Raw genomic sequence first — 288358 nt, forward strand, 5'->3', positions numbered from 1 at the left:
TCATGAACGATATTTTCCGAGATTTTGTCGATAAATTTTTGATTATCTATCTGGATGATATTTTAATCTTCTCCAAGGATTGGGATTCTCATGTGGAACATATTCGGACTGTGTTCCGGATCTTGAGGGAGAATTCCCTGTATGTCAAAGGATCGAAATGCCTTTTTGGAGTACAGAGGATTTCTTTTTTGGGATTTATTTTGTCCCCGTCTACTATTGAAATGGACCCGGCCAAGGTACAGGCCATTTACGATTGGGTTCAGCCCACTTCTTTGAAGGCCCTCCAGAAGTTTTTGGGTTTTGCTAATTTTTATCGGAAATTTATAGCAAAATTTTCTAGTATTGCCAAGCCATTGACTGATTTGACTAAGAAGGGTGCTGATGTGTTAAATTGGTCTCCGGAGGCTGTTTCTTCCTTTCAGGAGCTGAAGCGAAGATTCACCTCCGCCCCGGTTTTGCGGCAACCTGATGTCTCACTTCCGTTTCAGGTAGAGGTGGATGCTTCTGAGATTGGTGCAGGAGCTGTCTTGTCCCAAAAGGATCCTGTAACATCTAAAATGAATCCCTGTGCTTTCTTTTCCCGAAAGTTCTCTCCATCTGAACGTAACTATGATGTGGGGAATCGGGAACTGTTGGCCATGAAATGGCCATTTGAGGAGTGGAGACATTGGTTGGAGGGAGCTAAGCATCAAGTCGTGGTCCTCACTGACCACAAGAATTTGATTTACCTAGAGTCGGCTAAGCGCTTGAACCCTAGACAGGCTAGGTGGGCCTTGTTTTTTACACGTTTTGATTTTGTGGTTTCTTTTCTTCCTGGAACTAAGAATGTCAAGGCTGATGCCCTCTCTAGGAGCTTCTTTGCTGATTCTCCTGTGGTGACCAAGCCTGCTACCATCTTAGGCGAAGGGGTAGTTCTTTCTGCCATCTCGCCCGATTTGAGACGTGCTCTGGAAGAGTTCCAGGAGGACAAACCTGAGTGTTGTCCCAGTGGAAAGTTGTATGTTCCTGACCAGTGGAAGAAGAGAGTGATGTCTGAAGTTCATTGCTCTGCTTTGGCTGGTCATCCAGGTATTTTTGGTACTAGAGATCTGGTGAGTCGGTCTTTTTGGTGGTCCTCCTTGTCTCGTGATGTCAGGAATTTTGTGCAGTCCTGTGGGACGTGCTCCCGGTCTAAATCGTGTTCTCGCTCTAGTGGGTTGTTGATGCCTTTGCCTGTCCCCAAGAGGCCATGGACCCATATTTCAATGGATTTCATCTCTGATATGCCTGTCTCTCAAAGGATGACTGTTATTTGGGTGATTTGTGATAGGTTCTCTAAGATGGTTCATCTTGTACCACTCCCTAAGTTGCCGTCTTCCTCTGAATTGGTGCCCCTGTTTTTACAACAGGTGGTTCGCTTGCACGGGATTCCTGAGAACATTGTATCTGACAGAGGAGTCCAGTTTGTGTCTAGATTTTGGAGAACTTTCTGTTCCAAGCTGGGAATTCAGTTGTCCTTCTCCTCTGCTTTTCACCCTCAGACCAATGGGCAGACAGAGAGAACAAACCAGACCTTGGAATCATATTTGAGATGTTTTATTTCTGCTGATCAGGATGATTGGGTTTCATTTTTGCCCTTGGCCGAATTTGCTTTAAATAATAGAGCTAGTTCTGCCACTTTGATGTCACCTTTTTTTTGTAACTTTGGGTTTCATCCTCGATTTTCTTCAGGGCAGGTGGAGCCCTCTGCCTGCCCATGTGTTGACACTGTGGTGGAGAGAATGCACCAGATCTGGGACCAAGTGGTGGATAAGTTATCTCTCTCCCAGGAAAAGGCCCAGCGGTTTTCCAACCGACATAGGACCATTGGTCCCCAGTTTAAGGTTGATGATATGGTGTGGTTATCATCAAAAAATATTGCTATGAAGGTGGCTTCTCTGTTGTGAGTTCATTTTCCCCTCCGTCACTGAGGCCTGGTGAACTCCCTATTCTAGTGAAGGAAGGTAGTGAGCCTGATTATCAGGCACCTGGGACTAATGAAGACGATTGGCTGAGTGGAGTCACTGACTGGATTTAAGGCAGCCTACGCCCTTTCTGCCCTGCGGGTGATTTCTCTGTGGACTCTTGGACACCTGTCTGATTCCTGCTCTCCTAAAGCTAAGTTTTCTGTTTTGCCTTTTTGCATCTAAGATTTGTTTTTGTTTTTTCTTGCTTTTTGGATTCTGCCACTCCCTGCTGGAGTGTGCAGTGTTCCGTGAGCTCTGTCTTCTGAAAGGACCTGAGTGCTGATTCAGTTTTTGAAGCTTAGTTGCTTCAGGGCCATTTTTATATCAGCTTGTTGGCTTTTGTCTCTGATAGGGTTTTGGCAGATTGCAGACAGCAGCCTTCCTATCTGTTCCTATGTAGGTAGTTTTTGGGCCCCGTCTTTGCTCAGCCTGTCTTTCTGTCTGTGTAAGTGTTTTCATCTTGCTTCACCGTCATTATATGTGGGGGGCTGCCAATTGCTTTGGCGTCTGCTCTGGGGCAGTTAGATTTCCCCTTTCCTTCTTTAGGCCTATGTATCTCTCCGGCTGTGATCGAGGGGTCTAGGTCATCGTAGGAACCCCCCACGGCTACTGCTAGTTGTGTTGATAGGTTCAGGGGTCTGCAATCTGATAGTTGCCAACTTCTCTGGTTTTCAGGACTTAGCTAGCATTTCTGTTTTTGCCTCCTATGGTGACTCAATCATAACACTTCTCCTAAGTTTAAACCTAGATTTATTGGACCTTACAAGATTTTGGAGATTATTAATCCGGTCTCTTTTCGTTTGGCTCTTCCTGTCACATTTAAAATCCATAATGTGTTCCATAAATCTTTGTTGAAGAGGTTTGTTGAACCTGTTGTTCCAGGGGTGGCACCTCCAGACCCTGTATTGGTTGAAGGTAACATGGAATATGAAGTAGAGAAAGTACTGGATTCCCGTCTGGCTAGACAGAGACTCCAGTATTTGGTTAAGTGGAAGGGTTATGGTCAGGAGGATAATTCCTGGGTCTCTGCCTCTGATATTCATGCCAAAAGATTGGTGCGTGCCTTTCATCGGGCTCACCCTGATCGCCCTGGTGGCGTGGTTGAGGGTTCGGTGACCCCTCCTCAAGGGGGAGGTACTGTTGTGAGTTCATTTTCCCCTTCACTACTGAGGTCCGAGGAACTCCCTCTTCTGGTAGAGAAAGGTAGTGAGCCTGATTGTCAAACACCTGGGTCTGATCATGATGACTGGCTGAGTGGAGTTACTGACTGGATATAAGGCTGCCGACGCCCTTTTTCCCTGCGGGTGATTTTTCTGTGGACTTCTAGGAAACCAGTCTGATTCCTGCTCCTCTAAAGCTAAGATTTCTGCTTTGCCTTTTTGCATTAGTGTTTTGATTTCCCTGCTTTTCTGGATTCTGCCATTCCCTGCTGGGGTGAGCAGAATCTCCTTTTGCCTGTTGCTCTGTCTTCAGAATATTCCTGAGTACTGACATAGCCTTTTTTGAAGCCTAGCGTCTTCAGGGCCTTTTTTACTGTCAGTTTGTTGGCTCTTATTTTCATAGGGTTTTTCACGGATTACAGACAGCAGCCTTCCTGTCCTTTCCTATCTAAGTTAGTTTGGGCCCCATCTTTGCTCAGTCTATCTTTCTGTCGGTGTTTTGTTCCTTCTTCTTGCTTCACCGTCATTATATGTGGGGGCTGCCTTTTGCTTTGGGGTCTGCTCTAGGGCAGTTTAGATTTCCCTTTCTGTCTTTAGGCTATGTAGTCCTCCGGCTGTGATCGAGGGGCCTAGGGCATCGTAGGAGCCCCCCACGGCTACTGCTAGTTGTGTTGATAGGTTCAGGGGTCTGCAATCCGATATCTGCCAACCTCGCTGGTTTTCTGGACTTAGCTAGCATTTCTATTTTTGCCTCATACGGTGACTCAATCATAACAAAGGCCTGCCCTTTTATCAAGTCATATACACTCCAATAAGCCTTTTAACCCAGGTACTGGATGGGTACAGGAAAATCCACTTCACATTATTCATTTTGTACTCCCATTCTGTTTTATTATACATTGACAGCAAGGCCTGACCTGCTGCCTAGTCATATGCACCCCAATAAGCCTTTGAACCCAGGTACTGGATGGGCACAGGAAAATCCACTTCACATTATTCATTTTGTACTCCCATACTGTTTTCTTATGCATTGACAGCAAGGCCTGCCCTGCTGCCAAGTCATATGCACCCCAATAAACCTTTGAACCCTGGTACTGGATGGGCAGAGGAAAATCCACTTCACATTATCCATTTTGTACTCTCATTCTGTTTTCCTAAAGCATTAACAGCAAGGCCTGCCCTGCTACCAAGTCATATGCACCCCAATAAGCCTTTGAACCTGGGTACTGGATGGACACAGGAAAATCCACTTCACATTATTCATTTTGTACTCCCATACTCTTTTCTTATGCATTGACTGCAAGACCTGCCCTGCTACCAAGTCATATGCAACCCAATATGCCTTTGAACCCATGGATGGGATGGGCACAGGAAAATCCACTTCGCAGTATTCATTTCGTTTTATTATACATTGACAGCAAGGCCTGCCCTGCTGCCAAGTCATATGCACCCCAATAAGCCTTTGAAACCACGTACTGGATAGCCACATGAAACAAAAGTTTCCATTGTTATTTTATTTTATATTAACATAAAGTTTGTCCATGAAACGAATGCAAGGCTTGGCCCTAATTTGTACGCACCACAATCCCCCTTGGAAGAAACGTGGGGGAGGGTTTCATAAAAAATTCACATTACAAAGGAGAGTTATCTATACTTGGAATACCCATACACTAAGTGTATGGGCTGACAAACATTTCCCCCTGGGGGTACATATCAACATAGTGTGTAATTTTTTTTTTTTAGGGGCATCATAAACACCTTGCAAAGGTTCAGGTTTTTAGTAAAAATATGGCGGACGAATCTTTGGATGAAGTGATCAGGAAAAGGAGCATGGTTTCATGCCCGTAAGAAGATCGGTGTAACAGATGCACTTGTGAGACTGAGCCTAATGCCCGTCTAAAATATGTTGCCAAAGACAAACGTGTTTGTATAAAGGGCATAGTGCAACATGTTCATAAGATACTGAATTAGAGAAAGCAGGTCAGTGTTGGAGGAAAACCAAACAAACTGATGGATGCTCGTGAAAAACTAAGTATCAGCAGGGGTATCAAAACTACCAGCCTTACCACCACCACCATGATCAGACACAATGCAGCAAAGCACCCGACTTTGTTGGTTGAAAACCAAGCTCCATGAACAGTGTCTGTGTCACGTGGACCCGTACTGTGTGACACGACCCGCAGGCCGGTAACTAAGACAACAAGACACGGCACGTGTAACTGTCCTGTGTGACACGACCCGCAGACCGGTAACTAAAATGACAAGACACGGGGGAAGGGAAAACAGTTACAATGGTGGGCCCTGCGATAGGGAACGGGGACGTGGAGACCTCCTGCACTCCCCTGAGTCAATGTCCCTCACACTCCTAACGTTCCCTAGGCCAGTTCCGCACCAGGCGCCGATCAGGATACCTAATATCCCTAGCTCACCCTGCACCTAGCCCTTTCTAGTAAAGTGAACGGTGCAGACACTAATCCAACCACTGCACTGAAACACACATAAGGGAAAGTGACAAACAGGGAACACCACTTCCCTATACAGGCTCCTCACCTGTCACCGAGCCGCAACCTGTCACCCTAGCACACCCTACACCTATCCCTTACTAGGGAGCTGGGTGGTGCAGGCACTGGCCCCACCGCTGTACTAATACACACCAAGGAAAAATACAAACAGGGAAACACCACTTACTTAGCTTTGCTCGGTTGCTCTTGCTCCCAGCAACAGAGTCCACCACCAGAATGCAGCTTTCCTCCTGAATAGCTGCCACCAAGCTCTGTCAGAGCTGCAAGGAAATCCTTTCTGACTCCTTCCACACCAGGACTCTGACTGAGCTGCCAGGAACTCTCTCTCTCCTTCCTTCACCAGTCTTGGTTGGAAATGAGCAATATCACCAACAGTGATTGCAACACCTGACACTCTTTTATAGCAGAGCCAGAGTAATCACACCTGCTTTATAATCACATGCACTAAACTAAAGAAACCAGAGTGCAATGATCCTAACGGCCACCGGGGGCAAAACTAGAACTGAAACCAGCACAGTGCAATGACCCTAATGGCCACCGGGGGCAAAACTCGAACTGAAACCACCACAGTGCAATGATCCTAATGGCCACCGGGGACAAAACTATCTTTAAGCACCACAGCTTAAGGAAAAAAAAAAGGTTACTAGTGCATTTTATCTGTCATGATCCAGCATGGATCATGACAGTCTGCGGGTGATACCACTGCTTCATCTGCTGTTGTGTGTGCAAGCCAATCCCCTGTCCGTTGTGCATGCAAAGATGCCTCCTGCCCTGCATCTGTAGTTGCACACAAACTCAACTAGCATCATTAACACGCACGTCCATGTCCTTGCCCCAACGCAGCGTTTAATTGTTCATACTCCAGTTCTTAGAACGCAAGCTGAAATACGCAGCCAACGCCACAGTACTAAATTCACACATTTCTCGTCTGCTTGCCCTCGAAATGTTGCATTTTAGGTTTGTGGGAGACGGAAGCTTTCCGCAACCTGATGGCGGTGACCGTCACAAGGTAGTCGGTCCCCACCCGGCACTATTTCTCCCGGTCGGCCGTCATGACATTACACAAGCAAGCATGTGTCCCACAACATTATCCGGACCCTCAACAATGCTGTTACAGGGAAAGTGCACCTAACCACGGACACGTGGACAAATGTTTGTGGGCAGGGGCGGTACATCTCGCTGACAGCACACTGGGTTAGCGTAGAAGAAGTCATGACCCAGTCGGACATTGGGAGACCATGTCACAGATGTAAGGAGGAGACAGGTTGTAGAAGGCTTTGTATGTCATAGTTAGGGTTTTGAACTGTAGCATATGGGCAACAGGAAGGCAGTGAAGGGCCTTGCAGAGAGGAGAGGCTGGGGAATAATGGAGGGACAGTTGGATTACTCTGGCAACAGTGTTTAGGATAGATTTGAGTGGTGCAAGATTGCTAGAGGGGAGGCCAGAGAGTAGAAGGTTGCAATAGTCAAGGCGGGAGATCATGAGGGTGTGCACAAACATTTTTGAATTTTCTTGGAATGTACGGATCCAGGAAATGTTTTTGAGTTGTAGTGGGCAGGAGGAGGCAAGGGCTTGGATATGTAGCTTGAAAGAGAGGACAGAGTCGAGGATCACCCCGAGGCCACGAACATGCGTGACTATTTGTCCCGGTGTGCCATCCCGGCATTACACAGGCACGTGTCCCACAACATTACCCGTGCCCTCCACAATGCTGTTACTTGGAAAGTCCACCTAACCACAAACAAGTGGACAAGTGCTTGTGGTCAGGGACGGTAAATCTCATAGAGGGTACACTGGCTTAACATAGTGGAAGTCGGGACTCACTCCGATCTTGGTATGGTGCACGTCCTTCTAACCCCAAGTATTGAGGGCCCTATGTCAATCTGGGTTGCCCACATAGTCTACAGCTCCTGCACCTCCTCCTCCTCCTTCGCCTTTTCTTCAGCCTCCATCTCCAGAAGTAGCACATCAGTCACAAGCTGGAAGTACTACAGCGATAGGCAGTGCTGAAGCTAATATGCTTAGGTGACAAACCACACAATGATGAAGAGTTGTGGACAGCTCTGAAAGAGCAGGCAGATCTGTGGCTGACACCGCTGAACCCACAGCCAGGCATGGTTGTGTGTGACAATGGCTGGAACCTGGTGGTTGTTTTGTGGCGAGGCGAGCTCATAAACATGCCATGCCTGGGTCATGTGCTTAACCTCATTGGTCAACATTTTCTGAAAAGCGACACGCAGCTGCCACATCTGCTAGGAAAAGTACAACACTCTGCGTACTCATTTTAGAAAGTCAGTTACAGCTCCATCTGCCCTTGCCGTGCGTCAGCAGCGCTTGCAGCTTCTGGCTCACCGACTGGTGTGTGATGTCTCCAGGCATTGGAACTCTACACTGCAGATGTTGGAAAGGATTTTTGACTAGAAGAGGGCAGTTGGTGACTAGTCTACCAGCATCAACAAGGAGGTTGTCGGTATTCAGTTATGACTTCACATATAAGATCTCAGGAGTGGATATGGATGTCAGATATACAGTTGTGGCCAAAAGTATTGACACCCCTGCAATTCTGTCAGATAATACTCAGTTTCTTCCTGAAAATGATTGCAAACACAAATTCTTTGGTATTATTATCTATCTTCATTTAATTTGTCTTAAATGAAAAAACACAAAAGAGAATGAAGCAAAAAGCAAAACATTGATCATTTCACACAAAACTCCAAAAATGGGCCAGACAAAAGTATTGGAACCCTCAGCCTAATACTTGGTTGCACAACCTTTAGCCAAAATAACTGCGACCAACCGCTTCCGATAACCATCAATGAGTTTCTTACAATGCTCTGCTGGAATTTTAGACCATTATTCTTTGACAAACTGCTCCAGGTCCCTGATATTTGAAGGGTGCCTTCTCCAAACTGCCATTTTTAGATCTCTCCACAGGTGTTCTATGGGATTCAGGTCTGGACTCATTGCTGGCCACCTTAGAAGTCTCCAGTGCTTTCTCTCAAACCATTTTCTAGTGCTTTTTGAAGTGTGTTTTGGGTCATTGTCCTGCTGGAAGACCCATAACCTCTGAGGGAGACCCAGCTTTCTCACACTGGGCCCTACATTATGCTGCAAAATTTGTTGGTAGTCTTCAGACTTCATAATGCCATGCACACGGTCAAGCAGTCCAGTGCCAGAGGCAGCAAAGCAACCCCAAAACATCAGGGAACCTCCCCCATGTTTGACTGTAGGGACCGTGTTCTTTTCTTTGAATGCCTCTTTTTTTTCTCCTGTAAACTCTATGTTGATGCCTTTGCCCAAAAAGCTCTACTTTTGTCTCATCTGACCAGAGAACATTCTTCCAAAACGTTTTAGGCTTTTTCAGGTAAGTTTTGGCAAACTCCAGCCTGGCTTTTTTATGTCTCGGGGTAAGAAGTGGGGTCTTCCTGGGTCTCCTACCATACAGTCCCTTTTCATTCAGATGCCGATGGATAGTACGGGTTGACACTGTTGTACCCTCAGATTGCAGGGCAGCTTGAACTTGTTTGGATTTTAGTGGAGGTTCTTTATCCAACATCAGCACAATCTTGCGTTGAAATCTCTTGTCAATTTTTCTTTTCCGTCCACATCTAGGGAGGTTAGCCACAGTGCCATGGGCTTTAAACTTCTTGATGACACTGCGCAACGTCCTCTGTCATTCCTCTGTGCCTTATAATTATTGGTTATCCACGCTGAACACATGGCATGAACTGGCTCTCTCTACTGCGCACGTGCGCTGTACTCACGGTCAAGAGCGCACGGCGCCTCGCTCTCTGGCGGTCACTGGGCACACAGCACCTCGCTCTCTGGCAGTACCACTTTTAGTGGCGGGAGCCAACAGGAACAGTCCTTTGCATTGCCAGTGCTCTAAGGATGGAGCACGCTGCTCAGCCTCCTATGCGCTGCTTGCCCTCGCCATAAATCTCTGCTGCCATGCCAGTTTTCTCTTAAGCTGGTGAAGTGTGTTTTAACTCAAATGTGAAACTAATTGTCATGTCATCTTTACTGTTTCTCCATTCCGTGTGTGGCTAACCACCTCACTGATCTTTTTGAGTTTCTTTGGCAAGAAAACAACAGGTCCATCAATACCACGTGCTTTTCCTATTAATTCATGATGCTGGAAAAGTAGAGGTGAGATAAGGGATCTAGATAACATCTGTGGACTGTAGTCAACATGACCAATTTGACATAGTTTGTGCACAGCTGAACAGAGTTGTCAGAAAAACAAGATTTTGATTCAAAACCATGCTGGATGGCTTGTCTAGGGGAAACACCCATATAGTATTATTATTATAATAATTTATTTATATAGCGCCATTAATTCCATGGTGCTGTACATGAGAAAGGGTTACATGCAAAGTAATAGATATTGTTTACAGTAAACAAATTTATAATGATAGACTGGTACAGAGGGGAGAGGACCTTGTCCTTGCGGACTTACATTCTACGGGATAATGGGGAAGAGACAGTCATGATTTAATCTAGAAGATTTTGCCTTCATAATCCAGAGACAGAGTACAACACCGCCCAAGCGTTCACCCTCTGCTCCTAAGGCCTCTTTCACACATTAGGTTTTCGCCGTCAGGCGCGATCCGGCGCTTTTCACAAAAACCGGATCCGGCGAAATGCAATGCCGGATCCGGTTTCCCCCCCATTGACTTGCATTAGAGCCGGATGGCCATGCGTTTCATCCGGTTTTCACCGGATCCAGCAATGTGTCGCGATCCGGCGTCTGGAAAAAACGGCTACTGTAACGTTTTTTGTCTCCGGCGAAAAAGCCGGACACGCCGGATCCGGCGCGTCCGGCTTTTTCACACAATGAAAGCCTATGAGCGCCGCAATGCGCCGGATCCGTTTTTTTTGGTCTGAGCATGCTCAGTAGCTCTGCCCACAAGACACATATATAAAAGCATGACATTGGGACCCTCAGCCACACCCAACATGCCACCCAAGATAACAACCAGGCGCAGGAGAAGGCAGGAGACCACTGCAGCAGCACCATCAGCACCACCACCACCCCAAATGGAGCAGCATGCTGAACAACGGGAGGGGAGTCCAGCAGCAGATGAGAGATGGTAATTATCAAATCCCCCATTTCTCCAAACTAGGGCCATGGAATATCAAGATATTCATTGGCCCTTTGTTTCTCTTTATTCAACAGCCGCCCAAGAGATGCAGCAGCAGCAACAGTGGCAGCACTGGCAGCACTGGCAGCAGCAGTAACACCACCCACAGGCATGGAGTCTGGCCAGCAGGAAGACAGCACATCTTCTTCTGGGAGCCCTCCCTCGCATCGTCAGCGTTTGACGGTAAGTTTTTATTTCCAAAATCCATCATCTCTGTAATATATGTCTATTCATTGCCTTTTATTTCAAAACAGGAATCACAAGATGAAGAGGAGCTCCCAGAAGAAGAAGGAAGGGGTGGACAGACACCTGGAGTGGGCCCACAATTGGTAAGTTTTTTGCATCAAACGCAGAAACACAACATCACACTACACACAACACATAGAAAACAATGTTCTGCAGACCACACACAGCAAACAAATGCCTACATCCAAAGACATAACATTTTTTGTTTTCTTCTCTAGTCTTCCCAATCTGGTGCTCGGCCAAGAGGTCCTCGTAGTGCCTCCCAGGGTCGTCGGCGACAGCAACGCGGCGGTCACCAGCGTGTAAGTATAAATATTTTTGCTTTGTTTTTTTGCACTTTTTATTTCATTTCTTCTGTGGAGGCTAATTATGTTATTTTTGTCTTTTTCTTTAACAGCCTTCACAGCGTGCTCCCGACTCTGACGGTGAGGATGGAGGGATTGATGTGGACCACCTCATCGATCTCGTCAGAGAAAGGGAGCCGCTATGGAATATGGCTGACCGCCGCCATGCTGACCTGATCGTTACCCGACGACTCTGGGAGGAAATCTGTTCGCTCCTTGTGGACCGCTGGGAGGACCTCGATGCTCGGGCCCAGATTAAAGAGCATAAGTATATACAGTACCGGTTGCTTGATGTAAACCAGTGTTTCCCGAACTCCAGTCCTCGTGGTCCCCACGGATCATGTGTTCAGGATTTCCATTTACTATGGAAATCCTGAAAACATGACCCCTGGGGACCATGAGGACTGGAGTTTGGGAAACACTGACGTTGTATACTAACCACTCCTTTCTCATTTCAGGGGACAGAATTGTGAAGCGGTGGCGGTCTGTGAGGGATCGTTTCAAGAAGGAGTTCAATAAAGAGATGCGGGCCCCGAGTGGATCTGGAGGACGCAGGAGCAAGTACAAGTACGCACAAGCCCTGTCGTTCCTCCTGGAAACAATGGTCACCAGAAGGTAAATATTACACAGCACATGTGAAAAAAAATGTTTATATGTACCTTTTTTTTTTCAGCCAGGGCCATACCATGTCACTATTTTAATTGTTTTTTTTTCTCTTTATTCCACAGCACGTTGAGCAGCACTCGGGAGCCTGCACGATTGGACCCTTCTGAGGCGATCCCTGAGGAGACCAGCACCGAGGGACACTTCGACCGCCCCGGTACATCTGCACCTTCCCACACATTCGACCAATCTGTCCCATCCACCAGCACAGGAGCATCGTGGCCGCCTACATTACATGAAGCAGCTGGTGAGGAGATCGCTTTCCCTTTACCCCACCCTTCTGCCCCTGCCACCTCTAGTACACCTGCGGGTACTGGGCGGCAGCGGCAGAGGGGTCAGGAAAAGACTTATGCGCCAGAGTTCTTGCATCTGAATGCATCTTTCCAGAACTGTCTAAAAGTCTTGTCAGAGCAAATCTCCGCAGGCTTTCAGCAGATCAACTCCAGCATTCTGGAGGTGAAGACACTTCTGCAAACCATGCATTCAGAAGCAAGATCTTCGCCAAACCACACCTTTTTCAGGTCTGTTGTGGAGCGCATGGAAATGCTCTCTCCTACCCAGCAGATGCATGTAATGCATTCATGCCACGGTGCTCTCCAGCACGTTACCTCCCAACCTCCTCCTCCCACCACAGTAGTTCCTCCACCTGCACCCCCTCCAGCCACTTTCCATCCTCCCCCTCCTATTACATACCATCCACCTCCCCAGCACCAGCCACCTCCCCAGCACCAGCCACCTCCCCAGTAGCAGCAACCTCCCCAGTACCAGCAACCTCCCCAGTACCAGCAACCTCCCCAGTACCAGACATCTCCCCACTTCCAGCAACCTGCCCCATACCAAACTCCTTCCCCGTACCAAACTCCTTCCCCATACAACTTTCCATCCACATCATCTGCTCCTACAGTCCCTGCCCAACCCTCCACTCCACCGCCCACCACCTCTTCTAACTCCCACATGTCCACCCATTCTGTATCTTTTTCCACACCTTCACCTCTAACTGTTCCTTCCCCACCACGATCCCAGTCCTCTCTCCACACTCTCGAAGTGTCCCACAGCCCCTCCAGCAGTATTTCCACCCCACACTACACAGATTTGTAATGTGTTTTTTAATAAAAATGCCTATTGGTTTTAAAACCTTTATTAAAAAAGTTTTTTGCACATTAAAAACATTTTACAAAAAAAAAATATTTTAAATAAAAGTTAAATTATCGTTTCACAATGGTTGTCTGTCATTTCTTTCTGCGGCGAACTGTTGTGAGTTCATTTTCCCCTTCATTACTGAGGCCCGAGGAACTCCCTCTTCTGGTAAAGAAAGGTAGTGAGCCTGATTGTCAAACACCTGAGGCTGATGATTGTGACTGGCTGAGTGGAGTTACGGACTGGATATAATGCTGCCGACGCCCTTCTGCCCTGCGGGTGATTTCTCTGTGGGATCCTTGGAGACCAGTCTGAATTCCTGCTCCTCCAAAGCTAAGTTTGCTGCTCGGCCTTTTGCTTTTGTGCTTTGACTTTGTTTTTGCTTTGTTTTTCTGGATTTCTGCCATTCCCTGCTGGGTGTGCTGAATTCATTTAGCTCTGTCTTCTGAAAATACCTGAGTGCTGATTCAGTTTTTGAAGCCTAGCTGCTTCAGGGCCTTTTTCATATCAGCTGGTTGGCTTATGTCTTTGATAGGGTTTTGGCAGATTGCAGACAGCAGCCTTCCTGTCCTTTCCTATCTAGGTAGTTTTGGGGCCCCGTCTTTGCTCAGTCTATCTTTCTGTCTGTGTTAGTATTTTCATCTTGCTTCACCGTCATTATATGTTGGGGGCTGCCTATTGCTTTGGAGTCTGCTCTGGGGCAGTTTAGATTTCCCCTTTCTTTCTTTAGGCCTATGTATTTCTCCGGCTGTGATCGAGGGGTCTAGGGCATCGTAGGAACCCCCCACGGCTACTGCTAGTTGTGTTGATAGGTTCAGGGGTCTGCAATCTGATAGTTGCCAACTTCTCTGGTTTTCTGGACTTAGCTTGTATTTCTGCTTTTGCCTCCTACGGTGACTCATTTATAACAGCGAACTATGTTTAAAAAAAAGGTCAAATACAGGATATTTCAAAGGTAAAAAGGTATTCAAAACCAGGTATATAACTGTGGGTACATTTTACCTTTTTGCCACAGTTGGGTTCCTGGTTGTGTTTGAAGCAAAGTATTTCACCTAAAAAGTTGTGTTTATTGTTGGTGATTTCCTAACAATGTACACAACTTTTGTTACAAGGTGAAATACTTTGCATAAAACACAACCAGGTAAACACCTGTGGCCTAAAGGTAAAAATAGTAAGACCATGACAAGATAGCCAACTTTGGGTGGCAAAGGTATATACTGTTGGTACAGAAGGTACACAAGTTTGGTTAAGGGCACAAATCTTTCACACTCTGTCATTCTGCCAGTGTACTCTGCCTTGAGGTGACATAAAGTATAGTGCAAAATTGTCCCTCATTACTGAAACCGTCACAGAACTTCTAGTGGTAATGTCATGGTAATCTTGCAAGGTGGTTTCTTCAGAGGTGTCCTCAATGGAAATGGGTTCCTTGCAGATAACAAAATTGTGGAGTACCACGCAAGCTTTGATCACCTCGTCCACAGTTTCTGTCTTGAGGTTGATCGCAGTCAATAGGACCCGCCATTTGGCTGTCAGAATACCAAAGGTACATTCAACCATTCTTCTTGCTCTTGTGAGGCGGTAATTAAAAATGCGTTTTGTTCTTGTCAATCCTCTGCTAGAGTACGGTTTCAAAAGGTGTTCTGACAGCTGGAAGGCTTCATCCCCTACACAGACAAATGGAATAGGTGGACCAGATGTTTGCGGCAGTGGTCTAGGGGGTGGGAACTGGAAGGTGTTTCCATACAGTTTACGCCCCATGGCAGACAGTTTGAAAACTTGAGAGTCATTGGAGCGGCCATAGGCCCCGATATCAACAGCAATAAATTTGTATTCCGTGTCAGCGATGGCCATGAGGACAATGGAAAAATATTTCTTGTAATTGAAATATTCAGATCCCGATCCGTCTGGCTTTACAATGCGGATATGTTTCCCGTCCACAGCGCCCAAGCAGTTCGGAAACTGACATATCTGTTGAAACTTTTCTGAAATTTCAATCCACCTCTCTGTTGTGGGCTCTGGTAAAAACTCTTCAGCTAAAAGGAGTCCCACAGTGCACGGCATGTGTACTTCACTATTCCAGATATGGTGGAAATCCCGAGTCTGTACTGGAAATGCAGTGACGAAAGGGATTCTCCAGTTGCAAGAAATCTGTGGGGAATTAAAAAACAATCAATTAGTTTAAAATCACAGCATTACATACCAAAACTCAGCTATAACACTTGGAGATACAAACTACCACCAACAAGATTGCAGTGAAAGTGTGCTCTGATGCGAGCATATCCAATAAATGTGGCTTACCTTAAAGTCACCATCAGACGCTCTGCGGGTGAAACAGAGAAGCGGCAATAGGTGTCCGCTTTTCTTATGAGGTGTGCAATGCGCTACACCAAGTAATCAAAATTCTCCATTTTCATCCGAACATATCCAAAAAATTTATCCGGGTTTCGTCTAAGGTCAATGCAGAGTGTAGAATAGACCCCACGTGTCATTCTCTTGGCTGTGATTGGGGTGGATCCACAAACGTCGTCTACGATGCCTGATGCGCTGCTGTCTCGCTCTCTCCTTCTCCAGAACAATCACCCTCAAACGATTCGCCTCCGCTGTAAAATCCGCCAAATTCTTCAAAATATTTCCAATCACAACATCCATCTTCGCCAGTAACTTGCTCTTCTCTCCAACCTGCACTTTCTCCTCTACAACCTGTCAAAGAAGGGCTGTAGGAACACGCTATATATAGTTTTTCAGTAGCCAATCCCGTTCGGAAGGCCACAAGGGTCAATTTTAAAAACCGAATCCGGCGTAATCCGTCAAAAAACGGAACAAAAACCGGATTAACCGGATGAGACGGATCCGGTTTTGTCTGTCAAGAACAAGACGGATCTGGCAGAAAAACGGATCCGTCACATCCAGTTTTACGAAATATTTGCCGGATCCGGCGCTCCGGCACGACGCCGGATCGCGCCTGACACCGAAAACCTGATGTATGAAAGTAGCCTAAGACTTTCTATTTGCACAGTGACTGCCTCTAAGCAGAAAATGATGATGGTGGTAGTAGTTGGAGCATTTAAGACATCAAGCAGCCATAACTTGAAACAGAAGTATTTTTACCGAGATACCACACTGTTCAATAAGTGGCCTGTATTTTTACCCCAAAATAGTGAAGAGAACTAGGGTAACAGACAGCAAATACAGTGGTATGTAGGCCTGAATTGACACAATTTATAGGCCACAAATATATCAAATGTCTGACAGCGATACCAGGCTGTTCAATATGTGGCCTGTATTTTTTTTCCCCAAAATAGTGTAGAGAACTAGGGTAACATACAGGAAATACAGTGGAATGTAGGCATCAATTACCACAATCTGTAGGCCACAAATATCACGGATCTGCAACACAGGACTAGGGTAGAAGGCTGCAAAAACCAACGAATACAGAAACAAAGACTAGCAGAACCAGAGGTCATAGCACTGCACAAATTACACACACAGAAGGCAAAGCAAAGCACCAAGCCAGAACTCAAGTGGATTAACACTGTTGTCCAGCAAGGACTGGGAGGCAGGTGCTGGGTAATAAAGAGTGATATAATCACCTGACCCAAGACAAACCCAGCACCAGAGGAAAAAGACCAGCAGCCAGAACATCACAAGAAAATGGTGGATAGTCACAAACTAAACAGATTCTAGCAACAAATACATCAGACATTTGACAGTGATACCAGACTATTCGATAAGTGGCCTGCATTTTTATACCCCAAAATAGTGTAGAGAACTAGGGTAACATATGGAATGTAGGCCTGAATTGCCACAATTTGTAGGCCACAAATATATCAGACGTCTGACAGCAATGCCAGACTTGTTCAATATGTGGCCTGTGTTTTTTTTACCCCAAAATAGTGTAGAGAAATAGGGTAACAGACAGCAAATACTGTGGAATGTAAGTCGAGTAATCCTGGAAATGCTCGGTGCTCGCCGAGAACACAGAGTACAGTGATACTCGGGCGAGTAACGAGTAGTGGTGAGCACGTTTGCTCATCACTAGTTCTATCATCTCAACAATGTAGATTGACTCCAATAATTGTGGTACACGGAGACTCCAGACAAGTTTCTAGGTGGTAGCAGTAATGAGACGGAAAAAATCCAGCATCCGCCACATGACTTTAAATAATGTCGCAAAAAAAGTAATGTTTTAACTTTACTAAACCTTGCTGCAGATGCTGGATTTCTAGCACTTCAGAAATGTCAAATATACTCTACCAAATGCCCCCCCTCCCTTCTGAGCACTAAATGTGGTTTAAGCACACTAGGGCTCAGAAGGGAGGGGGGGCATTTGGTAGAGTAAAATTTGCTGAATTTCTTTTGGAGAGAGGAGACATTTTGCATTTCAAGAGCCTTTGTACTACCAGTAACATGGAAGCCCCCTATTTCTGATAACAAATGAAGGACTTGATCGGGGACCTGCATTTTGTGGATGATTTGAAGCTTTTGTTTAGAACATTTTACATAACATCACATTTATCCTGCGCTCTACTCTGAGCACTTACTTAAAAGTTTCCCTCTAAATCTCCAAGTGATGTGATTCAAATGAAACCCCCGAGGGATCCATTCACTATAATGAGGCAAAAACCTCAGAAGAAATATTGGGATCAAAAAAATCAAAATTAAACCAAGAAAGCTTTCTTGGTTTGACTATAATGAGGCAGCAGAGTTACTCTGGACTCCGTCTGGTCTCTGTTCAGTGGTGTCCGTCTTTTCTGAGGTGCAGAAAACTGTGGCGGACCACAATTTTATGCACGCCTAAAAAGACGGACACCACCGGATCACAGGCCAGACAGTGTTCACAGTAACTCCATCTGCCTCATTATGGGGAACTTTCTGCTGGGGGTTCCGTCTGAATTACATATTTCAGAGATTTACACAGAAACCATTACAGCGATACCTAATTTATATCAGTTTTTATGCTTGGCAGCTGTCACACAATAATAGATGCTTTTTATTGCAAAAACAAGGTTTTTCATCGCCATATTTTGATAGCTATCATTTTTCCAATCTTCCATCAATAGTCACATCACTGCTTGTTTTTTGCGGGACAAGTTGACATTCTTATTGATACCACTTTTGGGCACATCACATTTTTTGATCACTTTCTATTCTGATTTTCGGGAGGCAAAATGAACAAAAACCAGCAATTTAGGAATTGTTTTGGGGGATTTTTTTTATGCCATTCCGCGTGTTGTAAAATTGATAAAGCAGATATATTTTTTGGGGTCAGTATGATTACAGTTATGCCACAGTTCTATCATTTTTTATGTTTTGGCGCTTTTACACAATAACAAAGAATTCATAGAAAAAATAATTATTTTTGTATCACTTTATTCTGAGAGCTATAACTTTTTAATTTTCCACTGATATAGATGTATGGAGGCTTGATTTTTGCGGAACAAGATGGCTTTTTCAGATATACCTTTTTTAACATTTTTCTTTTTGACCGCGTTTTGTTCAGTGGTATGATAAAGCATCTTCTTTTGTCTCATTTTTTTTACGGTAATCACTGAAGGGGTTAACTAGTGAGACAGTTTTATAGGTCTGGCCATTCTGGATGTAGCAATGCCAAACGTATACTTTTTTGTCATAAAAATATTAAATTTATGGGTACAATTTTTTTTATTTTATTTTTGACTATTTTGTGATTTTTTTAACATCTTTTTACAATTTTTTTTTCTACTTTTTTTACTTAGTCCCTCTATGGGACTTTCACTTTTTTCACTCTGATGGCTTACAGTGGGGAAAAAAGTATTTAGTCAGCAACAAATTGTGCAAGTTATCCCACTTAAAAAAATGAGAGAGGCCTGTAATTGACATCATAGGAAGACCACAACTATGAGAGTCAAAATGATAAAACAAATCCAGAAAATCATCTTGTCTGATTTGGCAAGATTTATTTTGCAAATTATGGTGGAAAATAAGTATTTGGTCATTAACAAAAGTTCATCTCAATATTTTGTTATATATCCTTTGTTGTCAATGACTGAGGTCAAACGTTTTTTGTAAGTCTTCTCAAGGTTGGCACACACTGATGGTGGTATGTTGGCCCATTTCCCCATGCAAATATCCTCTAGAGCAGTGATGTTTTGGTCCTGTTGCTGGGCAACACAGATTTTCAAATCTTTCCAAAGGTTTTCTATAGGGCTGAGATCTGGAGACTGGCTGGGCCACTCTAGCACCTTTATATGCTTCTTACGAAGCCACTCCTTCATTGCCCTGGTGGTGTTCTTGGGATCATTATCATGCTGACAGACCAATCCACTTTTCATCTTCAATGGCCTTGCTGATGGAAGGTTTGCACGCAAAATCTCACATACATAGATCTGTCTTCCTGGTCCCTTTGCAGAGAAACAGCCCCAAGGCATGATGCTGCCACCCCCATGCTTCCTAGTAGTTATGGTGTTCTTTAGATGCAACTCAACATTCTGTCTCCTCCAAACACAATGAGTTTTGCTTCTACCAAACAGTTCTACTTTGGTCTCATCAGACCATATAACATTTTCTGTTAGGAATGAGTCACCGAAGGAGGAAAAAACAAAAATACAAGCTAAGTCCAGAAAACCGGAGAGGTTGGTAGCTATCGGATTGCAGACCCCTGATCCTATTCACCACAACTAACAGTAGCCGTGGGGGGTTCCTACAGTTCCCTAGACCCCTCGTTCACAGCCGGAGAACTAAATAAGCCTAAAGAAAGAAAGGGGAAATCTAAACTGCCCCAGAGCAGACCCCAAAGCAATAGACAGCCCCCAACATGTATTGTCTGTGAAAAACAGATGAAAACACAAACACAGACAGAAAGACAGGTTGAGCAAATGATGGGGCCCAACTAACTAAATAGGAAAGGACAGAAAAGATGCTGGCTGCAATCCGCAAAAAACCCTACCAAAAATGTCCCAACCGTCTGATAGGGAAAAAGGCCCTGAAGTCGCTAGACTTCAAAATCACTATATCAGCACTCAGGTATATTCTGAAAACAGAGCAAAGAGATAAACTGATCAGAGATAAAAATGGAGCTCAGCCCGTCCCAACAAAGGCAAGCTGAACACAAAACACGAAGCAAACAGACAAAATCTCATGGAAAAATAAGAGAGCAAAAACTTAGCTTTCAGTAGACAGGACTAACTGGTTGCAAGAGCTCAGAGCAGAAAGGATCACCAGCACCCCTGTAGGGCGTCGGCTGCCTTATATCCACTCAGTAATTCCGGGTGTCCAATCAGGCTCCACCTGTTCAGATGACAGGTTCTTCTCAACCCAATCAATTTCACTACCTCTCTTCACCAGCAGAGGGAGTTCATCAGACATCAACGGTGAAGGGGAAAATGAACTCACAACAGTACCTCCCCCTTGAGGAGGGGTCACCGAACCCTCATCCATGCCACCAGGACGATCAGGATGGGCCCGATGAAAAGCACGAACCAATCTTTCGGCATGAATATCGGATGCAAGGACCCAAGAATTATCCTCCTGGCCATAACCCTTCCATTTAACCAAATACTGGAGTCTCCGTCTAGTCAGGCGAGAATCCAGTATCTTCTCAACCTCATATTCCACATTACCTTCCACCAATACAGGGTCAGGAGGTGCTACCACAGGAACTACTGGCTCAACAAACCTCTTTAACAGCGACTTTTGAAACACATTATGGATCTTAAATGTAACAGGAAGAGCCAATCGAAAAGAGACAGGATTAAGAATCTCCAAAATCTTGTAAGGTCCAATAAATCTAGGTTAAAACTTTGGAGAAGCCACCTTCATAGAGATATTCTTTGATGACAACCAAACCATATCACCCACCTTAAACTGGGGACCAATGGTCCTATGACGGTTGGAAAACCGCTGGGCCTTTTCCTGGGAGAGAGACAACCTATCCACCACTTGGTCCCAGATCTGGTGCATTCTCTCCACCACAGTGTCAACACCTGCGCAGGCAGAAGACTCCACCTGCCCTGAAGAGAATCGAGGATGAAACCCAAAATTACAAAAAAAACGGTGACATCAATGTGGCAGAACTAGCTCTATTATTTAAAGCAAATTCGGCCAAGGGCAAAAATGAAACCCAATCATCCTGATCGGCAGAAATAAAACATCTCAAATACGACTCCAAAGTCTGGTTTGTTCTCTCCGTCTGCCCATTGGTCTGAGGGTGAAACGCAGAGGAGAAGGACAACTGAATTCCCAGCTTGGAACAGAAAGTCCTCCAAAATTTAGAAATAAACTGAACTCCTCTGTCAGATACAATGTTCTCAGGAATCCCGTGCAAGCAAACCACCTGTTGCAAAAACAAGGGCACCAACTCTGAGGAAGATGGCAACTTAGGAAGTGGTACAAGATGGACCATCTTAGAGAATCTATCACAAATCACCCAAATAACAGTCATTCTCTGAGAGACAGGCTTATCAGAGATAAAATCCATTGAAATATGGGTCCATGGCCTCCTGGGCACCGGCAAAGGCATCAGCAGCCCACTAGAGCGAGAACAAGGTTTAGACCGGGAGCAAGTCCCACAGGACTGCACAAAACTCCTGACATAACAAGACAAGGTGGGCCACCAAAAAGAGCGACTCACCAGATCTCTAGTACCAAAAATACCTGGATGACCAGCCAATGCAGAGCAATGAACTTCAGACATCACTCTCTTCCTCCACTGGTCAGGAACATACAATTTTCCAATGGGACAACGCTCAGGTTTGTCCTCCTGAAACTCTTCCAGAGCACGTCTCAAATCGGGCGAGATGGCAGAAAGAACTACCCCCTCACCTAAGATGGTAGCAGGCTTGGTCACAACAGGAGAATCAGCAAAGAAACTCCTAGAGAGGGCGTCTGCCTTGACATTCTTAGTGCCTGGAAGAAAATAGACCACAAAATCAAAACATGTGAAAAACAAGGCCCACCTAGCCCGTCTAGGATTCAAGCGTTTGGCCGACTCCAGGTAAATCAAATTCTTGTGGTCAGTAAGGACCACGACTTGATGTCTAGCTCCCTCCAGCCAATGTCTCCACTCCTCAAATGCCCATTTCATGGCTAACAGTTCCCGATTCCCCACATCATAGTTACGTTCAGATGGGGAGAACTTTCGGGAAAAGAAAGCACAGGGATTAATTTTAGATGTTACCGGATCTTTTTGGGACAAAACAGCTCCTGCACCAATCTCAGAAGCGTCCACCTCCACCTGAAACGGGAGCGAGACATCAGGTTGCCGCAAAACCGGAGCAGAAGTGAACCTTCGCTTCAGCTCCTGAAAGGAAGAAACAGCCTCCGGAGACCAATTCAGCACATCAGCACCTTTCTTAGTCAAATCAGTCAATGGTTTGGCAGTACCAGAAAAATTAGCTATAAATTTACGATAAAAATTAGCAAAACCCAAAAACTTCTGGAGGGCCTTCAAAGAAGTGGGCTGAACCCAATCATAAATGGCCTGTACCTTGGCAGGGTCCATTTCAATAGTTGACGGATACACAATAAATCCCAAAAATGAAATTCTCTGTACCCCAAAAAGGCATTTCGATCCCTTGACATACAGGGAATTCTCCCTCAAAATCTGGACCACAGTCCGAACATGTTCCACATGAGAGTCCCAAACCTTGGAAAAGATCAAAATATCATCCAGATAGATGATCAAAAATTTATCCACAAAGTCTCGGAAAATATCATTCATGAAGCCCTGGAAGACAGAAGGGGCATTAGTGAGCCCAAAAGGCATCACCAGGTACTCAAAATGTCCCTCTGGAGTATTAAACGCCGTCTTCCATTCATCCCCATGCTTAATGCGAATAAGATTATATGCCCCCCTGAGGACAAGCTTGGTAAACCAGCAAGCACCTTTAACTCTAGAGAATAGATCAGAAATCAGGGGTAACGGATACTGATATTTAACAGTAATTTTGTTGAGGGAACGATAGTCAATACAAGGCCTTAATGAACCATCCTTCTTGGCCACAAAAAAAAACCCAGCACCTAAGGGTGAAGAGGATGGTCTAATATGACCGTTCTCCAACGACTCCTTAATATAGGATCGCATAGCCTCGTGCTCGGGTACAGATAAATTGAAAAGTCGACCCTTGGGAAATTTACATCCCGGGCTCAGCTCAATTGCACCATCATAACTCCTATGAGGAGTAGTGTTGAGCGATACCGTTCGATACCCAAAAATATCGTATCGGATGGTATCGCCCGATACGAAAAAAAATATCGGGTATCGCCGATTCCGATACCGGAAGTCCCATTCAAGTCAATGGGACTTCCGGTATCGGAATTTAAAAAAGCCCTCTATTTCCTTGTTGGCTAATTCTACATAACTGAAAACAAATAAGAATCATGTAGAATGTATTGTGGGAGGTGGAGGAGACATTAAAGGCATAGTGGTTTATTCAAATCACATGGCATAGCATTAATTCCAATTTTTTTTTTCAAGACGTTCGGAGTTAAAAAGATATTGACTATGTTAACCTTTTTTAAATTTAGTCAGATATGTATGTTTCACAACTTTCATGCTCTTCACCTTCTTTTGTACTTCTCCCACACTTTCTCCTTCATGATCCGCAGCAGTAGCATTTTTTTCATCAACTTTTTCTTCACCTTATTCATCTTCTTCTTCTTCACCTTCTTCCCATTAATTTTTTTTTTCCATTCTTCATATTCTTCTTATTCAGCTATTATTAATTTTCCTATGCTATTTCTTCATCTTCTTCCTATTCTTCTTTTTCTTCATTTTCTTATGGTGACAGGCATTCCTGTAGTACTTATCTATAAAAGTTATAAGATTACACCTTACGTTCTGCCTGTCACAAAAGATTTACAACAGGATTTGTCCGCGTTCAGTTTGGCCTGCAGCAGCAGGCATTTTCCAGGGGCACCACGAGGAGGAACGGACTCACCCCCATTTACTGCTTAGTCTTCTTCTGCTTATAATTTTGATTTCTTCTATGCTGATTTTTAGTCTTATGCTTAATGTTCTTCTGCTTTCTGTTCTTCTGCTTTTGCTTCTTCTGCTTCTTGTTCTTCTGTCTTTTGTTCTGTATCTTGGTGGTTGTCTTCATGTTCTTTGTCCTCTTGGTCTTATTATTTAGGGTCATATTTCTGGTCTTCTTTGGTGTGGTCTTCAGGGTCGTCATCATCAGTGTCGTCGTCATGGAGATCTATAAGGATTACCAAAGACAATTTCAAAAAGCTTGATCTTGGAAATGAAGCAGAAGGTACAAGAAGGCTGAGAAACTGGTGAGAACCAGCTGACAGTACTGGAACCCGTAGTGGCAGCAGAAGGAACAATAGCCAATGGCACTACTGAGGAACAGCTGACGATGCTGGACCCTGGTTACTATGCAGGAGGTACCTGTGCTAGAAACCACTACCAAGGACCAGCTGACGTTGCTGGACCTCGGATACCGAGGTGGAGGCACCTAGGCCAAAGGCTCTGGCGAGAACCAGCAGACAGTGCTGGCACCCGGATGGGTAGCAGAAGGAACAAGAGCCAATGGCACTACCGAGGACCAACTGACGGTGATGGACCACGGTTACTAAGCAGAAGGTACCTGTGCTAAAAAGCACTACCAAGGACCAGCAGACGGTGCTGGACTTCGGATACCGAGATGGAGGCACCTTGGCCAAAGGCTCTGGTGAGAACCAGCTGACAGTGCTGGAACCCGGATGGATAGCAGAAGGAACAAGAGCCAATGGCACTACCGAGGACCAACTGACGGTGCTGGACCACGGTTACTAAGCAGAAGGTACCTGTGCTAAAAAGCACTACCAAGGACCAGCTGACGGTGCTGGACCTCGGATACCGAGATGGAGGCACCTAGGCCAAAGGCTCTGGCGAGAACCAGCTGACAGTGCTGGCACCCGGATGGGTAGCAGAAGGAACAAGAGCCAATGGCACTACCGAGGACCAACTGACAGTGCTGGACCACGGTTACTAAGCAGAAGGTACCTGTGCTAAAAAGCACTACCAAGGACCAGCTGACGGTGCTGGACCTCGGATACCGAGATGGAGGCACCTAGGCCAAAGGCTCTGCCAAGAACCAGCTGACAGTGCTGGAACCCGGGTGGGTAGCAGAAGGTACCCATCCAAAGCAAAGTAGCCAGGCCGCAAGCCGGCCGCAGTTACCGAAACCCACAGTCCTACAGGGGTCCATGTCCCATTGGCACTACGGATCCAGCCTTCAGTGCCAGTTCCCGCAGCCCACATAGGAGTCACCTAAACTGCAGGCACCGTAGAGTCGGCTAACCTGGCCGCAAGACGACAGGACAACAGATTGGTGGCATAGTGACCTTGACACTACCCGGAAACAGCTGGCGTGCTGGAACCAGGCTGGGCAACAGGGAGTACCCGTGCCAAAGACACTGCCGAGCACCAACTGGCATTGTTGGAACCCAGGGACAATCATGGTGCAGGCCGAGGCCTACTTGGTGGTAGTTTTAGATTGTTTGTAGGCTACAACAGACAGTCAATGTGCTCCAATTAGGCATCTGTCTCCACTCTTTTTCCAGGATTTCACGTGACCACCAACACCACCAGTTTATGCTTACAGTAGCCGTCTGCCCAATCCACACGTGTTCCTGTGTTACTGGGGTTCTGTAATGTCAGCAGATCCCCTGATGTGTGTCTGCCACTGTCTCCTGCTCTGTCCACATTCCCACCGCTTGCAGTGGGAAGGTGGACAGTGCAGGAGACAGTGGCGGACACACATTGGGTGATCTGCTCACGTAACAGAACACGAGGAACACAGGAACAAGTGTGGAATGCATGGATGGCAACTGTGAGCAGGAACTGGCGGTGTTGGAGGTCAGGGGAAATACTAGAGACAGAGTGGAGACAGAGGCCAAATCAGAGAATGTTTAAATCTGAAGTAGTTACAATTTTGAGGCAGCAGCAGTTTGCCCTCCACACAGCAGGGGATCAGCTGACGTTACCGAACCCCACTTTCACATGAACGAGTGTTTTTTTCTGTGTGGACAGCACTTCCAAGCACCAACTGGCGTTGTTGGAGCCCAGGGACAATCAGGGTGCAGGCCGAGGCCTACTAGGTGCCAGGTGTAAATCGGAGGTATTTTGACTTTGGAGGCAGCAGGAGAGTTTGCCGTACACACAGCAGGGGGATCAGCAGACGTTACCGAACACCACTTTGACATGAACAAGTGTGTTTTTCTGTGTGGACAGCACTTCCGAGCACCAACTGGTGTTGTTGGAGCCCAGGGACAATCATGGTGCAGGCCGAGGCCTACTTGGTGGCAGTTTTAGATTGTTTGTAGGCTACAACAGACTGTCAACGTGCTCCAATTAGGCATCTGTCTCCACTCTGTTTCCAGGATTTCACGTGACCACCAACACCGCCAGTTTTTGCGTACAGTAGCCGTCTGCCCAATCCACACGTGTTCCTGTGTTACTGGGGTTCTGTAATGTCAGCAGATCCCCTGATGTGTGTCTGCCACCGTCTCCTGCTCTGTCCACATTCCCACCACTTGCAGTGGGAAGGTGGACAGCGCAGGAGACAGTGGCGGTCACACATTGGGGGATCTGCTCACGTAACAGAACACCAGGAACACAGGAACAAGTGTGGACTGCGCGGACGGCAACTGTGAGCAGGAACTGGAGGTGCTGGAGGTCAGGGGAAATACTAAAGAGAGAGTGGAGACAGAGGCCAAATCAGAGAATGTTTAAATCTGAAGTAGTTACAATTTGGAGGCAGCAGCATTTTGCCCTCCACACAGCTGGGGATCAGCTGACGTTACCGAACCCCACTTACACATGAGCGAGTGTTTTGTCTGTGCGGACAGCACTTCTGAGCACCAACTGGCGGTGTCGGAGCCCAGGGAAAATCAGGCAGTAGGCCGAGGCCTACTTGGAGCCAGTTGTAAATCTGAGGTTGTTTGACTGTGGAGGGAGCAGGACACTTTGCCCTCCACACAGCAGGGGATCAGCTGACGTTACCGAACCCCACTTACACATGAGCGAGTGTTTTGTCTGTGTGGACAGCACTTCTGAGCAACAACAGGTGTTGCTGTAGCCCAGGAAATAAAGTTCAGGTCATAGAAGTATGAACACAACAGGAGACCTGGATCCTGTTGCCAGCCAATTATTTATTCTGGAAGAGGACTGGCAAATTCAGGTGAGATCCAGGCCTTGTTCATTTTCAGAAAAGTAAGCCGGTCAACATTATCGGCGGATAGTCGCGTGCGATGGTCTGTTACCACACCACCTGCAGCACTAAAGACACGTTCCGATAATACACTGGCAGCAGGGCAAGCCAGCACCTCCAATGCATATTGGCTAAGCTCTGGCCCTGTATCCAGCTTAGAGACCCAATACTTGAACAGGGAAGAGCCGTCTGGGAGTACACTAACAGGGCAAGACAAGTAGTCTGTCACCATCTGACGGAAATGTTGCCTCCTGCTGACTGGAGCCGTCTGTGATGGTGTAGCCGTTTGTGGCGGTCCCACAAAACTTTTCCACATTTGGGCCATACTGGCCTTGCCTTGTCCTGTGGCACTGCCTCTGCTACCTCTTTGGAGCTTCCTCCACTGCCTCTACCCACATGGCTGCTTTGAAAAGCACTACCAGCAACACTTGCGGGGGGAATGGAGAACATGATGGCCTGCACAAGTGTTTCTTGGTACTCCCGCATTTTTCGCTCCCGGTTCAACTGTGGTATGAGGCTTTGTAAGTTGTCCCGGTAGCGAGGATCTAGGAGGGTGTACACCCAATAATCAGCCGTGTGGAGAATGTTGGCGATGCGGCGGTCATTTAACAAGCACTGCAGCATGAAATCAACCATGTGCTGCAGACTGCCAACTGGACCGGAAACGCTGTCCCCAGCTTGAGGCAGCATCTCAGCCAGCTCAGCATCACCCCACCCTTGCTGTACACACTGACTACTAGAGCCTTGTGTACCTCCCTCCTCTGGAGAGATGTGTTCCTCCTCCTCCATTGACTCCTCGTCATCCTCCTCACTAAGTGTCCCCTGCCTGGGCCTTTGTGTGGAGGCACGTTGCGCAGACTTGCCAGAAGCAGATGGCATTTCTGACTCCTCATCCTCGACCTCTTCAAAAACCTCCTCACTTAGTGCTTGTAAGGTTTTTTGAAGCAGACAGATAAGGGGGACAGTCATGCTGACTAGTGCATCATCTGCACTGGCCATCCGAGTGGAGTCATCGAAGGCATGCAAAACTTGGCAGATGTCCCTCATAGTGGCCCACTCAGTGGTGGTGAAGTGTGTCCGGCGCACAGTGCGACTTGTTTGCGCCTGATGCAGCTGGTACTCCATTACTGCTTCCTGCTGCTCACACAACCGCTCCAACATATGTAACGTTGAATTCCGCCTGGTGGGGAGGTCACATATGATGCAATGTTCTGGCAGGCGGAATCGGCTTTGCAGAGATGCAATGCGCGATCTTGCCATGCTGAAACGCCGCAAGTGAGCACACTCTAGGCGAACCTTGTGCAGCAGTGCATCAAGATCCGGATAGTCCCTCAGAAAGCTCTGCACAACCAAATTGAGCACGTGTGCCAGACATGGTATGTGAGTGAGGTTGCCTAGGCCCAGAGCTGCCATTAGATTTCAGCCATTGTCACTCACTACCAAACCTGGCTGGAGATTCGCTGGCACAAACCACACATCGCTCTCCTGCTTGATGGCATTCCAGAGCTCCTGTGCTGTGTGGCACCGATTCCCCAAAGAAATTAATTTAAGGACGGCCTGTTGACGTTTGGCCACACCTGTGCTCATATCTGGCCTAACATGCTCATGCAGTGCTGATTCCGAGGAACTAGAGTAGGAGGAGGACTCAATATGTACAGACTGCATTCCTGCAATCCTTGGAGTTGGCAGATTACGTACAGAGCCACTCTCCAGATCTGTACCCGGCTCCACAACATTGACCCAATGGGCAATGAGGGAAAGGTATCGTCCCTGTCCATGGCTACTGGTCCACGCATCGGTGGTCAGGTGGACCTTGCTACTGACGGCGTTTAGTAGCGCATTTTTAATTTTTACCTCCACATGCTTTTGCAGGGCAGGGACGGCTTGCCTGCTGAAATAAAAGTGGCTGGGCACATTGTATTGTGGAACTGCCAATGACATCAAGTTCCGGAAGGTGTCAGTCTCCACCAGCCTGAATGAAAGCATCTCAAGGGCCAGTAGTTTGGCAATGCCGGCATTCAAAGCCAGTGCTCGGGGATGGTTTGCTGAGTATGGCCGCTTTTTCTCCCATGCCTGTGCTACCGATTGCTGGTGAGTGGCCTGGGAGTGTGCTGATGACTGAGAACGTGGTTCAGTGGGTGGAATTTCACTGGGTCTCTGGACTACAGTGGCAGAGGTTCTTCCATGGCGTTCCAGTGAGGAAGCCGAACCAGCTGTGTGTGAGCTGGAGGAAGAGGCCCCAACACGAGCTGAAGAGGTGGTAGGTGCTGCTGAAGGTTGGCCTACATCTTCAGTGTGTCTGTGTAACTCCACCTCGTGCTTGGTATGCACATGTTTCCATATATTTGTGGTATTGAGGTTGCTCACATTTTTCCCTCGTTTTACTTTCTGATGACACAGCTTGCATTTGACAAAGCAAATGTCATCTGCAACTGTGTCAAAAAAAGACCACGCACTGCAAGTCCTGGGAGCGCCCGTTTTGTGTTTTGGAAGAGGATTGCTCCTCACGGGTGCCAAAGTGGAGGCTACAGGCAACCAAGTCTGCCCCCGCCCTCTCCCTCCTCTTTTGGCCATTCGGGGAATCTCTTCCTCAGAGCTGCTCCCACCACCTTCCTGTGGCTGACGCCATGATGGGTCAAGGACCTCATCATCTCCACTCCCCTCTTCAAGCACCGGCTGGTCCTGGGTTGTCTCACCAGCACCGTACGCACCAGAAATTGGCAACTGAGTCTCATCATCATCAGATGAGCACTGAGGTGTGCTGACAATAGGCACTGGCCCACCCGCCTCTTCAGATTCAGAGGGACAAAGCAGTTGCTCATCACTGCATACTCCCTCTTCTTCATGCTCTAGAATGCTGCTTGGCTGGCCACCTCTTTCCAAGCCAACAGATTCTGAGAACAGAAGTAAAGATTGAGATGGCTCCTGTCCAGGGCTCTCAGACTGCCTGGGCAATTTGGCAGGTGGTGAAGAGATGGTTGCTCTTCAGTGCTCTGGCCCTGGGAGGATGCGGAAGTCATTGAAGTGGATGCGTTAGCTGCCATCCATCCGACAACGGCTTCAATTTGTTCGTCACGCAGCAGTGGGGTACGGCGAGGTCCTACAAAGCTGCGCATGAAGGACTGTTGCCTGGTAAAAGTGGGCGATGCCGGGTCACTGGTGGCCGCAGCAGACACCGGATCCCCACATCCTCTCCCTGCTGAATCCCACCGTCCTCTCCCTGCTGAAACTCCACGGCCACGACCACGTGCCTTAATCCCTGCCTTCTTCATCTTGGTAGACTGATAAAGATAGGCAGAAAAGTAAAAAAGGGGTGGCTTAGTGTTCTTATTCCTGAACACCTGCTAACCAGTATAAGAAACACTAGTTTGGCTAAGAGTGTGTGTACTACACTTTAATATGATCTAATGTGGCCTACACAACTGTAAAGTGGAGTGTTTGGTGAACTTTATTTCCTTTTTTTTTGGGGGGGAAAAGAAAAGGATGTGACCAAAGTTTGAAAGCTATAGTACCACAAACTTTTTGGAGCGATTACAATGCAGGAAGCTAACCTACAATGCAATTGATGAGGCTCCAAAAAATAGGGTGATACTAGTCTGGCTGGCCCTGAAGGGCACAAGCCAGCAAAAAGGCTCCTCTATCTAATCCTACATAGTGTTTGCAACCAACCAATGACAATGGATGCGGATGGAAGCACACTAATATAGGAGCAAAAATTTGGCTAAATTAGCTGCAAAAAAAGGACTATGTATGAGGCAGTGACGCACGCTGAGCGGACTACAACCAGCGGTGGCTGTAGAACACACTGCAACGTGAGCTGCACTCACACACAGAGAGACCTATCAGACAGCCAAAAACAGTGCAGAGAAATGGGCTATAGCACTGAAAGGCTGCTGAAAGGCTCCGCTGTCCACTCCTTTAGTGTTTGCAACCAACGTATATGGATACATATGGAAGCACACTATACAGGAGAAAAAAAAAGCAGCAATAAAAGAAAAATGTGTATGAGGCAGAGACACACGCTGGGCGGCCTACAAGCAGACGTGCCTGAAGGACACACTACACAGCGTGGGTCTGCACTCACACAGTCCTTGCAGACAGCTATTAAAACAGCGCTGCTGGGCTACAAAAATGCTACAGTGGTGGATTATGTAGCCTGGGTAAAGCAATAGATATGTTTGATCATCGCTATTTCTAACTGTCCTTCACAGTCTTCAACAGCAGCCTGTCCCTAACTGAATTCACAGCAGAGTGAACCCGAAATGGCGGCTGCTGCGGTTTTTATAGTGCATCATGACATCATTTCAGCAGCCAATCACAGCCTTGCCAGTAGTTAACACGCCTAACAGGATGTGCCCACACTTCTGAGGATCCCCATTGGCTGAATCAAATCGAGCAGGCTCCTAGCATTATGGGAACTTCCGATTCTGGTATTCGATACGAAAAAAGTATCGGAACTAAGTAGCGGAATTCCGATACAGCTAATATCGGCCGATACCCGATACTTGCGGTATTGGAATGCTCAACACTAATGAGGAGGCAAAGACGCAGACTCATTCTCACTAAATACATCATAAAAATCAGCCAAATAGTCAGGAACATCATGCGACTGGGGAGAGGTGGAGAAAACAGGAGGGTCACTAAGGACACACCGACAACCCCAACTCACCACAGACACAGATTTCCAATCTAAAACTGGATTATGGATTTGCAACCAGGGAAACCCCAGAATAATGGTATCATGCAGATTATGCAACACCAAAAATCTGCAATTTTCTTGATGGTCTGGGGCGACCCGCATTACCACCTGTGTCCAAAACTGAGGTTTATTCTTCGCCAAAGGAGTATCAATACCCCTCAAAGGGATAGGCGTCCGCAGAGGTGTCATAGGAAATCCACAACGTTTAGCAAAATCCAAGTCCATCAGGTTCAGAGCAGCTCCCGAATCCACAAAAGCCTTAGCGGAAAATGTGGACAGGGAGCAGATCAGAGTAATTGCCAGGAGAAACTTAGGTTGAACACCACCCACAGCAAATCTGTGTGCAAAACGTTTCTCTCATTTAGGGCAGACAGAAATAATATACGAGGCATCTCCACAGAAAAAACACAGCTTATTACGCCTTCTGAACTCCTGACGTTGCGCCCTAGACAAAACTATCACATTGCATAGGTTCAGACAATTGTTCAACAGGTGGCAACACCTCTCGTGCAGTTTTGCGTTCACGCAAACGCCGATCAACCTGAATGGCTAATGACATAGAATCGTCAAGACCAGAGGGAACAGGAAATTCCACCACAGTATCTTTTACGGTTTCTGACAAACCCTTCCGAAAGAGAGCTGCCAAGGCACCATCATTCCAGGTAGTAAGGACCGCCCATTTTTGGAAATTTTGACAGTACAACTCTGCAGAATCCTGACCCTGGCTCAATGCCAACAGGGCCTTTTCAGCCTGATCAATAGCATTAGGTTCATCGTACAACAGCCCCAAGGCTTGAAAAAATGCGGTCACATTAGTTAGAATAGGATCATCAGGTTTCAAGGAATGCCCAATCCTGAGGATCGCCACGCAGCAAGGAGATGACAATTTTAACCTGCTGTGCGGAGCTCCCTGATGAGTTAGGCTTCAAGGCAAAAAATAATTTACAATTATTCTTAAAGTTCAAAAATTTAGACCGATCCCCAAAAAACACATCAGGAGTAGGGATCTTTGGCTCAGCAACATGTGAATGGGTGGCACGGTGGCTCAGTGGTTAGCACTGCAGCCTTGCAGCGCTGGGGTCTTGGGTTCTAATCACACCAAGGACAACATCTGCAAGGAGTTTGTATGTTCCCCGTGTTTGCGTGGGTTTCCTCCGGGCACTCCAGTTTCCTCCCACATTCTAAAGACATACTAATAGGGAATTTAGATTGTGAGCCCCATCAGGGACAGTGATGATGATGTGTGCAAACTGTAAAGCGCTGCGGAATATGTTAGCGCTATATAAAAATAAAGATTATTATTATTATGAGCAAGATAGGTGGAAATTCCCCGCACTTCAACAGCGAGCTGCTCCACACGATCGGACAATTGCTTCATCTCCATTGAGAAGAAAAAATTCCCCCTACGGTCTCAAAGACATAGAGGAAAAAATATACACACAAAAAAAAAATTCTGACACTTTTTTTTTTTCTTTTTACAATTCTTTCCTGCTATTGAGTACCCTAGAATCTGCGGTATGGTTGGTGATTCTGTTATGAATGAGTCACCGAAGGAGGAAAAAACAAAAATACAAGCTAAGTCCAGAAAACCGGAGAGGTTGGTAGCTATCGGATTGCAGACCCCTGATCCTATTCACCACAACTAACAGTAGCCATAGGGGGTTCCTACGGTGCCCTAGACCCCTCGTTCACAGCCGGAGAACTAAATAAGCCTTAAGAAAGAAAGGGGAAATCTAAACTGCCCCAGAGCAGACCCCAAAGCAATAGACAGCCCCCAACATGTATTGTTGGTGAAAAGCAGATGAAAACACAAACACAGACAGAAAGACAGGTTGAGCAAATGATGGGGCCCAACTAACTAAATAGGAAATGACAGAAAAGATGCTGGCTGCAATCCGCAAAAAACCCTACCAAAAATGTCCCAACCATCTGATAGGGAAAAAGGCCCTGAAGTCGCTAGACTTTAAAATCACTATATCAGCACTCAGGTATATTCTGAAAACAGAGCAAAGAGATAAACTGATCAGAGACAAAAATGGAGCTCAGCCCGTCCCAACAAAGGCAGGCTGAACACAAAACACGAAGCAAACAGACAAAATCTCATGGAAAAATAAGAGAGCAAAAACTTAGCTTTCAGTAGACAGGACTAACTGGTTGCAAGAGCTCAGAGCAGAAAGGATCACCAGCACCCCTGTAGGGCGTCGGCTGCCTTATATCCACTCAGTAATTCCGGGTGTCCAATCAGGCTCCACCTGTTCAGATGACAGGTTTTTCTCAACCCAATCAATTTCACTACCTCTCTTCACCAGCAGAGGGAGTTCATCAGACATCAACAGTGAAGGGGAAAATGAACTCACAACAATTCTCCCAATACTCTTCTGGATAATCCAAATGCTCTTTAGCAAACTTTAGATGGGCCCGGACATGTACTGGCTTAAGCAGGGGGACACGTCTGGCACTGTAGGATCTAAGTCCCTGTCAGCGTAGTGTGTTACTGATGGTAGCATTTGTTACAGTGGTCCCAGCTCTATGCAGGTCATTCACTAGGTCCCCCTATGTGGATCTGGGATTTTTGTTCACCGTTCTTGTGATCACTTTGAGGTGATATCTTGCATGGAGCCCCAGATCAAAGGAGCTTATCAGTGGTCTTGTATGTCTTCCACTTTCTTATTATTGCTCCCACCTTGATTTCATCACACCAAGCTGCTTGCCCATTGCAGATTCAGTCATCCCAGCCTGGTGCAGGGCTACAATTTTGTTTCTGGTGTCCTTCGACAGCTCTTTGGTCTTCACCATAGTGGAGTATGGAGTGTGACTGCGGCTGTGGACAGGTGTCTTTTATACTGATAACAAGTTCAAACAGGTGCTATTACTACAGGTAATGAGTGGAGGACAGGGGAGCCTCTTAAAAAAGAAGTTACAGGTCTGTGAGACAGAAATCTTGCATGTTTTTAGGTGACCAAATACTTATTTTCCCCCATAATATGAAAAATAGATCTTGCCGAATCAGACAAGGTGATTTTCTGGATTTGTTTTCTGATTTTGACTCTCATAGTTGTGGTCTACCGATGATGTCAATTAGATGCCTCTCTCATCTTTTTAAGAGGTAGAACTTGCACAATTGGTGGCTGACTAAATACTTTTTTCCCCACTGTATAATGGAAGAAGGAATCTGATACATCCTGTTTTGGAGATAAAGGAGGGCCTCATGCACAATCTGTTCAGATGACCATGTAATGGTACTCCTAGACTCATAAAGGCTATGCACTAAATGGAAAGCCTGCCAAAACTTAAAAGCAGGGTCATCCATACACCCTTGAATGCAGGTATCTGTAGTACCTCATTCAAATATTAAAATATTGTGTACAAAGTGTACATGTGGTACTTCTACATGCATAAAAGTTCTGCAGACAGTGCAAAACCTGCCAAAAATTGCAAGCAGGGTCATTCATACACCAACTGAAGTGCCTTATAAAAAATTAAGAAAGTGTAGTTGTAGCACTTCTACACTCACAAAGGCTCAAAAAGTCATGAAAAATGATGAGGGTAATACAGTCATCCATAGACCCTTGAATGCAACAACTTGTGGGCCTCATTAAAATATTTTGAAAGCATATTTGATATACTCCTACACTCATAAAAGCTTTGTACAAAGTGCAAAGCCCTAAAAAAATATAAGTAGGGTCATTCATAGACCCTTGAAAGGAACTTACTAAAATATTGAAGATTAAAAACACTTTTAGTGCTGCTGTTATTTGGTGGTGTGAAAAAATTGGGGCCAATCCAAGCTTTGTTCATTTTTATCAGAGTGAGACTGTCAGCACTTTTTGCTGACAGCTGAAAGTGCCTGCCTGTTTTGACCCCCCCCTGCGGCACTAAAAACCCTCTCAGATAAACTGCTAGCGGTAGGGCAGCAGAACACCTCCAAGGCATAGAGGAACCGCTCATACTTGGTGTCCAGCTTTGAAACCCAATTGCTGAAGGTTGCAGAGGATTTAGAGAGTACCCTGGCTTTTTCGGCAAGGTATTGCTTGACCATCTTTAAAAATGTTTCCTTCCTTGTCAAAAAATACCCAGTCATCACGGCCCGGACAATAAGAGGGTGTCATGAAATTGGCCCAGGGCTTTGACAGTGTACCTCTGACTCTGCTGTACCTGGTGTGTGTCTCCCTCGTCTCTCCTCCTTGGTTGAGCAAGGAAACTTTCCCCCTGCCACTAGCGTCGTCTGATGGAATTTTCGCAACATATTTTCCACATTAGCCTTCTGCTATAGCACCATTTTACCTCTCAGCCTCAGGAAGGAGAGATGCAAGGTTCTCATTGTAGAGTGGGCTTAACAGGGTGAACTACTAAGGCCGGTTTCACATTAGCGCTTTTTCAGCGCACGCACGGCCGGGGGTAGCTCCGCCCCCGAGCCGGCTCTCTGCCCGGCGTGCCCGCCCCTTGCTTGTAGCGCCGCCTACTAGCGGACAGCGGCGCCTGCGATCGGCGCACCCTATCTTTAGCAATCCGAAAAGTTTGATTTTGGCGCGCACGGCGCACCGTCAAAAGTGCGCAGCGCAGGTCAAAGCGCAACTAGCGCACGGCCTGCGCACGATCTGTGCACCCTATGCTAAAGATAGGGTGCGCCGATCGCAGGCGCCGCTGTCCGCTAGTAGGCGGCGCTACAAGCAAGGGGCGGGCACGCCGGGCAGAGAGCTGGCTCGGGGGCGGAGCTACCCCCGGCCGTGCGTGCGCTGAAAAAGCGCTAATGTGAAACCGGCCTAATACTCTTTTTTTGGCCAAGATGAATGTAAGGGTCACGGGAAAGGCAGCGGTACATAAAGTCTGCCAAATGTGCCAAGGTCCCTATGGTAAACACTTCCCTGTCTCCACCTAATGACTACTCTCTATCTCTTCCTCCTTGTTCCCCTCCTCAGCCCATCCACCTAGTAGAGATGGAAGTTTGTATTGGTACTAGGCAGCTCCTGTTCCTCCTCCTTCTCAGCCTCCACCTCCTCATTGTTATCCAATTTGCACTGAGCAGATGAGATAAGGCTGGACTGGGTAGTATCTCCCTGTCTCATGACTTCCTTCATCTCCACCTGGTCTGAACGTAAAGCTTCATGTTTAATTGTCAGCAGAGACTTTTTAAGTAGGCACAGAGGTGGGATCGTTGTGCAGATTATGACATCCATCTTTGTGGCGTCCTCAAAGTCTTGGAGAACTCCACAAATGACAGACATCCATGCCCACTCTTCAGCTGATATGTGCAGAGGCTGACCAGAATATTGACGGGCATGTTGGAGGTGGTATTACACTGGCCTCTACTGCTCACAAAGCTGTGACAGCATGTGCAGTGTGGAGTTCCAATGAGTGGTGATGTTGCATACCAGTTGGTGAGATGAAGCTGACTTGCGGAAATGGGAGCTCAGGTGGCATACCTTGACCCGAAGCACTGGCAAATCTGGGTAGGTTTCAGAAATGTCTGCACTACCAAGCTGAGCACGTGGGCCAAGCATGGAACATGTGTGAGCTTGCCAAGCCCCCACAGGTTACAGCCATTATCACACATGACCATGCCTGGTTGGAGGTTCAGCGTCGAGAGCAATAATTCTGTCTGGTGTGTTATTCCTTTCAATAACTCTGCCAGAGTGTGTGGATTGTCTTCTAGCCAAATTAGCTTCAGCAGAGCCTGTTGCCAAAGAGGCAGTGCGGCAGAGCTCCCAGCTTATGTGGATGATGTTCTCTTAGTTAACACATCATAGATGGAGATTGAGGAGGAGCAGGAGGGGGGTGCAGGAACTGGTGTAGGAGGTGGAGGAAACCCTAATAGAAGTAGGGCTGTCACGCCGCTCTCACCTGGGGGTGGGGCCTCGCGTCCGACGTCACCTCTTCCAGTGCCGCGCCCACTCCGGGGGTCTCGTCGGGTGCGCACGCGCACCACTCGCACCTAGTCCCATGGTTGCGCTGCGCTCCTGTACGCATGCATGCTCTTCTCTGTTCTGCCTCTGGTCTCGTCCTCTCTATGTCCTGGAGGACCTGACTCGGAAGTCCAAGTGATCATATGCTATGTCAGGCTACCTCCCCCTGTGGGAGGTGCCTGATAATTGTTGTGCTTACTGGCTTGGTCGGTTTGGTCCTTGCTTGGCTGTGCGCTATACTCGGGTCCTCTTCCTTGTGCCCTGTCTCTGTGCTTTGCCCTGCCGTGCCCCCTGGCACATGCTCCATACCTACGCTCCGCTCTGTGCTCTGTCTGTCCCTTACTTTTGTGTGCTTCCTTGCACGTTCTCGGGCATGCTCGCCCGTACGTGACACATGTGCTCTCGTACACCCGCCTTGCATGGTTCAGTATCTAGCGCATTCAGTATCTAGCGATTTAGAACAGTTGCACGGTTCACAAAGTGTCACGCACACGTGGACACAGACAACACACATTGATGTCCTCTGTGTGACACACATTGCACAGGTGAAGTGCTGCATTAAGTGCTATTCCCTGGCATCAGGTGCTGAAAATGCTGCCATCATTCTCACCTTCTCTGCCGGATTTCATTGCCATCAGGGAACAATGGGCTTTTTCTTCAGTACCTGACACCGTGTCTTTGCTTCCTGTTGCACTTCTTCCCTGGCAGCCATCCGTGTGGGAATGATACACTGCATGGGCAGCAGACGGTTGACATATATCTGCCGCACACACACTGACACATAGATGGACGTGGATATCTTTTGTACATTTTTTCATGGTGTCTCTTACATCGGGATATGTTAAACACGTTTAATTACATGTTTTTGTCACATTTCTAATATTTTTTTTCTTTTTCTTTGCAGATTTTTGGCCACAGGAGAGAGCTATATATCCCTACACCTCCAATTTAGAGTTGGTAAATCCACCATCTCTCAAATTGTGAGATGCACATGTAACGTGATCTGGCAGAAGTTGCAGCCCATGGTGATGCCTTCCCCAACTGAGGAGACTTGGCTGCAGGTCGCAGCAGGCTTTCAGTCTGCGGCCAATTTCCCAAACTGCATAGGTGCAGTTGATGGTAAACATGTATGGGTTCAGCAGCCACCACGATCAGGATCACGCTTCTTTAATTATAAGAAGTATTTTTCGGTGGTCCTGATGGCGGTGGCAGATGCACATTACAAATTTTTTTGCCATCGACGTTGGTGCCTATGGCAGTACTGGGGATTCTCGGGTGTTGCGATCATCACAGATTGGTCAGCAAATTGTAACGTCCGTCTGCTGTTCTGGGCTGCAGCCAGACAACACCCCGAGAAACACTGATACCCTTTACCCCTATACAGGGATCTGGATTTACAGCAGAGCCCAGGAGGCGCTGTCTGAATATGAACAGTGACCAGAGCAGGACGGTCGTCAGAGAGGAATAAAAACGGGACCAAAAGCGTAGTCGGGAATCAGAGTCTTAACCGAGCGGACAGCAGAAGTACAAGAAACAGCAGACAATAGCAGAGTCAAATTCAGGCCAAGGTCAGAGTCAAAAACCAGGAGGGCAGCAGAGGTACAGAATCGTTAGGCAGTAGCAGAGTCAGAATATCCAGGCCAAAGTCAAAAACCGGGAGAATAGCAGAAGTACAAAATCGTCAGGCAATAGAGGGGTCAGGAATCCAGGCCAAGGTCAGCGTCAGTAATCAGGAGAAATGCAAGGTACAAAAACGGCAGGCAACAGAGTAGTCAGAAGTTCAGGCTGAGGTCGGAGTTAACGATAGGCAATCACAAGCAACACGTAGGGGAACCAAGAATATATCCGGCGGCTTGCAAGCCCAGTCCCAAGGTATTTGAGGGATCAGGTCGTCCCTCACAGGCTCCTGGGCTGGTGATGTCATCAGGACCGCCCCCAGGAGCAGACCTGATGATGATGCACCAGCCCCATCATGACTGACAGAGGAGCGGAGTCTGCGTCCAGTAGACGCCTGCGCAGAAGCCCTTTCATTGTTGCCGCCGTCACTCGGGCGCGAGCCACGGCGCCTCCTAGTGGTTGAGGGCGGAACAGCAAGCCCCGAGATCGACGACGACATGTCAGTCCGGCGTCTCCTGGTGGCCGAGGCCTGGACAGCAGGCTCCGAGCCCGAGGGCGGCGTGACAGTCCGTCGCCTCCTAGTGGCTGAGGGCGGAACAGCGGGCCCCGAGTCTGACGGCGACGTGACAGTACCCCCCTCTCCAGGAGGGGCCTCCGGACCCTCAAAACCCGGTTTGTCAGGGTGAAGGAGATGAAACCTCCTAATTAATGCCTTGGCATGGATGTTCCTTGCGGGGACCCAGGACCTCTCCTCCGGGCCGTAGCCCTTCCAGTGTATAAGATACTGTATGGAGTCTCTTACAAGGCGGGAGTCAAGGATACCCTGGACTTCATACTCCAAGGACCCTCCGACCGAAACAGGAGGAGGAGGGGACTGGACAGGGTGAATTGGGGAGCGATACAGTTTGAGGAGAGACTTGTGGAACACGTTAGGTAATTTAAATGACTGCGGAAGTTTCAAACGGAAGGCTACCGGATTAACCACTTCTATAATTTCATATGGGCCGATAAATCTGGGACCCAGTTTGGCAGACGGTACTTTCAGTTTGATGTTTTTAGTCGAAAGCCAAACCTTGTCCCCAACCCCCAAGTGTGGCCCCTTGGACCGTCGTTTGTTTGCAGCTGAAGCCTGTCTAACTTGAGCCCCTTTCAAATTCGTATTTACTTCAGACCATATTGTTTTCAAGCGATGTATGTTTTTCTCTACCCCAGGGAGCTCCGACATCCTAGCCGAGAACGACCCAAAGCGCGGATGCAATCCAAGGTTACAAAAAAAAGGGGTAGTTTTAATGGAGTCCTGGTAGCGATTATTTAAGGCAAACTCAGCCAATGGCAGGTGTTCTACCCAGTCGGACTGGTGTCCTGACACGTAACAACGGAGGTATTGCTCCAGAGCTTGATTAGCACGTTCGGTTTGCCCATTTGTTTCGGGGTGGTAGGCCGAGGAGAAGGATAACTCAACACCGATGCGTTTACAGAACGCCCTCCAGAATTTTGAGACGAACTGGGTACCTCTGTCGGACACAATATTTGACGGAACACCATGAAGACGTACAATGTGCACAAGGAACAATTTGCTCAAGGTTTCGGAGTTAGGCAAGCCAGACAGGGGAATAAAATGGCACTGTTTGCTGAACCTGTCTACCACCACCCAGATACATGTTTTCCCATCTGAGGTCGGCAGGTCTGTGATGAAGTCCATGGAGATGTGGGTCCATGGACTCTCAGGGGTGGGCAAGGACTGAAGCCAGCCAGCAGGGCGATTATGGGTGGATTTGGCGCGGGCACAGACTTCACATGCAGAAACATAGTTCTTACAGTCCTTGACCACCGTCGGCCACCAAAAGTTCCTAGTTACCAACCTGGTGGTATTGTTGAGCCCAGGATGACCTGCCAGAACAGAGTCATGTGACTCTTTAAGAACTTGAAGGCGAAAGGAATTCGGAACAAACAATTTTTTGGGGGGTGTAGTGTCAGGAGCTCGTTCTGGAGACCTACGGATCTCCTCCAGAAGGTCCAAGGAAACTGCCGACACGACGATCCCATTGGCTAATATGGGAACGGGTTCACAGTCTTCGGCTTGTGTGGGGCAAAAACTGCGAGAGAGGGCATCGGCCCTCACATTTTTCGTGCCAGGGCGAAAGGTGATTAAAAAAATCGAACCTTGAAAAGAACAAGGCCCACCTGGCCTGCCTGGAATTCAGTCTTTTAGCTGACTCCAGGTAGGTCAGGTTTTTGTGGTCTGTAATGACGGTGACCTTGTGTTTGGCGCCTTCGAGAAAGTGACGCCATTCCTCGAAGGCCCATTTGATTGCTAGTAATTCCCGATTCCCAATATCATAGTTCTTCTCTGTGGCAGAGAACTTTCGGGAAAAAAAAGCACATGGGCGCAGCTGAGTGAGGGCTGCAGTGCCTTGCGATAGCACTGCTCCCACTCCGACTTCGGAGGCATCCACCTCCACAATAAATGGGCGATCCAAGTCAGGTTGTACTAAAACCGGGTTGGCCACAAAGCATTCTTTTAACGTAGAAAATGCTTGAATGGCCTCGGGATTCCAGTTGGTCACGTCCGCCCCCTTTCGGGTTAGATCCGTGAGTGGCTTGGCAATCTCAGAAAAACTCTTGATAAACTTACGGTAGTAATTGGCAAATCCCAAAAATCGCTGCAATGCTTTCAGCGATTTGGGTTGCACCCACTCCTTAATAGGTTGGATCTTGGCAGGATCCATGCGGAACCCCCTGCCTGAGACCATGTACCCCAAAAATTGTACCTCCTCAGCGAAAAAGACACATTTCTCCAACTTAGCAAACAAGGAGTTCTCCCGTAGTCTCTGCAGTACTGAACGGACGTGTTGAGCATGCGTCACAGGGTCAGTGGAGTAAATCAAAATATCATCCAAGTACACAACGACATACACACCACAGAAGTCCCTGAAAATATCGTTAACAAAGTGCTGAAACACTGCAGGAGCATTGCTGAGTCCGAAAGGCATTACTAGGTACTCAAAGTGACCAAGAGGTGTATTAAACGCTGTCTTCCACTCATCGCCGTCTCTTATGCGGATTAAATTGTATGCCCCCCAGAGGTCAAGTTTAGTAAACCAACGGGCTCCAATTAGCTGATTAAAAAGATCAGGGATGAGTGGAAGCGGGTACTGGTTCTTTATAGTGATTGCGTTTAATTCCCGGTAGTCAATGCAGGGTCTGAGACCACCATCTTTCTTCTCTACAAAGAAGAAACCAGCTCCAACTGGTGAAATAGATGGTTTAATGAACCCCTTTCTTAAGCTATCCGCTATGTATTCATTCATGGCCTGACGCTCTGGAGCAGAGAGATTAAATATTCTCCCTTTTGGAAGACGGGCATCTGGAATTAGGTTTATAGGACAATCATACTCTCTGTGGGGCGGTAGTTTCTCAGACTCTATAACGGAAAAGACATCTCCATAATCCCTGAGAGCAAACGGTATGAAGGGGTGTTTTTTTAGCTTGGTTTGATTTACTGCTACAGAGATGCAATTATCCTGGCATTGCGAACTCCAGCGCACCACATCACCCAGGTGCCAGTCAATGACAGGGTTATGTTGACGTAGCCACGGCATTCCCAAAATGACTGCAGAAGATAGATTGTCCAACACAAAAAAGGAAATAAGCTCAGTATGTAGTGCTCCTACTGACATAGTTATCTTAGCAGTAACAAATTTAACCCCCTCCTGAATAATGGATGTGCCATTAATAGCCGTGGTTTTAATTGGAATATTAAGTTTTAGTAATGGTACACCCAGATCCCTAGCAGTCATAGAATCCATAAAATTGCCTTCAGACCCACTATCCACATACGCATTTAAACAGAGAGTTTTCTGACCAAATAAAACTGAGATAGGTAATAAAACTTTCGCCGCATCCGCGGGCAATACCTGAGCCTCTGGACAACCATAGCCAGAGTGGTTGCCCAGAGGGCGACGTCCCAGGAGCATGGATCTCTGACGTATAGCTCTCTCCCTGAAGATTCCAGACTGCAGCATGCTTGTGCAGGAGAATGAGAGTGATCTTCCAAGCAGTGCAGTGCAACAGGTGTTCAGGCCAACAATCAGCTCAGTCAGGAGAAAGAGAAAAAAAAAGTTCAGGGAAACTGCTTTTATATATGTTAGGAGTATACACAAAAAGCAGTTTTATTTTGTTTGGCCGGATATAATGTAACGTCCGTCTGCGGTTCTGGGCTGCAGCCAGACAACACCCCGAGAAACACTGATACCCTTTACCCCTATACAGGGATCTGGATTTACAGCAGAGCCCAGGAGGCGCTGTCTGAATATGAACAGTGACCAGAGCAGGACGGTCGTCAGAGAGGAATAAAAACGGGACCAAAAGCGTAGTCGGGAATCAGAGTCTTAACCGAGCGGACAGCAGAAGTACAAGAAACGGCAGACAATAGCAGAGTCAAATTCAGGCCAAGGTCAGAGTCAAAAACCAGGAGGGCAGCAGAGGTACAGAATCGTTAGGCAGTAGCAGAGTCAGAATATCCAGGCCAAAGTCAAAAACCGGGAGAATAGCAGAAGTACAAAATCGTCAGGCAATAGAGGGGTCAGGAATCCAGGCCAAGGTCAGCGTCAGTAATCAGGAGAAATGCAAGGTACAAAAACGGCAGGCAACAGAGTAGTCAGAAGTTCAGGCTGAGGTCGGAGTTAACGATAGGCAATCACAAGCAACACGTAGGGGAACCAAGAATATATCCGGCGGCTTGCAAGCCCAGTCCCAAGATATTTGAGGGATCAGGTCGTCCCTCACAGGCTCCTGGGCTGGTGATGTCATCAGGACCGCCCCCAGGAGCAGACCTGATGATGATGCACCAGCCCCATCATGACTGACAGAGGAGCGGAGTCTGCGTCCAGTAGACGCCTGCGCAGAAGCCCTTTCATTGTTGCCGCCGTCACTCGGGCGCGAGCCACGGCGCCTCCTAGTGGTTGAGGGCGGAACAGCAAGCCCCGAGATCGACGACGACATGTCAGTCCGGCGTCTCCTGGTGGCCGAGGCCTGGACAGCAGGCTCCGAGCCCGAGGGCGGCGTGACAGTCCGTCGCCTCCTAGTGGCTGAGGGCGGAACAGCGGGCCCCGAGTCTGACGGCGACGTGACACAAATTCTTCAAGATTGCGGAACGCTCCCAGCCCCAAGACCTTTGCCGGGTTCCACAGATCCAGTGCCCTTTGTGATGGTATCGGATGAGGCGTTTCCCTTAATGACCACCCTGTTGCGCCCATACCCACGAAGGGGACTGGATGACCTGCGGAGGATTTTAATTATCGGCTGAGTCGTGCATGCAGATATGTGGAATGCACCTTCGGGATCATGACTAGTCAGTGGAGGATCTTTCACACTGCCATCCAGAAGGATACAGACATCGTTCACGCTGTGATTAAGGCATGATGTGTACTCCATAACTATGCTCGGGAGTACAGCTCAGAGGTAGATTTGGAGTACAAGCAGCCACAATGTAATCCTCCACGCAACGTGGGTCTGGGAAGACCATCCAACTCTGGTGTGCATGTGAGAGAAACCTGTACTGACTATTTTATGAGTCCCGAAGGTGCCGTGCATTGGCAATACTCCTGCGCTGGTGTTGGGCAGCCTGACAAGCAGTGAAAGATGGAAGAACAGAGTGTCACAAAGGACCACTCAAGTAATATGTAAATGTTATGAATATTTTTCCAAAAAAGTTTAAAAAAAATATGTTGTGTTAATTAATAAAAAAAAGTATGATTCTTATTGCCAGTGTGTGATTGCTTTCTTGTAAAAAAATTTCATTCTTACAATTGTCATTCTTCCAAGGCTTCACACTGTACAGTGGCTAGAAATCCTACAATTCCTGCTCCATCTACTATCACTTTGATCCTCCATCCCATAGTCCTGTGATACTCGATCCATGACAGTTAATGGATTTTGTATAAGACTTACATTAATGTCTACCCAAAAAAACAAACCAAATTGGAAATAAATGTTTTTTTTATTTTGAAAAAAATATATAAATTCAAGGTCATTGTTGGCATTTCCAAACAGAAATACACCAAAATATAATTTTATTCTAACAACAACAAACCAGACATTTTGAATCAACAACTTTTTTGGGATAATTCTGTGGAAGCGGACAAGGTGTTATAAAGGGACACCATGTCTAGTTAATATAAACAATATTATGGTGAGCATTGAAAAATTATGGCAAATACTGGTACTCAGGGGTATAGGGATAGTTTGCCTGGGAGCTGCCTGAGTCACACTGGTTATAGTAATTTTGGTGGTTAATTGGTGGCCTGTACTCCACTAATCACTGCTGTTGGGTGGGTGGTGTTGGGCGGAACAGGCCAAAAATGCCCATTAAGATATTGTTATAGGAAGCTATGGGAGCAGGATCCTGTAAAGCAGTGAGTGACATCTGCACCATGGTCATTAGGATGGACTGCCTCTCCGGTGTCAGTGCTCTAGTTTTACTGGCAATCGTCATCCCAAAGAAATCAAACTCATCCTCAGTGGTCGTTTTGCGAATCAAATCCAGTGTTTCAGATGTTGCCTTCATGGTGGTATCCAGGTGTTTGTTTTTTTTTTTTTGGTTGGCTCTCCAGACACCGGCAAGGCAGGATTTTTGGGTACACTAGCATCTGAGGAACCCGATATTCCTGCAGCTGATGAAGATGGGGCTCCATCAGAAGGGGTGTCAGTACATGGTGCCAAGATGTCACCTGCTTCACCGGACCCTGCTCCTTCTTCTGAATCTTCGACTTGTGGAAGTATGTTCCCTTGAGTGCTGCTGAGAGAAAAAAATGCAAAAATTATTAATCAACTACAAAAAATCTTTTGGAAAACTGCGGTGCCCCATTTTGCATAGCATGATGATAACGCATGTTTGTATTGTACGCATTTGTAATCAACGCATGCTACCAATACACTGTGCGACTTATCTTTGCTGACAATCAGCGGCAACGAATGGCAGATAAATAAACATGCAGTATTGTGATAAGCTGCGCCGTATGTCTGAATTTTTGGTTGCTTCACAAGCGCTTTATTACGCATAGTGAAGATGTACATTAGAGACCAAAAGTTGGGACACATCTTCTCATTCAAAGAGTTTTATGTGTTTTCATCAGAACGCAAAATGTAGAATCACTATGAAGGCCTAAAAAGTATAAAATTACAAAGGTGACCGGATGGACTTGACATGCTTGGTTTACACGGTGTAGCATGGAGGAGGAGGTGTGATGTTGTGGGGGTGCTTTGCTGGTGACACTGTTCGGGATTTATTCAAAATTGAAGGCATACTGAACCAGCATGGCTACCACAGCATCTTGCAGCGGCATGCTATTCCATCCCGTTTGCGTTTAGTTGGACCATATTTTTTTTTTAAACAGGACAATGACCCCCAAACACACCTCCAGGCTGTGTAAGGGCTATTTGACCAAGAAGGAGAGTGATGGGGTGCTACGCCACATGACCTGGCCTCCACTGTCACTAGACCTAAACCCTATGGAGATGGTTTGGGGTGGGGTGGACCCGCAGAGTGAAGGCAAAAGGCCCAACAAGTGCTAAGCATCTGTAGGAACTCCTTCAAGACTGGTGGAAGACCATTTCCAAGGACTAACTAGAACCAGGAGTGTGCAAAGCATTTAATAAAAGTAAAAGATGGCTACTTTGAATAACCTAGAAGTAATGTAAATAAAGAAAACGGTTTGAATGGGAAGTTGTGTAGATTTTTTTATTTTTTTGGTAACTTACCTTCGCAATGTCCGGCTTGATATCAGAAATTGAAGCTCTGCAAAGTATGGGAATGCTCGGCTGGTTGGGGACGCTCCACTTTTTTGGCAGCTGGCAAGGAATTTGTTGAATCAGTCCCGAACAGAACGCCATTGTTGCTTCACATCATTGTCTAAAAAAGAAAGTCAACATAATTTTTACAATCTTTATTGCTTTATTAACACGTGATACAAAAAATGATCCAGAAAAAGTTATTTACCAATTTGAGACTGGGTTGCTTTTGGCAAGGCATGACAGTAAGGGTACATATCACAGAAAATTTTACACCAGCATCGATCCCTGTGCCACGGTCTTTGTACAGACTGTCTACGGGGTCCCAAAGCGCTGGGAAATCACGCACCTACAAACAAATGGAAAATGGAATTAGGTACTATATCATTAACACAAATAAAAAAAACAAAAACATACATTTCCATATAAGCCCTACCCATGGCCTAACCATAATCACATCCCTAACCCAAACTAAACCTAATCCCCACACATGATTTTCTTTTTAACAGAATGTGTTAAAATAATGTAATTTTTTAGGTAGATTGCTGAATTTTTTTTTTTTTAATTAGCCAAAGTAAAATATTAACCAAATAATTTTGGTAGTGAGCAACGATATTGTTTGGCTATAAAGACTATCCAGAGCGCAGTGCCTTCATATTTTTAGAATGTGAAGGGGTTAATACCCATGGCCTTTTCCTAGGCTATGAATATCATCCCGCAGTTGTCTGCGTATCCTTTCTGCCTGTAAACTTGAGTGTAGACGTAACGTCCCCCCTATATTTTAGGGCAAGAAAGACAAAGCAGACAACTGCGGGATGGTAAATGGAGCCTGGGTTGGGGTTATTAAACATGGCCTCTTTCTAGGCTCTGATTGCCCGCAGTTGTATGCGTATCTTTTCTCGCTCTAAAATTCAGGTGAGGACAAAAAACCATTTGACGTGGGGTCCCCCTATATTTTAGGGGCAGAAAGGCTACGCAGACAGCTGCGGCCTAATATCACAAGCCAGGGAAAGGGGATTTCTGCATAGTTTATCTGGCTCTAAAAAAGGGACCAAAAAACAAAATAATGACGTGGTGGTCCCCCCATATTTTAGGGCCCCAAAGCCTTCACAGACAGCTGCGGCCTGATATGTACAACCTGTTAAGGTGTAATTAATATCCAGGTCCCCTTTCCCAGGTTGTACATATCAGGCCGCAGCTGTCTGCGTAGCCTTTCTGGCTCTAAAAAAAAGGGGGACCCCCCCAAAAAAAATGACGGGGTCCCCCATATTTTAGGGCCAGAAAGGCTAAGCAGACAACTGCGAGCTGATATTTCCAACCTGGGAAGGGGTTAATATCCATGTCCCCTTTCCCAGGCTATGAATATCAGCTCGCAGCCATCTGCGTAGCCTTTCTGGCTCTAAAAAGAAAAATGGGGGACCCCCCAAAAAAAAGACGTGGGAGTCCCCCATATTTTAGGGCCAGAAAGGCTATGCAGACAGCTGCGGGCTGATATTCATAGCCTAGGAAGAGGCCATGGACATTGCCCCCCCCCTGACTGCAAATATCAGCCCGCAGCCGCCCCAGAAATGGCGCATCAATAAGATGCGCCAATTCCGGCACTTAGCCCCTCTCTTCCCACTCCCGCACCGCGGCGGCGGGATGTGGGGTAATAAAGGGGTTAATGTCACCTTTGATCGGTGACATTAAGCCCGGTTAATAATGGAGAGGCGTCAATAAGACGCCGATCCATAATTAATCCAATGTTATTAGAAAGTGAAAAAAAAACACAGACACATTAAAAAAAAATGCAATGAAATAAAAATCAGTGTTTTTGACAATATTTTATTGAACGCTCAATCCAATGCGACGCCCTCGATCACCTAGAGAAAAATAAAAACAACAAACCAATTATATACCTACCATTCCATCGCAGTCCATTGAACAAGTGTCCCACGACGATCTGCCATGGAGAACAGTCACATCAGCAGATGTGACCATTCTCCATGGCTGCACAAACACACTGACAGGAGCTAAACTCCTGTAGTGTGTACTGCGCATGCCCAAGAGTTTACCTGAGTTCATTAACTCCGGTAACCTCCTTTACGGCACTGCTGCGTGGGAAAGTTCACACGCAGCTATAGTGCCGTAAAGCGAGGTCCCGGAGCGCCCGAACACCGGGAAACTCGGCGGTACACAGCAGGAGCACGGTTCCTGCTTGTTTATCGCCCGAAAACAGCCGAGATCGCCGTGGGACACTATTTTTTTTCCCTATTTTCGGCGGACAGTATATTTTTTTTGGAATTTATATTTTTATTTTTACTTTATTAACCACCGAGGGGAGCGAGGGCTTCTGGGAACAAGATGGCCGGGCCTGTATGGTGAGTATATTGTATATGTTTTGTGTTGTATGTCATGTCTGTTACATGTATGTTGTATGTAATGTATGTTACGTGTTTAGCACTGTACAATTGTGCTTGGTCGCCGCAGGGCCTACTCTCCCATCCCATAGCCGGATGGGAGCTGCAGGCCCATGCGGCGATTGAGCACAATTGTCGCACTACCGTCGCATGGAGAAACACACAGACAAACACATACATACATATATACATACATACATACAAACATACATACCAAATCTATCAAATGTCCCACGTCCATCTCCATGCGACGGTAGCTCTCCATCTTCCAGGAAATATGGTGGCTGCACACTATACTCCGCCCACACACTACACTTCCTCCCACATGACATCATTTCCCCCCATTCTGCAGCAGTTTTTACACCCAATCCGCACGAAAAACCGCAGGACTTTTTATCTGCGGTTTTTCTGCGGTTTTTGCAGAATCAATGAAAGTCTATGGGTGCGGAACTGCTGCAGAACAGCACAAAGAATTGACATGCTGCGGAAAAAAAATGCATTTCCGCCCGTTTTTTTCCGCTGCATGTGCACTGCGGTTTTTAATTCTCATAGACTACAATGGTACTGTACACCCCGCAGGCCAAAAACCGCTGCGGAACCGCAACAGAATCCACAGCGTGTGCACACACCTAAGCGTTTTTTTTTTCGCATTTTTTAAGCGTTTTTACCGGCAAGTTTTCCATTCATTTTAATGAATTCTGCACTTTTTGTGCACAGTGTTGCGCTTTTTTCCGCGAAAAAAACGCATCCCGGTAAAAAAATGCAGCATGCTCATTAATTTCACGGAAAAATCCGCATTTCTAACTATTTTCTATGAGACTGGGGATGCTCTGGAAAAAAAATCGCATTAAAAAATGTGCGTTTTTAGGCAAAAAACGTGCAGAAAAAAACGCACATTTTCTGGGAAGGAGTCCGTTTTTTTGTCAGGAATTTTCTGCATACGTGGGTACATAGCCTTAATATATGTCTGCTTTTTCTGTGTATCCTTCTCTGTTTTGCAGGGTGCATTAGGGTGTTCTAGGGCTACCGACGCGGCGCGGGAGCGTCACATCGTCAACAACTAGGGTGCCAACCTCCGCAGTCAGGAAGGGATCTATTAGGGCCCATTAGGGTAAGCGTAGCTGCCCCTGGTATTTTGATTATAATTGCTTTGTGAATCTTTGCTCTAGACCCTATAATTTGGTATTCTTTATTGTTTTTAATTATTTAATTAAAAGGTGATTTTCAGGGGTCATAATTATTGTGTTATCTTGGTGTTGTGTTTTTTGATCTGGCTCATCCCAACATATTTTTCCTGAGGTTTTTCAGTATAAAGGTGAAACAATATACAGTAAAAAGGAGGAGCAGTATACAGGAGGGGCAGTATTCCAGTAGGAGCAGTATACTGAAGGGGAAGTATACAGTAGCAATATACAGGAGGAGCAGTATACAGGAGGTGCAGGATACAAGAGGGGCAGTATACAGGAGTTGCAGGGTGCAAGAGGGGCAGTATAGAGGAGGGGCAGTATACAGGAGGGGCAGGATACAGGAGGGGCAGTATACAGGAGGAGCAGTATACAGGAGGGACAGTATACAGGAACAATATACAGGAGGGGCAGGATACAGGAGGTGCAGGATACAAGAGGTGCAAGATACAGGAGGGGCAGGATACAGGAGGGGCAGGATACAGGGAGGGGCAGGGCACAGGAGGGGCAGTATACAGGAGGGGCAGGATACAGGAGGTTCAGGGTACAAGAGGGGCAGTATACAGGAGGTGCAGGATACAAGAGGGGCAGTATACAGGAGGGGCAGTATACAGGAGGGGCAGGATACAGGAGGGGCAGGGTACAAGAGGTGCAGGGTACAGGAGGGGTAGTATAGAGGAGGTGCAGGATACAGGAGGGGCAGTATACAAGAGGGGCAGGGTACAGGAGGGGCAGGGTACAGGAGGGGCAGGGTACAGGAGGTGCAAGATACAGGAGGGGCAGTATAGAGGAGGTGCAGGGTACAGGAGGGGCAGGGTACAGGAGGTGCAGGATACAGGAGGGGCAGTATAGAGGAGGGGCAGTATAGAGGAGGGGCAGTATAGAGGAGGGGCAGGATACAGGAGGTGCAGGATACAGGAGGTGCAGGATACAGGAGGGGCAGTATACAGGAGGTGCAGGATACAAGAGGGGCACTATACAGGAGGTGCAGGGTACAAGAGGGGCAGTATAGAGGAGGGGCAGCATACAGGAGGGGCAGGATACAGATGGGGCAGTATACAGGAGGGGCAGTATACAGGAGAGGCAGGATACAGGAGGTTCAGGGTACAGGAGGGGCAGTATACAGGAGGGGCAGGATACAAGAGGGGCAGTATTCAAGAGGGGCAGGATACAGGAGGGGCAGGATACAGGAGGGGCAGGATACAGGAGGGGCAGGATACAGGAGGGGCAGTATAGAGGAGGTGCAGGGAACATGAGGTGCAGGGTACAGGAGGGGCAGTATAGAGGAGGTGCAGGATACAAGAGGGGCAGTGTACAAGAGGGGCAGGGTACAGGAGGTGCAGGATACAGGAGGGTCAGTATAGAGGAGGTTCAGGGTACAGGAGGGGCAGGATACAGGAGGGGCAGGATACAGGAGGTTCAGGGTACAGGAGGGGCAGTATACAGGAGGTGCAGGATACAAGAGGGGCAGGATACAAGAGGGGCAGTATACAGGAGGGGCAGGATACAGGAGGGGCAGGATACAGGAGGTGCAGGGTACAGGAGGGGCAGTATAGAGGAGGTGCAGGGAACATGAGGTGCAGGGTACAGGAGGGGCAGTATAGAGGAGGTGCAGGATACAAGAGGGGCAGTGTACAAGAGGGGCAGGGTACAGGAGGTGCAGGATACAGGAGGAGCAGGGTACAGGAGGGGCAGGATACAGGAGGGGCAGGATACAGGAGGTTCAGGATACAGGAGGGGCAGTATACAGGAGGGGCAGGATACAAGAGGGGCAGGATACAAGAGGGGCAGGATACAGGAGGGGCAGGATACAGGAGGGGCAGGATACAGGAGGGGCAGGATACAGGAGGGGCTGGATACAGGAGGTTCAGGGTACAGGAGGGGCAGGATACAGGAGGGGCAGGATACAGGAGGTTCAGGGTACAGGAGGGGCAGTATACAGGAGGTGCAGGATACAAGAGGGGCAGGATACATACAGGAGGGGCAGGATACAGTAGGGGCAGTATACAGGAGGTGCAGGATACAGGAGGTGCAGGGTACAGGAGGGGCAGTATAGAGGAGGTGCAGGTTACAAGAGGTGCAGGGTACAGGAGGGGCAGTATAGAGGAGTTGCAGGATACAGGAGGGGCAGTATACAAGAGGGGCAGGGTACAGGAGGTGCAGGATACAGGAGGTGCAGTATAGAGGAGGGGCAGGATACAGGAGGAGCAGTATACAGGAGGTGCAGGATACAGGAGGGGCAGTATAGAGAAGGTGCAGTATAGAGGAGTTGCAGGATAGAGGAGTTGCATGATAGAGGAGGGGCAGTATACAGGAGGGGCAGTATACAAGAGGGGCAGTATACAAGAGGGGCAGTATACAGGAGGGGCAGGATACAGATGGGGCAGTATACAGGAGGGGCAGGATATAGGAGGTTCAGGGTACAAGAGGGGCGGTATACAGGAGGTGCAGGATACAAGAGGGGCAGTATACAGGAGAGGCAGGATACAGGAGCGGCAGGGTACAAGAGGTGCAGGGTACAGGAGGGGTAGTATAGAGGAGGTGCAGGATACAGGAGGGGCAGTATACAAGAGGGGCAGGGTACAGGAGGGGCAGGGTACAGGAGGGGCAGGGTACAGGAGGTGCAGGATACAGGAGGGGAAGTATAGAGGAGGTGCAGGGTACAGGAGGGGCAGGGTACAGGAGGTGCAGGATACAGGAGGGGCAGTATAGAGGAGGTGCAGTATAGAGGAGTTGCAGGATAGAGGAGTTGCAGGATACAGGAGGGGCAGTATACAGGAGGGGCAGTATACAGGAGGGGCAGGATACAGGAGGGGCAGGTTACAGGAGGGGCAGGATACAGGAGGAGCAGGATACAGGAGGAGCAGGGTACAGGAGGGGCAGGATACAGGAGGGGCAGGTTACAGGAGGGGCAGGATACAGGAAGAGCAGGATACAGGAGGAGCAGGGTACAGGAGGGGCAGTGTACAGGAGGAGCAGGGTACAGGAGGGGCAGGGTACAGGAGGAGCAGGATACAGGAGGGGCAGGATACAGGAGGAGCAGGGTACAGGAGGGGCAGTATACAAGAGGGGCAGTATACAGGAGGAGCAGGGTACAGGAGGGGCAGGATACAGGAGGGGCAGGTTACAGGAGGGGCAGGATACAGGAGGAGCAGGATACAGGAGGAGCAGGGTACAGGAGGGGCAGTGTACAGGAGGAGCAGGGTACAGGAGGGGCAGGGTACAGGAGGAGCAGGATACAGGAGGGGCAGGGTACAGGAGGAGCAGGGTACAGGAGGGGCAGTATACAAGAGGGGCAGTATACAGGAGGGGCAGGATACAGATGGGGCAGTATACAGGAGGGGCAGGATATAGGAGGTTCAGGGTACAAGAGGGGCGGTATACAGGAGGTGCAGGATACAAGAGGGGCAGTATACAGGAGAGGCAGGATACAGGAGCGGCAGGGTACAAGAGGTGCAGGGTACAGGAGGGGTAGTATAGAGGAGGTGCAGGATACAGGAGGGGCAGTATACAAGAGGGGCAGGGTACAGGAGGGGCAGGGTACAGGAGGGGCAGGGTACAGGAGGTGCAGGATACAGGAGGGGAAGTATAGAGGAGGTGCAGGGTACAGGAGGGGCAGGGTACAGGAGGTGCAGGATACAGGAGGGGCAGTATAGAGGAGGTGCAGTATAGAGGAGTTGCAGGATAGAGGAGTTGCAGGATACAGGAGGGGCAGTATACAGGAGGGGCAGTATACAGGAGGGGCAGGATACAGGAGGGGCAGGATACAGGAGGGGCAGGATACAGGAGGAGCAGGATACAGGAGGAGCAGGATACAGGAGGAGCAGGGTACAGGAGGGGCAGGATACAGGAGGGGCAGGTTACAGGAGGGGCAGGATACAGGAGGAGCAGGATACAGGAGGAGCAGGGTACAGGAGGGGCAGTGTACAGGAGGAGCAGGGTACAGGAGGGGCAGGGTACAGGAGGAGCAGGATACAGGAGGGGCAGGATACAGGAGGAGCAGGGTACAGGAGGGGCAGTATACAAGAGGGGCAGTATACAGGAGGGGCAGGATACAGATGGGGCAGTATACAGGAGGGGCAGGATATAGGAGGTTCAGGGTACAAGAGGGGCGGTATACAGGAGGTGCAGGATACAAGAGGGGCAGTATACAGGAGAGGCAGGATACAGGAGCGGCAGGGTACAAGAGGTGCAGGGTACAGGAGGGGTAGTATAGAGGAGGTGCAGGATACAGGAGGGGCAGTATACAAGAGGGGCAGGGTACAGGAGGGGCAGGGTACAGGAGGGGCAGGGTACAGGAGGTGCAGGACACAGGAGGGGAAGTATAGAGGAGGTGCAGGGTACAGGAGGGGCAGGGTACAGGAGGTGCAGGATACAGGAGGGGCAGTATAGAGGAGGTGCAGTATAGAGGAGGTGCAGGATAGAGGAGTTGCAGGATACAGGAGGGGCAGTATACAGGAGGGGCAGTATACAGGAGGGGCAGGATACAGGAGGGGCAGGTTACAGGAGGGGCAGGATACAGGAGGAGCAGGATACAGGAGGAGCAGGGTACAGGAGGGGCAGGATACAGGAGGGGCAGGTTACAGGAGGGGCAGGATACAGGAGGAGCAGGATACAGGAGGAGCAGGGTACAGGAGGGGCAGTGTACAGGAGCAGCAGGGTACAGGAGGGGCAGGGTACAGGAGGAGCAGGATACAGGAGGGGCAGGATACAGGAGGAGCAGGGTACAGGAGGGGCAGTATACAAGAGGGGCAGCATACAGGAGGGGCAGGATACAGATGGGGCAGTATACAGGAGGGGCAGGATATAGGAGGTTCAGGGTACAAGAGGGGCGGTATACAGGAGGTGCAGGATACAAGAGGGGCAGTATACAGGAGAGGCAGGATACAGGAGCGGCAGGGTACAAGAGGTGCAGGGTACAGGAGGGGTAGTATAGAGGAGGTGCAGGATACAGGAGGGGCAGTATACAAGAGGGGCAGGGTACAGGAGGGGCAGGGTACAGGAGGGGCAGGGTACAGGAGGGGCAGGATACAGGAGGGGAAGTATAGAGGAGGTGCAGGGTACAGGATGGGCAGGGTACAGGAGGTGCAGGATACAGGAGGGGCAGTATAGAGGAGGTGCAGTATAGAGGAGTTGCAGGATAGAGGAGTTGCAGGATACAGGAGGGGCAGTATACAGGAGGGGCAGTATACAGGAGGGGCAGGATACAGGAGGGGCAGGTTACAGGAGGGGCAGGATACAGGAGGAGCAGGATACAGGAGGAGCAGGGTACAGGAGGGGCAGGATACAGGAGGGGCAGGTTACAGGAGGGGCAGGATACAGGAGGAGCAGGATACAGGAGGAGCAGGGTACAGGAGGGGCAGTGTACAGGAGGAGCAGGGTACAGGAGGGGCAGGGTACAGGAGGAGCAGGATACAGGAGGGGCAGGATACAGGAGGAGCAGGGTACAGGAGGGGCAGTATACAAGAGGGGCAGTATACAGGAGGGGCAGGATACAGATGGGGCAGTATACAGGAGGGGCAGGATATAGGAGGTTCAGGGTACAAGAGGGGCGGTATACAGGAGGTGCAGGATACAAGAGGGGCAGTATACAGGAGAGGCAGGATACAGGAGCGGCAGGGTACAAGAGGTGCAGGGTACAGGAGGGGTAGTATAGAGGAGGTGCAGGATACAGGAGGGGCAGTATACAAGAGGGGCAGGGTACAGGAGGGGCAGGGTACAGGAGGGGCAGGGTACAGGAGGTGCAGGATACAGGAGGGGAAGTATAGAGGAGGTGCAGGGTACAGGAGGGGCAGGGTACAGGAGGTGCAGGATACAGGAGGGGCAGTATAGAGGAGGTGCAGTATAGAGGAGTTGCAGGATAGAGGAGTTGCAGGATACAGGAGGGGCAGTATACAAGAGGGGCAGGGTACAGGAGGGGCAGGGTACAGGAGGGGCAGGGTACAGGAGGTGCAGGATACAGGAGGGGAAGTATAGAGGAGGTGCAGGGTACAGGAGGGGCAGGGTACAGGAGGTGCAGGATACAGGAGGGGCAGTATAGAGGAGGTGCAGTATAGAGGAGTTGCAGGATAGAGGAGTTGCAGGATACAGGAGGGGCAGTATACAGGAGGGGCAGGATACAGGAGGGGCAGGATACAGGAGGGGCAGGATACAGGAGGGGCAGGTTACAGGAGGGGCAGGATACAGGAGGAGCAGGATACAGGAGGAGCAGGGTACAGGAGGGGCAGGATACAGGAGGGGCAGGTTACAGGAGGGGCAGGATACAGGAGGAGCAGGATACAGGAGGAGCAGGGTACAGGAGGGGCAGTGTACAGGAGGAGCAGGGTACAGGAGGAGCAGGATACAGGAGGGGCAGGATACAGGAGGAGCAGGGTACAGGAGGGGCAGTATACAAGAGGGGCAGTATACAGGAGGGGAAGGATACAGATGGGGCAGTATACAGGAGGGGCAGGATATAGGAGGTTCAGGGTACAAGAGGGGCGGTATACAGGAGGTGCAGGATACAAGAGGGGCAGTATACAGGAGAGGCAGGATACAGGAGCGGCAGGGTACAAGAGGTGCAGGGTACAGGAGGGGTAGTATAGAGGAGGTGCAGGATACAGGAGGGGCAGTATACAAGAGGGGCAGGGTACAGGAGGGGCAGGGTACAGGAGGGGCAGGGTACAGGAGGTGCAGGATACAGGAGGGGAAGTATAGAGGAGGTGCAGGGTACAGGAGGGGCAGGGTACAGGAGGTGCAGGATACAGGAGGGGCAGTATAGAGGAGGTGCAGTATAGAGGAGTTGCAGGATAGAGGAGTTGCAGGATACAGGAGGGGCAGTATACAGGAGGGGCAGTATACAGGAGGGGCAGGATACAGGAGGGGCAGGTTACAGGAGGGGCAGGATACAGGAGGAGCAGGATACAGGAGGAGCAGGGTACAGGAGGGGCAGGATACAGGAGGGGCAGATTACAGGAGGGGCAGGATACAAGAGGAGCAGGATACAGGAGGAGCAGGGTACAGGAGGGGCAGTGTACAGGAGGAGCAGGGTACAGGAGGGGCAGGGTACAGGAGGAGCAGGATACAGGAGGGGCAGGATACAGGAGGAGCAGGGTACAGGAGGGGCAGTATACAAGAGGGGCAGTATACAGGAGGGGCAGGATACAGATGGGGCAGTATACAGGAGGGGCAGGATATAGGAGGTTCAGGGTACAAGAGGGGCGGTATACAGGAGGTGCAGGATACAAGAGGGGCAGTATACAGGAGAGGCAGGATACAGGAGCGGCAGGGTACAAGAGGTGCAGGGTACAGGAGGGGTAGTATAGAGGAGGTGCAGGATACAGGAGGGGCAGTATACAAGAGGGGCAGGGTACAGGAGGGGCAGGGTACAGGAGGGGCAGGGTACAGGAGGTGCAGGATACAGGAGGGGAAGTATAGAGGAGGTGCAGGGTACAGGAGGGGCAGGGTACAGGAGGTGCAGGATACAGGAGGGGCAGTATAGAGGAGGTGCAGTATAGAGGAGTTGCAGGATAGAGGAGTTGCAGGATACAGGAGGGGCAGTATACAGGAGGGGCAGTATACAGGAGGGGCAGGATACAGGAGGGGCAGGTTACAGGAGGGGCAGGATACAGGAGGGGCAGGATACAGGAGGAGCAGGGTACAGGAGGGGCAGGATACAGGAGGGGCAGGTTACAGGAGGGGCAGGATACAGGAGGAGCAGGATACAGGAGGAGCAGGGTACAGGAGGGGCAGTGTACAGGAGGAGCAGGGTACAGGAGGGGCAGGGTACAGGAGGAGCAGGATACAGGAGGGGCAGGATACAGGAGGAGCAGGGTACAGGAGGGGCAGTATACAAGAGGGGCAGTATACAGGAGGGGCAGGATACAGATGGGGCAGTATACAGGAGGGGCAGGATATAGGAGGTTCAGGGTACAAGAGGGGCGGTATACAGGAGGTGCAGGATACAAGAGGGGCAGTATACAGGAGAGGCAGGATACAGGAGCGGCAGGGTACAAGAGGTGCAGGGTACAGGAGGGGTAGTATAGAGGAGGTGCAGGATACACGAGGGGCAGTATACAAGAGGGGCAGGGTACAGGAGGGGCAGGGTACAGGAGGGGCAGGGTACAGGAGGGGCAGGGTACAGGAGGTGCAGGATACAGGAGGGGAAGTATAGAGGAGGTGCAGGGTACAGGAGGGGCAGGGTACAGGAGGTGCAGGATACAGGAGGGGCAGTATAGAGGAGGTGCAGTATAGAGGAGTTGCAGGATAGAGGAGTTGCAGGATACAGGAGGGGCAGTATACAGGAGGGGCAGGATACAGGAGGGGCAGGATACAGGAGGGGCAGGTTACAGGAGGGGCAGGATACAGGAGGAGCAGGATACAGGAGGAGCAGGGTACAGGAGGGGCAGTGTACAGGAGGAGCAGGGTACAGGAGGGGCAGGGTACAGGAGGAGCAGGATACAGGAGGGGCAGTATAGAGGAGGGGCAGGGTACAGGAGGGGCAGGGTACAGGAGGTGCATTATAGAGGAGGGGCAGGATACAGGAGGAGCAGTATACAGGAGGTGCAGGATACAGGAGGGGCAGTATAGAGGAGGTGCAGTATAGAGGAGTTGCAGGATACAGGAGGGGCAGTATACAGGAGGGGCAGTATACAGGAGTTGCAGGATCCAGGAGGGGCAGGATACAGGAGGGGCAGGATACAGGAGGAGCAGGGTACAGGAGGGGCAGGATACAGGAGGGGCAGGATACAGGAGGAGCAGGGTACAGGAGGGGCAGTATAGAGGGGCAGGATACAGGAGGGGCAGTATACAGGAGGGGCAGGATAGAGGAGGGGCAGGATACAGGAGGGGCAGGATAGAGGAGGTGCAGGCAATGGCGGATCTTTATAGGGGCGGATGGGGCGGTCGCCCCGGGCCCAAGGTTTTTTGGGGGCCCAGGGGCAGAGGCGGGCTGGGCCGGGTGGCAGAGAGGCAAATGCCACCCGGACCGCTCCCCCAGCACCTGTACAGGGCCGGCCGTGCCCTGTGCTGTGACGCCGCCGGCAGCAGACAGCCGCCCGCGTCACATTCTATGAGGGGCCGGGAGCTGTGCTCGGCCGTCACCTTGACGGCTGCTCAGCTCCGGCTCCCTCCAGCTGTACTTCCGGGTCAGATGTCGGGCGTGCGCGATGACGTCATCGTGCACGCGCCGACATGTCCCGGAGGATGCTGAAAGCAGAGGCGCTGCTGGGGAGCGAGCCGGCTGCGAGGTAAGTATGGGGAACTTTTTTTTTTTTTTATTTATAAAATGAATTAAATGGGGGAGGGGGTGAGTGGGGGCTGTACGCAAAGAAAGGGGGGGTGACTGGGGCCTGTATATGATGACGGGGGGGTGACTGGGGGCTGTATATGATGACGGGGGGGTGAGTGGGGGCTGTATATGATGAAGGGGGTGAGTGGGGGCTGTATATGATGAAGGGGGTTGACTGGGGGCTGTATATGATGAAGGGGGGTGACTGGGGGCTGTATATGATGAAGGGGGGTGACTGGGGGCTGTATATGATGAAGGGGGGGTGACTGGGGGCTGTATATGATGAAGGGGGGTGACTGGGGGCTGTATATGATGAAGGGGGGTGACTGGGGGCTGTATATGATGAAGGGGGGGTGACTGGGGCCTGTATATGATGACGGGGGGTGAGTGGGGGCTGTATATGATGAAGGGGGGTGACTGGGGGCTGTATATGATGAAGGGGGGTGACTGGGGGCTGTATATGATGAAGGGGGGGTGACTGGGGCCTGTATATGATGACGGGGAGGTGACTGGGGGCTGTATATGATGAAGGGGAGTGACTGGGGGCTGTATATGATGAAGGGGGGTGAGTGGGGGCTGTATATGATGAAGGGCGGTGAGTGGGGGCTGTATATGATGAAGGGGGGTGAGTGGGGGCTGTATATGATGAAGGGGGGTGAGTGGGGGCTGTATATGATGAAGGGGGGTGAGTGGGGGCTGTATATGATGAAGGGGGGTGACTGGGGGCTGTATATGATGAAGGGGGGTGACTGGGGGCTGTATATGATGAAGGGGGGGTGACTGGGGGCTGTATATGATGAAGGGGGGTGACTGAGGGCTGTATATGATGAAGGGGGGGTGACTGGGGCCTGTATATGATGACGGGGGGTGAGTGGGGGCTGTATATGATGAAGGGGGGTGACTGGGGGCTGTATATGATGAAGGGGGTGACTGGGGGCTGTATATGATGAAGGGGGGTGACTGGGGCCTGTATATGATGACGGGGGGGTGACTGGGGGCTGTATATGATGAAGGGGGGTGACTGGGGGCTGTATATGATGAAGGGGGGTGACTGGGGGCTGTATATGATGAAGGGGGGTGACTGGGGGCTGTATATGATGAAGGGGGGTGACTGGGGCCTGTATATGATGACGGGGGGGTGACTGGGGGCTGTATATGATGACGGGGGGTGACTGGGGCCTGTATATGATGAAGGGGGGTGACTGGGGCCTGTATATGATGACGGGGGGGTGACTGGGGGCTGTATATGACGACGGGGGGTGACTGGGGGCTGTATATGATGTAGGGGGGTGACTGGGGTTGTACAGGATGAAGGGGGTGAGTGGGGGCTTCACAGGATGAAGGGGGGATGAGTGGGGGCTTCACATGATGAAGGGGGGTGAGTGGGGCTGCACATGATGAAGGGGGGGTGAGTGGGGCTGCACATGATGAAGTGGGGGGTGAGTGGGGCTGCACATGATGAAGTGGGGGATAAGTGGGGCTGCACATGATGAAGTGGGGGATAAGTGGGGCTGCACACGATGAAGTGGGGGATAAGGGGGACTGCACATGATGAATTAAGGGGTAAGTGGGACTGCACATGATGAATTAAGGGGTAAGTGGGACTGCACATGATGAATTAAGGGGTAAGTGGGACTGCACATGATGAATTGGGGGTAAGGGGAACTGCACATGATGAATTAAGGGGTAAGTGGGACTGAACATGATGAATTGGGGGTAAGAGGGACTGAACATGATGAATTGGGGGTAAGGGGCACTGCACATGAAGTGGGGGTAAGGGGGACTGCACATGATGAATTGGGGGTAAGGGGCACTGCACATGAATTGGGGGTAAGGGGGACTGCACATAATGTGGGGGTAAAATTAACTGCACATGATGATGGGGGAGTGGGGCTGCACATGAAGTTGGGGCGAAGGGGACTGCACATGATGAAATGGAAGGGGGGATAAGGGGCTGCAAATGATGACGCGGCACTGCAGATGAAGTGAGTGGGTGATAGGGGACTGCAATGGATGAAGTAAGGGGACTTCAAATTAAAGTGGGGACATTAAAGTGGGTCCCCTATGGCCAGGATCACGTTGGGCGATTTTGTGCGTATTGGCCGTAGGCCTACAGCTTATGTGCAACGTCTTTTTAGGCCATGTCCACACGTGGTGGAATGGTGGCGGGTTTTCCGTATGGACCCGCAGCAAACCAAGTGCTGCGGTCCGTACGGCTGTCAATTCCCGCACAGGGACTGCAGCGCTCAGGTGGGAAGGGGGGTACAGGGGCCCAGGTTTTATGAACAGCCCCGGGCCCATAGTCCACTTAATCCGCCACTGGGTGCAGGGTACAGGAGGGGCAGGATAGAGGAGGAGTAGGATAGAGGAGGTGCAGGGTACAGGAGGAGCAGGGTACAGGAGGGGCAGGGTACAGGAGGGGCAGGGTACAGGAGGGGCAGGATACAGGAGGGGCAGGATAGAGGAGGGGCAGGATAGAGGAGGTGCAGGGTACAGGAGGGGCAGGGTACAGGAGGAGCAGGGTACAGGAGGGGCAGGGTACAGGAGGGGCAGTATACAGGAGGGGCAGTATACAGGAGGGGCAGGATACAGGAGGGGCAGGGTACAGGAGGGGCAGGATACAGGAGGGGCAGTATACAGGAGGGGCAGGATAGAGGAGGTGCAGGGTACAGGAGGGGCAGGATAGAGGAGGGGCAGTATACAGGAGGGGTAGTATAGAGGAGGTGCAGGGTACAGGAGGGGCAGGGTACAGGAGGGGCAGGGTACAGGAGGGGCAGGATAGAGGAGGGGCAGTATACAGGAGGGGTAGTATAGAGGAGGTGCAGGGTACAGGAGGGGCAGGGTACAGGAGGGGCAGGGTACAGGAGGGGCAGGGTACAGGAGGGGCAGGATAGAGGAGGGGCAGTATACAGGAGGGGTAGTATAGAGGAGGTGCAGGGTACAGGAGGTGCAGGGTACAGGAGGGGCAGGGTACAGGAGGGGCAGGGTACAGGAGGGGCAGGGTACAGGAGGGGCAGGATACAGGAGGGGCAGGATACAGGAGGGGCAGGATAGAGGAGGGGCAGTATACAGGAGGGGTAGTATACAGGAGGGGCAGGGTACAGGAGGGGCAGGGTACAGGAGGTGCAGGGTACAGGAGCAGTGCACAGGTCTGAACAATGAAGCAGTGACACGTGAACCTGTAATTATAGAAGCCGCCTGACTGTTATGTCCTCCTCCGCTCTTCCCATACTACATACACCCATAGATACATGCACACATACATACACACGTATAGCTACAGCAGTAGTTGCCATGTGACCCGCTCCCCTGGAGATAACGCCGGGACTCGGTCCTGACAGGAAGAGTTGTACGCAGGGATTCCAGGGAACTTGTCCACAGCTGCGGCCGCCGCCGGCACCTCCGCTCCTCACACCCCGAGCGCCCGCGGGAAGAGAACACTCCTCACCTCGCAGCGGAGACTCGGCGGCATCCCCCTGTGCTACACTGACTGCTGGGACTTGTGGTACCACAGGAACGACCTCGGCATGGAAGGCAGCAGCGCGGCTAACATATTCAAGGCAGTCAAGGAATGGTAAATTCCCTCAGCAGTTTGCGAGTTGTTTCTCTCTCTGTGTCTTTGCATGCTGAGAGTTGTAGTGCGCAGCCATTTCCTAGTGTCTGGTGATATGTCCAGTATACATGGCGCTGTGTACACCGCACACTGGCCGGAGCTGCCCTGTATACAGCCGGCTGCAGCTGTCTGCTCTGTATAGGGCTTCAGTCTGTCAGGGTTGGGGCTCATGCACATAGTTAGGGCTGCATTACAGCTCCTGGGTGGGCTGCATGGAGCTTTCTTCTGTAGGACCCCAACAAATGTGCCATAAAAGATATTGTTAAGGTTTATTGGATGACATATGTGCAGAGGGCTTTCTAGGGAGGGAATATCTGTGCACTTATGGCATCCACCCAGCACTGTGCTGCTCCTTTAGGATGTGGGCGCACAACGTCTTTAGCAGATTCCGCTCCGAACGCGCTAAATAAACGCTTAAAAAAGCGCTCATCTGTATTTCTGTATGATCCTGACTTTCTGTGCGTATGTTCAGTCTCCTGAGCGTCTCTTCACTGCTTCAGGTTTCCAAAGAGGCCAAGTGTTAAAATGAAGCGACCTGATCCTTCTTCAGGCATCTTCTACTATACTTTACAACACAAGTTCCAAAGATGACCGGGCGTCTGTTTGAGCATTTTCCTCATCATCTCTGGTTTCTATAGTCTAAAAATGTCCAGAAAAACACCAGCACAAAAAGACGCCCCAAAATCATTGGTAAAATGCTCAAAAAAAACCTGCTGACTGATAAAGACATTCAAAAAGCGCTCAGGAACTGACAACACAAACAATAAAAACAGTCACTTCAGGAAAAACATGGTGTTTTCTGAAGCATTTTCCTCTTGACAATTCAGTGTGTTCGCCCGCCAGAAAAAGATGTCGTGTGCACATATGCTAAGGATATGTTCACACAGAGAGGTTTTAACAAGGATTTCAGAGTTGAGCTGCACCATAGATTTCCATTCACTTTGCTCTTCAAACAAAGAACTTTTCTGAGCATTTATTGTAACAAAGTTTTAAAAACCTTGAAAAGTTAAAAAAAAAAAAAAAAAAAAAAAGTGGCAACATGAAACTACCTTGTGGAATCAACTCAAATCTTGACCCTGTAAAGTCAGAAAGCTGTAAAAAAGCATATGGAAAAAGCCAATTCAAATAACTACCAACCTCCTCCTGAAATAAATGTCTCTAACTAGCCATATGTTATGAAGTGTTTCTCCGTTACACAGTTGTAAGGATTTAACTATACGTAGTGAAGATAGTATGTGGCTAAAGGGTTATTCTCACAGGCAGGTACGGACTGGGGCTGAAATTCACCCCTGGCATTTGAAATCACACAGGCCGATGCTGTCCCAGTCCCCAAGCACCAGATGGGATATGTTACCCTGGATGGAGGAAAGCAAGATTTACTTAACAAGACCAATATTTCTTATGATACCTGTCGCCTCCTGGGGTAAGTGACGGAGTCGGAGACTTTGTGCTCCGTCACACTCTTAACAGTATGGGTGTCTTGAGAGCACAGATTCTGCTAACAATGTAGCAGACAAGGCAGCCCACGACCAGACAAGCCCTTCTGGCATTTGCCAGAATTGCCACATGGCCAGTCCGGCCCTGCTCACAGGATATACAATGTGTTTCCCACCCCTTGTGGGACATGGTTCTGGAAACCTCTTTAATCCTGTGCCATAAACGTCTAAAACCTGGATATTATTTTAAGGCCGGGGTCACACTAACCGACGCAAAATACGGTCGGTAGTTTACAGGCGTAATACGGATGAATGACCCCTAAATAGTGATCCGTATGTCATCCGTAATCAAGGTTTGGTCGTGTATTTTGCGCATGTAAGCATCCGTATGTAATCCGTATGGCATCCGTATGCCGAGATTTTCTCGCAGGCTTGCAAAATGGACATATAATGGAGCCCTATGACAGGTTTTATAACACAAACGAAAGAATAGATATAGACGCATAGAATGCATATATATATATATATTTCACAGAGTTCTTCATAGCAGAGTAGCCGCTAATTCAATTGCCGGCTTTTGCCAAATCATTCCCCAACCCGACATGAAATGACACATGGTTTACATACAGTAAACCATTTCATTTCATGTTTTTTTCTTTTTGTATGTCTTTCATTAGTAATTAGATGAGGGTTGATGTGTAAAATTTGGGAGGTGTAGGTATTAATTTAAGGGGTTAATTCGTTGTAAAAAAAAATGTGTGGGCTCCCGCGGTAATTTGTTAATGCGGGAGCCCACACATTTTTTTACAACGAATTAACCCCTTAAATTAACCATGTGTCATTTCATGTCGGGTTGGGGAATGATTTGACAAAAGCCGGCAATTGAATTAGCGGCTATTCTGCTATGAAGAACTCTGTGAAATCTAAATATATATATATATATATATATATATATTCTTTCGTTTGTGTTATAAAACCTGTCAGTGTGATTTTACTGTATTGCGCACTGAATTGCCGGCTTTTCTAAAGGACACTGGGTGCGTATTTCTCGCAAGTCACGTGTGGTCCATGTGTAATGCATATTTTTAGCGCACCCATAGACTTGCATTGGCATACTACGGGCGTAGTACGCTGACAATCGCAGCATGCTGCGATTGGCACGGACCGTAGAATACAGACGAGATATATACAGCTGATGGGAACTGCCCCATAGAGAATCATTTGTCCGTGTGTAATGCGTGGCTTTTAACGCCTCTCACTCGTCCGTATTCCTCTCTAGTGTGACCCCGGCCTAAGAAACAAAATAAGGCGTCAAATTAATTTATTCAATTGCATTAAATGGGTTCTCTCAAGTTTTGAAGTTATCCCTTATTTATGGGATAGGGCATAATTTACTGATCACTGAGGGTCCACTGGAGCAGCAGTGCACATTATGGACCACCACTCCATTCACATGGGGCTCTTTTTCGAGATAGGTGGGGACCACAGAGGTCAGACCCCCAGTGATTAAGAAGTAATCTATCATAAGGCCAGACGATAAGTTCTAAGCTTGAGAATACCCTTTTAAGTAAATGGATTCCCAACAATTCGTCAGTGTAATGTTCACCGCAGTGTTTTTTGGGTGCGGATTACATGTATACACTCCTTGACAGAAGTTATGTCACTTATCCATGTTATGTAAATAAAAGCTTATAACCTGACGTTAAATTCATCCATTGGTTGTATAAATTATTCTTTTGAAAGCTGAAACCCTCAGAAATGTGGTTTAGGTTAAGAAAATAAATTGCCATCAATGCAGAAATATTGATCATTTAATGGACACAGAATGGTCAGATTTTGGCAAGACAAAAGTTTTGTCGGCCACAGAAAGTAATGTGATATTCAAACAAATAATTAACTTAAAATACAAATATATGTTGCATAACATCGGTGAATGAAGTTGTGGTGCTATTAGAGTCATATTTAATATTTTGTGTGACTTCCATGAGCTTGAAGGACTGCATCCATGCGGTTCAACAATGATTCATACAGTTTATTAATGAAGTCATCAGGAATAGCAAAGAATGCAGTCTTACATGCCTCCCAGAGTTCATCTATATGCTTTGGTTTTGTCTTCCAAGCTTCCTCTTTTAACCTACCCCAAACATGCTCAATGATGTTCATGTCTGGTGACTGGGCTAGCCAGTCCTTAAGCACCTTGATCTTTTTGCCTGGAGGAACTTTGTTGTAGAGATGGATGCATAAGATGGAGCACCATCCTACTGCAGAATTTGACCCCTTTTAGGATTTGGAATATAAGAGGTAGCTAATACTTCTTGATATTTTAGGCTATTGATATTGCCTTCCACCTTGCAAATGTTTTGCACACCCCCATACTGAATGTAACCCCAGGCCATGATCTTTCCACCACCAAATTTAACTCTTTTCTGGGTGTATTTTGGATCCATATGGGCTCCAGTAGATCTCCTGCAGTATTTGTGGCGGCTGTGGTGTAATTCTACTGAAGATTCATCAGAGAAATCCACCTTCTGACACTTTTCCAGCGTCCATCTGTTTAGCAGGCTGTGGGACTTTGCAAATGCCACACGGATTTTTATTTGCCTTTTGTTTAGTGCTGGCTTCTGGGCACTGATTCGACCATGGAGGCCATTTCGAGACAGAATCCTACAAACTGTTCTAGTTGACACAGGGACTTGAGGTGATCAGGCCTGTTGGAGCTCTGCTGCAGTGGGAGAAAGGCTTGCTTTGGATTTTCTAACCAACAAACGTTCCTCCTGAGCAGTTGTCTTGCGGGGTCTGCCGGACCAGGGCTTGTCAAACACTTCTCCTGTCTCTCCGAATATTTTTTTAATTCTTTGTACTTGACGCTGAGACACGTTAAAGGTACCAGCCACCTCTGCAGTGGATCTGGTCTTCAGCCTCTTGATAATCCAGGCTTTGGTCGCAGGGTGGAATTTTGGCATGCTGCCAGAGCTCAAGTTGCAGCTCAAGTGAAGGTCTTGGGTGCTGGGTTTCTTTTTATACACACCCACTAATTAACCGATCATTTACTGAGCACAGGTGAGGATGTAAACTGGGATTGGGTGCATTATATGACCAGGCGACAAAACTTTAGTCTTGCCAAAATCTGACCATTCTAATGATCAATATTTCTGCATTGATGACAATTTATGTTCTTAACCTAAACCACATTTCGGAGGGTTTCAGCTTTCAAAAGAATAATTTATAAAACCAATGGATGAATTTAACGTCAGGTTATAAGCTTTTATTTACATAACATGGATAAGCGACATAACTTCTGTCACGGAGTGTAGTTGAAACTAGAAGTTTCCATACACTATATAAAAAGACACATGATGTTTTTCTCAAAATCTGACATGAAATCAGAATAAACCTTTCCTGTTTTAAGTCAATTAGGATTATCATAATTATTAGGCTACATACGCACTTTGCGTATTTGCGTGCCGAAATTTCTGCAAGGTTTCTGCATCTCTTGGCAGAAAAACGTAGTGGAAAATATGTGTGTTTTTTCATGCCTTTTAGTAAATCCATAGAGCTATATAAAGATATTGGAAAAAAAAATAATTGTGGTTATTTCCTTGTTCAACCTCTTTTTCATTCTCCATTGAAGACCATAATGTCACTACATACCATGTTCAAATTTATAATGTTCATACACAAAACAAATATAAGTGAAAAAATATATAGTCCTCAAGATGAAAGCAGCACACCAAAAGAGTTCCAGTCAAAGTGCTATTTATTAGCCCATCTGGCTAGTTACCCATACAGCGACGTTTCGGTCCTGGGAGTTGTGGACCTTTCTCAAGCAGTGTAACAATGCAAAGTGAGTGCTATTTAAAGCTCACCAATCATGCAGGTATTTACAAGCAATAAGATAATGTACATAGTTTTACAAAACTTGAATAACAATGTATTGCACAATCAAAAAGTGCATTTATACTGCAACGTGCAAAAGTGCCTCAATTGATGAAAAGATATTAATCTCTGCTTAAAAACCATTAATATCTAGTAATGTCCTATAATTTCAAATCAGCGGCAGCTGTATTAGCATATGAATGAGCATGACTCACCCCATAGTAACCATTGTAATCGCGCCATGTATCGGCATCTCACACTGCGCAATGCGCAGGAACGGAAGTCTAACATGTAAACATCACATTAATCCCACTCATGCGCACTAGCACACTATCAGTGTCGGCGCCATCTTTAATGGGGGAAAGAAATACAGCGCAAGTCTGTGTGCGTCTTTTGTTTGATAAAAAATAACATCATCTGACATAATTCAGATATATAGGCACACCAATAATAGCGCAACAAATCAAAATAAATTCAATAAAGAAAATAATAAAAAGATGAATGCAATGCCATTTTTGTAGCTTATAGCAAAAGGGACTCACAGTAAGTGGAGTAGGTAATAGGGACACCTCTCCCAAAGAAATGGATATTTTGTTCCAAAAAAACGTTAGTTCAAATCCCAATATAGGCACATTCACCACAAAAGAAAAAATAAAGAATAAATAAATAAAAAAAGTATTTCGCTGATTATAAGATGCGCCGGATTGTAAAATGCATTCCAAATTTTGAGGAGCAAAATCGGAAAAAACTTTTTTTTAATAAAATAGTGGTGCTTCTTATAATCAATGCGTCTTATTGCTTACCGGTGGTGGTGGCTGCAGTGAAGCAGGGTCGCTGCTGGAGGAGACAAGAGTGGAGCGTTGCCGCAGGCTGGGATGAGGGGGTGTTCAGATGTGCGCCGCTGTGTGTGTTCACATGGGAACAGTCTCATCAGGAGATGTGACCGCTCTACTCGGCCTCCGGCAATACACTGACAGGAGGTCAATACTGCAGAGAAAAAGTTCTGCATCGCTGCAACACCTGAGCCCAAATGTCCACTACGTGTGATCACCTTGTCATAATACTCTGCCCTTGTGGATTCACGGGTGCCAATCCATATACATTAAACAGTTGCACCCGTAGAAGCGCAAAGGAGAACAAAATGGCTGTTTCCGACTTTTTCTTTCCGTTCTACCCTCCCTGCTTAAGATGTTTTAATTTGCAACAATAAAGATTGGATTTTAGAAACGGTGAGTGCCGCCCTCTTTTCTCTTCATTATATGGATTTATGCAACTGACAGGAGGTGATCACTCCTGCAGTGTATCACTGAGCTGCCGTGAGAGTTCGCCAGAGTTCATCAGCTCCGGTGCTCTCACATCACCGCTGCGTGAGAACCAGAGCTGATCAGCTGATTAACTCCAGTGAACTCTCACGGCAGCGCAGTGATACACTGACAAGAGGTAATTGCTCCCTCAGTGTATCGTCGGAGGCCGGGTAGAGCGATCACATCTCCCGATGTGACTGTTCTACACGTGAGATCACCGTGGGACACTGGGTATTAAATGGACTACGGAGGACCGGGAGTATATGTTGGTTTATTGTTTTTGATTGTTTGCAGGAGATGCGGGCGTCAGGGCTTAGGTGTTCGGTGAGTACAGTATGTATTTTGTATGTGAATATGTATGGAATTATGTAAATGTTTTGATTTTTTTTTTTTTTTTTTTTTTTACAATTGAACACAGGCGCCGGATGATGAGACTATTCTCCCATCATCGGCTCATGCGGTCTCTGTTATATGTGACAAAAGACATAGCCGGATGGGAGTAGTAGTCCCATCAGACGACGCCTAAGTACAATCACTATGGGCTATTCGTCGCATGGGTACACACACATTTTCTCCGCTCACACACTCATTCTCCGCTCACACATTCATTCTAAGCTCACACACTCATTCTCTGCCCCCATACTTTTCCTCCTTTCGACATCATTTCCTTTGACAATTCGCAGCATTTTTGGCAGCAAATATGCAGCAAATACGCAAACCTTTTTACACCTTCATTTCTGCTGCAGATTTGACTGACTCAATGAGTCAAAAACACTGCAGAAAACAAAAAGAATTGACATGCTGCAGAAAATAAAACGCTGCAAATACGGATGGAAATTTACTTATCATGTGCACAACACTTTAGGATTGTCATTGAATTACCCTGCACAACTATTCCATTGCGTTTTTGGACCATTTGCGAGCATAAAACACGCCGCAAAAACGCACCAAAAAAGCACCGTGTGCACATGGCCTTAATGTTTGCCAAATGCCAGAATAATGAGAGAGAATGTTTTAAGGCATTGCTTACTGCAAAGTCAAAAGTTTACATACACTAAGATTACTATGCCTTTAAACAATGGTGGACTTCCCATATGATGATGTCGTGCGTTTGGAAGCGTCTGAGGTTTTTTGGCAACATCTGAGTTAATTAGAAACACACCTGTGGATGTATTTTAATGCACACCTGAAACACTTTGCTTCTTTGTGTAGCATCATGGGAAAGTCTCAAGAAATAGCCAAGATATCAGGAAGAGAATTGTGGACTTGCACAAGTCTGGCTCATCCTTGGGTACAATTTCAAGATACCTGAAGGTGCCTCGTTCATCTGTACAAACAATTAAACACAAGTACAAACAAGATGGGAAAGTCCAGCTATCATACCACTCAGGAAAGAGACGGGTTCTGTGTCTCAGAGATGAACGTGCTTTGGTCTGGCATGCATGTCAACCCAAGGACAAAAGACCTTGTGAAGATGATGGTGGAAGCTGGTAAGATTGTGTCAATATCCATAGTGAAACAAGTACTGTATCAACATGTGAAAGGCCACTCTGCCAGGAATAAGCCATTACTCCAAAAGAAACATAAAAAAGCCAGATTAATGTTTGCAAGTGCACACAGGAACACAGACCTTAATTTTGGGAGACATGTCCTGTGGTCTGATAAAACTAAAATTGAACTTTTTGGGCACAATGACCATTGTTACGTTTGGTGGAAAAAGGCAGAACACCATCACAACTGTGAAACACGTGGGTGGCAGCATCATGTGTTGTTTTGCTGCAGGAGGGACTGGTGCACTTCACAAAATAGATGGCATCATGAGTAGAGTTAAGCGAATTTGTTCAGGTTCCCTCTTACTCGGCAAGCTATAGCACTTACCAAATAAGCTGCAGAGAGAACTCAGCTTCCTGGATCGCGCCGGCTGATCGGCTCCGCAGCTGCATGTTTGTTGGGCTCTCCATGCATGTGCTGTGACTGTGACACAGCCGCGACACAGGCAGCTGCGGCACTGATCTGCTGATCCAGGAAGCCGGGTTCTCTCTGCAGCTTATTCGGTAAGAGCTATAGCTTGCCGAATAAGAGGGAACCAAACAAATTTGCTCAACTCTATTCATGAGAAAAGAAGATAATGCAACATCTCAAGACATCAGCCAGGAAGTTAAAGCTTGGGCGGAAATTCGTCTTCCAAATATAATGCAACATCTCAAGACATCAGCCAGGAAGTTAAAGCTTGGGCGGAAATTCGTCTTCCAAATGGACAATGACCCGAAGCATACTGCCAAAATGGTAACAAAGTGTCTTAAGGATAACAAAGTCAATGTTTTGGAGCGGCCATCACAAAGCTCTGAACTCAATCCTATTGAAATTTTATGGGCAAAGATGAATATGCAGGTACGAGCAAGGTGACCTACAAACCTGGATCAGTTACACCAGTTTTGTCAGGAGGAATGGGCCCAAATTCCGACCAACTATTATGAGAAGCTTGTGGAGGGATATCCCAAACGTTTGACCAAAGTCATTCAGTTTAAGGGCGGGATCACACATGCGAGAAACTCGGACGAGTCTCGCATCTTAATACCCGGCACTGCTGCAAGCACTCTGGAGCGGAGCGTGCTGCTGCATGTATTTCTATGAAGCTGCACGCTCCGCTCCCGAGTGCCGGCAGCAGTGCCGGATATTAAGATGCGAGACTCGTCCGAGTTTCTCGTATGTGTGATCCCGGCCTAAGAGCAATGGTACCAAAACGTATGTAAACTTTTGACTTTGCAGTAAGTAGTAAAAATGCCTTAAAACACTCTCTCTTTCACATTATTCTAACATTTGGCAAATATTAATAATTATGGTAATCCTAGTTGACCTAAAACGGGAAAGGTTTATTCTGATTTCATGTCAGATATTGAGAAAAGTATGCATATGTGTATTTTTAAATAATGTATGTAATAATGTATGTAAACTTCTGGGTTCAACTGTATGCATTTTCTGTAGTACATGTTAATTAAAGTTAGATTTATTCACCAAAAAATGACGCAAAAATGCCTTCATTGCTGTCTATGGGTTAAAAATATTTTTATTAGTATTGATTTCCTGCAGATTTTTAAATCGATGCAGTGCTCAAATTTTGTGAGGAAAAAAAGAAACAAGTGTGTGCATGAGATTTCTGAAATCTTAGGCTAAGTTCACACGTACCGGAACTCTCGCGGAAATTACCGCGAGAATTCCAGAATTCCATTCCGCGGGAAAATCGCATTTTAAATTCCCGTGATTTTCCCGCGGAAAAATTAGCATTTTACAAGCGTAGTTAGCTTGCAAAATGCTAGCGTTTTCCAAGCAATCTGTAGCATCGCTTGGAGAACTGATTGACAGGTTGGTCACACTCGTCAAACACAGTGTTTGACAAGTGTGACCAACTTTTTACTACTGAGGCCGCCTATGCAGCATCAGTAGTAAAAGATAAAATAAAAAATGGTGTTATTCTTACCTTCCGACGTCCCGCGCAGCCGTTCCCAGTAATCCTTTGCGAAAATGCCCGCGATGACGTACGTTCTCGCGGGATCGCGACGTCTCGTGAATGACCGCGAGACTTCGCGATTCCGTGAGAACGGACGCCATCGCGGGCATTTTCGCAAAGGATTACTGGGAACGAGAGCATGGAGAGAGGCGGGAAGGCTGTGCGGGACGTCGGAAGGTAAGAATAACAATATTTTTTATTTTAAATTCTATTTTTTACAGGGATATGGTATCCAAAGCCCGGAGGACAGTCTCCTCTCCTCCGGACCGTGGGTACCATCCGCAATTGTTCTGCTTACTTTTCGCATGGTGTGCACAGCCACATGCGGAAAGTAAGCAGAACAATGCATTCCTATGGGTGCGGAATCGCCACGATTCCGCAAAATTAATGAGCATGCTGCGGTTTTTACCGCGAAGCGATTCCGCCGCGGTAAAAACCGCAGCATTAGCACAGCATTGCGGAATCCCATAGGAATGCATGGAATGCTTATTTTTCGCGGCAAAATCTCGCGGTTAAAACCGCCGCGGAAACGCGAAAATGCAACATGTGAACTCAGCCTTATACTTTTCGCTGGTACTGTAAAAAGCAGCTTTCATTTTTGCATTAAAAAAAAAACAGCAAAAAAATGCTGCATGTGAACATAGCCTTGGGGTGTATTCACTGAGCTTTTTCTGACAGTCAAAAATGATGAGTTTTCTAGTGGAAACTGCATCAGTAAACTCTCATTCATTGAGATATGTGCACAAAAGGCCCCAGTTCATTAAGACCAGCGATTTTTCTTTCTGGTCTCAATGAGGTGGTGTTTTTGAGTCAGATGATCCTGATGCATTAACAGATGCTTAAGAAGCATCTGATGAGTGACATGTGCCTCTATGCAGTCTCTGACTGAAGTAATGTATCTGACATAGGGAATTTTAAAGCTTGACACGTTTCTGCCGTGCTCCTGTCTTGCCCCAGCTCTGCCCATTTAAGAAAATTGTGTGACAAGCCAAAGGTTGCAACATTTTTGCGCAACTCTGAATTACTGAAAAATGTTTTAACTCTTCAATGCAATTTTTGGCAGAATTTTGAAAAAATTTGAAGCAGAAACTGAGTGATAGGTCCATGTTTTTGACAAGTCTTCAATCTTTGAGGAGGATTTCAGTCTCTGCTCCAAAAACTTTGCACACAGCCAATGAGCAGAAACTTCAATTTTTGGAGGAGTTGTGAATTTTTGAGAAGAATTTGGTCAGTATCTTCTCAGTTTCTGCTCAGTTTTATTTCTTTATCAACACTTTGTGTGCATACCCTTTGTGTATGTTCACACATTTTTAGATGCCGTCACAACCAGCAAGTCTTCCTAGAGGAAGCAGCTTCAGGAAAACTTTGGGGGTCTTTTTCCTGAAATGGTCTCGCTGGCGGTTTTGCTGCTGTTTTTGCGGCTGCTCTGCCTCTGGCATCTTATTTACAAGTATAGAGAGCGGGTGTCACTTCTTTTAATCGCTTCAGAGTTTCCAAATCCTGAAGTGGTTGAGAGAGGTGACGTGAGATGGAACTTGTGCACAGCAAAGTCGTTTTGATCTTGCTGTGCATTATGTTCATTTTATGGGGGGTTTTTGAGACATTTTTTGCTTTACTGAATAATTTTCTGCAGCAGTTTTAAAAAGGTTTTTCAAGTATTTCTGCAGATTTTTTTTTTCCCTGAAGCATGTTTTGCAGCAGTTGGATTGAGCAGTGCCTAGTTTGGAGCATATTGTATTAGGAGTAATTTCTAAGAAGTGCCATGCAATTTCTTTTCTTCATCCAGATGTTTTTGTAAGCCTGAACTGTTTAAAAGGCGCTCAGAAGCCTAAACATATGAACAGCAAATTGATTTTTCATCGAAATTAATAGGGGAGATTCTTTTGAGCACTTTGAGCTTTTTTACCAGCATTTTGATGAGTGACACCGCTAGGAAAAAAATAGCTAGAAAAAAACGCAGTGTGAACATTGCCTTAGACAAAGTGTGCCTATCTTTTTTGGAGATGGTGGTTATAGGATTGATTCTGTTTATCAAACTTGTTTTCTTAAATGGTATGTAAGGTAGCGCTGTTATTCAAGTAGGGGATACTCACTTAGCCACCACAAAACCAGATCCGGCACGGGTTTTCCATAAACAATCTCAGTCCATGCGGTTTATTCATGCATCATAAACCATCAAAGCAATAGAAAACAGCATAGCGTCCATGACAGAGCTTCACTCTGTCCAGCCTGTGGTCACGCAGGTTATGCAATGTTCCATACGCATGCTCTTCAGCCTCACCATTATCTCACCCGTCAGGGTTCCCTCATGGTTGCTTCAGCTCACTGCAGATGTCCATTCCCTCCAGGGAACTATCAGGCATGTGCAGCCATTAAACACAGCATTCACGTGCTGTCAGGAAAGGAGACACATCTCCCAGCAGGACCTTCCACAACGGACCAACTGGGTCCCAGCATTCACTCCATGTTACCTACCCTGGCCATCTTATATGGTCCATAGCCACACCCACCGGGTCACATGGCTATGAATTCACCACAGGTCCTTGAACCATTCTCACACACTTTTCAATATCATTCTCAACCACTCCCCTGGGTGGATTTGTAGGTAACTAGTCCTCCCGTCTCCCCAGCTACCTGGAGACTTCTCCCGGACACATTGAAACAGCACCTCGGCAGTATCACTGCTGACCGACACCCACATAAGTCTCCATCTCAAGGCCACCCACCTTGAGATACACAACGGTCATTCAGTATTCTGCCATTTCATCCTCTCTCCTAGGACATCCACACAGCGCCCCCTAGCGGACACTGGTTACTACAGCACAGGTATCTGTATTTGGCTGGTGATACATGACAGTAAGTGATGCAGAATTGAATACCCCGGTAGTCCTAATATTAGAATCACTGCTACTGCTGAAGAGGATGATTCCAATGATAACACTACTTTGATCATTTCTGCATCTGGGGTGTCTTCCGTAGTCTCTGTTGCAGATTCCTCAGATTGTGAAGGGGAAAAAAAAGCGCTGTATGCAGAACTACAGAACTTCCCTTTTAAAGGAGTTTTTACAGAACTGAAATCTGATCAGAAAGGAACCTCGTTGATTAGCACCATGAGGGGTCCCTTTCCATTGTTTCCCAAGCGCAGCAGCTCATGCTTGTACTGTTCAGGACCTTTCCCACTTTACTATTCTGCAATGACCCCAGGGGGTTCAGGCTGTGGCTTTCTTACTCTCTAGCATAAGTCCCGCAGTAATTCTTACTACCGAGGATAAATAGCTTAATGACCTGCATGCACATATGCACAGTGTATCTGTAGGTGTTATGAATGGGGGACTAATGGATTTCTTAAAGTAGGCACTGAGACCCATTTAAACCATTACTATGACTGGAGAGGATTTTCAGCTCATTAGCTGGAATAGAAATATAAAGTCTTACTGGAATATAAATATGGCATATTCACCATGGGAGAAATCTCATACAGAACCTACATGAAAAGACTCACAATATGTTCTCAATTGTGTGCAAAAATACAGTTACCATTTAATTTACATTAGAGCATTACTCTGTTTTTTATGTACGGTAATTGTTATAAAAAATCATTACAAAATCCAGGTTTATGTCTTCTCGCTATTTTCTTAAAATATGGACCCAGTGATTATGATATGATTGTGTACGATCTGATGTCAGAATATATGGACTCTACAGACATGTAATTACCTATCTAATAGGCCCGAGCTGAATAGTTGCGCTTTGTCTGGCTCTTGAGAAAGAGTCACCTTTAGTTTTACATGGATAGGTCCTCTCGTTCCCAAAGCTCCTACAATTAAAAGAAAAAATTAAGTTTATGTGAAATAGTTTCAGTTTCAACTGGGACATTTATTTTTGGGTATGGTATATTACCAAAATTGCCACGCACTTCCAAACCCACGTGTGAAAGGTAGTATTACTTGTAGCGCCACTCCAGCGGGTTTTTTTTTATTGCAGTGTTAGAGATGGTGGTTGTGCTGCCTGTAGTCATGTTCTTACCTACCGCTGTCTTCATCTTCTATTATCGCCCCTCCCGTCAGTCTCCCTCCAGCAGATTGTGACCTGCCGGATCGCTCCTGTGTTTGTTGGAGTGAGCCGCAAGTTACAACTCAATACAAGTCTATGAGAGCCTCATTCTTGCTCTCATCATTTCTGACTCCTGGCTGGTCAGAAGCTGCGGTCACAAGATGATGCTGCAGGACACCAATGGAGCCAAAAAAGGTGAATACAGCAGTGGGTAAATATAAGACTTTGGTCAAGGAGTTTACATTAGAAGCACCACTCCAGCAAATCAAAAAACACTCTGGAGTGGTGCTTTAAAGTAAATCTGTCAGTAGGATCAACTCTCCTAAACCGTCTATACAGTGAAGGAAATAATTATTTGGTCCCTTGCTGATTTTGTAAGTTTGCCGGCTGACAGACATGAACTGTCTATATAATTTTAAGGGTAGGTTAATTTCAACATTGAGAGATAGAATGTTAAAAATAAAATCCAGAAAATCACATTATATAAATTTATTTGCATTTTGCAATGAGAAATATGTATTTGATCCCCTACCAACCATGAACAGTTCTGACTCCTACAGACCAGTTAGATGCTTGTAATCAACTTGTTACCTGCATTAAAGATAGCTGTCTTACATAGTCACCTTTATAAAAGATTCCTGTCCACAGACTAAATTAATCAGTCAGACTCTAACTTCTACAACATAGGCAAGACCAAAGAACTTTATAAGGATGTCAGGGACAAGATCATAGACCTGCACAAAGCTGGAATGGGCTACAAAACCATACGTAAGGCGCTGGGTGAGGAGACAACTGTTGGAGCAATAGTAAGAAAATGGAAGAAATACAAAATGACTGTCAATCGACATAGATCTGGGGCACCATGCAAAATCTCACCTCATGGGGTATTCTTCATCATGAGGAAGGTGAGAGATCAGCCTAAAACTACACGGGGGAACTTTTTAATTATCCCAAGGCAGCTGGGACCACAGTCACCAAGAAAACCTTTGGTAACACATTACGCTGTAAAGGTTTAAAATCCTGCATTGCCCGCAAGGTCCCCCTGCTCAAGAAGGCACAATCTGAAGTTTGCCAATGAACACCTGGATGATTCTGTGAGTGATTGGGAGAAGGTTCTGTGGTCAAATGAGCTCTTTGGCATTAACTCAAATCGCTGTGTTTGGAGGAAGAGAAATGCTGCCTATGTCAAGCATGGAGTTGGAAACCTGTTTTGGGTTTTTTTTTCTGCTAAGGGCAGAGGACTACTTCACTGCATCATTGAGAGAATGGATGGAGCCATGTACCGTAAAATCCTGAGTGACAACCTCCTTCCTTCCACCAGGACATTAAAAATGGGTTTTGGCTGGGTCTTCCAGCAAGACAATGACCCAAAACATACAGCCAAGGCAACAAAGAAGTGGCTCAAAAAGAAGCACATTAAGGTCATGGAGTGGCCTAGCCAGTCTCAAGACCTTAATCCCATAGAATACTTATGGAGGGAGATTAAGCTCCTGTGTTCCTTCTAGTGCTGAGCGGTCACTTGGTACCGCTCATTAAAGTAAAGAATATGCATGCGCCTCCACTCCCACAGGCGTGGAGCGCATATTCGTTACATTAATGAGTGGTATCACTGACCGCTCAGCGCAGGAAGGAAGACAGAAAGAGAGATGCTGGCGCCCGAGATGCAGGGACTGATATGCAGTGCCAGGAGGGTGAGTAGGACTGGGGGAGGGTGAGCCATGCATATTCACCTGTCCCCGTTACACCGCCGCGCTGTCTTCCGGGTCCGCTGGTTGTGATGATCAGGTCAGAGGGAGCGATGATGTGGTTAGTGCGCACCCTCTGCCTGAATAGTCACTGCAGAGAGTCAGCGACGCTGAGGAGCAGCGGGCAGCAACAAGAGATGAGTATGTCATTCATCTTTTGTTTTTTAATCGCAGCAGCATTGCATGGGGCATATTTTAACATGGATCATCTTATGAGGCCATCATTAACCTTTAATCAGCATTATATGGGGCATATTTTAATATGGAGCATCTTAGGGGGCCATCGTTAACCTTTGTGCAGCATTATATGGGGCATATTTCTGTATAGGGCATAGCATCTTATGGAGCCATCATTATCCTTTGTGAAGCATTATATGGGGCACATTTTAATATGGAGCATCTTATGGGGCCATCATTATCCTTGTGAAGCATATGGGGCATATTTTAATATGGAGCATCTTATGGGGACATCATTATCCTTTGTGCAGCATTATGTGGGCATATTTTAATATGGAGCATCTTATGGGGCCATCATTATCCTTTGTGCAGCATTATACGGGGCATATTTTATTATGGAGCATCTTATGGGCCCATCATGAACTTTATGGAGCATTATGTGGGGCGTGTTTTGTATGGAGCATCTTATGGGGCCCATCATGAACTGTATGGAACGTTATATAGGGCTCCTGATTCAATATGGATATTCAAAAACATTTAACTTACTGGTGTCTCAGTTACTTTTATTGGAATCCATTTTTATTTTTGAAATTTACCAGTAGCTCCTGCATTTCCCACCCTAAGCTTATACTCGAGTCAGTACGTTTTACCAGTTTTTTTTGTGGCAAAATTAGGTGCCTCGGCTTATACTCGAGTATATATGTTATTTAAAAATAAGACAGTTATACTCACCTTACACCTCTTCCATTGAAGCCCTTGTCCCCTGTAAAGAAAAAAAACAAGGGAAGGTGCCTTTAAAAAATGTAAAGAATTAATGTTTAAATTTTCTTAAATATTATCATTTGTTTATAACTTAATGAAGTATGAAAAATATTTTTAAAAGGTTTGGTATTTCCACTTTTAAACACTAGGGGGAGCAGCTACTGAAATTTGTCAAAAATCTAGTGTACAACTAGCTCACATTACTGCACTGCAGTAATTATGGTCTGAATCTGCTGATGTGTGTGATGTCACTCCTCTTCTCCCCTTCTGGGTGTTTGCTAAGGGATGAGTGGATGACATATCACATAACCCAGTGCAGAGCCATTTTGTTTGTGACCGCAAAGTTATACCGACAAACAACAACACTAAGTATGACGTAGACACATGGTATAAGCTAATGCATACAATTCACACTCTCCATGTGTCTATAAGGATTAATAAAAGTCTATCATAGAATCGTAAAGTTGGAAGAGACCTCCTGGACCATCTGGTCCAACCCCCTGCTCAAAGCAGGATTCGCTAAATCATCCCAGTCAGATGTCTGTCCAGCCTCTGTTTGAAGACTTCCATTGAAGGAGAACTCACCACTTCTCGTGGCAGCTTGTTCCACTCATTGATCACTCTAACTGTCAAAAAGTTTTTTCTAATATCTAATCTGTGTCTCCTCCCATTCAGTTTCATCCCATTGCTTCTAGTCTTTCCCTGTGCAAATGAGAATAAAGTTGATCCTTCTACAATGTGACAGCCCTTTAGATATTTGTAGACAGCTATTAAGTCTCCTCTCAGTCTTCTCTTTTGCAAACTAAACATTCCCAAATCCTGCAACCTTTCCTCATAAGACAGGGTTTGCAGACGGGTCACCATTCTGGTCGCTCTTTTCTGAACTTGCTCCAGTTTGTTGATGTCTTTTTTTAAAATGTGGTGCCCAAAACTGGACACACTATTCCAGATGAGGTCTGACCAAAGAGGAGTAGAGGGAAATAATGACTTCACGTGATCTAGACTGTATGCTTCTGTTAATACATCCTAGAATTGCATTTGCCTTTTTTTGCTGCTGTATCACACTGTTGACTCATATTCAGTCTGTGATCTATTAGTATACCCAAGTCTTTTTCACATGTGCTGTTGTTTAGCCCTATTCCTCCCATTCTGTATATGTTTTTTTCATTTTTATTGCCCAGATGTAGTACTTTGCATTTTTCCCTGTTAAAAACCGTTCTGTTAGTTGCTGCCCACTTCTCCAGTTTATTTATATCTTTTTGAATCCTCTCTCTTCTCTAGTATTAGCTATCCCTCCTAGCTTTGTGTCATCAGCAAATTTAATCAGTTTACCCTCAATTCCTTCATCTAAATCGTTGATAAAGATGTTGAACAATACAGGGCCCAGGACAGAGCCCTGTGGTACCCCACTTGAGACGTTCTTCCAACTGGATGTGCAGCCATTTATGACCACTCTTTGGGTCCGATCACTAAGCCAGTTATGAATCCACCTAACAGTTGTCTTGTCCATTCCATACTTAGTCATTTTTTCAATAAGGATTGTATGAGATACTTTGTCAAATGCTTTGCTGAAGTCAAGATATACTATATCTACAGCATTTCCTTAACCACCCAATCAGTGATTCCGTCATAGAAGGAAATTAAGTTAGTCTGACAACTACCACATAGAATCAGATCAAGAAAAACAATAATCAGAAGGCCAATGTATTAATCAATATCAAATTTTATTGTGAAAAATGCATTTCTAAAAAGTACATAACACCAATATAGGGAAAGGGGGGGAATAGTGCAGTTTCACACACAGCGACACACTCATCCAGGCATAAAATATACTTGCAATTATTAGGTTCTTAAACTCTTCCCACAAATTATTATGTAAAAAGATCTAACAACAATTAGTTAAATCATTATAACTCACATGCATCGCCAGAAATAGTTTACAATAACGTAGGATATTACCCACAATTTCTAATTAGAACTCATTTGTCAGGAACACCGCACTACACTCGCTCACTGAGCCAGTTCACATGTCCTGAGTACAAAAACCTTGCTCAAAGATAACAGCGGTGACAATGCGTGCTTCAAACTATCAGGACCTGAAGCATGTGACTGCTGGGGGCGTGGCGTAAGCTCCACAGAGCTAGGAGCTGCAGGGAAACTCCTAGAAAGGTAACTACTGGACAAGTTACAAAGCGGCATAGACAGGGGCGGAAACCAGATCAAGCCGGGGTCAATGCACAAGATAGCAGGACAGTACCCAAGTGTTAGACAGAGCGGATAGTCAGGAAGTGGCAATAGACGGTACAGTAGGGGCAAACGGTAGCGGGGTAACAATAGCCAAGCCAGGAGGTCATAACCAGAGAAGACAATAGTACCTAAAACGTGAGATGGAGTTCAGAGTGAGGGGAAAGGCCGGGTCATACACGGGAATCAAACAAGCAATGCAGTACACGCACACCAGGGGGGTCGGTCAGACACACAGCCAGAATAACAGTATAGCTGACAGAGAATGCTAGTCTGGAGTGAGTATAAATACCCCTCCCAGATCCAAAGAGATGCCGGCAAAAGTTAACCCTGTGAGAACAGGACATTAACCATGTCCTAACCATGACAGTACCCCCCTCTTAATGGGGGGCCACTGGACCTGCAGGTTTCTCAGGGTATCTGGAATGAAAAGCCCGCACCAGTCGATCAGCGTGCACCCAACTGGCCGAAACCCACGACCGATCCTCAACGGAATATCCCTTCCAATGGATAAGGTACTGAAGTCTCCGGCGCACCCACCGCGAATCAACGATGCGCCCTACCTCGTACTCCAGTTGACCCTCTACCAAGACTGGTGGAGCCACAAATGAGGGATCTTCTCTATCTGTCCCCACAGGTTTTAATAGGGACCTGTGGAAGACGTTAGAGATTTTGAAGGAGGTGGGCAACTGTAATCTATATGCCACCGGGTTGATCACCTCTACAATCTTGTATGGGCCAATAAATTTGGGGCCCAACTTCATAGAGGGTATTTTAAGTTTGATGTTACGGGTGGACAACCAGACTTTTTCCCCCACTGTCAACGCAGGAACCACCCCCCTCCTCCTGTCTGCAAAATGTTTGAACTTCTTCTGGGCTTTGGAGATGTTCCCCTGCACCTCCTTCCAGAGGGTTTTTAATTGTTGTCCCATCCCCTCGGCACCAGGGCAATCCGAATCCATATGGGAAAATTCCCCAAACTGCGGAACAAACCCATAATTGACCTGAAAGGGAGACTTTCTGGTAGACCGATTAATCCGACAGTTGAATGCAAATTCTGCCATGGGTAATACCTCACACCAGTCTTCCTGTCTGGAGGAGGCCAGGCATCTCAGAATCTGCTCCAATGACTGGTTGGTGCGTTCAGTTTGTCCGTTGGATTCCGGGTGATAGGCAGAGGAGAATGACAACTTGACCCCCAACTTCATACAAAACGCTCTCCAAAACCTGGCCACAAATTGCACACCCCTGTCCGACACCACGTTCACAGGCACTCCATGCAGTCGAACAATGTGCTGTATAAACAAGCGGGCCAAGGTTTCAGCAGATGGTAATGCAGGTAATGGCACAAAGTGGGCTTGCTTAAAAATCTAACAACCGCTACCCATACCACTGAGTTGCCCTTGGAAGGTGGAAGATTAGTGATAAAGTCCATGGACAGGTGTGTCCATGGTTTATCCGGAATTGGCAAAGGCACCAATTCCCCGGCCGGACCTGAGAGCTTTTAGAGCGCGCGCACACCCCACAAGAATTCACAAACCTTTTTATATCAGTACCCATAGAGGGCCACCAAAAACCCCTAGCTACTGCCCCCCCCGGGTAGCTGCAATACCAGGGTGTGCACTTAACACAGAATCATGAAATTCTTGAAGGAGTGTGAGACGGAATTGTTCGGGTACAAACAAATTACCTGGGGGTTTATTCCTGGGAGCTTGAGCTTGTGCTTCCAGAATCTCTCACTGTAACTCAGAGGAGATTTCGGCTACAACCACTCCTGGTTGAAGAATGGAGGAAGGAGGTTCTGGAGGGGACACAGAATCAAAACTTCGGGATAAGGCATTCGCCTTTACATTTTTAGACCCTGGTCGGAACGTGATGGTAAAATGAAATTGAGAAAAAAAAAGTGCCCACCAAGCCTGTCTGGGGGTCAATCTCTTAGCAGACTCGATATAGGCCAGGTTTTTATGATCAGTGATGACCATAATGGGATGAGCAGCCTCCTCCAACAAATGCCTCCATTCTTCGAAGGCCAGTTTAACTGCTAACAATTCCCTGTTAGCGACATCCTAGTTTCTCTCTGCTGAAGAGAACTTCTTAGAGAAAAAGGCACAGGGTTTGTGGTTAGTCAGGGTAGAGGGACCCTGTGACAATACTGCCCCCACCCCCACCTCCGAAGCGTTGACCCCGACGATAAAAGGTCTTGACGAATCAGGTTGTACCAACACAGGGGCTGTAGTAAAACACTTCTTTAATGCAAGGAAGGAATTTTTTGCGGCTACGGACCAATTTTTTACATCTGCCCCCTTAAAAGTGAGGTCAGTCAAGGGTTTCACCACCTGCGAGAACCCTTTAATGAACTTCCTATAATAATTAGCGAAGCCCAGAAATCGCTGCAACCCCTTCAGGTCATGAGGCTGCACCCAATCTGTAATGGCCTGAACCTTCCCTGGATCCATGCAGAATCCCTCCCCGGATACAATTACACCCAGAAAAGATAGTTCTTGCATAAAAAATGAGCACTTCTCCAGCTTAGCATACAAATGGTTCTCCTGGAGTCTCATAAGAACCGTACGCAGATGGTGCAAGTGTGACTGACTGTCCTCAGAGTAAAGATGTCATCCAGGTAAATGACTACGTAACGTCCAATCAAGTCAGAAAAAACAACATTAATAAAGTTCTGAAAAAACGCAGGAGCATTAGTGAGGCCGAAGGGCATAACCAGGTTTTCAAACAGACCCTCAGTTGTCAGGAATGCTGTTTTCCAATCGTCCCCCTCCCGGATCCTTATAAGGTTATAAGCCCCTCGTAGATCGAGCTTAGAAAACCATTTGGCCCCTGTGAGTTGATTGCATAGATCAGGAATCAACGGGAGAGGGTACGTGTTCTTAACAGTAATTTTGTTCAGTTCTCGAAAGTCGAGGCACAGTCGCAACCCACCATCTTTTTTTCTTTACAAAGAAAAACCCCGCTGCCACGGGTGAGACCGAGGGCCGAATATGCCCCTTGCGAAGGCTTTCTTTAATGTACTCTTTCATAGCTTGGCGCTCAGGCCCGGACAAATTAAACAAACGAGCCTTGGGTAATTTGGCTCCAGGTACTAAATCGATAGTACAATCATATGGTCTATGTGGTCGGAGCGCCTCAGCCTCGCTTTCGGAAAACACATCTTTAAAGTCTCTCAGGTACTCCGGAATACCCTCCAGACCGACAGATGACACAGATACAGATTTTATCGGATTGACAAAAGGAACCGGGTTACAACACAGACCAATATCATTACATCCCCATCAGGTGATCTCCCCCTTCACCCAATCAATAAGAGGATTGTGGCGTTGCAACCAGGGCATTCCCAATACCAGTCCTGCAGGCAGATTATTCATAATGAAACAACTTAAATTTTCCACATGAGTGGAACCGACTTTCATTGAAAAAACTTCAGACATAAAACAAATTCCATCCCGGGTAAGAGGGGATGAATCCACAGCCACAATTTTAACAGGGTCTTTTAACCTGACTGTCCCTATCTTATTAAGAGTCACAACTTGGGCATCAATCAGATTAATGGAGGAGCCACAGTCGACAAAGGCGGTGGTCATAACAGGACCGCCAGCAAGTTCCAATTCAACCTGGAGCACCATTTTTATACGTGAGAAAAAATGTACCTGGGAGTCTGGACAACCTCGATTGTTGCCCAGACTCAGTCGTTTCTCTGATGGGTTCTCTGAAGAAGGGCAGGAGGGGCAATTCCTTTTCCAATGTCCAGAGACTCCACAGTAAAAGCATAGTAGGTTGTCTTCTCTCTTTCTCCTTAACCGAGACTGACCCAACCTCCATGGGCTCAGATACAGGTGCAGTGTCACACAATTTGTGGTACAAGGGAGACTCTTGTTGCATCATTCCTCTAGCACGGAGTCTTCGGTCCATACGGACCGCCTGCATCATGGCGTCCTCCAGGATATCAGGAGGCGGCTATAAAGCCAGAGCGTCCTGCAGACGGTCAGACAGGCCCCTGCAAAACTACCCTCTCAGGGCGGCATCGTTCTAGGATACTTCGAACGTCCAACGTCTAAACTGAGCAGAACCATTCAGCAGAGTGCCTCCCCTGTGTCACACTCATCACCATATCCTCTGCCAAACGCACTCTATCAGGCTCATCATAAATGTACCCCAGATCCTCAAAGAACAAATTCACAGACATACGTTCAGGAGCAGAGGAAGAGAGAGAGAAAGCCCATGCCTGTGGAGCCCCCTGAAGTAGGGAAATAATGACCCCCACCCTCTGGAACTCATCCCCAGAGGAGCGGGGCCTTAGAGAAAAAAAAAGCTTGCATCCTTCTCTGAAAGACCTGAACTCCTTTTTCTCCTTTTTATCCCCTAAGAAAGGGTCTGGCAATTTGACCGGAGATTTGGGGGACGCTAATGACACATCTCTACCCCCAGAACAAGAAGCCCCTGCATCGACAACCCCCTGCACAGTAACCACCTACTGTTGCTGGGTATGGGCCATCGTGCGCTGTTCTACATTGAGTTTATGGAACATTTGGGTTAGGTGCTTGACTTGATCAGCCAAAGCTTGTATGGGATCCATGAGGATAATACACTTTTTTTTTTTTCCCTTCAGAGAAAAAAGAACTGAAACGGTCAGCTATAATGTCAGGAACACCACACTACACTCGCTCACTGAGCCAGTGCGCATGTCCTGAGTACAAAAACCGTGCTCAAAGATACCTGTGGAACAGGGCATCAACGGTGACAATGCGTGCTTCAAACTTTCAGGACCTGAAGCATGTGACTGCTGGGGGCGTGACCTAAGCTCCACAGAGCTAGGAGCTGCAGGGAAACTCCTAGAAAGGTAACTACGGGACAAGTTATAAAGGGGCAAAGACAGGGGCGGAAACCAGATCAAGCCGGGGTCAATGCACAAGATAGCAGGACAGTACCAAAGGGTTAGACAGCGGATAGTCAGGACGTAGCAATAGGTCAGAAAACCAGAACGGGCAATAGACGGTACAATAGGGGCAAACGGTAGCGGAGTAACAATAGTCATGCCAGGAGGTCAGAACCAGAGAAGACAATAGTACCTAAAACGTGAGACTGAGTTCAGTGTGAGGGGACAGGCCGGGTCATACACGGGAATCAAACAAGCAATGCAGTACACGCACACCAGGGGGGTCGGTCAGACACACAGCCAGAATAACAGTATAGCTGACAGAGAATGCTAGTCTGGAGTGACTATAAATACCCCTCCCAGATGTAAAGAGAGGCCGGCAAAAGTTAACCCTGTGAGAACAGGACATTAACCATGTCCTAACCATGACATCATTAAACGGCATATGCATAGACAAGAGACAGCGCCACCTAACTACTGACTACCCATATTCACAATAATGCCCACCAAAATACGGAACAATGCCCAATCAAATGTCATATTTACCGATGGATGTCAGCAGTAGGAGGCTGTACCAATGCCCAGATTAAGCGCGTCCATATTTGAATATTTACATTTGACCACCAGTTTTTTTTTCACTTGTGCAAAATATAAACACTGCCACCAATCAGCGGATGCACCTTAGTTGCTATGGTCATGTGACGCCCCTGCCCGTGACTATTGATCCTAGAAGATCAGATGGAACACAACTCTGACTATGAAGGATCATTTTCAGATTAGTTCAATGTCAATTTTTTTCACCTCCCTGAGCCCCTAGTAGTCCACTTGTGGACAAACACTTTAACAAATTAATTAATGGGGTTATCCAGGATAACCATAAAATAATTTTTTGCTAATCATACCATTCTAGTCTTTGGTTTGTGTAATTCTGGGATGCAGTTACTCAGCTCAGCCATCCAATCTGGTTCAGGGGTGTGCTGAAGCGTACCTTGATTGACAGCTCATTCGTCCAGTCCAGTGCACGGGTGTGCTGAGCTGTCGGTGTGTTGATTGACAGCTCGGCCATCCAACCTGAGACTGTGAGGCGCTGGCTGTTTCCAGGTGTTCATTGTCCCAGGTGATTGCCATGCTACGTAACTGGGCTGTTTCTCCCAGACCTCTGCCAGAAATGCATTCAGCTACGCTGTGATTTGTTCTGTCTGTGGCTTGCGTTCTGTTTGTTGATCTTTCCTTGGACCTTGTTCTGGCCATCCATCTGTTTAACCCCCTTCTGCTTTAATCCATTATCTCCTGGTATTCTGACCTCGGAACTCTACTCGACTACGCCTTTGCCTCTTCCTTCTGTTTATGACATACCCTCCTTCTGGCCTCGGACTCTTTGAATATCCCATCTAACTGCTTGTCTCCAGATCACTGTATTGCAAGTCTTCCCTATTCAAGTTACCGGTGGGCTGTTTCACCATAAAAAGTCTTTGAGTGTGCCACTTCCAGAATAAAGGCAGTGTCATGATCACGTGTGTCAGGACGCAGATGTTTCCGCAAGGCGAACCCATGTGACACACGTGACCCTGGATACACCGCCTCCAGTGGGGCGCATTTAAATAATAATGCGTGCAGGTGGATATGCCGCCTCCACCTGGCGAATTTGGGAATTACACGTTATACATAAAATATCTGGAAACACCGCCTCCAGTATGGCGAATTTAAATAATAAGGGGGACCTGGGAAACATTAACAATGGTGGGCCCTGCTATAGGGAAAAGGGAATTGGAGACCTCCTGAGCTCCCCTGAGCCAGTGTCCCTGCACTCCTAACATTCCCTATGCCGGTTTCGCACCGGGCGCCGCACGCGTACCTTAACGCCCTTGCTCACCCTGACCCTAAACCCTCACTAGGGAATGGGTCGGTGCGGAGACTAATCCCACCACTGCACTAATAGCACAAATGAGGAAAGAGACAATACAGGGGAAACACCACGTAGCTTTGCTCTGTTGCGTGCGCTCCTAGCAACAGAGTCCTCCACCTGAGTGCATCTTCTCCTCCACCCGGATCCATCACCATAACAGGATCCTTCACCTTAGTGCAACCTTGGAGCAGAGTCCAACACCAGTTGCAGCTGCTTAGAACCAGAGTCCCAAGGATGAGTTCAGCTGCTGACACGAAGTCGAGCATGCTTGAGTCCAGCTCAGCGGCCAAGTCCCACATGGTGAGTGCCACTCTCCATAGTCGCCACTCCACCAGCCCATGCAGACACTTCCCGCTGACACCATCACTGCGACTCCACCACGCCATGCCAGCCCTTCGTCCAGACACCATAGCTGACACTCTTCCCCCCTGGCTAAGCTGCGCAGGACTCCTCACCAGCTCCATCCTTCCTCCAGGCTCTCCAACTCAGAGTGAAACAAACTCACAATATCACAGGCCATGAGTGAACCCCCTGAGCACACCTTTATAGGGTGTCACACCTGATCCATAATTAAGTGCAAAAAAACCCTAAAGTGCAATACCACTCACCACCACCGGGGACAGTCAAGACACCTTGGAACTTTCCAAAGTAAAAAAAGTTCACCCAGTGATTTAAAACTGTCAGATCACTTCAGATCATGACAGTACCCCCTCCTTAATGAGGGGCCTCTGGACCCTCAAGACCACCCCTCATTAGGGAAACACCCACAGCGGGGACGCCCAGACCCTGAGTTCACCCCACCATTACCTGACACTTCAGGTTTATGACAAACGCACCGCTGGTATTGGCAATAAAGTTCATTTTGGAGGCACCACTCATCTCCACAGCGCCGGCCTGGGGAACGAGTTTATGTAAGTGTATGCTTGTTAAGAGCTGATCAGACTCCACAACACATTTCCACAAGATGTTTTTTGGTGGCACCATACACGCTCGTTCACACACAGGTCCGGACCTGAACGTTTATTGCATACGTTCGTTTGTCATAATTGGTGAACTCATTCTGAACTAGACAACAGAGGCGTCCCCCTGTGTCACCACACTCACACCCCCACTATTCACCAAGGGACACCACCCTCCAACCCTTTCACCATGAGGACTGCGCCTCCTAGGGTTGGTTAATGGCGAGGGTAGAGATTTGTCCCTACTCCCCCGCAGCACACCTGCTGCACACACCAGAAGGAGAAGGGGACCGGGAAATGGAGGAAATATACACTCGCTGGTCGCCTCCACACAACCAGGAGGGCGGCTTCTTCGGTGGTATAGAAGATTTGGCGTAAACCCCGCGGACTATCACACCAGTCAGCTCACCACAGGGGCGTACCCCTTCACCTCGGGGAATACCAGGCAGCTCCGTGGGGCACCATTCCTCCCACCTGCCTGGGTGCGCCCGCCTGCATGAACCAGTCCTGCTCCCCAGCAGCGACTCTAGGGGGTTTTAGTACCATAGCCGCAGGAATATGGAGGAAAATATATATACTCGCTGGTTGCCTCCACACGACCAGGAGGGGCGGCATCGAAGATTTGGCATGAGCCCCGCGGACTATTCACCAATCTGCTCACTACAGGGACGTACCCTTTCACCTCGGGGAATACCAGGCAGCTCCGTGGGGCACCATTCCTCCCACCTGCCTGGGTGCGTCCCCTGTAAGAGCAAGTCCCGCTCCCCAGCAGCGACTACACACCTAGTCTGCTCACCACAGGGATGTACCCCTTCACCTCGGGGAATACCAGGCAGCTCCGTGGGGCACCATTCCTCCCACCTGCCTGGGTACCTCCCCGTGCATGAGCAAGTCCCGCTCCCCAGCAGCGACTCTAGGGGCTTTTGCCAGACCGCAGCCGCCATTTTTGATTTCCTGGTTACCTGAGCAGAGGCCCCAGACCGTGATAACTGCTGCTGCAGCGGCTCTAAACACCTTGCCGCTCCCCACTCACATCAGTGAGGCCCGGCAGCAATTACCACAGGTCTCCACATGGCCGAAGCTCACCAGAAAAAAAAAAAAACTATGGCCTGTGATAATGTCATGGTCACTGTGTGTCTGGGCGCAGGTGTTACCGCAAGGCGAACCCAAAACACACGTGACCCTGGATACACCGCCTCCAGTGGGGCGAATTTAAATAATAAGAACGTGCAGGTGGATACGCCGCCTCCACCTGGCGAATTTAGGTATTACACGTTATACATACAATAATCAAATAATAAAGGGGGAACCTGGAAACTTTAACAATGGTGGGCCCTGCAATAGGGAATGGGGACATGGAGACCTCCTAAGCTCCCCTGAGCCAGTGTCCCTGCACTCCTTACATTCCCTAAACAGGCTCCGCACCTGTCGCCGCACGCGTACCTTAACGCCCTTGCTCACCCTGACCCTAAACCCTCACTAGGGAATGGGTCGGTGCGGAGACTAATCCCACCACTGCACTAAAAACACACATGAGGAAAGAGACAATACAGGGGAAACACCACTTAGCTTTGCTCTGCTGCGTGCGCTCCTAGCAACAGAGCCCACCACCTGCGTGCGTCTTCTCCTCCACCCGGATCCATCACCATAACAGGATCCTTCACCTTAGTGCAGCCTTGGAGCAGAGTCCACCACCAGTTGCAGCTGCTTGGAACCAGAGTCCCAAGGAAGTGTTCAGCTTCTGCCACGAAGTCGAGCATGCTTGAGTCCAGCTCAGCGGCCAAGTCCCACATGGTGAGTGCCACTCTCCATAGTCGCCACTCCACCAGCCCATGCAGACACTTCCCGCTGACACCATCACTGCGACTCCACCACGCCATGCCAGCCCTTCGTCCAGACACCATAGCTGACACTCTTCCCTCCTGGCTAAGCTGCGCAGGACTCACCAGCTCCATCCTTCCTCCAGGCTCTCCAACTTAGAGTGAAACAAACTCACAATATCACAGGCCATGAGTGAACCCCCTGAGCACACCTTTATAGGGTGTCACACCTGATCCATAATTAAGTGCAAAAAACCCTAAAGTGCAATACCACTCACCACCACCGGGGACAGTCAAGACACCTTGGAACTTTCCAAAGTAAAAAAGTTCACCCAGTGATTTAAAACTGTCAGATCACTTCAGATCATGACAGGCAGCTTATTTTCTAATATTAGACATTCCCTTATAAGGATAATCTTTCTTGCCATAGTTAGCTATGAATGGAACCTTTGCTTTTACAGATAGGAAGACTTAAGATTGAAAATTAAATTTTCTTCTCACAGAAATTTCACCTTTCTTTCACAGTGACTTAAAGATCTGCCAGCAAATAATTAAAAAGGATGGGCCTTCAGTTCTGGAAAATTATGACGAAAAAGGGCACACACCAGTGCACTGGGCCGCACTGGCAGGATCTGTAGAAGTAATGGGGCTCTTTGTAGACTGTAAAGGACCCGTGGATCTGCCAAGTCAGTCTGAGACAGGTCAGCATCCCATTCATTGGGCTGCAGTCAATGGTTACATATGTGTGGTTGATCTGCTTGTGAAAGCAGGAGTATCAATAGACGTAGAAGACCAGAAAGGGTGTACACCATTAATCACCGCTGCTCAGTATGGACATACAGCCCTTTGTTGTTATCTTATTGGGAAAGGTGCCAAAGTCCATGTACGTGACCTGGAAGGAGATACCGCATTGCACTGGGCAGCTTTCAAAGGTTAGTCCCTCCGCTTGATATACGTTTATATACATGTGAAGGTCATATGACTTTATCGTAATAGACTGCAGCTTTAGCCTTAGGTAACTGCAATTTGCCTGCAATCTGTCTGTAATTTTGTCACTTTTTTACAGCTAAATTGCAAATGGAAAATAGTCACTTGACAGGAATTTGTGGGTAAATTTTACACATTTTTTGCTCACCAAAGTCGCCATGTAGCCCCAAACTTATTTGCTCATCAGCCACAGGGTAATGGGACTAGAGGTCTGATTGCATTATTGATTGATAAAGCTTTGGTGGCGTTAGTGGTTAAAGAAACTCATATGTCAATTAAATTAGGGTCCCAAATCATGAAAAACGGCTAAAAAAGACCCTCCTACTATTTACAACGGTTTTATTTAGATACTTCTAAAAAGGGCAGCTTATCACACTAGGCAGGTAGTCTAGCAGTGTTTAGGCATATAACTTCCCCTGCCACGGTGGTTGGCATCCTAATGTTCCGATATGGCACCCCCGCTCACTTTCGGCTTACCTTCAATGACCCTGATGTGCCATAAATATAACATACCAATATACAGACATGATAAAGCTAAACATTTGTGAAAGCACGAAGACAATACTCAACAAGTAATAAAAAAGCCTCACATATCGAATCCATTAGTTTAAAAAAACGAGCACCAAATAGAATATCCAATCACAGGTTTATGCAACAATGCATACACTGATAAGCCAGATTCATATATGGTATAATAAAAAAAAGTGGTACATAAATTGCTACATAGGGCAAATATCCATTCTTTAACACTCCAACCCCTCCTCCTTTATTGTACGTACACCTCAACTGTAAGAAACAGAATATAAAAAAAACCCATAATATCACATTTTATGATTGTTTTTCATAATTAAATTGCATTTTATGGCATGTAATAAGTATTTGATCATCTACCAACCAGCAAGAATTCTGGCTCTCGCCCTCCTATTCTGCACTCATTACTTGTATTAACTGCACCTGTTTGAGCTTATCACCTATCGAAAAGATACCTGTCCACACAATAAATCACACTCCAACCTCTCCCCTAAGACCAAAGAGCTATCTAAGGACACCATGGACAAAATTGTACACCTGCACAAGGCTAGAATGGGCTACAGGACAATAGATAAGCAGCTTGGTGAGAAGGTAACAACTGTTGGCACAATTACTGGAAAATGGAAGAAACACAAAATGACTGTCAATCTTCCTTTGTCTGGGGCTCCTTGCAAGATGTTGCCTCGTGGGGTAAGGATGATGCTGAGAAAGGTCAGGACTCAGCCCAGAACTACATGGGAGGACCTGGCCTGACCTAAAGAGAGCTAGGACCACAAACATCTCAAACATTACCGTTGGTAATACATTACGCTGTCATGAATTATAATCCTGCAGGGCACGTAAGGTTACTGCTCACGCCAGGACATGTCCAGGTCACTTTTGAAGATCACCAATGACCATCTGAATGATCCAGAGGAGGCATGGGAGAAGGTCACGTGAAACCAAAATAGAACTTTTTAGTATCAACTCCACTTGCCGTATTTGGAGGGAGAAGAATGAGTACAACCCCAAGAACAACGTCTCAAATATGAAGCATGGTGTCAAGGTCCATTTTTGGAGCCGTGGCAGAATGTGGATTCTTATAGAAACCTTTTTCCTTTTTCCCCCGGAGGCCGCTGGGGTTTACTACAACTGTAGTTGTTTTGGTGCTGGTTTTTCCCCCGGTGGCCGCTGGGGTTACTACACTTTTGAATTAACCAACAGGTGATGACTACTCCCCCCTCCTTTCTATAAAAGGTCATCATGTGCAGTAAATCACTGTTGGTAATATTGTTCATTTTCTAACCAACCTTGGTGAAGAATGGACCTGCCTGGTGGAGAGGGGGTTCAGCTTGTCTGGAGCAGTGGAGTTGCTGCTGGATGCTGTTCGGATCCTTTCTCTGTTGCTTGGAGCTTTTGCAGCAGAGCAAAGCTAAGTTTTGGGTTTTAGTTGCTTTAACCCCGTGGTGTCTGTTTTATTTTCCTTTGTGTGTTATTGGGTGCAGTTCACTTTATTCCCTGTCTCGCCTCCTGGGGAGGGGGTTGGTGGTTTAGCTCAGGGCTAAACAGGAGATAGGGACAGGTCAGGGACTTGGGCCTCACTACCTTCAAGTGTACCCCCAAGTTAAGGAGAGTCAGGTCACCCCCTTATCCTGAGGGGCAGTTCAGGGGCCCAGGTTCCAGTCTCCTGCTTTTTTCCCTACTGCCCCATGACACATGGTGGGGGAATCATCATACTTTCGGGGTGTTGTCTGCAAAGGGGACAGGACGAGTGCAATGTATTGAAGGGAGGGTGAATGGAGTCATATATGACAAGATTTTGGCCAACAACCTCCTTCCCTCAGTAAGAGCATTGCAGATGGGTCGTGGCTAGGTCTTCCAGCATGACAATGACCTGAAAATCACATCCAGGGCAACTAAGGAGTGTCTCCATAAGAAGCATTTCAAGGTCTTTGAGTGACCTATCCACATTATTTTTAGGTGGGAAAACTTGCAAAATCAGCAGTGTATCAAATACTTTTCCCCACTGTATGTGCCCCAGCGTTCTTGTACATGCCCGTAGCATCTCCTGTGATGTACATGTCCGCAGCTTCTCCTGTGATGTACATGCCAGCAGCATCTCCTGTGATGTATGTACTTGTAGTGTCTTTTGTGATGTATGTGCCCAGCATGTCCTGTGATGTATATGCCCTCATCATATCCTGTGATATATAGGCTGCAGCCCCTCCTGTGATGTATCTGCTCCAACGTCTCCTGTGATGTATATGCCCCAGCCTCTCCTGTGATGTATTTTCCCAGCAGCTCCTGTGATGTAAATGCCCCAGTGTCTCCTGTGATCTATATGGTCCAGTCCCAGTGTCTCCTATGTGATGTATATCTACCAGTTCCACATGAGCAGTGATGAATTTCTCACTATCAGGAGATCTGCAATGTAATATACATCTGTGTTCAAAACTTACTGCTGCCATCACATTAGGAGTGAGGTAATTTAAATGTTTGCCCAAATATAGCATGATAAATTTCATGTTGATAATTTTGTTTGGCCAACGAGTGATGGTGTAAATACAGGTGCTTCTCACAAAATTATAATATCAAACAAGTTAATTTATTTATTTCAGTTCTTCAGTACAAAAAGTGAAACTCATATCGTTATTACAAACAGTGATCTATTTCAAGTGTTTATTTCTGTTAATGTTGATGATTATGGCTTTCAGCCCATGGAAACCCAAAAGTCATTATCTCAATAAATTAGAATAATTAGCAAAAAAAACACCTGCAAAGGCTTCCTAAGCACTTAAAAAAGGTCCCTTAGTCTGTATCAGTAGGCTCCACAATCATGGGGAAGACTGCTGACTTGACAGATGCCCAGAAGGCAGTCATTGACACACTCCATAAGGAGGGTAAGCCACAAAAGGTCATTGCTAAAGAAGCTGGCTGTTCACAAAGCGCTGTATCCAGGTATATTAATGGAAAGTTGAGTGGAAGGAAGAAGTGTGGTAGAAAAAGGTGCACAAGCAACCGAGATATCTGTATCTAAATGGCCCCTGGCAGAAAAAAAAGTTCCCCTCGATTAAAGGAACTCTGTCAGCACAGAAAATGGCTGTTCATGCAAATTACTGGCGCTCATGCACGCTTGGCATGGCCCAACACTTAAGTCTACCTTCCCACCTACTTGTTTTCCATCTACTTCCTCCCTCCTGTGCCTCTTTGAAGCCAGAGCTTCATAACACAATTATACAAAGCAAATTAAAAAAAAAACTTGAAACATAAAACTATAGGACTAGGGGCCAAAAGTCTCTAAAGCAAGTTTTCAATAAAACACCTCTTTGTTAGCATTGGCAAATTCTGTGTAAATGTTCTAAACAATGTTACTACAGAAAATATTTACAGTTCTTAATTTTGTAATTATTGTGGGATCTTTCTGTAAATATGTCCCAGAATTGTTCAGAAACCTCCTAGACAAGTTTCATACACAGCCCCTAGTGGGTGGCATCATCACAATGCAGAGCATGAGACTTGTATTTTGCAATAACATGAACATATGGTAGTCATCTGCTCACGTGGATTACTGACATGTCTGAAAGTGATCCAGTCCTTGGACCATTCTTGTAGTTTAAGAAATACCATGTGTATGTATATGTGCCAACTTTTCTATATTTTATGGTAAAAAGAGACCATCTTATATATAACATATTGTTTTCATATATTCTAACATAACTGTGTATTAGTATTACCAGTAAAATTTTATAAAATACTGAACGTGGTCAGGCCAATGACTGCATCTACATGCGTTACACTGTAATATTTCACGCTTGTGCATATGAAAATTACCATGATTGTACAGAATAGCAGAACATAACATTTACAAAGGGAACACAGAGGAATAATATAGGAACACCGTAGACAGGAAGTATTAAGAAATCTATACTAAAGGGCCATAATAACAGAAGACTGGAGATTTACTGTAATTCAGCAATCAAAAAAAATCAATGTCGACTTCTTGCTCGCATTCAGTCATACACTTTTCTGGCTTGATGCCATTGATTGTAAATAAGAAAATAATTCCTGGTACTGGGAAAAGGCTTCTTCATACCCTGGGGTGTTCTCTACGTTATTCTGTCCTGTTTTTCCAGAAAAATGTAAAAACACGAGGCCATTAATGGCCCCTGAGACTTCAGTGTGATTTTATAAATGCCTTCTGCTAGCATTCAGTGGAATCCATCCTGTCAGGTCTTCTTTCTGGTGGCTCAAATAGCATAGTTTTCTAGTAGGGAGGGAGCAAATATTTTTGTTACACCCCTTTAATGTTACAATGAAAAGTTGGCTCCTGACAAATTTTCATATATAATTTATAGACCCTCATGTGTTTGAGTGACTGAAATTACCATTGTTGTGATTAAGTTTACAGAAGGCACCTGGTATATTTACCATCTAAACCCCATATACAGTAGTCATTTAAGGCCCCATATACATTAGATGGTTGATGACAGAATGATATGTCAGTTGATTATTCAGCCAACACCTGTCTGAGCGGACACTTTCATACACAGGAGCACTCATTCAGCCAAGCACTCTGGCATTCTCTATGAGAAAGCTGCCTCTTGATCAAAATAGGACATGCGCGATCGACATTTTTCCCCACGATCAGTCAGCCGGCACCTTCATACGCATTAGACTTTTGTCTGAAATCGTTCGATATCAGATTCCGCTGACATTAGTTTAATGTGTATAGAATATTAAATCTAGACTTTTGTATACTGACTTGTATGGAATAAGCGGTGTATAGTTTACAACAGACTGGGTCGACTCAACTCCTGGTCTTGTATGTGCTGTGTGGTTCATCTCTTCTTCATCCCTTCCTTCGTTTTTTGAAACTGGACACAAGAGGAGGTACAAATGCAGCCTTTCTACTTTATTGCAAAGAACTGCCAATTTATATAAACTTAAATCAAAGTCCTAAAATCATTATAAAAGGGTAGCTATACCTTTTATAGAAAAATAATGCTGAAAGTAAGAAATAATAAGAAGCAGGAAAGCAATAAAAAGAGGCATAAAAGGTCATAGTATTCTGCCTGTTGTGATGCAGTGACCCCGTTACAGCTAGGGTGCGCTGTATGTGCTCCTCAGAATATGCATATGGGCGTTTCCTTGATTGTGATGGTGAAACAGTGACTTGCATGACTAAATGGCCGGTACGTGTCAGAGGTCCTCTGCGCTGTAGGTCTAAAAATGATGTTTTGCTGGGATTTGTAGTCTGAGTTTAGCTAAAAGGAGGACTTATAGGGGTAGTCGGAGTGCTAGCTGGGATCGGCTAGCCACACATAGACTGCCCACATATGGGGGTGTGTTATGAATGGGAAACCGAGGAGGAAAAAAAGACAACAAGCTAAGTCTCAGAAAACCAGAGAAGTTGGTAACTATGCAGATTGCAGATCCCTGAACTTACCCGCACAACTAGCAGCAGTCATGGAGCGTTCCTACGTTGGTCCTAGACGCCTCGTCACAACCAGAGAACTACATAAGCCTAAAGCAGGAAAAGAGGAAAACTAACTGCCCCAGAGCAGACCCCAAAGGAAAGACAGCCCCCCACATGTATTGACGGTGAAACAAGATGAAATTACATACAAAGGCAGGAAAATAGGCTGAGCAAACGATGGGGCCCGGCTAACTAGAAAGGACAGAAAAGGAAAGACACTGCAATCTGCCCAAAAAAAACCCTACTAAAATATTGTCCAACACTTCTGATAGCAAAATTAACCCTGAAGTCACTAGACTTCTAAACCTATATCAGCACTCTGAAATATTCTGAGACAGAGCAAAAAAGAGGCCAATCTAATAAGGGACAAAAAGCAGATTGGCAAATACTGATTAATAGGAATGGAATTTCAGCATAGCCCCAGCAGTGGCTGGCTGATTACACAAAAAACTGAATTGACCAACAAGCGCAAGTGTGAACATTAGCAAAAAACAAACTTAACTTGAGAAGACTGGAAGAGAGCTGAAGTCCAGGACCTGAGAAGCAGACTGAATCACCAGCACCTGGATAGGGCGTCGGCTGTCTTATATCCAGTCTGATACTCCAGAGATCCAATCGTTATCTTACTCATCAGGTGGCAGATCACTTCCACTTAAACCAACCGCACTACCTCCTGTCACCACCAGAGGGAGAACGGAAGGGGAACTCTCAACTGGTGGAGCAGAAAATGAGTTCATGACAGTACCCCCCCCTTGAGGAGGGGTCACCAAACCCTCATCCATGCCACCAGGCTGATCAGGATGGGCCCGGTGAAAAGCACGAACCAATTTATTAGCATGAATATCAGAGGCAGAGACCCAGGAATTATCCTCCTGGCCATAACCCTTCCATTTGACCAAATACTGGAGTCTCCGTCTAACCAAACGAGAATCCAATATTTTCTCTACCTCATATTCCACATTGCCTTAAACCAATACAGGATCAGGAGGTGCCGCCACAGGAACTACTGGCTCAACAAACCTCTTCAACAGTGACTTCTGAAATACGTTATGGATTTTGAACGTAACTGGAAGAGCCAATCGAAAAGAAACAGGATTAAGAATCTCCAAAATCTTATAAGGTCCAATGAATCTTGGCTTAAATTTTGGAGATGCAACCTTCATAGGAATATTATTAGACGACAGCCAAACCATATCACCCACTTTAAACCGGGGACCAATGGTCCTATGCCGGTTGGAAAATCGCTGGGCCTTTTCCTGAGAGAGTGACAACTTATCCACCACTTGGTCCCATATCTGCTGCATTCTCACAACCACAGTGTCCACACCTGGGCAGGACAAAGATTCCACTTGCCCTGAAGAGAATCGAGGATGAAACCCAAAATTACAGAAAAAGGGTGACATCAGAGTGGCAGAACTAGCTCTATTGTTCAGCTCAAATTCGGCCAAGGGCAAAAATGAGACCCAATCATCTTGATCAGCAGATATAAAACATCTTAAATAAGACTCCAGGGTCTGGTTTGTTCTCTCAGTCTGCCTATTGGTCTGGGGATGAAACGCGGAGGAGAAGGATAACTGAATTCCCAGATTGGAACAAAAGGCTTTCCAGAATCTGGAAACAAACTGGACCCCTCTATCGGACACAATGTTCTCAGGAATCCTGTATTACCGAACCACCTGTTGTAAAAGCAAGGGCACCAACTCAGCGGAAGATGGCAACTTTGGGAGTGGTACAAGATGGACCATCTTCGAAAATCTATCACAAATCACCCAGATAACCATCATTCTCTGAGAGACAGGAAGATCAGAAATAAAATCCATTGAGATATGGGTCCATGGCCTCTTGGGCACTGGCAGGGGCATCAGCAACCCACTAGAACGAGAACAGGGTTTAGACCGAGAACAAGTCCCACAGGACTGTACAAAATTCCTGACATCACGAGATAAGGCAGGCCACCAAAACGACCGACTCACCAAATCTCTGGTACCAAAAATACCCGGATGACCAGCCAATGCGGAGCAATGGACTTCAGACATCACTCTTTCTCCACTGGTCAGGAACATACAATCTTCCCATAGGGCAATGCTCAGGTTTATCCTCCTGAAATTCCTCCAGGGCGCGTCTCAAATCGGGCGAAATGGCAGAAAGAACTACCCCCTCACCTAGGATAGTAGTAGGCTCGGTCACATTAAGGCTAGTTTCACACTAGCGTTTGAGTGCAGCGACGGCCTGCGCACGGCCGCCGCTAAGCCCCGTCCCTGCCGCGCCTCCACCGGTAGCTCCGCCCACCGGCACATGACGCTGCATGCGCCCTGCGTCCCCGATCTTTATCACAGGGGGCGCAGGCCGTGCGCAGTATGCGTTTGGCTGCGCATGCGCCTTTTTGACGGTGCGCCGATGCAACCAAACTGCAGCAGGTTGCGTTTGGCACAGGTCGGCGCACCGTCAAAAGGACGCATGTGCCGCCAAACGCATACTGCGCACGGCCTGCGCCCCCTGTGATAAAGATCGGGGACGCAGGGCGCATGCAGCGTCATGCGCTGGTGGGCGGAGCTACAGGCGGAGGCGTGGCAGGGGCGGGGCTTAGCGGCGGCCGTGCACAGCCCGTCACTGCGCTCATAAACGCTAGTGTGAAACTAGCCTAAGAGAATCAGCAAAGAAACTCCTAGGAAGGGCGTCTGCCTTAACATTCTTAGTGCCCGGAAGAAAAGAGACCACAAAATTAAAACGCGTGAAAAATAAGGCCCATCTAGCCTGTCTAGGATTCAAGCGTTTGGCCGACTCCAGATAAATCAGATTCTTGTGATCAGTGAGGACCACAAATTTATGTCTAGCTCCCTCCAACCAATGTCTCCACTCCTTAAATGCCCATTTCATGGCCAACAATTCCCGATTCCCCACGTCATAGTTGCGTTCAGATGGGGAAAACTTTTGAGAAAAGAAGGCACAGGGATTCATCTTAGAAGTCACAGGGTCTTTTTGGGACAACACAGCTCCTGCACCAATCTCAGAAGCGTCCACCTCCACTTGAAATGGAAGTGAGATATCAGGTTGCTGTAAAACTGGAGCTGAAGTAAATCTCCGCTTAAGCTCCTGAAATGCTGAGACAGCCTCAGGAGACCAATTCAGCACATCAGCTCCCTTCTTGGTCAGATCAGTCAGTGGTTTGACAATACTAGAAAAATTACCTATAAATTTATGATAGAAATTAGAAAAACCCAAAAGCTTCTGGAGAGCCTTCAAAGAAGTAGGCTGAACCCAATCATAAATGGCCTGTACCTTGGCCGGGTCCATTTCAATAGTCGATGGAGACAAGATAAATCCCAAAAATGAAATCCTCTGTACACCAAAGAGGCACTTCGATCCCTTAACAAACAGGGAATTCTCCCTCAAAATCCGGAACACAGTCCGGACATGTTCCACATGAGAATCCCAATCACTAGAAAAGATCAAAATATCATCCAGATAGATGATCAAAAACTTATCCACAAAGTCTCGGAAAATATCATTCATAAAGGATTGGAAGACAGAAGGGGCATTAGAGAGCCCAAAAGGCATCACCAGGTACTCAAATTGTGCCTCCGGAGTATTAAACGCCGTCTTCCATTCATCCCCGTGCTTGATGCGAATAAGATTATACGCCCCCTGAGGTCAAGCTTAGTAAACCAGCAGGCACGATTAACTCTGGAGAATAAATCAGACATCAGAGGTAACGGGTACTGATATTTAACCGTCATCTTTTTAAGGGAACGATAATCAATACACGGTCTTAATGAACCATCTTTCTTGGCCACAAAAAAAACAGCGCCTAACTGTGACGAGGATGGTCTAATATGACCCTTCTCCAACGACTCCTTAATATAGGATCGCATAGGATCATGTTCGGGTACAGATAAGTTGAAAAGCCGACCCTTGGGAAATTTACACCCAGGCATCAACTCAATTGCACAGTCATAACTCCTATGAGGAGGCAAAGATGCAGACTTACTCTCACTAAAAACATCAGAGAAATCAGCCAGATAATCAGGAATATCATGAGACTGAGGAGAGGTGGAGAAAACAGGAGCGTCCCTAAGAACACACTGACAACCCCAACTCACCACAGACACAGATTTCCAATCCAAAACTGGGTTATGAGTTTGCAACCAGGGGAACCCCAGAACAATAGTATCATGCAAATTATGCAGCACCAAAAATTTACAATTTTCTTGGTGGTCTGGGGCAACTCGCATTATCACCTGGGTCCAAAATTGAGGTTTATTCTCCGCCAAAGGAGTGGCATCAATACCCCTCAAAGGAATGGGCGTCTGCAGAGGCTTCATGGACAAACCACAATGTTTAGCAAAGTCCAAATCCATCAGATTCAGAGCTGCTCCTGAATCCACAAAAGCCTTAGTGGAAAATGTGGACAAGGAGCAGATCAGAGTAATTGCCAAAAGGAACTTAGGTTGTATACTGCCCACAGCAAATGTGTGTGCAAAACGTTTCTCATTTAGGGCAGACAGAAATAGTATGAGAGGCGTCTCCACAGAAAAAACAGCTTATTACGCCTTCTAAACTCCCGACGTTGCGCCCTAGACAAAACCCCATCACATTGCATAGGTTCAGACATTTTTTCAAAAGGTGGCAGCGCCTCCCGTGTAGTTTTACGTTCACGTAAACGCCGATCAACTTGAATGGCTAATGACATAGAGTCATCCAGACCAGAGGGAACAGGAAATCCCACCATAACATCTTTTACCATCTCTGACAAACCTTTCCGAAAGAGAGCTGCCAATGCACTATCATTCCATGTAGTAAGGACCGCCCACTTTCGGAATTTTTGACAGTACAACTCTGCAGGATCCTGGTTTAATGCCAACAGGGTTCTCTCAGCTTGATCAACAGCATTAGGTTCATGATACAATAACCCCAAGGCCTGAAAAAATGCATCCACATTAGTCAGAATAGGATTTTCAGGTGTCAGAGAAAAAGCCCAATCTTGGAGATCGCTGCGCAGCAAGGAGATGAAAATTTTAACCTGCTGCACAGAGCTCCCTGATGAGTTAGGCTTCAAAGCAAGAGATAATTTACAATTATTCTTAAAATTAAGAAATTTAGACCAATCCCCAGAAAACACATCAGGAGTAGGAATCTTGGGTTCAGCAGCATGTGACTGAATAAGGTAGGTGGAAATTCCCTGTACTTCAGCAGCAAGCTGCTCCACACGATCAGACAGTTGCTTAATCTCCATTAGGAAAAAAATCCTCCTACGGCCCCAGAGAAAAAGAGGAAAAAATACATTATTTAAAAAAAAAAAATTCTGACACTTTTTTTTTCTCTTTCTCTAACAATTCTTTCCTGCTTTTGAGTACCCTAGAATCTGCGGTATGGCTGGTGATTCTGTTATGAATGGGAAACCGAGGAGGAAAAAAAGACAACAAGCTAAGTCTCAGAAAACCAGAGAAGTTGGTAACTATGCAGATTGCAGATCCCTGAACTTACCCGCACAACTAGCAGCAGTCGTGGAGCGTTCCTACGTTGGTCCTAGACGCCTCGTCACAATCGGAGAACTACATAAGCCTAAAGCAGGAAAAGAGGAAAACTAACTGCCCCAGAGCAGACCCCAAAGGAAAGACAGCCCCCCACATGTATTGACGGTGAAACAAGATGAAAATACATACAAAGGCAGGAAAAGATGGATTTTTGGTTCTTACCGTAAAATCTCTTTCTTGGAACCTTCATTGGGGTACACAGATTACCATGGGTGTATGCTGCTGCTGCTAGGAGGCTGACACTATGCAAAAACAATTTCTCAGTTGGTGAGAAAGCAGTAGGAGAAGCCACGGAACTTTAAACATATGTACCAACCCAACAAGGAGCTCAAAGCCCAACACGGTACAGCTTAAACAGGGAGGGTGCTCTGTCCCCCAATGAAGGCTCCAAGAAAGAGATTTTACGGTAAGAACCAAAAATCCATCTTTCTTTATCGCCTTATTGGGGGACACAGATTACCATGGGATGTTCCAAAGCAGTCCCAAGGGCGGGAACAGCAATAAGGAACGAAAGAACCGGAAAGGTTTAGGTCGGCCGGTGAGCCACCGCCGCCTGCAGAACCTTCCTACCAACAACTGCATCAGACGAGGCCAGGGTATGAACCCTGTAGAACCTCGCAAAAGTGTGAAAGGACGACCAGGTCGCGGCCCTGCAAATCTGCAAAGCCGAAGCCTGGTGACGCACAGCCCACGAAGCTTCCACAGCCCGGGTAGAGTGGGCTCTCACTCCCGGAGGGTGCCGCTTTTCCTGAAGTCGGTACGCTTCCAGAATGGTAGAACGAATCCAGCGAGCTATCGTGGATTTGGACGCCGGAAACCCTTTCTGGCGACCTTCATAGAAGACTAGCAAGGAATCGGATTGACGAAAAGAAGCAGTCCTGGCGAGAAAAACGCGCAAGGCTCTGACTACATCTAGTTTGTGGAGGGACTTCTCAATAGGGTGAGACGGAGCCGGGCAAAAAGATGTAAGAACGATATCCTCATTGATGTGGAAAGAGGATACGACCTTTGGGAGAAAGGAAGGAACGGGCCTGAGAATGACCTTATCCTGATGGAGAATCAGGTACGGGGAACGGCATGACAAGGCCGCCAATTCAGAAACTCTTCTGATGGATGTAATGGCAATCCAGAAAGTTACCTTCCATGAGAGAAGGGATAAAGGAATGTCCTGGATAGGCTCGAACGGCGCCTTTTGGAGAGCGCTAAGGATGAGAATGAGATCCCACGGATCTATCGGCGAATGATGCGGAGGAGCCACACGGGCGACCCCTTGGAGAAAAGTCTTAACCTGCGGTAAGGCCGCCAGCTCTCTTTGGAAGAGGATAGACAGGGCTGAGACCTGGCCTTTGAGGGTACTGAGGGACAGACCCGCATCTAAACCAGACTGGAGGAACTCCAGAATAGATGGAATGGAAAGGGACATAGGAAAGACTTTTTTTTTTTTTTTTTACACCGTCGCACCAACGGAAAAAGGCCTTCCAGCACCTATGGTAAATGCGGGAAGAGGCCGGTGTTCTGGCTTTGATCATAGTCTGAATCACCTGGTCAGACAAACCTGATTCTCTCTGGGAGGCAGCCTCAAAGGCCATGCCGTTAAATTCAGAGATTGAGAATTCTCGTGGTAAAGGGGACCTTGCGAGAGAAGATCCGGACGGTCTGGAAGCCTCCAGGGAACGTCCGCGAGCATGTTCACCAGCTCCGCGTACCAAGGGCGTCTTGGCCAGTCTGGGGCCACCAGAATCACTGGTACACCTTCTTCCTTTTTATCTTTTGACCACTCGAGGGATCAAGTCAAGAGGCGGAAATAGATATGGAAGTCGGGACTGGGACCACAGAATTACAAGGGCGTCGCAAGAGATGGCTAGAGGATCCCTGGACCTGGCTATGAAGTGCGGAACTTTGTGGTTCATCCGAGATGCCATGAGATCGACATCTGGGGTGTCCCAGCGCTTGCATATCTGATGGAAGACTGAGGGGTGAAGGGCCCATTCGCCTGATGCTAGACCCTGACGACTCAAAGTCGGCCGCCAAATTTTCCACCCCTGGAATGTGAACGGCGGAGATTGCAGGAACGTGACGTTCTGCCCAGCGCAGTATCTTGGCTACTTCCGCCATTATTTGCTTGCTGCGCGTGTCCCCCTGGTGGTTTATGTATGCCACAGCCGTGGTGTTGTCCGACTGAATGCGGACCGGCTTGCCGAGGAAGAGAGGCTGCTAGTAAAGAAGAGCCAGGAAGATTGCTCTGATCTCCAGAAGATTGATGGGGAGAAGAGCCTCCTGTGGGTTCCACCGGCCTTGAGACGTTTTTAGATGGCACACCGCTCCCCACCCTAGAAGGCTGGCATCGGTGGTGATGACTTGCCATTGAAGCGAAAGAAAGGACCTCCCTTGAAGGACTGACTCTGACCTTGCCCACCAAGTCAGGGATTGTCTCACTCTGAGGGGAAGGAGAATGGGACGGTCAAAGGACAGCGAGGTCTTGTCCCAGGCCGAAAGAAGAGCCAACTGGAGGGGACAAAGATGAAATTGTGCAAAGGGCCCCGCTTCCATGGAAGATACCATCTTCCCCAGAACCTTCATGCAGGACCGAAGGGGAATGGGGATTGGCCGCTTGAGCAGTCGGATCCCTTTGGAAAGAGCTGCAAAGTCTTGCCGGGACGATCCCTTGATCAAAAGGTCATCCAGATAAGGGAAGATGAGGATCCCCCTGGAGCGGAGGATGGCCATGACTGTCGCCATCACCCTCGGGAAAACCCGGGGAGCGGGGGCCAGACCGAAGGGGAGAGCCGTGAACTGGTAGTGGTCTACCTGAATCGCAAAACGAAGGTATTTCTGATGTTGCAAACACACAGGGATGTGAAGGTAGGCATCCCGTATGTCCACAGAACAGAGAAATTCCTTGTGTTCCATTGAGGCTATCACCGACCGAAGAGACTCCAATCTGAAGTGGAAAATCTTTACGTGGCAATTGAGCAATTTGAGGTCCAGGATTGGCCGAAAAGAACCGTCCCTTTTTTGGGGCAACGATGAGATTTGAATGGATGCCTGAAAATCATTCGTGTGCGGGAACCGGAACGATCACTCCGGCGGCAAGAAGAGAGACGGCTTGAAAGAATCCTGGAATGCGAGACCGCTGTCTTGGAGGTCGGGACAGGAAAAAACGTCCCTTTGGCGGAGACGCAAACTCGATCTTGTATCCGGATGTGATGATTTCCCTGACCCAAGCGTCGTCGACAACAAACAGCAGCCGTCCATGAAAAAGGAAAGTCTGCCTCCCACACCCTGGAAGAAATTCCAGGTGGGGGTGACCCGTCACTTGGAGGCAAACTTACCGGACCGGGTACCTGACGACCTGGGGTATTGACTTCTAGATCTCCAGCGGGGAGCGCGTTTGTAAGATGGTCTTTTCTGCTCTCACTCCTTAGAGGCGGAAGGCCGATCTTGCTGGGTAGATCTCTCTGATGACGCGAAGGGACAAAAGGGCCTAAACGGCCGGAAACCCTTTTTGTTAAAGAAACGTTTTGGTCGAGACTGTGGAAGGGAAGTGCTTTTACCACCAGTGGCATCAGAAATTATCTGATCCAACTTGGCTCCAAAGAGCCTAGAACCATGGAAAGGCAGATTGGTAAGTGACTTCTTTGAGGTAGTGTCCGCATTCCATGACTTTAGGCAAAGGACTCGGCGTACGGCCACTATGTTGCTGTTAGCCCTTGCCACGCACCCAGCTGCATCTAGGGCGGCGGCCAAAAGGTATTTACCTGCATGATTAATTTGATCTGCCAGATCCGCCAACTCGTCCTGAGGAGCTGCTGCTAAGATGCCCCTGCGAAGAATCTTTGCCCAAGCAGAGATGACCTTTGCTACCCAGGCAGATGCGAAAATCGGACAGAGGGAGGCACCAGATGCCTCAAAAATTGATTTCGCTAGAGACTATTTGTCTGTCTGTTGGATCCTTAAGTGATGCCCCATCCGGGAGGGATAGGACCGTCTTTGAGGCTATGCGAGAGACAGGAGGATCCACTTCGGGGGCTTTGGACCATTTTGCGCGTAAATCCGCATCAAAGGGGTACAGGACAACTAAGTACCTGTGGCCTGAGAAGCGCTGCTCGGGGTGCTCCCAGTGTTTGGTCAGTGTAGTATCAAACTCTTTATGGTTTGGGAAAGTTTGGGATGGAGGCCTTGCCCGCTTAAATGGAATGGAACATTCCTGAGAAGGGGCTTGTCTTGTTTAGTTTCTAAGGTTTGAAAGATAGCTGAAAGGAGGCTATCGACCATCTTCCGAGTTTTAGACATGTCATCTGCTTCTGAACTAGATCCCGATTGGGGATCCACATCTGACCTAGTGTCGTCTCCTGAAGAGGGAGAAGGGCACCTTGGAGAAGCAGCCGGGCCTAGAGAGCTGGAAGACGAGCCAAAGAGAACACGCTTCCTTGTAATTCTACTCGATCTGTCCCTCTGAAGGTCGCGGTCAGGTGCAGACGACTCACCTTGCGAGGCGGTCGGTGCACAGGTGGCTGTAGATAGCTGAGGCAAATGTTCTAGGACCTGGACCAGGGACTGAGACACTTTAGTCAGATCAGAGACCGACTGCGACATTGCCACGGCCCACTCTGGGAGAGAAGAGGTACCCTCATCCCGGGAATCTGTGTGCTCCTGCGAGGCATACATGGCGGAAGGACTGCAGGACGGACAGAAGGGCGACGACTGACCTGAAGGCCACTTCTTTTTACAGTGTGCACAGGCGTTGTGAATAACGGTGGGCTTGAAAGAAAGCGCCGTTGAAGGGTTGAACATAGGTGGGATATGCCGTATGGCCGCACTAGATAAGATCAGGGACTGCAGAGGGGAGCTAATTTGCAATAAAGGGCTGAGCCTACCGAGAATCTGATGAGCAGCAGGACCCTGAAGTGTCCCCCAAGCAGTGAAGGAAGAAGAGAGATTCCAGTCTGGAAACTGGCTGTGAGGTTGAGGAAGGCGGAGCTTGGCGCTGGGACATGATCGGGCCATGGAGGTGGGGGGGCGCGGTAATAAAAAGATTGATGCCTCTGAAAGCAAAAGGAGCCCTGTAATAGGGTGGGATGGGCGCGCGAAAAAGGGCGCCAGAGCGAAAAGGAGAAGCGCGTCCTGAGCAGGGAGGCAGGAGAGAAAGTGAAAGTGAAACCGCTCTCCCTCCCCGCCTGGATCTCTAGCCTGCAATGGCCGCGGCGCCGATAGATAGAGGTGAGCTGCGCCCCCACCGCTCTGGAAAAAACCTCCCCCAGTGATGAAAAGACCCATTCAGCTGGAGCGACCGTTCCAGGGGACCGCTGATGCCTGTGCACGGCGGGGAGCGCGGCTGTCAGCATGAGGCGCGTGGTTGGCAGAGAGGGAGGAGGGCGGGAATTTCAAATGTTGCTCAGAGACATGCCGGCTGAAGGGAACGATCAGACTCTTACCTGACGTCCCTGAAGAGGATAACTTCAGGGGCCCTGCGTAACAGTCAGGCCGCTGGGAGAAGACCTCTTACTCTCTGACATGTAGAAGACGGCGTTTTCTTGCTGGGAAAGCGGGATAGCCTGCTGACCACCGCCGTCTTCCTCTCAGCCCTGTCCCAGGAGAGGGGTGAGGGGTTGATTTGGCAAGGACCGGCCACCCGTCATCCGCCCATAACACCTACTGGTGTTAGGGAAAGGTCCTGCCTGCGGTACTGAGAGGTGCGATGTGGGAAATCACCACACTGCTCGCTCAGCCGCCTGATATAGGAAATCAGAGTGAAAACTACACCCTGTTTCCTGATGTGAAGACCTGAAAGAAATAAGCGAGAAAAGATTAAAAAGTTCGACAAACACCTAAGGAAATAAAAGGATTATTAACTGCGGATCTGAGAAGATCCCGGTCCACCTCCTACAGACAATAAGCACAAACTGAGGTACTTGGTGTCTGTCGGTGGGTGTATACTGCCGGGGAGGAGCCAATTTTCTTGTTTTTGCATAGTGTCAGCCTCCTAGCAGCAGCAGCATACACCCATGGTAATCTGTGTCCCCCAATAAGGCGATAAAGAAATAGGCTGAGCAAACGATGGGGCCCGGGTAACTAGAAAGGACAGAAAAGGAAAGACACTGTCTGCAATCTGCCAAAAAAAACGTACAAAAATATTGTTCAACACTTCTGATGGCAAAATTAACCCTGAAGTCACTAGACTTCTAAACCTATATCAGCACTCTGAGATATTCTGAGACAGAGCAAAAAAGAGGCCAATCTAATAAGGGACAAAAAGCAGATTGGCAAATACTGATTAATAGGAGTGGAATTTCAGCATAGCCCCAGCAGGGGCTGGCTAATTACACAAAAAACTGAATTGACCAACAAGCGCAAGTGTGAACATTAGCAAAAAAACAAACTTAACTTGAGAAGTCTGGAAGAGAGCTGAAGTCCAGGACCTGAGAAGCAGACTGAATCACCAGCACCCGGATAGGGCGTCGGCTGTCTTATATCCAGTCTGATACTCCAGAGATCCAATCGTTATCTTCCTCATCAGGTGGCAGATCACTACCACTTAAACCAACCGCACTACCTCCTGTCACCACCAGAGGGAGAACGGAAGGGGAACTCTCAACTGGTGGAGCAGAAAATGAGCTCATGACAGGAGTGGTTTTGGTCATATGGTCGTGTGTTTTGAACCTGAGTGGTCAGAGTGCAAGGTCCTGGAAGGCCTGTGTGTTGGGAGTTGCTGAATTCCTGAAGAGCACATCGTGAGGCCTTGGACCTGTAGGCTGGTTTGTTGCGAGCTCCTGGCCGTAGGATAGGATCCCTGTATAGTACCCGGTGAGGCCGATGTGTTGGTAGGTCTTGGCCTTAGGATTGGCTCCCTGAATAGCACCCGGTGAGGCCTGTGTGTTGGACTGTCCCAGGGGGGGACAGATGTCCTGAATAGCACCCGGTGAGTCCATGCGTGAGCAGAGTCAGTGACAGTCCTGCGTTGGGGAGCTACCGACCTTCTGAGGTTCTGGACTGTCAGGAGTGCCCTGGTCACAAAGATGGTGATTCCAGCAAGGCAGCTTCCCTGGGAGAGAGAACTGACAAGGAGTCGGCGTCTGGAGCAGGAGCTCCTGTAAGGTACCTCCACAGACTGTTGGTGCTTGGTATATTCTATGAACGTTAATGAACTATTTGGCGTGCGGTCACCCACGGTCACTGGACAGAGAGGTCCAGCGTGTTTAGGGACTGCAAGGAAAAGCCATATGTTAAAATATTATGGACGGTGGTAGGCCTGTTACGTGCAACAAGGCCTACCATGTGGTTTATGCTGTGTAAAATAAACCTCATAGACTGTTTATGTGAACAAAACCGTGCCTGTCTACATTAATCCGTGCCATGCAAGTGTCCCCAAACACAAAATTGTGGGTAAACAACTTTGTTTCAAGCATGTGATGCTCGTTCAAATTCACCAGTGGCAAGTGTGAGGGGTTGACTCACTCAACTGCTTTCAAAGGTAGACACAGGAACACTTCTTGTGTGAGCCACCTGTTGGTTTATTATAGCACAGCATAAACCATGGCAGTGGTTAACAAAATAAACATGGCCTTTCTGGCAAACAAAAGATAAAGTATTGCAATACAGATGAGACCAAGATAGAGCTTTTTAATAAATCAAGTCATTCTACTGTTTACTAAAAACAGAATGAGGCCTACAAAGAAAATAACACCGTATGTTGTGAGTTCATTTTCCCCTTCACTACTGAGGCCCGAGGAACTCCCTCTTCTGGTAGAGAAAGGTAGTGAGCCTGATTGTCAAACACCTGGGTCTGATCATGATGACTGGCTGAGTGGAGTTACTGACTGGATATAAGGCTGCCGATGCCCTTTTTCCCTGCGGGTGATTTCTCTGTGGACTTCTAGGAAACCAGTCTGATTCCTGCTCATCTAAAGCTAAGATTTCTGCTTTGCCTTTTTGCATTAGTGTTTTGTTTTCCGTGCTTTTCTGGATTCTGCCATTCCCTGCTGGGGTGAGCAGAATCTCCTTTTGCCTGTTGCTCTGTCTTCAGAATATTCCTGAGTTCTGACATAGCCTTTTTTGAAGCCTAGCGTCTTCAGGGCCTTTTTTACTGTCAGTTTGTTGGCTCTTATTTTCATAGGGTTTTTCACGGATTGCAGACAGCAGCCTTCCTGTCCTTTCCTATCTAAGTTAGTTTGGGCCCCATCTTTGCTCAGTCTATCTTTCTGTCTGTGTTTTGTTCTTTCTTCTTGCTTCACCATCATTATATGTGGGGGCTGCCTTTTGCTTTGGGGTCTGCTCTGGGGCAGTTTAGATTTCCCTTTCTGTCTTTAGGCTATGTAGTCCTCCGGCTGTGATCGAGGGGCCTAGGGCATCGTAGGAGCCCCCCACGGCTACTGCTAGTTGTGTTGATAGGTTCAGGGGTCTGCAATCCGATAGCTGCCAACCTCTCTGGTTTTCTGGACTTAGCTAGCATTTCTATTTTTGCCTCCTACGGTGACTCAATCATAACAGAATCACCCGCCATACCGCAGATTCTAGGGTACTCAATAGCAGGAAAGAATTGTATAAAAAAAAAAGGGAAATTTTTCCTCTATCTCTGAGGCCGTAGGGGGAATTTTTTTTTCTCTCAATGGAGATAAAGCAATTGTCTGATCGTGTGGAGCAGCTCGCTGCGGAAGTGCGGGGAATTTCCGCCTACCTTGCTCATTCACATGCTGCTGAACCAAAGATTCCTACACCTGATGTATTTTTTGGGGATCGGTCTAAATTTTTGAATTTCAAAAATAATTGTAAATTATTTTTTGCCTGGAAGCCTAACTCGTCAGGGAGCTCCGCGCAGCAGGTTAAAATTGTCATCTCTTTGCTGCGTGGCGATCCCCAGGATTGGGCGTTTTCTTTGAAACCAGATGATCCTATTCTGACTAATGTGAACGCATTTTTTCAGGCCTTGGGGTTGTTGTATGACGAACCTAATGCCATTGATCAGGCTGAAAAGACCCTGCTGGCATTGAACCAGGGTCATGATTCTGCAGAATTGTACTGTCAAAGATTCCGAAAGTGGGCAGTACTTACTACCTGGAATGATAATGCCTTGGCTGCTCTCTTTCGGAAGGGGTTGTCAGAAGCCGTAAAAGATACTATGGTGGGATTTCCTGTTCCCCCTGGTCTTGACGATTCTATGTCTTTGGCCATTCAGGTTGATCGGCGTTTGCGTGAACGCAGAGCTGCACAAGAGGTGTTGCCACCTGTTGAACAGATGTCTGAACCTATGCAATGTGATAGAGTTTTTTCCAGAGAGCAGCGTCAGGAGTTCAGAAGGCGTAATAAGTTTTGTTTTTTCTGTGGAGATGCCTCGCATATTATTTCTGTCTGTCCTAAACGCGAGAAACGCTTTGCACACACGTTTTCTGTTGGTGGTGTTCAACCTAAGTTTCTTCTGGCTATTACTCTGATCTGCTCCCTGTCCACATTTTCCGCCAAGGCTTTTGTGGATTCTGGAGCAGCCCTAAACCTAATGGACTTGGATTTTGCTAAACGTTGTGGATTTCCGATGACACCTCTGCAGGCGCCTATCCCTTTGAGGGGGATTGATGCTACTCCTTTGGCTAAAAATAAACCTCAGTTTTGGACCCAGGTGGTAATGCAGGTCGCCCCAGACCATCAAGAAAATTGCAGGTTTTTGGTGTTACATAATCTGCATGATACTATTGTTCTGGGGTTTCCCTGGTTACAAATTCATAATCCAGTTTTGGATTGGAAATCTGTCTGTGGTGAGTTGGGGTTGTTGGTGTGCCTTTAGTGAGGCTCCGGTGTTTTCCACCTCTCCTCAGTCGCATGATGTTCCTGATTATTTGGCGGACTTTTATGATGTATTTAGTGAGAATGAGTCTGCGTCTCTGCCTCCTTATAGGAGTTTTGACTGTGCAATTGAACTGAGCCCGGGGTGTAAATTTCCCAAGGGTTGGCTCTTCAATTTATCTGTACCCAAGCACGAGGCTATGCGATCCTATATTAAGGAGGCGTTGGAGAAGGGGCATATTAGACCATCCTCGTCACCCTTAGGTGCCGGTTTTTTTTTGTAGCCAAAAAGGATGGATCATTAAGACCTTGTATTGATTTTCGTGCCCTCAACAAAATTACTGTTAAATATCAGTATCCGTTACCCCTGATTTCTGATCTATTCTCCAGAGTTAAAGGTGCTTGCTGGTTTACCAAGCTTGACCTCAGGGGGGCTTATAATCTTATTCGCATTAAGCATGGGGATGAATGGAAGACGGCGTTTAATACTCCGGAGGGACATTTTGAGTACCTGGTGATGCTCACTAATGCCCCTTCTGTCTTCCAGTGCTTCATGAACGATATTTTCCGAGATTTTGTCGATAAATTTTTGATTATCTATCTGGATGATATTTTGATCTTCTCCAAGAACTGGGATTCTCATGTGGAACATATTCGGACTGTGTTCCGGATCTTGAGGGAGAATTCCCTGTATGTCAAAGGATCGAAATGCCTTTTTGGAGTACAGAGGATTTCTTTTTTGGGATTTATTTTGTCCCCGTCTACTATTGAAATGGACCCGGCCAAGGTACAGGCCATTTACGATTGGGTTCAGCCCACTTCTTTGAAGGCCCTCCAGAAGTTTTTGGGTTTTGCTAATTTTTATCGGAAATTTATAGCAAAATGTTCTAGTATTGCCAAGCCATTGACTGATTTGACTAAGAAGGGTGCTGATGTGTTAAATTGGTCTCCGGAGGCTGTTTCTTCCTTTCAGGAGCTGAAGCGAAGATTCACCTCCGCCCCGGTTTTGCGGCAACCTGATGTCTCACTTCCGTTTCAGGTAGAGGTGGATGCTTCTGAGATTGGTGCAGGAGCTGTTTTGTCCCAAAAGGATCCTGTAACATCTAAAATGAATCCATGTGCTTTCTTTTCCCGAAAGTTCTCTCCATCTGAACGTAACTATGATGTGGGGAATCGGGAACTTGGCCATGAAATGAGCATTTGAGGAGTGGAGACATTGGTTGGAGGGAGCTAAGCATCAAGTTGTGGTCCTCACTGACCACAAGAATTTGATTTACCTAGAGTCGGCTAAGCGCTTGAACCCTAGACAGGCTAGGTGGGCCTTGTTTTTTACACGTTTTGATTTTGTGGTTTCTTTTCTTCCTGGAACTAAGAATGTCAAGGCTGATGCCCTCTCTAGGAGCTTCTTTGCTGATTCTCCTGTGGTGACCAAGCCTGCTACCATCTTAGGCGAAGGGGTAGTTCTTTCTGCCATCTCGCCCGATTTGAGACGTGCTCTGGAAGAGTTCCAGAAGGACAAACCTGAGCGTTGTCCCAGTGGAAAGTTGTATGTTCCTGACCAGTGGAAGAAGAGAGTGATGTCTGAAGTTCATTGCTCTGCTTTGGCTGGTCATCCAGGTATTTTTGGTACTAGAGATCTGGTGAGTCGGTCTTTTTGGTGGCCCTCCTTGTCTCGTGATGTCAGGAATTTTGTGCAGTCCTGTGGGACGTGCTCCCGGTCTAAATCGTGTTCTTGCTCTAGTGGGTTGTTGATGCCTTTGCCTGTCCCCAAGAGGCCATGGACCCATATTTCAATGGATTTCATCTCTGATATGCCTGTCTCTCAAAGGATGACTGTTATATGGGTAATTTGTGATAGGTTCTCTAAGATGGTTCATCTTGTACCACTCCCTAAGTTGCCGTCTTCCTCTGAATTGGTGCCCCTGTTTTTACAACAGGTGGTTCGCTTGCACAGGATTCCTGAGAACATTGTATCTGACAGAGGAGTCCAGTTTGTGTCTAGATTTTGGAGAACTTTCTGTTCCAAGTTGGGAATTCAGTTGTCCTTCTCCTCTGCTTTTCACCCTCAGACCAATGGGCAGACAGAGAGAACAAACCAGACCTTGGAGTCATATTTGAGATGTTTTATTTCTGCTTATCAGGATGATTAGGTTTCATTTTTGCCCTTGGCCGAATTTGCTTTTAATAATAGAGCTAGTTCTGCCACTTTGATGTCACCTTTTTTTTGTAACTTTGGGTTTCATCCTCGATTTTCTTCAGGGCAGGTGGAGCCCTCTGCCTGCCCAGGTGTTGACACTGTGGTGGAGAGAATGCAACAGATCTGGGACCAAGTGGTGGATAAGTTATCTCTCTCCCAGGAAAAGGCCCAGCGGTTTTCCAACCGACATAGGACCATTGGTCCCCAGTTTAAGGTTGGTGATATGGTGTGGTTATCATCAAAAAATATTGCTATGAAGGTGGCTTCTCCTAAGTTTAAGCCTAGATTTATTGGACCTTACAAGATTTTGGAGATTATTAATCCGGTCTCTTTTCGTTTGGCTCTTCCTGTCACATTTAAAATCCATAATGTGTTCCATAAATCTTTGTTGAAGAGGTTTGTTGAACCTGTTGTTCCGGGGGTGGCACCTCCAGACCCTGTATTGGTTGAAGGTAACATGGAATATGAGGTAGAGAAAGTACTGGATTCCCGTCTGGCTAGACGGAGACTCCAGTATTTGGTTAAGTGGAAGGGTTATGGTCAGGAGGATAATTCCTGGGTCTCTGCCTCTGATATTCATGCCAAAAGATTGGTGCATGCCTTTCATCGGGCTCACCCTGATCGCCCTGGTGGTGTGGTTGAGGGTTCGGTGACCCCTCCTCAAGGGGGAGGTACTGTTGTGAGTTCATTTTCCCCTTCACTACTGAGGCCCGAGGAACTCCCTCTTCTGGTAGAGAAAGGTAGTGAGCCTGATTGTGGTGTGTCACAGAATTTTATACCTTTTGGAAGTGAAGAAAAAATAATTAAATTTTTACAAAAAAAAAAGGTTTAACACCCAGATTTTACATTTTCTCAAGAGGAAAAGGGTAAAAAATGGCACACAGGGTGAGAATCGGGAGGAAAGGAGCACTATTTGTGTCCTGGAGTGCAGATTTTCATAGAATAGTTTGTGGATTCCAAATACAGAGCCCCTAAATGCTAGAAGAGCAGAATCCCCCCTCAAGTGACCCCATTTTGGAAATTATAACCCTTTGGGAATTTATCTACAGGTGTAGTGATGGTTTTGACTCCATGGTTGTTTTCTAGAAACAAGCAGCAGTGGATGTTGCTGAGTGAAAATTGCAAACTGTCAGTGTAGTGCAAAGTACGTTGTAGTGCCCAGAACATTTTATTGCCCAGCTCGTGCTTCTGGAGACATGCACCCATACTTTAAGCACACTACAGAAATTAACAAGAAAAAAGTTCTATCTAGTGATGAGCAAGCACTAAAATGCTCGGGTAGAGCAAATTGGAATACTCGGGTACTCTAACAGAACAATGAGCCCAATGTAAGTCTATGGGAGACCCGAGTATTTTTACCACGATCCCCCAGGAGGTCCTTTCAAGGTCTAAAAACATCAGAAAATGATGGAAACACTGCTCAAATGACACGGGAACACCATGGCAACTCCCCCTGGAAGCATTTCTCACTCCTAGGTCACAGCTCTAAACAATGTTGTCAGAGTTTCACGCCCTTTTTACAGGCACACTAAAAAAACCTACAAAAACAAAACCAAAATAGATTTTGCTGGGAAATAGGTTAAGGTACATCCTTTCCAGGTTCATGACTTTTATCTAAGCCAAAATAATAAACCCAAAACAAAAATGTTGCTCCACCACTTGGGCTATGTTCACACACACAGAGTTTTTGAGGTGTTTTGCAAATTTAGCATTGCTTTCAACCAATACAAATGCATTCACTTGGAAATGTCATTGTAAAATTTAACAACCCTAGCTGGCCATGTGGTGTGTGACACATAAGCAGACACATTTTGTTTCATTTATGAAGGAGGGACTCTTAAAGTCACAGAGCCTATTTTTACCAGGGCATCAGGCAGCAGTAATCTTCTTAAAGGGTCATTATTAAACAGTGGGCCTCCTAAACTGTTATTGCCTAGGCAGTGAGTGGATGGGCTGCCAAGAATTACGATGCACCCCAATACCCCATTCACAAGAGGTACAGGAGGGCTTCCTGAAAGTGTTGCATTGAATGCAAGGCCTGGCTTGCCCCAAAGTTACATGCACCCCAATAAGCTTTTGAAGCCATGTACTGGAAGGGCACAGGAAAATCCACTTCACATTATTCATTTTGTACTCCCATACTCTTTTCTTATGCATTGACTGCAAGGCCTGTTGTGAGTTCATTTTCCCCTTCACTACTGAGGCCCGAGGAACTCCCTCTTCTGGTAGAGAAAGGTAGTGAGCCTGATTGTCAAACACCTGGGTCTGATCATGATGACTGGCTGAGTGGAGTTACTGACTGGATATAAGTCTGCCGACGCCCTTTTTCCCTGCGGGTGATTTCTCTGTGGACTTCTAGGAAACCAGTCTGATTCCTGCTCATCTAAAGCTAAGATTTCTGCTTTGCCTTTTTGCATTAGTGTTTTGTTTTCCCTGCTTTTCTGGATTCTGCCATTCCCTGCTGGGGTGAGCAGAATCTCTTTTTGCCTGTTGTTCTGTCTTCAGAATATTCCTGAGTACTGACATAGCCTTTTTTGAAGCCTAGCGTCTTCAGGGCCTTTTTTACTGTCAGTTTGTTGGCTCTTATTTTCATAGGGTTTTTCACGGATTGCAGACAGCAGCCTTCCTGTCCTTTCCTATCTAAGTTAGTTTGGGCCCCATCTTTGCTCAGTCTATCTTTCTGTCTGTGTTTTGTTCTTTCTTCTTGCTTCACTGTCATTATATGTGGGGGCTGCCTTTTGCTTTGGGGTCTGCTCTGGGGCAGTTTAGATTTCCCTTTCTGTCATTAGGCTATGTAGTCCTCCGGCTGTGATCGAGGGGCCTAGGGCATCGTAGGAGCCCTCCACGGCTACTGCTAGTTGTGTTGATAGGTTCAGGGGTCTGCAATCCTATAGCTGCCAACCTTTCTGGTTTTCTGGACTTAGCTAGCATTTCTATTTTTGCCTCCTACGGTGACTCAATCATAATAACCGTACCTACAGTCAAATATAGTGGCGATTCAAAGATTTTTTTGAGCTTGTTTTGCTGCCTCTAGCACTGGATGCCTTGACTGTGTGCAAGGCATCATGAAATTTGAAGCTTAACTGATTTTGGGTGACAATGTAGTGCCTAGAGTCAGAAAGCTGGGTTTGCATCCTAGGTCATGGGTCTTCACAGGACAATGACCCCAAACATACTCAAGAAACACCCATAAATGGATGAAAACAAAGCACTGGAGGGTTCTGAAGTGGCCATCAATGAGTCCGGATCTTTCTTAGTCCCATTGAACACCTGTGGAGAGATCTTAAATTTGCTGTTAAGAGAATCCACCCTTCAAATATGATAGACATCGAGCAGTTTGCAGAAGAAGAGTGGTCCAAAATTCCAGTTGAGAGGTGTAAGAAGCTTGTGGATGGTTACAGTAAGTGATTGATTGCAGTTATTTATTCCATAGGGTGTTCAACCAAATAATAAGTTGAGGAATATTTAATTAATTGCGTAATTAATTGATTAACACTTTTGGCCATGACTGTGTCTCACAATATGCATTACCTAGGCATAAGATTTAGTACCTGATTCTTCCTTTTTGCTTAATCTGTGCATGGAATTGATAGGCTTTAGATAATTTAGCTTTTATATGTTTGTGGGTGATTGTTTTGGAAGTTGTATTATTATGCTTTGTTTGTTTTTTTTTCTTGTAGAACATAATTTTTTTTATTATTTTTCCAGATTCAAGGAATGTTAATCTAGCAATAATGTTTGCCTGAAGAATGTTAAGTCTTCACAAAAGGATAACTGGCACTTAAAATAGCATCCAATCTGTATTATTATTTCCACTGTACTAGCTGAAAACAATATTTAAAGCATGCATTTTTAATGAAAGCAGAGCGAACAGACTGAAGGGCAAATACTGCAATTGTCCTTTATCATCAATAAGTAATGTTTACAGTTGTGGCCAAAAGTATTGACACCCCTGCAATTCTGTCAGATAATACTCAGTTTCTTCCTGAAAATGATTGCAAACACAAATTCTTTGGTATTATTGTCTTCATTTAATTTGTCTTAAATGAAAAAACACAAAAGAGAATGAAGCAAAAAGTAAAACATTGATCATTTCACACGAAACTCCAAAAATAGGCCAGACAAAAGTATTGACACCCTCAGCCTAATACTTGGTTGCACAACCTTTAGCCAAAATAACTGCGACCAACCGCTTCCGGTAACCATCAATGAGTTTCTTACAATGCTCTGCTGGAATTTTAGACCATTCTTCTTTGGCAAATTGCTCCAGGTCCCTGATATTTGAAGGGTGCCGTCTCCAATCTGCCATTTTTAGATCTCTCCACAGGTATTCTATGGGATTCAGGTCTGGACTCATTGCTGGCCACCTTAGAAGTCTCCAGTGCTTTCTCTCAAACCATTTTCTAGTGCTAATTGAAGTGTTTTGGGTCATTGTCCTGCTGGAAGACCCATGACCTCTGAGGGAGACCCAGCTTTCTCACACTGGGCCCTACATTATGCTGCAAAATTTGTTGGTAGTCTTCTGACTTCATAATGCCATGCACACGGTCAAGCAGTCCAGTGCCAGAGGCAGCAAAGCAACCCCAAAACATCAGGGAACCTCCGCCATGTGTGACTGTAGGGACCATGTTCTTTTCTTTGAATGCTTTTTTTTCTCCTGTAAACTCTATGTTGATGCCTTTGCCCAAAAAGCTCTACTTTTGTCTCATCTGACCAGAGAACATTCTTCCAAAATGTTTTAGGCTTTTTCAGGTAAGTTTTGGCAAACTGCAGCCTGGCTTTTTTTATGTCTCGGGGTAAGAAGTGGGATCTTCATGGGTCTCCTACCATACAGTCCCTTTTCATTCAGACGCCGACGGATAGTACGGGTTGACACTGTTGTACCCTCGGACTGCAGGGCAGCTTGAACTTGTTTGGATGTTAGTCGAGGTCTTTTATCCAACATCCGCACAATCTTGCGTTGAAATCTCTTGTCAATTTTTCTTTTCCGTCCACATCTAGGGAGGTTAGCCACAGTGCCATGGGCTTTAATCTTCTTGATGACACTGCGCACGGTAGACACAGGAACATTCAGGTCTTTGGAGATGGACTTGTAGCCTTGAGATTGCTCATGCTTCCTGACAATTTGGTTTCTCAAGTCCTCAGACAGTTCTTTGGTCTTCTTTCTTTTCTCCATGCTCAATGTGGTACACACAAGGACACAGGACAGAGGTTGAGTCAACTTTAATCTATGTCAACTGGCTGCAAGTGTGATTTAGTTATTGCCAACACCTGTTAGGCACCACAGGTAAGTTACAGGTGCTATTAATTACACAAATTAGAGAAGCATCACATGATTTTTCGAACAGTGTCAATACTTTTGTCCACCCTCTTTTTTATGTTTGGTGTGGAATTATATCCAATTTGGCTTTAGGACAATTCTTTTTGTGTTTTTTCATTTAAGACAAATTAAATGAAGATAATAATATTAAAGAATTTGTGTTTGCAATCATTTTCAGGAAGAAACTGAGTATTATCTGACAAAATTGCAGGTGTGTCAATACTTTTGGCCACAACTGTATCTTTTCTGTTCATATATGAAATAAACGAAACAAAACAGGGCGCATCCACTGTGTGAAACCTTTAAAACACAATTGTAATGGTGAGGCAAGGAGAGACTCACCTGATAAGGTTGTGAGATTTCGGTCACAACACCTATAAACGCATGAAACAGCTGCTGCGGTCTGCACGAGGTCCAAGGACTTGTAAGTGGAGATGGCTTTAAAGTGCAATAATACACTGCGCCTGCTGTAGGTATATTTCAAAAGGCTTTAATGGTGCCACTGATTAGCACTTATAAAATGTGTGTCCCATATTAAAAAAGGTCATCTATATATCTTTTATAAAGGATTATGCTTTTTGCAAATTCAACTGTAGTAATAAAAACCTCCTCAAAAACACCCATGAAAAGATTTGCATAAGTAGGTGCGACCCGTGATCCCATGGCTGTCCCACGTGGCTGATGATAAAAAACCCCAAAAAAAGTTAAAAAAAATGTGTAAAATAAAATCCATAGCTCTCAGTAAAAACATTTTTTGAGTATCAGACAGTCTAGCATCAGAATTAACAAATTTCTCAAAACACTTTAAACCTAATTGGTGATCTATATTTGTGTACAGGCCAGATACATCAAAGGAAATAAAACAGTAATGGTCATCCCACTTAATGTTCTTTGTAAGGTTAATCAATTGAGTGGAATCTTTTAGATGACTATTTAGACTCATAACATGGTGCTGCATAATCCTGTCAATATAGAAAGCTAGACTGCTAGTGAGTGACCCTATGCCAGAAATAATAGGTCGCCCTGGAGGGCTAGTGGTACTTTTATGTATTTTTGGAAGGTGATAGAGAAAAGGTGTGAAGGGGTTTTTTATGGTAAGAAACTTTTTTTTCATGTTCATTTATGGCATTGTTAAAAAAGGCTTTAGTTATTAAATGATTGTATGAAAAAATAACCAATGGCATAGGGTCATTTTTAATAGGTTTATAGAAATTAGTATCTGAGAGGATTCTATTGGCCTCTTTAATGTAATCAGATCTATCTTGTATCACAATTGCTCCCTCCTTATCAGCAGGCTTTATGATGATATCAGTATTTTTCTGCAACTCTTTGAGGGCTAGAACCTCTTTTTTAGTTAAATTAGATTTGTCAGGCAAAGAAGAATTCAATTGAAGATTTTGGAGCTGATCTAGAAGGAGGTCAGAAAAAGTTTCTAGATGGTGACCTCTACTTTCAACAGGATAGTAATGAGACTTAGCTCTCACATCCAGGTGTAGAGAAGAAATAGTATCATCAGTTGGAACATTAGTCTTACTATTATCACTGGTATTGGAGGGGGCAGATAATTTTTGAATCTCATAGTGTCGGATCAAAGGCAATTTACGGATATATTTTTGCACATCTAAAAATTGTTCAAATCCATCACTCAGTGTGAGATGACAGATTAACTATATTGGTTTTTACTGGAGAGAGGGATCACTTTTCCCTTTCTTTTTTATTTTTGTTTCCTTTCCCTCGGCATCCTCTATAAGATGTTTTCTTTTTAACTGTACTTTTGAAAAAAAATGAGTAATGTCAGGGTTTTTTACAATGGTATTTCGAGGCGTTTTAATGGCTGCAAGCAGAAAAGATACTGATGCAGAGGTGCCGGCTCCAGAGTTATCAATAATGATAGGTCCAGAGTATTCAGCAGTAGTGCTGGAAAAAGGGTTGTCAGGTGTTTCCATCACCAAATACGGTGAGGTGGGGTGAATAGATAATTCCAAGAGTTCTTGGATATCTGGTGGATCCAAATCAATGAGGGAAGTGGTAGTAGGGGAGGGGGAAAAAGGGGGATTGATAAAAGGCAAAGGAAAGGAGGAAGATTTTCTCCTTTCATTAATAATGTTTACCATATCAGTAGTACTGGGTATTGGTGCCTTTTGTGTAATGGCAATTTCAAGAGGCATTGTGCTCAGTGAGTTGAGGTTAGACTCAATGAGTTCAGACATAGTAGGTTTGATAGAAGGTTTAGGAGTATTACTAGGTCTAGTGTGGATATTATGGTTGGCTCTCTCTCTATTAGTAGGAAGGTTCCTATTTCTATTAAGTAAGAACCTTAATAGATCAAGCAAACAGAATAACAGGGACCCGAGCACATACCTCACAAGCTGAATGTACATCTGGCAGAGGTCTGGGAGAAACAGCTCAGTTAAGTAGCATGGCAATCACCCAGAATGATGAACACTAGGAGACAGTCGACGCCTCCCAGTCTCAGATTGGATAGTTGAGCCGTCAATCAACGCACTGACAGCTTAGCAGGCCCCTGTACCAGATTAGATGGCCAAGCTGTCAAAGTACTAACAGCTTTAGCATGCCCCTTCACTGGACTGGACGATCGAGCTGTCAGTAACTGCATCCCAGACACACTGAGGTGTGGAACTGTGACACATATACAGTATATCCTGTGGATATGCTTTGAAGGTCTGTTGAGACAGCGCCTTTTGAAGTATAATTAGGTGTTAATGAGAAGTCTCCCAATTACCACAAGACAGTAGGCTGCAGTCACAAACAGCCTGGGCCTACATGCGAATCTAAAGGGAAAGAATTCAAAGAGTTATTATTAAAAAAAGGGCGTTTGATTATCTCTTATCTGGGAAATGGAGCAAATAATTGAGACAGCACACGAGTCCTCTTTTGGGATTTAAGGTGATTTAATAGCTCATGATAAGTGCCATCATCATGAGCTATTAAATCACCTTAAAATCTGAGAAGACCACTGTTGTGCTGCCTCATTTTTTTGTTTTTTTAATGAGGTTTGGTACCCTGACAAACAGGAATTGGCTTGTGCCGCTTTGATTTTTTCTTTTTTTATCCGGGAAATGGCTACTTATATAATTGTGTGTTTTGCTTAAAAATACGACTTGAAGATAAATCTAAAATTTATAAAAGTCAGTTTTACTTAGAAGAGCAACAAGTGAATTACTAGCAGAGTACCTGCCCAAACTTGATTTTACATGAATGCTGTTGAATAGCTATCTTTATTAGAAATGATTATAGCAGCATGTCCAGGCATACTGCAGTGATAGATTCATCAGTCAGTACCAGTTAGCATTACACGTTTTCATTTTTTTCTGTAACATTTCCATTTTTAGTCTAAATGGAGTCAAATCACCTTCAGGAAATCATTTTGTAAAGGATTATACAGGCCACATTTATTAAAAATAGTGTAATTTACATCAAATCTTTAATGAGTTTCAACTCTGCCACTACATATTTATCAAATGTTGCACATTAACCCCCCTCCTGACATATGCCGTAACTAAGTATCATGATTGGCAAGGCGTTCCCGCAAATTGATGTACTATTATGTCATCGTGATTATGGAGGAGCATATGCTGTACCCGCACAATTGCCGCCGGCTGCTTGGCTTAAGTGATGAAAGTACTGGATGTTACAGCCAAGTCCGGTATACACACCTCCCCTGGCTGTTTAACCCTCTAAATGCCACAATCAATAGGAATTGCAGCATTTATAAGGTTGTGAGAGGCAGGGAGCTCCCCCTCTCAACCGATCACTCCCTCCGCAACGCGATCAAGGGGACCCGATCGTTGTCATGGCAGACAGAGGTCAAATAATGACCTTTGGGTCTACCAGCTATGATGGCCTCTTAGACCATGCCAATAGTATGGACTCAGAGGCATTGTGCCAGTGTCAGACAAGAAAAGTTTATTTGTTTTACTTATTTATATAGTGCCATGAATTCCACAGTGCTTTACAGACATTATTGACACACCTCTGTTTTAAATATGCTCCATGCATCACTATGTATATTTACTTAGGGGTGCAGTTGTAAAATTAGGTCACTCATGGAGGATCCTGCTGTTCTGGCACCTCAGAGGCTTTGCCAATGTAACATGACACCCGCAAATCATGCCAGCAAAACCTGAACTCCAAAATGGGTCTCCTTTCCATTTGGGCTTTGCACTGTGCCTAAATAATAGTTTCTGACCACATATAAGGTAGTGGTGTACTCAGGAGACATTGCATAACTAACTATGTGGTCCATTTTCTCCTATTAGCCCTTTGAAAATGAGAAACTAGAGGCTAAAACAACATTATACTGGAAAAATATGTAATTTTTCATTTTCATAGCCCAAAATTAAACAATTCTGTGAATCTTATGTGAGTTTAAAATGCTCACAACATCCCTAGACGAATTCCTCAAGAGGCGTAGTTTAGAAAATGTTATTTGTGAGGGTTTCTGTTGTTTTGTCATCTCAGCCTCTCTTTAAATGGCACCTGCAGTCTGTTCCTGAGAACTCTGCATTTGAAAAGTCAAATAGAGCTCGTTCCCTTCCGAGCCCAGTCGTGGGCCCAAACAGTAGTTATTTCTAACATTTGAGGCATTCGCGTACTTAGGATAAATTGCACAACAAATCGAGTTTGGAAGCTAAAGCAAAATTTTGTGGGAAAAATGTATTTCCAATGTAATTTAGGGTCGAATGTTTTAAAATTCTTTGAAACATCTCAGGGCTCAATTGCTTACCACACCCCTAGATAGATTCCTTAAGGGGTGTAGTTTCCAAACTGGGGTCACTTGTGGGAGATTTATGCTGTTTTGGCACCTCAGTGTCTCTTCAAATGTGACATAGCATCTGCAGACTACTCTGGCCAAATATCTGCTTGAAATGTCAAATACAGCTCCTTCCAAGTCATCCTGTGTGCCCAAACAGTAGTTTTCCCCCACATATGCAACATCATCATATTCAAGGGAAATTGCACAAATAATTGGATAGTCTTTTCTCCAGTTAACCTTGTGAAATTAAAGGATAGGGGGCTAAAGCAACATTTTAGTGAAAAATACTTAATTTTTCATTATTTTCTTCCACTTTGCTATCATTCTTGTAAAGCAACTGAAGGGCAATAAAACTTCCTAAAAGCGGTTTTGAATACCATGAGGGGTACTGATTTTACAATGGCTTCTCGTTTGGGGGGTTTTCACATAGGACTTTCAAAGTTACTTCAAAAGTGAAGTGATTCCAAATAAAAAAAAAAAAAAGTGGACTTGTAAATTCTGTTGAAAAAGGAAAAATTACTGCTAAACTTTTAACCCCTCTAACTTATTATTGTATTGTGTGATATGTCTATTTTTTGGGGGGTATAACATTTCAAAGTTCAAATTTGTCAAATTTCTTATTTTCATAAATAAACAAATCATAGAAAAAGGAAGGATTCGATCTGGCACAACCATCCAGCTAAAATTGAATCCTTCCTCTTTCTACTGTTCAGTCCTCCCCCCTCAAACACAAATCATATCAGCCTAAATTTACAAATAATGTGAAGTACAATGTGTCATGAAAAAATCAATCACAGAATCATTGAAATATGGTGAAATGTTCCAGAGTTATTACCACATAAATTAACATACAGTAAAAAAATTTGGCCTGATCTGGTGAAAACCGGCTTTGATGAGAAGGGGTTAATGGTGAATTTGGTACAAATGATTAGAGATGACCTAATATTTAAATGTTCGGATTACGATCGCCAAGTTTGCAGTATTCACCAGTGTATTTGTCGAATATTCACTGAACACAGTCGAACGCTATTGAATTCAATGGGAGTCAAAAACAAACGCATACATAACACCTTAAAAGGGGCCAAAAAGCTGCCAAAAAAACATAAACATCAATTTAGGGGCAGACACCAGGAAAGTGGCCTCAATTCACCCAGAGTACAAATTTTATAATGGCACAGCAGAAATCAGCCATGCGTGAGGTAACAGGTCCTGGGCCAGCATTTACACCTTTGAATTGAACTTTAAATTAAGAGGGCTCAGTGTAGGTCGGCTGTGCTGGGAGCCCTGATACCACATGCAACAGCTCAAAATGCTTTGATGCTCAGCCACACTCAGGTGGCACAAATATCAGTTTCGTAGACTACTATTGTCAGTAAAATGTAAGGATAAGACGGGTATTTGACTCAAAGAAGGTGGAGGCCTGCCTGTCTCGGAGGCCTATTGCTACAGGCAACACACATGAAGGCGACCCAACCAGGAATCTACACATTTCCAAAAATTAGTGGCAGACACCACCAAAGTGGCATCAATTTCAACACAGTAGAAATAGTATAATAGCGACCAACACATCTTCCACTACAGCCAAACCAGCAGATGGAGAGACCCAATCAAGTGGAAGATCAACAATTCAAATTTTGCATATTAAGGAGAGCTGTCACATGAAAAAGCGCTATTAACCTGTAAATATGGGCTTAATCGGCAGCTTAATAGCATTCTGAAAACTGCCCGGCACTTGCACTTAAAGCCCCGCTACCGTAAGGAAATAAACTTTATTCCCCATGAACATTATATCCCCATGACTAAAACGCCAAACTCTGTTGGGAAAATAAAGTTAATTTGCCCCTGGCAGTGGTGTTCTATGTGTGGGTGCGGAGTGGGTTAAGGACGCTATTAACCTGCAGATCAACCCTATATCTACAGGTTAATAGCAATTTTTCACATGACCGTTTCGCTTTATAACACCAATCAGACTGCTGAAAGTGAAAGTGCTATAAAAGGATTAAGTAAAAAAGTTACAAAAAATTTGAAAAAAAAATTGTTTAAAAAAGCACAAAATAATAAATGAATACTGTAAAAAGGCAAAAGCTGTTTTTTCATGATATCGCCGAACAAAAAGTGGAGAGACAGAGGTAAATAAAAACGCTATTGCTGAAAACATCTTGTCCCACAAAAAGAAAGCCGCTGTACAGCTCCATCAGCGGAAAATTGAAAAAGTTATAGCTCTCAGAATACAGCGATGCAAAAATAATTCTTTTTTTTATACAATAGTTTTTATTGTGTAAAAACATCAAAACATAAAAACTACATAAATTGTTGTATCGCTGTAATCGTACTGACGTGAATAATAAAGCTACCTTATCAATTTTGCCACACGCGTAACAATATTAAAAAAAATTCTGAATTGCTGTTTTTTGTTCATTCTGCCTCCTAAAAATCAGCATAGAAAGCGATAAAAAAATCAGGTGCCCGAAAATGGTATCAATAAAATGGTCAACTTGTCCCTCAAAAAACAAGCAGTCACATGACTCTGTCGGCTGAAATATGGAAAAATTATAGCTCTCAAAATATGGCGATGCAAAAATTAGTTTTTGCACAAAAAAGCATCTTTTAGTGTGTGCCACCAGCCAAACAAAAAAATTGTATAAATCTAGTATTGCTGGAATCACACCAACCCAAAGAATAATGTTGTCTAATTACTTATACCGTAAGAGGAAAAATAAAACCAATTCTTCACCTACTATTGATTTGTTCATTCTGCCCCCCAAAGCTCGCAGTAAGGCTCAGCATTTATCCCATAAAAGTGCAGTCCGCCAGAGTTTCTGAAAGGCTGGAGTCACACTAGCGAGGAATACGGACGAGTGCTATGCGATAAAACATTGCATAGCACTCGGACCGCTGTTAATCTATAGGGCAGCTCCCATCACCGTTTCTTTTTCTTGGCCGTATTATACATGCGAGTGAAATCGCAGCACGCAATTGTATGCGTATATCGACCGAGACTCGCCAATGCAATTCTATGGGTGCGAGAAAAAATCGGACACCACACTGACCATCAGTGTGACTTGCAAGAAATCCTCAAGTATTTTCCAGGTGACAGAAAATTGCCTCATCCATTATCAGGAAGCTTTGGCATGCAAATTTCCCTGGTAACCTCTAGAAAAATCCTAGAACACGCCTCCACAGAGTCCAGCAGCATGGCCAGACACATCAATGTCGAGATGCTGATAGTTCTGGTTCAGGAGAGGTCAGAACTATGGGACATTATTCTGACCGTGCACGAAAGGATGCCGCATGGAAGCGAATCTGCACCCAAATGTTCCCCAATTTTGAGGAAAGTCCTCGTGAGGTCCAGCAAGTACAATCATAAAAAAGTAATATAAAAAGTTACAGATGAATCAACAAATGAACATAAAATAATCATATGTGATGTTGTTTGTAATATCTGACCAATTTCAGACATTACACTTGGTAAGTAGCATGCCACATTACACTATAGCCTACATTTTGCAAGGGAAACAGTGTGATTGAAAGTTAAAACCTTTATTGTGTTACTTTGCAGTGTCTGAGGTCACTAGATTGTGGCGCAGCTGCCAAGACCAGTACTGACCTGAGTGACAGCAGCGGGCCAATAGTGATGATGCAGCCCAGAAAAAAAGCAAATATCTATTTTACAACAGACTTAATTTTCTTGCTCCCGGTATTGATCTCAGACCGTAAGTGCATGCATGACCCCACATTTTACACATGGCCTTAAGGCCAAATCTTAATATATTTGTTTTTTCTACTTTGAGCTTAACCCCTTCCTGCCATCCGACGTACTATCCCGTCCATGGGACCTGGGCCCCTATGCCCATGGACGGGATAGTACATCTCAGCGATCAGCGGTGCCCACGTGGTGAGCGCCGCTGATCGCGGCCGGGTGTCAGCTGATTATCACAGCTGACACCCGGCACAATGTGTCAAGGGCGGTCACGGACCGCCCCCGACACGTTAACCCCTTGCACACCGCGATCAAACATGATCGCGGTGTACCGGGAGTTAAAGGGAAGCATCGGCAGGGAGGGGGCTCCCTCCGTGCTTCCCTGAGCCCCCCACAGCAGCGCAATGTGCAGCGCTGCTGCGGGGGCTCCTTTCCTGCAGGCCCCCGAATCCAAGATGGTGACGGGGGCCTTCGGGGGCCTGCAGGAAGCTGGCTTCCTCAGTGCCTGCAAAGCGCAGGCATGAGGAAGCCTTCGGCACTGCCTGTGACAGATCGCTGATCTGTCACAGTGATCTGTGATGTGACAGATCAGCGATCTGTCACAGGACAGTGATGTCCCACCTGGGACTATGTAATAAAGTAAAAAAAAATAAAAAAAAGTGTAAAAATAATTTTAAAAAAATCGCCAAATAAATTAGTAAAAAAAAAAAAATGTATTCCCCAATAAATTCATTTTTTGAAAAAAAAACAAAAAACAATAAAAGTACACATATTAGGTATCGCCGCGTCTGTAACGACCCACCCTATAAAACTGTCCCATTAGTTAACCCCTTTAGTGAACCCCTTAAAAAATAAAAATAAAAAACGAAGCAAAAAAATAATGATTTATTATCATACCGCCAAACAAAAAGTGTAATAACTTGCTATCAACTTGACGCATATAAATATCCATGGTACCGCTGAAAACGACATCTTGTCCCGCAAAAAACGAGCCTCCACACAGCATCATCAGCGAAAAAATAAAAAAGTTATAGCTCGCAGAATAAAGCGATGCAAAAATAATTATTTTTTATATAAAATAGTTTTCATTGCATAAAACCGACAAAACATAAAAAACGACCTAAATGAAGTATCGCTGTAACCGTACTGACCCGAAGAATAAAACCGCTTTATCAATTTTACCGCACGCGGAACGGTGTAAACGCACTCCCCCAAAAGAAATTCATGAAATGCTGGTTTTTGTTCATTCTGCGTCACAAAAATCGGAATAAAAAGCGATCAAAAAATGTCACGTGCCCGAAAATGGTACCGATAAAAACGTCAACTCGTCCCGCAAAAAATAAGACCTAACATGACTCGGTGGGTCAAAATATGGAAAAATTATAGCTCTCAATATGTGGTGATGCAAAAACTATTTTTACAATAAAAAGCGTCTTTTGGCGTGCGACAGCTGCCAAACATAAAAACCGCCATAAATAGTAAATCAAACTCCCCGTTATCACCCCCTTAGTTAGGGAAAAATAATAAAATAAAAAAAAATGTATTTATTTCCATTTTTCCATTAGGGATAGGGTTAGGGTTAGGGCTAGGGTTAGGGCTTGGGTTAGGGCTAGGGTTAGGGTTAGGGCTGAGATTAGGGTTAGGGGTGTGTTGGGGTTCGGGTTGGAGTTAGAATTGGGGGTTTCCACTGTTTGGGCACATCAGGGGCTCTCCAAATGCAACATTGCGTCTGATCTCAATTCCAGCCAATTCTGAGTTGAAAAAGTCATATGGTGCTCCTTCCCTTCCAAGCTCTGCCATGCGCCCAAACAGTGTTTTACCCCCACATGTAGGGTATCAGCCTACTCAGGACAAATTGCAAAACAATTTTTGGGGTCCAATTTCTCCTGTTACCCTTAGGAAAATAAAAAATTGGGGGCAAAAATATTTTTGTGGAAAAAATGATTTTTTTATTTTCACGTCCGAGTGTTATAAACTTCTGTAAAGCACTTGGGGGTTCAAAGTGCTCACCACACATCTAGATAAGTTCCGTGGGGGGGTCTAGTGTCCAAAATGAGGTCACTTGTGGGGAGTTTCAATAGTTTAGGTACATCAGGGGCTCTCCAAACTCACATGACACCCGCAGACCATTCCATCAAAGTCTGCATTCCAAAACGTCACTGCTTCCCTTCCGAGCCCCGACGTGTGTCCATACAGTAGTTTTCTCCCACATATGGGGTGTCAGCGTACTCATGACAAATTGGACAACAACTTTTGGGGTCCAATTTCTCCTGTTACCCTTGGGAAAATGAAAAAATTGGGGACTAATTGATCATGTTTGTGGAAAAAATACGATTTTTTTATTTTCATGCCCGGGCATTATAAACTTCTGTGAAGCCCTTGGGGGTTCAAAGTGCTCACCACACATCTAGATAAGTTCCTTAGGGGTTCTCGTTTCCAAAATGGGGTCATTTGTTGGGGGGTTTCCACTGTTAAGGTACATTAGGGGCTCTCCAAAGGCAACATGACACCCGCAGACCATTCCATCAAAGTCTGCATTCCAAAACGTCACTACTTCCCTTCCGAGCCCCGACGTGTGCCCATACAGTAGTTTTCTCCCACATATGGGGTATCAGCATACTCAGGACAAATTGGACAACAACTTTTGGGGTCCAATTTCTCCTGTTACCCTTGGGAAAATAAAAAAAATTGTGACTAAAAGATCATGTTTGTGGAAAAAATACGAATTTTTTATTTTCACGCCCAGGCGTTATAAACTTCTGTGAAGCACTGGGGGGTTCAAAGTGCTCACCACACATCTAGATAAGTTCCTTAGGGGGTCTATTTTCCAAAATGGTGTCATTTGTGGGGGGTTTCCACTGTTTAGGTACATCAGGGGTTTTCCAATCGCGACATCGTGTCCGATCTCAATTCCAGCCAAAAACGTCAAATGGCGCTGCTTCCCTTCCGAGCTCTGCCATGCGTCCAAATAGTGGTTTACCCCCACATGTGAGGTATCAGCGTACTCAGGAAAAATTGCACAATAACTTTTAGGGTGCTGTTACCCTTGGAAAAATAAGAATTGAGGGTGAAAAGATCATTTTTGTAGAAAAAATATGATTTTTTAATTGTACGGCTTTGTTATAAACTTCTGTGAAGCCCTTGGGGGTTCAAAGTTCTCACCACACATCTAGATAAGTTCCTTAGGGGGTCTAGTTTCCAAAATGGTGTCATTTGTGGGGGTTTCCACTGTTTTGGTACATCAGGGGTTTTCCAATTGCGACATGATGTCCGATCTCAATTCCAGCCAAAAACGTCAAATGGCGCTGCTTCCCTTCCGAGCTCTGCCATGCGCCCAAATAGTGGTTTACCCCCATATGTGGGGTATCAGCATACTCAGGACAAATTGCACAATAACTTTTAGGGTCCTGTTACCCTTGGGAAAATAAACATTGGGGTGAAAAGATCATTTTTGTGGAAAAAATATGATTTTTTAATTGTACCACTGTACGTTATAAACTTCTGTAAAGCCCTTGTGGGTTCAAAGTTCTCACCACATATCTAGATAAGTTCCTTGGGGGGGTCTAGTTTCCAAAATGGGGTCACTTGTAGGGGGTTTCCACTGTTTAGGTACATCAGGGACTCTCCAAACGTGACATGGCGTCCGATCTGAATTCCAGCCAATTTTGCATTGAAAAAGTCAAACGGCGCTCCTTCCATTCTGAGCTCTGCCATGCGCCGAAACAGTCGTTCCCCCCCCACAAATCAGGTATCAGCGTTCTCAGGACAAATTGCACAATAACTTTTGCAGTCAAATTTCTCCTGTTACCCTTGGTAAAATAAAAAAAATTGAACCTGAAGTATTTTTTTTGTGAAAAAAAGTTAGATGTTCATTTCTTTTTAAATATTCAAAAAAATTCCTGTGACGCACCTAATGGGTTAATAAACTTCTTGAATGTGGTTTTGAGCACCTTAAGGGGTGCAGTTTTTAGAATGGTGTCACTTTTGGGCATTTTCTATCATATAGACCCCTCAAAGTGGCTTCAAATGTGATGTGGTCCTAAAAATAAAATGGTGTTGTAAAAATGAGAAATCGCTGGTCAACTTTTAACCCTTATAACTTCCTAACAAAAAAAAATGTTGGTTCCAAAATTGTGCTGATGTAAAGTAAACATGTGGGAAATGTTAGTTATCAAGTTTTTTGTGTGCCGTATCTCTGTGATTCAAGGGCATAAAAATTCAAAGTTGGAAAATTGCGAAATTTTCAAAATTTTTGCCAAATTTCCATTTTTTTCACAAATAAACGCAAGTTATTTGAATGAAATGTTACCACTAACATGAAGTACAATATGTCAAGAGAGAACAATGTCAGAATCACCGGGATCCATGGAAGCGTTCCAGAGTTATGACCTCATAAAGGTACAGTGGTCAGAATTGTAAAAATTGGCTCGGTCATGAACGTGCAAACCACCCTTGGGGGTGAAGGGGTTAAAAACAGAACTGACTCAAACCTTACCGAAAGGAAAACTGCTTCCGTCTCAGAGGTGAACATTGACCCAGTTGTGAAGGTGACGAAGTGGCTGGCCCATCTTTAGCACCATCATCCAGCACCCAACCACCACCAACAGCAGCGCCTTCGGCATAACAGGAGGCCAATCCAGAGGACGACGACCGGGACCACAGTAGGAGTCCAACATTGCCACTGAATACATCACCCCAGGCTGCCGCAAACCCACGCCAGGAGCTTTCCACCACAGGTAACAGGAGACAAGTGGACACTGTGGTGTTAGACTATCTTTCACAGACTGTGAATGACGATGGGAAAGAAGCTTATGCACGCAGTCTGGCACTGACATGCTACCTACATCCAATTCCACGTGAGGTGAGGATGCGGGCCAGAGGGGTCATACAAATTTTGATCGATGCTTGCACACCCCTAAATAATCCCAAACCAGTATTTGTATTCCTAGAAAGTTGGCAAATGTCAAGCAGTAACTAACTTCAAATGCCTTTAATACAAGATGAGCAGGCACTATCAGTTGCAGAACCACCTTCCCCACGTATGCCAACCCCTCAACCACTCAAATGGGAAGATTCATGGATATTACCTGCACTGCTGCATAAAGGAATGTCCAGGCGTATTGGAGATACAAATGGTGGATTTTATTCCCAACGTGTTTCAAAGTCACTAGGACAAATCCGCTGCGGATCCGCAGCAGAATCTGCAACGTGTTAGGGTTAGGGCTGAGATTAGGGTTAGGGGTGTGGGGGTTAGGGTTGAAGTTAGAATTGGGGGGGTTCCACTGTTTCGGCACATCAGGGGCTCTCCAAACGCAACATGGTGTCTGATCTCAATTCCAGCCAATTCTGCGTTCAAAAAGTCAAAAGGTGCTCTTTCCCTTCCAAGCTCTGACATGCGCCCAAACAGTGGTTTACTCCCACATATGGGGTATCAGCCTACTGAGGACAAATTGCACAACAAATTTTGGGGTCCAATTTCTCCTGTTACCCTTGGGAAAATAAAAAATTGGGGGCAAAAATATCATTTTTGTGGAAAAAAATGATTTTTTATTTTATGGCTCTACGTTATAAACTTCTATGAAGCACTTGGGGGTTCAAAGTGCTCACCACACATCTATATAAGTTACTTGGGGGGTCTAGTTACCAAAATGGGGTCACTTGTGGGGAGGTTCCACAGTTTAGGCACATCAGGGGCTCTTCAAAGGCAACATGACACCCGCAGACCATTCCATCAAAGTCTGCATTCCAAAACGTCACTACTTCCCTTCCGAGCCTCGACGTGTGCCCATACAGTAATTTTCTCCCACATATCGGATATCAGCGTACTCAGTACAAATTTGACAACAACTTTTTGGGTCCAATTTCTCCTGTTACCCTTGATAAAATAAAAAAATTGGGGACTAAAAGATCATGTTTGTGGAAAAAATGTTTTTTTTATTTTCACGCCCGGGCATTATAAACTTCTGTAAAGCACTTGGGGGTTCAACGTGCTCACCACACATCTAGATAAGTTCCTTGAGGGGTCTAGTTTCCAAAATGGGGTCAGTTGTGGGGGGTTTCCACTGTTTTGGCACATCAGGGGCTTTCCAAACGCGACAAGGCGTCCGATCTCAATTCCAGCCAAAAAAGTCAATTGGCGCTGCTTCTCTCACGAGCTGTGCCCAAATAGTCGTTTAACCCCACATATGGGGTATCAGCGTACTCAGGACAAATTGCACAATAACGTTTGGGGTCCTGTTACCCTTGGGAATATAAAAATTGGGGGTGAAAAGATCATTTTTGTGGAAAAAATGATTTTTTAATTATATGGCTGTACATTATTAACTTCTGTGAAGCCCTTGGGGGTTGGTTCAAAGTTCTCACCACATATCTAGATAAGTTCCTTGGGGGGGTCTAGTTTCCAAAATGGGGTCAATTGTGGGGGGTTTCCACTGTTTAGGCACATCAGGGGCTCTCCAAACGTGACATGGCGTCCGATCTGAATTCCACCCAATTTTGCGTTGAAAAAGTCATAGTGGCCCTTCTTTTCTCTTCGGTTTTGATTTCACATTTATATGACCACTGATTTGCACCCCCGCTATATATATTGGTTATTTGCGGTTTATACCAGCAGTGCGCCCATGCATCCAGTATTGTCATCAGTTTCTCCAAACACCCCTTTTTGGGTATTTTTCTCATTGGGTAGCACACAACTTATAATGTTATCAGTTATATTATTTTTTTATTCTCTTTTTTGCTTTATTTTTTGCTTGGCTTTGCCAGTGTTACTCGGTCATGGATTGGGATAGTCGGTAGGCAGCTTGGAGGGCCTCTGCCTCAGCGGCCTTTTTGGAGGCCTCGGCATCATGTCCCGAATACAGTTGTGGCCAAAAGTATTGACACCCCTGCAATTCTGTCAGATAATACTCAGTTTCTTCCTGAAAATGATTGCAAACACAAATTCTTTGGTATTATTATCTTCATTTAATTTGTCTTGAATGAAAAAATACAAAAGAGAATGAAGCAAAAAGCAAAACATTGATCATTTCACACAAAACTCCAAAAATGGGCCAGACAAAAGTATTGGCACCCTCAGCCTAATACTTGGTTGCACAACCTTTAGCCAAAATAACTGCAACCAACCGTTGCAACTATCAATGAGTTTCTTACAATGCTCTGCTGGAATTTTAGACCATTCTTCTTTGGCAAACTGCTCCAGGTCCCTGATATTAGAAGGGTGCCTTCTCCAAACTGCCATTTTTAGATCTCTCCACAGGTGTTCTATGGGATTCAGGTCTGGACTCATTGCTGGCCACCTTAGAAGTCTCCAGTGCTTTCTCTCAAACCATTTTCTAGTGCTTTTTGAAGTGTGTTTTGGGTCATTGTCCTGCTGGAAGACCCATGACCTCTGAGGGAGACCCAGCTTTCTCACACTGGGCCCTACATTATGCTGCAAAATTTGTTGGTAGTCTTCAGACTTCATAATGCCATGCACACGGTCAAGCAGTACAGTGCCAGAGGCAGCAAAGCAACCCCAAAACATCAGGGAACCTCTGCCATGTTTGACTGTAGGGACCGTGTACTTTTCTTTGAATGCCTCTTTTTTTCTCTTGTAAACTCTTATGTTGATGCCTTTGCCCAAAAAGCTCTACTTTTGTCTCATCTGACCAGAGAACATTCTTCCAAAACGTTTTAGGCTTTTTCAGGTAAGTTTTGGCAAGCTCCAACCTGGCTTTTTTATGTCTCGGGGTAAGAAGTGGGGTCTTCCTGGGTCTCCTACCATACAGTCCCTTTTCATTCAGACACCGACGGATAGTACGGGTTGACACTGTTGTACCCTCGGACTGTAGGGCAGCTTGAACTTGTTTGGATGTTAGTCGAGGTTCTTTATCGAACATCCGCACAATCTTGCGTTGAAATCTCTTGTCAATTTTTCTTTTCCGTCCACATCAGGTTAGCCACAGTGCCATGGGCTTTAAACTTCTTGATGACACTGCGCACGGTAGACACAGGAACATTCTGGTCTTTGGAGATAGACTTGTGGCCTTGAGATTGCTCATGCTTCCTCACAATTTGGTTTCTCAATTCCTCAGACAGTTCTTTGGTCTTCTTTCTTTTCTCCATGCTCAATGTGGTACACACAAGGACACAGGACAGAGGTTGAGTCAACTTTAATCCATGTCAACTGGCTGCAAGTGTGATTTAGTTATTGCCAACACCTGTTAGGTGCCACAGGTAAGTTACAGGTGCTGTTAATTACACAAATTAGAGAAGCATCTCATGATTTTTCGAACAGTGCCAATACTTTTGTCCACCCTCTTTTTTATGTTTGGTGTGGAATTATATCCAATTTGGCTTTAGGACAATTATTTTTGTGTTTTTTCATTTAAGACAAATTAAATGAAGATAATAATACCAAAGAATTTGTGTTTGCAATCATTTTCAGGAAGAAACTGAGTATTATCTGATAGAATTGCAGAGGTGTCAATACTTTTGGCCACAACTGTAGGATTTTACCCGTCTGACTACTGATCTAATTGCAGCGCAGAAGCATGGTATTAGACTTTTATGGAATATTCGCTGCTTGGAAGAATACCTCAAACTTAATTTGGTGCCTAGAGGACTCAGAATTTCTATTTTTCCGGCATGGGAACCCTCTCCCACCTTTCTCACTACGTGGGAGCACGGGTTGCTCCGCTTTTCCCAAATTTTCTCATATATTCCATACAGTAAAATCTGCACTCTAATATTGTGCGCCTTCCCTTCTGAACTTTGCACTAATGCCTCAAAAATAGTTCCTGATTCCGTGTAGGGTATTGGCACACTCAGGAGAAATTGCACAACAAACTGTGAGGTTCAATTTTATCCCTTATAAAATTTTAAAATTTGGGACTATAACAACATTTTTGAGGTAAAAAAAATTCACTTCAGATGTGATATGGTCCCTAAAAAAATGGTTTTGTATATTTTGTAGATGTTGCTGATCAACTTTTAATCTTTCTAACCCTTCTAACTTCCTAATAAAAAAATGTTTAAAAAATGATACAGATATAAAGTAGACATGTGTTTCATCCCACACACAAAAGAAACTAGAGTGCTGCAATTTTTTTTCACACCCAGATTAACTTAATGAAAAAATACGCTCATCTGTATTGTCCCATTGAATAACATTTGTCCTATTGCAGTCCCTTTTTTTACATACAGCAGTTAGACTGAAAATATGATGTGTGAATGAGCTCATATGTAGTCATCAATTCAAAAATACATCATACTTAAGGCTGGGGGTCACACTGCGTTGAGGCAGTCCGTTTAACGGACTGCGTTACACCGTGGTGTAACGCAGTCCGTTAACGCTGCCATAGACCCCCATTATGTGGCACATCGCGACGTATGCCGTAAAGCGGCACGCGTTCGCGATGTGCCATCATTCACTGACTGATCCTCAGATGCGGGCTGCAGCACCCTAAACCTGGCCTTATGCAGAAAGGTAATAAGTTTTGATTTAGATGCTAAACAGTGTTGCATTAATTGGTGTAAAACTTTGATACATTTGACACATGCATCTACAATTAACAAATGTCGCAAATTGTGTACAATTTTGGGTTCAAAAACAATGATAAGCTATAGATAAATGATATATGTTCTCAGATTTTGGAACATACATATATGTTAAATTAATATGTTAAAGGGGTATTCCCATCTCGAAGATTTTGTCCCAATATCTAGTGGTATAATAATATAATATTAGCAAATACCTCCAAGAAATGTAGTATAGCTCATCTGGTTTGCTATGTCACTTAACCCATGTGTAGGCACTGCAGTAGCTTAAAGGGAACCTATCAGCAGGATTGTGCATAGTAACCTACACAGTGTCAGGTCGGCGCCGTTATACTGAATAAAATGATACCTTGGTTGATGAAATCCGTCTTGTTGTTTCTTAATCTTTATTTTCAGTTTTGTGTTAATGAGATTCTCGTGCCCTAAGGCAGTGCTGGTGTATATGGTGCTCTGATTATATATTCATAATGCAGACTGCTGACAGGTCACTGATCCATCACTGACCTGCGCCCTAGTTTGCATAATGAATATACTATTGTATGTATTTGAAAAAAAGCTTGTCACATAATCAAAATGGCGGCGCCTATACACTTTTTCATTGGTTAGTGCCTATAATCTTCCTGTGTTTCAAAGAAAAAAAAATCACCATCAGTATGTCACCGTCGGCTGCACCTGCACATTAGCATCTATCGCGTTTCGATAGATGCTACTGTGCAAGATGCTCCTTGTTGCTGCAGCCAAAAAAATGTACACTGCAACAAAATGGTGCCAGTGGTGGTGCTTGCACAGTACCACCTCTCGGTACGAGATAGATGCTACTGCGCAAGCGCCTCTGCCGGTTCCTTGTTGTTACAATCAAAAACAAATTTACATTACAACAAAATGGCATCAGAGATGGCGCATGCACATCAGCTTCTAACACGTATCGAAAGATGCTACTGCGCAAGCGACGGCACCATTTTGTTGTAGTGTACATTTTTTTGGCTGCAGCAACAAGGAGCCGATGGCGGCGCTTGCGCAGTAGCATCTATCGGAACACGATAGATGCTAATACGCAGGCACACCCAACTGCGCCATTTTGATGGTGATTTTTTTTTTCCTTTGAAACACAGGAAGATAATAGGCACTAACAGATAAGAGAAAGTGAGCAGGCGTGCCAGGCGCCAGCATTTTCATTAAGTGTAAGCTTTTTTTCCAAATACACACATTTGTATAATCATTATGCAAACTAGGGGGAAGGTCACTGAGGGATCAGTGACATGTCAGCCGTCTGCATTATGAATATCTAATCAGAACACCACATACATAAATCCAGCCTTAAGACAGGAGAATCTCATTAACTACAAACTGAAAATAAAGATTGAGAAACAACAAGACGGATTTCATCAATCGAGTATCATTTTATTCAGTATAACCGCACCGACCTGACACTGTGTGTAGGTTACTGTGCACAATCCTGCTGACGGGTTCCTTTTAAGTATCCATAGTTACGACCACTCATATAGTGACAGTTAGCTGTTGTGGTTGTAAACATGGATACCTAAAAAGCTACTGCAGTACCTGCACTTGGGGTATGCAATATAGCGAATCAGAAGAAATATGCTACATCTCTAATTGAGGTTATTTTTACACCTACTACATATTAGTGTAGGATCTTGGAGATGGGAATACCCTTTAAGTTCCTAATAGATTACTAAGCATGGTCGTGTGAATGCTTTTGCTCATCTGTACTTCCTAAGTGTGGAGATCAGTGACAGCGGCTGTGGGTAGGGACAAGATAATTTCCGCATATAAATTTATTTTATGATAATCTAATTTGATGAATTTTTTTGGTGGTTAATTGTATATAGAGATATTGCATATTTTAGTAGAAATATAGTGCTTTCTGCTAACGTGCATATTTCATATTGTACAGGTCACTGCGAATTGACCCATTTGTTAATATACTCCGGTTCCAACCCAAGGAGTACTGACAATTTTGGTCAGGTAAGCCACAAAGTAATGTTTGTAATATCAACTTGTTTCATCTGGCTTAGTAAATTAGGGATTTAGAAAACTGTATATTAAACTTAAAAACTATTTTGAGTATTTTTACTTGGGCCTTATTACCTCCTGTACTTGGGTGCAAGTAGGATATTAACCCCTTTCTGACATCAGACGTACTATCCCGTCCATGGGACCCGGGCCCCTATGCCCATGGACGGGACAGTACGTCTAGCGCGATCAGCGGCGCTCACGTGGTGAGCGCCGCTGATCGCGGCCGGGTGTTAGCTGACACCTTAACCCCTTGCACACCGCGATCAAACACGATTGCGGTGTATCGGGGGTTAAAGGGAAGAATCGGCAGGGAGGGGGCTTCCTCCGTGCTTCCCTGAGCCCCCCACAGCAGCGCAATGTGCAGCGCTGCTGCTGGGGGCTCCATCCCTGCAGGTCCCCGAATCCAAGATGGCGACGGGTGCCTGCAGGGAGCTGGCTTCCTCAGTGCCTGCAAAGTGATCTGTGATGTGACAGATCAGCGATCTGTCACAGGACAGTGATGTCCCACCTGGGACAATGTAATAAGGTTAAAAAAAAAAAATGCGTAAAGATAATTTAAAAAAAAATCGCTAAATAAATTAATTAAAAAAAAATATTCCCTAATAAATTCATTTTTTGGAAATAAAAAAAAAAACAAGAACAATAAGTACACATGTTTGGAATCGCCGCGTCCGTAACGACCCGCCCTATAAAACTGTCCAATTAGTTAACCCCTTTAGCGAACCCCTTAAAAAATAAATATAAAACGATGCAAAAAATAATGATTTATTATCATACCGCCGGACAAAAAGTGCAATAACGCGCGATCAAAAAGACGCATATAAATATGCATGGTACCGCTGAAAACGTCATCTTGTCCCACAAAAAACGAGCTGCCATACAGCATCATCAGTGAAAAAATAAAAAAGTTATAGCTCGCAGAATAAAGCGATGCAAAAATAATTATTTTTTATATAAAATTGTTTTCATTGCATAAAAGCGCCAAAGAATAAAACCGCTTTATCAATTTTACCGCAGGCGGAACGGTGTAAACGCACCCCCCAAAAGAAATTCATGAAATTCTGGTTTTTGTTCATTCTGCGTCCCAAAAATCAGAATAAAAAGCGATTAAAAGATGTCACATGCCCGAAAATGATACCAATAAAAACGTCAACTCGTCCCGCAAAAAATAAGACCTCACATGACTCGGTGGGTCAAAATATGGAAAAATTATAGCTCTCAATATGTGGTGATGCAAAAACTATTTTTACAATAAAAAGCGTCTTTTAGCGTGTGACAGCTGCCAAACATAAGAACCGCCATAAATAGTAAATCAAACCCCCCGTTATCACCCCCTTGGTTAGGGAAAAATAATAAAATTAAAAGAAAATGTATTTATTTCCATTTTCACATTAGGGCTAGGGTTAGGGCAGAGATTAGGGTTAGGGGTGTTTTGGGGTTAGGGTTGGAGTTAGAATTGGGGGTTTCCACTGTTTGGGCACATCAGGTGCTCTCCAAACGCAACATGGCATCTGATCTCAATTCCAGCCAATTCTGCATTGAAAAAGTCAAATGGTGCTGCTTCCCTTCCAAGCTCTGCCATGTGCCCAAACAGTGTTTTATCCCCACATATGGGGTATCAGCCTACTCAGGACAAATTGCAAAACAACTTTTGGGGTCCAATTTCTCCTGTTGCCCTTAGGAAAATATCATTTTTGTGGAAAAAAATATGATTTTTTTATTTTCACGCCCGGGTGTTATAAACTTCGGTGAAGCACTGGGGGGTTCAAAGTGCTCACTACACATCTAGATAAGTTCCGTGGGGGGTCTAGTTTCCAAAATGGGGTCACTTGTGGGGAGTTTGAATAGTTTAGGCACATCAGGGGCTCTCCAAGGGCAACATGACACCCGCAGACCATTCCATCAAAGTCTGCATTCCAAAACGTCACTACTTCCCTTCCGAGCCCTGACGTGTGCCCATACAGTAGTTTTCTCCCACATATGAGAGATCTGTGTACTCAGGACAAATTGTGCAACAACTTTTGGGGTCCAATTTCTCCTGTGACCCTTGGGAAAATAAAAAAAATTGGGGACTAAATGATCATGTTTGTGGAAAAAATGCGATATTTTTTTTTTTTTTTTTTTTCACGCCCGGGCATTATAAACTTCTGTGAAGCCCTTGGGGGTTCAAAGTGCTCACCACACATCTAGATAAGTTACTTGGGGGCTCTAGTTTCCAAAATGGTGTCACTTGTGCGGGGTTTCCACTGTTTTGGTACATCAGGGGCTTTCCAAACGCAACATGGTGTCCGATCTCAATTCCAGCCAAAAAGTCATATGGTGCTGCTTCCCTTCCGAGCTCTGCCATGCGCCAAAATAGTCGTTTACACCTACATATGGGGTATCAGCGTACTCAGGACAAATTGCACAATAACTTTTAGGGTCCTGTTACCCTTGGAAAAATAAGAATTGAGGGTGAAAAGATCATTTTTGTGGAAAAAATATGATTTTTTAATTGTACCGCTGTACGTTATAAACTTCTGTGAAGCCCTAGGGGGTTCAAAGTTCTCACCACACATCACCGAACCCTCATCCAGGCATCATTTGTCATGACGTTTCAGTTACTAAGAGTATGGGCTTGTAGTGGTAATATACATAGGACCGCTTTATCATAATGATATCAGTATCCATACCCATCTATAATACACATCATCAGTGTATAATTGATTTTTAATGCCGCATTCTTCTGATTGGAAAGTGGCTGCCGTTATTGTTTAGACATGATAATGGTACTTTGCCTGACAAAAAACAGGCTTCCTGGCAGAAATGGACATGCTCTAATCCATTTTGGCTAGTAAGAGGAATAACTTCTAAACATGATGTCTTTATGTGAAGCACTGTACATCAAGAAATTCTTAAACAGCGTATGAAAAATGTATTACCATGGGAGTCTGCTGTGTCAGAAAAGCAGAAACAAAAGTTCAGACTGATTTCTAACCACAGGAATGTCAATAAATTTTTTCTTTAAAAAGTCACACTGCATTTCTTTTTTTTATATGAAGAGGCGCTTCTATTATAGGTTTGTGGCATAAGCAATTTCCTAATATAGTATCATTGCTGTAATCGCTCCCGCTACAAACTCCTCTGCTGACAGTCAGAAGTAATAGGCAGGCTGTTTATTTGAGCCTGTTTTCTATGAATTATGGGAGTATTCATCAGGATTTCCTTCTGACAGATTTGTCCAGAACATATGTATTATTTACATATGCGTAATAGAGTGAATATACATTGAGCAGCGAAAATCGGGTGAATGCATATGCTGTGTACTGGAACTACAGTAGTTATAGGCTCTCGTAGATGTACAGGTGCTTCTCACAAAATTAGAATATCATCAAAACGTTAATTCGATTCAGTTATTCAATACAAAAAGTGAAACTCAAATACTATATAGCGTCATTACAGAGTGATCTATTGCAAGTGTTTATTTCTGTTAATGTTGATGATTGTGGCTTACAGCCAATGAAAACCCAAAAGCCATTATCTCAGTAAATTAGAATTATTAGCAAAAAAACATTTGCAAAGGCTTCCTAAGCCTTTTAAAAAGGTCCCTTAGTCTGTTTCACTAGACTCCACAATCATGGCGAAGACTGCTGCCTTGGCAGATGTCCAGAAGGCAGTCATTGACTCACTCCACAAGGAGGGTAAGCCACAAAAGGTCATTGCTAAAGAAGCTGGCTGTTCAGAGTGTTGTATCCAAGCATAATAATGGAAAGTTGATGTAACAACCCTGCTGGCATCACTGCATGGCCTCCCATCCCCCACCTACCTTACTCACTACTCTGGGCCATGCTGTGAGTTCTGTCTGCTGCCGGCTCTATGCTTGCCTCTGCACACTTCCTGACTGTGTGCATAGGGGGGCGGAGCCTGCACTCTGGTTCTTATGGAATCAGTGTGCACCTGCCTATGGTGTTCCCAGGCAATTACCAAGAGGCCTCTAGTATTTAGGGCCGCTCCACCTGGTGGAAGCTGCCTGAGCAACGCCTTTACTCAGTGTCTTGCTGCTGAGTTGCCAGGTCCTGCCTGTCTCTGCCTGCTCTGGGGGCTTCATTCCCAGATCTGTTTCCATGTGCCTTGTGCATTTCTCGTTCCATCCAACAGGAGGCAGAATATCCTGGTCTGTGTCCTTGTTCCTGTGCACTGACTCGTACCTTGCTTTGTCTGAACTCCATCCTTACCTGTGTCCGTCTTATCCCTGTCTCTGCCTTGCTCTGTATGTTGCCTAGTCTGAAATCTGTCCTATACCTCTGTTGGTTAGTCTCCTTGTCTGTGGCTCCTTTCCCTGCTGTGTTATAATTAAGCCCTCTCCGTCTGCCTGCTCTGGTTCCTTGCTCTGCCAGTGCTCCGCACTCTTGCCCTTCCACTTTGCTCTGCTCCTGCTGCTGCAGAACCTCTTGCTGCAGCTTCTCTCCGCATACCTTGCGGTTCCGCTTTGCTCAGCTGCTGCAGAACCTCTTGCTGCAGCTTCTCTCCGCATACCTTGCGGTTCCGTCTTGCTTCTTTCTTGCTGCTGCAGAACGCCTTGCTGCAGCTGCTCTCCGCATACCTGCGGTTCCGATCTGCTCTCCTTCTTTGGGGCATCTGCTGCTGCAGAACCTCTTGATGCAAACGAATCTCTTACTGCAAACTGCAGTTTCTCTCCGCATACCTGCGGCTCCACTCTGCTCTCCTTTCCTGTGGCACCTGCTGCTGCAGAACCTCTTGCTGAAAACTGCAGTTTCTCTCCTTAGCCTTGCGGTTCTACCCTGCTCCGCCCCTTGCGGTTCTACCCTGCTCCGCAACCCTGTGGTTCTGATCTGTTTCCATACCGTATCCTGTGGATCCTTGTCCTACCCATCTGTACTGGTTCCTGAACCAGTTTCTGCATCTTCTGTGTGAGCAGCTCTCTACCTGTTCCCTCACACCATGTATATCTGTCTATGTTCTGTCCTTCCCGAACCAGTTCCTGCACCTCCAGTGTGAACAGCCCCTACCTGTTCACATATCCTACTCGTCCCAGTCCGTGTCTCTGTCCTGTCACTACCGAGTCAGTTCCTGCCTGCCAGTGCCTCAGCCGTGCCCGCCTGCCAGTGCCTCCTCTGTGCCTGCCAGAGTGCCCGCTTCCCTGCCAGAGTACCAGTTATGCCTGTCTGCACCTGCCCACACCTGCTATCAGTGTCCAGTCCCTCAGTGGGATCAGCAGCCACAGCCAGACAAAACCCTAGAGTGGTACCTGGCAAGCTACCTGCCGCACAAGCCTGACCTCACCATCAGAGGCTCCAGTGAACACCAAGGTAGCTGCTTAGTCACGCCCCTTCCAGGGTAGTCTGGTTTGTGGCACAGTGGGGCCACTCCCCTCGCTTGCGCCAACCAGCCAGGGAGCGAGCGTTACAGTTGAGTGGAAGGAAAAAGTGTGGTAGGAAAAGGTGCACAAGCAACTTCGATAACTGCAGCCTTGAAAGGATTGTTAAGAAAAGGCCATTGAAAAATTTGGGGGAGATTCACAATGAATGGACCCCTTGGAGTCATTGCTTCAAGAGCCACCACACACAGACGTATCCCGGACATGGGCTACACGTGTCCCATTCCTTGTGTCTAAAATTAGGGAAAGAGAGCGCACATAGGGCGATAAAAGTGATTTTTTTGGGTGACAATACACGGTTAGTGCACTCACCTTTATAGGTTGTGAACAGTCACAACCCCTTGCAGAATGTGAAAGGAACCAGTGGTCGCTGCAGACTCCCATAGATACCACTGTCACAAAGGAGGAAGAAAAAGATCTGAATTCTTTGGCCCTGAGTAAGTGGCAGTTCTGCCACGAAACGCGTCGGCACAATAAAGTCATGAAGAATATTTCTGTCCTTGTGTGGTCAGCACGGATTCATTGAAAAACCCGGTCTTTTTCTTCCTCCTTTGTGACATTGCTTGTGTCTAAACACTCATGACCAATAGACAACACCAGAAGCGTCTTACCTGGGCCAAGGAGAAAAAGAACTGGACTGTTGCTCGGAGGTCCAAGGTGTTGTTTTCAGATGAAAGTAAATTTTGAATTTTAGTTGAAAATTAAGGTCCTGTCATGATCCATGCTGGATTATGACAGATAAAAGCACTAGTAACCTTTTTTTTTTTCCTTAAGCTGTGTGCTTAAAGTTAGTTTTGCCCCCGGTGGTCATTAGGGTCATTGCACTGTGGTGGTTTCAGTTCTAGTTTTGCCCCCGGTGGCCGTTAGGGTCATTGCACTCTGGTTACTTTAGTTTAGTGCTTGTGATTATGAAGCAGGTGTGATTGCTCTGGCTTAACTATATAGGAGTGTCTTGCTCTCTCACTCACTGTTGGTGATATTGGTCATTTCCAACCATCCTTGGTGGAGGAAGGAGCTAGAGAGAGTTCCTTGCAGCACAGTCAGAGTCCTGGTGTGGAAGGACCCACAGTGAGGAGTTCCTTGCAGCTCTGACAAAGCTTGGCAAAGTAGCAGCTATTCAGGAGGAAAGCTGCATTGTGGTGGTGGACTCTGTGGCTGGGAGCAAGAGCAACAGAGCAAAGCTAAGTGGTGTTATCCCTGTTTGTATCTTTCCTTTTGTGTGTGTGCATTAGTGCAGCGGTGGGATTAGTCTCTGCACCGTCCACCTCACTAGTTAGGAATAGGTGCAGGGTGATCTAGGGTTTAAAGGTGTCCTGCTCGGCGACAGGTGAGGAGCCTGTATAGGGAGCGTGAGGAGTGCAGGGACACTGGCAGGGGAGTGCAGGAGGTCTCCACGTCCCTGTTCCCTAGAGCAGGGCCCACTGTTGTAACTGTTTTCCCTGGTGTTCCCCTTTATTATTTAAATTCACCCTGCTGGAGGCAGTGTATCCAGGGTCACGTGTGTCAGAAAAATTTGCCCTGCTGGAGGCGGTGTGTCCAGTCACACGTAACCGTCACTGGTCCCAGAGTCTGGAGGAAGAGTGGAGAGGCACACAATCCAAGCTGCTTGAGGTCTAGTGTGAAGTTTCCACAATCAGTGATGTTTTGGGGGGCCATGTCATCTGCTGGTGTAGGTCCACTGTGTTTTATCAAGACCAAAGTCAGCGCAGCCGTCTACCAGGAAATTTTAGAGCACTTCATGCTTCCCTCTGCCGAAAAGCTTTTAAGAGATGGAAATTTCATTCTCCAGCAGGTCTTGGCACCTGTCCACACTGCCAAAAGTGCCAATACCTGGTCAACAGTACACGGTCTTAATGAACCATCTTTCTTGGCCACAAAAAAAACCCCAGCACCTAAAGGTGACGAGGATGGTCTAATATGACCCTTCTCCAATGACTCCTTAATATAGGATCGCATAGCATCATGTTCGGGTACTGCTAAGTTGAAAAGCCGACCCTTGGGAAATTTACACCCAAGCATCAACTCAATTGCACAGTCATAACTCCTATGAGGAGGCAAAGACGCAGACTTACAATCACTAAATACATCAGAAAAATCGGCCAGATAATCAGGAATATCATGAGACTGAGGAGAGGTGGAGGAAACAGGAGCGCCCCTATGAACACACTGACAACCCCAACTCACCACAGACCCAGATTTCCAATCCAAGACTGGATTATGAGTTTTCAACCAGGGAAAACCCAGAACAATAGTATCATGCAAATTATGCAGCACCAAAAATTTACAATTTTCTTGGTGGTCTGGGGCAACTCACATTATCACCTGGGTCCAAAACTGAGGTTTATTCTCCGCCAAAGGAGTAGCATCAATACCCCTCAAAGGAATAGGCGTCCGCAGAGGCGTCATAGAAAAACCACAATGTTTAGCAAAGTCCAAATCCATCAGATTCAACGCTGCTCCTGAATCCACAAAAGCCTTAGTGGAAAACGTGAATAAGGAGCAGATCAGAGTAATTGCCAAAAGGAACTTAGGTTGTACACTGCCCACAGCAAATGTGTGTGCAAAACGTTTCTCTCGTTTAGGGCAGACAGAAATAGTATGAGAGGCATCTCCACAGAAAAAACACAGCTTATTACGCCTTCTAAACTCCTGACGTTGCGCCCTAGACAAAATCCCATCACACTGAATAGGTTCAGATGTTTGTTCAAAAGGTGGCAGCGCCTCCCGTGTAGTTTTACGTTCACGTAAACGCCGATCAACTTGAATGGCTAATGACATAGAATCATCCAGACCAGAGGGAACAGGAAATCCCACCATAACATCTTTTACGGTCTCTGATAAACCCTTCTAAAAGAGAGCTGCTAATGCACTATCATTCCATGTAGTAAGGACCGCCCACTTTTGGAATTTTTTGACAGTATAACTCTACAGAATCCTGACCCTGGTTTAATGCCAACAGGGTTCTCTCAGCTTGATCAACAGCATTAGGTTCATCATACAACCCCAAGGCTTGAAAAAATGCATCCACATTAGTCAGAATAGGATTTTCAGGTGTCAGAGAAAAAGCCCAATCCTGGGGATCGCCGCGCAGCAAGGAGATGACAATTTTAACCTGCTGCGCAGAGCTCCCCGATGTGTTAGGCATAAGGCAAGAAATAATTTTCAATTATTCTTAAAATTCAGAAATTTAGATCGATCCCCAGAAAACACATCAGGAGTAGGGATCTTAGGTTCAGCAGCATGTGACTGAATGAGGTAGGTGGAAATTCCCTGCACTTCAGCAGCAAGTTGCTCCACACGATCAGACAATTGCTTAATCTAAATTAGGGGAAAAAAAATCCTCCTACGGCCCCAGAGAAAAAGAGGAAAAAATACATTAAAAAAAAAAATATAAAAAAAAAGTGTCATTCTTTTCTAACAACCTTTTCCTGCTTTTCAGTACCCTAGAATCTGCGGTCAGGCTGGTGATTCTGTTATGAATGGGTCACCGAGGAGGAAAAACCTAAAACAAGCTAAGCCCCAGAAAAACCAGAGACGTTGGTAACTATGCAGATTGCAGATCCCTGATCCTAACCACACAACTAGCAGCAGCCGTGGAGCGTACCTACGATGAACCTAGATGCCTCGTTACGGCCGGAGGAGTAAATAAGCCTAAAGCAAGGAAAGGGGAAAAATAACTGCCCCAGAGCAGACCCCAAAGGAATAGACAGCCCCCACACCTGTATTGACGGTGAAACAAGATGAAAACACAAACATAGGCAGGAAAATAGGCTGAGAAAACGATGGGGCCCAAACTAACTAGAAAGGATAGGAAAGGAAAGACACTGTCTGCAATCTGCCAAAAACCCTACAAAAATAATGTCCAACACTTCTGATAGCAAAATTAAGCCTGAAGTCACTAGACTTCTCCCACTATATCAGTGGGAGAATATATTCTTAGACAGAGCAAAAAGAGGCCAATCTAATTAGGGACTAAAAGCAAATTGGCAAATACAGATAAATAAGAGTGGAAATTCAGCACAGCCCCAGCCGGGGCTGGCTGACCACACAAAAACTGAATAGACCAACAAAATCAAGTGTGAACATTAGCAGAAAAACTTAGCTTGCGCTGACTGGAACAGAGCTGAGAACCAAGACCTGACAAGCCAGAAGGAATCACCAGCACCAGAATAGGGCGTCGGCTGTCTTAAATCCAGTCTGAGGTCCTATCATCCTCCTCCTTATCAGGTGGCAGATCTCTACTGATTAAATCAGCCTCACTACCCCCTGTTACCACCAGAGGGAGCCTGGAAGGAGAACTCACAACTGGTAGACCAGAAAATGAACTCACAACAGTCCTCCCTGGCACTGGTGAGTCGCTCTCCCTTGCAGCAGCTTCCACTGTCTCCTGCTCTCTCTGTGTCGGTCTGCTGACTCATCGCCCCGGGAATTCCCCACCTTCTTTATATTGGTCCTTCCCCAGTCCATCTGTGTGTCACAGTGGTCCATCCCTGAATCCTGTTCCCTGGGGACAGTTTCCCCCCGGAACCCAGATGACGACTCCCATGGTTCCGGCAGGGGCACTTGACGGGGGCCGTTCCTCCCACATCAGCAAGGCTGTATGCTGAAAAAACCAAGATCGAGACTATCTCAACTGTTAAGAGGAGCTGTCATCTTAAGCACAAACCTGTCTCAGTCAAGGATCGGCACTAACATGAGATGGATTAAATCTTTTCACTGACTGAACACAGATACTCAGCAGAAGGGTTATGTGTGATCAATCAGTGAAAAGATTTATTCCATCTTATGTCAGCACTGCTCCTAGGTTGAGAGAGATGTGTGTGTATATTGGTTTCTTCAGCATGCATCTGTGCCAGACCACAATCTGGCCTCTCACAAGTCAGTGTGTCCAGTACTTCTTGTGACAGTTTTCACACGTACTGGTAACACTTACACATGTAGACCCATTCAAGTGAATTGGTCTATGCACATGTCTGTGTTTTTTCCAAGAATCACATATACGTGTGCAAAATATGATGACATGTCCGTTTTTTAACAGCAGCGCAGGCCATATAACATCCGCACACATGCACACTGGCTATTTTCATTCTCCCTTGCTCTGCCAGTGATCAGCATAAGCAGGGGAGAATGTTGAGAGTTATACTCAGCTGATAACAGCAAGAGCATGCTGCAACTGATAGGACAACCCTCAGGTGTCATAGCTAGCAAGGCTGGTTATCAAAAATAGAGGGCCCCGGTCTGTTTTTTTAAATTATTTAAATAAATAACGGCATGGGGTCCTCCCTATTTTTGCCAACAAGCCTTGCTAAAGCAGACAGCTGGGGCCTGCTATTCCCTAGCTGGTAAGAAGCCACGGATATTGACCCCTCCCAGCCTAAATATAGCTGCCTGCAGCCACCCAGAAAAGGCATATCAGATGCTCCAATTCTGGTGTTTTACCCGACCTTTCCCACTTGCCCTGTGACAAGTAAGGTAGATGTCGCCTTTGTATTGTCTGGTGACATCAAGCTCACGGGTTAGTAATGAAGAGGCATGTATAAGATGCTTATCCATTACTAATCCTATAATTGTATTGTAAATAAAGACACAGCAAGTGCAAAGTCTTTTATTTGAAATAAAAACACTGAGCTGAACTGTGGTGAACTCAGTGACTTTTTCCGATGAGATCACTGCTGATCACTGATGCTGCACTTGCTGCAGCTCATTCATCAGTGGTTCTCAGCCTGGACAGTCGCATCTTGGCACCGTCCAGGTCGAAAACTAAAATGTCGGACAGGTAAGTGATATTGTTGTTTTTATATTTTTGTTTTGTTACACGAGACGAGGAATTTAATGGAATGGGCTTTAGGTGAGTATAATTGTGGTTGTTATTTTTAACCCCTTAACGACCAAGCCATTTTGTAGGTTAATGACCAGGCCTTAATTTTGAAAGCTGACCACTGTCACTTTATGTGCTTATAACTCTGGAACGCTTCAACGGCTCCCGCTGATTCTGACATTGTTTTTTCGTGGCATATTGTACTTCATGTTAGTGGAAAAATTTCTTCGATATGACTTGTGTTTATTTATGAAAAAAATGGAAATATGGTGAAAATTTTGCAATTTTCAAACTTTTAAGTTTTATGCCCTTAAATCAGAGAGATATGTCACAAAAAATAGTTAATTATGCAAATTGTCTCTTCAGAGAGGAAGAGGACTAGAACTCTAGTGCCACCTATTGGAGGCAGCAATCCTAAAAGTCAATGTTGACGAGCCTAGTTACATGACTTAGGATAAAAGCCAAGCCAGAATCTCCATTTGCAGACACTGTGTTTCGGGGTACTGCCCCTCATCAGTGCAAACTGGGAGATCTGGTTTGGCTGTGAGAGAGGCGTCTGACCGATATCCAAGAAGTATCATTTCTCCTTGCGGAGAATGACATGCTAAGCATGTCGAGGTGAGGAGAATAGAAAAATGAGAAATGAGAATGAGAAAAATGAGAATGAGAAAAAAAAATGAGAATGAGAAAAAATAGTTAATAAACAACATTTCTCACATGTCTACTTTGCATCAGCACAATTTTGGAACCAATATAAGGGTTAAAAGTTGACCAGCGATTTCTCATTTTTACAACACCATTTTATTTTTAGGGACCACATCACATTTGAAGTTACTTTGAGGGGTCTATGTGATAGAAAATACCCAAAAGTGATACCTTTCTAAAAACTGCACCCCACAAGGTGTTCAAAACCACATTCAAGAAGTTTATTAACCCTTTAGGTACTTCACAAGAATTGAAGCAATGTGGAAGGAAAAAATTAACATTTAACTTTTTTTCCCCAAAATTTTTCTTTGGACACAATTTTTTTTATTTTGTCAAGGGTTTCAGGAGAAAATAAATCACAATATTTGTTGTTCAATTTCTCCTGAGTACACCGCTACCCCATGTGTGGAGGAAGACCAATCTTTAGGCGCACGGCATTGGTCAGAAGGGAAGGAGCATCATTTGAGATTTTGAATGTCAAATTGGCTGGAATCGAGAGCGGACGCCATGTCGCGTTTGGAGAGGCCATGATGTACCTAAACAGTGGAAACCCCCCTTATCTGACCCCATTTTGGAAACTAGACCCCCCCAAGAAACTTATCTAAATGTGTGGTGAGCACTTTGAACCCCCAAGGGCCTCACAGAAGGTTATAACGTAGAGCCGTAAAATTAAAAATTCATATTTTTTCCACAAAAATGATATTTTCATCCCCTATTTTTATTTTCCCATGGGTAACAGGACCCCAAAAGTTATTGTGCAATTTGTCCTGAGTATGCTGGTACCCCATATGTGGGGGTAAACCACTATTTAGGTGCATGGCAAAGCTCGGAAGGGAAGAAGCGCCATTTTACTTTTTTGGCTGGAATTGAGATTGGACGCCATGTCGCGTTTGGAGAGCCCCTGATGTGCTGCCTAAACAGTGGAAACCCCCCACAAGTGACCCTATTTTGGAGAATAGACCCCCCCAAGGAACTTATCTACATATGTGGTGAGAGCTCTGAACCCTCAAGGGCTTCACAGAAGATTATAACGTAGAGCAGTGAAAATAAAAAAAATCATATTTTTTCCACAAAAATGATCTTTTCATCCCAAATTTTTATTTTCACAAGGGTAAAATTATCCCAAACGTTGTTGTGCAATTTGTCCTGAGTACGTAGATACCCCATATGTGGGGGTAAACCATTGTGTGGCTGCATGGCAGAGCTCAGAAGGGAAGGAGCGCCGTTTGACTTTTCCAACGCAAAATTGGCTGGAATTGAGATCGGACGCCATGTCACGTTTGGAGAGACCCTGATGTACCTAAACAGTGGAAACCCCCCACTAGTGACACTATTTTGGAAACTAGACCCCCCAAGGAGATTATCTAGATGTGTGGTGAGCTCTTTGAACCCTCAAGTGCTTCACAGAAGTTTATAACGTAGAGCCGTGAAAATAAAATAATCATATTTTTTTCCACAAAAATGATCTTTTTGCCCATAAATTTTTATTTTCACAAGGGTAACAGGAGAAATAGGACCGCAAAAGTTGTTGTGCAATTTGTCCTGAGTACGTAGATACCCCATATTTGGGGTGGAACCACTATTTGGGCACATGGCAGAGTTCAGAAGGGAAGAAGCGCCGTTTTTGAATGCAGACTTTGATGGAATGGTCTGTGGGCGTCATGTTGCGTTTGCAGAGCCCCTGATGTGCCTAAACAGTTGAAACCACCCACAGGTGACCCCATTTTATTAACTAGACCCCCAAGGAGCTTATCTAGATGTGTGGTGAGCATATTGAACCCCCAAGTGCTTCACAGAAGTTTATAACGTAGAGCCATGAAAATAAAAAAATCATTTTTTTTTCCACAAAAATGATCTTTTTGCCCCCCACTTTTTATTTAAACAAGGGTAGCAGGAGAAATTGGACCCCAAAAGTTGTTGTGCAATTTGTCCTGAGTACGCTGGTACCCCATATGTGGGGGTAAACCACTGTGATCGCCTTACTGCGATCCTTGGGAGGCAGAATGCACAAATCCACAAAAGGTGAAGAATTGGTTTTATTTTTTACGCCGTTGCTCATGCGGTATTAGTGATTAGGCGACTTTATTCCTCTGGTCGGTACGATTACAGCGATACCAGATTTATATCCTTTTTTCGTGTTTAGCTTCTGTCACACACCAAAAGACGCTTTTTTTTTTTTGTAAGAATTTTTTGTAAGAAATTTTTGCATCGCCATATTTTGAGAGCTATAATTTTTCCATATTCCGGCCGACAGAGTCATGTATGGGCTTGTTTTTTGTGGGATGAGCCGATGTTTTTATTGATACCATTTTCGGGCACATAACATTTTTTGATCGCTTTCTATTCCGATTTTTGTGGAGGCAGAATGAACAAAAACTAGCAATTCAGGAATTTTTTTTCTCTGTTCCTCTTGTGGTAAAATTAGTATGGCAGCTTTATTCTTCAGGTTACTACGATTACAGCAATACCTCATTTATATCTTTTTTATGTTTTAGTGTTTTTTACACAATAAAAACTTTTATAGAAAAAAATAATTTTTGCATCACTTTATTCTGCGAGCTATAACTTTTTTATTTTTCAGCTGATGATGCTGTATGGCGGCTCGTTTTTTGTGGGACAAGATGACGTTTTCAGCGGTACCATGTTAATTTATATCTGTCTTTTTGATCGCGTGTTATTGCACTTTTCCAAGCTGTATGATGATACCGCTTGGAAAAAGTATAATTTGTTACTTTTTTGTGTCTTTTTTTTTTACGGCGTTCACTGAAGGGGTTAACTAGGGTGACGCTTTTATAGATGGGATTTTTACGGACGCGGCGATATGAAACGTGTATTTTTTTTATTTTATTTTTTTTACATAAATGTGTGTATTTTTAGGGGAATGTTTAGGGGATTTTTTTTTTTTCTTCAAGTATTTTTTAAAAAAATGTGTTTGCTTTTTTTTTACCTTGTCCCTTTATGGGACTTTCACTTTCGGTATAATACATTACAAGGCTCCAGCATTGTAATGTATTATACCTATGCTGAAAGATGCTGACACCATGCTGTGAGCATGGTCTCTGCAGCTTTCCGTAGGTAAATGACCCGGAGGTTGGCATGACACTTCCAGGTCATCATGGCACAGGTCGGGCCCCGCGATTACATCGCAGGGACGCCGACCTGAGGCAGAGGGAGCCCCCTACCCTCTGCCTTCCCCTCTGAACGCTGCGATCGCAGCAGTGAGGGGTTAATAGCCAGGGGCGGAGGGGGCTCTGCTCCTAGCTGTCAGTGCAGGATGCTCAGCCACTGCAGTGCTGAGCTCCTTCACTAATCAGGCAGGAGATGCTCAAATTTCAGCCTCTCCTGCTCGATCGCTGCTGTTTAGTCTGTCAGATTGACTGACCAATCACAGCGCTGGGGTGTAGGGACCGACTGAAAGGGTCCCTGCCCCCCTTGCTGTGCCTCAGCTGTCATAGACAGCTGTCGGCACTGAACTGAAACTGCGTGTTTACACGCAGTGACAGTTCAAAGGCAGGACGTGCACAGTCCAGCGGAAAGTTACATCCTGCCATGACGGACTGTGCACATTGTGGTGTAGTAATCACTGTGTCCGCTAGGGGGTGCTGTGTGGATGTCCCAAGAGAAAGGATGAATGGCAGAATACGTAATGGCCATTATGTATCCCAAAGTGGGTGGCTTTGGGATGGAGACTTATGTGTTGTTCAGCAATGATATTGCTAAGGTGTTGTTTCAATGTGTAAGGGAGAAGTCTCCAGGTAACTAGAAAGATGGGCTGGCCTGGTTACCTACAAACCCACCCAGGGGGGTGTGTTTAAAGCACTGTTGGAAAGAGTGTGTAAATGCTTGAAGGACCTGTGATGAGGTCAGAGTCATGTGACCCGGTGGGCGTGGCTATGAACCATATAATGTGGCCAGGGTAGGTCACAGGTGTTGAATGCTTGGACCCGGTTGGTCCAGTGTGGAAGGTCCCGCTGAGATGGGGCTTCCTGCCTGACAGCACTTGTGGACGCTGTGAGTAATGGCTGCAAGTGCCTGAGAGTTCCCTGGAGGGAATGAATGTCTGCAGTATGGAGAAGCAGCCATGAGAGAACCCTGACGGGGTGAGATATAACTGTGAGGCTGAAAAGCCTGCGTATTGGACATTGCTAACAGAGTGAAGCTCTGTCATGAACGCTATGCCGTTTATATATTGCTGGTCATGGTTTATGTTTAATAGACCGCATGGACTATGCTTGCTTCATGGAAAATCTGTGCCAGATCTGATTTTGTGGCTGCTGAGCGAGTATCCCCACCCAAATAACAGCGCTACCTCACAATTGGTGGAGAAAGCTATGGGCAATGTTGTAGCCTTGTTGCTAGGAGCAACGGAAGAGGACTGCAAAGTCGGTTGCTAAGGGCAACACTGAGCCAGGAAGGCTGACTGTTGGGGAAGCCACTGCCCGGCTGTGGTTCTGGAACCGTGGGGCGGCCTAGTGAGTAAGGCACTGTCCGGATCGGTGAGCCCAGTGCGGCCATTTCCCCAGGAGAAAGAGACTTATAGGATACCTCTGCGGTAGAGGGGTCCGAGAACCTGCGCGGCCAGCAGGTGACGGTCGTGAAAACCGTGTTGTACTGACCGGGGTCAGTGAGAGACTGGTGATTGATAGGGTGCCTCTGTGGAGAAGAGGTATCCAATGACCTGTGGGTCCGACACAGGTAACGGACAGGTGTTCATGTTGTACTAACCAGGGTCAGTGGGAAAGACTGTGTACCTGGAGGGTTCAGTGAGCAAGATCCTGGAGGGTCAGTGTTGGGAGATTCTAGGAGAAGAATCGGATCCCTGGAGCACGTGGTATGACCTTGGACCTGGTGAAGCGTGAGTGGGGCTGTCTCAGGTGGAGATGGATGTCCTGAAGAGCTCCCGCTAAGACCCTGGACCTGGTGAGGTCGGTGTGTTGGGAAACCCTGGGAGGAGGGTCGGCTCCCTGAATAGCACCCGGTGCGCCCTATGTGTTAGACGTTCTCAGGCGGAGATGGTACGTTCTGAAGAGCACACAGAAAGGACATGTGAGTTTTGTGTGGTGTTTTTTTTCTTCTTTTCTCAACTCAGCCTGCGGTGGCTCAGTGGGAGTCAAGAAGGTGACAAGCGGCTTGCTGTAACTCGGCGGGGTTACGAAGGGGACATGCGGCTTCCGGTAACTCGGCAGGGTTACGAAGGGGACAAGCGGCTTCCTGTAACTCGGCGGGGTTATGAAGAGGACACCAGCCGCTGTGTGTGAACAGCAGCCGGTGGTGTCGGTGATCGATGACAGCAGGAGCTGTGGTGGTGCCAGCAAGGACTTGTGTGGTATTGTTAAAACACATAAACTGTGTTGTGTGAACTGTGGTCTGAGAAGACCGGTATAACGGACATGGGGAAATCCCGGAAGGGGGCGGTGGCCCAAAAGGGGGTGGAGTCCCAGAAGGGGGCGGTGACCCAAATTGGGGTGGTAACCCAAGAAGAAGTGGCGTCCCAGAAGGGGGCGGTGACCCAAATTGGGGTGGTAACCCAAAAAGGGGTGGAGTCCCGGGAGGGGGCGGTGACCCAAGTTGGGGTGGTTCAGGAAATGGCAGCACTGGTTGCCTCAGTGGGTATGTCTGGGGAACCGCAGTGTGTCTGTATGAGTTTTGAGGAGTGCGGCATGTATTTTCCGGATAATGATGGGCCACAGGTGTGTACCGTGATGCTGCACCGGGAAGGAGTCTCTGGTAGACTGGACGCAGAGAATCAGGTGTCTCTGACAGGAACTCTGCTCGTTTTATCTCTGACCGAGTAAAATGCCAGGGTTCGATGTAAACATGGGGTCACGGTGAACTATGCAGTAGACCGAGTAATGTTTGAGGGGACCAAAGGTGGTGTCTGCCAAGGGGGCGGGATACCACGGGACTTAGTCTATGCCTTGGAGAGGGGCCGGGACTTTTTGTTTGATGACGTATGGTCGGACGATGGAGACGTTTCGACTGTGGGGCCAGCAGACACTGAGACAGTGACGGCTCCTGACGTGGACAGGTCAGAGGTAGAACTGACTGGAAGAAGTACATCTGCCTAACTTACGGACCTGATGTCTCGTGATATGACGGATGGTGGGCTGGGAGATGAGACGACTGGGGTAAAAACACGGTTAAATGGTAACGGGACGGTTCACTGACCCAGTTGTACCTTTTGACAATATATAGTTAAAGAGGTAGTAGTGCGCCACATGCTGGCCAAAAGAGAACAAGATCATGAGATACAGTTAATAAAAGAGACAGTGGAAGAACATCTCGAACGAGAAAGAGTCCTGAGACAAATGGCCGAGCACTGGGTGGAGGGCCTCCAGAAAGAAGTCTTGGAGCTCAGAGGTCACCTGTCCACCTGGCAAAGTGTGAACAAGAACCTCAAGGAAGAGATGGAGGAACTCAGAGGAGTAGTAAAAAGTCTTCTGCGGGAGAAGTTGGACGAAGACTTACCGCGGGTAAGCGCGAGTGATAATAAAACAGAACTGCCAGTAGCCATCGTGGCAAAAGGTCATGAAGTGATCAAATCGTGTGAGTTAAGAACTAAAGAAGATAGTCATCCGGTCGGGGCAATTGTAGTGAGGGAAGTGTCCGTGGTAAAGCCAGAGCCTCCTGGCTAGGAAGAGAGCAAGGCCACGACCTTCAAGTTTGTGATTGATGTACCAAAAGACATGCAAGAGGCCTGTGCTGAGGAAGGTGTGCATGAGGCTTTCAAAGAGGCGGTCAAAGCGTGTAAGGTGCAGTGGGTGCCTGAGACTTGGCAGTTGGTGATAATGTCAGCCAGGGAAGACATAGCAAAGCGGGTGACTGTCCTGAAGAACATGCATCTGCAGTGTCTCCATGTCAAACAGTTGGTTATGCGGAGTAATATGAAAGCTGCTCGACGCCTAGAGTTAGCAAGAGAGACTATGGATCAGTTGGGTTTGCGGAAAGAGGTAGTTCCGGTTCCCAAAGGTCTGATTGGGAGAATCATTGGAAGATTCGGGAAGGTAATGCAAGACCTTGTAAATAGCTTTGGTGTGGTGAGGGTGAGGATCCCTCCTGATGATGAAGACCAGGTATCCAGTGAAGAGGGTAGGATTCCCGTCCTGGTGGTTGGCTCCGTGGAAAGCCTGAGAAACTTTCGGATGCTCTTGGAGTATTGAGTGGGGTACCTGCAATAGATTGAGGCTGGACTGTCGGCGAATTAATAAAGAGGTACGGAATACCAGGTGGCGGCCGCCTCCAACCCAACAAGATGTAAGGACCCGAAGGGTTCCACCAAGAAGTGACAGGGCCGATGGCCGAAGAATGTCAGCAAGTGGTAGTTCGACTGGCAGGATGACGTTGAGAGACATTAGTTCCTGTGAGACACTGAATGGGTCAGACTCAGGCCAGACAGTAGGCCCAACTAAGACTGATGACCGTACCAACCGGGGTAGCTGGTCGGGGAACGGAACAAACAGGGTGAGGAATGTGGTGACTAGACAGTGTCTGATGATGCAGACAGACTGTAACTGGAGGGCCAAAGATCAGGGCCAGTATTCTGACCGCTGGGGGCGGCCTAACGTAGAGATGAGGCCGTATGATAGATGGAGACGGTTCTCTTGACCTGTGGGGCAAGGTGTAATGAGTGCCCGGTCTCGAGAGCCTGATGTAAGGTTGTGTGTTCAACTCCACAACTTTGAACAGAGGGGGGAGGTATGTGGTGTAGTAACCACTGTGTCCGCTAGGGGGCGCTGTGTGGATGTCCCAAGAGAAAGGATGAATGGCAGAATACGGAATGCCGTTATGTATCCCAAAGTGGGTGGCTTTGGGATGGAGACTTATGTATTATTCATCAATGATATTGCTGAGGTGTTGTTTCAATGTGTAAGGGAGAAGTCTCCAGGTAACTAGAGAGATGAGCGGGCCTGGTTACCTACAAACCCACCCAGGGGGTGTGTTTAAGCACTGTTGGAAAGAGTGTGTAAATGCTTGAAGGACCTGTGATGAGGTCAGATTCATGTGACCCGGTGGGCATGGCTATGAACCATATAATGTGGCCAGGGTAGGTCACAGGTGTTGAATGCTTGGACCCGGTTGGTCCAGTGTGGAAGGTACCGCTGAGATGGGGCTTCCTGCCTGACAGCACGTGTGGACGCTGTGAGTAATGGCTGCAAGTGCCTGAGAGTTCCCTGGAGAGAATGAATGTCTGCAGTATGGAGAAGCAGCCATGAGAGAACCCTGACGGGGTAAGATATAACTGTGAGGTTGAAAAGCTTGCGTATTGGACATTGCTAACAGAGTGAAGCTCTGTCATGGACGCTATGCCGTTTATATATTGCTGGTCATGGTTTATGATGTTTATTAAACCGCATGGACTATGCTTGCTACATGGAAAATCTGTGCCGGATCGGATTTTGTGGCTGCTGAGCGAGTATCCCCTACCCGAATAACAGCGCTACCTCACAACGTCCATAGACATTAAAGGGTTAAATAAAAATGGAAAATTGTGTTTTGTTTTTAATTCAAATAAAAGACTTTATACTTGCTGTGTCTTTATTTACAATACACCTATAGGATTAGTAATGGATGGGTGTCTTATAGACACCTCTCCACTACTAACCTATGGGCTTGATGTCACTAGACAATACAAAGTTGGCATCAAACCCACAAATATTAGCTCACTTGCCACTGCTACAGAGCAAGTGGGAAGAGTTTTTCAAAGTGCCAGCTTCTATTTTTAGGATAGGGGGTCAATATCCATGGCCCTTTACCAGCCCCCAGCTGTCTGCTTTAGCGATGCTGGTTGTTCAAAAATGGGGTTGGTCCTCACGCCGTTTTTTTAAATTATTTATTTAAATAAGTTTAAAAAACAGTGCAAGGACCCCTCAATTCATGATAACCAGCCTGGCTAACGCTGACAGCTGAGTGTTGCAGTCCGCAGCTGTCAGTTTTGCCTGACTGGTTAACTAAAATACAGGGTAACCCACAATGTTTTTTTTATTTATTTATTTCTAGTACAGGCGCCGCATGCTCTCATTGTTATTAGCAGGAGCAGGCGTAGGCTGATGGTAGAAATAGTCCCATCAGCCGCTGCCTGCTCTCGCTGTTGAATCAGTTGAATATTACGCTCAACAGTCTCCCATGCTCATCGCCGGCAGAGCAGGGGAGAATGATGAGAGTCGTCTTCAGCGCCCGGCTCTGGGGAATAGCAATAAATGTATCGCTACTTCCCAGGTGCTGGTACACATGGTACTGATGCGGCACACGATTGCCACACGTCTTCCACTACTGTACCACAACTATTACACACATGAACACTGATATGTCTATTACTAGTTTTTCCGGTACTGGACATGTCAGTCCATGTGCATGTGAAACCAGCCTTAATGTCACCGGACTATCATCCAAAATATATTTATTTATTTATTCGAAGAAGTAGTAACAAACAGTGATCCGATAATTCTTACTAAGCTCAGACAGAAAAAAACAGCAGATTTAGAGAGTAAAAATGCAACTTAAAAATGCAAATATCAGTATTCAAATGCGAGTCAGTATTGTGAGATATAGTCGACAAGGTTCTAATAATCGGGGTTAGAATAGGACTCGTGTATAACGCTATATTTATTTGTATGACTTGAATTTCCCCCGTCTTAGTATTATGTATTTTTACTCTATTTTTTACTTAACATATCTGACCCACCCCACCCCAATTGCATGAAATTCCACTGAGGGACATTATAATTTATTATTTAAGGTACTGCAGTCTACAATGAAAGATAAGTTAGCACTGAATAATTTATTTTACCTTTATGGTTTATATGACTAGAATATAGAAGTATTTTTGATGCTAATTGTCTTATCCAAGCATGAACTGACCTGCGATGTATATCCGAGCTGACTGATGTAAGGGGATAGTCGGAAGTGAAGTTGCAGATTGATGACATTTGCTTCTAACCTTTACTAAATAAAGAACAAATGGAACATCTTGTCAAGTCTTTATATCAGGAAGTTGGCTGTGTGCCTGCTGCCCCTGGCAGATAGCATGAGAGAAGTATTCCATGATGCATGCTTCTTAGTACTCTGCCTTTCTGACACATGTGGAAAATAGATTTAAAAAGCCAAGTTCCTTATTATTGATATTTGCAGCAGGAACTTTAAGCTTGAATGTGTTTCTTCAGACCATAACCTCGTGTTAGAATTAGGGATACTTGCATGTAGTTCTGAAACTCCCAAAAATGTTACAGACCAGGTAACATTGTGCGTTAGGCAGCTCAGTCAGTGTTTGTACCAATAGTGACTGTTAACCATATGGGGCAGTTGTAATGTATGGGAATATAGGGTTTTTTCTCCTCCCATGTCAGCATCACGGAGAGCGTGGATCTGGCCTTCAAGGACAGGACACCTACAGATAAAAAGGGCGGTATCTCTCCCTCTCATCAGTTTTATCCTGTCCTTGACAGAGAAACTTCAGTTTAGTTTATTACCTGAAGAAAGAAGAAGTGAAGCAAGAAGATGGAAGTCGTTCCAAGCCTGGCCAGCAGGTGCGGTGACCTGAAGCCACCACCGCTGGGGCGCCTTTCTGGGTGTGCGGGGGTAGGGCAGTCATCGCACCATGCTACTGGTGCCGGCGTCATGCTCTGCATAGCAGTCGCTCCCTGCCAGCAGAGTCACATGACCAAAAGTGACTTCCAGCGATGAAACTGTAAGGGATACAGGGACGTGCCGTAGGCTGCTTGCCTTTAAAAGGCAGTAGAGTGTGGAAAGTGACGCGCCCAGCAGCTTAGGCGGTCCCCTGTATGTATGGTGGTCCAGCACAGTGGACATTCCGGAAGCAGATCTACCCAGCATAGCAGGAGCTCTGGCGTGGCGGACGAATCTCTGGCCTCCAGATGTAGCCCATCAATGGATGTGGATTTGATCCCTTCTTCCAACCGATACCCAGGGCTGTCGTTAGGGGCAGGTAGACCAGGCAGCTGCCTAGGGCCCCCGCTACTCCAAGGGCCCTCAGTCAATGGCGTGCCGCTAATAGCAGCACACCACATGGCCACTATTGGGCCCAGCACCGCCCCCCGATTGTTCATCATAGATACCGATTGTTAGGCGTCGGGTTCCTGCCACTGCACAGAAGGAATCCAGAGCCTTGCACCCAGCGGTCTCCCATTCTTATTCGGCCGCAGTGGAGCCTGCTCAGCAGATTCGTCGGTCCCGGCGCTCTGCCCAGGCCAACTCCGTGGGTTTGCTTGCTGCTGCCACCTCTGGCACAGCTATGACAATGCATGCTGCTCAGCAGCGAGATTCTCCAGGGACTAAGTCTTCATGTCGGGCCACTGAGCATGCCCGTGGAGTGATCTCCCATTGGAGATCGAGGGTCACGTGCTCAGGTCCTGCTCGTGTTCGGATTGGCCTATCCGAGAAGCCAGGAAGGTCCCGGATGCCCGTGGCTATAAAAGGTTTGCATGGCCGCTCGCCCATGCACTAGGATAGACTGTATTTACAGACTATAAGGTGTGAGAGATGTATGCACGTATGAATGTATCTGGTGACTGACTCATTATGAAACCCCTACCCTTGGTACGCATGTGTTGTGCAGCCTAGCCTGCTAGCGCTCAGGCTTAGGTGTAGGTAGGTCAGGGTTTGAGTCAGACATTGGTCCTCACCAGTGATCCAGCACACCTCAGTGCATGTGCTCCACACTCCACTGCCAGCGTCTTTAGCGGCGCTCGTGGCGTTCTGTGGCTGTACACTGTGCGCTTTTATAGCCGAGCTCTGTGAGCACAAACAGGCTCCTGCGTTTATGTTCAGCGGTAGTGCGGCTCTGTGAAGCAACAGAGTCCGCCCCCGTACACACCGGGTGACGATAACCCGCGTGTGTCTTTATAGTATACCGCCATATAGCATCCGCCATTTCTGAGCAGCAGGTTACCACCCCTGCACGGTGGACCTCGGGCTGCAAACGCACCTTATTGCCATCTTTATTATTTGGTGCGTTCTGCCAGCCCTTACACCGATACAGTTGAAAGTAGTGATGGGGGGGCTGCATTATACTGTGTGTGTGGAGGGGGCTGCAGTATATTCTATGAGGGGGGCTGCAGTATTCTGTGAAGGGGGCTGCAGTATGTAGCGGTGGCATTAATGTATATTTATTCAAAGTACATTTTTCAAAGTAGTTTGCAGTTATACATAGCAGTTAGACAGGGCAGGAGACAGGTAAGACATTTAAACAAACGCATTCCCAGTACATTTGGATTGCAACAAATATTCACCATATGCATTTGTATCATTTATATCCTGGTTACTGCATTCACACACATCCACCGTCCATGCATTACTTCTTTACACTCTATCCACATCAGCCCCTCAGTTCTCTCCTCTCCTATGTAGAGCACTCACGCTCTTTTCACATTGCTAAACTGCACAGATCCGTTCAGTTCATATTCAGCCAGATCGTAGAGATGTGAGATCTTCCAGTTATAGATCTGTTTGCCAACAGCCAGAACAAAAGGGTAGAGACCTTTTTCCTCTATAGATCCAAGGGGGAACCCTCAGGCTCTAGATGCCTTCATGATTCCATGGAATGATTCTCTAGTCAATGTCTTACGCCTTCTCTTGATCCCGGCGGTCCAAAGAAAAATCAGAGAGGACAGGGCAAGGGTAATTCTGATAGCCCCTTTCTGGCCAAAAAGAACTTGGTTCTCCTGATGAATATGATGTCTGTCACTGACCCTTTGGTGCTGCCGGAGAATCCGGATCTTCTCTCCTAGGGGCCGGTATATCATTCTCAGGCAGCAAGCTTACACTTGACAGCATGGAATTTTAGAGGGCGCTCTTGAGGGACAGAGATTTTTCCACAAATTTGACATCACTACTATGGCCTATGGGAAAAACTCCTGTTCACCTCAGGGGTCAGAGTCCAGGACGGGGTTCCAATTATGGCTATCATAGAATTTTTACAAATGGGATTAAAGCAGAGCCTTGCCACTAGCATGTAGAAGTGCCTGCATTAGGAGCCCTGTATAATCATGATGTGGCAGGCAATCCTTGGGTGAAAAGGTATTTAGTTCAATACCTAGCGGCCACCCAGAGTTGTAGGAGGGATAGGTCTCTGTTTGTGTATTTTCAGTGGCCCAGAAAAGGGCTCAAGGCCTCAAAAGGCACATTGGCAAGGTGGATAAGAGATGCAATCTCATTGGCCTACTCGTCTAGTGGGAATGTAGTCCCGGGGGTATTGAGAACTCAATCTATGGTGGCAACCTCCAGAGTGGAAAGTCAGAGGTTTCTATAGAACAGAGCTGTAAGGCTGCCACATGGTCATCTCCTTCTACCTTTTACAAACGCTATCGGTTGGATGTAGCCTCTTCCTTTGATCTCACCTTTGGGAGAAGGGTTCTAGAGGCTGTGGTCCCTCCCTAAAATATAATTCTCTCAGTGGTGCTGTCATGGGGGAAGGAGAAAGATGTAGTTAATTACCAGCAATGGGATTTCTCAGAGCCCATGAGAGCACCCTTATATTCCCTCCTGTCACGTGTGGGTGAGTACGCTCTTTTTGTGTGTGAATTATGTATAGGTCACAGGGTGTTTCCTTATAAGTATTTATTGTTGAAATGTTTATTATTGTATTAATTTGGAGGTCCTCTCATGCTATGTAAACCAACTGATGCGAGAGAGAGGTACCGCCCTTTTTATCTGTAGGTTTCCTGTCCTTGAAGGGCGGATCCCCTCTCTCCATTGGATTCTCATGGGCTTTGAGAAATCCTGTTACCAGTAAGTAACTACGTCTTTTTAGCCAAAGCATGTCCAATAGGTTGTGTTTTTCCCCATGTAATTATCTAGTCTAGTATAAAAAAGCAGTACTGTAAACTGCATAATAAACACTACCAATATACTGGATAATGGTTTATCATAGACAGTGGCTAAGCCTTTGCACGTGCGCACTGATATGTTGACATTGTAGTACATTACTTCAATAAAATAGTGCCGGAGTCAACGTGAACGCATACTGCAATTTCCGGCGCCATTTTATTGAAGATCGTGTATAAATGTACCTGTCACATTCCTGCTTCTCAGCACGTGACTTGGGGTTGCGCCTGCAAGGGTTAATCTGTCTCCTCTCACTCAGTCCAGCATTCAACCTCTGTTCTATGCTGCAGTGGGAGCATAAATCACACCCCGACACAGACCACACACCCCGCTCATACACGCTGCCATCACTCACCGAACACACGGGCGATGAGTCCCGGAAGTAGTACTACTATGTGCCAATCACCAGGAGCATACACTCTAAGGCTATGAATTCTTTAGAGCATACAAGGTTCAGACTTGTTAAAGTTTTAAGCTTTAAAATAAAAGGTGCAGTGCTTATAATAAAAAGGATATAAAAATGGAAATAAAAAGTGACATACAAATATGCAAAAATAGTGATAAAAGGGAGAAAACTTACAGAAATATCGAACTTTGCAGTCTGGTACTCTGTCCCTGAGGGAGGGAGAAATATGGAATGGCTCACATCAGCTTTCCAGGCTGCCCCCACATGTGAACATCTTTCTTTGTGTGTAGGCCTAATTAATAGACTTACTCTAGAGATCAGATTGCTAGACCAGCCTCTCATGTTAATATTCTAATTGCTGGTTTGTGACTGGACCATGGCAATTTTACCAATAAATACATTATTTTTCTCTGAAACTCCTTGTGTAACCTTTCTCATATATAGATAGTGTCATGCTGTAATTGGCGTTTCTCCATCAAAGACACTAGAAGGTGTGAAATGTTTCCACTTTGTGGTTCTCAGTAAAGCCCCCTGGCAAGATTGGAGACTGCCTTCTCAGGATAACATATGCTGCGACCCCTGTGAGACCTACAGCCTAGAACAGATGGTAATTAGTGCCAGTCATACATCCATACCTGTACATATTTTGCTACAGTACCAATAAAAATGCTCTGCAACTGGGAGTAGAATGAGTTCAATAGTAAAATATAGTAGTTACCAATAGACTCTGGTACTTCAGTAATGGGGTTAAAACATATGGCTAAATAAAGCTTCCTTGTCTTCAGCAATAATGAGATGAAAGCAAAGGCTGTAAAACAGCACCACTTTTTGCATCTGATTCATTTAAATGGTGCCAAGTAGCAATAGTAAATGCAGCGCATAGATGAGTGTTGACAAAAATAAATCAGACCTTTTCTTCTAAACTCATACAGACCCTTTAAGGACTGGGCGATTTTTTTTCATTTTTGCGCTTTCACTTTTTACTCCCCTTCTTTCAAGAGCCATGAATATTTTATTTATCCATTGGCATTGCCAAAGTAGGGCTTATTTTTTGCAAGACAAATTGTAATTATAAATTGCACCATCCATTTTAACGTACAATGTTCTGGAAAACAGAAAAAAAAATCCAAGTGCAATAAAACTGCAAAAAAAAAACAAAAACAAACTGCAATTGCAAAAACACTAAAAATTGTTGTGCGGTTTTAACGGCGTTTATTGCTTAATAAAACAATGAAGTGGCTCTCACTTCCTGTTGGTGCCTGATCCGTTGGTGGAGCAAGGGAACCCTGCGTTCATTGGATGCAGGGCTTGAGTAACAGTGTGATGCAAACCCCGGGAGAGCGAGTGCCAACAAAGCTGGCATAGCGAGAGGTGAGTACAAGTGTTGTTATTTTACTAGGAACAAACTAGCTGATGGAGACAGGGTTGTCCGAATAGTGGACAATCCCTTTAAAGTATTGTAACCTGTGATTGAGAATCCCATAGAGAGCAATATCCTACTGGTCTTATAAGAGCACCATCATGCCAGGCACAGAGGTCTCTAGCTGATTTCTGGCTGCCATGGTAACCATCAGTGCCCTGCAATCATGTAATGGGTGTCTCTGAGCACATAGAACAGAGCACTCCCTATGCATGTGCAATAAATACTCCTGTCAGAGGTTGACAGCAGGAAGAGCTTGGCTCCACTCGCTGCTGTTAAAGGCAGATTTTTTGGCTGAATGATGCAATGATCATCTGTTGGGAAATATTTAATTTGTGGTGATATAAATATTTTATGTACTGCCAGTATGACTGCAAATGCATGTAAGTAATGTCTATTGACTACCATTGTTAAAAAATCAATATATATTTAAGAGATGCATCAGCCTAAACCTGTTAAACATAGGCCAAGACGACATTCTTTGGCATACTGTACCCCATATAAGACATCAGGCACTATTACACATAATTTTGGTCTAGCTCAATAAGCTTTATTTAAAAGAAAATGTAACCCCCTTACTGCAAACAGTGTAGAAGGAATTTAAAGTGGACTTGGCAGCATGCTATGCAGCCTGTTTTAAGGGCAGCATTTTATGGAGACAGGATTACTGTACTTTTAGGCCAAATTAGACAAAAATATTGTGTTAACAGCAGCAAGTAAATAATACAGCAGACTCCTAATTTTGTGTCCCCTTTATACTTGCCTTATATACTCGTGTATAAGCCGAGTTTTTCAGCACATTTTCGTGTGCTGAAAACGCCCTCCTCAGCTTATACACGAGTCAATTGTCCCAAAAGCCAGCGGAGGAGGGGGAGCAGGGGGTCACAGGAGGCAGGAGCTGGTGGCTGTAACTGTGCCCACTGCTAAAGAGAAATGAATATTAATTTATAGCAGCGCACAGTGACAGCCGCCGGCTTCCAGAAGACTTCCTACTCACCCACCAGCGTGCCCTCGCAGCATCTCAGTGGTCCCGGCGTCTTTGCAGCATCTCCATGGTTCCGACACCAGCAGCTCTTCCGGCGTGATCACGTGGTGCCGCTCATTAAAGTAATGAATATGCACGTGTCTCTACTCCCATAGGCGTGGATCTCATAAGCATCACCTTAAAGAGCAGCGCCACTTGATTGTGCTGGAAGCCGGAACCATGGAGATGCTGCCAAGATGCCGGGACCACCGAGACGCTGCAAGGGAGCACGCTGGTGGGTGAGTAGGATAGAGGATAAGGATCCATGCATACCAGGATGGGATGGGGGAGCCATGCATAGCAGGACAAGTAACCGGGGAGCCATGCATAGCAGGACAAGGATCGGGGAGCCATGCATAGCATTACAGGGACCAGGGAGCCATGCATACAGTGACAGGGACCGGGGAGCCATGCATACAATGACAGGGACCGGGGAGCCATGCATACATTGACAAGGACCGGGGAGCCATGCATACAGTGACAGTGACCGGGGAGCCATGCATACCAGGACAGCGATGGGGGAGCCATGCTTACCAGGACAGGGATAAGGGGACAATGCATATCCGGCTTATACTCAAGTCAATAAGCTTACCCAGTTTTCCGTGGCAAAATTAGGTGCCTTGGCTTATACTCGGGTTGGCTTATACTCAAGTATATAAGTTAAACAGAACACTCCTACTGCCTTCTCTTCCGCATCACTACAATAATGATTGACAGCCACCATGTAGATATGCATGTACAGTCATGGCCAAAAGTGTTGCCATCCTTGAAATTTTTCTAGAAAATGAAGTACTTATCCCAGAAAATTAATGCAATTACACATGTTTTATTACATACATATTTATTTCCTTTGTGTGTATTGGGACAACACAAAAAAGCAGAGCAAAATTGGACATCATTTTCACACAAAACCACAACCCACATGTTCAACTAGTAGTACAAATGAAAAAATATTTTAAAATTGAGCAAGTCATTCTATGATTCTGTGTTTGAGTAAATTACAGCAGAAACTCAAGGCTCATATGTTGAGTTCAGCTTTCAGTCATGATGATTTAATGCTGTGAACTTTATTAATTGTACATTTTATTTCTCTACAGACCCCACTACATTTAGCAGTATTAAGTGGAAATCTCCCTACTGTTCAGCTTTTATGTGAACAAGTAAGTAAAGCCTTTTTTTTGCATCTGTGTCTAACTACAATGTTAAGTTATAAAATGTATACACTCCTCAACATTGAAATTTCAACATCGGGAAGATAAAAATCACGGAATTATGGAAAACACAGGATGGATAGACACGTTAATGACATACAAATGATGAAAATGGAAATGGCCATTGCAACATGAAGTGGCCTTCGTGAGAGATGTCACATGATTCCTACTCATGGGATTATGGTGTGGTGTGGCATAATTTAGGGTAGTTTTCAATCCAGTTACACTAACAACTCGTTATTACATTGATTTGGTTGTGGAATTATTGGTACGTCCGATTCTGCAAAGTGTGCCGTTTTTCCATACGACAACTCCAGGTCGCATGTTGCGCGTGTTACTGTGAGCAGCCTGTGTGGCCTAACCTTTCTACTATGGCCTGCAACATCTCTGGACTTGTCTTCCATCGAGAACATCTGGGCATCAATTACAAAGAGAGCTGCCAGCAGAGGATCTGGATGATTTGCATGCCCAAGTGCATTCAGTGTGGAAGAACATTCTTGAGAGAACATTAATAGCCTCATTGATAGCAAACGATACTGAATAAATGGAGATGTTTTAAAAATTGTCCTTTTTCATTATTTGCATATCATTAACTTGTCTCTCCATTCTGGGATTTCAATGTTGAGGAGTGTATAAATACATAAAGTAGAGATAATAATATGTTTAAATTTAATTCCCCAATTTTTCCAAATTTTGCCCAGAACTTCAATTCACAGCAAATCAATTTGAATCAAAAGCACTCCCAAGCCCCAAACTGCCGTGAAAAGACGCATATGATTCTCTGAAGTCTCCTAGGACTGTATACAACCCTTTTCAATCCATTTAGCATAAATATGCAGCCTTTAGTAATGTCAAAGCAAACTCAACATATATGGCTGTGGGTAAACTGATTGTAATTAATGATGGGCGAACCCTTGGATGTTCAGGTCTGGCGGGTTCGGCTGAGCATTTAAAGAAAGTATTGGTTAGGGTACAAGAACAGTACTCGACGAACATCCATTTTTGCCATGCTGTCTTCTGCATATAAGGCGGTATGATTACTACCGCCGGTCAGAGAGCTGTGGTCAGATGACAGCATGAGCCAGCAGCCATAACCGGCAGTAAAAAGTTTACCTCCTGTCACAGGCGTCAGCTGATGAGAGAGTACTACGCGTGCTGTCGCTGAAAACAGTGAGAGCAGGCACTGCATATGGGAGTATTCATCAGCTGGCGCCTGGGAAAAAAAATGACATGAGGTCTTTTCTATTTTTGATAACCAGCATGGGAAAACTGACAGCTGTGGTCTGCATCCTCAGCTGTCAGCTTTTATCATTGCTGGTTATCAAGAATCCACACGCTGTTTTTTTTTTAATGATTTAAATAAATAATTTTAAAAAACAATGTAGGGTCTTGCCCCATTTTTAACCACCAGCCAAGCTGAAGCAGACAGCTAGGGGCTGGTATTCCATTGCTGGTAAGGGGTCATGGATATTGCCTCCCCCCAGCCTAAAAGTAGCAGCTCCTTCCACTGTGAATGCAGGGCATATTGCGCAGACATCATATGAATAGCCTGATGACACAGGCCCCATTGATGCTACCAGGCAACACACTACCACTAATGTATTAACTTACATAATTACCTTCTCATCGGAAGCTCACTGCCATTTACGAGGTACCAGGTCATCTCCAGCTTATTTCTACTACTACTCACACTTCCGAATTTGAGAAATACCTGGGCTCAGGTCGAAATATTAAGAAATTGCTTGGATAAAAATGTTTTCTTTTTCACTCTTCTGTCATTTATCACTGTGGTGAACTTGTGTGCAGAATAATAAAAAAGTATATATTTTGAAGGAACCGTCATGAGTGTGGCTTTGTATTATATGCCTTAGTACTTGGGTCTGATCCCAGTCTAGCAAGCATCGCTACCTATTTTTTGAGTGCGCATCTTTAAGACCATCCATCCTCAAAAATAGCAATCTGCAGTTGCCCCAGAAAAGGCACATCAATTAGATGCGCGAACTCTGGTGCTTTGCCCAGCTCTTCCCACTTGCCCTGTGCGGTGCCAAGTGGGGTAATATTTGTGGGGTTGATGTCAGCTGTTTTATAGCTGCTGACTTCAAGCCCACAAGTTAGTAATGGAGAGGTGACTATAGAATGCTTCTCCATTACTAACCCCATAGTAAGTTTTGAAATAAACACACAGCCAGAATAAAATCCTTTAATTGAAATAAAGGACACAGGCTCCTGTTATTTGAGAGAAAAAAATTATACTCACATTACGTCCATTCCATTGAAGCCACTGTGAGTGCTCCGTTCTTTTTTTTGAAGATACAGTTGTGGCCAAAAGTATTGACACCCCTGCAATTTTGTCAGATAATACTCAGTTTCTTCCTAAAAATTATTGCAAACACTAATTCTTTGTTATTATTATCTTCATTTAATTTGTCTTAAATGAAAAAACACAAAAAGAATTGTCCTAAAGCCAAATTGGATATAATTCCACACCAAACATAAAAAAGAGGGTGGACAAAAGTATTGGCACTGTTCAAAAAATCATGTGATGCTTCTCTAATTTGTGTAATTAACAGCACCTGTAACTTACCTGTGGCACCTAACAGGTGTTGGCAATAACTAAATCACACTTGCAGCCAGTTGACGTGGATTAAAGTTGACTCAACCTCTGTCCTGTGTCCTTGTGTGTACCACATTGAGCATTGAGAAAAGAAAGAAGACCAAAGAACTGTCTGACAACTTGAGAAACCAAATTGTGAGGAAGCATGAGCAATCTCAAGGCTACAAGTCTATCTCCAAAGACCTGAATGTTCCTGTGTCTACCGTGCGCAGTGTCATCAAGAAGTTTAAAGCCCATGGCACTGTGGCTAACCTCCCTAGATGTGGGCGGAAAAGAAAAATTGACAAGAGATTTCAACGCAAGATTGTGCGGATGTTGGATAAAGAACCTAGACTAACATCCAAACTAGTTCAAGCTGCCCTGCAGTCCGAGGGTACAACAGCGTCAACCCGTACTATCCGTCGGCGTCTGAATGAAAAGGGACTGTATGGTAGGAGACCCAGGAAGACCCCACTTCTTACCCCGAGACATAAAAAAGCCAGGCTGGAGTTTGCCAAAACTTACCTGAAAAAGTCTAAAACGTTTTGGAAGAATGTTCTCTGGTCAGATGAGACAAAAGTAGAGCTTTTTGGGCAAAGGCATCAACATAGAGTTTACAGGAGAAAAAAAGAGACATTCAAAGAAAAGAACACGGTCCCTACAGTCAAACATGGCAGAGGTTCCCTGATGTTTTGGGGTTGCTTTGCTGCCTCTGGCACTGGACTGCTTGATCGTGTGCATGGCATTATGAAGTCTGAAGACTACCAACAAATTTTGGAGCATAATGTAGGGCCCAGTGTGAGAAAGCTGGGTCTCCCTCAGAGGTCATGGGTCTTCCAGCAGGACAATGACCCAAAACACACTTCAAAAAGCATTAGAAAATGGTTTGAGAGAAAGCACTGGAGACTTCTAAGGTGGCCAGCAATGAGTCCAGACCTGAATCCCATAGAACACCTGTGGAGATATCTAAAAATGGCAGTTTGGAGAAGGCACCCTTCTAATATCAGGGACCTGGAGCAGTTTGCCAAAGAAGAATCATCTAAAATTCCAGCAGAGCATTGTAAGAAACTCATTGATGGTTACCGGAAGCGGTTGGTCACAGTTATTTTGGCTAAAGGTTGTGCAACCAAGTATTAGGCTGAGGGTGCCAATACTTTTGTCTGGCCTATTTTTGGAGTTTTGTGTGAAATGATCAATGTTTTACTTTTTGCTTCATTCTCTTTTGTGTTTTTTTTATTTAAGACAAATTAAATGAAGATAATAAAAAGAATGTGTGATTGCAATCATTTTCAGGAAGAAACTGAGTATAATCTGACAGAATTGCAGGGGTGTCAATACTTTTGGCCACAATTGTGTGTGTGTGTGTGTGTGTGTGTGTGTGTGTGTGTGTGTGTGTGTGTGTATATATATATATATATATATATATATATATATATATATACACTCACTGGCCACTTTATTAGGTACACCATGCTAGTAAGGGGTTGGACCCCCTTTTGCCTTCAGAACTGCCTCAATTCTTCGTGGCAGAGATTCAACAAGGTGCTGGAAGCATTCCTCAGAGATTTTGGACCATATTGACATGATGGCATCACACAGTTGGCGCAGATTTGTCGGCTGCACATCCCTGATGCGAATCTCCCGTTCCACCACATCCCAAAGATGCTCTATTGGATTGAGATCTGGTGACTGAGGAGGCCATTTGAGTACAGTAAACTCATTGTCATGTTCAAGAAACCAATCTGAGATGATTCGAGCTTTATGACATGGCGCATTATCCTGCTGAAAGTAGCCATCAGATGTTGGGTACATTGTGGTCATAAAGGGATGGACATGGTCAGCAACAATACTCAGGTAGGCTGTGGCGTTGCAACGATGCTCAATTGGTACCAAGGGGCCCAAAGAGTGCCCAGAAAAAATTCCCCACACCATGACACCACCACCACCAGCCTGAACCGTTGATACAAGGCAGGATGGATCCATGCTTTCATGTTGTTTACGCCAAATTCTGACCCTACCATCCGAATGTCGCAGCAGAAATCGAGACTCATCAGACCAGGCAACGTTTTTCCAATCTTCTACTGTCCAATTTCGATGAGCTTGTGCAAATTGTAGCCTCAGTTTCCTGTTCTTAGCTGAGAGGAGTGGTACCCAGTGTGGTCTTCTGCTGCTGTAGCCCATCTGCCTCAAAGTTCGACGCACTGTGCGTTCAGAGATGCTCTTCTGCCTACCTTGGTTGTAACGGGTGGCAATTTGAGTCACTGTTGCCTTTCTATCAGCTCGAACCAGTCTGCCCATTCTCCTCTGACCTCTGGCATCAACATGGCATTTCCGGCCACAGAACTGCCGCTCACTGGATTTTTTTTCTTTTTCGGACCATTCTCTGTAAACCCTAGAGATGGTTGTGCGTGAAAATCCCAGTAGATCAGCAGTTTCTGAAATTCTCAGACCAGCCCTTCTGGCACCAACAATCATGCCACGTTCAAAGGCACTCAAATCACCTTTCTTCCCCATACTGATGCTCGGTTTGAACTGCAGGAGATTGTCTTGACCATGTCTACATGCCTAAATGCACTGAGTTGCCGCCATGTGATTGGCTGATTAGAAATTAAGTCTTAACACACAGTTGGACAGGTGTACCTAATAAAGTGGCCAGTGAGTGTATATATATATATATATATAGTGTGTGTGTGTGTAAAACAATAGGTACAGTACACTGTGCGCACCAATATACCGTATTTTTTGGATTATAAGATGCACTTTTTTTCCCTCAAATTTGTGGGGAAAATGGTGGTGTGTCTTCTAATCCAAAAGTAGATTATCGGCTGCGTTGCTTCTGTTGGAAGCTGCAAGGGGCAGCAGAAATGGGGCGCTGCTGCAGGTCTCAAGCTAGTGGGGGGGGGTTGGCATTGAGATCTCATCTCCTGATGCACCGCCTCCGGTAGCCATTTCCCTGAAGCCATTGCACCGCACAACAACCCCTCCTACCAGCCTGGGGACCGCAGCATTGTCCTGCTCCTACCTCCACCGAACATCACCTCCTATCAGCCTGGGGCCTGCATCATTGCCAAACTTCTACCTCCGCCGAACACCACCTCCTATCAGCCTGAGGTCTGCAGCATCTCCTGCCGCAGCCGCCTTCCTGCAGGAGTGACTCTGCCAACTGGGACCCCAACCAGTCACACCACCATTTTATTTTTTTTAAAAAATTTCCTATTTATAATCTGGTGCGTTTTATAATACGCAAAATATGCAAACACTGAAAACATGAAATCTAAATTGCATTACAGCCATATAGAGTATATTTATAAAATGTAGATACTTAATGATCAAATTGGTTAATTCTTGTATTAACACGCTACCAAATTTGTAATGTTTGTTCATACAGTGTTATTTTTTATCATCTTTGTTGTGTGAGATATTTTAATTTGTAAAACCAGAAAACTTTCTTTTCATATGTAGGATGGTGTTGACCTGGAAAGTGAAGATAACAATAGAAATACTCCATTGCGCCTAGCTAAGGCACGGAAATCAAAGCAAATCATTTCTTTTCTACAAAACTCTGTTATTCATTCAAAAAATCTACATGCAACTTTCAGCTGGAGGTGATTGATATTTTATATTACATCTTTCACTGTCCTACTGTTTCTGACAGTTGTTATAAATTGTTGCACACTTTAGGTAGTCGTCAGCCAAAAAATGAAAGTAAATTGTTGGAATTTTAAAAGTGAGAAAAAAAATTAATGGTAAACAATAAGATTATCTGGTTACTATGAAAATTTGTCAATGACTGTTCTCTGGATTTTCTGTTAAATTGCCATGCCAGTTAAAGGGAGTCTATCACACCCAAAATGAAACTAATTACAAATTGGTACGGGGGACCTAGCCCATATAAAAATCATACAAGCAGTGTACATTTTTAGTGGCAGAGAAATAAACCTTTATTTCATATACAAAAGTGGGTGCTTGAGTGCACCGGTTTCATGATCAAGGCGTCAGTATATCATTAAAGCGAACCTGTCAGCAGTTTTGGCCGATATAAGATGCGGCCACTGCCTTTCAGGGCTTATCTACAGCATTCTATAATCCTGTAGATAAGCCCCCGGTCCAACCTGCAAGATAAAAAAAATAAGTTTTACTATTCTCACCCGGGGAGGGGGTGGTCTGGTGTGGTCCGGTCCGATGGGTGTTGCAGGTCTTGGTCTGGTGCCTCCCATCTTCTTGCGATGCCACCCTCCTGTTGCTTCATTGCTCCCCGGCATCGCGCTCCTGTGCAGGCATACTTCTCTGTCCAGTTGAGGGCAGAGTAAAGTACTGCAGTGCTGGGCCTCTCTAATAATACCAGTGAGCAGGCGCTGGGAAAGGTCAAAGATGAGCTAGTTGGGCCTTTTTTGGGGTTGAAGATTGACATAAAATTAACTTCCAAACCTACTGCTGTCTTTTAGAAGACACTTTCTTCAAGCAGTGGTACAAGAAAAACTCTGAAAGCATCTTTCAAGAAAACCATTTTTATGCTAGACAGTGCTCCATCGCATGCATTGAAGTACTCCACTTCTTGGCTAGGTAGTAAAGACCTTAAATATGAAAGAATATAGATTACAAATTGCCTAATAATTATATAGCCGTGTAGAGGTCTACCGAGGCTAGAGCCTCTTCAGTCAGAAAATGTTGCCAAGTGGGAGAGAGCAACAGTAGAAACCCTTACTACAGCATGTATGTACTCTAAAGCTGGGTAGACACAAAGTCTTCCACAACAAACAGAAAATGAACAGAAATATCCATTCATACATTTACAGATAATTAAGAGACTATATTTTATGTTTTAATAGATCTAGTTCATTACTTTAACATCATTCAGTCATGGAGATTGGCAGACAAATCCAGTTAATTCTCTGGAAAAAAGACAGCGAAAATCCAACTGAATGATGATTATACATAACATTTAAGATGCAGAACCAATAAAAAAGAAACTGGACAAATGACTATATCTACAAGAGCACCCTTAGTATACTCCTTACACAAGCATATAACACAGGGACACAACCTTATTTTAGAATATTTATATGACAAGTCCCAAATTGTAGTAAAAAAGTTAAAAAAAAAAAAAACAAAAAAAAACACCTAATGGATTTCTTCTTATTCTTGCATAACGGTTAGAACAGTCTTACTTCAGTTATTCCAAAAGTTATTTATCTTACCAAGGATAACTTTGCAGAAAGTGCTGGACTGTAAGAAGCTTTAATTCACCCATTGAGTCCTACACTCCTCAGCACTAGAGCAGAATAGCACGTTCTCTGACTCCAAATTAAGAACATAAACTGAACTGCTCTCTCCAGATTTTGTTTCAGTTTGCTCATTGACAGGACTTTGACAGACGTCCGCATAGTTTGCTATGCCATTTCCCATGCAAATATTTCATGGACAGACGATAGCAAATAAATTAACCAATGTTGAAGAGTATACACAGTGGGCCATGTATATGGATACACCTAAATAAAATGGGAATGGTTGGTGATATCAACTTCCTGTTTGTGGCACTTTAGTATATGGGAGGGGGGAAACTTTTCAAGATGGGTGGTGACCATGGTGGCCATTTTGAAATCGGCCATTTTGGATCCAACTTTATTTTTTCCAATGGGAAGAGGGTCATGTGACACATCAAGCTTATTGAGAATTTCACAAGAAAAACAATGGTGTGCTTGGTTTTAATGTAACTTTATTCTTTCATGAGTTATTTACAAGTTTCTCTTTGTTTACAGTCATTGACATGTCGTAGAGGTTAACACCTGAGGAGCAAATAGAAATTGTGTTGTCTGGTGAACGCAGTGCCCGGGCCATTGCAGCAGATTTCAATGCAAGACATCCTAAGACTGTCACCATTCCCATTTTATTTAGGTGTATCCATATATATGCCCCACCCAAAAAAGTTTGCCTCATCACTCAACATAATGTTCTGTGTAAACTGAGGGTCCTTTTCCAATTTTTGTTTTGCCCATTCTGCAAATTCAGGGTGCCGATCTGGGTCATCCTCATTGAGATGCTGCAGCAGCTGGATTTTGTAAGGGAGCCATTTGTGAGTAGCTAATATCTGCCTAAGAAATGTTCGACTGAGGACAGATCAGCATGAGGCAGCAGACTAAGCCATTGGACAGCAGACCAAACCTAGGCATGAGGCAGCATGCCAAGTCTAGCTAGGAGGATGAGGCAGCTGGCTAAGACCTTACTCTGCTTGACTGATGGCTCACTGATTTGAATACACAAGTAGGCAAGGTATATGTAGAGAAAGACAGAGGCTAAGGAACAGCTCCATTCATACACATTCAAGAGTAGTTCAACCTCACTTGCATATAGAGCAACGCGTGTTTTTTTTTGTTTCATTAAAGGAACAAATTATCTCATCTTTCAGAGAGCTACATGATCATATAAGGATGTTTTTTGAAGGCGTAGAGTTGATTATCATGACAGATCATCATGAAAGATTCCCTTTAATAAAGATAATTTACTTTTCTTTGCAGTTCATGGCTTTGTGGTCGTCCAGGCAAATCGAAAGTCCCCATACTATTCTTTTATGGCAATCTATTCTTTTGGGGCTACCCCACATACATTTTTAAGGTAATGTTATTTGATCAGATGTGCCCTATTGTGTCAATATTGTGTTTTAACTCCTCATTAACATGTGACGTACAGTTACATAGCATCTACCCCAAAGTGGTATTAATAAAAATGTCATTTCAGGGCACAAAAAATAAACCCCTTATCCTGAAAATTTAAAACATTACGGGTCTCGGAAAAATGCTACACAAGCAAATTTTTTTATTTTTTTTTACAAATTTTTGAAATTTTGTCGCCACTCTTATTACCAGGAACAAGAGTTTCTGTTTTTCGCAGTCGTCAAGAAGACCTTAATCAATTTTTCAAACATGTCGACAGTTTCACCTTTTGCAACGACGTCTTAGGGTTGTTTGGTGCTCTTGGATGCGAACATGACCCGAAGTGAACCTAGCAAAAAAGCCAAGCAAAAAACAAGTGTGGGATTGCACTTTTTTTTGCAATTTCACTGCACTTGGAATTTTTTTCCCGTTTTGTAGTACACGACATGGTAAAACCAATGGTGTCGTTCAAAAGTGCAACTCGTCTAACAAAAAATAAGCCTTCAGACTTGACAGAAAAATAAAAAAGTTATGGCTCTGGAAAGAAGGGGAGCGAAAAATGAAAAATTGAAAAAAGCTCCGCTCATGAAGGGGTTAAAAACCTTACGTGATACAGACTTTTTTAGCACATATTCGTGTTCAGCATATCAAAATCTATAAGATACAATGACATTTCTAAGGGGACAAGAACTTCCCTGAAATTTGTTGCGCAGTGTAATTTTCTTATATCACTGCGTCTCGACATCAAAATGAAATATACGTACATTTTTGTTTTTTCCTTCTTCCATTATTTTTCCGTCCACAGAGATGTTTGGGGGCTCGTGTTTTGTACTTTTGAATGACACCATATATTTTACCATATACTGTACTGGAAAATGGAAAAGCAATTCCAAATGCAGAGAAATGTATGCAATTCTGAGATAGTTTTTGCTTTAACCCCTTTCTGCCAATAGACGTACTATCCCGTCCATGTACCCTGGGACTTAATTCCCAAGGACGGGATAGTACATCTAATGCGATCAGCGGCGCCCACGTGGTGAGCGCCGCTGATCGCGGCCGGGTGTCAGCTGATTATCACAGCTGACACCCGGCACAATGTGTCAGGGGCGGTCACGGACCGCCCCCGACACGTTAACCCCTTGTACACCGCGATCAAACACGATCGCGGTGTACCGTGGGTTAAAGGGAAGCATCGGCAGGGAGGGGCTCCCTTCGTGCTTCCCTGAGCCCCCCACGACAGCGCAATGTGCAGCGCTGCTGCGGGGGACTCCTTCCCTACAGGCCCCCGGATCCAAGATGGCGACGGGGGCCTTCGGGGGCCTGTAGGGAGCTGACTTCCTCACTGCCTGCAAAGCGCAGGCATGAGGAAGTTCGCAGAACTGCCTGTGACAGATTGCTGATCTGTCACAGTGATCTGTGATGTGACAGATCAGCGATCTGTCACAGGACAGTGATGTCCCACCTGGGACTATGTAATAAAGTAAAAAAAAAAAAAAGTGTAAAAATAATTTTAAAAAAAATCGCTAAATTAAATTAAAAAAAAACAAAACAATAAAAGTACACATATTTGGTATCGCTGCGTCCGTAGCGACCCGCCCTATAAAACTGTCCCATTAGTTAACCCCTTTAGTGAACCCCTTAAAAAATAAAAATAAAAAACGAAGCAAAAAATAATGATTTATTATCATACCACCGAACAAAAAGTGCAATAACGCGCGATCAAAAAGACGCATATAAATATCCATGGTACCTCTGAAAACGTCATCTTGTCCCGCAAAAAACGAGCTGCCATACAGCATCATCCGCAAACAAAAATCTAAAAAAGTTATAGCTCGCAGAATAAATAATTATTTTTTATATAAAATTGTTTTCATTGCAAAAAACCGACAAAACATAAAAAAACTACCTAAATGAGGTATCGCTGTAACCGTACTGACCCAAAGAATAAAACCGCTTTATCAATTTTACCGCACGCGGAACGGTGTAAACGCACCCCCCCAAAAGAAATTCATGAAAACGCTGGTTTTTGTTCATTCTGCGTCCCAAAAATCGGAATAAAAAGCGATCAAAAAATGTCACGTGCCCGAAAATGGTATCAATAAAAACGTCAACTCGTCCCGCAAAGAATAAGACCTCACATGACTCGGTGGGTCAAAATACGGAAAAATTATAGCTCTCAATATGTGGTAATGCAAAAACTATTTTTACAATAAAAAGCGTCTTTTAGCGTGCGACAGCTGCCATACATAAAAACCGCCATAAATAGTAAATCAAACCCCCCGTTATCACCCCCTTAGTTAGGGAAAAATAATAAAATTAAAAAAAAGTATTTATTTCCATTTTCCCATTAGGGCTAGGGTTAGGGCTAGGGGTGTGTTGGGGTTAGGATTGGAGTTATAATTGGGGGGTTTCCACTGTTTGGGCACATCAGGTGCTCTCCAAATGCAACATGGCGTCTGATCTCAATTCCAGCCAATTCTGCGTTGAAAAAGTCAAATGGTGCTCCTTCCCTTCCAAGCTCTGCCATGCGCCCAAACAGTGTTTTACCCGCACATATAGGGTATCAGCATACTCAGGACAAATTGCAAAACAACTTTTGGGGTCCAATTTCTCCTGTTACCCTTGGGAAAATAAAAAAATTGGAGACTAATTGATCATGTTTGTGGAAAAAATACGATTTTTTTATTTTCATGCCTGGGCATTATAAACTTCTGTGAAGCCCTTGGGGGTTCAAAGTGCTCACCACACATCTAGATACGTTCCTTAGGGGGCTAGTTTCCAAAATGGGGTCACCTGTGGGGGGTTTCCACTGTTTAGGTACATCAGGGGCTCTCCAAAAGCAACATGACACCCGCAGACCATTCCATCAAAGTCTGCATTCCAAAACGTCACTACTTCCCTTCCGAGCCCCGACGTGTGCCCATACAGTAGTTTTCTCCCACATATGGGGTATCAGCGTACTCAGGACAAATTGGACAACTTTTGGGGTCCAATTTCTCCTGTTACCATTGGGAAAATAAAAAAAATGGGGACTAAAAGGTGATGTTTGTTGAAAAAATACGATATTTTTATTTTCACGCCCGGTCGTTATAAACTTCTGTGAAGCACTGGGGGGTTCAAAGTGCTCACCACACATCTAGATAAGTTCCTTGGGGGGTCTAGTTTCCAAAATGGTGTCATTTGTGGGGGGTTTCCACTGTTTTGGTACATCAGGGGTTTTCCAATCGCAACATGGTGTCCGATCTCAATTCCAGCCAAAAACGTCAAATGGTGCTGCTTCCCTTCCGAGCTCTGCCATGCGCCCAAATAGTCATTTACACCCACATATGGGGTATCAGCGTACTCAGGGCAAATTGCACAATAACTTTTGGGGTCCTGTTACCCTTGGAAAAATAAAAATTAAGGGTGAAAAGATCATTTTTGTGGAAAAAATATGATTTTTTAATTGTACTGCTGTACGTTATAAACTTCTGTGAAGCCCTTGTGGGTTCAAAGTTCTCACCACATATCTAGATAAGTTCCTTGGGGGGTCTAGTTTCCAAAATGGGGTCACTTGGGGGGGTTTCCACTGTTTAGGTACATCAGGGGCTCTTCAAATGCGACATGGCGTCCGATCTGAATTCCAGCCAATTTTGCATTGAAAAAGTCAAACGGCGCTCCTTCCCTGCTGAAGTCTGCCATGCACCGAAACAGTGGTTCCCCACCACATATCAGGTATCAGCGTACTCAGGACAAATTGCACAATAACTTTTGCAGTCCAATTTCTCCTGTTACCCTTGGTAAAATAAAAAAAATTGAACCTGAAGTATTTTTTTTGTGAAAAAAAGTTAAATGTTCATTTTTTTTTTAAATATTCAAAAAATTCCTGTGACGCACCTAAAGGGTTAATAAACTTCTTGAATGTGGTTTTGAGCACCTTAAGGGGTGCAGTTTTTAGAATGGTGTCACTTTTGTTTATTTTCTATCATATAGACCCCTCAAAGTGGCTTCAAATGTGATGTGGTCCGTAAAAATAAAATGGTGTTGCAAAAATGAGAAATCGCTGGTCAATTTTTAACCCTTATAACTTCCTAACAAAAAAAAATTTTGGTTTCAAAATTGTGCTGATGTAAAGTAAACATGTGGGAAATGTTACTTATCAAGTTTTTATGTGTGCCGCATCTTTGTGATTTAAGGGCATAAAAATTAAATGTTGGAAAATTGCAAAATTTTCAAAATTTTCGCCAAATTTCCGCTTTTTTCACAAATAAACACAAGTTATTTGAATGAAATTTTACCACTAACATGAAGTACAATATGTCACGAGAAAACAATGTCAGAATCACCGGGATCCATAGAAGCGTTTCAGAGTTATTACCTCATAAAGGGACAGTGGTCAGAATTGTAAAAATTGGCCTGGTCATTAACGTGCAAAGCACCCTTGGGGCTTAAGGGGTTAATGGTGTATATTTTATGGTAAAAATGACCTGGCAGTATGACTGGACTCATCAGTATGATTAAAGCAATACCAAAATTTTATTATTTTAGTGGTAATAAAAAAATTTGAAAAAAGATTTTTTTTTTTTATTGTGTCGCTATTTTCCCAGACCCATAAAGTTTTCGTTTTTTCTGTCAATAGAGCTATGTGAGGGATTGTTTTTTGCTGGGGAAGACAAGGTTTTTATTGATACATGTTTATATTTTGATGTAAACATGACAAATTGTTAGCTTCTTACAGCTTTTTTTTTGTGGTGTTGTGGCAACTAAAGAAAAAAATCCCAATTTTGGTGTTAATTTTTTTTCCCTTTACAGTATTTACCCATCAGGTTAATTATTTTATATTTTGATCTGAGTTTTCTGGATGTGGCAACATCACATATGTGTATTTATATTATTGTTTTTATTACCTTTATCTGTAATGAGGGAAAAGGACTTTTATGTTTTTTTTCATACTTTTTAGAACTTTTTTTTTTTTTTACCGTACTTTGTTAATCCAGTAACCTTAGGGGACTTGAACCTGTGATCGTCTATTCACTTGTACTATATACAGCAATATGACAGAATTGCTTGTATATACCAAAAAACAGGGTCTCCTTTCAAGCCCAGCCACAGGCTGGATTTCTAAGGAGCTCAATGTTAACAGACACGGAGGTCTTCGACAGACCTCATAGCAACCTATTTGCGCCCCATCATAGTTTCCCGGGGGCGCCAATGGGCGCAAAGTATGGTGTGCACCAATGCCAGTGTGTTGTTAATGCCTCTGTCTGAGATTGACAGTGGCATTTATCCGGTTAATATTCGCGGGCAGAGCTCTACTCCACCTGTGGCTTTTAGAGGCAGGCTCTGACTGTGTGTCAGCCATTATTTGCCAGATATGGGACAGGGACACCCCTTGAGCCTTCTCCATACACCCGTTACTATCTTGCACTGTGCATGTAAGGCTGTGTGCACACGCTGCGGAATCTGCTGCGGATTTTCAAAATCCGCAGATAAATCTGCAGGTCAAAAGACCTGTGAATTATCCTGCGGTTTTACCATCTCCACAATGGACCAGATGGTAAACCGCTGCGGTATCCGCAGAAATAATTGATATGTCAATTCTTTCTGCGATTTAGAAACCGCAGAAAATCCACATGGAAAATTCCGCAGCATCTGCACTGCGGTTTCCATTTCCCATAGGGAATAACGGTACTGTACACCGCAGCAGAAACTGCTGCAGATCCGCAGGTCCAAATCCGCTGCGGAATCACAGCAGAATCCGCAGCATGTGCACACACCCTAACACTGGTTGTTGGTAAGGGGTTTAAAGTAATCTGTCACCAGGTTTTCGCTAAGCAATCTGAGCAATCTGAGAATAGCATGGTGTCAGGGCTGAGACTGCTTACAGCAATGTATCACTTACTGCGCTGCTGTGTATTTTTTATATTATCACAATTTTTTATCTGGTGCAGATCTACCAGTTCTCTGAATGCTGATCTCTGCATAACCCCACCCCTATCACTGATTGGCAGATTTCTGTGTACACTGTGCATAAGCAAAAAGCTGCCAATCAGTAGTAGAGGCATGGTTAGAATACCTGGCAGCTGGTTAAGTAATCCTCTAGTGATAATCTCCTGGTGATAAAACAATTATTTTATTAAAACTGCAGCAAGCAGCGCAGTAAATGAAACATCACTGGAATCAGGATTTCTGTCTTTACGTTATGCTGTTTTCAGATTAGGAAGCAAAAACCTGGTGACAGATTTCAACAAATGTACCCTGATATAGTTGCAGTTGAGTTTTCTCCTAATTATGCAGCATATCCCTGTGTTTTTAGAGATGTATTTCAATATAATGCTGACTAAACACTTTCTTTTTCTCTGCCTGTGTACAGATTCTGCCCGTCTTATACAATGCCTTCTGGGAATGGCATATCATGTTCTTGTCCAGCAATATATTGATGTGGATCTTTTTCTTAAAAGCTTCCTTGATGGATCCTGGCTTCCTTCCTCAGGACACTGAAGAGTATCACTATGCTGTCAGGCAGGTGCTGTATTATTGGTCTACACCACTCCGGCAACACAGATAAATATAATATCCTAATCCATGATGAAAGGTACTGCATGGGAATGATTCATTTATTCCTTGATAAGCACCCTTTCACAAGCTGGGAGGCATGTAATAAAAGGGTTAACTAAGCAGAGAAAACACCCTTCCCAAATGCAGCTGTTGGGGCAATTAGCTGTTAGTCCTGGGTCCAGCGCTTAGCACCCTGGCAAATAGCCATTCTTACTGTGTAATACAATGGCCGCAGCTGCTTCTGACTGACTCTATGTTCTGGCACACAGAACTCTGAGCAGGACACATAATCAGCACTGGTGAACTTGTATTTAAACATTATAGTCCTTGACCTCATCAACGGGTCACATTCCGCACATACATCAAAACAACCATACCCTACACGGATACCAGGAATGTATGATGTTAATTTTTTAAAATATAATTTATTAATCAACATTCAAAAAATACGTATTATAGGTGTTCATGGATCAATCAGAAACGGGTGTAAACGAACACAAACAGCCAGGTCACAAAAATAATTATACGTGCAGTGCTAGGTGGAACATGAAACTCATATATCAATAAATGCTCCTACTCCTAGTAATATTGCACAGAATTATAAAAAATAAATACTTGGAAGCAGCTTGATCAATAAGTCAATGAATGTAATGCATTACAAAAAATACATCATGGCGCCTGACCGCTGCTTGCAATAAAGCGTCTATGTGCAAGCAAAAGATGGACTCATATTGCTGTAAGAGCAGAAATTAAATGGTAAAAGGTTTGTCCTTTATGAGAAAGTTTGCCACCATTATATGCAAAACATGTTAGAGTACCTGTAATGTTGTGTCAGGACCCACCATGTATCCCCTGGCGCGCGTTTCAGCGTTCCTTCTTCAAAAGGGGTGTGTGAACTGGTGAACTTGTGTCCTTTTATTGCACTGATTGAATAACCATAATGCACTTTAATATATATATAGCAACACAAGAATATATCTAAAGTATGGATTTCTATTTTTGCATACCAGAAAACCACTGATGAAACACTGATGGTAAAAAGGACATAGTGATCAATCACTGATGAAAAACACAAATTTTTCATATACATGTTAAAAGCGGACATCTGAATAAGGCCTTACACTGAGGTTACACATGTTCATGTTCACTGTATTCTTATAAATTAATTGGCTTACCTATTATTAATGACCCCAACATTTTGCAATTATCAAGCCATTAGCTAATTAATTTCTAATGATGCAACAGAAAGCCACTGCAAAAATTAGGATGCGTCATCTCAGGAGAGGCACCTCAGACGTGTGCTACATTTGCGCTGAACGCTATGGGTGACCCAATTTTATCCGCATGAAAAAATAAAATAAAAAAAGTTTTTGAAAAGACACATTCATTGTAATGGGTCCGTGATCTATCCACAAAAATAACATATAGCAAACGTACCAAAAAAAACTGATGTGAGAGATCAGCCTGAGGCCGGGGTCACACTGGCGAGGAATACGGACAAGTGAGAGGCGTTAAAAGCACGCATTACACACGGACCAATGATTCTCTATGGGTTTGCTCCCAACAGCCGTATATTTCTCGTCCGTATTCTACGGTCCGTGCCAATCGCAGCATGCTGCGATTGTCAGCGTACTACGCCCGTAATACGCTAATGAAAGTCTATGGGTGCGCTAAAAATACGCATTACACACAGACCACACATGCGAGAAATACGCACCCGGTGTCGTTTAGAAAAGCCGGCAATTCAGTGCGCTATACAGTAAAATCACACTGACAGGTTTAATAAAGAAACGAAACAATAGATATATACACACAGAATATATATATATATATATATATATATATATATATATATATATATATATATATATACACATACATGTCATTGTGACACACACATATATATATTTATATTTCACATAGTTCTTCATAGCAGAATAGCCGCTTTTTCAATTGCCGGCTACTATCAAATTATTCCCCAACCTGACATGAAATGACACATGGTTTACATTCAGTAAAGCATTTCATTTCATGTTTTTTTATATGTCCCTGACTAATAATTAGATGAGGGTTTGTGTGCAAAATTTGGGAGTTGTAGTTGTTATTTTAAGGGGTTAATTCATTGTTAAAAAATGCGTGGGCTTCCCACTGCCCTATAGTGGTTGCGAATGGGTTAATCTAACAAAGGGTTAATGTCACCATTCGATGGTAAGGTGACATTAACCCTTTGTAAGATTAACCCATTCGCCACCGCTACAGGGCAATGGGAAGCCCACGCATTTTTTAACAACGAATTAACCCCTTAAAATAACAACTACAACTCCCAAATTTTGCACACAAACCCTCATCTAATTATTAGTCAGGGACATATAAAAAAACATGAAATGAAATGCTTTACTGAATGTAAACCTTGTGTCATTTCATGTCGGGTTGGGGAATAATTGGATAGAAGCTGGCAATTGAAAAAGCAGCTATTCTGCTATGAAGAACTATGTGTGTATATGTATGTATATGTGTGTGTGTGTGTGTGTGTATATGTATATATATAATATACACTCACTGGCCACTTTATTAGGTACACCTGTCCAACTGTGTGTTAAGACTTAATTTCTAATCAGCCAATCACATGGCGGCAACTCAGTGCATTTAGGCATGTAGACATGGTCAAGACAATCTCCTGCAGTTCAAACCGAGCATCAGTATGGGGAAGAAAGGTGATTTGAGTGCCTTTGAACGTGGCATGATTGTTGGTGCCAGAAGGGCTGGTCTGAGAATTTCAGAAACTGCTGATCTACTGGGATTTTCACGCACAACCATCTCTAGGGTTTACAGAGAATGGTCCGAAAAAGAAAAAAAATCCAGTGAGCGGCAGTTCTGTGGCCGGAAATGCCATGTTGATGCCAGAGGTCAGAGGAGAATGGGCAGACTGGTTCGAGCTGATAGAAAGGCAACAGTGACTCAAATTGCCACCCGTTACAACCAAGGTAGGCAGAAGAGCATCTCTGAACGCACAGTGCGTCGAACTTTGAGGCAGATGGGCTACAGCAGCAGAAGACCACACTGGGTACCACTCCTCTCAGCTAAGAACAGGAAACTGAGGCTACAATTTGCACAAGCTCATCGAAATTGGACAGTAGAAGATTGGAAAAACGTTGCCTGGTCTGATGAGTCTCGATTTCTGCTGCGACATTCGGATGGTAGGGTCAGAATTTGGCGTAAACAACATGAAAGCATGGATCCATCCTGCCTTGTATCAACGGTTCAGGCTGGTGGTGGTGGTGTCATGGTGTGGGGAATTTTTTCTGGGCACTCTTTGGGCCCCTTGGTACCAATTGAGCATCGTTGCAACGCCACAGCCTACCTGAGTATTGTTGCTGACCATGTCCATCCCTTTATGACCACAATGTACCCAACATCTGATGGCTACTTTCAGCAGGATAATGCGCCATGTCATAAAGCTCGAATCATCTCAGATTGGTTTCTTGAACATGACAATGAGTTTACTGTACTCAAATGGCCTCCTCAGTCACCAGATCTCAATCCAATAGAGCATCTTTGGGATGTGGTGGAACGGGAGATTCACATCAGGGATGTGCAGCCGACAAATCTGCGCCAACTGTGTGATGCCATCATGTCAATATGGTCCAAAATCTCTGAGGAATGCTTCCAGCACCTTGTTGAATCTCTGCCACGAAGAATTGAGGCAGTTCTGAAGGCAAAAGGGGGTCCAACCCTTTACTAGCATGGTGTACCTAATAAAGTGGCCAGTGAGTGTGTATATATATATATATATATATATATATATATATATATATATATATGCATTCTATGTGTCTATATTTATTATTTCGTTTATGTTCGAAACCCTGTCATAGGGCTCCATTATATGTCCATTTTGCAAGGCGGCGAGAAAATCTCGCCATACGGATGCCATACGGATTACATACGGATGCAGACATGCGCAAAATACGCGACCACACCTTGCTTACGGATGACATACGGAGCACTATTTAGGGGTCATTCATCCGTATTACGCCTGTAAACTACGGACCGTATTTTGCGTTGGTTAGTGTAACCCTGGCCTAAGGTTTGCACAACCAGGTAACAGCAGCTTGTGGTGGTTACGCCTGCTGTATATACTGAGGCACAGATCTAGCAATTGCATAATAACAGAAACAGTCTGCAAGCATGACTGTTTAGGCTATGTGCACACGGTGCGGATTCTGCTGTGGAATTTTCCGCGCAGATTTTGCTAAATCTGCAGGTAAAATGACCTGCATTTTACCTGCAGTTTTAGTGCAGATTTAGTGCAGTTTTTGTGCGGATTTCCCCTGCAGTTTTCACTTGCAGATTTCTATGGAGCAGATGAAAAACTGCTGCAGAACTGCACAAAAGAAGTGACATGCTGCAGTTTTAAATCTGCAGCATGTGCACAGCGTTTTGTTTTACATAGCCTTAAATGGTACTGAACATCACTTGCAGTTCTGCTGCAGTTCTGCAGGGCCAAATCTGCTGCAGAACTGCACAGAATCTGCACCGTGTGCACATAGCCTTATGCTACTTGAAGTCACAAAAAATAAAACCTCCATCAAATAAATACACCATCTTTGTGTCTTTGTGTATGCATTTCTGGGAATGTAGCCCACTATTCCTCCAAATTTCAGGTTGATGCCGTAGCAGGGCCAGCGTTAGGATGGAGGAGGAGGAAAAATGAGCAATTGCCTAAGGCTATGTGCACACGGAGTTTTTTGGCTCTGCGGATTTTGTAGTAAAAACCGCAGATAAATCCGCAGGACTAAAGTCCTGCGGTTTAACACCTCATAATGGATGAGGTGTGAAACTGCAGCGTTTCTGCACTAAAGAATTGACATGCTGCGGATTGTAAACCGCAGCAAAACCGCGTGGAAAAATCCACAGCATGTGCACTGCGTTTTTTTATTTCCATAGGAAATAAAGGTACTGTACAACGGCAGCAGAATCCGCACAGTGTGCACATAGCCTAAGGGTCATCCAGCATAAACTACGTTGATAATGTAGTTTTCAGGATGTATACAGATATCTTGGCCAGCATTCATCTATCAAGAGAGTACACTCACTGAAGAGCGTCAGAGCTTTGTCATAGTAAGGGCTCATTCACACAGTTTATTTTCACATACCAGTGCTATCCATTTTTTTCACAGCTAACGCTTGTACCTATGACTGTAAATGGGGCTGTTCACATGCTAAATTATTCTTCTTCTCCTTGCAACATCATGAAGACATGTCCAATATATTCATCTGAGTTTCGGATCATAATTGACAATGTAATCTGTGAGTCAGTGATAAAATCTGACAGCATTTGGATGCCATCTGTATGCTGTCCATCTTTCACTGACGGGAGAAGGTGGAGAAACTTTTTATTTTCTCATCAGTGAAAAACTGATGAAACTCTGACCAGACTGATGAAACGCACTACGTTTTTCTTGTACATCAAATAAACCGACTGAATGAGGTCTAACAGCTGCCAAAATGCCAAGACACCAAAATTGTTAAAAATCCTGCTCACAAAATCCGCCAAACATTGTGTGCATACTTGGCCTTCCTGTTTATTTTGGATTGGGGAGGAAATAGGCCAAACATTGTCTGACTTATCTTGTTCTACTGGACTGAGTGGCCCCATAGCAGCTGCCAAGTCCAACGATATGGACACCTCTGAACGTGATCCCAGGGCCCATGGACGATTCTCTTGTTCTCCATTTTTTATCCTGCAGGAATGTGACATTCAGTGTGAATAATCAACTGATGATTTTTAATAACGAATAATGTTTTCTTGTAGGCTATCAATTTTAATGACTGGAGAAATGGTAAAAACCCTCTAAGCCGACTGTGTCATACCTGTCATCTTGTGAAGCCTTTGCGTTCAAAGCACTGTCGCGTGACAAACCGCTGTGTGACTCATTTCGATCACTACTGTCCTTACGTCTACAATGATGTCGGTCAGCGCAATAGGTTTGGATGTTCTTTCATTCACATTAAGCTGTGAGGTTTATAGTATGAAACGCAATAAATCTTCAACTTCCTACATTGATTTCTCAGTCTGAGTAATGCTAATGCAGGAAGCGCTTATTTTACATTCCTGAGCTGGGTTTCCTTTAAGTTTTATGTAAGACCCCAGAGCACAAGAAAATAGGTTTGTCCTCTGTTTATCAGAAAATGATTTATAGTTCTGAGAAGTGTATTCAGGTAAATCCCAGATCTTACAAGCAATGCTAATACTTGTCATTAATCTGGAATATTCTCTTTACAGAACACATTTTGTTGGATTTCTGTTTACCATGTGCATCAACTGCGTCCTTGGTATCTACCTGTGTTGGAAATGGTTTCAAGTCGAAGGTCGGAGTCTATTAATTGGATTTGGTTTCCTATTCCTTTCCATCATTAGTTTTATTTCGGCCATGATGACTGGAATGTGTGTAAGTATTTGCCGGTTTCCTGATATTGTGGCAAATGTCTTTGAGTTATTATAGTAATTAAAAAGAGGACTTTTAGGGGTGGAACCTATCAAGAAATTTTTATGCCCGTTTTGAGCATAGCCCATGGTAGTAAAGACCCTTTTACTCGACCCAATACTCGTCAAACAAGCTTTTACAGAAATGTTTATTCCCGATTATTTGCAATGGTAAACATGCCTACTGTTAGGCATCGGGTTCCTGTTGCTGCACAGCGGGAATCCCGAGCCTTGCATTCGGCAGTCTCCCATTCCTCTCCGGCCGCAGAGGAGGCTGCTCAGCAGACTCGTCGATCCCGGCGCTCTGCTCAGACCAGCTCTGTGGGTTTGGTTGCTGCTGCCACCTCTGGTCCAGCTATAGCAACGCATTCTGGTCAGCAGCGAGCTGCTCCAGGGACTAAGTCCTCCTTTCGGTCCACTGAGCATGCCCGTGGGACGATCTCATTGGCGATCAGAGATCACATGCTCAGGTCCTTCTCCAGCTCGGATTGGACCATTAGGAAGGTCTCGGAAGGACGCTGCTATAAAAGGTTTGCATGGCCGCTTGGCCATGTGCTAGTATAGACTGCATTACCAGACTATGAGGAGTGAGTGTTGTATGCATGTATGAATGTCTCTGGTGAATGACTCATTAAGAAACTCCTACCCTTGGTACGCATGTGTTGTGCAGCCTAGCCTGTTAAGCACCCAGGCTTAGGTGTAGGTAGAGGCAGAGTCTGAGACTGGCATCAGTGGCCACCGGTGGCTCTGCACGCCACGGTGCACGTGCTCGACGGTCCACCATAGTCAGCGTCTATAGTGGCGTCCGCAGGTGCGACACCGCACGCTCAGAAGGTCTAGAGGGACTCTGACCCCGTGTCCTTGGGGCAGAGTTCTGTGACCACATTCTGTGCACTCCGTTGCCGAGCTCTGTGAGCTAAACAGGCTCCGGCATTTATGTTCTGTGGTAGTGCGGCTTTGAGAGGTAACAGAGTTCGCCCTCTTCACACTGGCTGACGTTAACCCACGTATGACCTTTCGTATACCGCTTTATACTTCCGCCATTTCTAAGCAGCAGTTTACCACCCCTGCACGGTGGACCCCGGGCTGCGAACGCACCTTACTATTATTTTATTATTTGGTGTGTTCCGCCAGCCCTAACACCTACAATCACTCAAGCATTTACTAGTTTTGTGGGTGATTTGGATTTTTATGCATACATAAAAATCACCATAAGGTCACTTTCACCCTTCAGGCTTTCGGTATCCGGCATGGTGCGGCGAAAAACCGGACTGCCGGATCCGGCGCCTGTTACGACCAGATCCGGCTTTTTCCCCATGCTGTATCATTGCTGCCGCATTGCGCCGGATGGAAATGCGGCGCGTCCGTTTTTTTCCGGATCCGGAGAAAATAGCCGGTCCAGCGTCTGGAAAAAACATTGCATGCAACGTTTTTTCCCAACGCCGGACCGGTTTTTCGCACTGCGCATGCCCGGAAACCACCTCTGCCAGGAATATATCCGGCAGAAAGAAGGATCCGGTGTCTGCGTTTGCGGCCGGATCTGGTAGTCCGGTTTTTTGCCGCATCGTGCCGGGACAAAAAGCCTGAAGTGTGAAAGCGGTCTTACTGTCAGCACAGCGCATCGTGTAAACAGGACACACGCTGCCGATAACACACTGTATTAAGGGGACAAAACAATCATATTAGTGCCAAACAACTGTAAGATAGTCCATCAGCACTCATTAATGGCCTGAAATCAGGCAACGTAACTAGCCCATTAGATGTGCTAAATTTAGGAGGTTCATGCTATCTATGTCTCTGTGGCCCTAATTTGGCTTGCATACAAATTATGGGACTGATTCATGAAGAGGTTTTGCCAGAATAAAGGCACAAAACACCTGTAAATGTCACAAAATGTTCCACAATACAAAGATGTCTAAAAAAATTTGCAACTTTTGATGCTTTCAAGCCAATTTCACCCAGCTCCGCCAGAATTGGAAGAGCATTGGAAGAGCATGCTGAAGCCCACCCAAGTATGTCATCAAAAGTTGTGGCATAACATGCCAGAAATCTTGCACCAGTCTCTGACTGGAGTAACATTGCTTGCGAGGTACATGGAAGCACATGCCGCTAATAAGATGTGTCTAATTCGTTAAGTGGCGTGTGCCTCTTAATGAACTAGGCTCCTCTTACTCCTGCACGCCCTTTTTTAAGACTGACTTACAAAACTTCGGTCATAATGATTCGGGCCCGTTGTGTTTTTTGTCAGAAAGCTGGCTTAATAGTCAGTGATAATTTCCATTACCCTTCTAAGGGAGATAACTGGTCTGATGCACTAACTCAGACGCAGCTAAATCAGGAACTTTCCAATAGGTTCACATTATAGACACTAGATCTTTTCCATAGCAGCTAGCTATTTAATCAGAGAGTGACTGTCAGCCCTGACGAAAACTTTCCTGCTGTTGGGATCAGTGGAAGCCTTAGTAGCTCAGCAGACAGCATCAGGACGAGCATGGTGATTTATTAAGATATATGTGATTTTATATTTACAGCTATACATGGCAGCCACAAACATAACAACAAATGAGAGAATGAATGCAAAGAAGTACCTTTATCTCATGGACGAGGAAGGAAAATTTTACAACCCATTCGACAGAGGTCTGCTCTTGAACATCCTTGAGTTTATTCATTTAATTCCACCACTTTCTGAAGATAGAATAAAAAGAAAACAAATTAATGAGATCTAAGCGTACATGTGCTAATCCTCTATTCACATCTGCGTTTCCCCCTCTATTACGAGGCTCCATCAGAGATTCAGGCATATTTACTGGAAGAAAAAGTGCAGAATGCTGTGCAGTAAAATGAGAGACATCATCACAAAAGGCTGCAAGTTCCTTTCGTGTCTCCCGTTTCCTCATAGATTGTCAGCTTGCGAGCAGGGCCCTCATTCCTCTTGGTATCTGTTGATTTGTGTGATTATTGTTATGCTGTAATGTCTTTTATTGTCTGTACAAGTCTCCTCTAAAATGTAAAGTGCTGCGGAATATGTTGGAGCTATAGAAATAAAATTATTATTATTATGTTCCCACAATGAGGTATTAGTGAGCTTTTGATGCTGCGTATTTTCTCTGCACAAAAAAACGCAGCGTCTTACAGTCCCAGCAAAGTGGATGAGATTTATAGAGATCTAATGACCAATTGACCAATGCCATACGTTTTTGAAATCCGCAACATTTCAATTTCTCTTGTGGATACGCTGAGTTTTATGTGCACATTTTCCTCATAGAAGTGCATTAGAGGCGGAAAAGCTGCAGGTATAAAAATGCATGTATTTTACACATGTTTGTACCAATAAAGTTTTGTCAAACTGGAAATATCATGAACCAGCTTTATTTAAAATATGGCATATCAAAAAGAGAGAAAAAACGCAGTGCCAAAAAGCTATAAAAATGTATGTAAATAAAAACTCAATAAAAAATGTAATCTAATAGTTTCATAATTACGGCAAATAATCTGTAACATCAAAAACTCACCAAAAATTCTGATTGTGGGAACATAACCTTATAGTGAATGGGGTATTTTGGGTGCTGCTTGTGACAATCATGCAGATATGAACAATTCTAAAATATTTGTTTGTAAGATATTATTTATACCACTATTTATATAGATCTATTTTTAATGTGTTTTTAAACTAAATTGAATAAAACAATGTCAAATGAAAAAGATATTTCATAGTCGCATTATTTCAATACTCTCAAGGATTTGTAGACTTAAAATAGTATCTAGATCCTATGTGGATGTATAATAAATCGGCTGTAGGTCAACTTATCTTATCAAGATAGAAAGCCTTAAAATCACCCGCAGACCTGTCTTTCAAGCAAAACCTATAGAAAAGCATGGTATTGTTTCCTTTGTCCATCATAAGAAGGTGAAACAAACTTATTTTGGTACAAATACCTGTCTAATCGGTCCAGGAGCTTTCATAATTCTCATGCTCTGTAACTTGCCTTTAACTTGTCATCAGAATTCTGCCATCACTTTAGGTGTTAGACCTTCCTTTCACCTTGCTTGTGCCATTGTCTACACTGAATTGAAATCCTTCTCTGCTCTTCTACTCTGATCTTTGTTGACTAGCTGCAGCGGTGACATCACGTCTGTAGCACTGTTGCCAATCATTGGGCTCAGTAGCTTTGCAGCGAATCAGCAAATACCAGGGCAACAGCAGAGAGGCAGCGCTAGACCTAGCAAGGGTGAGTAAACACAACCGTAATCCCAACACCACAACCATAACCCCAACCGTAACCCTAGCTCTGACTCCAACCCTAACCCTAGCTCCAACCCCAACCCTAGTCCCAACCCTAACCGTAATGGAAAAATGGAAATAAATAATTTTTTTTTAATTATTTTTACCTAAGGGGGTGAAAAAGGGGGGTTTGATTTACATTTTTTTTATATTTTAATCACTGTGATAGGGTCTATCACAGTGATCAAAAAGAACCAATAGGAAAAATATCCTACTGGTGCCGGCCTTCAAGTTTCACCCCTGAAGAAGAAGCCGGGGGACAGAGTCAGAGGGTCCAGGGACACCGGAGGTAACGGGGAGTGGGCTCGGGGGGGACCCCATTTCTCTCTCCTCAGCCTTTTTTTTTGCGCAACACTGGGGACGGTAAAAACCGACCCAAATTATGTTCTCCGAGACCCCAGAGATTTTCCGACGCTGGGGGGCGCTATACCGTTAGGAATAAGTACCCTTAACTGCTGCTGTTAAAAGGCGTAACAGCGGTCATTAAGGGGTTAAAAAATATCTTGCATAAATAATACCATGTGTTAGTTGTAGCCTTTGCAGGACATTGTTTATGCCAGGATACATTAGCAGTGCCGGTTTATATTTATTTTTCTTCTCCCTGGGCCCATACACAAAAAGTTTTCTACTAAGAAAAAAACATCAATAAATTTTCTACTAAGGAAAAAACATTTCAATATCTTCAACGAAATATGCCAATGTGGTTTACTGGCATGTCAATAGGTGGCGATCTTACTCTTTGAAAAACCTGTATGTATAAAGTACATATGCCACCACAGTCATTTTTATATTATTTTTTTCATTGTTATTTTTCATACTCATCTTCAAAGAGCTATAGAATATAATAAAAGGAAAACAAAATTCTGTCATTGTTGCTTAAGTTTTACAGCAATCACCTTAGAATAAAATTGACAGGTTAACCTTTTTTCTGCCGGCTAGTATAATTAAGACAATACCATTTTTATATTTTTTTTACTACTTTTTCTTCAGTTAGAAATTAAGAAAAGGAAAAAAACATTGTGTTTGTGTTGCCATTCCCTGAGACCCATATGGTCATATTGTGAATAAGGCTGAGTTCACATGTGGCGTTTTTTTCGCGTTTCCGCGGCGGTTTTAACCGCGCGATTTTGCCACGAAAACACGAAAAATAAGCATCCCATGCATTCCTATGGGATTCCGCAATGCTGTGCTAATGCTGCGGTTTTTACCGCGGCGGAATCGCTTCGCGGTAAAAACCGCAGCATGCTCATTAATTTGCGGAATCGCGGCGATCCCGCACCCATAGGAATGCATTGTTCCGCTTATTTCCCGCATGTGGCTGTGCACACCATGCGGAAAGTAAGCAGAACAATTGCGGATGGTACCCATGGTCCGGAGGAGAGAAGACTGTAAAAAATAGAATTTAAAATAAAAAATATTGTTATTCTCACCCTCCGACGTCCCGCGCAGCCTTCCCGCTTCTCTTCACGCTCTCGTTCCCAGTAGTCCTGTGCGAAAATGCTCGCGATGACGTCCCTTCTCGCGGGATCACGAAGTCTCGCGGTCATTCGCGCGACGTCATCGCGAATTACCGCGAGACGTCACGATCCTGCGAGAACTGACGTCATCGCTGGCATTTTCGCAAAGGATTACTGGGAACGGATGCGCGGGACGTCGGAGGGTGAGAATAACACCGTTTTTTTTTACATTCTATCTTTTACTACTGATGCCGCATAGGTGGCCTCAGTAGTAAAAACTTGGTCACACTCGTCAAACACTATGTTTGACAAGTGTGACCAACCTGTCAATCAGTTTTCCAAGCGATGCTACAGATCGCTTGGAGAACGCTAGCATTTTGCAAGCTAATTACGCTTGCAAAATGCTAGTTTTTCCGCGGGAAAATCGCGGGAATTTAAAGTGCGATTTTCCCGCAGACTGGAATTCCGGAATTCTCACGGTAATTTCCGCGAGAGTTCCGGTACGTGTGCACTTAGCCTTACTATTGCAGCAGGCTCAGAGACCAACAGAAACAGACAGGTGACAGGTCAACCTCAACCAGCAGCTGTTAGAGACATGTATTTTAGCTTTGTGCCGCAGCCTTTATTTGCCGGCTATGGTGGGGATCACACAGTGAGCCCACTCTATACACCCGTTCACTACTTGCACCGTATGTGTACGGCAGTTGTTGGTATGGGGTTAAACACAGGAAATAATGGGTACAATCCAAACTCTGAAAAACAACCCCATGCTATTATCCTCAACCATCATATTTTTACAGTATTCTCCGAGCAACCACCAAACTCAGATTAATCCTTAAACGGGTTGTCTGGTGAAAAAAAATCACTTATCCACAGGATAAGTGATAACTTATTGTTTGGTGGGGTTTTAACTGCACCAATCATCAGGACAGAGACCATTTACCTACTTTAGGGCTCAAGCACATGACCATATTTTCAGTCCAAGTTCGATCTGACAAAACATTGCATAGCACTCAGACCAATGTTATTCTATGGTGCCATGAAGATGTCTGATATTTTCCTCGATCCAAGGAAAAAGTCACTGCATGCCCAAGTTTGATTCAATATTTGTATCGCACTCGGCCGTGCAATTTAATGAGTCTGTGGAAAACAACGGGCTACACTCGGATGTCATCTAATTGCAGTCCAATTTTCACAGACTGGCAGAATGGAGAAGATGGACACATTTTTTTTCCTTCACATCTGTAAAAATTGGATTTCACTATGATCAAACTTTCATCAGAATTTGATTATAGTGTGATTAGCATAATCAGCCCAATTCTCTCAGATGGGAGAATATATGTTGGTGTGACCTCAGTCTTAGAAATGGAAAGGAGTTTCACAGCTCCTCCAGGCCAGTGAGTCTTACTTCTATACCAGGAAAGATCTTTGAACAAAATATTAAACAGCATGTATGTAAGTACTTGGATAAGAATAAAGTAATTAACCAGAGCCAGCATGGGTTTGTAGCAAACAAGTCATGCCAGACTAATCTAATTTCTTTCTATGGTGTAATCACTGACTGGGTGAATCAGGGAAATGCGGTAGATATAGTATATCTTGACTTCAGCAAAGAATTTGATAAAGTATCTGTTACGAATCCTGGAGTGGACCCACCGGATTGTGGTATCAACCGACCCTGGGCGAGCTGGCATGGTGGAACCAACCCCTATACAGGGAGCGTTTGGGGCAGGCCCAGGGGAAGGTTAACGCAATAGCTAGTACCAAAGGGGCGGCTTGTAGAATACAGAGAGGACCAGAGTAACACACCCTGAACGGTACAAGGCAGATCGCACACAGGGGAGTATGAGGATCCAGGACAGCAGAGTACCAACAGGGAAGCGCACTGAGATCAGGCCAAGACAGGGAGCACACAGGGAAGTACGGGGTATCAGACAAGGCAGATCGCAACAAGTAAGCGCACTGAGACCTGAGTAAACACCAGCACAGAACAAGTGCTAGAGAAATAATCAGGCGCCAGGAAGCCACCTGATAAAGCTGACCCCGGAGGATGATGATACTTCCGGGTCGGACAGCATAAGGCATCAGGCAAGCGCGCAGCCGCAACCTTAAGGAGTGCAGGGCGCATGCACTATCAGAGGGAATCCCAGGGAGGCCGCGAGATCGGAAGCACGGAGGAGGCACGGTGCGACCCTATCCCACCAGCCCGACGGGACACAGGAGCGATGCACGCCGAGATGGACCAGGCGGCCACGGCGGTGGTAACAGTATCTCATACTATCCTTATTGAAAAAATGACCACGTATGGGATTGACATGGCTACAGCTAGGTGGATTCATAACTGGCTCAGTGATCGTACTCAAAGAATGGGAATAAATGGTTGCACATCCAAGAAAAGTGTTTCACGTGGGGTACCACAAGGCTCTGTCCTGTCCCCAGTGTTGTTCAACAATTTTATAAATGATCTCGATAAGGGAACTGAAGGTAAACTAATTAAATTTACAGATTATGCAAAGGTAGAAGGGATAGTTAAAACTAGAGAAGAGAGAAAAAGGATCCAGAAGGATCTAGATAAGCTTGAACAATGGCTAGTGACTAATACAACCCCTGGCAAAAATTATGGAATCACCGGCCTTGGAGGATGTTCATTCAGTTGTTTAATTTTGTAGAAAAAAAGATCACAGACATGGCACAAGACTAAAATCATTTCAAATGGCAACTTTCTGGCTTTAAGAAACACTAAAAGAAATCAAGAACAAAAAATGTGGTAGTCAGTAATGGTTACTTTTTTTTAACCAAGCATAGGGGAAAAATTATGGAATCACTCAATTCTGAGGGAACAAAATTATGGAATCATGAAAAATAAACAAAAAAAACACTCCAACACATCACTAGTATTTTGTTGTACCACCTCTGGCTATATAACAGTTTGCAGTCTCTTAGGCATGGACTTAATGAGTGTCAAACAGTACTGTTCATCAATCTGGCTCCAACTTTCTCTGATTGCTGTTGCCAGATCAGCTTTGCAGGATGGAGCCTTGTCATGGACCATTTTCTTCAACTTCCACCAAAGATTTTCAATTGGATTGAGATCCGGACTATTTGCAGGCCATGACATTGACCTTATGTCTTTTCTTCAAGGAATGTTTTCACAGTTTTTGCTCTATGGCAGCTTGCATTATCATGAAAAATGATTTTATCATCCCCAAACATCCTTTCAATTGATGGAATAAGAAAAGTGTTCAAAATATCAACATAAACTTGTGCATTTATTGAAGATGTAACGACAGCCATCTTCCCAGTGCCTTTACCTGACAATCAGCCCTATATCATCAATGACTGTGGAAATTTGCATGTTCTCTTCAGGCAGTCATCTTTATAAATCTCATTGGAACGGCACCAAACAAAAGTTCCAGCATCATCACCTAGCCCAATGCAGATTCGCTATTCATCACTGAATATGACAGTCATCCACAGTCCACGATTGCTTTTCCTTAGGCCAGTGTAACCTTGTTTTCTTCTATTTAGGTGTTAATGATGGCTTTCATTTAGCTTTTCTGTATGTAAATCCCATTTCCTTTAGGCAGTTTTACAGTTCGGTCACAGACGTTGACTCCAGTTTCCACCCATTCGTTCCTCATTTGTTTTGTTGTGCATTTCCTGTTTTGGAGACCTATTGCTTTAAGTTTCCGGTCTTGACAGTTAAAAATTAGCTTTTATTCCATCAAATAAAACATTGAAAATGGCACATATTGTCGGGTGTATCGCGCGTGTGAACAGATCTACGCATTTCGACTGAAAGTCTTTGTCAAGATATCAGATCCCTATATGAGGGACTCATGGGGCTATCCTACTGTGTGGGGGGTGGTCATCATACTGTGCGGGAGCCATTATATTGTGTGAGGCAGTTCTGGGAGGCATTATACTGTGTGTAAGGATGACACTGGAGCAATGATAATGTGTGTCTGGACCATCATACTGTGTGTGAGAGTTACTTAAAGGGCATCACACTTTGTGGTGAACTGAGGAGGCCATCAAACTGTTTAGGGGTCTGTGGGAGGCATCATACTATGTGTAAGCAAGACATTGGAGTGATGTGTGGAAGTACTGTGTGTGGGTAATTGGTGACATCATACTGTGTTACAAGGGGCGAGCTTTGGAGACATTGACTGTATGTTGGGGACACTAAGCTCTGTGGTTGGGGCTGAGTAGACATCATTCTGTGTATAGGGCTATCAGACTGTGTGTATAGGGGGAAGCAAGGGCATCATATTGTATGGGGGACTGTGAGGTCTTCATACTACAGGGAGAAGTGGAGGCATCATACTGTGTGGGTGGCCGTGGTGGCATGATACTATTTAGGGAGTTGAATGAGGTCTGTGAGGCCATTACGAGGAATATTTTGTTGGGGGGTCACTGTGGGCATCATAATGTGTTGATAGTCACGTCCCTATAATGTGAGTGGGAAACCAGGTAACCATATGCCCATCATACTCAGTGAGTGGCACTATAGAGGCATCATATTGAGATGGGGGCTATGGGAACATACTGTGTTGGGGGCAGTATGACAGCACTATTTCTTTGTACGTACCAAAATATATTTCCCTGTCCCTGTGCTTTTAAACGTTGTCCTTCTCTGACTGTGCCTATGTATGGGCCGTGCCTCCGCCTTCTACCGTGAATAATTTTTTTTCAGGTGATGGGACACAGGGGGGCCCAGATAGGACATTTGCTTTGAGGCCTTATGATTTCTATGTATGCCCATGTCAAACCTTTAAAACAATATGGGTGATTCCATGGTAACTTACTTTGCATTCACAAGCCAAACACTGAGTTATTTATGGCTACAGACTGTTCTTTGAAGGCAGGCACAAAAATGAGTGAATGTATGTTGTACATTACACTATTCTCCATAGATTTCAACACAGTTTGATTTTTCAACAATACAAATTAAATACAAAATACAGTGTTATTACTTGGTAACTTATGTTACACAAAAAGGAAAGGCAATTGTCCATATCATGAGACTGCCAAATTTTCTGTTCTGGTAAACCGGAGAGAAGCACTACCTATTTTTATTGTATTAAAACACCATAATCCAAGCAACTTTAACAAATTTATTTTAACCTCTCAAGTTAAATGTAACAGTTTTTATTACAAGAAATGTAGGTAACTTACGTTACAACACCATACAGTAACTTACGTTACAAAACAAAGCATGTGTTCAACTTTGTCAGTGTTGATATTTGAGAAACCAAACTGACTTTATTTAGACAAAACATAGGCTGCATGTAAATTCATTGGTGTGAACTACATATGTAGACTAAAATTTAGTATAAAAATGTAATCAATCAATATTCATACTTCAGTTGTCAACATTTTTGCAGAGTGGAAATTTCAATTACAAAATATGACCGTTGATAAATTACATAATGTAGGACTACAGGAAAGATGTATATCTTTGTACCGTGTTAGCCAGTAGATAGAAAAATATATATTTGTATGCCTGATCACAGCACCATGGACATGAAATTACTGATTTTGAAAGGTAATTTCAAAACTCAGAGAGACAGAAGGGTCTGGGAGTATAAACTCATGACAACCTTTGACACACTCAGTGCAGAAATGAATGTGTCACATGGATTTATGTCTTTTTACATCAATTAAGGAATTTGCTCCTATGACTTTGTGGGCGCATCACAACACAGAACCAGACCGCAATCAGAGGACTATAAAACTTTCATACTCCTTATCTATGAACTGTTCCAATATTTATGGCCATAACTGTCTATCACTCCTCCATAATGATAGCTCTGCTTCACGTCACTTGTCTTATCTATTGAATTTTTTCTGTGCTATCTTGTGCATAAATATGTGATTCTTCAGATTTTGTATTAGTCTATGCCTGATGAAGAGACCTGAGTAGTCTCGAAAGCTTGCAATGTGTTACCATCTTTTCAGTTAGCCATTAAAAGGTATCAACCACTGAGGACTCTCAATTCTGAATATTTTTCTATAATGTAGACTAAGTTTTAATCTAGGTCTACATATGTGGTCCAGTCCAATAAATTCGGACACAGCTAATGAAGAACTTCCACAAGGATGTAAATTTGTGCTCACTGCTCTTTTAACTTCCTGGCTGATCAAAAAATTCCCAAATGTCCCTAGAACCCATTTTCAGGAGAGGATCAACCTCTCTTAAAATTTGACAGACATCATAATAAATTTCATCATCTTTACATGGCCATTTCCTGGTATTTTTATTCTTGCCATAGATTTCCATGGTTTTCACTTTCATCTAATTGCGTACAACCTCAGTAACCACTCCATGATACTTTCTGCCATCATACGTTACTTCAACCCAGTCATCAACTTTGTATTTAATATCAAGGTACTTGTAGTTATTAGCATTGTAATAGACCATGTTTTTAGTGGTTCTAAAGCCAATTTGCCTGAAAAATACCCTATGGCATGAAATTTGGAAATATAATATAATATTATATTATAATGTAATATATACATATACTATATATAATATATTATAAAGTATAATAATACTTATAATATAAAGTAAAATGAACATCAAAATTATGAATTTAATTGTTTCAAAAAGCTGACTGTAAGTGTTGTCCAAAAATTGAAGGCTGAAGTAACTTACGTTACAAGGCTAATGGTAACTTACGCTACAATAAGTTTACTTCATACAGAAACTGAGAAACTTTTAGCAGCAACATGAAACTTAGTGAATAGTTAATACATTATGCAATATAAGAACTCTGAAAGTTACAACTTAATTTGTGCTTAGTTCTCAATCCTACAAAAACTTTTTCTCTTTTTGGTAACTTACGTTACTGAGAAAATGTCTACAATGGATATGTGCAAAATTTCTGGTAAACAATAATCTTACAGAACCAAAGATATTATAGTATTTTAGTTTCCTAACAGTACTTCTTTTATATTTACTGAACTTAAGCTATGCATGTTGCTAGTTAATAGTAATCCACTTACCAATATAGCCTGTTACTGTATGATCCCAGGAAGAACAGTAGGTGTTCACATGCAACCCTCTGCCATCTTGGAAATATATGGAATTTGAAAGAAACAGCGTTGCCACCTTATGCTATGTATTATGAAGTACCAACTTACAAAAAATTAACTATTTCCAAAATATTTGAAAATTTTGAAAATATTCCTTCTCAGCATGGAACCGCCCATATCATTATGTGAATGCTGTCAAATAAAAAGTGATAAATAAATCAATAAATAAATCATGTATCTTAGGCCGGTTTCACACGTCCTGATATTTCCAGTACCGGAGATATCCGTATGTCAATTTGTCACATTCGTGTACCATCCGTGTGCTGTCCATATGCTGTCAGTGTCCGTGTATTGAAACAATTTGTTTCAATGTTAACCCTATGACTTTTAAAATGCAAACGGATGGCACATGGACGCCAACCGTGTGCGGTACTTTTTTAAACGGTCCCTTTGACTTGTATGGGTCCGTGTGATCCGTGCTGTTGCTCAAAAACAGACATGTCAGCATGTTTTGCACACAGACACACGGTCCGTGAAAACACGCTGACATGTACATAGACCCATTCACTTGAATGGGTCTATGAGTGTCAGTGTCTCCGGTACGTCAGAAAACCGTCACCACACGTACCGGAGCCACTGACGTGTGAAACCGGCCTTAATATGGTTCCACTGAATACATCTTATCATATACACACATGCAGCACATGAAAGTGTACAATTTAAAATGTTAGAAAACACCAACAGAATTTTATTTTTTATTATTTTTTATTATTTTTTTCTCAATTTCTCCCCACAAAGAGTTAACAAAAGTTAGATATTAAAGGGAATATGTCACCACACTAAACTATAAAAATGGGCATACAGATTATAGACTGCTGAGGAGATTGATGCCTGTATGCCTCATATCAGATGCCTTGTCATGGGTAAATCATCTTTTATCACTTTATATAAGTGACATCTTCCAGGCTTCGGGACGAATGGTTCCTGATAGATAACTCTGCCCCCAGAGCTTATTTTACAGGAAGGGGGAGTTACCAATGAGACAAGTAACTAAAATAGAACAGGAGAAATTAAATTTGTCTTCTTGCAAACACATTTTCTGCAGCTCTCTGAGCTCTGCTGTATTGTAACAATATTGCAGCCCTGTCTTCCTGTGAGCTAGAAGCTGAAGCTGAGAGAAACCTGCAGATGTGTCAGTTAGGCCGGGGTCACACTAGCGAGTAATACGGACGAGTGAGAGGTGCTAAAAGCACGCATTACACACGGACAAATGATTCTCCATGGGTTTGCTCCCAACAGCCGAATAATTCTCGCCCGTATTCTACGGTCCGTGCCAATCGCAGCATGCTGCGATTGTCAGCGTACTACGCCTGTAATACGCCAATGCAAGTCTATGGGTGCGCAAAAAATACGGATTACACACGGACCACACATGTGACTTGCGAGAAATATGCAGGTATTTTGGCTGCTGACAGGAAATGGGCCAATCCATCATCAGGAAGCCTAGACATGCAAATGAGCTCAAAAAGCGCTCCAGACATCCAGGAAGTCTGCCTCCACGGAGTAAAGCAGCGTCATGGCGTCATATTTCCTTAATGTGGAGATGCTTATAGTATTAGTGGAGGAGCGGCCAGAACTTTGGGACCAAAGGGATCCCAATTATGCCAACCGCGCAAGAAAGGAGGCGTCATGGAGGCGCATATGTCGCCAGATGTTCCATGACTTTGGTGATCGGCCACGTGAGGAGCAACAGAAACTGTGTAAGTACAAGGCCCAAAAATTATTTAAAATACCTCACAAACAAAAATGATTACAGATTCTGCCCCCCTCCCCTTCCTGTCCTTCTCCTTTTTGCCTCATGAGGCAGGTAGATTTTGATGTGACATATAGTTTCACACTGCCATAATTTTGCCCAGGCCACAAGCTCCTCTTCCTCTTAGCCAACCAATTAATTAAGTGTAGTTACTTGATACATAAACTATTCTGACCCTGTGTATCTGGCCTGGATGGGCCAATTAGATATGGCAGCCTGGCTACAAAGCACACCCCAGAAGGCCACATGCCTAGACTACTGGTTGCAAATGTCACCGATAAAATATGTGAAATTGATATTTCCTGTCACATTGCGGTGGAAGATGTGATGAAACGCTGGCGAAGCATCCGGGACCCATACCGCCGGGAACGTCAGCAGAGGTCCAGGAGTGTGGATGCGGGCTACGTGAAACGCAAATATGTGTATTATGACCGCCTCTCCTTCCTCGCCCCAATTCTGGATCTGAGACCGTAAGTACATACCTCACACCACATTACACTGATACTTTACAGGGCCAAAAATATTGATGTATTTTTGCCTCTGTTCTATTTCATAACAAAACTCAATTCAACATTACGGATCATGGAACGGGCTCAGAGACAGAGCCCATAATTGATCCTGTAGGGGATGAGGTGGCTGGCCCATCTTCTCCCCCTACAAGAAGCATGGGTGAAGATGAGTCATCACAGGAGAACCCATTGGCTGCCCAACAAAGCACACCACCAGGCCCGTCTACTGCTGCCCCATCACCCATCCTGGAAGAGCAGGGCAACTTGAGCAGCAGCCCAACTGCCCAGATCCGGGGATCCCCACAGGCTGCTGTTACATCCCGGCGAGGCCGAAGAAGGCGCCAGGTCGCTGTTCAAGAGAGCAGGACCAATGTGGACACAGGGGTCCTAAATTATTTATCTAGAGTCACTACAGATGATGGGGAGGAGGCCTACTCACGTAGCCTGACCCTTTATCTCCGTGACCTTTCCCGTGAGGTCAGGCTCCGTATTAGGGGATGTTTTCAGATCATGCTTGATGCAAGCACCCCCCCAATACCCCATATGAGCTTTTCGAATATCTGGAGAGGTAGCAGCTTTCCCCCAGAAATCTAATGCGCATGAGACCACCCACACAGATGCTTGCTCAAGCAGGGTCTGAACATCCTCTAATACGTGGGCCTACACCTCACCCCCTTCCTCCCCCTACCCAACCTTCCCAACAGCAGCAACAGATTTCTGGCTCTAGCCAACCCCACCAATATGGCCACTTATTCCCACCCAGTGTTGGAGGCTGGTCCCAACCTGGTTGGGGACGACATGGCTATATTGGTGGGTATGAGACACGGGCCTACCCGCCACAACAAGATGCCCCTCAGCAGTATTACTATGGCCACTACCCCCAACAAGCACAGGAGGAAGGTCAGTACCAACAGCATGGGCAACAGTATGCACCCTCACAGGGTGATGTTGCTCAAAGTAGTCAGCAGCAACCACAGGCTGCTCCTCCGCCTTCTCCTTCCCCAACATTCCACAATTTATAAGTGGCTCAAAACATGGAATTAGTAAACACATACTGTACTTGAGTGTTCTTAAGCGGTCTGATGGGAGGAGATGTCCAGTGTGTTTGAACTGGTGGTCAAAATCCCAAGCCAAAGTAAAAAAGAGGTTTTCTCCATCATCAAAATGAGCTGAAACAGATAATACTAACATTTCTTATGACGGTTTGCAAATCATATGATTAAGACACCATGACAGGCAAGGCTACCTTATGCGTTTCTGAGACATATTACATGTCTGTTAAAAATACAATATTTCACGGCGCTAAACTGGCAAAGTCAAAGGATCAAAATAGAGTACTCACTTGATAATGCATAGAAAAGGCATGCTGTCCATATTCACTTAGTCAAATTTAGGCCAGCTAACTAGATTCCAAAATCAAGGCAAACAGCCTCAAGACCATCACGCTCTCTCTATGTATTATCAAGTCAGTCTTCTAATTTGATCCTTTGACTTTCCCAGTATAGTGCGGTGAAATATTGTGTTTATTACAGACATGTAATATGTGTCAGAAACGCGTAAGGTAGCCTTGCCTGTCATGGTGGCTTATTAATATGATTTGAAAACCTTCACAATAAATGTTAGTATTATCTTGTGTAGCTCATTTTGATGATGGATAACTCCTCTTTTTTACTTTGGATTACAAATGTGTACAGTTGCAATGTTGTTATTGCACTATGTATGTTGTAGGATATGTTTGTAATTTTGTTTTAACAACAATGTTGAAATATGCCAAAAGGCCAATTTGGGCCATTGCCCAAGTTTTTCATTGGGCAAGAATATGTTTGCCTTAAAAACTAAAAAAAAAATCCAAAAAAAAGGGCAAAAGTAAAAATTTGGCAACTACACTTTACGTCTTTGTCTTAATTGTCCAAACCCCTATCAAAATACGCTTACCAAATCAATTACTACTACCCTAGCCAAATTATCAATAGTAATGCTCACCACAAATTAAGTACAAAAATCCAAGATCACCTCCAATTGGAGTACAGATCAACACAAGAGCATTTCAAATGGTAAAATATAATTACTTTTATTAATACAAATATCAAAACATTAAAAGACATACAAGTTTCCAAGATCAGTGCAAAAAGAGAGGGACCTGCAACTCCCATTATATGTATTTTTCTGCTGCATGGTATAGAACCTCATAGCTAATAAGCAATCAGTTGATGTAAAGTTCCTGGCTAGCAAAGGCAAGCGATGTTTTCAAGAAAGGAGCAAATTGTTCTACAAATTCGTTTTTAATATCGGATCAGGAGGTTCTCAAAAAGTATAAAAATGCGCTACATAAAAAAACCAAATTATGGTGGACTAAAACAGCTCTTCAAAATTATTGGGACCAAAAAATCATCCCGCGGGGATTAAGGATTCAGGTTTACCCGACATATGATTTAGAGGATGAGAATTTGACGCAGAGGTGGATTAAGGCTGCTAATTCTTGTTCTTTGGAGTTTATCAATATAATAATTGAAAAAAATACTCTTTCATTAACCAAGCTGGAAGATGAGATTACTGAATTACAAAAAAAACTGCAATCAGAAATGACAGCAGTGAATTTCCAGGAAGCTATAGTGAATTTGGAGAAGGATATGGAGAAGTGGGAGAAGGCAATTAGCTCAGACAAATTTAAGAAATTTGAACGTGACAATTTAGATTTCGCTACAGGAAAGATTTTTAGATGGCAGCTGAGAAAAATTTCAACTAAAAGGACCATTTCACGTAGTTCTTCCCTCCATTCGATGTCTTCATTGAGCGAAAGTGAGAGCCAGATGCCTGCTCAAGAATTTTTCCCAAGGACTAGACAATACGGAAAGAAAAAAACAACAAAAAATACGAATATGACCAAACGGGAGGATCATCTTAAGGTAATTAATCTATCTCAACATGAGTTGTCAGATATACAAATTGCGGTGTTACAGAGGGGATTAACTTTTTCAATTTCATCCCATGCAGACACGTTTACATTAGTAAAGGATTTACATCTTTTTTCAAGAAAATTAATTTTACAGAAAGTTCATTTTAAAGCGGACCAGTTTGAGTTATTTCCTTCAAGGGAAGAGCAGGAAGCACTGGCTAATCTTCAATCTTTAATGGAAGAACAATTTTCAGAAGTGAGTCTTTTCCCTAAACATTTGGTAGGTAAATCAAAGAAATTTCCACCACTATCATTGGTCCCAGCAGTGGAAGTGTTCACTAATCTGGTGACCAATGATATAGCCTCTTTACCACGAACACGATTTGGTCAGTCTAATTTAACAGTAGAGGAGAGGAGGGCTCTGCAGACAATGGAATCCTGGGATGATGTGGTGTTCAAGATGGCGGACAAAGGAGGCAATATAGTGATCTGGCCAAATTGCATGTATATAATGCAGGCTGAAAAACTATTGAACAACAAGAACTGTTATAGACAGTTAACATTCAATCCCTCAGTGAAGTTTCAACAGGAGCTAATTGACATCTTGGAAACCGCACTTGAACACCACATCATTCCTAAGAGATTGGTTGATATTTTTAAGAACATGAAACCTAAGTTGCCAACCTTCTACTTGATTCCTAAAATTCACAAGGATATTCAAAATCCTCCTGGGAGACCAATTGTTTCTAGTAATGAGGGTCTTTGCGAAATTATCTGTGATGTTGTGGATTACTTTCTGAAGCCATTGGTCCAGGAGCTGCTTTCATGTATTAAAGATACAACAGCGGCCTTAAACCATTTTAATCAGGTTCAACTGAATGATAACATGCTATTGGTAACAGCCGATGTAGAGGCGCTCTACTCTTCTATTCGACATGAAGATGGTATTAGGGCGGTCCAATGGTTTCTGAGATTGAGCAACATTGCGAAACCCATGGTTGAATTGCTTATTCAACTATTGGATTTTGTACTTAAACATAACGTTTTCACATTTAATAAAAAAATCTATTTACAAACACAGGGGACTGCGATGGGGGCCTCTTGTGCCCCCTCGTATGCCAATTTATTTTTGGGGTTCTGGGAGCGGGAAATATTCCTTGATGATGCTATACCAGGGATGAAGCAGATCCATAATTGGATCAGATTCATCGATGACGTATTGTTTATTTGGGAGGGCTCCTTGAATGAATTGAATGAGACAATGAAGGTCCTCAATACCAATCCATATAATATTCATTTGACACATAAGTTTGGTCGAAGTATTGAATTTCTGGACATTTTCATTTCAGCATCTGATGATGGAGAGCTTTCTATGACTGTATTTCGCAAAAAAACAGCTACTAATTCCCTCTTGCATGCGGAATCCTTTCATCCAAAAACTTTGATACAAGGAATTCCGATTGGCCAATTTTTACGTATTAAACGCATTTGCTCAGATGACCATCAGTTTGAATTACAAGCCAAAGAGTTATCACAACGTTTCAGAGAACGCAACTATAGCCATAGGAGTATTCGCAAAGGTTACAATAGAGCAAAACAGATGCCGAGGGATTCTCTGTTGTGTAGGGCACAGAATAATCATTCATCAGGGAACAAGGTGAGGTTTATAACCACTTTCCATGATCAATGGAGTCAATTGAGGAATATTTTAAATAAACACTGGAATGTTTTATTGAGTGACCCGACCTTAAGTAAAATTCTGGATCCATATCCTTCAATGGTAGCCAAACGCTCGTGGACATTACGTGATTGTCTGGTGCATAGCCACTTTGAATCCAACAAAAAGATTAAATCCACTAGGTGTGATAATCCTGGCTTTTTTCCGTGTGGAGTATGTAAGGCTTGTGCTAATTTGATCAGGGCTAATACTTTTAAGAATTTCAATGGTTCTAAATCTTTTGAAATCTGAAGACATTTAACATGTTCAAGTAAAGGGGTAATATATCATGCTACATGCCCGTGTAATAAAGTGTATGTGGGCCTAACCACCCGTGAATTAAAAATTCGCACCAGAGAGCATTGCTTAGATATAGAAAAGGCCAAAACAGTGGAAGATGAGAGTGTTCTCAAAACATTACCGAGACACTTTAAAAGATACCATGGGTGCAAGGCACAGTTGCTGAAAATTAAAGGTATTGACAGCATTGTATTAAACTCTAGAGGGGGGGATTTAGGAAAAGAACTTGCCAGATTGGAGTGTAGGTGGATATTTAAATTGGGTACTTTGCAACCTCAAGGTCTTAATGAAAATGCTGGTTTTGGTGCGTTTCTATAGGATATTATTGGGTTTTCTCCTGATCATTTTTAGGGTTTGGGTGTTTTTATTGTTTCTGTTATTGTTGTACTTACATTTTTCTGTTTTATTTTGGGTTTGTTGGTATGAGCCTCATCCATGACGAAAGAAGAGTTTGGGGTTAAAACCAATAAGCAAGATATCGGAATCCATCCAAGTGCAGCCATACTAAAAACGGCATTTACACAGGATCATCTACGCAGAATTTCTTCCTGCTTTGATATGAGCCTCATCCATGACGAAAGAAGAGTTTGGGGTTAAAACCAATAAGCAAGATATCGGAATCCATCCGAGTGCAGCCATACTAAAAATGGCATTTATACAGGATCATCTACGCAGAATATCTTTCTACTTTTATCTGAGCTTTATCCATGACGTAAGAAGAGTCTGGGAAAAATCTACAAGCAAGATATCGGAATCCATCCGAGTGCAGCCATACTGAAAACGGATTTATACAGAATCATCTATGTAGGATTTCTTCCTGCTTTTTATATGTGGTGGACCTTGATCATTTTTCACAACGGTTTGGTTCAGAATATAGTATCCTGGGATTTCCAGACATTTTTTGTCGGTAGTTTGGTGATTGGTAATTTTGTACATTCTTTGTAATAATTATGCACATTTAGTATGGGGCATATTTTGATGGACATTTTGAAGTGTTATGCATGTATATTTGTCCTTTCGAATTTTGTGAGAAGAGTTAGTGGGTATTTCCGCGACACTTAACATCATATTTTTATATCAAATACTTTCATATTGTGAAATCCCTTTGCTCAGGTTATTATAGTGATTATGTTTACGCACAATGATCATTTAGGCTTTACAATGACTAATATACTGAATTTCGCTTCAACCGTTTAGTTATGTGGGCCAATGATATGAGCAGTATGGGTTTGGAGTGCGCATGTGCGGTTCGGCACCCTCCTGACATGCGTGTCGTGGGCAGTTACACTGACGGTGTTCGTCCCTCATCATCAACTGGATGATGGGGGATAGGAGGCTGTTCATTATGACCGCGGCAGGATGTCTTTTAGTGAAGTGGAGTGGAGCGCGATCGGCACATGCGCCATACAACCATCCCTATGGTGCTTTTTGAAAGGGTTTGATTCATTGGCTGAAGCATGGAAGACAGATTCTTTCTGATTGGCTGAGGCTGGTATTTAAACTCAACACACCCATTGCTTAGACACGCCCCCCGAGGAAGCTGGGAGCGAAACGTGCATGTCGGGGTGGAGGGATTTTTCTCCCAGGGGACTTCTATTAACGCTGCCAGGATTCAGGTAATGGCCTCAGTAGCTTTAATGCTAACTAGTTTACATAGGTATACTATGGATGTTATTATATAACTTTGGTTTATCTGAGCCGATGAGCTTGTGCTGTGTAGTCATTATACTCTGCATGTTTGAGTAAACAGCAGACATTTATAGTATAGCTTTCCAGGAGCATACATCAACTGATTGCTTATTAGCTATGAGGTTCTATACCATGCAGCAGAAAAATACATATAATGGGAGTTGCAGGTCCCTCTCTTTTTGCACTGATCTTGGAAACTTGTATGTCTTTTAATGTTTTGATATTTGTATTAATAAAAGTAATTATATTTTACCATTTGAAATGCTCTGGTGTTGATCTGTACTCCAATTGGAGGTGATCTTGGATTTTTGTGCTTACCAAATCAATTCAACAGTCATAGATTCAGAAGGGGTAGAAATATATATATTTTGACACACATCAAACCAACATTGCCAACATAGATCCAGCATGCTCTTGCCAAGAAGGTTCCCCCTGAGGTGCTATAAAGTATTTAGTGAAAATATCACGCACTTTGAGGCCAGAGAGCGGTCTATGTTGATGTTTGATAGATGGTCTCACCCTACGCACATTGTCCGCCCTACGCACAACACCAGCAGAGAAGGAACAATCATGTATCCTGGTGAAGTTATGAAGAACCACACAGGCTTTCACTACTTCATTAACATTTTGTTCACTCAGCTGAATGGCAGACTGGAGTACCCGCCATTTTGCAAAAAGAATGCCAAAGGAACACTACACCAGTCGCCGAGCACATGATAGGCGCAACTTAAATATCCTGCGCCTGTGGTGAAGGTTGCGCCGGGGATATGGCCTCATGATATTGCGTGGTAACTGAAAGGCCTCATCTGCAACAAGGACATAAGGGACAGATTCTTGAGTGGAGCCTGGTAGCTGGCGTGGTGGTGGTAGATCCAACTGGTTGGTGCGTAGCCGCTGAGCCATAATGGAAGTATTGAAGACTCGGGGGTCTCTGGTCCTTCAATAGGCCCCAATGTCAACAATTATAAACTTGTATTGAGGGTCGACCACAGCCAACAATACAACAGAAAAGTATTGTTTATAATTGAAGAATTGGGAGCCAGAGTTCGGCGGCTTACGCACCCGGATATGTTTGCCATCAAGGGCCCCAATACAATTTGGAAACTGGCATTCTTCCTCAAAGTCCCTTGATATCCTCAACCAGTCTTCCATCCTGGCCTCGGGCATGACGACTTGACATAGTCTTGTCCATATTTCAATACATGTTGACCTGATTATGCCAGATATGGTTGATCGTCCAATCAGAAACTCATGGTGGAGGGCAGCATAAGACAGGCCAGTGGCCAGGAAGCTGAAGAACAACAGAAAAGGATGATTGTCGAATGCACACATTTACAAAATAAACAGGTCCATACATACCAATCTTGGTAGGATTTCAGAGCAAATAACACACATATCTTGCTTTGCACAATGAGTAAGTAATATTCAGTACATATTCCACATAACATTCGGGTATGTAAGTTCAAACATACGTGGACTAAGATGAGGGCCTAAAACTTACTCAAAAAAGGGAAAAATTCAAACTTTGCCAAACACATCATGAACATAGAGAATATGGTTGTGTAGTACATACGGTATTGTGAGTAGAAGTCGCTCCTCTGCAGATATGGCTTTGCGCATCCTTGTATCCTGAAAGGTTATCCCAGGGCGCACTGTCTCCAAGAGTCTATGAAATGTTGCAAGGCTCATGCGACTGTATTGGTAGAATTTGACAGGATGCTCCCGCAGAGAAGAATAGAGGCGGTGAAAATGACCTTTTGTGAGTCGTTGCCTCAAAAGTGGATGTACCCACATGCGTCTCCTCCTCCGCGGATCCACTATCACTGGGTATGGTTGGCCAAAGCGGCGTGACAAAAGCCAGTTGAAGAGAACCTGCTCAGTTGTGTTGAAAGTCAGAGTGTTTGCCATGTTGCACATACAACACCAACACACCTAGTAAAGTCAAGGTGACAATTGGACAGAATGGAGGCTGCCACCTGTTCCTGAGCCAATAAATAGAGTACAGGCTAATGATTTATATACAGTGGGGAAAAAAAGTATTTAGTCAGTCAGCAATAGTGCAAGTTCCACCACTTAAAAAGATAAGAGGCGTCTGTAATTTACATCATAGGTAGACCTCAACTATGGGAGACAAACTGAGAAAAAAAAATCCAGAAAATCACATTGTCTGTTTTTTTTTCATTTTATTTGCATATTATGGTGGAAAATAAGTATTTGGTCAGAAACAAAATTTCATCTCAATACTTTGTGATATATCCTTTGTTAGCAATGACAGAGGTCAAACGTTTTCTGTAAGTCTTCACAAGGTTGCCACACACTGTTGTTGGTATGTTGGCCCATTCCTCCATGCAGATCTCCTCTAGAGCAGTGATGTTTTTGGCTTTTCGCTTGGCAACACGGACTTTCAACTCCCTCCAAAGGTTTTCTATAGGGTTGAGATCTGGAGACTGGCTAGGCCACTCCAGGACCTTGAAATGCTTCTTACGAAGCCACTCCTTCATTGCCCTGGCGGTGTGCTTTGGATCATTGTCATGTTGAAAGACCCAGCCACGTTTCATCTTCAATGCCCTTGCTGATGGAAGGAGGTTTGCACTCAAAATCTCACGATACATGGCCCCATTCATTCTTTCATGTACCCGGATCAGTCGTCCTGGCCCCTTTGCAGAGAAACAGCCCCAAAGCATGATGTTTCCACCATCATGCTTTACAGTAGGTATGGTGTTTGATGGATGCAACTCAGTATTCTTTTTCCTCCAAACACGACAATTTGTGTTTCTACCAAACAGTTCCAGTTTGGTTTCATCAGACCATAGGACATTCTCCCAAAACTCCTCTGGATCATCCAAATGCTCTCTAGCAAACTTCAGACGGGCCCGGACATGTACAGGCTTAAGCAGTGGGACACGTCTGGCACTGCAGGATCTGAGTCCATGGTGGCGTAGTGTGTTACTTATGGTAGGCCTTGTTACATTGGTCCCAGCTCTCTGCAGTTCATTCACTAGGTCCCCCCACGTGGTTCTGGGATTTTTGCTCACCGTTCTTGTGATCATTCTGACCCCACGGGGTGGGATTTTGCGTGGAGCACCAGATCGAGGGAGATTATCAGTGGTCTTGTATGTCTTCCATTTTCTAATTATTGCTCCCACAGTTGATTTCTTCACTCCAAGCTGGTTGGCTATTGCAGATTCAGTCTTCCCAGCCTGGTGCAGGGCTACAATTTTGTTTCTGGTGTCCTTTGACAGCTTTTTGGTCTTCACCATAGTGGAGTTTGGAGTCAGACTGTTTTAGGGTGTGCACAGGTGTCTTTTTATACTGATAACAAGTTTAAACAGGTGCCATTACTACAGGTAATGAGTGGAGGAAAGAGGAGACTCTTAAAGAAGAAGTTACAGGTCTGTGAGAGCCAGAAATCTTGATTGCTTGTTTCTGACCAAATACTTATTTTCCACCATAATATGCAAATAAAATGAAAAAAAACCAGACAATGTGATTTTCTGGATTTTTTTTTCTCAGTTTGTCTCCCATAGTTGAGGTCTACCTATGATGTAAATTACAGACGCCTCTCATCTTTTTAAGTGGTGGAACTTGCACTATTGCTGACTGACTAAATACTTTTTTTTCCCCACTGCAGTTAGCAGGCCTCAAAACCGTTAAATGTCCATTTTGCAAGGCTGCGAGAAAATCTCGCCATACGGATTGCATACGGATGCCATACGGATTACATACGGATGGTTACATGCGCAAAATACGCGACTGCACCTTGCTTACGGATGACATACAGAGCACTATTTAGGGGCCATTCATCCCTATTACGCCTGTAAACTACGGACCGCATTTTGAGCCGGTTAGTGAGACCCCGGCCTAATAATCACACACAGCTCTGCGGTGAGATCAGGAGCGCAGAGAGCGGCCATCACTCATCACACTGTTAACACTGGTAACCATTACACACCACACTGGTAACACTGGTAACCATTACACACCACACTGATAACACTGGTAACCATTACACACCATAATCTCTGGAGTTATCTTCCAGGCAGTGTCCTCAGAGGTCATTTATATAAAGTGATAAAAGATGATTTATCAACAAAAAGGCATCTGCTATGAGCCATAACAGTCTTACTTTTATCAGCAGTCTATAACCTGTATGTCCTTATTAGAGTTGAGCGATACCGTCCGATACTTCAAAGTGTCGGATCGGAATGGATCGGCCGATCTTTAAAAAAGTATCGGTATCGCCTTTTCCGATACCGGAAGTCCCATTCAAGTCTATGGGACTTCCGGTATCGGAATAAGAAAAACCCTGTTTTTGCCTTGTACAGCCTCTCTGGGGTCTGTACGGGCCTTTCGGTAGGCTGTGCCGGCCTGCCAGGGGGTCTGTGCAGGCTCCGGTGGTCTGTGCCGGCCTGCCGGGGGGCTGTGCCGGCCTGCCGGTGGTCTGTGCAGGCTCCGGGGGGCTGTGCCGGCCTGCCGGGGGGCTGTGCCGGCCTGCCGGTGGTCTGTGCAGGCTTCGGGGGTCTGTGCAGGCATCGTCCGATGGGACTACAAGTCCCATCGGGCGATGCCTGCTACCATGACAGTGATTGACACATTAGCCAATGATGGGACAGTAGTAATCCCATCATCCGGCTAATGTGTTAAATGTTAAAAAAAAAAAAATACTACATACATACTACATGCATGCTACATACATACTACATGCTACATACATACTACATGCTACATACATACTACATATATACTACATGCATGCTACATACATACTACATGCTACATACATACTACATGCTACATACATACTACATATATACTACATACATACTACATACATGCTACATACATACTGCATGCTACATACATACTACATACATACTACATACATACTACATGCATGCTACATGCATGCTACATACATACTGCATGCTACATACATACTACATACATACTACATACATACTACATACATACTACATGCATGCTACATACATGCTACATGCATGCTACATACATACTACATGCTACATACATACCACATACATACTACATACATACTACATACATACTACATGCATGCTACATACATACTACATACATGCTACATACATACTACATACATACTACATACATACTACATGCATGCTACATGCATGCTACATGCATGCTACATACATACTACATGCTACATACATACCACATACATACTATATACATACTACATGCTACATACATACTACATATATACTACATGCATGCTACATACATACTACATGCTACATACATACCACATACATACTATATACATACTACATGCTACATACATACTACATATATACTACATGCATGCTACATACATACTACATGCTACATACATACCACATACATACTACATACATACTACATATATACTACATGCATGCTACATACATACTACATACATACTACATGCTACATACATACCACATATATACTACATACATACAATACATTCATACAATACATACATAGACATACAGTACATATAACATAGAGTAACATACTTACCAATACTTGTCACATTGTTCCCCGAAGCCATTGTCTTTTCCGGAATAAATATTAACATAGCAAACCACAAAAATACTCACCCACGATCCGAAGCAGTCCACGAGTGTGTCCCACGACGATCTTGGGTAGAGAACTGCAGCATCAGATGATGCTGCCGTTCTCTACGGGCTGCAGGAATCCAATGACGGAAGGTAGGTATCCTTCCGCACTGTATTCCTCCGCCACTTAAAAAAAAAAAGTCCCTAGTCTCACTTTATGCCATTGCTGCGTGGGAAATTCCCACACAGCAATGGCATAAAGTGAGACTAGGGACTTTTTTTTTTTAAGTGGCGGAGGAATACAGTGCGGAAGGATACCTACCTTCCGTCATTGGATTCCTGCAGCCCGTAGAGAACGGCAGCATCATCTGATGCTGCAGTTCTCTACCCAAGATCGTCGTGGGACACACTCGTGGACTGCTTCGGATCGTGGGTGAGTATTTTTGTGGTTTGCTATGTTAATATTTATTCCGGAAAAGACAATGGCTTCGGGGAACAATGTGACAAGTATTGGTAAGTATGTTACTCTATGTTATATGTACTGTATGTCTATGTATGTATTGTATGAATGTATTGTATGTATGTAGTATATATGTGGTATGTATGTAGCATGTAGTATGTATGTAGTATGTATGTAGCATGCATGTAGCATGCAGTATGTATGTAGCATGCATGTAGTATATATGTAGTAAGTATGTAGCATGCATGTAGTATATATGTAGTATGTATGTAGCATGTATGTAGTATGTATGTAGTATGCATGTGGTATGTATGTAGCATGTACTATGTATGTAGCATGCATGTAGCATGCATGTAGTATGTATGTAGCATGCATGTAGTATGTATGTAGCATGCATGTAGTATGTATGTAGTATGTATGTAGCATGTAGCATGTATGTAGTATGTATGTGGTATGTATGTAGCATGTAGTATGTATGTAGCATGCATGTAGTATATATGTAGTATGTATGTAGCATGTAGCATGTATGTAGTATGTATGTAGTATGTATGTGGTATGTATGTAGCATGTACTATGTATGTAGCATGCATGTAGCATGCATGTAGTATGTATGTAGCATGCATGTAGTATGTATGTAGCATGCATGTAGTATGTATGTAGTATGTATGTAGTATGTATGTAGCATGTAGCATGTATGTAGTATGTATGTGGTATGTATGTAGCATGTAGTATGTATGTAGCATGCATGTAGTATATATGTAGTATGTATGTAGTATGTATGTAGTATGTATGTGGTATGTATGTAGCATGTAGTATGTATGTAGCATGCATGTAGCATGCATGTAGTATGTATGTAGCATGTAGTATGTATGTAGCATGCATATAGTATATATGTAGTATGTATGTAGCATGTAGTATGTATGTAGTATGTATGTAGTATGTATGTGGTATGTATGTAGCATGTAGTATGTATGTAGCATGCATGTAGCATGCATGTAGTATGTATGTAGCATGCATGTAGTATATATGTAGTATGTATGTAGCATGTAGTATGTATGTAGTATGTATGTGGTATGTATGTAGCATGTAGTATGTATGTAGCATGCATGTAGTATGTATGTATGTAGTATGTATGTAGCATGCATGTAGTATGTATGTAGTATGTATGTAGTATGTATGTAGCATGCAGTATGTATGTAGCATGTATGTAGCATGTATGTAGCATGTAGTATGTATGTAGCATGCATGTAGTATGTATGTATGTAGTATGTATGTAGCATGCATGTAGTATGTATGTAGTATGTATGTAGTATGTATGTAGCATGCAGTATGTATGTAGCATGTATGTAGCATGTATGTAGCATGTATGTAGTATATATGTAGTATGTATGTAGAATGTAGTATGTATGTAGCATGCATGTAGTATATATGTAGTATGTATGTAGCATGTAGTATGTATGTAGCATGCATGTAGTATATATGTAGTATGTATGTAGCATGTAGTATGTATGTAGTATGTATGTAGTATTTTTTTTTTTTTTTTTAACATTTAACACATTAGCCGGATGATGGGACTACTACTGTCCCATCATTGGCTAATGTGTCAATCACTGTCATGGTAGCAGGCATCGCCAGATGGGACTTGTAGTCCCATCGGACGATGCTTGCACAGACCCCCGGACATCAGCACAGCCCCCCGGCAGGCCGGCACAGCCCCCCGGCAGGCCGGTACAGACCCCCACAGGGTGCACAGACCACCGGCAGGCCGGCACAGCCCCCCGGCAGGCCGGTACAGACCCCCACAGGGTGCACAGACCACCGGCAGGCCAGCACAGCCCCCCCGCAGGCCGGTACCAACCCCGGGCAGTCCACACAGCCCCCCGGCAGGCCGGCAGAGACCCCCGGAAGGCCCGAAATGACGGCGCATCATGATGCGCACACACCGCGCATCATGATGACGTCAGGCCGTCAATCAACTTTGAACTTCCGATTCCGATGCCGAATTCCGATATTGAAAAAATATCGGAAGTCGGTATCGGAATTCCGATACAGCAAGTATCGGCCAATACCCGATACTTGCGGTATCGGAATGCTCAACACTAGTCCTTATTAATAATTTAGATACCTGTAATGTACCATAATCCTGTGTATGTTGGTTAATAGTTAAGAGCGTTATGAAGGTACCCGGCTGACTGACAGTGCTGCACTACCCACCAACTACACCACCTTCTCCCTCGGGAGGAAATTAACTATATCTATTTCACCCGGAAGCCTCTAGTTTTCATTTATGCAGACGTGCCCAGTGCAATTACAGTCACCCCTCACCGCACTAAGAGCAGCGGCTGTCACAGACTCACAGCTGTCCCGGCAGCACCAGAGGTTAAGGCTGACCGTTGCATGTGGACGCAGTCTAAGCACAGTTTTGGCACTTTGCTGATCTTGCACATTTAAACACTATGCCAAGGAGCAAATGCATCAGCAATGATCTTAGAGAAGAAAATTGTTGCTGTCCCTTCCCAAACAATATGGAGTCTGTCAGTCTAGAGTGAGAACGATTATCCACAAATGGACATCCCAGCAAATTCACCCCAAAGTCAAGTTCATGACAGTACATTTAGGAACATGTTGAAGTATAGCTTGTTTGGAAGGGTTGCCAGGGAAAAACCCTCTTCTTTCTAAAAAGAACATAGCACAGCCACATTGGGTGAAAACTAAACATAGTATATCACAAAAATACTTCATACAAACTGTCGTCGAGGGTTAATGATGAGGGCTAGTTTTGCAGCCACAAGACACAAGCACCTTGCAGTCATTGATTGGACTATGAACTCCTCTGCATGAAAAGTGTTCTAGAATCAAATGTGAGGCCAATTATCCAAAAAGTAAAGCTTGGCCAAAACTAAGTTAGACAACGGGACAATGATCTCGAGCACATCTACATCAGAATGGACAACCAAGGAAAAAATCAAGTTATTACAATGTGTCAAAATCCAAACCTCACCCAAGGGAGCTGTCCATAAACTAATTCCCACAAACCTTAAGTAACATTGTAAAAAAGAGTGGGCTAAAAGTCCTCCAGAACGATGTAAGGGTCTGATAAAGTAAAAAGATCTAATACTGTTGGCTAGATGCCCAGACTCAGTGAGTATCGAGCCTAAGGCCTGTTTCACACATCCGTTTTTGGTCATCAGTCAAAATCCGCCAAATTTATTAAAAAAAAGGATCTGCCAAAAAAGGGGCGGATCCATTTTTTCCCCCCATTGATTTGCATTAGTGGCGGATTTTGACTGATGGTTGTCCGTTGGGTCCGCTTTTTGACGATCCGTGAGAATTTTAGCGGCTCCCGTCGGACCAGACGGACACTGCAATGTTTTTTTTGGTTGACGATCCGCTATTTTTAACTGCGCATGCCCGAAAGGTGAAAGCTCGCAGTTTTAACCTTGAAATGCTGTCCCGGGAGCCGCTAAAATTCTCTCTCTCTCCTTTTTTCCGGGCATGGGTTCCTTTAAAATTCAACCTTCGCCGGATCCTTAAAAACATCGGTCCGGTGCCACACGTTGCTGTCAATCTGCCGACGGATCCGGTTTCCGCCATTTTCGCGGATTACAACTGATCTGAAAAGCGGATGTGTGAAACAGGCCTAAGGCTATGTGCACACATGTGGAATTCCCGCGGGAAATAAGCGAGAAAACCGCATTTTAAATTCCCGCCTATTTCCCGCTGAAAAAATAGCGATTTGCAAGTGTAATTAGCTTGCAGAATGCTAGCGCTTTCCAAGCGATCTGTAGCATCGCTTGGAAAACTGATTGACAGGTTAGTCACACTCGTCAAACGTAGTGTTTGACGAGTGTGACCAACTTTTTACTATTGAGGCTACCTATGCGGCATCAGTAGTAAAAAGATCTAATGTTAAAAATAATTAAAAAAAAATAAAAAATCGTGTTTTTCTCACCTTCCGGTGTCCCACACAGCGTTCCCGATCATCGCGATGCTCCCCCACCTTCCGGTCCCAGTGATGCCTTGCGACGATGACCTCTGATGAAGTCGCGGTCTCACGAGACCACTACGGTTTCGTGAGACCGCAACATCATCGAAGGTCATTGTGGGAACGGGACTTGCCGGGAGCATCTCTGAGGCCCGGGAAGGCTGCGCGACGTCAGAAGGTGAGAATACCATGATTTTTTTATTTTAATTCTATTTTTTACAGGGATATGGTACCCAGAGCCTGGAGGACAGTCTCCTCTCCTCCAGCTCGTGGGTGCCATCCACAAATGTTCTGCTTACTTTTCGCATGGTGTGCACAGCCACATGCAAAGTAAGCTGAACAATGCATTCCTGTGATTCCGCACAAAAAATGAACATGCTGTGTATTTTTCTGCGATGCAATTCTGCTGCGGAAAAATCCACAGCATTAGCACAGCATGTGCGGAATCACATAGGATTGCATGAGATGCTTTTTTTTTTGCATTTTCGCGGCAAAATCGCGCGTTTAAAATCGCTGTGAAAACGCAAAAAAAACTACGTGTGAACACAGCCTAAAGGTCCATTTACATGGACCGACCCGCTTCACAATATGACTGTGGATCAGTAAAACCTTTACTTATCGCTGAACATTTAAATGCCTGTTTACACAGACAGACCAAAGAAAATGACGTTCATTGAGCGATAAAAGGTCCGCACAGAGCGCCATGGTTCTCTGCAGTGCGAGTCCTGTATAAGCAGAATCATGCTCTGCCAAGAACAAGGATATTTTGCCCTGGGCATGAGATCATTTCAACAGATGAACAAGTGTTTTGATAATTGTTAATTCACTTTTATCTTTCAGTGTAAATGCAGCTAGTAACAATAATCTGCTCATCTAGCAATATTCAGTATAGGATGTACAGTGGTAGGAAAAAAAAAACCTCTTTGCTTGTTGTGTATAGCTTAGTATTACGCAGCTTAGCAACTGGTATGTCTGGTTCTCCACATGCACTCATAATGACCGATTAACCATTTAAGTTTGGTCTTATTTTGTCCAAGTTAATTAAAAAGCTGCCCACAGTCAGTGCTACTGCTAGAATATGAAAATAAGAAATACTCACTCTCTGCTGTTCCATTGCAGTTTTATCCACTGGAGGAGTCACAACTAGTATACTGCACTTGACCACTGCAGCCAATCACTGACAAGAGCGGTCATGCATATACAGCCTCAGCCAGTGATTGGTGGGTGTATGGGTTGCGATGGATGCAGCCAGTGTAAACAGAAGACCAGCATGCAGAATTGGGGAGACAGCTGGATAGGGGAGAAGAGGTGGGTGTGAGTGTATTTTTTTTTTAGATATTTTGGTATTATTACTGCTGCTTGTGGACAGCTTTGAAATTCACTTGTACAAGTCCTTTTACCAAAATCCTATACTCATATCCCATTAGGAGAAAAAGACGAACAGATTATGTGGTGTGCTCGGGGCACAAATTGTATTCTTCGGATGTGAATACAATTGAAGGTATAAGTGGTGCGCTGGCACAACAGTGGCACAGGAGCGCTCATCAGCTCCCCACCCCGACTTGTAGTGGATAAGACCTCATCACTCTGCTGAGGTCAAGGAAGCACCACAGAGGAAATGAACACAGCGGAGAAGGTAAGCTTTCCATGGAGCCGAAGATTCAAAGAAGAGGGGTGGAGAGTGAGGTCAGAGTATAGAAAAAAATGTTTCAGCTCATCCCTCCGGATAGCAGGAACCACACTGTCCCATGGAGCCGCCCTGGCGGATACAAGTCCAAACACACAGTAATCTCCAGCGATCTCAGGCAGGAAGGTAGTTATAAAAAATATTCCTTTATTTCTTTTCGTTAAAAGAACATGTTACAGGTAGTGGATACCCCAGTGGATGGTAAAAAATCCAACGCGTTTCAACTCAAAAGAGTCTTAATCATGGATTACCATTACGCTGGAGATTACTGTGTGTTTGGACTTAGCAGGAAAAGGGACAATTGCGGGTACAGTATAGAAGGGAGGCACAGTATAGAGAAAATGAAGTATACAGAGGAGGCACAGTAAAGAGAATGAGCCTTGTAGCGATGGGGATACAGTATATAGAGGGGGCAGTGTGGAGAGGACAATGTAAGATGAGCTCAAACTAGAGGGAGCAGCGCGGGGGACTGTGTGGAGAGACACTGTGGCTATAGCGACAGCATAAGGGGAAACAGTAGAGGGGACCACAGTGTGGTTGTTATAATTTACAGTGGGGAAAATAAGTATTTGATACACTGAGGATTTTGCAAGTTTTCCCACCTACAAAGACATCTGTAATTTTTATCGTAGGTACACCTCATCTGTGAGAGACAGAATCTAAAAATTAAAAACAGAAAATCACATTGTTTGATTTGTAAATAATTAAATTGCATTTTTTTTGCATGAAATAAGTATTTGATCACCTACCAACCAGCAAGAATTCTGGCTCTCACAGACCTTTTAGTTTTTCTTTAAGAAGCCCTACTACTCTTCTCTCATTACTTTTATTAATTGCACCTGTTTGAACTTATTACCTGTATAAAAGACAGTTATAGTTCATGAGGGCAGACTATGTGGAGGTTGTAGTTCATATGGCAGATGATCTGTCAGTTATAGCTCATAAGGGTGGATGGTGAGAGGGTCATAGTTAATAAGGGGGACATTGTTTAACATTTTTAGAAGACAGTATGAAGGCAATGTACGATAAGAAGGATGGTGTATGGTGTCATATGTTGTATAGGAAGTAAGGTAATTATTTATTCAACGACACAACATGGGTACTTATTTTTATTCAGGTGTATTATAATTCCATTTTTAAGGGCGATATACTGCAACAGAAGAGACAAGTGTGCTGAGACAAGCTGTGGATGTCAAAAGGCATCATGACAAATTGACCAGATAGAAACCAATGAGATAAAAACAACTCCAAGTAAAGACGTTACCTATAAGGCACTGTGGTGTAAATGGCTTGGTGCTGTATTCATGTGCTGATAATTATTCTGGTGCTGTATTTATTTACAGATGTTGGTTTTTATGTATGTATGTATTCATGTACTCATGATGGTTCTGGTTCTATATTCATATACTAATGATGGTTCTGTTGCTGCATTCATACACTGATGTTTTTATGTTGAATTTACTTATAGATAGTGGATCTGGTGATATAACAATAATAATCTTTATTTTTATATAGCGCTAACATTCCGCAGTGCTTTACAGTTTTGCACACATTATCATCACTGTCCCCGATGGGGCTCACAATCTAAATTCCCTATCAGTATGTCTTTGGAATGTGGGAGGAAACCAGAGTACCCGGAGGAAACTCACGCAAACACGGGGAGAACATACAAATTCCTTGCAGATGTTGTCCTTGGTGGGATTCGAACCCAGGACTCCAGCGCTGCGAGGCTGCAGTGCTATCTAATTGTGGTTCTAGTGCTTTATTCATGTATTGGTGGTGGTTCTGGTGATATATTCATGTACTGATGGTGATTATATTGCTGTGTTCATGTACTGATGGTAATTCTGGTGATGTATGTATGTACTGATTTTGGTTCCAGTGTTGCATTCAAGTACTAATGGTAGCTCTGGTAATGTATTCCTGTTCTGAGTTTGGACCTGATGATGTTTTTATGTAATGATGGTGGTTCCTATGCTGTGTCATGTACTGATTTTAGTTCTGGTACTGTAGTCATGTACTGATGGCAGGTCTGATGATGTATTCATGTAATAATGGTGGTTCTGTTGCTGTATTACTTCATAGGAGGCAGTACCAGTATTTAAGTAAATAATAGCACTGCCTCCTAATACTGTGACAAAACTGCTCCTAGGTCTTCCTCAAAGGCACCTATCTGCGTTAAAGCTTTTCTTGAAGTTGGGACCGGTGAAGATGAGCTGTCCGTACTATGTCAACTTCCTGGAATGGAATTATTTCGCCACTTGAGGCTTCCACTGAACCATGACCGATTTTCTTCCACTTATTAGATTGGTCAAAGGTGCTGATCTCCCGCCAAAATTAAGTATAAATCAATGGGTAACACCCAATGATGCTGAGGAACACTCTTACCTGTTTCGTAGAAAGAGGACGGTGCCAGTTTTGGATGGCCTCGATTTTGTTTACTTTTGGTCTGATAGTCCCACAGCCAGTCACGTACCTCAAGTACTGGGCTTCCTCGAGACCTATTGCACATTTTTTGGGGGTTCGCCGTTAAGCCCACAGCTCTGAGCAAATCCACTACTGCTTACACCTGGGATAAGTGGGTATGTCAGTCGGTACTATAGACGATAATATCATTCAAGTATGCCGACGCATACTTCTGATGGGGCTCTAAAATTATGTCCATCAGCCTTTGGAACTTGGCCAGGGCCCCATGTAACACAAAAGGCAAGGTGACATAGTGATATAGATTCTCCGGCATTATGAAGGTGGTCTTTTCTTTCGCCGATTCTGTCAGAGGAACCTGTCCATAATCTTTGGTCAGATCGAGCGTCATGAAATAGTGGCCTTGCCCCAGTCTCTCAATCAGCTCATCGACCCAGGGCATCGGATGAAGGTCAAATTTTTACACTTCATTCAATTTCCGGAAATTGTTACAAAATCGTAGCAATCCATTTGGGTTTGGAATCAGTACAATAGGACTAGCCCACTCACTCCTGGGACTCCTCAATAATTCCTAGCTGGAGCATTTGTTTCACTTCAACCTTGGTACGGTTTCATTTGTACCCTTGTTAGGAGTGGCGGAAGACACTAAATAAAAAATAAAGTGCCTTCGCCACTCGGGGTCCACCGTGCGACGGATGGAAAAACCGCTGCTAGAAGAGGCAGAGCACTATGGCGGTATTGTGCACAGGGTTAAACTGCACCACTGTGCACTGGAGCAAGCTCTGTTATTTGCACAGAGCTGCAGGCATAAACAATACAGAAAACCCTGTGTCTGTTCAAGGTCACAGACCCCAGTGATGCAGTCACGGTATCCTTAGTCACAGGAGTAGCCTTAGACGTCAGGACTACTCCGTCTAGACCTACCGTAAAAATAATGTGCGTGGTGTCGCAACTGCGAGCGCCCAGCAGAACTGCAAATGCAGTGCGGCGTCAACTGTGCCGCAGATATGGCACCGCTCAATCGCAAGCGCGATGCAGGACGCTAGCTGCTGAGATAGATGGAGCATATGTGCGCTGGCGCTAGCGCTGCTACTGGCTGAACCCAAACTCTCACACACTCGTATTATCAGAGGGAAGGGGTTTCTTAATAAGTCAGCCACCAGTCCAAGCATCTATCACCATACCTACAGCAGCAAGTATGAAATACTAGCACATGGCGGAACAGCCATGCGCGCTTTTTTAAACCAAACGGGACCTTCCGGAAATCTCCAAGGCTCCAGGAGGAGCCAATAGGATTCGACACAGGACCTGAGCACGTGACTCCCGAACTCCAATGGGAGCTCGTCCCATGAGCATGCTCAGTGGAGGGAACAGAGGACTTTGCCTTGCGGCAACTCTCTCCAGAGGCTCTCTCCTCTGCAATCTCCTCTACCGCAGATGAAACGCAGGAGACTTCAGAATGCAAGGGTCTAGATTTCATCATAGGAGAGCAAGAAATCAGACTCCTAACAACCCTTACCTGAGGCTCAGTTACAATGACGTTGCTTATCTTTACGTCATCCCTGGCCGCCTTCCGAGCCGGTGTCGGAGGGTTCCCAGACGATACGACCAGAGTCGCATCTGCAACCATACATTCCCGATCTTTCCATACTTTTAGCAGATTTACATGATATAATTGCTCAGGTTTCCTCTTCCTGGACTGATATACCCTGTAATTCACTTCCATAACCTTTTCTCAAACTTCGTATGGCCCTTGACACTTGGCCATGAGCTTACTTTCTGCGTTGGACACTAAAACTAATACCCGATCCCCTTGTTTAATGGACCTAACTGTAGCCTATTATATGCTCAGCTCTGTGCTGCCTGAGCATACCACTGGGATGCCTAACAGTATAATAGATGTTGAGATCCACGTTGAAGAATGCGGTACCTCTTGGACTGCAAACATTAAAAAGGGCAGTAACATATCCTAATCCTTCCTTTGACAGCATGGGAACCCTAGCTGTCTGACCAGCAGTTGTGATTTTAACATCGATCAGAGGCAATGTTTGCTGCACTGTCATGCACATGACAGCGTGTGAAACACTGGATGTTCTGGACCCCCATTCAAGTGAATAGGGTCCGGGTCCTGTTCTGAAACCCAAACATTTTTTAACTGTTTGGCCGAACCTGACGGACTTGAACATCCAGGAGTCCGCACATCTCAAACGACGATATGACAGCTAGTGTTCAGTGCAAGTTCACTACTAGAGCTTGCATTGCATCCTCAGGTATGCAAGGAGTATCGCAGATTCCTGCATTTTTTGGGGGGTGTCTAACAGCTGCGAAACATGCGGGGCAGGGACTCAAGCATGTCACTCAAGCACCCATGATAATTGGTGCATACCGGAGCACCCGATGCAAGCTGGAGTAGCGAGCACTTGCGCTCAATACTAATGATGACATATTCAATGTGGGTGGGTTTCCACTTTTCAGGCACATCAGGGACTCTCCAAATGTGAAATGGCGTCCGCTCTCAATTCCAGACAATTTTGAGTTCAAAAAGTCAAACTGTGCTCCTTCCCTTCTGAGTCCTGCTGAGAACAGTGGTCCCCCCCCCAACATAAGAGGCATTGCCGTACTCAAGAGAAATTGCACAACAAATTTTGTGGTCCATTTTCTCATGCCACCCTTGTGAAAATAAAAGAGTTTGGGTCTAAAGAAAATTTTGGGGGAGAAAATGTTAACATTTTGTTAAATGTTATTTTTTTCCTTCCACATTGCTTCAGTTCTGGTGAAGCAACTGAAGTGCTAATAAAGTTCTTGAATGTGGTTTTGAACAACTTGAGGGGTGCAAATTTTAGAATGCTCTCACTTTGGGGTATTTTCTGTCACAAGTGGTGCCTCAAAAAATAGTTTAGTAAATTTTGTTGGAAAAATGAGAAATCGCTGGTGAACTTTTAACCCCTATAACTTACTGACAAAAAAATTCATGTTTCCAAAATTGTGCTGATGTAAAGTAGATGTGTGGGAAATGTTGCTTATTAACTATTTTGTGTGCTCTAACGCTCTGATTTAAGGGCACAAAATTAAAAGTTTGAAAAAATGCAAAATGTTCAACATTTTTGGCTAATTTTTATTTTTTTCATAAATAAAAACAAATCATATCAAATAAATGTTACCACTATCAAGAAGTTCAAAAAGTCATGAAAATATAATCTCAGATTCAGTGGGATATGTTGAAGTGTTCCAGAGTTATTACCACATAAAGTGACAAAGGACAGAATTGTAAAATTTAGCTTGGTTATTAAGGTCAAAATTAGCGCTGTCACTAAAGGATTAAAGAACAATTAATTTCTTGACTAACAAACATGAGTATTTTCTGTGGTACATAACAAAGAGTAGAGTGCCTGAGTCAGATATCTAGATCTGACAAGTCAGCTCTCATAATTGCCAAGATATGTAATTCTTTACTGTAATTTTCGTTACCAAGATATTTGGTTTTTATTTGAGCAGAGACCACATTCAGTGAAGATATTTCATTTTTATGCACTATATACATATAATTTACACTGACAACTCATGTACTGCTGATCTTGCAAAACCAGATATTATCTGCCAGGAGGTATCTACTGCATACAGTCTCCCTCCATCACCCTACTAACTAAACGCTAAATAAGCAATTTTAAAAAGTATATCTGTCCAATATAGGCCTTAATTTACAAAGGAAAATCATTCTAATTACATATCTCTATTCACCAAGTTTCATTTGAAATGTCAACCACTATTGTTTCCATAGATGAATTTTCAATGTACAAATACAATAATATACTGTACCATTGCAAAAGTAAAACCAGATATATATATATATATATATATATATATATATATATATATATATATATATATATATATACACTGCTCAAAAAATAAAGGGAACACTTAAACAACAGAAGATAACTCCAAGTAAATCAATATTCTATGAAATCAAACTGTCCACTTAGGAAGCAACACTGTTTGATAATCAATTTCACATGCTGTTGTGCAAATGGAATAGACAACAGATGGAAATTATTGGCAATTATCAAGACACTCTCAGTAAAAGGGTGGTTCTGCATGTGTCGGCACAAACGGTTAGAAACAGACTCCATGAGGATGGTCTGAGGGCCCGACGTCCACAGATGGGGGTAGTAATTACAGCTACTGGTGCCCTGTGCTCTTCACAGATGAAAGCAGGTTCACACTGAGCACATGTAACAGATGTGACAGAGCCTGGAGACACCCTGTAGAGTGATCTGCTGCCTGCAACATCCTTCAGCATGAGCAGTTTGGCAGTGGGTCAGTAATGGTGTAGGGTGGCATTTCTTTGGAGGGCCACATGGTGTTAGGTTGTGAGCACAACCCCCATCTGTGGACGTCGGGCACTCAGACCATCCTCATAAATCAGTTTCTAACTGTTTGTGCAGACACATGCACATTTGTGGCCTGCTGGAAGTCATTTTGCAGGGCTCTGGCAATGCTCCTCCAGTTCCTCCTTGCACAAAGGCTGAGGTAGCGGTCCTGCTGCTGGGTTGTTGCCTTCCTATGGCCCCCTCCACATCTCCTGGTATACTGGCCTGTCTCCTGGTAGTGCCTCTGGACACTACGCTGACAGAAACAGCAAACCTTTTTGCCACAGCTCGCATAGATGTGACATCCTGGATGAGCTGCACTACCTGAGCCACTTGTGTGGGTTGTAGAGTCCATCTCATGCTACCACGAGTGTGAAAGCACAACCAACATTCAAACGTGACCAAAACGTAAGACAGAAAGCATTGGTACTGAGATGTGGTATGTGGTCCCCACCTGCAGAACCACTCCATTAATGAGGGTGACTTGATATTTGCCAATAATTTCCACCTGTTGTCTATTCCATTTGCACAACACCATGTGAAATTGATTGTCAATCAGTGTTGCTTCCTAAGTGGACAGTGTGATTTCACAGAAGTTTGATTTACTCACTCACACTGGCGTCTGCCGTTATGCCTCAAGGACGGACACTTTGGTGAAGGATTTTTTCACTGATCACGCATATGAATTGAATGTGAAAGGATTCTTAATCGTGTTATATGTGGACCTCTGTTTATGCAGATGAAATCTTGAGAAAGGCTGAATAGCCAAAACGTCGATTTTTTTTTTTTTTGTCTGTATTATCTTGGTCCAACGATACGTGTTGTTCTGGAAGAATAAATATTGGATTCATGCAATACTGTGTGCCGAGGTTTTCTCTATAATATGTTCTAATTTTTATTCTGAGCACCAGACTGGAGCAGTGAGCACCCCGTCACCTTCTAATTTATGTGCAATATAATCATTATAATTTGTTATAACTAACCACAGTTAGTTATTATGCCCGGGCAACGCTGGGCTCTTCAGCTAGCATTAGCACCACTCCCGGTTGTAAACTTTTTAACCCCCAAATATGGATTACTGCGTGGGACTTTTCACTGGACAGGTATGGTGTATTGTTGGGTTTTTTTTTGTGTTTTTTACAGGAGATCGAGGGCATCATTTGGATTTAGCAGAAGAATAAAGATGGCAAAACTGTGTGTTCTTTAATTTCATTAAAATACTTTATTCGGCATGTGTCTTATTGACACCTCTCCATTCCAAAGCCAGGCTTAATGTCACCTTACTTTTTACCCCTATATGCCACCACTACAGGGCAGTGGGAAAAGAGAGGCTAAGTGCCATAATTGGCGCATCATAGAGATGCACCTTTTATGAGGTGGCTGGGGGCAGATGTTTTTAGCCGGGGGGGCAATAGCCATGGTCCCTCTCTAGGCTATTAATATCTGCCCTCAGTCACTGACTTTCCCTCTCTAGCACAGAAAATTGCACGGGAGCCCACACCAGTTTTTTCCGTGAATACATTCTTTTAGTAAATACATACAGGTCCCAAATTTTACACACACATACTACTAACAGTATTAGACACTGACATATCTAAATCTAACTGTTCTGCATGGGTTTACTGTATGTAAATCATGTCTCCCACCCTGTCGAGTTCTGCAGTGATTTTACAGAAGCCGACAAATGAATTAACGGCAATTCGGCTATCTATCTCTATGAAATATAAAGACATATATATATATATATATATATACACACACTATATAATAAATATATATATATATATATATACTGTATATATGTTTGGATGAATATTTGAGGCCATGGATCAGTTAAATGTCCATTTTGCAAGGCTGTGATAAAATCACACCATATGAATGCCATACGAATGCCATACCGATGTCACACGGATACTTAGATGCAAGGAAATCGCATCCTCGCATTGCAAACGGGTTACATACGGATCATTGTTCATGAAACATTGATGCGATTCTCGTCCGTCAAAATCGGACCAATTTTTTTATACGTTAAGTGTGACTTCTGCCTTACCGTTATGCCAGCAAGGCTCTGTTTATTTTGCTGAACCCTGCCAAGGTTTATGCAGTACACAATAAACCAGCAGGTGATTCTCTGCCAAACTGAGGAAACAGTCAAGTGGGTCAACCCCTCCCAATAGATAGAGAGATAGATCTGCTCACTCGGCTGTACAGGGAGGTAAACATAGGAACACTGTCTCTTTAAGAACTTCCATTGGCTTATTATAGGCAGCGTAAACCAATATACAGTAAATGAAATACAGCCCTCTGGGCAAAACAGGAAAACAAAACAAAATTGAAGCACAAAGAACAGTCCTTCTGAGAGCGAGGTTCCTCCTGCTCACTGTAGCAGAACACACATGGTTCAAGTTCGTTCCAGCACAACTTCTCTTGAGTGTTTCTCTCCAGATATTGAACGCTGCTGTCTCTGGATGCCAGGTACTTAAGCCCCAGACCACACCCTTGGGTGGAGATAAGGTGGATATCCGCCCACCCGCTCTATGGATGTCCACATAAAACTCAGCCCATTGTACAAATTAGTTAGTTAAATTGTTAACCCCTTACCGCACTTAGTGTGCTGGAGGAAAATCTCTTGGTTTTACAGTGGATAGGAAAAGTATTCAGACCCATTTAAATTTTTCACTATTTGTTTTATTGTAGCCATTTGGTAAATTAAAAAAAGTTCATTTTTTTCATTAATGTATACTCTGCACCCCATGTTGACTTAAAAAAACACAGAAATGTAGAAATTTTTGCAAATTTATTAAAAAAGAAAAAACGAAATATCTTATGGTCATAAGTATTCAGATCCTTCGCTCAGACACTCATATTTAAGTTACATGCTGTCCATTTCCTTGTGATACTCCTTGAGATGGTTCTACTCCTTCATTGGAGTCCAGTTGTGTTTAATTAAACAGATAGGACTTGATTTGGAAAGGCACACATCTGTCTATATAAGACCTCACAGCTCACAGTGCATGTCAGACAAAATGAGAATCATGAGGACAAAGGAACTAGCCAAGGACCTCAGAGACAGAATTGTGGCAAGGCACAGATCTGGCTAAAGTTACAAAAGAATTTCTGCAGTACTCAAGGCTCCTAAGAGCACAGTAGCCTCCATAATCCTTAAATGGAAGAAATTTGGGACCACCAGAAGTTTTCCTAGACCTGGCCATCCAGCCAAACTGAGCAATCATGGGAGAAGAGCCTTGGTGAGAGAGGTAAAGAAGAACCCCAAGATCACTGTGGCTGAGCTCAACAGATGCAGTAGGGAGATGGGAGAAAGTTCCACAAAGTCAACTATCACTGCAGCCCTCCACCTGTCAGGCATTTATGGCAGAGTGGCCCGACGGAAGCCTCTCCTCAGTGCAAGACTTATGAAAGCCTGCATAGAGTTTGCTAAAAAAAACAAAACATAAGGACTTCCAGACTATGAGGAATAAGATTCTCTAGTCTGATGAGATGAAGATAGACCTTTTTAGTGATAATTCTAAGCGGTATATGTGGAGAAAACAAGGCACTGCTCATCACCTGCCCAATACAATCCCAACAGTGAAACATGGTGGTGGCAGCATCATTCCAGGGGTGTGTTTTTTAGCTGCAGGGACAGGACAACTGGTTGCCATTGAAGGAAACATGAATGTGGCCAAGTACAGAGATATCCTGGATGAAAACCTCTTCCAGAGTGCTCTGGACCTCAGACTTGGCCGAAGGTTCACCTTCCAACAAGACAATGACCCTAAGCACACAGCTAAAATAACAAAGGAGTGGCTTCAGAACAACTCTGTGACCATTCTTGACTGGCTCAGTCAGTGCCCTGACCTAACCCAAATGAGCATCTCTGGAGAGACCTGAAAATGAGTGTCAATCAACGTTCACCATCCAACCTGTCGGAACTGGAGAGGATATGCAAGGAAGAATGGCAGAGGATACCCAAATCCAGGTGTGAAAAACTTGTGGCATCATTCCCAAGAAGACTCATGGCTGTACTAGCTCAACAGGTTGCTTCTACTAAATACTGAGCAAAGGGTCTGAATACTTATGACCATGTGATATTTCAGGTTTTCTTTTTTAATATATTTGCAAAAATTTCTATATTTCTGGGTTTTTTTCAGTCAAGATGGGGTGCAGAGTGTACATTAAAGAGAAATACTGTATATGAGTTTGACTTTTTGTATTGAAGTACTGAAATAAATTATCTTTTTGATGATATTCTAATTTTGTGAGCTATACCTATATGTATGTATGTATATATATATATATAGTAGTGCAGCAGTGTCCACGCTATGCAGTGATGAGGCAATGATTCAAGCAAGTTCAAAACAAAACATGTTTAATGTCCACAAAAAGAAAACTCACACAATGCACAGCATGCTGTATCCAACGGATCGCAGCCGGGAAAATCAAATACAGTCCAGGGCTGGTTGTCATCAGCGATGGCACCACAGTGTTCACTGGGACTGCCAGACGTTTTGGCTCCTCTTGGCCCTGTGTTACCTCACACAGGGAGTGCGCTACAGACCAACTGCTCTCTGTGCCAGCAAGCTCAAAACTGACATACCCAAACTCTTCCTGCAGGGTTTTTTTTTTCCTTCAGTCAACTGTTAAGAATGAGTCACCATAGGAGGCAAAAACAGAAATGCTAGCTAAGTCCAGAAAACCAGAGAAGTTGGCAGCTTTCGGATTGCAGACCCCTGAACCTATCAACAACTAGCAGTAGCCGTGGGGGGTTCCTACGATGCCCTAGACCCCTCGATCACAGCCAGAAAACTGCCTAGCCTAAAGACAGAAAGGGAAATCTAAACTGCCCCAGAGCAGACCCCAAAGCAATAGGCAGCCCCCAACATATAATGACGGTGAAGCAAGAAGAAAAAACACTAACACAGATAGAAAGATAGACTGAGCAAATGATGGGGCCCAAGCTAACTAGATAGGACAGGATAGGAAAGCTGCTGTCTGCAATCCGCGAAAAACCCTATGAAAATAAGAGCCAACAGACTGACAGGGAAAAAGGCCCTGAAGACGCTAGGCTTCAAAAAGACTATGTCAGTACTCAGGTATTTTCTGAAGACAGAGCAACCGACAAAAAAGGAATTCAGCTCACCCCAGCAGGGAATGGCAGAATCCAGAAAAACAAGGCAAAACAAAACAAAACACAAATGCAAAAAGCAGTGCAGAAAACTTAGCTTTTGAGGAGCAGGAATCAGACTGGTCTCCTAGAATTCCACAGAGAAATCACCAGCAAGGAGGAAGGGCGTCGGCTGCCTTATATCCAGTCAGAGATCCCCGTCGCCAAGTCATCCTCTCCCAGCTCAGGTGCTTGGTAATCAGCCTCACTACCTTCCTTCACCAGAAGAGGGCGTTCGTCAGACCTCTATGGTGAAGGGGAAAATGAACTCATAACACTCAACTCTGTGACCATGGCCACTCACAAGATCTGAGCTGGAGAAAACGAACCAGCCCCACTACCTTCCTGCAGTCCTTTTAAAAAATAAAAGCCCATACTGGGTTTTCCTGAACAATTCCTTGGCCAAATAACTTGACCAAGATCACACTTAATTTTTATTCTTCCTTGTGACTCACAGGCAACCTGCTGTGACCACAAGGCGCTCCAGAGGATTTAATATGCTTCTGAGCGCATCATGGGGGACACATAGCGACCCTCGCATATGATTCCGGTCACTGCCTCAAAATATTTATCCATATTTATATATATATATATATATATATATATTTATATACACACACACACCTGGTCAAAATTGTTGGTACCCCTCATTTAATTGATTGATTCTGACAAAAGTAATAAATAAAAAATATATGAAAATGAACAAATGAAAGTCAGACATTGCTTTTCAACCATGCTTCCACAGAATTGAAAAAAAAGAAAGCTCATGAAATAAGTCTGGACAGAAATGACGGTACCCTTAACTTATTATTTTGTTGCACAACCTTTTGAGGCAATCACTGCAATCAAATGATTCCTGTAACTGTCAATGAGACTTCTGCACCTCTCGACAGGTATTTTGGCCCACTCCTCAAGAGCAAACTGCTCCAGTTGTCTCGTGTTTAAAGGCTGCCTTTTCCAGACGGCATGTTTCAGCTCTTTCCAAAGATGCTCCCTGGTGAAGGAAACCGCTGATTTCCGAAATGCGTAGGATAGCTTGGTCCTCACAACGCTTTGTACTAGCAGCAATCACATGGGGCACACGTGACCTTCGACGTCACACAGGTCCTGCCAGCATCGGCCGCTCCATCCGCAATCAGGAACTGATCGCAGCAACAGGGACTCCCACGCCTGCCTGGTTGAGTTGAAGGGAGCGCTTGACACCGGCCGGGACAGCAGTCCACTCCTCTGCCTGCCTCACACACGTCGCAGGAGTATTAGGCAACATCATCCTCCCACAGCCCTGACATTGTTACGGTAACCCTACCCAACGAAAGATAAGGTAACCCCCTCTTTTCAACCTCACCAGTGCAGCTAAACAACTAAAGGCTCGCCTATCCCCCTCCGACTATAGTTCTCTGTGCCCTATTTTGACTGCTTATAGACATTCCTAAGTGGGACTATTCACAGACCTTCCAGTGCTCAAGAGTATCCATACCGGTGTATGATCTTTGTTCATCCTCTTCTTGGGACGCTTTGCCAGCTGTGTTCCTCTCCTGCTCAAAGCTCACACCAGCTGGAGGGTGTGGTTAAAGTACTAACAACTATTACACCTCATTTCACCTACCACTTTTGCGCTCTCAACAGGTCTGTTAGTAACATCTCACTTTCATTTTTAGGTACACCCTCCTGGCAGATTACATTCCGTACAGCCCTCATTATCCCGCCTCCCCTCCGGGTAAGATTTGCAGCACAAAATTACTGTTTATTGTATATGTGGATTCCTGTAATTGTCAATGAGTCTTCTGCATCTCTCCACAGTTATTTTAGCCCACTCCTCAAGAGCAAACTGCTTCAGTTGTCGTGTTTAAAGGCTGCCTTTTCCAGATGGCATGTTGCAGCTCTTTCCAAAGATGCTCAATAGGATTTAGGTCAGGGCTCATAGAAGGCCACTTCAGAATAGTCCAATGTTTTCCTCTTTGCCATTCTTGGGTGATTTTAGCTATGGGTCATTATCCTGTTGCAAGATGCATGACCTGCGACTGAGACCAAGCTTTCTGACACTGGGCAGCACATTTCTCTCTAGAATTCCTTGAGATTTCATTGTACCCTGCACAGAATCTGCACATTGTACCCTGTGCCAGATGCAGCAAAGCAGCCCCAGAACGTAACAGAGCCTCCTCCATGTTTCACAGTTGGGACAGTGTTCTTTTCTTGATATACTTCATTTTTCCATCTGTTAACATAGAGCTGATGTGCCTTGCCAAAAAGTTCTATTTGTCTCTTCTCCCAGAAGCTTCGCGGCTTGTCAACATTTAGTTTGGCAAATTGGCAATTCTAATCTGGCTTTTTTATGATTTTTTTCAACAATGGTGTCCTCCTTAGTCGTCTCCCATGAAGTCCACATTGGCTCATACAACAACGGATGGTGCAATCTAACACTGATGTTTCTTTAGTTTGAAGTTCACCTTTAATCTGTTTAGAAGTTTTTCTGGGCTCTTTTGTTATCAATCGTATTATCCATCTCTTTGATTTGTCATCAATTTTCTTCCTGTGTCCACGTCCAGGGAGGTTGGCTACAGTCTCATGGATCTTAAATTTCTGAATAATATGTGCAACTGTACTGTAGTCACAGGAACATCAAGCTGCTTGGAGATGGTCTTATAACTTTTACCTTTAAGGTCTTTTTCACACTTCCGTTTTTTGTCTTCAGCTGAAATTTGCCAAAGAAGAAAAAACGGATCCGTTTCCTTTTTGGGACAAACTGAAGTGCGGACCGTTTTATGGACGGATCCACTGAAGTTGCCAAGGGCATGAAATTTAAAGGAACTGTGGTCTGGAAAAGGAGAGAGAGAGAGAGATTTTTCACGCCGCTTCAAAAAGCTTGTCAGAGCAAATCTTCAGGGCATGCGCACTTGAAAAAAGCGGTCCTTCGCTACAAAAAAGTTACATAGTCCGTCTCCTCCGCCCGGGAGATGCTACAATTCAAACGGATCAGTCAAAAAAACGGATGCAACGGATGACCATCAGTCAAAATCCGCTGCTAACGCAAGTCTATGGGGAAAAAAATGGATCCGCCATAAAAGGGGAGGATCCGTTTTTTTCAAAAACTGGCGGATTTTAACTGACGTCAAAAAACTGAAGTGTGAAACAGGCCTAACATGTTTGTCTATAATTTGGTTTCTAGTCTCCTGAGACAACTCTTTCCTTCACTTCCTCTGGTCCATGTTGAGTGTGATACACACTATGTCACCAAACAGCACAGTGAGTATCTGTAGCCCACTATACAGGCCCACTCACTGATTCCAAGATTGTAGACACCTGTGATGCTAATTAGTGGACACACCTTGATTTAACATATCTCTTTTGTCACATTATTTCCAGGGGTACCATCATTTCTATCCAGGCCTAATTAATGAGTTTTATTTTTTTTTTAAATTCTGTGGAAGCATGGTCGAAAAGCAATGTCTGACTTTCATTTGTTCATTTTCATACATTTTTTCATTAAACGAGGGGTACCAACAATTTTGACCACGTGTGTATACATACACAGTCATGGCCGAAGGTGTTGGCACCTTGACATTGTTCCTGAAAACAAAGTATTTCTCCCAGAAAATTATTGCAATTACACATATTTTGTTAAACACATGTTTATTCACTTTGTGTGAATTGGAACAACACACAAAAAAAGAAAAAAGGCAAATTGGATAGAATTTCACACAAAAGCCCTAAAATGGGCCAGATAAAATTGTTGGCACCCCTCAACTTAATAGTTTCACACCGTTTGGAATAAATAACTGCAATCAATCACTTCCTTTAGTGATAAACAATCTTCTTACACCTCTCAGCTGGAATTTTGGACCACTCTTCTGTTGCAAATAGTTTCAGGTCTCTCATATTTGAGGGGTGCCTTCTCCCAACAGCAATTCCACTGGAGTTCAATGGGATTTAAATCCATACTCATTGCTGGCCACTTCAGAACTCTCCAGCACTTTGATTCCATCCATTTCTGGGTGCTTCTTGAAGTATTTTTGGGGTCACTGTCCTGCTGGAAGATGCATGAGCTAGGGCACAAACCCAGTTTTCTGACACTGGGTACTACATTGTGACCCCAAATCCTTTGGTAATCTTCAGATTTCCACACAGTCAAAGCACCCAGTGCCATAGGTAGCAAAAACATTCACAAAACATCTTTGAACCTCCACAATATTTGAATGTAGGTACTTTGTTCTTTTCTTTGTAGGCCTCATTAAGTTTTCTGCAAGCAATAGAATGATGTGCTTTCTCAAAAAGTTCTATCTTGGCCTCATCTGTCCACAAGATGCTTTCCCAGAAGAATTTTGGCTTATTCACATACATTTTGGCAAACTGCAGTCTAGCTTTTTTAGGTCTATGTCAGCAGTGGGGTCCTCCTGGGTTTCATGCCATAGCCTTTAATTTCATTTAAATGCCGACAGATAGTTTGCGCTGACACTGATGCACCCTGAGCCTGCAGGACAGCTTGAATTTTTTTGGACCTTGAATGGGGCTGCTTATCCACTATCAGTCTATCCTGCATTGCAACATTTCATCATTTTTTCTCTGCTGTCCATGTCTAGGAAGATTAGCTACAGTGCCATGGGTTGTAAACTTCTTGATTATATTGCACACTGTGGACAAAGGAACATCATGGTCATTGGAGATGGACTTTTAATATTGAAATTGTCGATATTTTTCAACAATTTTGCTTCTTTAGTCCTCAGACACTACTCTTTCTGTTCTCCAAGCTTAGTGTTGCACACAATGCAAAGATTTGGTCAACTTCTCCCCTTTTTATCTTCTTTTAGGTGTGATTTTCATATTGCCCACACCTTGCTTGAACAACGTTGTTGTGAAATTATGTCCAATTTGCTCTTTTTTCTCAGTTTATTTCTGTTGTTCCAATACACACAGAAGAAATAAATGTGTGTAACAAAACGTGTAATTACAATAATTTTCTGGGAGAAATACTTCATTTTCTGGAACAATTTCAAGGGTGCCAACAATTTTGGCCATGACTGTAAATTGTAAGAGGGATACTGGTAATGTGCTGGAGGGGAGATATGTTTCACTAAGGTTATTAGCTTCAGTGATATGAGCCTGGTAGTTTGCTCCAGCATGTTACAGTTGAAACCAGAAGTTTACAAAACCTATATAAAAAGACACATATGCATGTTTTTCTCAATATCTGACATGAAATCAGAATAAACCTTTTCTGCTTTACGTCAATTAGGATTACCACAATTATTAATATTTGCCAAATGCCAGAATAATGAGATAGAGAATGTTTAAGGCATTTGTATTACTTACTACGAAGTCAAAAGTTTACATACACTAAGATTACTATGTCTTTAGACAATTCTGGACTGACCATATGATGAAGTCATGTGTTTGGAAGCTTCTGGGTTTTTTTTTTGCAACATCTGAGTTACTTAGAGACACACCTGTGGATGTATTTTAATGCACACCTGAAACACATTGCTTCTTTGTGTAGCATCATAGGAAAGTCTAAAGAAATCAGCCAAGATATCAGGAAGAGAATTGTGGACTTGCACAAGTCTGCCTCATCCTTGAGTACAATTTCAAGATACCTGAAGGTGCCTCGTTCATCTGTACAATCAATTATACGCAAGTACAAACAAGATGGGAATGTCCAGCCATCATACCGCTCAGGAAGGAGACAGGTTCTGTAAACTTAGTGTATGTAAACTTTTGACTTTGCAGTAAGTAATAAAAATGCCTTAAAACATTCTCTCACTTATTATGCTGGCATTTGGCAAATATTAATAATTATGGTAATCCTAATTGACCTAAAATGGGAAAGGTTTATTCTGATTTCATGTCAGATGTTGAAAACAACATGCATATGTGTTATGAATGAGTCACCGTAGGAGGCAAAAACAGAAATACTAGGTAAGTCCAGAAAACCAGAGAAGTTGGCAGCTATCGGATTGCAGACCCCTGAACCTATCAACAACAACTAGCAGTAGCCGTGGGGGATTCCTACGGTGCCCTAGACCCCTCGATCACAGCCGGAGAACTACATAGCCTAAAGACAGAAAGGGAAATCTAAACTGCCCCAGAGCAGACCCCAAATCAATAGGCAGCCCCCAACATATAATGACGGTGAAGATGAAAAAACACTCACACAGATAGAAAGATAGGCTGAGCAAATGATGGGGCCCAAGCTAACTAAATAGGACAGGACAGGAAAGCTGCTGTCTGCAATCCGCCAAAAACCCTATCAAAACAAGGGACAACAGGCTGATAGGGAAAAAGGCCCTGAAGACGCTAGGCTTCAAAGACTATATCAGCACTCAGGTATTTTCTGAAGACAGAGCAAAAAGAATTCAACTCATCCCAGCAGGGAATGGCAGAAATTCAGAAAAACAAGGCAAAACAAAACAAAACACAAATGCAAAAAGCAGTGCAGAAAAATTAGCTTTTGAGGAGCAGGAATCAGACTGGTCTCCTAGAATCCCTCAGAGAGATCACCAGCAAGGCAGAAGGGCGTCGTCTGCCTTATATCCAGTCAGCAATTCCCGTCACCCAGTCATCATCATCATACCCAGGTGCTTGGTAATCAGCCTCACTAACTTCCTTCACCAGAAGAGGGAGTTCATCAGACCTCAATGGTGAAGGGGAAAATGAACTCACAACACATATGTGTATTCTTATATAATGTATGTAAACTTCTGGTTTCAACTGTATGTATCTATATATATAATTGCCTTAAATTGTCTGTCATCCACTTCTGTCTGGATGCCCTCAAATCCCACAATCCACTGCACCGCACCGGAAGTACGCCGACCGCCATTTTGGAACACCCGAGTGATGCCGCTTGGATCCAGGACGCAGCTGCGATCCTGAACGTTGCTGCAATCCCGACCGCCACTTGGACCAGGACGCCGCTGTGATCCCGAACGCTGCTGCAATCCCCACCGCCGCTGCCGCTTGGATCCAGGTCACCACTGCGATCCCAACCGCCACTGGGATCCCTGCTGCCGCTGGGATCCAGGCTGCCGCTGCGATCCCGATCGTCGCTGGAATCCCAGCGGCCGCTCAGATGCCAGCTGCCGCTTGGATCCAGGCCGCCGCTGCGTTCACGAGGCTGTGAAAGGTGTGTAACAAGGAGATATGAGAGGGGTGTAATGAAGGGGATATAATGAGGGGATGTAATGAGAGGGTGTAATTAGGGGGGAGTAATGAGAAGGATGCCTCCGCCGGACCCCCGCCAGGACCCACCGACTGACTACACACGCCGGATCCCGCTGCTGCCTGCCCACCCACCTCCGTGCAGTCACAGCCGGCAGGAAAGACCACGGCTTGAGGCCTGTGCTAAAGATTGGGTGCGGCCACCCTCTGGTGGCGCCGCACACCATCTCCAGCACAGGCCGCAAAACACCGTCTTTCCTGTCAGTTGGGACTGCATGGAAGTGGATGGGCCGCCACCCCCCAGTGCCACAAAGCTGCCGCCATCATGATGTTACTGCCCTCCCGATGTGATAGCATCGGGCACACACCTAGTATATAATATTTGTGTCTAAAAGGGAATCTGTCAATATGAAATAACAGTTCACACTAAGCAGAGGCTCTCAACCTATCTGTATTCTAGCTGTTCCCATCCTTCTCTAACTCCTATAAAGCCAGGGATGTCAATCAAGGAAAAGGATGAAAATAAATATGTGGGTAAGTGCACTGAACCATTTGGCCACACCAAGCGTGTACCGAGCGCTTGTACTTGATTTGAACTGTCATTTTTTGCTTACAGAGGTTCAGAATTACAAATGATGGCAGAAAATAGCCACATCCTTCTCACCTAGAGAAGGATGTGACTCAATGGTTAGCACAGTTGCTTTGCAGATCTGGGGTCCTTGGTTCAAATCCCACCAGACAGCATTTATAAGGAGTTTGTATGTTCTCTCTATGTTTGTGTGGGTTTTGTCTGGGTACTCCACCTTCCTCCCACTCCCCAAAGAATTTAGATTGTAAGCTCCAATGGAGACAGCGATTAAAATATCTGTAACCTGCTGTGGAATATGGTGGAGCTATATAAGTAAGCATAATAAATGAGTATAGTGCTCCACTATTTCTAGCAGTCTCATATTTTCAGCAGTGGGAGTTGACATGTTTTTGTGAACAATGCTTTAACTACTGTAAGAATTTAAATGTACACTACAAGAGTACATCCCCATTGGAGGTCATCTATACTCCTGAGGTGAAGAGGCTAAGTAGCCGCATGAGTTTTGCAGTGCAACCTATAGATTATGTATTTATTACGCTTTGCTCATATTCCGCAGCGCTTTACAGACATCATCATCACTGCCCCATTGGGGCTCACAATCTAAATTCAAAGTTTGCCTTTGGACTGTAGGAGGAAACCAGAGTATTCATTGGAAACCCACGCAAACATGGGTAGAACATACCAACTCCTTGCAGATGTTATCCTTCGTGAGATTTGAACTCAGGACGTCAGCGCTGCAAAGCCGCCGTTCTAAGTTCAAATCAGGGGCACTGTGAAAATGTAAAGAGGTGGTCCAGCAAAAACAATTTATTGCCTAGCCAGAGGATAGGTGAGAGAACTTATTGATCAGTGGGGTCTGAACTCTTTGATCCACACCAATCAGCATGGGGAACTTTTATCTTCGTTAGAATGAAGTGGCAATGTCCATGCTAGACCGCCTACTCATTTGTTCTCCATTAATAGAAGGTTTGGTGTGGATTCCCAGCATGCAGTGATAAGTACCTACCCAAAGTGCTCCAAGGAAGGAGAACTGGAGAACCTGCAAACTGGGGGTTTCTGATGTTATATTCTGTGCTAATTACCCTAATGCTGAATGTTATTTTCATGGGGTGTTTGTGTGCTTTGTGGGGATTTTTAACTAAACGAATTAGTAAACAAAACCTTCAATCAAAAATGTCACATAGTCTAAGCACATTTCATTTGTAAAGGTTAGGGGTTGCATTCCTCTGGGAATACTTAAGATTTCACCCAGGATCATATGAGGCTTTGAAAAGAACAAGCTTACAAGTCAAGGAGGCTTTGTGAGCGGTGAGCTCAGGCACTGGAGGAAGAATGCCACAGACAAGTGAGGGTATTACTGTTATGCAAGGACACACAGGAGTCTAATTGGTGTCTGGGATTCACTGCATCCCACTTATCTGGTTTTCTGAAGGCTTCACATAGTTCTTCATAATGGTGATTTAACTAGTAGTTTTCATTAAAAAGTAATGGCAGGTAAACGAAAAAAAAAAATGTTAGTAGAAATAATTTATCCTTAAAGAAATGTTCTGATCAGAAAATGACCGTTGTTTAACCCCTTAAGGACCAAGTCACTTTGGAGGTTAATGACTGGGCCTCATTTTTTAAATCTGACCACTGTCTCTCACTTTATGAGGTAATAACTCTGGAACACTCCAACAAATCCGATTGGTTTCTCATGACATATTGTACGTCATGATAGTGGCAAAATTTGTTCTATGTGACTTGCATTCATTTGTCAAAATATTGGAAATTTGTGAAAATTTTGCAATCTTCAAACTTTTAATTTTTATGCCCTTAAACCAGAGAATTATATTGCACAAAATAGTTAATAAATAACATTTACTACATATCTACTTTACATCAGCACAATTTTTGTAACAGTTTTTTTCTTAGGGCGTTAGAAGGGTTAAAAGTTGATCAGCAATTTCTAATTTTTCCAACAAAATTTACAAAATTATTTTTTTTTTAGGGACCGCCTCACATTTGAAGTGACTTTGGGGGGCAAATATGAAATAAAATACCCAAAAGTGACATCATTCCAAAAAGATCGCACCTCAAAGTCCTCAAAACCACATTCAAGAAGTTTATTAACCCTTCAGATGCTTCACAGGAATTACAAGGGATTCTGTCACCTATTTTTTGGTATATAAGATGCGGCCACCGCCATCAGGGGCTTATCTGCAGCATTACAGAATGCTGTAGCTAAGCCCCCGATGTAACCTGAAAGAGAAGAAAAACGAGTTACATTATATTCACCCATGGGCAGTCCGGTTCGGGCCCGGAGGGTGTCGCGGTCCGGTCCGGCGCCTCCCATGTTGTAGCCATGACATCCTCTTCTTCGTTTCCCATGGCGGCTCCAGCGCAGGAGCACTGCTCTGCCCTGTTGAGGGCAGAGCAGAGTACTACAGTGCGCAGGTGCTGGACTTCTTCCGGAGCGGCGACGGGAAGCAAAGAAGAGGACGTCATCGCTACAAGATGGGAGGCGCCGACCGCGACACCTTCCGGACCCGAACTGGACCGGACCGATCCCTGGGTGAGAAGAATATAACTCATTTTTCTTCTCTTTCAGGTTACATCGGGGGGTTATCTACAGCATTACAGAATGCTGTAGATAAGACCCTGATGGTGGTGGCCGCAGCTTATATACCAAAAAATAGGTGACAGATTCCCTTTAACCCCTTCACCCCCAAGGGTGGTTTGCACGTTCATGACCGGGCCAATTTTTACAATTCTGACCACTGTACCTTTATGAGGTCATAACTCTCGAACGCTTCCATGGATCCCGGTGATTCTGACATTGTTTTCTCGTGACATATTGTACTTCATGTTAGTGGTAAAATTTCATTCAAATAACTTGCGTTTATTTGTGAGAAAAACGGAAATTTGGCGAAAATTTTGAAAATTTCGCAATTTTCCAACTTTGAATTTTTATGCCCTTAAATCACAGAGATAAGGCACACAAAAAACTTGATAACTAACATTTCCCACATGTTTACTTTACATCAGCACAATTTTGGAACCAAAATTTTTTTTTGTTAGGAAGTTATAAGGGTTAAAAGTTGACCAGCGATTTCTCATTTTTACAACACCATTTTATTTTTAGGACCACATCACATTTGAAGCCACTTTGAGGGGTCTATATGATAGAAAATACACAAAAGTGACACCATTCTAAAAACTGCACCCCTTAAGGTGCTCAAAACCACATTCAAGAAGTTTATTAACCCTTTAGGTGCGTCACAGGAATTTTTTTGAATATTTAAAAAAAAATGAACATCTAACTTTTTTTCATAAAAAAAATACTTCAGGTTCAATTTTTTTTATTTTACCAAGGGTAACAGGAGAAATTGAACTGCAAAAGTTATTGTGCAATTTGTCCTGAGTACGCAGATACCTGATATGTGGGGGGGAACGACTGTTTCGGCGCATGGCAGAGCTCAGAATGGAAGGAGCGCCGTTTGACTTTTTCAATGCAAAATTGGCTGGAATTCAGATTGGACGCCATGTCACGTTTGGAGAGTCCCTGATGCACCTAAACAGTGGAAACCCCCTACAAGTGACCCCATTTTGGAAACTAGACCCCCCAAGGAACTTATCTAGATATGTGGTGAGAACTTTGAACCCACAAGGGCTTTACAGAAGTTTATAACGTACAGCGGTACAATTAAAAAATCATATTTTTTCCACAAAAATGATCTTTTCACCCCAATTTTTATTTTCCCAAGGGTAACAGGACCCTAAAAGTTATTGTGCAATTTGTCCTGAGTACGCTGATACCCCACATGTGGGGGTAAACCACTATTTGGGCGCATGGCAGAGCTCGGAAGGGAAGCAGCGCCATTTGACGTTTTTGGCTGGAATTGAGATCGGACACCATGTCGCGTTTGGAAAACCCCTGATGTACCAAAACAGTGGAAACCCCCCACAAATGACACCATTTTGGAAACTAGACCCCCTAAGGAACTTATCTAGATGTGTGGTGAGAACTTTGAACCCCCATGGGCTTCACAGAAGTTTATAACATAAAGCCATACAATTAAAAAATCATATTTTTTAAACAAAAATGATCTTTTCACCCTCAATTCTTATTTTTCCAAGGGTAACAGGACCCTAAAAGTTATTGTGCAATTTGTCCTGAGTACGCTGATACCCCACATGTGGGGGTAAACCACTATTTGGGCGCATGGCAGAGCTCGGAAGGGAAGCAGCGCCATTTGACGTTTTTGGCTGGAATTGAGATCGGACACCATGTCGCGTTTGGAAAACCCCTGATGTACCAAAACAGTGGAAACCCCCCACAAATGACACCATTTTGGAAACTAGACACCCTAAGGAACTTATCTAGATGTGTGGTGAGAACTTTGAACCCCCATGGGCTTCACAGAAGTTTATAACATAAAGCCATACAATTAAAAAATCATATTTTTTCCACAAAAATGATCTTTTCACCCTCAATTCTTATTTTTCCAAGGGTAACAGGACCCTAAAAGTTATTGTGCAATTTGTCCTGAGTACGCTGATACCCCACATGTGGGGGTAAACCACTATTTGGGGGCATGGCAGAGCTCGGAAGGGAAGCAGCGCCATTTGACGTTTTTGGCTGGAATTGAGATCGGACACCATGTCGCGTTTGGAAAACTCCTGATGTACCAAAACAGTGGAACCCCCCACAAATGACACCATTTTGGAAACTAGACCCCCTAAGGAACTTATCTAGATGTGTGGTGAGCACTTTGACCCCCCCAGTGCTTCACAGAAGTTTACAACGCCCGGGCGTGAAAATAAAAAATTCGTATTTTTTCCACAAACATGATCTTTTAGTCACCATTTTTTTATTTTCCCAAGGGTACCAGGAGAAATTGGACCCCAAAAGTTGTTGTCCAATTTGTCCTGAGTATGCTGATACCCCATATGTGGGAGAAAACTACTGTATGGGCACACGTCGGGGCTCGGAAGGGAAGTAGTGACGTTTTGGAATGCAGACTTTGATGGAATGGTCTGCGGGTGTGATATTGCCTTTGGAGAGCCCCTAATGTACCTAAACAGTGGAAACCCCCCACAAATGACACCATTTTGTAAACTAGACCCCCCAAGGAACTTATCTAGATGTGTGGTGAGCACTTTGACCCCCCCAGTGCTTCACAGAAGTTTACAACGCCCGGGCGTGAAAATAAAAAATTCGTATTTTTTCCACAAACATGATCTTTTAGTCACCATTTTTTTATTTTCCCAAGGGTACCAGGAGAAATTGGACCCCAAAAGTTGTTTTCCAATTTGTCCTGAGTACGCTGCTACCCCATATGTGGGAGAAAACTACTGTATGGGCACACGTCAGGGCTCGGAAGGGAAGTAGTGACGTTTTGGAATGCAGACTTTGATGGAATGGTCTGCGGGTGTCATGTTGCCTTTGGAGAGCCCCTAATGTACCTAAACAGTGGAAACCCCCCACAAATGACACCATTTTGTAAACTAGACCCCCCAAGGAACTTATCTAGATGTGTGGTGAGCACTTTGACCCCCCCAGTGCTTCACAGAAGTTTACAACGCCCGGGCGTGAAAATAAAAAATTCGTATTTTTTCCACAAACATGATCTTTTAGTCACCATTTTTTTTATTTTCCCAAGGGTACCAGGAGAAATTGGACCCCAAAAGTTGTTTTCCAATTTGTCCTGAGTACGCTGCTACCCCATATGTGGGAGAAAACTACTGTATGGGCACACGTCAGGGCTCGGAAGGGAAGTAGTGACGTTTTGGAATGCAGACTTTGATGGAATGGTCTGCGGGTGTCATGTTGCCTTTGGAGAGCCCCTAATGTACCTAAACAGTGGAAACCCCCCACAAATGACACCATTTTGTAAACTAGACCCCCCAAGGAACTTATCTAGATGTGTGGTGAGCACTTTGACCCCCCCAGTGCTTCACAGAAGTTTACAACGCCCGGGCGTGAAAATAAAAAATTCGTATTTTTTCCACAAACATGATCTTTTAGTCACCATTTTTTTTATTTTCCCAAGGGTACCAGGAGAAATTGGACCCCAAAAGTTGTTGTCCAATTTGTCCTGAGTACGCTGACACCCCATATGTGGGAGAAAACTACTGTATGGACACACGTCGGGGCTCGGAAGGGAAGCAGTGACGTTTTGGAACGCAGACTTTGATGGAATGGTCTGCGGTTGTCATGTGCGTTTGGAGAGCCCCTGATGTACCTAAACTATTGAAACTCCCCACAAGTGACCCCATTTTGGACACTAGACCCCCCACGGAACTTATCTAGATGTGTGGTGAGCACTTTGAACCCCCAAGTGCTTCACAGAAGTTTATAACACTCGGACGTGAAAATAAAAAAAATCATTTTTTTTCCACAAAAATGATATTTTTGCCCCCAATTTTTTATTTTCCTAAGGGTAACAGGAGAAATTGGACCCCAAAAATTGTTTTGCAATTTGTCCTGAGTAGGCTGATACCCTACATGAGGGGGTAAAACACTGTTTGGGCGCATAGCAGAGCTTGGAAGGGAAGGAGCACCATTTGACTTTTTCAACTCAGAATTGGCTGGAATTGAGATCAGACGCCATGTTGCATTTGGAGAGCCCCTGATGTGCCCAAACAGTGGAAACCCCCAATTCTAACTCCAACCCGAACCCCAACACGCCCCTAACCCTAGCCCTAACCCTAGCCCTAACCCTAGCCCTAACCCTAGCCCTAGCCCTAACCCTAACCCTAGCCCTAACCCTAACCCTAGCCCTAACCCTAACCTAACCCTACCCCAACACACCCCTAGCCCTAACCCTAGCCCTAACCCTAATGGAAAAATGGAAATAAATACATTTTTTTTATTTTATTATTTTTCCCTAACTAAAGGGGTGATAACGGGGGGTTTGATTTACTATTTATGGCGGTTTTTATGTTTGGCGGCTGTCGCACGCTAAAAGACGCTTTTTATTGTAAAAATAGTTTTTGCATCACCACATATTGAGAGCTATAATTTTTCCGTATTTTGACCCACCGAGTCATGTGAGGTCTTATTTTTTGCGGGACGAGTTGACGTTTTTATTGGTACCATTTTCGGGCACGTGAAATTTTTTGATCGCTTTTTATTCCGATTTTTGGGACGCAGAATGAACAAAAACCAGCGTTTCATGAATTTCTTTTGGGGGGGTGCGTTTACACCGTTCCGCGTGCGGTAAAATTGATAAAGCGCTTTTATTCTTCGGGTCAGTACGGTTACAGCGATACCTCATTTAGGTCGTTTTTTTATGTTTTTGTCGGTTTTATGCAATGAAAACTATTTTATATAAAAAATAATTATTTTTGCATCGCTTTATTCTGCGAGTTATAACTTTTTTATTTTTTTGCTGATGATGCTGTGTGGCGGCTTGTTTTTTGCGGGACAAGATGACGTTTTCAGCGGTACCATGGATATTTATATGCGTCTTTTTGATCTCGCGTTATTGCACTTTTTGTTTGGCGGTATGATAATAAATCATTATTTTTTGCTTCGTTTTTTATTTTTATTTTTTAAGGGGTTCGCTAAAGGGGTTAACTAATGGGACAGTTTTATAGGGCGGGTCGTTACGGACGCGGCGATACCTAATATGTGTACATTTATTGTTTTTTTTTTTTATTATTTTAAAAAAATGAATTTATTGGGGAATATTTTTTTTTTTTTTTACTAATTTATTTGGCGATTTTTTTAAATTTATTTTTACACTTTTTTTTAAATTTTTTTTTACTTTATTACATAGTCCCAGGTGGGACATCACTGTCCTGTGACAGATCGCTGATCTGTCACATCACAGATCACTGTGACAGATCAGCAATCTGTCACAGGCAGTGCACAAGGCTTCCTCATGCCTGCGCTTTGCAGGCACTGAGGAAGCCAGCTTCCCCAGGCCCCCGAAGGCCCCCGTCGCCATCTTGGATTCGGGGGCCTGGAGGATAGGAGTCCCCCGCAGCAGCGCTGCACATTGCGCTGCCGTGGGGGGCTCAGGGAAGCACGGAGGGAGCCCCCTCCCTGCCGATGCTTCCCTTTAACTCCCGGTACACCGCGATCGCGTTTGATCGCGGTGTGCAAGGGGTTAATGTGTCGGGGGCGGTCCGTGACCGCCCCTGACACATTGTGCCGGGTGTCAGCTGTGATAATCAGCTGACACCCGGCCGCGATCAGCGGCGCTCACCACGTGGGCGCCGCTGATCGCGGTAGACGTACTATCCCGTCCCCGGTCATACGGGCCCGGGTACCGTGGACGGGATAGTACGTCTCATGTCAGGAAGGGGTTAATGCAATGTGGAAGGAAAAAATTAACATTTTAATTATCTTCACAAAAATTTGACTTTAGCCCCAAACTTTTTATTTTCACAAGGGTAAGAGAAGAAAATAGAACCCAAAATTTGTTGTGCAATTTCTCTTGAGTACACAGATCCTTATATGTGGGGAAAAACTACTGTTTGGGTGCATGGCAGGGCTCGGAAGGGAAGGAGCACGGTTTTACTTTTTGGACGCAAAAATGTATGGAATCGAGAACGGACACCATGTTGCATTTGGATAGGTTCTGATGTGCCTAAACAGTAGAAATCCCCCACACGTGACCCCAGTTTGGAAACTAGACCACTGAAGGAATGTATCTAGATGTGTGGTGAGCACCTTGAATACTGAGGTGCTTCACAGAAGTTCATAATGTAGAGCCGTGAAAAAATATCACATTTTTCCTACAAAAAATTTTTTTAGACCCAAATTTTTTATTTTCGCAAGAGTCACAGGAGAAAATTCACCATACAATACGTTGCGCAATTTCTCCCAATTACGCCAATACCCCATATGTGGTTGAAAATTACATTTGAGGAACAGTGCAAAGCTCAGAAGGGAAGAAGCGACATATTGAAGTTCAGATTTTGTTGGAATGGTTTGCGGGTGCCAAGTCACAATGGCAGAGCCTCTGAGGTGCCAGAACAGCAGAAACCCCCCATAAGTTACATCATTTTACAAACTATACCTCTCAATGAATTCATCTAGGGGTGCAGTGAGAATGCTGAAACCACGTGTGCCTCACAGAAATTTATACCATTGGGTGGTGAAGATAGAATAATTATATTTCTACTTCTAAATTTATTTTTAGCCCCAAATTTTTATAATAATAATAATAAATTTTATTTTTATAGCGCCGACATATTCCGCAGCACTTTACATTTCAGAGGGGATTGGTCCTGGGGGTGGGCCAGGACACGATTGCGTCCACCTTTTCTGGCTCCGGACTCATGAAACGCCCGCCTACCCGGTGCCCCAGGTAGTGGACCTCGTGCATGCCTATCTGGCACTTCCCCGGCTTGATGGTCAGGCCTGCCTGGTGAAGACGCTTGAGCACCTCTTGGAGGTGCTGAAGGTGTTCCTCCCAGGTGGAACTGAAGATGGCAATATCGTCTAAGTACGCCACCGCGTACTCCTCCAGTCCCCGAAGCAGGTGGTTGACCATCTGCTGGAAAGTGGCAGGGGCATTCTTCATGCCGAAGGGCATGACTGTGGACTCGTACAGTCCAAAGGGGGTGATAAAGACGGATTTCTCCTGCGCTTAGGGGCTCAGGGGAATCTGCCAGTATCCCCGACTCAAATCCATGATGGATATGTATTTGACTTTTGCCAACCGCTCAAGCAGATCCTCGATGCGCGGCATTGGGTGGGCATCAGAGGTTGTGATGGCATTGAGCCCCCTGTAGTCCACGCAGAACCAGGTGGTTCGATCCTTTTTAGGCACGAGGACTACAGGTGAAGCCCTCGCGCTTTTTGATGGTTGAATCACCCCCAGCCTGAACATCTCATTGATCTCTTGGCGCATGACTTGTTGCACCGCCTCAGAGATCCGATAAGGTGCTATAAGGGCTAATAGGAAAAAATGGACCTCTCAGTTTATTGTGCAATTTCTCCTGTGTGCGAATACACTACATGTAATTGTGAACTATTTTTGAAGAACAGTGCAAAGCTCAGAAGGGAAGTGCAGATTTTACTGTCATGGTTTGTGGGTGCCGTGACCCACTGGGAGAGCCCCTGAAGTGCCAGAACATCAGAACCCCGACAAGTAACCCCAGTTTACAAACTAAGCCTCTCATTGAATAAATCGAAGGGTGCAGTGAACAAAATTACACTACGGGTGTGTCACAGAATCTTAAACTATTGGGAAGTGAGGAAAAGATGATTACCACATTTTTTTCACAAAAAAATTAGTTTTATCCCCAGATTTTACATGTTCACATGGGAAAATGGGTAAAACTTTCCCCAAAAATTTGTCACACAATTTCTGCTGAATCTGGAAATACCCCATATGTGACTGTACAGTACTGCTTAGCCACACAGCGAGACACGGAATGGAAAGAGCGATATTTGCCTCCTGGTGCGCACATTTTCAGAATCCCCAGTAACCTCATTTTGGAAAATATACGGAAATTATACCACTTTGGGAATTTATCTACAGGTGTAGTGATGATTTGACTCCATGGGTGTTTTCCAGAAACAAGCAGCAGTAGATGTTGCTGAGTGAAAATTGCAAATTTGCTATTGTAGTGCCCGTACATTGCAGTGTCCATTACTTTGTAGTGCCCAGTACATTATGCCCAGCTCGTGCTTCTGGAAACACGCACATGTAAATTAGGTGGTGTCTGATAGCTAAAGAAATGCCAAACCTGTGGACGTGGATTAGGCAAACTGTTGGGCTCAGAAGGGAGGGGGGCATTTGGATTTGGGAGTGCCAAATTCACTGGATTTCTTTTGGTGGGTGAGGAGCCATATCGCTTTTCCAGAGCCATTGTACTACCAGTCACGTGGAAGCCCCCTATATTTCCATTAACAGATGAAGGACCTGAGTGAGGACTTTTGATTTGAGTTAAAGCTTTTGTTGGGAACATTTAACATAACATTATGGATCACATTTATCCTGCACTCTATGCTGAGCATTTACAATGGGGTCTCCATCTAAATCTCTGAAAGACGTGATTCAGATGGAACCCACGTCAGCAATGAGGCAGCAGAGTTACTCCAAGCTCCATCTGGCCTCTGTTCAGTGGTGTTTTTCTTTTCAGAGATGAAAAAAACCCATGGTTGACCGCACTTTTACACAAAAAGATGAAAACTATCTGTTCACAAGCCAGAAGGTGTCCACAGTGTCTTCATCTGCCTCTGTATCCCAGGGAATCATCTACCTGGGCTTCCATTTGAATCATGTATTTCAGAGATTTACACAGAAATCCCGGTGTCAGCGCTCAGTGTAGATGCAGGATAAATGTGCGCCAAGCCTTTCTGCAATCTTTGGGGTGCAGAATTAAAAATCTGTAGTAGGTGAAGGATTGGTTTTATTTATTTTTTTACACCTTTCCTTGTGCTATATAAGTGATTAGGAGACTTTATTCTTTGGGTCAGTGCGATTACAGCGATACCAGATTTATATCTTTTTTTCTTATGCTGCTGTCACACACTAAAAGATGCTTTTGCAAAAAACATTCACACTTTTTCCATGTTTTGCTGTCAGAGTCATGTGAGGGCTTGTTTTTATCGGTACTATTTTGTGGCACATGACTTTTTTATTGCTTTCTATTCCAATTTTTGAGAGGGAGAATGAACAAAACCTAGCAATTCAGGAATTGTTTTTTTTTTTGGGGGGGGGAGTTTTTTTTTGCCATTTTGCGTGTGCTAAAATTGATAAGGCAGCTTTATTTTTTGTGTCAGTAAGATTACAGCAATAAGACATTTATGGCATTTATGTTTTGGTGCTTTTACACAATAATAATAATCTTTATTTTTTATTTATTTTTTATTTTTATATAGCGCTAACATATTCCGCAGCGCTTTACAGTTTGCACACAATAAAAACTATTTTATTGATAAAAATTATTTTTGTATCAATGTATTCTGTGAGTTAAAACATTTAGATTTTTTTGCTGATGGAGCTTTGTGGTGGCTTGTTTTTTGCTGGACAAGATGACATTTTTACTATTTTTATTTACATTCATCTTTTTGATGGCATTTTATTCTAGTTATTTCAATCAATATGATGAAAAACCATAGTTTGACATGTTTTTAATATTTTTCTGTTTTATGGCGTTAACTGAAGGGGTTAACTAGTGTGACAGTTTTATAGATCGTGTCTTTCCGGACGTGGTGATACCAAATATGTGGGCTTTTTTTGTTTATTTTTTTTTTACATAAAAATGTGTATTTATTGGTATATTATATATTGTGAGGTGCCAAGGGGAGAGGTACTAGAAAACAGGTATATTTCTCCCCGCTTCATTTCATATGTCTCCCTGTACTGATGATGAAGCCAGTTTATTTCACTGTAATCCAGTCCTGGTTTCCTTAGTGATCAGCATGGAAAGGACTGGTAGTTCCCCCTCCACTTATTCAATCCAGGTTTTGGTCTCCTGACTGGTCCAGCTGATATAATCAGGAGGAGCTGGGATCTCTCAGTCTATCTCGTCTGCTGAGCTGTGAGCTGACACAGTAAGATTACATGGACTTGTTTGCTGTTATATAGGTTTATTTTGTAGTTAGCCTGCTATTGTTAGTTAGTGGCCAGACGGCCTTAGATGTTTTATTTAATGTTTGGCATGTGTAACATTGAATAACAAGTGTGCACAATAAATATGCCGTGTCCATATTCATGTGGAACTTGCTAGTCTGCTGAAGTGACTTCATAGCCACACGCTTGTGCCAAAGCAAAGATCCCAGCTGAGCTATCTATTCCCCACAAATGGTGTTTCGAATGCGGGCAACTGTGGCTGCTGGACTGTGACTGCAGAGAAAACGCTGTGTATGTCCTGGCTGAAAGCTTCTGCGCTTTTGAAGAGCCAAGAGTCCAGTAATATGGAGGAACTAGTGAAGCAGTTATTTCAAGCAAATGTGCAACAACAGCAGACTAATACTTGCTTCCAGAAGGCTCTGGAGCAGCAACACCAGATGCAGCAAGTGCAGTTGGAGGCAATAAAACAGGCCTTGGTTCGGCAACCCCGAGATGAGGGAGACCGTGTAGAAAGCGCTGCTAGTGCGCAGAAAGCCGTACAGAAGACTTTGCTTAAAATGACCGCAGACGATGATGTGGAAGCATACCTCAACGTGTTTGAACGTATTGCAGAACGTGAGCACTTACCGCTGGACAGATGGGCTGAGGTAGTTGCTCCATTTCTGAGCGGAGATCCACAAAAGGCCTATTACGATCTGAGTGGAGCGGATGCTATGGACTATATCAAACTCAAAGGTGAAATCCTGGCAAGGCTGGGAGTAAACACGTATGTACGCGCACAGAGGGTGCATTTATGGAATTTTGTGGAGCATCAGCCAGCCCGCTCACAAATGCATGATCTCATCCATCTAGTAAAAAAATGGCTGCAACCAGAGGCTTTGACGTCCGCACAGATGGTGGAGCGTGTTGTTCTAGACAAGTACCTGCGGTCCTTACCCACTAAGATCCAGAGGTGGGTTGGACAGGGTGACCCAACTACCGCTGACCAGTTGGTGAATATGGTCGAATGCTACAATGCTTCTGAAAGCCTACTCCAAGGGACGTTAGCACCCCACTGGCTCCCCAAGAAATCGCTGGAGAGTCCTGCGAAACCTACTTCATCTTCAAAAGAAGAGAACGTCACAATGAAGGGTAGCAGACCTACAAAGGACTATGGAGGTGGTACGGGCTCACATCAAGCCAGCAGACCTCGTCTGGGATCTCCATCGAGGAGACAAGGGCCTATACAATGTTGGCGATGTCGCGGGCTTGGCCATGTAGCAGCTAACTGCCCAATGACTACAGAGCCAATGGACTGTAACGCTATGAGGCGTCTTTCGTTATATGTGCAGTCAGTCTGTGTGGCGGAGACCCTCATGGGAAATGAACAACACGTGTGCCACGTCGAGGTTGACGGTTATAGTGTGAATGCAGTCTTGGATTCCGGCAGTCAAGTAACTTTGGTACATGCCAGTTTGGTGGACTCTAGCGCCCTAACGAACTTAACCGTGGGCATTAGTTGCATCCATGGGGATACTAAGAACTACCCCACTGCCTGGGTTACTCTTGCCACGCCAGTAGGGACCAAAATACATCAGGCGGCAGTCATAAAGTCTATGGGACACTGTAATCCTGGGGAGAGACTTTCCCTTATTTTGGGACTTGTGGAACTTCAAAAGTGGCATGAACCCTCTAGTTGAAGACGGTACTCCGGAGCTAGCCCCTGAACCATTGCAGCAAGACGGAGAACCCATCTCAGAGGAAGTACTAGAATCTGCGGACTCTCCTCTGGCTGTGTAAGAAGGCGAGGCAGACCAGCTAGAGGATGTTTTAGAAATGCCTGATCTTGAGGTGGCCCGTGGTAAGTTCGGGACCGCTCAGCACCAGGATCCTACTCTAGCTAGGGCGTGGGAAAACATAAAGGTCTCAGAGGGAAAACCATTGTACCCAGGGGCTCAAAACGAGTTCCCACACGTGGCGGTGCAGCAGGATATGTTGTATCACATAGACAAGGTGCGAGGGGTGGTGGTAGAACAACTAGTGGTACCTAAGTCCTTTCGCCAGGTAGTTTTGGAGTTGGCACATAAACATCCTTTGGGAGGACACCTGGCGGTAGAAAAGCCAAAACACCGTATTCTGCAACGTTTCTTTTGGCCGGGTCTAGTGGGAGACGTGACCCAGTACTGTCGGTCATGTCCTACGTGTCAATTGACCGCACCTATGTCACATTTAGAAGCCCCTTAGTGCCCTTACCAATAATAGAGGTGCCCTTCGAGAGGATAGCAATGGATATAGTCGGTCCATTAGTTAAATCTGCCAGGGGTCATCAGTACATTTTGGTAGTATTGGATTACGCCACGCGTTATCCCGAAGCAGTGCCCTTGCGGAATGCCAATGCGAAATCAATTTCAAAGGAGCTGGTTAATATGTTTTCCCGTACCGGCATTCCGAAAGAGATACTTACGGATCAAGGGACCCCCTTTATGTCTCGTATACTTAAGGATTTATGTAAACTACTAAAAATCTCCCATTTGCGTACCTCAGTATATCACCCTCAGACTGACGGTTTGGTGGAGCGCTTTAACAAAACCTTAAAGGGAATGTTGAAAAGGGTGGTAGATAAGGACGGGAGAGATTGGGATGCCCTACTACCATACCTCCTGTTCGCTATACGTGAGGTACCCCAATCCTCCACAGGCTTTTCACCTTTTGAGTTGGTTTATGGGCGGTGTCCTAGAGGCCTGTTAGATATTGCCAAGGAGACTTGGGAACACGAGGTGACTCCTTATCGCAGTGTAATTGAACACGTAACACTTATGCAGGACCGAATTGCAGCAGTTATGCCAATAGTTAAAGAGTGTTTAGAGCGCGCACAACATGCCCAAAGCACGGTATACAACCGAACGGCAAAAACACGAGTCTTTCAACCCGGAGACAGGGTGTTGGTATTGGTGCCTACCGTAGAGAATAAATTTCTTGCGAAATGGCAGGGACCATACGAAGTGCTGGAACGAATAGGTGAAGTAAATTATAAGATACACCAACCAGACAAGAGAAAGCCCGAACAAATATACCACATAAACTTGCTTAAGGCCTGGCGGGAAAGGGAGAGTCTGGCGGCAGGAGCTGCCCTTGAGGATGGGCCTCGAGGGGCACCACCTTCTAAGGTAAAGGACCCCCAGGTAGCTCCGCCAGAAGTGGGTATTGCAGACACGCTATCCGAAAGTCAAAAACGAGAGACCAGGGAGTTCCTACAGAGGAACGCAGATATTTTCTCGGAACTTCCTGGCCGGACTCACCTAATTAAACATGACATTGTTACTGATCCACAGGCGCGGGTACGGCTAAAACCATATCGAATTCCGGAGGCTCGGAGACAAGCCATTGCCCGGGAAGTGAAGATGTTAGAGCTCGGGGTCATTGAGGAGTCCCGGAGTGATTGGGCTAGCCCTATCGTACTGGTGCCCAAACCCGATGGGACTATCCGATTTTGTAACGATTTTCGGAAAGTAAATGAAGTATCAAAATTCGATGCCTACCCGATGCCAAGAGTCGATGAACTGATAGAGAGACTGGGTTCGGCCAGGTACATATCCACTATTGACTTAACAAAAGGTTATTGGCAGATTCCCCTCACGTTATCAGCCAAAGAGAAAACTGCCTTTGTTACGCCCCAGGGATTATTCCAGTACCGAGATATGCCATTTGGGTTGCATGGTGCCGCAGCCACCTTCCACCGTCTAATGGATATTGTCCTAAAACCCCATGGCCAGTATGCATCCGCGTACTTGGACGACATCATTATCTTTAGCGATGACTGGGACACGCATTTGGCAAAAGTACAAGCCGTCTTAGACTCCCTAAAAACAGCTGGGTTGACTGCCAATCCCAAGAAATGTACGTTGGGATTGGAAGAGGCTCGCTAGCTGGGATATAGCATAGGGAGAGGCGTCGTGAAGCCTCAAGCCAATAAAGTAGACGCTATTCAAAATTGGCCACGACCTGTAACCAAAAAAACAGGTTGGAGCTTTTTTAGGGATCATTGGTTATTATAGGTGGTTCATCAAACATTTTGCGACCATCGCAGCTCCTCTCACAGATCTTACTAAGGGGTCGAAATCTGTCACAATAAAGTGGAACGCAGAAGCAGAGGAGGCCTTTCAGCGATTGAAAACAGTCCTCTGTGACCAACCAGTGTTGGTTGCACCAGACTTTAAACGGGAGTTTATTGTCCAAACGGACGCCTCTGGGGTGGGCCTCGGCGCGGTTTTGTCTCAAGAAGTAAATGACGAGGAACACCCAGTGGCCTATCTAAGCAGAAAGCTTACGAGAGCAGAAAAGAACTACAGTGTAGTTGAGCGGGAAGCCCTGGCTGTGAAATGGGCTCTGTGCACCTTGCGCTATTATTTACTAGGTCGCCAGTTTAGACTAGTGACGGACCATTCGCCCCTAACGTGGATGTCCCGGGCAAAAGAAGGCAATGCGCGGGTGACACGCTGGTTCTTAGCATTACAAGGGTTTAAATTTTCCGTTGAGCACAGAGCGGGCACAGCGCACAGAAATGCAGATGCGTTGTCTAGAACGCACTGCTTGGTGACTCGTCGTGTCCGACCCCACGGGCTCGAACAGAGGAGGGGGGTGTGTGAGGTGCCAAGGGGAGAGGTACTAGAAAACAGGTATATTTCTCCCCGTTTCATTTCATATGTCTCCCTGTACTGATAATGAAGCCAGTTTATTTCACTGTAATCCAGTCCTGGTTTCCTTAGTGATCAGCATGGAAAGGACTGGTAGTTCCCCCTCCACTTATTCAATCCAGGTTTTGGTTTCCTGACTGGTCCAGCTGATATAATCAGGAGGAGCTGGGATCTCTGTCTATCTCGTCTGCTGAGCTGGGAGCTGACACAGTAAGATTACATGGACTTGTTTGCTGTTATATAGGTTTATTTTGTAGTTAGCTTGCTATTGTTAGTTGGTGGCCAGACGGCCTTAGATGTTTTATTTCATGTTTGGCATGTGTAACATTGAATAACAAGTGTGCACAATAAATATGCCGTGTCCATATTCATGTGGAACTTGCTAGTCTGCTGAAGTGATTTCATAGCCACACGCTTGTGCCAAAGCAAAGATCCCAGCTGAGCTATCTAGTCCCCACAATATATATATATATATATATATATATATATATATACACACACACACACACACTGTATATATATATATATATATATATATATATATAATCTTTTTAATATTTTTAGTAATTTTTTTTAAAACACATTTTTGCAATTTTTTACTGTTTTACTTAGTCCCTCTATGGGAACTTCATTTTTTTCTTTTGATCTCAGGTATAATGCATTGCAATGTATGTCACGCACAATGAGGACAGACTAAGTGCAACACAAAGGGATAAGGGGAAGGGAACCAAACACTAAGTTCAGCACCTGTCGCCAAGTAGGATACCTAACTCCTGTTTGAACCCGGCGATAAACCCTGCACCGGGAAGGACAGGATATTGCTAGTCAGTCCCCACTACCGCTAAAGACAGCTAGGATGCACAAAACAAGGGTACACTTAGCTTGAGTAGACTCAGAGAAAAACACCAACGTAATCAAACTCCAAAGAAGACGCTAGCCTACTGCTGTAGCTCTAAGGCTAGTTTCACATTTGCGCTTTTGAGCGCAGCGACGGCCTGTGCACGGCCGCCGCTAAGCCCCGCCCCTGTCGCACCTCCGCCGGTAGCTCCGCCTACCGGCGCATGACGCTTCATGTGTCCTGCGTCCCCTATCTTTATCACTGGGGGCACAGGCCGTGCGCAGTATGCGTTCGGCGGCGCATGCGTCCTTTTCACGGTGCGCCGACCAGCGCCAAACTCAACCTGCTGCCGTTTGGTTGCGCTCGGCGCACCGTGAAAAGGATGCATGCGCCGCCAAATGCATACTGCGCACGGCCTGCGCCCCCAGTGATAAAGATAGGGGACGCAGGACGCATGCAGCGTCATGCGCCGGAGCTACCGGTGGAGGCGCAGCAGGGGCTGGGCTTAGCGCCGGCCATGCGCAGGCCGTTGCTGCGCTCAAAAGCGCAAATGTGAAACTAGCCTAAGCCTCAACAGGGAAGCGCAAATAGAAAATATCACCCACAACTCCCAACAGCAAGTTGGGAGTTATAAACACCCAGATCCAGGTGTGATCATTAGAGCAGGGGAAGGTGGCCACTGGGTCCTAGTGTCAGAAGGACCAGGCAGAAACCTGCAAAGCAAACTGCTGAGACCCTCTGCAGCCAGATGCAGTGCAATGGTTTGCAGACTCTGAGACCACTGTGACAGCATTATACCTGTACAGAAGCATCCTAGACCATGCTCTGAGCACGTTCTAAGATGCTTTCCACAGCTTGGTGACCCATGGGTTGTCATGACAACCTTGGGTCACCATGGCAACAATCAGGCCATGATCGCGGCAATGATCAGGCTTGATCTGAAGGGAGAGGAAGCTACCTTTCCGCATGTGACTGTGCACACCATGCGAAAAGTAAGCAGAACATTTGCGGATGGTACCCACGGTCCGGAGGAGAGGAGACTGTCCTCCGGGCTTTGGGTACCATATCCCTGTAAAAAATAGAATTTAAAATAAAAAATATTGTTCTTCTCACCTTCCGACATCCCACGCAGCCTTCCCGCCTCTCTCCACGCTCCCGGTCCCAGTAAGCCTTTGCAAGCGATGACGTCCGTTCTCGCGGGATCGCGAAGTCTCTCGGTCATTCGCGCGAAGTCATCACGAATGACGAGACGTCGCGATCCCGCGAGAACAGACGTCATTGCGGTAATTGTCGCAAAGGATTACTGGGACCGGGAGCGTGGAGAGAGGCGGGAAGGCTGCGCGGGACGTTGGAAGGTGAGAATAACAATATTTTTTTTTTATTATTATTTTTTACATTCTATCTTTTACTATTGAGGCCGCATAGGCGGACTCAATAGTAAAAAGTTGGTCACACTCGTCAAACACGATGTTTGACGAGTGTGACCAACCTGTCAATCAGTTCTCCAAGCGATGCTCCAGATCGCTTGGAAAACGCTAGCAATTCTGCAACCTAATTACACTTGCAAAATGCTAGTCTTTCCGTGGGAATTTAAAATGCAATTTTCCCGCGGAATGGAATTCTGGAATTCTAGCGGTAATTTCCGCGAGATTTCCGCTACGTGTGAACCCAGCCTTAAAGGGAATCTGTCACCAGTTTTGTGGCATAGCAGCTAAAAATATCACATTATTCAGCATCTGCTATGCATTCCCTAAATCCTTATATAACTCCCGTGCTGTATGGTAATCTTCTCAGGCTGGTTTCACACTTGCGTTTTTTTTGCACTGTTTTTTAGCGCAAAAAAAGCATGCGTTTTTTTCCCTATACTTTAACATGGGTGCTCCCAGCAAAGAGCAAACAGATGAACGGCATACTAGGGCACACAAATCACCACATTACCAGACGGAGCTATTTATCTGAAGTATTGTGGCATATAACTCAGTCAAAAAATGGAGGTGCTTGCATGAAAAAACATGAATATTTCAATGTGAAGCGAAAAAAGAAGAAATATGCAGCACTCACCGATATAGCTGAAAAACTGTGCATCTTTATTTCACATAAATTCCATCAATAGATGTGTGGACATGCAGGACGTTAGAGGAATGCTAGGGGAGGGAGGTGCCGGACAACGGCCGTTTCGCGATTACTCACTTCTACGGGTCCAGGTGAGGTGATTAGCTAAAGGTCATTCCCTTTATAGGACCACAGACCTTACTAATTAACATACATAACAAGTTGTGAGACAAACATTTACAAAAAAATATATAGTTATACAATATACAGAGTGCAAGATACTAGTAAAGAATAAATCTTTCCATATCGATTTACAAGATAATCTATATTTTTACAATATCATAGGAAGATTATAATCTAAATAACTTTACATACAATTTTTTATATAACATTTTTTATAAAAATACTGATAGATCGTGACGGTCATTAAGTCCCAAAGGACCTTGTGCGTTCGCTTTCAGGATCCATTTTGCTTCTTGTTGCAATAAAGCTTTGTCATGGTTGCCTCCTTGAGGTAGAAAATTGACCTTTTCAATCCCTGCAAAACTCAAAATTCTGGGTTAGCTTTATGCACATTTTGAATATGCTTGAAAACTCTTTCCAGAATACCCAGAAATTCCCTATTGGTATAGTGTGTCAAAAGTGCACAAGTCTTTAAAAGAGCCTCCGGGTCGCCCTATAATTTCAGGGAAAAACTCGTTGACTGAACCACTTTCACAATACTTAGATTGGCTACTAAAACCTTTACTAAAAGGCCCGGGAATGCAGCGCGGGACGTCGGAAGGTAAATATACCCCGATTTTTTATTCTTTTTTTTTACAGGGGTATGGTACCCAGGGCCTGGAGGACAGTCTCCTCTCCCTCCACACCGTGGGTACCAACCGCACATGAGACGCTTAACTTCCCGCATGGTAGGCATAGCCACATGCGGGAAGTAAGCGATTCTCATGCATTCCTATGGGTGCGGAATCGCGGCAATTCTTTGCGATTCCGCACAAAAGAATGATCATGCTGCGATTTTTTCCGCGATGTGATTCCACCGCGGAAAAAAGCGCAGCATTAGCACAGCATGTGCGGAATGCCATAGGAATGCATGGGGGGCGTCATGTACAAGATTTTTAAATATTTTCGCGCCGAAAATCGCGGCAAAAACGCTTAAAAATTGCATCGTGGGCACACAGCCTTAATCATAATCACAGACTCAGATTCTTTACTGTGAGAGCAGTGACAGTAAAACTCTCTGCCACATGATGCATTAATGGTTGACTCACTACTAAAATTCAGGTATTAGGCTATGTGCCCATGTAGCGTTTAAATCCGGACACTGAAAACCGGACTCCTTCCCAGAAATCGCGCGTTTTTTTCCGCACGATTTTACCGCGATTATGTTCGCGAGTTTCGCGTGTGATATTCAAGCACTTTCCAAGCAAATTGAAGCATCGCTTGGAAAGTGATTGACAGGTTGGTCACACTCGTCAAACATAGTGTTTGACAAGTGTGACCAGGTTTTTACTATTGAGGCCGCCTATGCGGCATCAATAGTAAAAGAAAGAATGTAAAAAATAATTTAAAAATAAAAAATCGGGGTATATTTACCTTCTGTCGTCTCGCGCAGTCTCAGCGACGCTCCCGTTCCCAGCGATGCCTTGCGAGACCTGTGATGACGTTGGTCTTGCGTTGCTATAGCGATCTCACGAGACCGCTAGAGTCACGCGAGACTACGTCATCACAGAACCTTGCCGCAATGCATTACTGGGAACGCTGTGGCCCGGGAAGGCAGCGAGGGACGTCGGAAGGTAAATATACCCCGATTTTTTATTGTTTTTTTTACAGGGGTATGGTACCCAGGGCCTGGAGGACAGTCTCCTCTCCTCCACACCGTGGGTACCATCCGCACATGAGACGCTTAACTTCGCGCATGGTGGGCATAGCCACATGCGGGAAGTAAGCGATTCTCATGCATTCCTATGGGTGCGGAATCACGGCAATTCTTTGCGATTCCGCACAAAAGAATGAGCATGCTGCGATTTTTTCCGCGATGCGATTCCGCTGCGGAAAAAAGCGCAGTATTAGCACAGCATGTGCGGAATGCCATAGGAATGCATGGGGTGCGTTCTGTACACGATTTTTAAGCGTTTTTGCGCCGAAAATCGCGGCAAAAACGCTTAAAAATCGCATCGTGGGCACACAGCCTTACAGATTATAGGTACTAGATTCTGTGATGAGGCATTTATCCAGAGAACTAGTCTGATTAATGTATGTGGAGTCAGAGAGGGAAATTTTCCCCTAAGGTCAGGATCACACTAGTGTCAAAATTGGACGAGAGGTAAACGATTTTTCATCAGATAGAATTTGGACCAATGTTATTCAGTGGGGTAGTACTGATGGCCAATTTTTTTCACTGCCAGAATCTGTCTGTGAAAAAAATCCCAGCATGCAGCGATTTCACTCTGTAATCAGATGCCATTCAACCATTCAAGTCTATGGGTGCATGGAAAGAATCAAATTGAACTCGTAAGACATTTGAATGCAGTCAGATTTCCGCAGACTTACATAATGCAGAAGATGGAGCAATTTGACTCACACAATGCAGAAGATGGAGCAATTTTGTACTCCATCTTCTCCTCACATTGTGCAGTGGTTCTCTCATCCAAGAGAATCGAATCACATTATGTTAAAGACTCTGAGCAAACTCGGATCAGAATCCGATCAGTGTCATTAGCATAAAAGACCCGATGCTCTTGTATAAGAAAATCTACACTCGTGTGATCTTGGCCTAATATGGAGCCATTACTGTCTGCCCCATAGGGTTTTTGCCTTCCTCTGTATCAATATTTGAGTGCATGAGTTAAGTTGAACTTGATGGACTTAAGTCTATTTTCAACCTTAAAAATGATGAAACTACAGTTGTGTGAGAAAGTGTTTGCTGATTTCCTATTCTTTTGCATTTTTGTCACAATTAAATGCTTCAGGCTACCAAATAAATTTAAATATTAGAAAAATTTAACAAACAAACACAAAATGCAGTTTTTAAATGAAGGTCTTTATTATCAAGGGAAAAAGAAATCCAAACCTACAGGGCCCTGTCTGAAAAACTGATTGCCCCCTTAACCTCACAACTGGTTGGGCCACCCTAAGCGGAAGCAACTGCAATCAAGCATTTACAATAACTGGCAATGAGTCTTTCACAACACTCTGGAGGAATTTTGGCCCACTCATGTTTGCAGAGTTGTTGTAATTCAGCCACATTGGAGGGCTTTCAGGCCTTTTTAAGGTCATGCCACAGCATCTCAATAGGATTAAGGTCAGGATTTTGACTAGGCCACACCAAAGTCTTAGTTTTGTTTTTCTTAAGCCATTCAGAGGTGGATTTGCTGGTGTGTTTTGGATAATTGTCCTACAGAATAACCCAAGTGCACTTCCGCTTGAGGTCACAGACATTGGCCGGACATTCTCCTTCAGGATTTTTTTGGTAGACAGCAGAATTCATGGTTTCATTTACCACAAGTCTTCCAGGTCCTGCTGCAGCAAAACCATACCATCACCATAATTTACTGTTGGTATGATGTTCCTTTTCTGAACTGCTGTTACTTCGACGCCAGATGTAATGAGACATACACTGTCCAAAAAGTTCAACTTTTGTCTTGTCAGTCCACAGTGTATTCTCCCAAAAGTCTTGGCAATCATCAAGATGTTTTCTGGAAAAACTGAGACAAACCTTTATGTTCTTATTGTTCATCAGTGGATTTTGTCTTGGAACTCTGACATGCAGGCCATTTTTGCCCAGTCTCTTTCTTGTGGTGGAATCATAAACACTGACCTTAACTGAGGCAAGTGAGGCCTGCAGTTCTTTGGATGTTGTTGTCGGGTCTTTTGTGACATCTTGGATGAGTTGTTGCTGCGGTCTAGGGGTAACTGTGCAATAGCAGAGACTCAGCTCAGAAAATACTATTTACTTTTTAATAGACATCAATGGGAAGGCTCAAGAGACCCACAGAAGACTTTTTGAGCATTTTACTAGTGGTTTTGCTTTAAAATTTTCTAGCACTTTCTTCACTGTTGAATGGAATTTAAAAAGAAATTACCAGAGAATGACAGAAAAAAAATATGCCACAAAAATACTGAAAAATCTCTTTGGTGGTCAAAAATGTTAAAACGTGCTAAGGAAATGACAAAAAGGAAAAAAAAAAACACTAAAAAGGAAAAAAAGACAATGGGAGAAAAAAAAGGAGCAATTTCTAGAAAAATTAAAATTCTTTTTTCTTATGAACAACCCCTTCTAGGATATGTACACATTAGTCACATAAACAGATTTTCTGTCTGAATTTGTTTATAACAGTGGCAACCTTTTAGATGTAATTTTATGAAATATCATCCAGTAACAGCATGGTTTGTACTCAGAAAATGAATTTCAGAGATGTGAAATTGGCCTTGTTGCGATGCTTCCTTATAGTTTGTCAGTTTCTGTAAGAAAACCCCCATATACATCTGTATGGAATAAAAGGCATACAGAGGTACAATAAGGGTCTACACACATTGCTGTAATACGATGATGTGCATGAGGGCTACATCTTAACAGAGTCCAGTTTGTGCCGGTAAAGTCAAGGTCTCTAACAACTTCATTAAATCATGCATGGACCTCCAAAATGAAAAAACAATACCAATAAAATTACCCTTTTACAGTGAAATTGTAACAAGAACAAGAAGGACAATCCATAAGTTTATGCAAATCGAAGAAGTAGTGGGTGTTGCTGATCAAACTTTTAAGCACCTACTGTGCCATGTAAAAGTTTGGGCACTCCTTGTCAAAATTAATGTTATTGTGAACAGTTAAGCAAGTTAAAGATGATACATTTAGGGTTATGGCTTGTTCACCATCATCGTTAGGAAAGGTCAGGTGATGCAAATTTCCCGGCTTTCTAAAACTCCAGCTTCCTTTAACGTTGTGCCAAAAAACAGCAGCTATGGGTTTTTTTGAGCAGCTGCCTAGCACTCTGAAAATAAAAATGGTGGAAGCCCACAAAGCAAAAGAAGGCTATAGAAGATGGCAAAGCATTTTCAAGTTGCCCTTTCCTCAGTTAAATTGTAATTAAGATATGGCAGCTAACAGGAACAGTGGAGATCAAGATAAGGTCTGGAAGACCAAGCTAAATGTCAGTTAGTGCTGCTCATAGGATTGCTAGAGAGGCAAATCAAAACATCCGTTTGACTACACAAGACCTTAAGAAAGATTTAGCAGAATCTAGAGTTGTGGTACATTGTTCTATTTCTCAGAGACACCTCCACAAATATAACCTTCATGGAAAAGTCATCAGAAGGAAACCTCTCCTGCATCCTCACCATAAAATTCAGAATCAGAAGTATGCAAAACAACATCTCAACAAACTGATTTATTTTTTTAAACAAGACCTGTGGACTGATCTAGTTAAAATAGAACTCTTTGGCCACAATGATCAAAGATGTGTGTGGAGAGAAAAGGGCAAAGAATTTCAGGAAAAGAACATCTCGCCAACCATTAAGTATGAGGGTGGATCAATCGTACTTTGGGGTTGTGATGTAGCCACTAGTAAACTTAAAGTCAATTCGATGAGAACTACTTGTTCCTTCCTGTGCCACTGCATCTTCAGCTCTTTTTTAGGAGAACTCGTGTCCCAATATGCCGATGCTCTAGCTTCTTCTCCACTATAGACAAAAGTTTGCTTACGACCGTATTATCTGAGAATAGGAATCCTTCATTCAGCTTAGCATTCTCTAGGACCTCATCTTCTGCCCACCTGAGCGATTCTCCATTCAATTGATTAGGCCTCCTGGCTGGATGAAGTGAATGAGCTCAGCTGAATGGAGTGCAAGTAGTGAATAGAGCCAGGCAGAGCCAGGATAGCTACGGCCGGTAACGTCCTGGATGCACGGCTGAAGGGGGCAGACACTGTTCTGCACTGACAGCGTGTGACATCACAGGCTAAGGATATGGAGCCTAGCTGGGGCCAAAAACCTACGCGTTTCAAAGTAAAGCGTGCTTCTTCATCAGGAACCCTGAGCTCATTCACTTCATCCTCCCAGCTTGTCACATACTTATCCAGCAATTCTGTGAATCATTCACTGTGATCGGCACAGCACCTTCATTCAGCAGAGTTAGGGTAAGTCTGCATAAGTTCTGTCACCGTTCATTAGTGTATCTTGCTGGCGTGGTAGATATGTATCTCCTGTCCGTTTACTTTCACTTTTATCATTACTGAATCGTCCTGTGAGCGCGGTACCTTCCTCTATTTACTCATTTAACCCTTTTTTGGCAGAAAAAGCACAGCTTCTGTCTAGGTACCAGCAGCTCTTTCTTTCTATTGGCAGCACCAGTGTATATCTGTATATTAATATTTGCTTCTCTTCAGAACGTACTATCTCTATATATAAAAATCAATGTGTGTGTGTGTATCACCAATCAAACACGAAGCATCTTTCATTTCACCAGAGCTGTTCAAAAGAAGCTAAGCTGTGATTGGTTGCTATGACCAACAGTTTTCCTTGCAACCAATCACTAAGCATCTCTCATTTCACCAGAGCTAGTTAAAAGTAGCTGAGCTGTGACTGGTTGCTATGGGCAAGTTTTCCCACTTGACAACACCTCAGCAGACACTGACATGGTGGGAGAAATCTAGCATCCCCAGGAACATAAGGTCCAGCCATCGTCTGTCCCCCAGAAAGGAACAGTGAGTACATGACAGAAATGAATCCCCCCTCCTGTGTGGTATCATTAAGTGACACACATGAATGTAGGAAAAGTGCACATATTAAATGTCATGTGGATTTAATATTTTCTCACAGACACTTTTATGCATTATTGATGTGTTACTGTGCTCTGATGCTGTGAGTTTTTTTAAAGTGCTACTTTCCCCATAATTCACCTGAATATACCCATATAACACTTATAATAATAATGCTTTTCCCATAGCAACCCATTAAATATGATACTATACTGCATACAGATGCTGTACATCCATGAGCAACTCAGCCGGACAAATTACAAGTTGACCTGGGATCTTAGTGAACCATGTTTCTGTGCAATTTCAATATTCTACTTTTACTGGCTTTGACGGGATGATGTGGGATATTAGGGGTAGTAATAAAAGAAGAAATGATCCAGCTGAAGTGCTCTGGTGATTTATTGAGTGCTGTTCAGACAACAGAACATTGTTTACGCGTTTCTGGCTAGACGCCCTTAATCATGGTTATGGCGGGGCTCTACACTCAGCTTTATATATAACGATGTGGCATATTAGGGGTAGTAGTCCGGTGGCTCTGGCTGACGGGATGATGTGGGATATTAGGGGTAGTAGTCCAGCGGCTGTGACGGGATGAAATGGTATATTAGGGCTAGTTGTCCGGTGGCTCTGGCTGACGGGATGATGTGGGATATTAGGGGTAGTAGTCCAGCAGCTGTGACGGGATGATGTGGGATATTAGGGGCAGTCGTCCAGTGGCAATGGCTGACGGGATGATGTGGGATATTAGGGGTAGTAGTCCAGCGGCTGTGACGGGAAGATGTGGGATATTAGGGGTAGTAGTCCGGTGACTATGGCTGACTGGATGATGTGGAATATTAGTAGTCCGGTGGCTCTGGCTGACGGAACGGTATGGGATATTAGGGGTAGTAGTACGGTAGCTTTGGCTGACGGGATTATGTGGGATGTAATAGTGAATGTGGCTATGCTGCGTGGGCGGGGCTATACACTCAGCTTTGCACACTAACTAACCGTAGTTAGTTACTATGCCCGGGCAGCGCCGGGCTCTTCAGCTAGTCCAATATATTGCTCCCTCTTTTCATAAACACCATTTCTATGCAAGTCTGCAAGCAGCTAGCCCATAGGTCTGTCACTTCTCAAGACTTAGCCCTACCTGACTTATAAGGCTGCGCCCAGTGTTTACCATGTCTGCATTTGCACAACATTGGGCTACAAGCCCGACTTCCAGCTACAGATTTTTAATTGACCACACACCATAGCTCTCAAAGGCTATCATGGTGCAGACCAAAACAGCAATGAAAGCCAGAATGGAGATCCATCCACTTTAGTGATGAGTCTTGCCTTTTTCTTGGATGCATGCAATGATAGTATTAGTCAGGAGACTATATGGGCAACTTTATGAAGAGACCTTCACGAGGGAACCTCACACTGGTCCTGCTCTCTGGATTATGGTATAGTATGGCATAATGTACAGTAGCCGGACCCCTCTAGTTTTAATTTGACCTATATAATACCTTTCCATTTTCAAATAATGGCTCAAATCAAAACTTGTTACTGTCTTGATTACGAGTGATATGTGTAAAATAACTGCTGTAAAAAATGGTTATATCTGGAATGGCACTGCTGTTACTACTGGTGATATTGTGAAAGCAGTGGTATAGCGTGGGTTGCAAGTGCCACGGACAAGTATTTTGCTCCTCCTAACCATAACATTTTAGACATAAAATTTTAAAAATAAAGTTATATATTATTGATAGTTAGACTTTTTTCATTAATACTTTTGTTTTTTATGTATCTTTTTTTTTTTAACGTTAGCCTTCAACTTAAAGGGAACCTGTCACCCCCTAGGCGTTTTGAAGTAAAAGAGCCACCTTGTGCAGCATTAATGCTGCATTCTGTCAAGGTGGCTCTTTTACTTAGCGTCCCTTCCACCGCAGAAATAATCGTTTATAAAATTGTTCAAAAATACCTGACTTTTCACAGGCGGGCAGGTCTTTCCCCCTCTGACAGACGCCTCGCATCCATCAGTCATTTCTTTCTTCAGTATTTGGCGCCGCCTCCTCAGTGTTCTTTTGAAATGCTGGCACCTGCGCTGTACTATAGTTTCGTGGGCATGCGCAGTTAGAGCTGCCCAATGTGCCCGTGCTCTCAGATTACATCCTGGCCTTCATACCGTGCGGCCAGAGATCCCGCCCCGCAGTCGCTTATGATTTATTCACACTGCGGGGCTGGGAATCTTGCGCATGCGCCGTTCTCTGCGGCTCTCATGCCCAAGATTTCCAGCCCTGCAGTGTGAATAAATCATAAGCGACTGCGGGGTGGGATCTCTGTGAATATTGAGGACATGTGGAAAGGCACTGCCATGACTACTGGTGAATGAGGAAAGGTATGGCTGTGACTACTGCTGAATGAGGAAAGGCACTGCTGTGACTACTGGTGAATGAGAAAGGGCACTGCTGTGACCACTGGTGAATGAGATAAGGCACTGCTGTGACTTCTGGTGAATGAGAAAATGCCCTGCTGTGTCTACTGATGAATGAGAAAAGGCACTGCTGTGACTACTGGTGAATGAGGCAAGGCACTGCTGTCACTACTGGTGAATGAGGCAAGGCACTGCTGTGACTACTGGTGAATGAAGAAAGGCACTGCTGTGACTACTGGTGAATGAGGAAAGGCACTGCTGTGACTACTAGTGAATGAGGCAAGGCACTGCTGTGACTACTGGTGAATGAGGCAAGGCACTGCTGTGACTACTGGTGAATGAGGAAAGGCACTGCTGTGACTACTAGTGAATGAGGCAAGGCACTGCTGTGACTACTAGTGAATGAGGCAAGGCACTGCTGTGACTACACATGAAATGGTGAAAGATGCAGCCGTGATTATTGGTAATATGTGGAAAGGCACTGCTGTGACTACTGGTGAATGAGGAAAGGCACTGCTGTGACTACTAGTGAATGAGGCAAGGCACTGCTGTGACTACTAGTGAATGAGGCAAGGCACTGCTGTGACTACACATGAAATGGTGAAAGATGCAGCCGTGATTATTGGTAATATGTGGAAAGGCACTGCTGTGACTAATGGTAATATGAGCAAAAACACTGCTGTGACTAATGGTAATATGAGCAAAAACACTGCTGTGACTACTGTTGAATGAGGAAAGGCACTGCTGCGACTACTGGTGAATGAGGAAAGGCACTGCTGTGACTACTGGTGAATGAGGAAAGGCACTGCTGTGACTACTGGTGAATGAGGCAAGGCACTGCTTTGACTACTGTTGAATAAGGAAAGGCACTGCTGTAATTACTGTTGAATGAGGAAAGGCACTGCTGTACCTACTGGTTATTGAGAAAAGGCACTGCTGTGCCTACTGTTGAATGAGAAAAGGCACTGCTGTGCCTACTGTTGAATGAGAAAAGGCACGGCTGTGACTACTGTTGAACTGTTGAATGAGGAAAGTCACTGCTGTGACTACCGGTGAATGAGGCAAGGCACTGCTGTGACTACCGGTGAATGAGGCAAGGCACTGCTGTGACTACCGGTGAATGAGGCAAGGCACTGCTGTGACTACCGTTGAATGAGGCAAGGCACTGCTGTGACTACCGTTGAATGAGGAAAGGCACTGCTGTGACTACCGGTGAATGAGGCAAGACACTGCTGTGACTACCGTTGAATGAGGAAAGGCACTGCTGTGTGACTATTGGTGAATGAGGAAAGGCACTGCTGTGACTACTGGTGAATGAGGAAAGGCACTGCTGTGACTACTGGTGAATGAGGAAAGGCACTGCTGTGACTACCGTTGAATGAGGAAAGGCACTGCTGTGACTACCGTTGAATGAGGAAAGTCACTGCTGTGACTACCGGTGAATGAGGCAAGGCACTGCTGTGACTACCGGTGAATGAGGCAAGGCACTGCTGTGACTACCGGTGAATGAGGCAAGGCACTGCTGTGACTGCCGTTGAATGAGGCAAGGCACTGCTGTGACTACCGTTGAATGAGGAAAGGCACTGCTGTGACTACTGGTGAATGAGGAAAGGCACTGCTGTGACTACTGGTGAATGAGGAAAGGCACTGCTGTGACTACTGGTGAATGAGGAAAGGCACTGCTGTGACTACCGTTGAATGAGGAAAGGCACTGCTGTGACTACCGTTGAATGAGGAAAGGCATTGCTGTGACTACCGTTGAATGAGGAAAGGCACTGCTGTGACTATTGGTGAATGAGGAAAGGCACTGCTGTGACTATTGGTGAATGAGATAAGGCACTGCTGTGACTTCTGGTGAATGAGAAAATGCCCTGCTGTGTCTATTGGTGAATGAGGAAAGGCACTGCTGTGACTACTGGTGAATGAGGAAAGGCACTGCTGTGACTACTGGTGAATGAGGAAAGGCACTGCTGTGACTACTGGTGAATGAGGAAAGGCACTGCTGTGACTACTGGTGAATGAGGAAAGGTACTGCTGTGACTAGTGATGAATGAGCAAAGGCAGAAATGCAGTAAAATTTAAAAAAAATCTGTAATGCTGCAAAATTTAAAAAAAATAAGTTGTTAGTCTGCTTTTGGAGCTCTGCTGCTGATTTTGTACTTGTCCTGCATTGATGGTGGGCTGGACAGGTGCACAGGACAATGGAATCCAGTTACTGTCTCCAGCAGTCTTGTGGCATCACTGCGGATCTTTATTTTATCCTGCCTTATTGTGGGTGAGGTCTCCACAACTAATTGAGATATAGTGTCACCAGAGCCCTCTGCAGTGGGATAAAGATCTCCTTTCTACTTGTTACTCCTCCATCTGTGCAGCAGAGCATCCAGCTGCCATGTCCTCGGCCTCCTCCATCCATACACAATGAACGAAGCTGCAGGTTCCATGTGCAACTTTTCAGGGAAAGGAATGAGGACCCCCATTCTAGTGATCTTGGGACCAGCAATCAGAATTTTTCTCAATTCTCCTGAAAAGAGGTGATATAAGTATTTTGTAGAATTACTCTCTGAGCTAAGTGGTCAGTGATTACTGGCTTACTTTCTATTTTCGTAAAGGGAGTCAATTCAAGCTGCCCAAAGAGAGATGGCAAAAATCAGCGTTTTAGAGAAAACAAAGCTTTAAAAGGCGGCTGAGGATCATAGTGAGAGACAAGACTGAGGCCACAGCTGGCTTCTCCCCGCACCGCTCCAGTGGATGGAATGGTCTCTCGAAATCCCAGAGCGTTTCAAAAAGAAACATACCTGGCTGCAAATGTACATATCTGGGCAGCAAGACTCGGCTGACTGGTTCCCTTCTCTACTACCATCTGAAACAAGTCAATTGGGGGTGCAATAATCACAAGCTGGAACTGCTGAACAGGGTTTTTCGTCTTTTTATTTTAAGAAAGAGCACTTCTGGCTGTAAAAAAAAATAATCCAGAAAGCAAATGCACTTACAGATTCACCTCAAACATCAATCTTCAAGAATGCTGAATACTGTAAAGAGAGGAAGGAAACTGTGATTATTGTGGGGCGAGAACAGGGTCACTGCAGTGGTTACCATGAAGAAATCGATGGACAACATTGTAAAGATTCATATTCGATGAGGACAACGCTAAGGCCCCAATTCATCAAGGCTGATGTTATCACGCCACTCTTGATGATGGAGTAAAATGCGCCAAATTCATTTAGAGGCATCTTTTAGCTGCCATGCGCCACAGCTAGAAATGTACTCAAGGCAGGGACCGGTGGACATTTCTTTTGGAATTTATGTCTCTTTTGTGGTGTAAATTATGATGGACTTGTCAGCACTGCAACTACACCGCCGTCCCAGCAAGACTCCAGCCACTTTTCAAAATGTATGCCGAGATGAGATGTGCGAACACGAACAGTAAAGTTTGGCGTTCGTACCAAACACCTACTGTTTTGGCACGGACACTGAACACAAACTTCACCAGGAAGTCCTTGTTACTGTTCGGCCCACCGAACAATGGGTGTTTGTCGCCCTGGCATGTGCATGACAGCCCAACAAACACTGCTTCTGATTAGCGGTAAAATAATTACTGCTGCTCTGAGAGCCACGGTTCTCGCGCTCTCAAATGACAGAATGAGCCCGCAGCTGTGATTGGAGCTATAAACTTTACCTCCGGTCACTGGTGTTGGCTGATGGGAATACAGATCCCATCAGCCTATACCTGCTGCCGCTAATAACACGAGAACATGATCGGCTGAAGGGAGTATTCATCAGCCAGCGCCTGCGTGCTAAATAATAAGAAAAAAAAAGCATGGGTTCACCTGTATTTTTGATAACCAGCCAGGCAAAATGCTGCAACCCTCAGCTGTCAGTGTTAGTTATCAAGAATAGTGGGGTCCTCACGCATTTTTTAAATAAAAAACTACGTGTGGTCCCCCCATTTTGACAACCGGCCTTGCTAAAGCAGACAGCTAGGGGCTGGTATTCTAAGGCTGGTAAGGGGTCATTGATAATGGCCTACTCAGACTAAAAACAGCACCTCGCAACCGCCCAGAAAAGGCGCATCTATTAGATGTGCCAATTCTGCGCTTTGCCCGGCTTTTGCCACTTGTTCTAAAAGCGGTGGCAAGTGGGGGTTCATATTTGTGGGGTTGATGTCACCTTTGTATTGCCCGGTAACATCAAGCCCACGGATTAGTAATGGAGGGGCTTCTATAAGACACCTACCCATTACAAATCCTATAGTTATATCTAATATATAAAGCTCAATGTTTGTATGTGTGTGTGTGTATGTCCGGGATTGGCATCCGCACCGTCGCAGCTACAGCCACAAAATTTGGCACAGTCACACGTCTGGACCCCGAGAGCGTCCTAGGCTAAGTTGTGAGGTGAAATTTTAACCCCGCACGTTCCAATTCACCAAACAATTTTGCCCCTATCTACATAATGGGGAAAAAGTGTGTGTGTATCAAGCCCCTCCCCTCATTATGATGTCATAATGGTTGCCATGGCAACGCTGATTCATCATAGATTGCAAGCCCTGCCGCTCATTATGATGTCATAACGGTTGACTATGGGATGGAGGATGTGTGATGGGTATATGGGCACTGGACTATGGGATGGAGGATATGTATGACGGGTATATGGGCACGGGACTATGGGATGGCGGATATGTATGATGGGTATATGGGCACAGGACTATGGGATGGAGAATGTGTGATGGGTATATGGGCACTGGACTATAGGATGGAGGATATGTATGACGGGTATATGGGCACGGGCCTATGGGATCGTGGATATGTATTATGGATATATGGGCACTGGACTATGGGATGGAGGATAATTATAATTTGTTATAACTAACCACAGTTACTATGCCCGGGCAGCGCCGGGATCTTCAGCTAGTTGTAAATAAAGACACAGCCAGAATAAAGTCCTTCTTTTAATTGAAAGAATGACACAGACTCCTTTAGTGATTCTAAATTAAACTATACTCACGTCATCACCCATTCTATTGAAGTAATCATCTCCTGTAATAAAACAAAAATAAATCTGTCCGTTGTTCTGTCCCACGCCGTAATCCATGTCTGGGGGTAAACAGTTTTCAACCTGGACAGTGCTAAGATGCAACCGTCCAGGATGAGAACTGAGGAATGAGCTGCTGCGAGCAGCGGTGACGTCATTGAGGTTACCGCCGGTCATGGAGGCTGCATTCCCAGCTGGGCTCCAGAACTAGAGTGACCTTGGTGCCTGTGCGCTAAATAAATAATTAAAAAATAAAATCAGCATTGATTCCCCTCTATTCTTGAGCAGTCCTCCCATCAGCCCACCCCAGTGACAGCAGGTAAACTTTATACCTCCGATTACAGCTGTGGGCTCACGCTGTCAGCATGAGAACCGTGGCTGTCTGACTGGCAGTAATGATTTTACCGCTGATCAGAAGCAGTGTTTGCCGCACTGTTATGCACATGAAAGCGTGGCAAATACTGGAAGTTCGGGCCCCCCATTCAAGTGAATGGGGTACCCAAACTTTTTTTTAACTGTTCGGCCAAACCTGAATTTCCAGGGGTCCGTCCATCTATAATGCCAAGCCGTCCAGGACTGGCGTAAAGATGCCAAAGTCTCAAACATCTGCAAAACTACAGGTTGTGCAAAAATTTTATGGCAGAATACTTGGTGTAAATGGCTTCATGTATCAGCCCCTCTGATTACTGGAAAGGAGGTGGGTGGTCAGCGCTGTGGTAACAGTAAGGCTATGGTCACACTAGGTGTTTCTCAGCATTTTTTTCTGCAGCAAAACCTGCTCTCTTGGCAGGAAAGAATCAGCAGGAAAAAAGGAGAATTTGCTTGTTTTTTTGTGCTTTTTGTCACCCTATATTTGTCTCTTGGACATGCTGATGAAGTTTAGTGCAAAAAAAAAAAAATCTTATTCTATTTAGTCAGGTTTTGGGACAAATCCTGACTAAATCTGATATCTGCGCCGATGTTTTACTTTCAATGGGTGAAAACCGCTGAAAGAAGTGACACGATCCATTCTGCAAAAACCAGCAAAGCACAAGATACTGAGGTAAAAAAAACAACAAATGTTTGTGCAAGAGATTTCTGACATCTCAGACTTTCCCTAACACTTACACCTATTGCTAATCTGGAAGACTACACCTAACGGACAGAGGTTGGTGACATCCGTTCTGTATCTCTGATGGAAGGTGCCAGGGAGCAGGTCGCCAACTCAGCGGTTAGATACCTAGAGTCCAGCACGTTAACCCCTTTGGTGCTGCAGTAAATGGAATTGTGGCATCTAAGCCCGTTACAAGGAAGGAGGCTCCGTCCCGTCAAGCAGGGGCCTAATGAAAGCGCCCATAACAACCAGTAGTGATGTGTCGTTCATGAACGATCCGATTCAAAGAGCCGGCTCCCCGCTGGGAACGAAATGAGCCGGCTCTGCACTGTGAACGAGCCGGTTCTTTTTTTTTTTTTTCTTTTTCTGGCACCAGGCAGTGGCAGAGATTTATCTGGGAGGAGGCGGAGCTGTCAGGAGACAGAGAGAAATGTGTGCTGTCTGTGCTGGAGTGAGTGGAAATATTTAAAGTGATATACTCCTCCTAGCTTCAGACATGCATGCATGGCATACAGTATATGGCATGTGACTGTAGAGGGGTTAAACTCAAGTGACAGCAAATTGGTCTCATGTAGACTCTCACATATACTTTAGTATAGCATACTATTAGTTAAAGTCAGCCGACTCAGCTCAGCATCAGCAGCAGTGCAGCACTGAGTGAGTGAAGAGGAAACAGGACAGTCACACAGGACAGGAACCCTACAGGGAGAAGCGTCAGTTCTTGCGGAGGGTAGGGTAAAGCTGGAGTCACACAAAGCGACTTACCAGCGATACCGACACCGATATCAAGGTGTCAGGATCGCTGGTGAGCTGTCAGACAGCTTCACCAGCGATCAGCACAGTGATGCCAAGTGCCCGGCATCGCTTGCCGTCCCTGTAAAAAATAGAATTAAAATAAAAGATATAGTTATTCTCACCTTCCGACGTCCCGTTCAGCCATCCTGCCTCTCTCCACGCTCCGGTCCCAGTGATCCTTTGCGAGAATGACCGCGAGACGTCACGGTCTCGCGGGAGCGCGAAGTCTCGCGGTCATTCGTGCAAAGGATTACTGGGACCGGAGCGTGGAGAGAGGCGGGAAGACTGCGCGGGAGGTCGGAAGGTGAGAATAACAATATTTTTTATTTTTTACAGCTGATCGCTTGTCTCCCGCCTGTCACACACAGCGATGCGTGCTGGCCAGCGGGAGATCAGCAACCAAAAAATGTCCAGAGGTTTCTTGCAGCGATCAGCGATACCGGCAGGGGGGCCGCTCGCTGATCGCTGTCACACACAGCGATCTCGCTGGTGAGATCGCTGTTACGTCACAAAAGTTGTGACTCAGCAGCGATCTCGCTACCGAGATCGCTTAGTGTGACTCCCGCTTAAGGGTAAGCAATATAATAAAGTGATTTCAGGCAAGACTGTGCAGAGATCTAGGTCCAGCCCCAATAATTAGGCCATGTGCACACATAATTTTTGGTGCTGCGGATTTGGAAAAATCTGCAGGTAAAAAAGACCTGCGGATTAGCCCTGCGGTTTCACATCTCTACAATGGAGGTTTGAAACCGCAGCGGATTCCGCACAAAGAATTGACATGCTGTGGATTTGAACCTGCAGCAAATCCGCGCGGAAAAATCTGCAGCATGTGCACAGCGTTTTTCAGTTTACCATTGAAAACAATGGTACTGTACACCGCAGCTAAATCTGCTGCAGAGCCTGAAACGCTGCGGATCCGCACCGTGTGCACATGGCCTTATGGGGTTAAGCTGGTTTCACACTTGCATATTTTGGATACACATGGATCCATTTTCGTCTCCATTGACTTTCAGTGGTGACGGATGGGACTTGCTGTATGGGACCAGACTGCAGACATAATCTAGACTATGTCCGCATGCTGCTCTGTCATACAGGGATCTTTCCTGCCTCACTAGAAGGGCTTGTGCCCTGTGTTACAGTGTGGTAATGGTAATAAAATGTATTGGGAGCATGTATGGGGGCTCCTGGTTAGGGGCTGCACGAGTGGGGCTGCGTTCACACTAGCATTGTGGTACGGTGCGTTGTGATGTGTAGCAATCCTGATGCATCCTGATCCAGATTAGATCTCTATACTTAACATAGGGAGGCACGGACCTGCGTTTGCATCAGGATTTTCCATGTTCTCCCAAAATACAGCTTGTTGCGGATTTTGGGTGTTAAAAAAAATCTGCAGACATCCTGATATGTGTCAGCAAAAACATATGATTGTCAATGTAGACACACCTGAATCAGGATGCCTGCGTCCAATCTGCATGTGGATTTCATACTGCGCAGGCTCCGAGCCCCATTTTCTTTTTTTTCTTTCACCAGTCTCTCTCTCTCCTCTCTCCCTCTATCCTCTGCCCCAGAAGTCAGAATTTCACATTTCCAACCAGATCCTCATTAGGGTGCAGTTCCATGCGTTTGCATCCATTTGCAGAAAAAACACGGATGCGAATAAATCGAGTCCAAGAGGGAATGACTGCAGCAATGAGGGTGCGGACTACTAGTCTGGGGGAATAGACGTCCCGCTGGGCTACTACTGGTTAATTATCAGATCACCAGTGCCGATATGAAACTATTCTTACTGCACATGACTTTATTACACTGCAGTAATAGGGGAGTCAGGAGGAAGGGTGCCAGTGGGGGAACAGAAAGGATCTTTTCAGTGTAATATGGAAACAAAACTGGCCCTGGTCCAAATCATTGTGCAGGCTTCAAATAAGTACACAAGCGAGGTTGTCCGTGACTTTAATGCTGGCTGACCTTAAGGCCCTTTTACATTTAGCGATGCACCAGCGATCCGACCAGCGATCCGACCCGGTCAGGATCGCTGGTGCATCACTAAATGATCGCTAGTGAGCTGCCACACAGGAAGATCTCACAGCAATGCAGCAGCGATACAGCACACGATACTCACCTTTCACACACAGCGATCCTGACGTCCTCCCGCCCGCGTCCAGCGTCTCTCATCGGCGCCAGCAGGAAGCTGACGACGAGAAATGGAGCCGGCCGATCTCACGCGATGAGCGACAAACAGTGGGGGGGCGGTCGGAGGTAAGTATCACACATAGTGATATCGCTAGCAATATCGCTATAACGTCACAAAATCAGTGACGTTTTAGCGATATTGCTGTGTAAAACCCCCTTTAGAATAGGTCAGCAATGCCTGATCAGTGAGGGTGCGACACCGAGCACCCCTGCCAGGCAGCTGCTCTTAAGGGCCTGTCACACTAAGCGATATCGCTATAACGTCACTGATTTTGTGACGTTATAGCGATATTGCTAGCGATATCGCTGTGTGTGATACTTACCTGCGACCCGCTCCCCCGCTGGTTATCGCTGATCGCGCGAGATCAGGCTGGACTGTTTCTCGTCGTCAGCTTCCTGTGGAGCGACGAGCGTGGAGCCGGGCGGGAGGACGCAGGATCGCCTAGTGTGACAGGTAAGTAGCGACCCCCGTCCCCAGCGATGTCGCTGTGAGATCTGCCTGTGTGGCAGCTCACTAGCGACCACTTAGCGATGTACCAGCGATCCTGACCGCGTCATATCGCTGGTGCATCGCTAAGTGTGACAGTACCATTAGTGTCTGATTTTACTATTCAGTAGGCTTTGCTTACATATTTTGGAGTGTGTGTTGGCACAGTGCTTCCAACATACCTTTCACGGATTATACTCTTATACAGCGCCAACACAGATTGCAGCACTTACTAATCCAGACAGGACATGTACAAAAAACGCCACAGATTAGAAAGGAATACATGGTAAGACTCTGCAACCAAGGAGCCGGGGCCTGATCACAAGAGCTGACAATCTGAGGAGACAGCAATGCTGAATAACAGCTTACACTGCGTCACTAGATCCTTATATATGTGGAGAATGAGGCCCTCACTTTACAGGCAAAGACCTGGAACTAGGACTGTGGAAAACGGATTAATATTAAAAAAAGAGCCGTTAAAAGAGCCAAAAGAGCCGGTTATTTATGGTGAGCGGAGCCGAATCGCCAAAAAGAGCCGAACTTCCCATCACTAACAACCAGCCTTGTACTTGGGACGCTCCGCAAGTCTGAGCCTTTCCATACAATTGAGGAGCGCCACATGTGCAGGGACTTCTCTACTCCTGGGCGCCCTAAGGGGGATACCCGCCGGCCGACGCCACGCCCCCCATGTACTGACCCCATCCTGCGCCCTCCGCGAGGGACCCACGCAGTGACGCAGCCCCTTACAGCCACCAATGATCATCGCTTCCTTCGACTGTAATCTTGTGTGCGGTGTTGACACAGGACCTGTGATGAGGTCACAGGAGGGGAGGAGTCAGGGGTCACATGATCAGGGCGGCTGCAGGACTGCTGTGCTGGTCTGGATGGATGAGGTACCGTTTATGTGTGGGACAGTGGGGTCAGGGAGGGGTTTACAAGGTGGATGTAGCAGAGCTGTGCGTGTACTTGTGTGGGGTCAGGAGGGGTTTACAAGGTGGATGTAGCAGAGCTGTGCGTGTACTTGTGTGGGGTCAGGAGGGGTTTACAAGGTGAATGGAGCAGTGCCGTGTGTGTACTTTGTGTGGGGTCAGGAGGAGTTTCACAAGGTGGATGTAGCAGAGCCGTGTGTGTACTTTGTGTGGGGTCAGGAGGGGTTTTACAAGGTGGATGCAGCAGAGCCGTGTTTGTACTTGTGTGGGGTCAGGAGGAGTTTCACAAGGTGGATGTAGCAGAGCCGTGTTTGTACTTTGTGTGGGGTCAGGAGGGGTTTTACAAGGTGGATGTAGCAGAGCCGTGTTTGTACTTGTGTGGGGTCAGGAGGGGTTTTACAAGGTGGATGTAGCAGAGCCGTGTGTGTACTTGTGTGGGGTCAGGAGGGGTTTTACAAGGTGGATGTAGCAGAGCCGTGCGTGTACTTGTGTGGGGTCAGGAGGGGTTTTACAAGGTGGATGTAGCAGAGCCGTGCGTGTACTTGTGTGGGGTCAGGAGGGGTTTACAAGGTGGATGTAGCAGTGCCGTGTTTGTACTTTGTGTGGGGTCAGGAGGAGTTTCACAAGGTGGATGTAGCAGAGCCGTGTTTGTACTTTGTGTGGGGTCAGGAGGGGTTTTACAAGGTGGATGTAGCAGAGCTGTGTTTGTACTTGTGTGGGGTCAGGAGGGGTTTTACAAGGTGGATGTAGCAGAGCCGTGTGTGTACTTGTGTGGGGTCAGGAGGGGTTTACAAGGTGGATGTAGCAGAGCCGTGTGTGTACTTGTGTGGGGTCAGGAGGGGTTTGCAAGGTGGATGTAGCAGAGCCGTGTGTGTACTTGTGTGGGGTCAGGAGGGGTTTTACAAGGTGGATGTAGCAGAGCCGTGTGTGTACTTGTGTGGGGTCAGGAGGGGTTTTACAAGGTGGATGTAGCAGAGCCGTGTGTGTACTTGTGTGGGGTCAGGGAGGGGTTTTACAAGGTGGATG

The 288358-nt window shown here is 44.8% G+C and overlaps 1 protein-coding gene and 1 long non-coding RNA gene across 4 annotated transcripts; one reads left to right on the forward strand and one right to left on the reverse strand.

Moving 5' to 3' along the window:
• Positions 1-45629: 45629 nt before the first annotated feature.
• On the reverse strand, positions 45630-80718 carry LOC141086216 (uncharacterized). Of its 3 annotated transcripts, XR_012231545.1 has the most exons (5): positions 80685-80718; positions 77695-77794; positions 47598-47738; positions 47360-47510; positions 45630-46397 (listed from the first exon to the last, which is right to left on the reverse strand). It is a non-coding gene; the product is annotated as an uncharacterized lncRNA (long non-coding RNA). The 3 variants fall into 3 exon arrangements; XR_012231547.1 differs by lacking the exons at positions 77695-77794; positions 80685-80718 and adding an exon at positions 63689-63813; XR_012231546.1 differs by lacking the exons at positions 77695-77794; positions 80685-80718 and adding an exon at positions 63508-63637.
• On the forward strand, positions 63703-197173 carry LOC141086215 (uncharacterized). Its single transcript, XM_073572047.1, has 10 exons — positions 63703-63814; positions 93057-93463; positions 142259-142329; positions 172067-172129; positions 178236-178378; positions 181289-181385; positions 187776-187928; positions 193776-193948; positions 194247-194412; positions 196979-197173. The coding sequence occupies exons 1-10, from the start codon at positions 63768-63770 to the stop codon at positions 197171-197173; spliced, it is 1515 nt and encodes a 504-aa protein (XP_073428148.1). The 5' UTR covers positions 63703-63767.
• The last annotated feature ends 91185 nt before the right edge of the window (positions 197174-288358 follow it).

Source organism: Dendrobates tinctorius, unplaced genomic scaffold (genome assembly GCF_039654945.1).
Source record: "Dendrobates tinctorius isolate UK_male_01 unplaced genomic scaffold, ASM3965494v1 ptg000030l, whole genome shotgun sequence".
NCBI lineage: Eukaryota > Metazoa > Chordata > Amphibia > Anura > Dendrobatidae > Dendrobates > Dendrobates tinctorius.

Coding starts and splice junctions, on each gene's coding strand:
- LOC141086215 (XM_073572047.1), top strand. CDS start 63,768: ATGGAAGGCAGCAGCGCGGCTAACATATTCAAGGCAGTCAAGGAATG. Junction 63,815..93,056: donor TTCAAGGCAGTCAAGGAATG/GTAAATTCCCTC, acceptor TTTCTTTCACAG/TGACTTAAAGATCTGCCAGC. Junction 172,130..178,235: donor TTCAGCTTTTATGTGAACAA/GTAAGTAAAGCC, acceptor TTTCATATGTAG/GATGGTGTTGACCTGGAAAG.